The sequence below is a fragment of the Gymnodraco acuticeps genome, unplaced genomic scaffold, assembly GCF_902827175.1.
Source record: "Gymnodraco acuticeps unplaced genomic scaffold, fGymAcu1.1, whole genome shotgun sequence".
NCBI lineage: Eukaryota > Metazoa > Chordata > Actinopteri > Perciformes > Bathydraconidae > Gymnodraco > Gymnodraco acuticeps.
Window position 1 is genome coordinate 4613754 of NW_022989810.1, and position 255177 is coordinate 4868930.

Sequence of the window (255177 nt, forward strand, 5' to 3'; positions counted from 1 at the left end):
CTATTATGGTTTTTGGTGTTTTCCCTTGACCACTTTGTATACTTCTGTAACATAGTGACATCACTATGTAACACTCGCGCTTCTATTGGCTAGCACTCCAACACATTGTATGTCATAGGCTTAGGGGCGGGACATCTTTAAGCGGTTTACCCATTAAAAACAGAGCTGTCCAGCTAACCAATCAGAGCAGACTGGGCTCTGGTTTCAGACAGAGGGTGAAAAGAGGTGCTGCAGCACAGGCAGTATGAGAAAAATGAAGAGCTTTTTGAACATTAAAGCATGGAGACATGTCACAGTAGAGACACAACAATACAATTATAAAACCTGAAAATGACCATAATTGGGCCAATTTCAGTGGAGATGTAATTATCTGAGACATTCTATTATTATAGCACTTTTTGTAGACAAAGGTAAAACAAAGTGCTTCAAAGACCAACAACATAGACCTTAACCACAAATAAAAACAATACTAACTTCCCCTTCCCAGATAATAACCAGAGTAACACATAGCTTTGTGATAAAAAGAGGAAAAAACACTTAATTCCAACACAGGAATGAATAAAACATGAATATAATATAAAATAATAAAATAAGAATCATTTAAGGCTTTTGTCTAATGATACAAGACATTGTAAAATAATGAAGCGTGTGATTTAATGATCTGTCCTATGAACATTTGAGGCCTATGTCTGATGAAAAAAGACAGAGTAAGATAACACTTCTAATGCTACCTTTTGTCCTTTCGATTGAATGCTTTAATTATGTGTCACAATAATGTAATATATATGAGTAACATGTGGGACTTTCATCACAATCTATTGATGCAACTGCTTCCTCTGCAACCCAGGGGTGGATCTACGGGGGGCAAGGGGGGCAGCTGCCCCCCCCCCCCCCCCCCCACTGTAGAGCCTTGCCCCCCCAGCTGCCCCCCTAACTTTTGTTTCCCTAAAACTGTACTAAAACAAACCTACACTATTTCCACAAGCTTCTCAATCAACGAAACAAGCATTACATTAGTTAAAAGTGAATCATTTTAAATATCATTTTAGGCCCGTTAAAAACGCAGCTACGGCCCTGCATTAAACTGCGGAGCGGCGTTCACACAGACCGCGGCTCACAGAGCTGCAGAGAGGGAGCGAGCTGTCCCAGCGCCGATGGGTCAGCTTCCCCTGGGAGCATTTCCCTTTCCACTAGTTTTGTTTTTACTAAGGACGAGAGCTTGAAACTAAATAATAATAAAACGCTGCCGTTTGAATCGATAGTGTTTAACAGATGGGCGCTGTTTGGGGCGTTACGTTACAAAATACTACGCAGACACTAGCGTTAGCTGGGAGATCGATCACTTTGCTAAACTATGCGGTAGCCTACTATTAAATCCACGTAAACTACACATCACAGCAATGAGGCCAGATCAATGAAACCAGGATACATCCTTTACCGTAAAAACTGGATCCAAACACAGCTGCCTGTGTGCGCTTGATGAATACTTTCTGATGATATGCTACTTATTAGCTAGGCTACATGACCCTAACGTGTAAAGTTATACAAGCATTTGTACCAGTGCTTTTCACAAGTAGACTCTTGCAGGCCAGAGTATAGGAGTGATTCAACAATAACAAAAAGACATATCTGAGAAGAGATCAGGACGAACAGAAAGAGGAAAAGGAAAAGAGAGTTCACTGAAGAGACCAGGAGGGTCAGAGCAGGAGGAAGAGGAGGAGATGAAGACATTAGTGAAGAAGAATAAATATATGTGAGGAATAAAGATGAAGTATCAGAAAGAGGGCCAGAGGCAGGGATCAGGAGGCAGATGAAACTCCAGCTGGACCACATGGTATGTTCTTATTCTCCTTACATATTCCATTACAGCAGCACAATCTAGCAGCTCTTAGTATTGACAATTATTGATTGAAATGTGTTGCTGCACAGGTCACCTTTAGCTCTCTGAAGAGATGGGTGATGTCATTTGTGTACTTAATTATAACTAAGTACTTACAGTATGCAGAATTAGAGTATTCTCTGAATCGGGTGCCTTTTGGGTCTTTATATCTTTGAAAAATGAAACCAAAATGTTTGGTCATAACATCTGGTAGTGGACTACTTACATTTTCCCACCTCAGGCCCAAAATATAAATAATTACTAGGAATTTACTTGAAAAAATGTAACAGGGTAGAAGTTTTTGACAAAAAGTAGCCATGATACCTTGTTTAGCTAAGATATGGCACCACATGGAAGTCAAGGACATTACAAAATTGTAATATTTTGCAAAACTATTGTTTATTTTTGTAATAAACAATTATTTACTATTATTAATTCATACAACATAGTTGAAATGTTGAGTTTGTCAATCTTAATCTGAAAATACAAAAACTGAAATATAGGTAAGAGAAGAAACTGACACTTTTGTGATGTAATTCCCTCAATGCAGATCACACATGGACTGATCCATTATTTTAATAGGAGGGTAAATGGTATGGCGTGACAGGGTTGAAACAAACTGAGGGACGTGTGTCAATATTGCAATTTCATAGATAATTCAAGTATTTTTTCAGAATTTATTTTTGATCAGTTGAAGTTGACAAGCATATGATTATATTAGCAGCAACATTTTGGAATAATTGGCCATTTTGATTTGTTTAATATTAAATTAATATGTAATAATGCTTAGTGAGCACATGCAAATATGTCTGTCTAATACTAAGACAACACATTTTTTGTAATGCAAAACAACCTGTTCCATTAATTAATTGCTTTAAAATACATTTTGTAGTTTCCTTTCATTTAAAATGGTTGAGGTAAGCTTGGGGGACTCAAAGGGCACCCGATTGTTTGTCTGAACACCTTGTTTCTCTTGTGCATTAAGAACACTTGTGTTAGGGCATGAATTAACAATGTTTTCTTCAAGTTGTATTTTGTTGGTCGAAGTCGCTTTGGATAAAAGCGTCAGCTAAATGTAATGTAATGTAATGTAATGTAAAAATAGGTTACATACAGTGTAAAATACCACGTACTGTCCGCCCTCCCATGCCACCCTGGCATGACCTCTTGCCCCCCCTTTGCCACCCCATGTAAAATGTTCTAGAACCGCCACTGCTGCAACCTGACCCTGGATAAGCGTGAGAAGATGGATAGATAGTTGTTTGATACAGTGATTGATTTCGATTAAATCAGCATATATAAATATATAATTCTTAATTCTCATAATTCTCCCCACACCCCTTCTTTTGCCATCACATGTATATTTCTAGATCCACCACAATATTGAGCAATCAGTTACTTTACTTACCTGCCTACCTGCAGATCAACAATAAAACAAGCCTCTGTTATTTATTTATAAGAACCTATATAAATACAGAACCAGACAGAATCACATTTGCACGGTTAATTTAAGTCAAATAGATACACAATTACTTTACATAAGAATTGGCCTTGTCCCAACAAGAGGCTTACATTTTACTTTCCTCTATTTTAGCTGCTATAAAATACTTTTATGATCTCAGTTTCCAAATCACAGTACCTCTTTACACTGCTGTGAGTGTTTTGCAGAAACCAATATATCAGTTTGTTTGGTTTTTTTAAGGTTTAGATTTTACCTCTTTGTTTTTTTAACGGCTTAAGAGGTGGCAGTCTGTAAAACCTACGATTAAAACCGACTACACCCTGCCAAAAAGTAATTATCCTTAATATTGTTCCTGTGATTAAATGTCCTTTTCTTCTGCCAGTTTCTTCAACGGTGACTCAACCTTTACCAATTTTGTATTTGCCGTTCTGCCCAGTGCAGCTCTCCTTAGAGAGATGAATTATGTTTCAAGTTGTTTAGGTTGTTTATTTGGAATAAACAGAGGGAGACTTACTGGGTAAGCAGCAATTCTCAACACGGCTGGACAGAAGAATAAAACAGCAACACAACACCACTCAGTTATGGAACTTGTGTATTTGACTGCTTTAAGGCCAACAAATATATATATATATATATATATCTCATTATGTAAATTAACCTGCAATTACATATGCATGTTTCAAGAAACTGACCCAACTCTGAACCAGAGGGACATTAATCTGTAGTGGCCGAAAGCTTAGACTAAATCCTATGTCATCTCACGTTTAAAGTCTAAATTCCATATTGAGATGGGATGGAATCCGACACTATTTAAAGGAGAAATGATATGCTCATTAAAGATTGTATAATTGTATTTTGGGTTTCTACTAGAACATGTTTACATGCTTAAATGTTTAAAAAACACATCATTTTTTCTAATAATGCCTCTGAATATACCTGTATTGTACTCTGAAACGCTCTGTTTTAGTGCCTGTCTCTATAAGACCCCGTCTAGGAAAAGCCCAGTCTGCTCTGATTGGGTTTCCCGAAAAGTATGGAGCACTTTGCGAAGGTGGTTCTAAAGATGTAGGTGGAGATACTCTGGCTTTATTTCCAAGGAGAGGGGATTCACATCTGATTGGCTCGTTGAATCCTATGTTTTTCTTTGAAGTTTCTGTACAATTCTGTCCGTTGTTCTTTCACTTACAGAACATTATATAAAATGCAACATAGTGCAAGACATGCATGAAGCATGTGAATTTAATTTCCACTGCGAACATCGAAAACACATCATGACTTGCCTTTGACATCAGATAGAAGGGCCCTTCAGCAGATAATATGGGTGAGCTTATTTACTTGCGTCCTGTACACTCCGTACTTGTGGCCATCCGTCAACAAGCCGCCCCCATAATACAAGCATATATGAATTGTGCTAAACAAAGATAAACGTAAAGTAGATGCTGTTTTTCTGATGAATCGGCCGCTTAGAATAAACAGGAGCGCTTCATTAGAGGGGTAAATGGAAAAGTGAGTGTTTATGATCCCAATTACCACCTTTGCTTTAGTGCCTACTTTAATCATAGCCATATCCTTTTTTTTCCCTACTCAACACTACAAAGCCTCCCACTACAACACCACACGCACACACACAAATAAAACTGAGCTAGACCTAAGCAGCTCATTTGTTTCCAAGTGCCATGCAACGTGGAAAGAAAAACAACTTTGTCACACGTTTCTGGAATTTGTGTGTCATCTTTTGTCATGTTGTTTTATTAAACGTTACACAAGTTTATTTGCTGACTTGTAAATGATCTATGTAATTGACTACAATATGGTGCTTTAGATCCACATGTTAGATTCATCACAAACATATAGTTTTAGGAGGCTTTTGTTTTAGAGGCCTACTCTACGTATACTGGCTCACACAGTCAAATAACCTGTGGCACAAAACCTTTCACCATGATGATCATCATTATAGTTAATCACCGTTCATTTCCAGTTTCACAAGAGCCCACAAGATCAAACATGGAGTATTTTGAGCATTTTCCTATGGCATGGTCTGGAACAACAGTTTGGAATAATTGAAACAATATGCAGCATATCAACACTCACAGTTACTGAACCATCACCACAGTTAGCAGATATCGTGATTATGATGCGAGCTTGTTTTCTCTTTGTTTGCTGCCACAATAGCTGGCACCGCAGGGCCGGGTTAAAGGATACACTAGCAACACCATCTTGTGGACAGAACAGGTAAAACATTATTTATGTAGCACCTTTCACACAAACATGCAGCCCATAGTTCTTTACATAGAAAGATTAAAACAACAGAGCCAGAGGCATACAAATAAATAGTAAAAGATGCTGAAAATTACAAAAATGAAAAGTCAATACCATAAAAAAAAGGGGAAAAGTATCATTTGAATTTCAATACTATAACACAACTTGAAATAACAAGCCAGATTAGGAAGAACAGTGTTTTATTTCCATTCATAACTCAACTAAAGTTTCACAGTGAAGGAGCATCAAAGCAGAAGGCAGTTTTATGGGACCTTTGAGGAAAGACACATGCACTGAAAAGTTGACTTGATTAAATACATTATGTCATCAACTTTCACATAACTGTATTAGGTTAGTTGAAAGCAAAAATATTAAGTTGAAACCAATATCTGTTATTTAAACTTAATATTATTGCTTGTGTGAAATCTCTTTACATAATACATTTAATTAAAGTAAATGTTTCAGTTTTTCTGTATAAAGGGATTATTAGGTTTCTACTGGAACATGTTAAATGTTCTTAAAACATGTTATATTTCTCATACAGCCTATCTGAATATACCTGAATAAACCCTCTCTCTTTAATGCTCCGTTGTAGCGCCTGTCTCTTCAGCCCCCCTTATGGAGGTCTGCTCTGATTGGTCAGTCTTTTCTGGACCAACTATTATTGTTTCCTTTGGGTTGATACATATATCCAACCTTTCGTAAGTGTTGATACTTTTTGCCTAATATGCGGTCAAAGTCTCCATTACAGTACATGCACGTTTGAGAGCTGTGTTGTTTGACACATACAACTTATCTTCAAGGCATTCATATTTATTGTGTATAAGTTAACATTTAAAAAATAAAATCCCTGTTAATTTGAATGCTTTGATTCAACATCCCATTTCCTCAGCTCAGAGCCTAACCCCAAACATTGATGAACTTGCATGAGATGCCAAGTATCTGGCTTAAACTAGCATCACAGAGCAGCAAACTGAGTTTAAATGGATGTTTCCTTCTGCACTTTCTTTCTTGCGACAACAGGGCATGTTTGGTTTTTTCTTTGAGGGAAATCGTTTTTTTGAAGCTGTTGTTGGCCTATGGAAAAATGTACTCATAAGAAATGACTCTGGAAAAGCTGCAGATAGAGCCATAAGAACTGAATGGAACTGATTATGTAATGTTTCATGTTGTTTTTATAGGCAATAATTTAAGCTTTGTTAGTTCCAGGTTGAATATGTGCAATAAGTTCATTTCAATAAGTTTTGCAATAAACATTGAAACAGTCCGGCCCTCGACTAGTACCGACTTTTAAATGTTGGCCCACTGTGTATTTGAGTTTGACACCCCTGCTATAAATCCTCAAAGATAAATCAACAAGCAACTACAGTCTTCACTTAAACATTGGCTGCATTCTGACTGAGGTTGCATCGAAGCTGACATGAAGACGTTTGTGGCAGGGAACTGAAAAATACTTGCCTGGACACAACAAGTCACCAGTCAATTGAAACGTCTACAATGCAAAGACGTTCCCCCCCTCTATTATGGCCAACGTTTGATTTGTGGTTTTTGTCTCGGAGATGACATTTCCTGGATTTGTTACATCTTCGGATTTTTTAACATGTTTCTTATTTTCTGCGTCTTCCTTTTCATGTTGAGGCTTGGACTGCTGCATGGCGGGATGTGACAGTTCAAACACACTGTGGTTCATTAAAGACATCCTGTTGGCTTCGAGAGGGAAAAAGATCCCGAACCAGCCTACTGTTGCTCCAGTCTGCCCTCGAAACCCACACTGGCCAGACCACATCAGCGCTCAAGCTGGAAATCACAGGACGGCCGTGGTCAACCATGCACACAATACCATTTCCATTTGTCATTTATTTCCTGCACAGTGTTCAATAGCTCATACAGTATAGTTACCATTGCTCTTAATGCCGGGAACGCTGTGCAGATGGCGTTCAATTGATGTTTAATGCCACGTTTGTAGTGGCAGGGACTGTCACAGCAGCCTCGAATACGGATGAATTAAACCCTTAACTTTTACAGTACTTCACACAATGCAGATTTTTTTATTAATGAGACAGATTGCGTTCAAAGTGAGTCTAATAAGAGGGAACAACCACTGGCTGTAACTAATGGCATCAGACAGAGGAAACGTGCATTGCGGGCATTAGAAGGAACGTTTTTGGTTTCACTAAGTCATGTTGTAATGGGCTGAAGAAGCAGCCACCACCTCGCTTGACTCATTGGAAGATAGTTGATAGCTGAGGTTGGATCAGAAATTGCTGGGTTCTGGGAGGAAACACAAAGAAACAAAGAGAATCCTGGAGCATCCACTGCCCTCATTGTGAACAGTTAACTTGACGTCTATTTAGTGGAAAGTGGTCCCAGTTGTAAAGAAAACAACCATCAAACATGTTCTCATCCCTTTTTTGTGTTTAAATACAATGTAACTCTCTACATGTATTGTTTAAAGTGATACTGTTAAAACATTACACCTGCAGTCTTACATAAGTCATCAAATTAAATCAGATCTTTGTTTGGAGAGCTCAATATCACCAATTATACATTTATCTTGGGGTGTTTTACAGACTTTACAGCATACAAGCATGATACATTTACATATATATACGGTGACACACTTTTTGTGGTGTTTGCTCAGTTGCTATGAAGAGATGTCTAATTGTAGATTTCAAAGTGCCAGCTTTAGTTTCATGGTGTTTACATCCCATTCATTAAATGGGGAATTGTGGTCCCATTTCATGCATACCCTTCCAATTTAAGGGGACCACAACTAATTTTGACAGACATGTAAACAATTGAATTAATCTCAATACATTTTTATTACGTTAGTGTTTTGACACTTCAAGCTGACAACCCTATTTCCACTCCAAACTTGTCAAATACGGCAGATGTTAAGTGCCCCTTTGCACCAAACTATAGCACTCCACATACCCCTATATTGTCAGTGTTGTGAGTACAGAACTTTCCATTGTGGCTGTAGGAATTACAGTTGGAAGTCAAGATTTTTACCCGGGAGGCCGCTGTTCCAATTGAAATTAACGCGTTGCAATATTTTATAAAAATATACGTGTACGTAAAGAGGCTCTATTATCCTTTCTGTGGTTTTCTCTTTCCTGTAGTGTGTAGTATAGGTTTTTGTGCATGTAACATTTCTGCAAAGGCTAAGATCCCAAAAAGGTGTGCATGTGCTTCTATTGGCTAACACAGTGGTTCCCAAAGTGGGGGGCGCAGAGGCATGACAGGGGGGGCACGAAAGACCAGGAGGAAAAATGATTATTAAAAAAAAGAAAAAAGATAAAAAATTATTGATTCGAAAATAATATGATACAGTACTATTACGTCTGGGTCTCTGTGTTTCATTAAAGCTTGGCTCTGTGTGTGTGTGGAACGAGCCATTTTGTGTGCGTGCGCGAGCGAAAGAGAGAGAGCGCACCGGTACCGGAGATCGTTGTTGTTAGCTTCTGGTGCTAGCGAGCTACGCTAACGGATATAGGCCTAAGGAGTTTTTTCAACAACAAAGTGGAGGAGAGTCCTCTCCTGTCAGACTGAGAGACTCAGTGAACTAAAGGACTCTCAGTGTTATCTCAGTGGGTCTTAAACGTTTTGGTCACCATTAATGTAAACAATTATTTCCGAGGCACACATTTATATGATCATTATAGTTATAAAAAATATAAGAGAATAAATTAAATACAGGTAAGAAATACTATATGACAGTAAAAAAATAATAAAGTTTAAAAGGGTGATTTGTAAAATATCCATAAAGAAAAAGTAAATCTGTTTATAGTTCTGTTTCAAATGGGTGTTGAGAGATGTATCCATAGATCTCTCATGTTGCTCTCAAAGTGCACCAGATTGATGCTTTTAACTTCAATATTTAAAAATAAATCTTCCCGGGGGAGCATGCCCCCGGACCCCCCTATGTGAGGTCCACACACCACCTATAAAAATAGCACTTTACCCCTGCTTACACCTATATGCCGGGAGCTGATTATCGAGCCTTCATTGTAACAGTCGCTGGTACACTGTGTGTATGCGTGGGGATTGTTGCAGTAGAACATTCCACTGTAGCGCCCGGTACATTAATGGGAAACCCTAAATGTTTGAGCACCCTCTATGAAACGTCAAGCTACCCCACAGCACCCCCAAAATAAATATATGGCGCCGCCACTGAGCCTGACTTGTGTTGGGGGACCCGACTTTTTTTTTTCTCCAAAGGGGGGGCCTGACAGAAAAAGTTTGAGAACCACTGGGCTAACACATCGCCCGTGATGCTAAGGGGCGGAACATCTCTAAGCGGTTGACCAATCACAACAGAGCCAGCCAGCTAACCAATCAGAGCAGACAGGGTTCTGGTTTCAGACTGAGGGTGAAAAGATGTGCTGCAATACAGGCAGAATGAGAAAAATAAATAAATGAATGAACATTGAAGCATGAAAACGTGTCACAGTAGAGGAGGCACAAAATACAATTGTAAAAACCTGAAAATGAGCATATTATTTCCTCAAGTACTTTCCTAATTCGAGTAATGTAACAAACATAGGCTTACTGACGTTAACCCAAACACATTTTTCCTAACCCTAACCAACTAGTAACTGGTGGTGTACAGCAGAATCCTGCACAGGGCCAGGTGCCAGAGGGTAACAGAGGGTAAACCACAGAAAAGTTGTGCAATGGGTAAAACATTATTTAATATAAATTCATGGGTACGGTAAGTAGTAACTCAATCACCTAATAATATGTAATGCTTAAATATTGATGGAGCAACATCAATATTTGGTTTATTATTTGACTGAAGTCTGTGAACCACACATTTTAGCGTGGTGTTCTCCCCGTTGTCCTTCGTCCCCATGTTCCTTCCTTTCTAAATGAAGTGAAACACAGACTGGTTTGGCAAGTAAAGAGCATTTTGACATTTTGGCCTAAAAAGTATTTGCTTTCCTTACCAATTCTACACAATCAGTTTAACCTCACAATTATTCTTTTTTATTTTGAATACAATGTACTTGTCTCATAGAAGACAGAACAGCACACATTTTAAAATCCCATTTGTTTTTTATTTTCATTTCTGGACTTTGCAACTTTTACTCTTGGATGAGTTATTAAATTGATAAATGTTATTTTCTGTTCCATTAATACCCTTTTATTTTAAAGTGTGCTTGGTTATGTAGAAAGATTAAATAATTTGTGTTCTGAATGTTTACAGACTGCCCTGTTTATCCATTTTAAATAATGATTCGCCCACAAAATTACCATTTGGATATTATTTACCGAAAAAGTGGAACATTCCTGATAAATTGCATTTACTTGGATCAGGTAAATGGTAATAATCCATTTACCAATTCAGTATAATCCAAGTCTCATTTATCCAATATATGCTGACTATTTCCACAGACATAAGCATTTTCTAAACGCATGTTTTAATAGGTTTGCTGTTCAACCATTTTCGTTTTGTTTGGATTCTTTCTTTGCCATGGAGGAAAAACATGCACGAATTCAAGGCAACACGGGTGGATAATTGATATACAAATGATTGTTTTGGGGCTAAAGTATTCCTTTGAATTTCCTAAACTAAGAAATAAAATAAGTATTTCCAACGCGTAAGAAAGTTCAATATGTGAACATAAACCAGCAACCAGACTCAAACGTGTGATGTCATCAAGTATATAGTCTTGGGCTGCACCATAAACATGGAATGGGATGAGTGGACGCACAGAATGTTCAGTTTTCAGTTTTTACCCAAATGATCTGATTCTCAGCTGTAAAAAATTGATAAAGTCCAATGTCGTTTTAACATGTTTTCCAAGTAATTGTCTATAAATATATTTGTGATGCAATAAAATAATATACCATAGGCTACAGTAGAATACGGTGGGATACGATACGATGAAATACGGTGCAATACGATGCAAGAGACAATAATACCTTATATATATTTACAGCAGCTCTACCTGCAACATCAACAAGGACATACATTAAGACAAGATACAAGAACACAATTTACATAATATGCATTTCAATTAAATTAAATTCAAAACCTTTATTTATCCAGGTAAAATCCCATTGAGATCAATGATCTCTTTTTCAAGGGAGACCTGCAGCAGTAGGTTCCACAAGAAGACATAAAAACATAAACAACAGAACAACAAAAGGACATCATACAGCAAAATGTACATTTGAGCTCCATACTGTTTCAGAAATAATCCTGAATGTGGTTTTGAACATGATATGGCGTTTAATCACAGCATAGCATTTAGATATATCTGGGTAGAATTCTCCTGATCAGATACCCAGCATAAGCTCCCCCCCCCTCTTTTAACAGGGCTGACATAGAGGGATATGAGGGATGTCTAAAATGCATGATCTGTTTGGTATTTTGAGCAAAACACATCATAGACATGTTTTTTATATATCTGAGACCCATAATATGCCTAAAAATAGCATGATAGGAGATCTTTAAGGATTGTCTGGTGAACAAAAGAGTGCTTCAGTCTAACATAATTCAATTGTGGGACCCTGTGTTAGCTGTTCAGGACATTGGGGTCAGAGACAATGTTGTTAGGAAACCAACAATTATGGTTTGACCTACAATCTTTGAGCAGATTTTGTATTTAGTTATAGCATTCTAGTTCTGTATTTGGGAAGAGTTGTTGCCTGATACCATCGCAAAAACATGGATCCCTTTAGAAAATGGGAGCCATTTCGCCTTTAACCGTAGTAAGTCGATGACCTCACATCTTCAGTTGTTTTACAAAGTGCTAACAATGCATCTCCTGTGTGAGTAAATACTAGAAGCAGTGCAGGCCGGGGCAGAGTTAAACTACATGAATGAGTTCTGTTCATGCATGCATGTCTGTATGAGTGTGGGTAGCAATACAGTAGCTGTGTACCCGAGGCTCCCATCCAAACAGCTGGTACCCATCTGTTTCTTCTTCTGCTCCTGTGGCCTGCGGCTCGGGGGAGCGAGGTGCACTGGCATGCGGTGTCTGGGTCTGCACCAATGCTGGCGAGGTATGCGCTGCAGGAGCGTGCGTGTGTGTATGAATGTGGTTTATGGTGAGCGGGTGTGTATATGTGGTTTTGCACTCGACTCGTGTATGTGTGTGTATGGGCTGCCATGTGTGTAGATTATGCGTGTTTGTGTGCGTGCATATGGCCAAAGCTGCATCGTGTGTGTGTGTGTGTGTGTGTGTGTGTGTGTGTGTGTGTGTGTGTGTGTGTGTGTGTGTGTGTGTGTGTGTGTGTGTGTGTGTGTGTGTGTGTGTGTGTGTGTGTGTGTGTGTGTGTGTGTGTGTGTGTGTGTGTGTGTGTGTGTGTGTGTGTGTGTTCAAGAATGTTGGACGGTTAGTGATAATCACATTATACACGGACATACGTTACAGAGAAATTATCTCGAAGTGCCCTCTGCACAATTTCCCATGATGCAGTGTGCTCCAGCAGTGACTCATTGCGGAGAGAAGCGTTCAGTCTTTCCACTTATTGTTTATATAAATGGTATAGAGTGAACATGGCGATCCAGATTTCCATCATTACTTTATGGCTTTATTGCCGTGACGCTGGCTGAAAATATGCACCTTCCATCACGCAAAGAGATACAAAAATATGATGCCTTAAACTGGAAAAGGCTCACCGTGGCTAAGGTGGTATTTCCGTTGGGAAGGGGAGTAGGTGCCTGGTGAATGCTCAAGGGATAGGATGATCTGTACTGATGTGGGGAATTCTATGTCTTTTGAGGACACAAAAAAGTAGTTTCTTCCAATTGCTTTTATAAGTCTATAAGGGCATGGCATGCCTTGAACTGAATCACACTTTTAAATGTAACTATGGATATTGTTATCCACTGGAGGGCAGTGTTGGTTTAGTAATAATTCCTAGCTCCTGCACGTGAATGTGTAAGTCATTGGAAACAGAGACAATGTCAGGATGCTGTCTATTTTGTTTCCCTTTATTCTATTCAGTGTGAAAACTAAAAGCACAAGCCTTCCAAGTCTCACACGGTGAGCACCAAAAACAAGGTATTCATATACAACATGTTGTGTGAATTGGTTGAGTCTGTAGTTATTTTGGGCTCTTCGTAGTTTCTAGCTATCTTGGGTCAAATTCTAGTGACCAGCAGGAATAAAGAAGAAGGGTGAGGTTTGTATGTCCAGACTTGTGCTATAAATAAACACATCAGGCCATTATTGTAAAAAAAAGAATGTTCAACATCCCCTTGATTATTCACTTTCTTTAGTTGTGAAAGGAATTAGCAAAAACAGTTGAACTGCAAATATATTCCATCAAATAAATAATGCACGTAGTAAGGGGTAAACACATTTTTTAAATGCTATCCTGGACAGCTTTAGTGCACCCAGACACAGAACAGTAAATATTCCACTAATTGATGCAGAGACACAACAGTGCAGAGATGTTCACAAGTCTTTTTGTGCAAGTCCAAGTCAAGTCTCAAGTCTCAAGTCACGAGTCCAAGTCAAGTCTCAAGTCTCTAAAAAATAAAAGTCTCATGTCTCTTCTGGTTGTAATAAGCCTTCTATTGTCTGCTGCTATCCAGTCTGTTAAGAATACTGCACAGCTATATCTAAGAAATTCAAAGCATTTACTGTATTATTATCACTCCTATATCTATTAGCATACAGTATCAGTACTGATTAGTTGTTTGTTATATGATCACTTTAAACAGGCTATTGCAATGCAATATGAGGACAAACATCACACTTTAGCTAAATGCAAACAACTTATAAGCAAAACACTTCAGAATCAGAAATCAGTATCACAAATACTTTATTAATCCCCCGCAGGGAAACTGTGTTAAAAGAACTTAAAAGTAAACATTTGTTCTGTGCCATTTGCAACTAAAAACTATTGCTGCAATATTATCTGAAATATACTGAACTGGTGATATTAAAACATGACCTGTTCCAAAAGAGATATCTACCATTAACACCATTTACCAGCCAGATGCTGGTAAATCATGCAAGTGGCTGGTACTGTATGTTGCACGCACCAGCCAAAAATAACAATAGCAATCTATTGAGTGGCTGGTAAAATGTCAACATTCACTATAGGCTAGCCATTTGGCCAGTGGACAAAAATGTTAAAATTTGACCTCTGCAACCGTATTGTTTAATTACACTGGGTCTCTAATTACATCTTTTAAGTCTACTATAAATAAACATATTCCTCTATCCTCTCACTCAAACCCAGTGTAATGGTAACCTGATAAACCTGTAACATTAACGTTACGTGGTCAACAATAAACCTGTAACCTGCCTATAAACCGAGAGATGTATTTATGTATGTAACTATGTATTTTTCTACGTTTAACGTTAGCCAGTAGATGGTGGCAGCGGAACGTAATGATTAACGTTACCGACCTTTTTTATGTCATGTCAAGAGTTGGATGTCAACGCCACTCAACGCAAACAAGTGTGACAAGCAAACATTCACTCATCTTTTCAAATATTCAGTTACAAAGCTAGTAGCAAGCTAAGTTAACATTACATAGCTGATGCTGAGCTAAACATGTTTGCTAACCGTCCATATGCGTTAATGTGACTGACCTCTTCGGGTGAGTTTTCAAGTGCCTGATGAAATTTGACGTTGTTGCACCAGCATCCTTGATTTTAATATTGCAGACTTTGCAGTGTGCGCTCCTTTTGTTGGTGCCGCCGGCGTTTTGTTCAAAGTTGTTATAGTTTAACCTAATTACAAGCGGTACAGCTGCAGGTGTGCCGCCGGTCGCCATTGTGTTACCATGAGATAGTGCGAGAGGCGCGCACCTGACGTTTCAGAGTTTCCTCAATGTTAATACGCCAAAATAGAAAACACAATGATTGTTCACGAGTCTTAAAACACGAGTCCAAGTCGAGTCCGAAGTCTTTTGAGCAGAAGTCCAAGTCAAGTCTGAAGTCTCTGTGTGTGCGACTTAAGTGCGACTCGAGTCCGAGTCACAAACTCGAGTCCCCATCTCTGCAACAGTGAACTAGTAGAAGGCAAAACCTAATAGTTATGTTGCTGTTTTGGCAAGACGGGAAAGTTACAGACTGAATAAAGACTTCAAATGGGACGAATGAGCGGAGGGATCTAAAGGTAGCTAGGAAACGCTTCACAGGGTAGAGAGAAGGAGATAGAGAAAGACATGTTAATGAATCACAGCAAAACTTAGTGAAAGAACACTGCTAACGCTTATCCTTACGGGTGTTTAAACCTTTTTCAAAAACCTTTCTAGGGTTAAAAGTTAAAGACACACGCAGGTCTCAAACAAACTCTCTCCATCAATGTGAAGTCTTCCATGAAGCTGTTCATGCTAAAGAGATGATTTGTAAAGCTGGTTTTGGCAATAGAGTTTGAACGTTCTGATAGCTCGTCCTATCACATTTTCATTTAGCAAATGTGCTCTCTAAGGCCCCGGCCACACAAGGACGATAACGGTCGTATCTGCTACAGTTCACTTTCAGACAGACGGTTCGGGCACACGAGGCCGACATGGAAACGCAGAAAACGATAACGAAAGGCTCTGGGGGGGGCAAACGGCTCCGTGTTTACGCCTATACGATCATTTCCTGATAACGTTGAAGCAATAGCCCCGCCTCTCCCCACCTCTCCTGCTCAGAGATCAGCTGCTGGGCTCTCAGAAGAGGGGGAGGAAAAGAGAGCCTTTTTATTCTTCTATTATTATATAGAGTCGTTATCAATTTGTTTTAAAGCTCAATAAATAACAAAGAAGAACTCTGACCGGCACTTTGAACTGAAACTCTGCCGCACGGTCCCCTCGTCCCTTGGAAGAGGCGGAGAGGTGGGTGTTTGTCATCTGCTGGTGGACTACCGGAGAGATTTACAGCAGGAGCAAACGCTTGCCTCGGGGAGGGAGAAAAAGAGCCAGAGCGTCCACAGCGGAGAATAAACAGAAAGGCAACCATGGCTACCGTGCGCGGGAAGTCTTCTTCGCTGCTTTGTGGCAGGAGTACATCGCCACTTACAAGCCTGGCATATGTACTACAGCGTCTCCAGCGCTTTCGAGCGGTCTCGTGTGAACGGACACGTTTCTGGTGCATGTTGCGTGTGGACGGAAGACTTTTTTGATAACGATTGCGGTCCGTTTGCTTTATCGTCCTCGTGTGGCTCCAGCCTAAATAGACCTAAAGTAGACTTTAGTGTATTTGTATTCTTTATTATCCATGACCATATCACGGAGACAGGACATCAAACCAATAACAATCTTGGCTGTGGGATACCTGGTTTGCTTATGAGCTGCATTTATTGTAAAAGACAAACACACATCTTTTTTCTTATGGAACAAAAAACAACAATCTGTACTCTGCATTACAACAGTGTCCTTCCAAATAAACATGTGCCACCATTGTTGTACCCTAAATGATAGGCTTTATTTACAACAGATACGGTAACACATAGTTTAAAGGCCTACATGTACCTACCAACTCTTTAACAGGACTGTTCTTTGTTCCTAAGTAAACAGGAACTTTATTTGGCTATCAACCTTCTGTTATCACACAAATCATGCCGATATTCGGATGCATACAGCGAGGACTACAAAATGACAAAGTAGGTGACTGTGTGGATCAGTGACGTGCGGTGAGGTTCATGGCTGGTGAGGCACTGACTCTTTCAGAGTCAGATTTACAAATATTATATTTTGACCTTAATCGAAATGTTCGGTTATTTTCAAAAGCTTTTTTAGTCTGATGCTTCGATTCATTTTAAACAGACTGTTCAACAAAAGGATACCCAAAATCTAAATATTGGATTGTTCTTTCTTAGTAAGATCCCATGTTCATTACAATTGTGCTCTTACCTTGACTTGAAGATGAAGTCCATGCTATCCTTCTGGACAACAATCTCCATTACATTTTTGTAAAAGTCCTCCTTATCTTCCTCTAGTTTCAAAAGTCTAGCTTGTTGTTTGCGTCTAGTCTACCGTCTCTGCATAGAATAACAGTAGCAACAAGAACATGTGGGCTCACGTGCGCCCCCTTCAGTGCGGCAGAGGTTATGGCTGCCTCCCCTGGTGCTTTTTTCATTGCCGTTGTATGATGAGACCAGCGAGCCTAAATATCATATATACGTGAAATAAGTTATTTAGAGACTATGGATGGCGAGGATAAATGTAATAAAGGGATCTACAAACATTACATTGGTGACATACAGTGAGATGGTAACAGGCATGCGCTTAGGGCCCGCTTTCCAGCCAGTTTCTGTGGGGTGACGCATTCTGAGGTGAGGCAGAGCTCATCTGTGCCTCACCTCACCACATAGTAACTGGCTTGAGCGCGCTCACAAAATAAGTGTCCGCGCTACATTAGTGCCCGCGCTCCAGCCAGTTACTGTGGGCTTACGTGAGGCAGAGCTCGTCCCTGCCTCACTCCTCATCGCTCCCATGTAGTTGTAGCGGAGCTCGGCCAATTTGCTGATTTTGACTATAAAAAGCGGTTGGAATCATACATAAATCACACTTACAACACAGATCAGTGGAGACATTTTATTATTATTACTATTTAGTTTTTCTTTAGTTGTTTTTCCGTTACATTGGAGTATGACAGGTGAGGCTCTGCCTCCCCTGCCTCCCCTGACTGCACGTCGCTGGTGTGGATGCCTGTTCAAAACTTTGCAAACTTGAATAAATAAGTTCAAATATATATTTGTCTCCGACTTTCATTTGTACATCGTTCTTAATGTGATGTTTAGTAGCTTTGATAGCTGTCCATACCTTCAGACAGCCTAAAAGTAAAACACAAGTTATTTACTCACAGCCCGAATGCAGCATCGAGATCCGTGGTAAACTGTGATCCTCTCAGATTAAGTTGTGATAGGATTTCTGTAGCTAATCTCCAGCGAGCAAGGTTTTTATTAAATACCTTTATCCCTCTCATCACAACAAGACTCTACACTGTGCAGAAAAAAAACAACATACATGAAAATAACATTGATGCATATGGAATGAAACAAACAAACTAGCTTCCATGGCTAATACTGATATGTCACAGTAACGGGTAAACCACAGAAAAGTAAGTCCACAGGGCTTGTCAAGCAAGGTTAGCCTCTTTAAGAGTCTAATGGCACATTTCCAATGCAGCGGGGTCAGGGGTGGATCTAGACAAATATTCATGGGGTGGCAAGAGGGTGGCAGGAGATTTTGAGGGGTGGCATACCCTGACAGAAGTATATGCTGATTTAAATCGCAATCATATCAATCAATTAGGGGTGTAACGGTACACGTACCCGTACTGAAATTATTCGGTACGGGCCCTTCGGTTCGGTACACGTGTGTACCGAACAAATATAGCGTTAAACGTAAAAAATTGAGAACATGAACAACTTTCTAGAAGTAATCTCAGGTATATATCATAGAGCGACCAAGTCATTTCATTGGACGAGAGGCATACTATGAGAGCTGGTCACAGGGATGCGTTCAAATGTAGTCAGTAATTTGAGGAACTGTCTAAATGGCGAACGCAGATAAAGTTGAGCTGAAAATCCTCCAGCATCATTGAAGTCTCCAGTTTGGGAACATTTTGGTTTTGCAGTTATGTACAAGGATGACGGACAAAGACAGGCGGACCGAACCAAAGCTGTTTGTCGGCATTGTTCAACTAACATTGGTTAGTACAGTATTGGTTGGCTGGCAATACATCACACTCATTTGAAAAGGCATCACCCGAATGTGAATATCACCGGTACCAAAAGAAAAAAGACTGAAGTGCAAACCCAACTCCCACTAGCATTCAAGCCTCCACCACTCGCAGAAAGTTCAGACCAAGCCAAAGCTATTACAAACGCCAAATATCCTTATGTTGCCATGTTAGCAAAGCGCTACCTGGCTGTATTTGCTACCACTGTCCCTAGCGAGAGGGTGTTCTCCACAGCAGGAGACATTGTTAGTGCCAGCAGATCTGCCCTTTCAGCAAGCAATGTGGACAAGTTCATCTTTCTTTAAACAACATGAAAATACAATGACAAGCAAGTCCTAATGTCAAGCTGGCTGCTTAGGTACAAATACAGATTATTTCAGTTCATCGAAATGCTGCACCTTAATGTTTATTTTACTATATTTTGTATTTATTTGAATACATTAGTCACAGTTTAATAATAATAATAAAAAAAAATGTAATGTTTTGTGATAATTTTTTCTGCTGTACCGAAAACGTAACGAACCGAACCGTGACCTAAAAACGAGGTACGTACCGAACCGAAATGTTTGTGAACCGTTACACCCCTACAATCAATGTTAACTTGGAAAGCCACAATATTAATATTTTAACTCAATCACATAGGTGATATTATTGTGGCACATCAGTAAAGCCTTACAAGGTGGCAGACGTAATTTAATGAATTTTAACTGAACAATAACTGAATGAGTTTGTCTCACTCTTAGACCAGCAGGGGTACCAAATCTATGCAGACTGCTGCAATAAGTACATTAATTAACTGTCTCATCGATGTTTGTCTGAATGAATATGATACTATTAACAATCATATTATTCCTATCAGCTGTCAATCACTGTTAATAAATAATAATAATAATAGATTTAATTTGTTAGCGTTTTTACAGGTGCTCAAAGACGCTTTACAGATATAGTGAAGAACTGTTATGATTCACATATAATTATATCATTATTGATATACAGTTACAACCTTGACTTTACATCAGAAAGAACAAACATTAAAGAAGTGACTAACTGCATCAGTTAGGGTTAAAAAACGTGTATTCAGCTAAAACATCGCTGCAGTTATTATCCAGGAAGGTCCTTACCTACTGGCCTAGTTAAATCAAAGTGGTTACTTTCTGTTGGCTGGGCAGTGTAGTTTTACACACCGTCTGCTTTTACTTCCTCAGGACTTAAAACTGTTTTTTGGGGGCAGACCCCCTCAAAGAAAAAAATATATACACGCATACAAGGTCATCATCTTAACAGTTTGTTATTCTCATCGACTCATCCGTGAGCCAAGGGCGCCGGAAGCGGGGGGGCCAGGGAGCCATTGCCCCCCCCCACTTTTCAGCCCTGCCCCACATTTTCGCAGCAGCAGATGCTGCGGAAAACTGTACAAATCCCGTTTCAATAATTCCCCTCTACTCTAAAGTCGCATCTAAAACGCGATCTGATCTAGCTGTGTATATCCTGTTATTTTTGATTGTTATATTCAATCTCACTAGCTACAGGCATGTTTGAAGCTTGTAAAGGGAAGATGACAGCTCTCACTGGCCACTCTGCTGTTCCTCAGCGCCGCTCCCCCTCCCTCCAGCTGAAATTATGAATGTAAGGTGCTAATCATAGATAACACGGCAGGGTCCGTTACAGTTTGTTTTTTATCTGATTTCAAGTAAGCAAAGTCTTGGCTTTCAGAATATTAAACTTGTTTCGGAAAATTCAGATGATAAATAGGCCTACAACTTTGAAGCTTGTAACGGCATAATTACAAGCGGATAACGGAGTAACTTGGGTCACAGCAGGCATAACAACAGCCGGTGTTTCCCGTGAGTGCAGTAATCCAAACAAAAATATTTCCCCTCCGTAGTATTTTGATAATTTGCTCCGCTAATAATCAATCAGATCGATGGATTCCAGAGAAGAGAAAACTTTAAAGGCCTTTTTCTCAAAATGATGACTCTGTAACAGTCATTATATAATGTGACATATTTTGCTTAATATTTGGAGTAGCCTACAAAAACAATCCTGATATCATTATAAAGCTAGGAATCAAAATGTGTCTTCGGGTCAATGCGACTGATTTCGATGGAGCAGGTCACTTTGCATTAGGTAAAATAAAGCAGGCAGACATAACAGGAAGAATATGTAGGCCTACATTTTAACCCAATGAAATAGGACATTGACACACCTTTCAAATGTATCCATGTACCCTAAATTACAACCAATAAAAAAGCTTAGATTTGTTTATTTGTTATGTTGTTTACTTTATTTGTTACGTTGTTCTGTGTGTGTCAGTCGTTAACCTAGAGATAGAAAGAATATATACACTTGCAAACATGTCAGAAGAACCAGCACAGAAGAAAACTAAATACAGTCAATCTAAACTTAAATTTAACAACTGGAAGGTCACATCCCTGACATCCACATCTCCGGAGCCTGGACCTTCTTCAAACAGCGAAGCCAGATGAAGTCAAAACCACCGCCGCCGTTGTTGTACCGAAACAGGCTGGTTCCGACTGCATGGAGGATTGTTGTCGGGACATTGAGGCGGGTAAAGCTGTACAGCTAACTATCGGAAAAAAGGAGACCGCTAGTAGATTATTTGGGCAAAGAGAAGGTAGGCCTACTTCAACGCAGAATGGTATAAAAACAGAGAGTGGTTAATTATTTGCAAAACCACTAAACGATAGTGATAAACTGCGATGTTAACAACCTCATGATAACCTCATATTTTTTTAACTTAGGATCATTCTTTCATACACAGTGACGTCACGAGCTACCCACAATGCAACACGCGCCATATATATATATAAATACGCCATTTTCCTGGAGGTGCTAATATCCTGGAAGTGCAAATATAAACAGATAGCTAACGTAGCCAGGCAGAGCGCACTAGGTTTTTTTTCTGAATTAATGACCGAAGAAATCGCTGCATGTCTTCGGATTACATCTCTGGACTTGAGGGGTGTGCTTTAGGTCGTTACCAGCGTAAACTAGAGCTGTGTGGGTTGTCGGATTGCCCTTAGAGACTGCCTGCAGATGTATGGAAAAACGACAGTGGCCTTCGTCGATTTTGGCTGCATCTATGTCTAATTTCTGGAAACACCAGGTGAATACCCCACTTGTCACAATAATATTATCATGCCATTGCATATATGTGGTATTTTAGAGTTGACTAGATATTGATTAAGGCAATAGACTATGATATTCAGTATGGGAAGCTTAGCAACACCTAGACGGTGTACGGCTGCTTGCACCTCGCGTAAAACGGCAGATACCGGAAGTACGGTGTCGCCCTCGGCCCAATACCCGTATGTGTGTGTGAAAGAATACCTGTGTTTAGTCTAGAAAAAGGTAATTGTCAGTGGCGTTTTCTCCTGGAGGCCAAGGGAAGCCAGACTTCCCCTGTTTTTTGGATTGTAGTTATAATTTTAATAAATAAATAAAAACACTTCGTTTAGTTTCGGAAATTATTTGCCGTGTGTTGCTGCTGGCCCGTCTCTCCCCCATTCTCATTGAGTATTTTACAAAGAGTGAAACAGCGCCCCTCTATATGTTATGGTGAAACAGTAGATTGCACTCTTTGTTGCGAGAGGAGGCCAGCCGAAATTGGCTTCCCTTGGTGAAAAAAAATCGAGGGATTGACCAATCAGACAAGGCTAACGTCATGCCCCTGCCAACCTGTGATTAGTCAGGTCCAGTGCCATAGAAGAGTTACGACAACGGAAGTCCAAAAACGGTTATCGTCACGTGGTTCATGTAGACGAGGATCGTTCCCCGGAAGTTCATGGCGGGCAATGTGAATGCGTTGATAACAGGAGATAGAACTACGATTTTTGGTAATTATTAGTGAATAAAGGTTTTGATTTGCAATATTTATACAACAAATCAATATGTGTATGTATTTACATCAATATGTTTTAAAAAATAAAATAGAATTTGCTAATATTAAGTGATAATATTAGGATTAGTGTGCACAACTAGTTTACATGTTAGGCTAACAGTGCCTTGGTTAAAGAGCCTGTTGCTGTTTATTTATAGCTTTGAATTCTTTAAAACCAATATTATCTTCTTAAACTTGTATGGTAGTCAGGAGCATCACTTTCTAATGTTTATTGATATATTTAGAGGGAGGGGATCTAAAGTAATGCTTTAAAATTCAGATTAGATTAATTTCTACCATTTTCTTAAATTCATGGTAGTTTCAGTAATCCCATGGTAATTGAGGACACAAGTTATCTAAATGACTAATGTCATCTTTATGGCTTTCAGAAAGGACAGGTGACTATCAAAGGACTAGCAGCAGCAGCATGATGATGATGATGTTAAATGTGTTGTTTTAGGAACATCCATTTCAAATACATGGAATTCAATAAACATTGAATAGCATATCATGCAGTTTGTCTGTGCCTTTTCCTCCGTGTTGTCCTGGTTTGCTGTGCTGCCTCCTAGTCGCCACCATGGTTTGCTGTGCTGCCTGGGGATGCTCAAATCGCTCCGAGAAAGGAGTACGAATGTACGGCTTCCCCACTGACACAGAGCGGAGGAAAAAATGGCTGGCTCAAGTCAGCAGGAGCAATTTCACAACCAACAGCAAACAAATATGTGATTTAATTATATACAAACACTGCATTTGCACTTTTTCACAAAACGAAAACCACACCATTGGGAAAGCTTAATGTTTTGTTTAATACAAAAAAACAGGGAAAGGCTTGAAAAACACTGAGAGTTGAGACTCAGGGTGCAGGGTAAGGGTCTCAGTGCAGGTATTCAGGCTCCATTGAATCCCCCTCTGGTTCTTGTGCTGAAAGAGGGAGTAACAGACAGGAGAAAGGGTTATACACAGGGCTGCACATAACTGGTGCGCATGCGCACCTCCGCCAAAAAAAGAGCACCGGGTCATTTGAAAAAAGGTGCATTTGCGTACCAAAATTGAGAGAGGGAGAGAAAGGAGAGAGGAGAGAAAGATATTTGCGAGTTGCATATGAACTCAGGGTCGGCCCGTAGCACTGGCGTTATAGATGTTCGCCTAGGGCGCCAGATCTGGGGAGTCGCTGCGCTGGCAGTTCTGGGAGGGAAAAAAATATTTGACCGTTGGGGCTCATCCTAATTTTCGGCCTTGATGTAACAATATTCATAATTAAGTAAATGTAACACCCTTTTCACCCCGGTTACTAGGGCTGAACGATTAATCAATTTTAAATCGAAATCGCGATTTTAAATGATGCGATTATCAAATCGCAAAGCCTGCGATTTTTGTTTACATATATTTTTTTTTACTTGTGTGTCCACACCAATCAGAAGTGCTGTGCTCCACATGTACCAGCCATTGTTAATCAATCAGAAGTAGCCCATGATAGAAGGTGATAGACAGATTGATCCAATCACCTGCCAAGTGCTTTTGAAAGTGCCTGCCCTTTCCAAATGGCTTCCAATGGAGCTTTCCTAGATGGTTTGGTGAAACAAAGCATCTGGGTCAGGTTAGTAATGCTCCATCACATGTTTCTATTACAGGGTGAATCTTAAACTGAAGCTTGACTTTAAAGCAACCCAACAGAAGTTTAATATAAATTTAGTTTTTTCACTCGTAGCTCGGGCTGTGGGGGTGCTAGAGACGGGAGTACGTTGATACGACCTTCCTAGCCGGAGTTATGGCCGCATTTTACAATAAACTTCCGTTGGGTCGCTTAAAAACAAATATCACAATTCGTATCGCAATCGCAATATTTGTCAGAAAAATCGCAATTAGATTTTTTCCCAAAATCGTGCAGCCCTACCGGTTACACGTTTCATTTGCCCTGTACAATGGGCGATGAAAATGATGAAAATGGGGAATGTTGGCTTATCTGGCGCCCGCAGCTCACAGCCAAAATGTGAATGAGCGAGGGAGAGAGAGAAGGGCGCACCGCCCGGTGTTGTTATTAGAATCTGGTGCTAGCTGCTCTAACGGATATAAGAAGAAGATGTTTCTACAATAATGTGGAGGGAGAGTCCTCTCCAGTCAGACTGAGAGGCTGATACTACAGCTCAGTGAGGTAAGGACTCTGAGTGTTTAGATAGTTAACTTTAGTCTAAGTTCAAACAGTTTGGTCACAATTTATGTAAACACATATTTCCAAGGCACTCCTTTATATTTATTGGGATAAACAGGTTTGAAATCATTCCAATGCATACTATAGGACAGTAACCAAAAAATCCTTTAAAACTGGAGAGATAAAAAAATAAAAATGCATAAATAAATGTTAAGGTAAAATAAGATATGAATGAACAACACAAATAAAATAAGTTACATTAATTTGTTATTGGCTATGGTAGGTTATTGGTTATGTTCACATACTTATTTGATTACATCCACTTGTCTAAGATGACAACAGAGACTTTCGACCCAAAACCAGCTGTTGACTTGTGGATGCAAGCAGCTAATCGCAGACTCAACCAGAGAGGAAGTAGTAGGCCTACATCATCAGCTACCATGTCTGACAGAGAGGAAGACAGTGAGGAAAACAGTCAGGAGGGTAGTGATGACAGCTTGTAGAATTACTGGTCGTGCTAATGTTGTCTTGTGTTCACCTCTGCATGTGTGTTCTGTGTTCACCTCTGCATGTGTGTTCAGTGCCGTGTGTCTGGCAAATAAAGTCAAGACCCCCTCAAAAGTTACAGTTTATTTCATTTTAAGGATGAGCACCAAGCAACATCTCCAGGTGCTCCTTTCAGAACCAGGGCAAAAAAGTGATGTGCACCTCTGGTTATACACACCTATATAGCACACCTATTGGATGGGAAATTACCTTGCGGAGATAAGGTGTTTACTTATATAAAACAGTAGTATTAAACTTACCTTGTGTTTTCACTCTCACTTAAGTCCCTCTCCCTTTGCCATCAATCCAAAATCAGCTGAGCTGCAACATTATACAGACAGGTAATAATCAACATAATCACAAGGACACAATATGGCTCTGCTAAAAACACTCACTCTTACACGCACCAAAGTTATATTTATCTATTATTTAACTCCCTCCACCCCCGCATACAATCCCGTTTAGAAGCCCCTCTTCTCTAATTCAACAACGTTGGACCAAATGACATTAAGAGAACGGAATTTACAATTAAAAGGCTGTTCAACGTGTGTTGCTAACTTCCTTCGGTATCCTAGCTTGATCTGTTATCTGTAAACGTTCCCTAAATCTACTAATTTAGGGATAATCCACTGACGTCCTTTAATACACATGTTCAATTGAATCAGATGTACTGATAATATCCGCAATATAAATCTTTAAACTTCTTCTTACCTTTAAAAGTCCGTCACGAACGGTCTATTATGCTGCAACTCTATAGCTCTGCTAGCCTTGGCGCTAACTTCCGGGGAACGAATGAGAGGCTCCACGATCCGCCATTGCTGTAAAAAAGTGGTCCATTGGAGTGAACGGAGATGACATAACTCTCAGTCTATATGACGCTGGTCAGGGCCATGCCAAGGGAAGCCAGAGGCGGCTGGCTTCCCTTGCCTCCAATCAAATCGCATCAATTTAGTGTGGCAGTGATGCGTCCTAAAACCCGGAAGTAAACTGCGCTCGGTTTCCCTCGACAAAAAAGCAATGAGATTTCTACATAGGATTTTGGAAAATAGCTCGAAATAAGGTCAGTGGAAAATGAACCTGTTAGATAAATGCATGTTTTGTTCAGCCGGATAATATCCACATGTCTACCTTACTTTTATTATTTTCGAATCATAAATCTAATCGATAGAAGATAGATAGCGTCACTGCACCACTCTCACCGCCGTTAGAAAGTAGCAAGCAAGTGCAATTATGGAGGGTGGAGATTTGGAGTATTTAATCAAAAATAATTGTACTAAACTTCCGCTACAGCAGCAACTAAAAATAAAATCTGATGACAGGCCAATGCCCAAACTGGAGCTGTGTACAGCGAGGAAAAAAGGAGCGAATCGGACGTAAAACGTTAAAGGTCTCCTGATTTAGTTTGTGAATGAATGCTTATTAGAGTTTCGGCTGGAGAGTGCGTGCGGACCTGTCGGTTAGATAACAGGCGTGTGTATGTCCTGCATCTGTATGATACAAATGTGTGTAAAATGATACCGGTGCTGTAATCACTCATCTGGTTACGTTATTACATTGACCACCACACCCCCGACCCAAAAGAAAGGACGTATTATTGGCTTCCCCTAATTTTCTCCCCACGCCACGCTACTGGTAATTGTGTGCATTTTATTATAAAGTTGTATATTTACAGACTGTTGCAAAAACTAAGAAGCTTATAAACATCTGGTGTAAAACTAAAAGAGCTTTACAAAAAAGTAACACAATGAAAGATGTTTGAAGTTTTATTTGAGTTATTCATTTACATTTTTGTGAAAGAGATGCTGATTTGAAACCGTTGTTACATTCAGTTACAGCACTTCTTGTTTCTGCCGGAGAGAGGGGAGGCCGTCCCAAAGCTTGCTGCTGTATTTACTTCCTCCATCTGACAGGAGGGAGCCTCATGTGTCACTCCACGGAGTTCACTCCGTCACGGAGGGGGGAGTGTGTAGGGGTAGGGTGTAGGGCGTGGTTTGGGAGTGGGCCATACACACGCACTTTTTTTGGCCCCCCCACTTCTAAAATGAATCCGGCGCGCCTGCTGTGAGCAGAGCATCAAGTTGGCATGTCTATTACAGCTGAATGCGGCGATTACTATTTTGTTCAGCAAAACGCCTCACAAACTTATTAAGATCAACAGCTGTAGTGCGTTTTGATTCAATGCTCAGTACAGCCAAACTTGACATTCTCTTCTCTGTCATTGTAGACCGCAACTACCTCATTCCTTCAGTGCTTGGGTCCGAAAGGCTTTTGCGCCGTCCCCCCATTCAAGTGAATTCTCCACCAATCATATTTCCACTCTCGCGCCAGGACCGGGGGAGGGGTTACATGACGTGCATCTTGTGCTGCATTCTTTTGCACTCGGACATTAGAGACTTTCTCTCATAAATGTCCGATGAGCAACAACTTTTCTTTCAAAACAAAGATGCAAACTGGGGTGGCAACTGGGGTGGCAAGGCTATTGTTTAGGGTGGCAGTTGCCACCCCATGCCACCCCGGTAGATCCGCCCCTGAGCGGGGTAGCCCTGTTTAAGCGTCCCTAAGCGTCCTCGCTCAGGCCTCGGGCTGCCTCGGGCTGCCTCGCTGGCCGTCCAAGGCCGTGGCACATTTCCATTACAGTTTAGGACCTGGGGTAGCAACGCAGTGTAGGCGGGGCGATCGGCTGGATTTTATCATCCCCAATGAGATGTAGGAACGTTGTCACCTCCTCGGTCGACCACGGTGTGCTTTTCTTTGACCTTGCCATTTTTGTAGCTCCTCCGTTTACAAAAATGCTGTGTATAACAATGCTGCAAGCTTGCTTCTAGATATATATGCAACGCTAGGGATGATCTCGCGCGCGATCTTGTGACGATTCTCTCTGACCAATCAGCAGTCGAGAGTGTTGACGTCACTAGTTCAGCCCTGGCCCTGGCCTGATAGAACCACGATTTTATGGGGCCGGAAAAAGAGGGAAACAGTACCCGCTAGCCGGTGCTGCGCTATATGGAAAGGCCACCAAAACATGGCCTGGCCGCTTGAGGACGATTAAGGACGCTTAAACGGGGCTACCCGCTGCAGTGGACATACGCCATTAGTATAACAATGGGAATATCCCTAGTGCCTTTAGCTCTGTAATCTTTGAGATAAGAAGTCAAGCAGAACATTTGAGTATGCCTGCGAGCAAGGGAAGGTCATATATTTGATTGTTCAGTGTTTAACCCTTATATGCATAAGTGGGTCTTTTTTGACCGGTGAGGTGGTTTTCTTGAAGTATCTTGTAATTACATTTTTTTAGCATTTCATATTCCAGCTATTCCTCAAAAAACATGTTTTGGATATCATGCCATTCACATTTTAAATTTAAATTGTATACATTTTAAGAAATTGTAGTTTTTGTATTTCTACCCCAAGCTTCCATAAGTGGGTCAAAAATGACCCACATGCATTTTCTATGGAAAAGAATGCAACACTCAAGAGTGTTTTTCTGTCAGGATTACATTCACTGTAGACCACACAGACTACATCACAAGTGACACCTCTCAGGAAGATTTTTTTACACAGCAAGATCTGATACAGTATAATAATAATAATAATAATAATAATACATTATATTTGTATAGGGCTTTTCAAGGACCCAAAATCGCTTTACAATATAAGGGAAGGTTAGGGGGGGTTATAGGACTATCAAAGTTGATCAACCGGCATGGATTGATGGGGGGCTATGAGTAGACAAGAAGAGAAGAGATACGTTTTGAAAAGGGACTGGAATACTGTGAGGGTCTCAGAATAGTGGAGATCTTTGCATCAATATGTTCAAAACGTTTTTTTTCAAAATGTAAAAACAATGTCTAAAATTATAAATAATAATAATAATATATTTTATTTCTATAGCGCTTTTCTTGAACCCAAAGACGCTTTACATTTGGGAGGGAGGGTAGACAAACAAAACAAAACAAAACCAAAAAGAAACAAAACAAAACAGAAAAGCAGTCAGGAGGAAGTTGATTGAGAGGGTGGGGGGGCTTATGGATACAGAGTTGAAGAGGTGGGTTTTGATGCGGGACTGGAACAGGGTGAGGGACTCAGACTCACGGAGGTCTTGGGGGAGGGAGTTCCAGAGCTTCGGGGCTGCCACAGAGAAGGCTCTATCCCCGAATCTCCGGAGTTTGGCCTTGGAGATGGAAAGCAAACCGGCTGAGGTGGATCTGAGGGACCGGGGTGGTTGGTAGAGGATGAGGAGGTCAGTGAACAATAATGAATAGTGAAATAGTGAACAATTAAATCTAAAATAATTCTAGTGTGAACCAAAATATAATACTACATATTATACAAGTGATTTTTCTTAACCAAAATGACAAAAATGGCATAAAAACACACATTATTCTAATACGGGTCCTTTTTGACCCACTTATAGAAGAGTGTGGTCCAATCTAAGGGTTAAAGTCTGCCCATATACTCTTTATTTTTTGATCATATTCTTTTCCAAAGTCTCCCATAATTTATGTATTTTTGAATGATCTGAAACCAATGTATTTTCCAGGTGACTGAATGTCTGGTGCATGTACTCTATGGTACACTGATGGTCTGACTGTGTGGGAATAGTGAGACATTTGTCACTGACACGATAATTGAGTTCTCCCTCCCTGGCAGGCAGAGGTGAACGGGTACACGGCCAATATGTCTCTGGAGAGCAGCAGGGGAGGAAGAAGTATTCAGATCCTTTCCTCGAGTAACAATCCAATATAACAATGTAAAATACTCAAGTAACAGCGCAGAAGTAGTATCAGCAAATGTACTTGATGTGCTACTTCGAAATAATAAATGCTGCTTAAATGTGTGTTTTTTGTCTGACTGAATCTTTGCTAATTTAGCTAAATATTGGATTTAAACAACAATTTAAATTAAATATACCATGTAATAGACCATTCAAAAAGTATTAAGAGAAACTATATATCTGGTGTAACTACCAACAGTTCATAGACATTTAAAGAGGCCCTATTATTATTTTTGGGTTTTTTCCTGTAGTGTGTTATATAGGTTTTTTCTTTTAATGTAAAATGGTCTGCAAAGGCTTAAATCCCAAAGTTCCCTCCATAGGGAGTTTCTCTCCCACACACTATACCGTGCCTAGAACGCCTCCATTGGACTCCTTTGTTTACTTCCATTACATAATGACATGACTATAACACTGCTTCTATTAGCGCTCCAACACATTGTAGGTGATAGGCTAAGGGGCGGGACATCTCAAAGCGGTTGACCAATCACAACGGAGCCTGCCAGCTAACCAATCAGAGCAGACTGGGCTCTGGTTTCAGACAGAGGGTGAAAAGAGGAAGTATGAGACAAATAAAGAGCTTTTTAAAGATTAAAGCTTGAGACATGTCACAGTAGAGGCACTAAATAGAAATATGAAGCTGAAAATGAGCATAATATGTACTCTTTAAGCAAATGGATACTAGACGAGTACACATACCCCAAAAAATGCACAAAAAGTAATACTTGAGTAAATGAACTTAATTGTTTTTAAGTTTGGGCTAAGCAATGTATCACATCTATCCATGAAAACGGATTTTGTTAATACAGTTTGTTTCTTTTGTTGTTTGAGTAAGACATGGTCAATTTTTGAAAACATTCACACAAATGTTGAATTGGAAACGGCATATAATGCTCTCTCAGGTCAAATAGAATATCTGTAATTGTGGACTGTATATATCTTCATATTTTCCCCTCTTTCAGTTTAAACACTACACAGCTGCAGTAAGGTATGATTTCCATTTTAAGGGTTTGACGTGTGTTTAAATGGGCTTTTTGGCTTATTGCATTTTTTTTCTTTTCACATAGATGTATTTTCGGACTGACAAGCAGTCATTCACTGAAAGCATTTGTTCAACTAGGCTCTGTGTGAAAATGTCAGAAACCAGATTTACTGAGTGGATAAATTGCCCGATCTGTGCACTAAGGTTTGATTATGTCTAGACCTCTCAGTGCTTTTCCCATCAGGCTGCACTAATGACCCTGCAGTGCAGTGTGTTATTATGTGCGGAGGATGTCCAGTGGTTGCAACAATATAAGTGCCTACATTTAGAGTCCTTTGTTCTTACAGAAATGAATTAATTATATCCCTATTTATGCAAACAACCTTAATAGGATGGGTATAATATTTTAGAAGTAAAATCCAATTTAATGTAGCTACCCACAGAATAATAACTACTCAATGCTGGCCTATATAATGTGTCATGAGGAGTTTGGATGGCGGGGCACTAGTATATGAATATTACACAGCAAATAGCAGTAACATGCTGACTCAGTGCTGTCAAAAGCACATGGTGGCCTTGTGGTGGGTGCTTAGGGAGGTCATAACTGTGGCTGCAACTAATACGTTTACATTGAATATGCCAAGTATATTCTAAAATTAATCAATCAGCCATGATAGTTGGTCAAAGACAATGTTCAAGCGGATGTCTTTAAATATGTTGTTTTCTTGAAGTCTCCATATTGGAAAGTCCGAAAAAATGCATTTGCTGCCAATGTTTTATTTTTGATAAACCTATCAACCAGTGGCGAACCGTGTCTATCACAACTGGACCTTCTGTAGACAAACACTTGCGACAACAGGGCATGTTTTCTTTGAGGGAAATTGTTTTTTTGAAGCTGAAAAATGTAATCATAAGAAATGACTCCGGAAAAGCTGCAGATAGAGCCATAAGAAATGAATGCAACTGATTATTTAATGTTTAATGTTGTTTTTATAGGCAATAAGTTAAGCTTTGTTAGTTACAGGTTTAATATGTGCAATAAGTTCATTTCAATAAGTTTTGCAATAAACATTGAACCAGTCCGGCCCTCAACTACCGATTTTTTTATTTTGGCCCACTGTGTATTTGAGTTTGACACCCCTGATCTAGATCCTCTGTCTCGAGCCAGTGAACTACCGGGCCTTCGAGAGTACCCTGGAACCGAGGGAAACTCTGAAAGAACACGCCCATTGGCCACAAATCAATATATGATTGGTTGATCAAGCTGTCAATCCAAACGTACGCTCTCATTCAGAGGCATTCTATCAAGGATGTAGAATACCTTGGTTGAAGGATATTCTACCCAGAGACCCAGAACAAGATCTGATTGGTTGCTTTCTTTTCTAACACAAAACCACTGAAATGCGTAGTGCATGGTCCGAGAAGGACAAACAAATCAACGTAACACTGTAATATTACAGATCAACAACACAGATACAATTCTCATTTATTCATTTTATATACATTTTATTTATATAATTAAATCGAATTTTTGTTTGTTTTATCTGAGTGTTGCAGGGTATTCTCTGAATACCTTGAAGGCCCTGACGGTTTGCCACTGCTATCAACTAATCATTGCAGCTCCAATCATTTATTTCAAATGTTGTATTTTCTAATGTTTTTTTTTTGTCCATATTGGTTGCACTTAATATGCTACCCAATATCCAGTAATGGTGCAGTATATACAATGCCCACATGCATGAGGTCGTAATATGTTTACATTTGATAGACATAGCATATTTATTAAAGCAATTATATTGTTATCTATCTTCATTAATACCATAACACCACTGCATATATTTTTATATGCACATTTTTAATATATATATATTAAATATTATTATTTTTTACATATTGGTAACAAATGCATGAATGCGACATTATGTGCACATTTTTATTTTAAATTGTTATGTTTATATAAATATTGTTGTTACTTTTTTGTCAATTGTTATGCTTACTATTTAAAATAATTTGTTGCTTTATTCTTAATTGCACATTTTTACTTTAGCTTCTCAAATTTAAATAAACATTGTTCATTTTTTAAATATATTTTATTGCACAATTTAATAAACGTCTTATGTTTAAAGAAACATTCTTATTTGATTGTTCTAAACTCGCACGAAACCCAGTATCCCTCGAGTAAAATACTCTGATTATGTCACGTGATATCTATTATCACGTAAAAAAGTAATGCAATTCGTCCATTTCACCCCAGAACCTACATCTTCTTACACCCTATGAGAGCTGTAATGCAGACCCATCAGGTAAACTAGCCGGGACATCCAGGCAAACTAATCGAACAGTGAGTCATGCAGCTTTTCCCGCAGCAGCAGCAGCAGACCCTGTTGGAGGCGAACCGCCGTTAATTGCTGTCGATCGGGAACAGTAGCTTCACAGCGGGACCTCGTTGGATTAATCTTCTCGCCAAGGACGTGTCTCTGCAAATATGAACATTACAAGCAGCGTGTTGTAGTTCGAGAGTTGTCAGTTAACAAATGCATGAATGCGACATTACAATTCCAAGGGTAGGGATGTCAGGTGAGCAGGGGTACACAGAGCTAGGGAAACACCACAGATGACTGCGGATTCTGCACGGCGGGTCGCTGCCCTGCCTCCTGTGAAAGGAGTGGCTACCTCAACATTACTGGCACACACATGCAATGCGGCCACTTTTATTTGTTTTGGCTGGCGATAACTAGCAGGACACATCCTAACGCTCCGTCACTGATGGCTGTTTGACACGCTTTTTACGCACTGATCCAGCACAGCAGTAAGGTAAGACCATTTCCTAACTGCTATTCGGTGTGTGTGTGTGTGTGTGTGTGTGGTTTTTTGGTGAGCAGTTCAAGAAAACTGCTAGGTTAAAGAGACAGGACTATAGTTCTAGTGTTAACTTGCCTCACATTACATTACATTGCATTTAGCTGACGCTTTTTATCCAAAGCGACTTACAAACGCCTTACTGAGTCATCTCATTATTCTTATCTTTGCACTGTGCGCTTGGGAGCAGTTTGTCGCAGGTGCAGACTAGTAGTGCAGGGGTATGGAGTCCTGAAGGTGCCCAGCAAAGTCATGCATGCATAATTTAATTGCACCATAGCAATATACAGTTTTATACTGTCAACGACATGCCATTAAACACATTGGACAGCTCTTATCACCTAGATTGCTAGTTATAGTTGAGAGCCCACAGACCTACTATAATCATGACATCTCAGAATCTGACATTACAACAAGTATGAGCCAATTAGTAGACTTGCTTTCCCTGTTATCCTGCAGCTAACAGTCATTTATTTCTGTGTCATTATCAGAGGTGGGGACTCGAGTCACATGACTTGAGACTTGCTTGACTAACATTGATAAAAGACTTGACTTGACTTTGACTTGGTATTCATGACTTGAGACTTGAGAGAGAGAGATGCCTCGTTTATTTCCCCTGTGTTATTATCAGAAGTCACTGTAAGCTTTTGAATAATGTAGTTCATCTACTTTTAGTAGTTTGTTTAAATGTTTTAATTATGTTGTTTTTGTTTGTAGAAGTGCATCATTCCTTGATTTATTGTAAAATGAATCTGCACTTTTTGATCTGTTATGATTAAGTGAGTTTTAAATCGTCCTACTTAGTTTATAAGGAAATTATGAAGAGGAACAAATTAAATGATTTGAAAATGATATCTATACAGTAGGTGCTGACGCTGTTGGCGGTTCTAGTGTTAACAGAAATTTAAATTAAATATGTGTAATGGCAAATGCCATATGATTTTCTTACCTGGAATTCTGCCTTTTTGAACAGACTTTTTGATTGAGTCCTAGCTATATTGTCTGCAGTTCTAGGGTTAATATTAATCTAATATGATTGTCATCGGTCTAAATTAGATTTCAAATGATTAACTGGTTGAATCCATTTTCATAACCACTGTATTTTAACTGATTTAAATGCGGAAACTGGGCTTATTCATCAGAATTTCGTATGACTTGACTTGACTTGCTTGACTCTCACCACAGTGACTTGGGACTTGCTTGATACTTGTAGGTCAAGACTTGAGACTTGCTCATGACTTGTACATGTAGGACTTACTCCCACCTCTGGTCATTACTGTGGCCCCTTTTGGCTATGAGAAAATTGCCCCCTGGGCAAAGACCTGCAAAAGCCTACATATCTGCAAGACACATAGACTTTATATTTATTAATCCTCTTTTTCTCGTTGTTTTTTGTCTCCATAACAGGGTTTCCAATTACTCCAAGCACTCAAGCCGTTCTCTTATGGTTTTTCTATTAGGAAGGGTTGTGGATACTTTTTTAGGTAACACCTTAGGCCAAGTTTCAAACTATCTAAGCTGATACTAACATTTGGCGAGGGTCCTGTTGACACAAAAGGTTCAAGCAGTGATGCTGCAGCTAACTGTGCCTGCTATGCTAGTTCTGTATCCAGCCATGAACTGCCCATACAGTATGTCCCTGAGAAGAACCTAGTTACTGTACTGTTTTTTGATGACCTCATGTTTCATGACCCAATGCTAGCTGGACTGCCAATGATTTACAAGTACAGTACAATAGCTGTGTCAACATTAAGTTAGTACAGTAGTACTATCACCCACTGTTTTAGGCTTACAGTATATCTCGCAGTTGGTTTCACTGACAAATCATTGGCTTAAGAAATACTCAAATTATTCAATTCCACTCATGCCTTTTCCAAGTCATTGCTGTTGTAGTGTGAGTGGGGGTACACTAAAGGGAATACGATACTCTTAATTTATAGATATCACCATAACATTTTCCCAGTTGATTACTAACATTAAGGTCATTATTTTTTGTATAAAACGTTTTCTGAAAAAATATGTTTAAAAATGCAGTGAAGTTTTATCTAATGCTAAAGTTTGGCACATTTAAGAGAAATCTACAGAAGTAAAAAAATAAAGTTTAGTAAAATAAATGCCTAGACTGAAAGGAGACATTGTATGGAAGCAAAACAGCGCAATTGTCTTACATTTTCCAGTGAATGAACATAATAATATTATTCTCTGTATTGTCTCATCATGCATGCTGAGAGAAAGTGTTAGTAAGTCATAGGCGGTGCCACCTTAAGAGAGCCTTTCAGGAAACACTCCTACACTTTATTTGGCAGATATACAGACAATGTTAATGAGTGCTGGTAATGACTCATGTAACTCTTCTGTTTTGACTAGCTTTATCAGTGTAGGTTGTACTTTCACAAAACAAGGGTGTGTATATTATCCTGAGCTGTGATAGGCCTGGCATCACCATGCTATATGTTTACACCTTTAATGTTTCTTTGCCATATACACTTGCCTTGATATAAGGCTAAGCACTACATGCAATGTGCTTTGCAAGATATTTGTGGAATACGATGAGTACGATGTCATGTGTCATGAATTGTGATATTTAACAGTGACACTATTATAGTCACTATTTATAGCCTTCAGGTGAATGTTTAACCCGGAAAGCAAAGTTCAGGGTTTGAGCACAAGCCAAAACCACACCATATTTAGTGATTGTCAGTGATGTAAAGTTATAAGCCTTTGTTTGGTCCAGAGCTTATTCTATATTCATTATCTTTTGTGTTGTTTTGTGTGTTCATTCATTGTCTTTCATAATAGTAATTGTGTTTTCACAAAACACACCACATTTAATTCCAAATAAGCAAATCTTGAGATGGAAAGCAGCTAGCTTAGCTTAGGCAAGCAGCTGGAAGTGATATTACCAGCAACTAGCATAACACCCGAATCTGTGGATTAATTGTGTTTGGTTGAGTTGCATTGTGGGTAATGTACATGCCATGTTTTTTGGGTGAATATTTGGAATACAAAAGAATAATTCTCCAGTTCTGCAGTAATCCTTTCTGGGAATGTTTTACTTTTCTCATCTCTCTTCTTATGACCAAAGTCCACGTAAATAAGCCATTGATGTGCAATTTATTTATTTTGCATAGGCGGGTGGAGGTGAAGGTCCATTCAGTGTTGTTATCATATCCATTGAGTGTCACCAGCCGACATCTGCACACCACGGATGATAATTCACAGTACATGGTGTGTCTCGCCCTTGCCTTTTGCATTTTATGGCACCGTAACGCGAATCATTTTGAGTTTTATCTTGTCTTACATTTCAATGGCAGTTAAATATTAGAAGAATTAGGTCATACAGCAGAAAGCCTGAGTCAATGACTGCTTTAGAAAAACCTGCATGTCTGTCTTTTACACCTCAGTACATCAATTAGATCAAAGAGTCAGTTAATGATCACCCTGATAGTTGGCAAGATCATTTCAACTTGTATAGTGTTTACCAAGCTTGTGAGGCCTTTGACAGCTTTTGATGAGTAAAACAGCTGTATATTATATGATAACCAAAAGAAGACCTTCTCCATCTTTTTTCAAAATCTTGTCTTTTAATTTCTCCAAACTTAGGTGATGGCAACCCGTAAAGACAGATGCAGGGATCAAACCCCGGGAGAGGAAAGTCATGGAGAAAGGAGCAGCGTCCCCAGCCCTGGGGACACCCTGCCCTGGAACTTGTCTAAGCACCAGAGGGTCAAACGCTCCAAGTCATCCACAGGGGAAGTCCTGGATCCAGCAGAGAGGGCTGTCATTCGCATTGCAGGTAGGATTTACTATAACAACTGCTGTGTTAATCTTACATTTGCGATACACTGTTTACCCGTACTCAGTGAGACTTGGGGCTTGGTGACATTGGGACTATTCGTAGGGATAAACTATATAGGCCTATAACAAGTGGTATTAGTCACTGTGACGGTGTGACGCCATCGATCGGTTTGTGGACTACGGTTTTTAACTGTGTTGGTCTTAAGCGGTTACTATCTTGGACTTTTGACTGTCAAGTTCTTGGTTATTACCGTAACCCTAAACCAGAAATGATGAGGGCAAAGCTAAGTACAGTCAAATGCACATTTCCCCGCTGCAGGATGAATAAAGGATTTCTGATTGTGAATGCCAAGCTCAACACAAGTTGCAAACAGGGTAATGTATGAACAAAGCCCCCCCTTCTCTCCATTCGCCTTCAAAGATTGGCACTCTCACTTGCTATTGGTCAATGGCGTGATCTATAGCACTCTGCTGTGTTCGGTCACCTGTCCAACAGACTTGTGACTTGAACCTAGAAGAGGTTGGTGAAACCATACTTTTGCATGGCCAGACCTACAGTATCTCCACATTTCACTTGAACCCCGAACTCCATCAAACAAATGCTCTGGGTTGTTTGTATTTCCATAACAAATCATAATCTTCTTTAGCGGCCTAGCCCAGGATGCTGGGACGGTGCTCTTGCAAAAAGGAAATACGCAGATTGTGAAAGTTGAGAGGAATTCCATCTGAAATATGGGGCCGATGTCAGTTTTATATGCACAGTCTACATCCTGTGAATCAGACTATGTGACCATGGTTTTAAGCTAGTCGGGAAATATGAGCAATTGTTTTTTGAAGAAAAAAAAGGGAAACATGTCACTTTACAGGATGTACTGTACCTGCATTTTCTGGACTTAAGTATTGCAAAATTGGTCAAAAGGGACAATGACAAGTCATGAACTTCTTTGCAATGTTTGTCTGACGGTGGTAGGGTTAGAGGATGCCCTTTTCCATTGTTGCCCAACTATACATTTTAAACTGCCTTGACCTATCCAGTTCAACTTTAAATGGGATGTCACTAAGGAGTCATACTGTAAGGAAAAAAGGAAACTATAAAGAAATGTAAGGAATGTGTTTCCCCTGCAGAATGCTAATGGATTTGCCAGCTGAACAGGATATACACTTAATAGATTAAAGCAAGGGCAGTGGCAAGAGGTGTTGGTTTTCCAAGTGTGAGGTGTGGTTCCTTTCTCCTCAAACAATAAGCTGGGATCCTGTCCAATTCATCTGTAGGGATGCTCGAAACACATTATGTATTTACTCTGTGGGTAAGCAGTGTCATTTCTGTGATGCACTGCGAGCTTGAGGCCAAGTGTTAGATACACTTACACAGTTCATCGACAGTGAATACTTCATGCAAAACTGACTGCAGCACTCGATCAAAGGCAATATAAATGCCAAGTTATAATCATTCTTCATTATATCTAATTATCTACAACCCTCTATAACATGACGTTTCAGTAATACAATACTTCAGTAGCCATTTGATTTCTGAACTCACCCCTGAGTGATATTACTGTTAGGATGGCGTCAATGATTATAACTGTCTGTGTAATGAACAATACCTCATCACATTGCAATGCATTGCCTCTAACACAGTATAGGTACACTTGTATCCTCAAACAAACTGGATTGTCACAGATATAATACTATAAGTATTGGCAGATATGCAAGAAGAAATTGAAATAGTATTTGTTAGATTTTATATGATTTCCAAATGGTGTAGCCATTACTGACTAAACAGTCAGTGTAGAAAGGGTGACATAATCAAGAGTTCATCAGTTACTGAGACAAACAGTAAAAAATGCCTTAAAACATATGTGTATTTCTATGATGTTTTGGTATTGTAGTGCAGAAATTAGATGTACTGTACAGTACTCCCCCTTTATTTGTAACGTGCAAATGTTCAATGTGCCAATTTAAGGACAATAAGTCTTTGATGGAGTTTGTTTTGGAATGCTCTGGGCTTACAGGAAGTTTGGATACCTTCAGCACCTACAGTACAATAGGCCTGCATCCACATCCTGTACTGCTCTTCCTCTATCCATCAGAAGGCCAAGTCAGGCTGTGTCAGCACCCGTGGGCGAGGCTGAGCTTTTGTTGTGGACTGCTGACTGAGTGTTCCTGACTGTATATAGATGAGCATGTGCTAGACCAGTATCAGAAGGCTGTGTTTCTTTGTTCTAGCTGCCATCTTGCAAAGTCAAGGTGCACATTACATCAATAGTGACCTATTTCACAGATAGTTACCATACCAAGGAGGTTACATTTTTGTTCCCGTTTGTTTGTCAATGGGATTATTGAAATACTGTTTTTCATGGAACTTGGTGGAAGTGTGTAGCATGGACCACTAAATTACCCATTATAGTTTCAAGGGATTCGGGGAAAAACACAAATTATTCTTCACTTCCAACATTGCAACATAGGTCATTTTGTAGGGCATTGATAGAGGTCTTGGCTCTATGGAGTATGAAACAACTCCTAATAATGGCTCCAGATATTAGGGTTAAGGCTTGACACTTTGGGAAAAACTCTCTATTGCCTGAAGTTAGATAAGAACATACCACTCTCATTTCGCCCGTACTATATAAAGCTAAAGCCTGCAGATGGTTAGCTTAGCATAAAGACTAGATACAGGGTTTTACAGAGATTGAGAGTTTGTTGAGACCTGGTCCAACAATTGATGACATACCATTAGATCTTAATCTGTTGCAGGGAAATTAGGAAGTGGTAAATAAGAATTTGGAGACTCTATTTCAGTTGACGTGAAGGCTTGATAAGCCCATCACATTTAACCATAAAAGTCTGTTTCATGAAACACTTAATACTCCACTGATGCACTCCACATATTTTAAAAACTATTGTTTATTAACTGTTTGAATTGGGGTTACCGTACAATTATTGTTACAAATCTTCACTCTGGCTTTTGGTGCCACCAAAACACAATGGAAGTCAATGGATGTTCTCGACATTGATTCAAACTATCAGATGTTGAAAATAAACATATACACTATGAGAACTTGATTATATTTTTGCCCTAGTTAGCATATTGTATGTTTTAAATAGTCTATTCGGATCCCACATATGGATCTTCATATGTTGTGTTGTGCAAAATGTTACTTCTACATCTCCAAGGATATGTAAATAATTGGACAGCCTTCTGGGGAAAACCTGGTCTGATTAAGAGAGACGGCATTCATCCTACTTTGGAAGGTGCAAATCTCATTTCGGCAAACATTTCAGGGCTTTGTGGACTTAATCCATGACAAACTGGAGTTGAGACCAGGAGTCGCAGTCTTACACGCTTCTCTGCGCTCTCTCCTAGGCAGTCATCCATAGGAATCCCGAACCCAATAAAATACCCAATATTAGCGGTGTGTGTGTCTGCCCAAGGACAAGTTAAGGTAAAACCTAATAGAGGTGTCATACATAATAACCTAATAAAAGTAAATGTAACAACTACTACAGTGCAACAAAACAGGAATATTAAATGTGGTCTCTTAAACATAAGATCTCTAGCATCTAAAGCAATATTGGTAAATGATTTAATATCAGATTATAATATTGATATATGCTGTCTCACTGAAACTTGGTTGAGACATGAAGAATATGTCAGCATAAATGAGGCCACTCCACCCAGCCATATCAATACTCATATTGCACGGGCCGAGGAGGTGGAGTTGCAGCCATCTTTGACTCAAGTTTACTTATCAATACTAAACCAAAATTAAATTATACCTCCTTTGAAAGTCTTGTTTTTAGTCTTACGCATCCGACCTGGAAAACTTTGCAGCCAATCTTATTTGTTACAGTGTACCGTGCACCAGGTCCTTATTCAGAATTCTTATCAGAATTCTCTGAGTTTTTATCAACTTTGGTTCTTAAAACAGATAAAGTAATTATCGTAGGTGACTTTAATATTCATGTTGACGATGATAAAAATAGCCTTACTGTTGCATTTAACTCTATATTAGATTCTGTTGGTTTTTGTCAGAGTGTAAATAAACCAACCCACTGCTATAATCACACTCTCGACCTTGTTCTGACTTATGGTATTGAAATTGAGCAACTATTAGTCGAACCGCATAATCCTGCTTTATCCGACCATTTCTTAGTAACTTTTGAAGTACTGTTACGAGACTACAAAGCATTAGTCAAAAGCTCCTGCAGCAGAAACCTATCTGTTAGTGCTATAGCCAAATTTAAGGAAGAGATTCCACCAATACTTAACTCGATAGCATGTCTGCATGTAAGGGAGGAAACTTATACAAAATGTACACCACCCCAAATTGATCATGTTGTTGATAGTGCTACAGATGCGCTGCGAATAAAATTAGACTCTGTTGCTCCTTTGAAAAAGAAGAAAATAAAACAACATAGATTAGCTCCATGGCATAATGCCCAAACCCGCAAAATAAAGCAAAAGTCGAGACAACTTGAAAGGATATGGCGTTCCACTAAACTTGAAGAATCTCGTTTAATTTGGCATATTACTCTCAATGAATATAAGAAAGCACTGCGTAAAGCGAGAGCAGCCTACTACTCTTCATTAATAGATGAGAATAAGAATAATGCAAGATTTCTTTTCAGCACTGTAGCCAGGCTGACAGAGAGCCACAGCTCGATTGAGCCTTCTATTCCCATAGCACTCAGTAGTAATGATTTTATGTGCTTTTTTAATGATAAAATTGTTACTCTTAGAAACAAAATTAATGACCTCTTGCCTTTGACCAGTATAGTGTTATCAACAGCTCCCGGAAACGTAAGTTCTAATATTACACTAGATAGTAAACTAGAATGCTTTTCAGCCATAAACCTTGAACAATTAAATTCAATGATTCTCTCTTCTAAACCATCAACATGTATGTTAGACCCAATTCCAACTAAGCTGTTGAAGGAAGTTTTTCCATTAATTAGCACTTATTTATTAAATATTATGAATATGTCTTTATTATCAGGCTATGTTCCACAATCATTCAAAGTAGCAGTGATAAAACAGCTTCTTAAAAAGCACAACCTCGATCCAGAGGTTTTAGCCAATTATAGACCTATTTCCAATCTTCCGTTCCTCTCAAAAATTCTTGAGAAAGCGGTCGCAAAACAGCTGTGTGATTACTTAAAAAACAATGATTTATTTGAAGATTTTCAGTCTGGCTTTAGAACACATCATAGCACAGAGACAGCTCTGGTTAAAGTCACAAATGACATTCTAATAGCCTCTGACAAGGGACGTGTCTCTATTCTTGTTTTGCTCGATCTCAGTGCTGCATTTGATACTATCGACCATGATATCCTATTGCAAAGACTAGAGCACTTAGTTGGCATACAGGGAACTGCTTTAGACTGGTTTAGGTCCTATCTATCTGAGCGCTCTCAGTTTGTACGTGTCAATGATGAATCTTCCACGCAAACCAAAGTTAGCCATGGAGTGCCACAGGGCTCAGTGCTCGGACCTATTTTGTTCACATTATATATGCTTCCGTTAGGCAATATTATAAGGAATCATTCTGTACATTTTCATTGTTATGCGGATGATACTCAACTATATTTATCAATCAAGCCTGATGAAATTAATCATCTAAATAAAATTCAAGACTGCCTTAAGGACTTAAAAACGTGGATGACCTTAAACTTTTTGATGTTAAACACGACCAAAACTGAAGTTATTGTACTTGGCCCGAAGAATCTACGAAACAAATTATCTAAGGATATATTAACCATGGATGGCATTAATTTGGCCTCCAGTGAGACTGTAAGGAATCTTGGTGTTATATTTGATCAGGATTTATCCTTTAACGCCCACATAAAATCAATTTCAAGGACCGCCTACTTCCATCTACGTAACATTGCAAAAATCAGGCATATCTTGCCTCAAAACGATGCAGAGAAACTAGTCCATGCATTTGTTACTTCAAGGCTGGATTATTGTAACTCTTTATTATCAGGGTGTACCAAGAAGTCAGTCAAGTCGCTTCAGCTGATTCAAAATGCTGCAGCTCGTGGACTAACCAGAGTTAGGAAAAGGGACCACATTACTCCTGTTCTGGCTGCCTTACACTGGCTCCCTATAGAACACAGGATAGAATTTAAAATTCTTCTTCTCGCCTACAAAGCCCTTAATGGGCAGGCGCCATCTTACCTTAAAGAACTCATTATACTCTACTGTCCTACTAGGGCATTGCGTTCCAAGAATGCAGGGTTGTTGGTTGTTCCTAGAGTCTCTAAAAGTACAATGGGAGCCAGAGCCTTTTCTTATCAAGCTCCACATTTGTGGAATCAGCTTCCAGTTTGTGTTCGGGCGGCAGACACCCTATCCGTTTTTAAGAGTGCGCTTAAGACCTTCCTTTTTGATAAAGCTTATAGTTAGGGCTGATTAGATTCAGCCCCTAGTTTTGCTGATATAGGCTTAGTTTGTCGGGGGACATCTTACTTCTTCCTTCTCTCTGTCTATACCTGTGTACTCTCATGTTCCGATTAACCCAGCTTCCCCAAATGTCTTTCTTTTTGGTGTCTGTATACGCCGGGATCCGGAGTCATGGATGATCCTGCGCTCCTCTGTCCTGGATCTTGAGTCGTGGCTGTGGTCCTGGATCATAGGTCCTGGATGGATATCCTCGTGGATTCATCTTCCTATTATACACACATGCATTTCCAAACATTTGGACTACCTATGTTGCAAATTTATTATCTTTTCAATTTACACACGGCATCTATTGCACGTCTGTCCGTCCTGGGAGAGGGATCCCTCCTCTGTTGCTCTCCCTGAGGTTTCTCCCATTTTTCCCTTTAAACTGTGGGTTTTCTTCGGAAGTTTTTCCTTGTACGATGTGAGGGTCTAAGGACAGAGGGTGTCGTATTGTCATACTGATATTTTGTACAAACTGTAAAGTCCACTGAGACAAATGTAACATTTGTGATATTGGGCTATATAAATAAACATTGATTGATTGATATGGGAATTTATGATGACCAGGCAGCATGTCAATCCATTTTGTGTTAACCTTTTATTATTTGTATGGAGAACAATACAACTAGTTTGACTCGTGAAATGCAATATATATATATATTGTTAAAGTAATTTTAGATAGCCCAAAACATAAAAGCTGCCATCATGTAATATGCAGTATAGTGATTGTGAAACTGTTAGCATCTAGTACAGCTACTGCAGGTATAGCATTTTTTTGCAGTTGACAGTATTGTAATCAGTGTAGTCAGCATTAGTTGTAACATTTTCAAAGGCTGTTGTAAAGGATATGTTAAATCTAAAGCTATACCTTTTTGGTTAATAGTGGTTTTAATTTAATAGTTGGTTTACACTTATTTTATTTCATAAACATTGATTTCCCTAGCTGTCATTGTGGGATGGCCTTGAGAATCTAAGCTGTACTTAAACTCCCAGCATCGCTGCAAAAATACTCCTCAATTATTCATCATGAGGAGGCTATGATCAGACACTGAGAACCACCACACAGAGACTCTCTCTCACACACACATTCTGATCTAGGCGGTAGAGATTTACTGTGGAAATGATCAGTGGAGATGCACACAGCCTAAAGTATCTCAGCAGCATGATGTAGCTCGTACATTACAGGCTGTAGGGGAAATTATGTTATTCACCCACTCACTGTTCCTCATGTTTTCAGTACATGCTGTGTCAGGAGCAGAGAGAAGATGACGCTTTGAAGGTATTAATCTTCTTCCAGTGGTTGTGCAGTTACTTCATAGATTATTACTAAGACTCTTGACCTCGTAACAATTTTATATTAGAGCTATCAAACACATTTAACGGAAGCATTTGAGCTGAATAGTTTGGCATTTTATCATATTATTCTTTGAAGTTTTGGTCTGATGATCTTATTCGAGCATTTTTATTGTATTTTGAATCATATTCATCAGGTATATTTGGATATGGGGTAAAAAATGTACAAATAAATATCACCATGAATCTTCCTCAGGGATTTACCTACATTAAGATATTCTTTCTTTTGTACAACACATTAAATGGAATATACGGTGGCCCTGAAGTGCAAGTCAAAACAACATTTCACAAAACACTTCAACATTTCATAAAACACAACGACATTTCAAAAAACACTACAGCATCTCATAAAACGCTACAGCATTTCATAAAACGCTACAGCATCTCACAAAACGATACAGCATTTCACAAAACACCACAGCATTTCACATGTTTAATATTGTATCACTTCTTAAATCGGGAAATTCTGCCCACAGCCCAAAAAAAAGTGTACCTGGATTTTGGAATAGATAAGTGATAGATGAACCAACTCTATTGTAAAAACATTCAGAATCTAGATAGGAATTCATCTGGAAAGTTTGCTACTGAAGTAATGATTTTGGGCAGAATGAGAAAAAACAGTCCAAAGGTTTTGTAGGATCATTATTTTTTACTAATGATGCCACCATTGAACTTCCCCTGTTTATGACTTATATAAAAACCTGTATGTTTTGCTTCAAAATGCAAATTAGGTGCAGTCTTAAGCTTACTTTTGGATATTGTAGTAGTAGAAAATATACATCAGCAAATAAACACCATGTATATTTTGGACGTTTTCTTTCCACTTCTAAAAGAAATTAGGTGCACGAAAAAAACAATGTTTTTGGCCCCCATCTATTCGGAAATCTATGCAGTTGAACCACAATTGATGATTATTTTGTCACCTTACCATAGATGAATCTCTATACTGTTAAGTGGACAGACACTGCTATAAGTCCAGCTTCAGACGGCAATAAACTGCTTTCCCACTAGATGGCACTTTCTCTTAAAGCTGCCGGATCCCTCCAAGTGTTCATCCTGAAGAGTCATCACAGCTTCTGGAAAATCTGTCTAATTTCCCACAGCCGTCTCAAATAGCATAGGGTATTCCTTGTGCTTTGCCCTATTTCAATGGACAAAAAAGTGTTATGCTCATTGAAAGACCAGCAGACAGAATTGCTTTTTCCCTCAATTTTTACAGATTTGACCTTTATGCCTTTCCCCATTACATGCTGCATCAGGGAAGGAATGTTAAACCTCACCATCAGTTTGAAATTCAGTAAATGAGCCGTAACGGAATGAGCCAGACAAAAGAAAGGAAAAGCATACAATCACTTGTCACGACTGTCCATTGGCATCTTGTGTTGATATCCAGAAGGGGGAGCCAGGCCTGTTTCTATGCGTTTCCTTGTGTTATTTGACTGGTATTACAGCAACATTGCAACATTATGCATTATGTTAGAGCAGTATCCTGTCAGCCTCAGCATTGACTAACTGACAGTGAAGTGCTTCAGGCCTCCAGACTGGTTATGATCCTTATGTGTTTGATTACGTCTTTTCATTGCTCCAACCCTTTTTAACAACAATACAAATCACCATAGTGGTTCTGGACTTCATGCAGAAATACCACCCTTTTAATAGACTGCTTGGCAAAAGGCACAATTCCCAAGTATTTAAAATGGTTTCATAATTGACTGTCAAAAAATATCATGCATTCATTTTTATTTAAAATACTTTTTAACAGGGGATTTTCTTTAGAAAACTCAAAGGAAATAATAATAACACAAATGTAAAAAAAAAAGAAGAATAAATTATATATAATGATAATAATTATAATTTATGGTGTTTATTTTTGCGCTTTTCCAAGTGCTCAAAGCGCTTTACATTACATTATATTACATATATTAGACATAATATATTGAATACTGTGGACAATACCCACAGGAGCAATTTTGGGTGAAGCGTCTTCCCCAAGGAGACAACGACATGCTGACTAAATTAGGGGTCAAGATGGGATTGAACCTTTGTTCCCCCTACTCCCCTGATCTTCACCTCCACTGCGCCACAGCTGTCCCAATATATGAAATGTATATATTACAAATAATGAATTAAAATAGCTAAGAGTCAGTTGGGGCATTTCTGGAGGGACTAAAGTGCACGGCTGTATGGGAAATAAAATACAAATATGTAATAATACCTTAATTGAAAAAATAATAAAATAATATTATACAATTTATAGTCAAATAACATGTATAATAAACATTTTATTATGAATTACATTTTATAATACTCTCCTTTATAATGCTCTTAATCATTGATTAACGTCTGCTTTTCACAATGGCTTGGATCCAGTTTATGTTAAAATACATCTAGTTAATAGCAAGGACAGAGTTACTAGAAAATACAAGGTAGTAAATAATTACATAGAGTTACATTACATTTACATTACATACAAATACATTCCCTTGACTTTCGGACCTAACTCCTCTGACAAAACAATTTCCATTCCATCTCAATGCTAGTGTGTGTTGCACAAGGTTGTTGTGTTTCCCCCACAGCTTTTTCTAACAGTGGTGAGCTGTGCTTCAGTAATCCCCATGACACTCGAGTATAAATGTGCTGTGATTTGTGAAGACTTTGTATCTCATTCTTATTCTCAGAACGTTGTGAAAAAAATATTAATACTGTTAATGATGTGTCTTGCTTGTTTTGTGAGTCAGCCCCACTGGAATATCAAACAGAAGAAACACATCTGGAAATAAACAGAGAGACGTACTGTTTACTGTCCAGCTGCGTACTGTAGCTCCTGAACCACTGGTTATTGCAATAAATGGTCTGAATGTTGTGTAATAGTCCTGTTTATTAAAAAGGTGGTATACAGTATTGATCAGATCAATAGTAGATTCCTATTTACATATAAATAGTAATTCATTTGTTATCTCCCTAAAAGGCATGTACAACACTGTAGTTAGAACATATGTTATATGCGTAGGGAATTTTGTGCTGAATTGTAACCCTATTTTGAGGTGGGTCTTGCCTCCTTTCCTCTTAGCTCCTGACCTCTTTTCATCTCTATTTCCACACTTTTCTGTTTTACCTGCACTATCAGTTGGCCTGTTATGAGCAAGATTCTAGCAAGCTTAAAACCAAGCAGATTGGGGCAAACAGAAGCTGTGAGTTTATACTGAGTTTATACCGTATGGTCTCCCAATCAGTTACACTGACTAGCAAACAGTATAAACTCAAAGTGGTTGTTTCAGGTTGACTTAACCGTGTTCCCCACAAATACAACGATAATGACAGAAGGAGTCATTCTTGGAGGAAGTAGGTGGAGATAATATTGTTGTCGCTAATGTTAGCTATTAGCTGAAGTAGTAGTAGTGGTACTTTTGCCAAATTATAATTTAGTTTAGCTAATCAAATTATACCAGAAAACATGGTCTAGTGGTCGTGTCTACCCACACGATCTAGGCCAAACTCTACAGCCAATAATAAACCATGAATTGTATATGATGTTTGCAACTGACGTTTTATCCTGGTTCATCTTTTAAAATATGCCATATTCTCAGTTGATGTAAGTCTTTGCTGACCTTATTATAATAGGTAGGTAGCGAGATCACAATGTCGCCAACATCGCTTTCTTTCGACCAATTACAACCGACTGAACAACCCTAGACATTGCCACCGGTTAGCAGTTGTATGCCTCTCCCGAAACACTTGTGACTTATCAAATCCACAAAGGGTTAACACCGATGTAGTTTACAGTATAACAGGTACAAGAAAAGAAACATACAGCCCCTGTAAAGTAAAATTATCCCAATTATCTGCATGATCCTTATGTCAAGGTTAATACAATGTTAGCCCATTAGCTTTGTCATGTTTCATTTATCCCATGGGACCATTCACACGCAGCATATGACACGAAATACTACTGTAGTACACATGAGACAAAAGGGCACATGCCTACATGTTACAGGGTTCACACAGTCGGACATGCACTCACACATCAGATCTTTTAATGTGGAAAGTTTGCGCGAGCAAGCTAAAGAATTCTAGCAAGTCTCGAGCCCCTGCGTGCACCTGTTGAGTATTGTTGAAAGAGATCTGGTGAACAAACCTGAGGCTTCACACACACGAACACACACACGCTAACACATACTCTACTTCACATCACAAGATCACCAGCCCTTTAAAGTGGAGGCTTAACTAAATAAACAGATGTCCGTAGCCACATTTGGAAACTCTATTTCAGAGTGGACACCAAGCTAGAATTATCTAGGAAGTTCTCGGCAGGAAATATAAGTATATCCTAAGTGTCACCACTATGTGTGTCAAGGAGATTTAGTGTCAGTGTGTGTGTTAATAGAGAGTGAGGTGCTAAACCTTTCGTTTTTATTAGGCAGCAGTTAAGGACTGATGTCATTTGGACACCAGGAAGTGTGAGTATGTCCTCATTTGAATACGTAATGATGACACATCTCAGTATGTACTCAATGTAGACATTACACGTCATCATGTTCTGGTTACAGTATATGACAGAATGGTACTACTGGCTTCTCTTTATAGTTATGTGTAGTTTTATCCATCAGAAGGCAGTGATGTCACTTTCATGTGGTGCCTCTCTCTATTTCAATAGATGAATACACATTTAGCTTGATTTTTTTAATGGTGCCTATTTTCCACCCACTCTTTTTAATATGCTGGGAAGTCCCAGTTGTTCATTGTGGACATGCACTGTGTCTACATCATTTATCATTTATATTATAATATGCTCTTAAATACTTCTTAGTATCCATTTTCAAATATTAGCTTTGTTTGGACACTGACTGCTGTTTCTTTATATAATAATTATACAAAAACAATAACATTTATATGGGCAAGGTAGCTTATTTAGCATTAGCATTACATGTGAGGCATTGTGGCTGCTGGAGTGAAGGGAGTGGCTCGGCCGGAGGCCAGACAGCTGATCGGAATCAGGTGATCAGTGACTGAATAAAAGCATGTGGTAACATGGTTCTGGTCTGTCTTGCAGTAGGCGGGATCCTGGAAGGGCGCCAAAGGACCTGTGAAGGTTCCCACACGGGCAATGTTTTGCAACCCGTGTTGTTTACTTGGTTTCGGTGCTAATAAACGCCTGTGTTCAACCCAAAAACTGCTCTTTCCGTCCCTCTTTGAACCCTGTGTGAGCGGAGAGGCTCACAGGCATACATCTCACAATGAAGTTAGAATTCACACTGAATGTGGCCATAACTCAATTGTATATTTTTTACGTATGGCCCTTTTCATCTTCAGTACTAAATAACTGCCATATTATTGTAATTCCATCGCAATATAGTAACGCGAGGAAAATATTGAACAAATAATATTTCAACCTGAAATTGTGTCTGTTCTTTTCTATTAAGAAAACATGCTGGATTGCGTTCCTAACTGTGTCTCTGCTTGTTACATTTCCTGTTGTAGTGATTGTAGAGATATAGACACACACACTCTCACTTCTGCAGCAGCAGCGCAGAGTTTGGACGAGTGGACTTATCGCGTTTCCTCTCAGGAAAGAGTCCTGGCTGATGTCAGTTTCGGCCTTGGCCAGAGAACTGTCTGATTTTCCTTTTCCTACATCAGATCTCCACTTTTGTTCTACAGCAGACTCCTATGCAAACTAGCATGGAAATTGTGCAGGGTGAAAAAGTCTTTACTTTTCTCATCATTTTTATGAGGCGGCTGTTTTTAGATTCCAACATGGTGTAGCTAAGCCATCTTCCATAACAGTGTATGATTGTTGACACAATCCTGTCTCATACATCACTGTTATTCATTATTTGTATTGTCACAAATTAGATTTTAAATTAATTAAAGCACCCTGCATGTTAGTCATGTAACAGTCAAGCAGCTAAATGTAATTAAAATGACCGATGAAGGCTCGCTGTGTAGCGGATAGGAATTTGGTTTATTTACCCATAATTGATGTTGTCTGGACTGTCATCAGCTTGGGTGGTCAGGGCATGTGTTGAATATTCAGTGGTTACCCCAACAGTTAATGTTCTCACTGGATGTCAAGGGCATATCAGCACTTTGAATTTATTAATCGCGCTGCAGGCATAAACTTTCTCTGTGGATGGCCTTAAACACAGCAGTTAAACCAGCTGGAGTGTGTCCCTGCGGAACAGGGTGGACATCTTGTTATGAGATAAGCAACTGGCTGCTTTGTTTTCAAATGTGCTCAACAGAAGGCATTATAGAACAATAACCCATAAAGCCGTAGTGTGTTGGATTTGCTAAGGAATGACTGTATTTTAACGTAATTTAATTGCACTTATGAAGGTTCTGAAGCAACCATGGTGATTGTGATGGCCACAGCCACACAGTCAATCTCAATCTTTATTTATTTATATAGCACATTTAAAACAACCTTCAGTTGACCAAAGTGCTGTACAGGCAGTAACTACAATATTAAATAACACAATGGGAGAATTAAAAACATAATAAAAAGCACAATAACTAGAAACATATAACAAATAAATAAATAAATAAAAAACACATACAAATATAAAAATGTAATGTTCAACTAGTATTAAAAGCCAGTGTTAAAAGCCAGTGCAAAGAGGTGACCAACTACACTGCATCTTCATCTTCAGTAGTTTTGCTCCAGTGCAGCTACAATAAAACTTGCCAATTAACACCACACATTTGCTCTAAATGTTACCATGTCCATTGGGGGAGGTTACTTCCTGGTTCAGCAAAGGGTGTGGCCGAGCGCTGAGGATTCATAAATACTGCAAGGAGCCAATTGGGACAGATTGGGACAAACCACCTGCTTCCATGTCAAAGGGGGGATTTGGGTTTTGTCAGTGTCCTTTGTGTATGATGTGACTATTAATCATCCCTTGGGTTCAACTTGGTTTGGCCAAGCCACTATATAGGTTCCTTGGTTTTTCATTGTAGCAGGTCAGTTTTGTTGAGTTAACACCCGTTATGTTTCTTTGAGGTATTTTCTGTTGACCTCTTTTATAGGCCTTGTTATTATATGATGTTTTGTGGATTTTTGGGTAAATAAAAACCCTAGTTTATTTAAACCACTCCTGTGTCCTGTTATCTTACTGCTTGGTCTCTGACAGTGATATTGGTTTGACAGAAACAATGTGGTGTTGCCTAAAGGGCATTTACACTCATTACAGCATACCACAACCTCTGTCCTCTGTCCTTAGTACAACCCTAAGGATAGCTAATACTCAGGTTTCTCATAGACACTACACACAGCTAGAGTGCAAAATCAACTAATTGCCACAATGTCATGTTGGCTTTTACGTAAATTGATATTTTCGCTTGTTAGACATAAAGTAAATTGCTGGAAACTCGTTAAATTAAAGTTTAGATCTTTAATTGTCTCTAGATCTACATTTTGACATGATAGCTCATCTTAAATGTCCACCGAATCATAAGCAACATTTCAATATGCATTTGTAGAGCTGTACAGGAACTGAGGAATGAATGGTCATAATCCGTTTATGGGCAGCATAGCACCATCTGAGAAGTAGTGGGCATGCACTTTCAAAAAGTACTTGTTCGGTGATCAGATGAAGCACCTGTCAATCAAACTCTAGCCTAAGCTAGTCGGGAGAAGAGCCAAAAAACATTTTTAAACAAAAAAGCCTGCTGTTCTTTACCCTTCTTTAATGAGTAAATACACTCCAGTTCCTAACTACTATCTCAGCATCGAAGCTAACCTCTCACCAGTATATTTTTAATTCCAGTTGCATCTCCGCAAGATCTCATCAGAGTCTAGCTTCTATGAAAGATTACAAATACAGAAGTTCCCAAACAAGTAATGATGGCTTGACAAACAAGTTTCCTTATGTATAATAAATGCCCGCCAACAGTACACAAGTTAAGAGATCAAAAGCCAACCCATTCTGGGAAAGAGTAACTTTAACATGTACTTTAGGTATCAGATGCACCACATATGGCATATTACACAGTTTTATTAGTGCAAAATCTAATGGAAATGACTACTGTTCTGGCAACATTTTAGTCACAAGATATTGTGGCGATACAGGATTGGAGAAGTTTTATTTATATGCCTCTCAATATTCATACCTTCCCGAAAGTTGGCAAACTGATCAGCAAATAATTGATCTTGAGCGTCTGCAATGCTTGTAATGGCTATTTCCATTAGTGATGCTTAAATGCAGTCATTGAACTTGATTAAATACTTTTATATACAAATGTATATTTAAATAGATGTGCAAGACATTTCCATATTGGTTATTTACCAGAGTTACACACAGGAGAATATAATCTGTAATGTTCGTCTGACAGTAAAAGAAGGGTATCTGTGCTTTAGAAGTCTACTACAATCCGCGTCCCATCCATCACAGTCTAATTCAGTTGTAGTGTTTCCAGAGAGCATTGATGCGGCCTCTTTGCTCTCCGTGCTGCTGTGTTTGTGCTTGGCAAGCAGCGAGGGCTGTGAGTGTGGTGCTGTCTGCTGTTCCTGTCTGTGTGTCTTTAAGAGGAGGGGCCTGACATTTATATTAGTATTTCTGAGCAAGGCTATGGAGGGGAGGAGAGGGGGACGGGGACGTTGGTCTGTTGAATGAAGTTGGTTCACTCACAGCTGAGCGAGAGCAGACAGAGGACAGCGCAGGCTGCCTCACACACATCCAAAAACTGCACCGAATCAAAGAGCTGACCTAGAAGGAAGAGGAAGAAGAAGCTGTGAGGAGGAAGAGGAGGAGGAGAAGAAGAGCCCAAGCATGGCAATGTACTACGAACCTGCCTTCCTGCCTCCGAACGCCGAGGAGCAGGACTTCATCCAGGCGTATGAGAACGTCAGAGAGAAGTATAAAGGTGAGGAACAGCTCTGTGATGACATGGTGATGGAAGAGGTGTCTTTGCAAGTCTTTAAGGGGTAGAGTTTCATTCATGTGTCTTTTTTTTATGCTGTTATTGACTCTGCACAGGTGCAAACACGTGACTGTTTGCATACCTTGATCTTGCCGGCTGCTGTGTGTTAGAGCCGTGCGCACTGCATCTCTTGACTGCCGAGTGTTTTATTGATCGAGCACATGTTCGATGTCACTCTTCCACGCTGCGCCCCTCAATGTGTGTTTCGAGAGTCCGTCGGATTTACAGGAGTGCCTCACTTTGATATGTGACCGTAGCAACAAACTGACCTATGACCTCGGCGAGACTAAGAGTTTAAGTCTTAGCGCTCTGCCTGATTGTTACCCTGTATCCAATCACAACATTACGTTAACAGGTGCTGCAGAGCAACAGGGACATTCATTTCAGTCAGACAACTCACGTGTTCCTTTAACATGTTTATTAGAAGCAGCATATAGTTGAGTTTGGCGACTAGGCTCGGGCATCATCACTCTATAGATATACATAGCACGATGAGTGATGATCAAATAACTAACCCCCGAGCCTACAGGTGGAAGCTGGGGTGGTGGTGGGGCAGCGAGCAGCAGCGACGTAGAGTAGCTGCAGCAATAGCAGCAGCAAGCAATGCATGGAGAGAGATCTGGCAGGTTAAATAGAGCGGCATATTAAGGAGACTCTGTTTGGTTGGTTGTAGAGTGGCAAGGGGGCGTTATGTATGAATGCAGCATAAGTGCTCGAGTTGACTGCCTGAACTAGCTCGCAGGCTTCGCCTCATTAATGAGCTCAGTATTTCTTCCCAAATGTTCATCTCATATTATCCCTTTATCCCATTATTAAGTGCGCAGCACGGAATGCTTTCGCTGGATTACCTTACATACTTTACTTTTTTTGGAAATCTTTAGAAGTGAAAGAGAACGATGGCAATGGTAGATGATCGGGTACTTCCTACAGGTTTAAGGCAAATCACATTTGTCCCAACACATCTCTTACCAGTGGCCTCCTCTAGGCGCTTTCATTTCATCCCTGTTCATATCTCAGGTATTCATATCTTTTCCCTTTTCCTTCTGAATGTTTCATCTGTTCCATTTGAACAGATCATCAAGAAGAGGGAGAGCTCCTCTATAAATATTGCCCCAGTTTTCGTTTCCCCCCCCTCTCTCGTGTGAATCTGGCGACTGGCCTCGTGCTGAATCACTGTTGCTTATTTTCTTGCTTATTGGCTCATGTTGCTCTGTCAGTGCTATGTGGACATCTCATACCTTTCTTTACATTAATGCTGCTACAGAACATCGATAGTACATCGGCTTTCGGTTTAATTACTGTAAACAAACCGCTCCATTGCCAAATGGGAAGCCTCTGTTGGCCTCTGCATTGTGTGTCATTGGGTTGGATTTGATAGGAAACTCCTGGGACAAAGGGTAGAGAGGCTAGTGACAGAAAACAGGAGGAAACTGCTGTTACCAAGAGCAAATAGGGCTTACGGTTTTAGGATTGTTGGCAATCGTGCTGTTGAAAGAATGATAGTCTGAATTCCAACATGTATTCTTGAGTTGGCATTTAGCAACTGTGTTAATGGGAAATATGCTATTGAATTGGACTAGTTTGACCAATTATGCTATCCATATAACATCAGTATGCTTTCCCAGGGGTGTGCATGGTTCTGTTTGTGAGTGTGTGCGTGTCGGATCTCTGTGTTTGCAGTGCTGTTTCTGTACCAGAATGTAACGGGAAGCAGGAGCTGGCTCTGTGGCAGGTGTTTATGTTCCAGACGTTCTTCTGTGTTTCTTCTTTCTACAGCGTCTGTTCTCCACTGAGTTCCCGCTCTCCTTATTAAGGCACACTGATAACACAGCCAATCAAAAGCTTACATTTGCAACATTCTCATTCTTAGAAATATATTACTCATGTATGTTTTTGTTTGGCTTTTAATACTGAATCCCTCTAAATCAGCTACATGTATGTGGAATATCTAACACTAGGAAGATTTGTAAAGCTGTGAACCTTTTTATTTCTCCTGGGACTCTGATGGACTTATTATAAATCATAATACGTCCCATGTATGTGTGTGGATATACCCTACTGATGCTTCATTATGGAAAGTATTTGGTACGTAAACATAATCTCAAGGCACATCTTTATCCTGGTCTAATACAACAACAATGTCCTTAATACCTGTCCTTGCAGATATTATCCACATACTGCCCTAGTTTAGTCTTGAAAGAGGGCAGACCTCGGCCATAGCCATTTCCATACGTGAAAAATAATGGGTGTATTGGCCCTGTGACTCGGATTCAATCCAAAATGTAATGGGTTCTTCCTTGGCCCATGCTACACTTAACTTAACCTCTTTGTTGGAGGAAAGAAAGAGGACGGAGGCCGATCAGTCAATCATTTTACAACCATCAGTTTTGTTGAAGTATTTTGTGTCCTACATTGTAGCTCAGAAATAAAACAAATGTGCAGCTTTAAGCTGGGAGCAATCCATTTTGTAGCAGTGAAGGCATATAGAGAGCACCGACCTCCACCAAGGCCAAATGTGCTCTTTCTCAATGTGGTTAAAAATAATATTTGTATCTGTCCAATGGTTTGAATCTGCTCCACTTTGCCCATGCTACACCCTACAAAGATGTTTAATAAACATTGTGTCTGTAGTTTTTTGTAATTCTGCTGACAAACAAACCAGAACATAGGTTATTGGCACACTCCCTTGTTTCTTACCAAAAACTTCAGATAGCTACAGCAACTTAACATGCTTCAACTACAAACTGATATTATGTAAAACCTTTACTGGACGTTAGAAAGCTGTCTTATAATTAACATGCTGCCATGCAAAGAAATAATTTGCTTATGTAATCACTGATGCCTTCTAGATACAGCATGCGAATTTTCGCCTCAGGGCGCCGATAGCCTGTTGTCACTTGTTAGGCAAGTGACTTTTACTTTATTGGCACACAAAATGTTCATATATGATTTATTTTAAATGACATTGATGAACCATAGCTAAGAGCATGATAGTACTTGTCCAACATTCCTCTTGGCACAGTGTGCTGCTTACATCTCTTTACATTTATTTGTATAAAGTCATGCTGTGCGACCTCAGCTTAAATGAATGTGCTAGCATGGTTTAGCTAGCTTTGTGCACTGAGCAGTTGTTACACCTTGTCTAAAGGTCAAATTGGTTATAATAGTTTAAATAGTGGTAATTTCAAAATGGTAAGACAATTGTTGGTTATTTATTAAAATGATGAGACTTTTTAGTTGCAAAAACTTGTTAGTAAATATCAAATTGGATTTGATAGCGAACATTTTACTTCCAAATGGGAAATGAAATTATATTCAGTCTTTGTTCTAATGTTTGTGCTAATGTTCTACCTTCCAACTGTCCTCTAATGCAACTTGTGCTAGCAGCTGATGGTGATGTTGCCGGGTGGCCTATGCGGGGGGGATTGCCCCGGTCATGTCGGGTGGACTGCTGAGGGTGCATGGCTGGAATCCATATTTTCCCTCAGCCTTTCCTGCAAGGCTCTGTCCTACAGTATGCCCCGAGAAGGGCTTAAAATAGCCCCTAAATATAGATGTGGCCATGTTTAGCCGGCCAATTAAACAGCCATTTTTGGCAAGCTTGATTGTCTGCTAAGGGTTATTTAAATGTCTTCTTGTTTGGAAACAAATAATGACTAAGTCTAGCTTTGATGTGCTTAAAAGAAACTGCAGTGTCTGATCACATATTTATTTTAGCCACATAAGTAATGATAACTGTATTGGTTATTTAAAAGGCTTGTATCATCACCATATGATCTAGCCTAATTCAGCCAAGTTATCTTTATGAATGACTCTTGAAGATTGTATCTACAATCTGTGTCATTGTATAAGAAGTGGCTTGGGAACTGACTCGTCTCACTTATTATAATGAATGAACGGACGCTATAAAAAGCCGAGAGGAAATTGAGTATGTGTGTGTGTGCATTCTTAAGTAATATATATTTGAAAACCCACTTGTGAATAGTCAGATCTTGGCGCTGAAGCCAGTAAACTCTTTTAATTTCCTGTTTCGCTGCTGAGAAAAAACGATATGAATTTAAAAATTGTGTCTTTAATGGTGGCAGAATTGTGGATCATTCCTCTGGCCATCTTTTCCCATGTTTTCTTCCACTATGTTTGCTGCCTTCCCATTGAAATGTGTCAATACAAAAGGTTGGAGAGAGCTGAGCACACTTGAGACAAGCACTTAACCTGCAACAACTATAGATGAAAGCACTCGTGTTGTTGTGTGAGGCCAGGATGTTTTGGCGTATTACTCACAAAAAGAGACATCTCTTTCAGTGTGATGTCAAACACAAATTGCACATCCTCTCTCACACTTAAAAGCCCTTTCATTAGATGGCACCTGAGATTTAAATGCAGGCCATTAATTAAGGGAGGAATGGAACAGAGTCAAATGAATCTATTACGGCCCGTCTACACTACAGGCATCGAAAAATGCTTTCAACGCTTCGCCCATTCACTTGAATGGGGTGACGTAGAAGATTTTGAATCTTCGCCGAACTGCATTGTGGGGAGCGGAGCATGGCTTTGCAAGCATCGTGAGCATCAAAAGTTGAGCAATGTTCAACTTTTGATGCTCCCGATGCTTTCGAAGCTGGCATCAGCCAATCAAATCCCGTTTATGCAAATCCCGCCAGTACAAGCGCTAGCCAATCAAACCGCGTGCAAGCTGGGAGAGCCAGACCGCAGTTAATTTCCTCATATTCCAAACGAGAAATTACGGTAGCAAATCACCCGGTTCTTTACGACCAGAACTATTTACCGGGATACAAACCGGAGGAACCAGGCATGGAGGGAGGTGGCAGAGACAGTGGGTGAAACTGGTAGGTTTTCGCCTGTTTGGGGATTTTATATCCAGTTTACTTCGTTTTAACATGGCTATTGCTTTGTATGTCGGGGGCGGAAGATTCATGTGATTGGTTGTTGGTCGCTTTGCTCGCAAACAATCGCCAAGCTTCAGACACGCCCAGCTTCAAGATTTTTTGATGCCTGTAGTGTAGACGGGCCGTTAGTGTTGGGTCCATGCCTTACACCTGAAGATTAAGGAGAGTTATCTCTGGCTACTACTATGACAGATTTACATCTCCATTAGCTGTCAAGTTATTTGATAGTCTGACCAACATATCAACGTTTTAGCCAATGTAGCTAAAATGATACAGCCTAAGTACAAACTGTTGAAATCTGTGCTTCAGATGGAAAGATCTCAAGAACTATTGGATGGATTGCCTTATTTTGAACGGACTTTAATGTTGAAGATCTCCTGACTTATCATCTAGCTCCATCATAGGGTCAACATTTGGATTTAGTCCAATACTCTATTTTGACCAACAACTTGAAAACCAATGACATATACAGTATATGCTGACCGTCAGACCTGCGCTTCACTTATAACTGCCAGTCAAATCTATTTATCTGGTTCAGTTTATTTTCCTTTTCCGAAGGCAGTAAGCGGTTCATTTTCTGGAGCTGACACTGGCCACTACTACTACAAACACAAAGAGCTGAATTCATATTGAGGTCAGCTAAACACGGACCTCAGCGCCAGGTGAGACACTCGTGGAAAGTAGGCCGTTGGTACAAACTGTGGATTTGGCTTCAGTTTGTCTTTATACAGTTGCATGACAGTTTAGGTCATTTCACCTCATTTCAGTGGAGCCAAATGGTACACTATACCCACCATGCAAACTAAACAGGAACATCTCTGTAATGGAACTTTTGGATACTGTATTTCCGTTAGTTACACCAACTGAAATGAAACGGCACATTAAACTTGTACAGGGTGTGTCTCTGAAGAGTCACAAATTGCTTAGATCTGTCCTTTTAGCCGTGGAGCCAGAAAGACAGTGGGTTGTTCCTGTTTTTTTTTGTTTTTTTTCTGCCCCTTTTTTGTTTTTCACGTGTGTCAGCATCCTGCTGCCTGGGATAGATCAGCGCTGACACACTGCTCAGGTCAAAGGTTTTTGTGGGGCTTGATAAGAACGACTGTGCTAGGATTCCTTCAGAGCCTTTTATGGGAGAGAGTGAAGCTCCGAAGGGATGCTCCTCCAATCTGTCGGCCTTCCTGTCAAACACTCAAGAATTGTACAGAACAGAAGCTGCTGTTCTTTTATGCCTGAATCTCAGGTGCTTTATGACTGTTAGAGTGAGCGGAGGAATGTTTGAGAGAGAGAAAGAGGCAGAGGAAGTGAATAAAAGGAAGGGATAGATGATGTTTAAAAGACACAGAGTGTTGCAGGATGCTGTTGGATACATTTAGTGCTGTATACTTGCTGTGATACATAAAGCAATGTACACAAAGATTACATGTCACTTAACCTGACCCTAACCATAACGATTCAATTCCAGTGAATGACCTAAGCAAGGGAAAGTGTAATCCTCCTTTCGCACAACTTTTGTAATTTTCTCGTAGGGACCCCTGTGGATACAATAAACATTCCACACAAACATTTAAATGCTGTAATCTGGCCACGCAGCAAAGTAGCTAAAAGTAAATTAGATGGTAAAATGAGTGGTAATACGATCATACAGGTTTTAAAAATTAAAAAAACTGAAAAAGAAGACAAACGGTACAATTATTATTACCTTAACTGTCTATTGTAAACACCCAGTCACCCCTAAAAGCAAATAATTGGTGTCTTACCGTACTGTAATAATAGGTTTCCTTCGGCAACGATGGTTTATTACCAGTGTTTTGTTTTTTTCCATTTTTAGTTTGACCTTCAAATAATGATTTTCAGATAAATCGGCATAAATATTGGCTTGATCATCCGACCGTTTTTTTTTTTTTACTGGAAAAGGAAACGGACAGAGGAAGACCTGATTGGGCATGACAACTTTATTTCAAAAAAGTTGCATAAGTTGCATAACTTTCAAATCTTGGCAGCTTGAAATGTCTGTGTGCCGACAACCTTTTTTATGATCCTGTACCAAGCTTGGGTTGAATGAGCACACACACACCATCTTTGCTGTTGTTTTTTGCATTTTAAAATGTTTTTTTAACAATAGAAAATGATAACTAACTAATAGAAACCAACCTAACTGAAATCTTTGCTTTAAGGATCAAAAACAACCTTCGTCCTAACCAGCATTTTCCTAATGTCATAACATGTACAGGATTTTTTTAATCCAACATTTTAGACTGCTTTTCTCAAGGATATAAAACATATCAAATGCATACACACTTACTATGATACACCTTCACATGCACCTACAACCTTCAAAGGCTAAGATAATGCTAATGAATGCAGACCTCACACATACAGTTAAACCCATTTAAACTCTGACTTCACCTTGCAGTCATGCTCCTGTCTGAACATATGAATTGCTGAGTCAGACAGAATGTCTATCTGCTGTCTCACTGAGTAAAGCGACACAGCAGTTCAGTGCATGATGATGTCCGCTACCGACAGGACCAATGATCCCATTTAATCTGACATCTTGTTTGCTTTGGAACTGCAACATAACTGCTTAACGAGCAGATTGAGTGGCAGCTTTGAGTTCATTTTACCCCCATGCATCAACCCTTTGCCAGGGTTGGAATTGCCTTGAGCCTTTTTGCTGCTTTTTTTTAAACACAGACCAGGAGCCCAGTGGAGTTTCCCCTGAATTTACAAGGCCTGAAACACATGGCTTTGTGGCTCGAGAGGGAAACAAGAAGGTGGAAAACACATTTGTGTGGAAAATACTGAGGTTCTTCTCACACCTGGGTTGTGTCTTACACAAAGACTCTCTGTTTCTCCACTGCTTTGTACTCTCTGGTATTTTATTAAGTCCAGTGTTTGTCTGGGATTGTAGCTTCAAGGCTCCAATGAGCTATAACAAAAGTTAATAAGGAAAACAAAAAACACACACACACACACACACACACACACACACACACACACATCCTCACTCACATGCATACCATTCATTGTTTCCCACAGAATTTGATTCCATTTGTGGGGGCACCGCACCCCCACACCCCCCCCCGGCAAGAAAAGCAAAAGGCCCCTTAACCTATTCGGGTGGCCCACGCATACACCCCCCCCACCTCAAATAAGAAAATACATGCAAGTTCATGGCTACTGTAGACAACGTTCTTGTTGTGTTGCGTTGTTAATGAGTGATACACACCGGAGTTGAGGATCTGTGGGGTTTATTCTCCCAAAAATATAATTTACAATTTAGGCATTTAGCAGACGCCTAATTCCAAAGTGACTTACAATGACCAATTACAGGGACATTCTCCCTGAAGTAAGAGGGCTAAGTGCCTTATTCAAAGCACACTAGTAGTGGTGTTTCAAGCGGGATTTGAACTCGCAACCTTCCGATCATCAGCACACCTCACTATCCATTAGACCAGTGGTTCTCAAACTTTTTTCAATAATGTCTGTAAGAAAGAATTCAGCCAAGTACCCCCTGATCAGCGCAAAAACGATTTGTTAGGGGAAAAAAGCCTACATAAAGAGATACAGTACTGATTTATTAAAACAACAACATTGTAACTGAGAAACACTTAAATGCTACATTTCAAATGTTTACAAACCATCACTAAATTCATGGCAAACCAATTTTAACATAATGCAATAACACTAAGACGACATTAGTTGCATTGAACTGATCTTTTTAATAAGTTGTACTTACAATGTAGTGAAACATGGGCTTGTGCTTCACTGAGGACCTTTGTCATTCTGACAGGGAGGCCACTGCAGTTATTACACTTTGCGTTTTGAAATATGTGTAACTCTGTCAATATAAAACCCACACTGCTCAAACTTCGTTACTTCTCCTAAAATTGGTATATTTATTAATTTTGGGGTGTGGGGAATGAAGAGAAAACATATATATGAGCATTTATACCTATAACCGCCAGACGGGATTTTGACCCCTCATATAAACATATGCATAATGCTGCGCTATACTTTGCGGCCACACCCTGTTGCCAAGCAACGCTTATTGTTTAGGTGTCCTTTGATAAGCAGGCAGTCATATCATTAGCTAGAACTAGCTAGATCTGATATATATATATCGGATATAAATATAAACGCGAGTGAAGTCTAATCTGACAGGAGAGAGAGATCAGCTGCTGCTGACGGTGAGCGGAGCAAAACACACACTAAGAGTTAGAACATCACACTTACTGTAGCTATTTGATCTACTCTGGAACTAGCTAAACTAGTTATAAATATGTTTATTCTTTACTGTCGGGTCACTTATTACAGGTTCTTCAGCGAGCTGCCTGAGCCTGATACTGACGGGCACCCCGTTTATCTTTCCCATTTTATTATCCAGAATGACTGTAAACTTGTCAATAAAGTAGTTCTACTATTAGTAGTTTGTTTAAATGTATTACTTATTTTTGTTTTTTTCATTAACGTAAAATAAATCTCACGTACCCCTTGCAGTACTCCAACGTACCCCTAGGGGTCCGCGTACCCCCATTTGAGAACCACTGCATTAGACCAACAAAATACAAATAAATATTATTTTTAAAAAATGTTATGAGATACATTTGTGGCGGACGATATTTAATTGTGGCGGCCCACCACAAATAAATCAATGTATGCAAAACACTGCCATTGGTGCCACACACTGTAGATGCATACGTCTTTCAAAAAGCTAGGGAGTCATAACCTCCAAAGCTTAGAGAACATTCCCTCCCCCTCATGTCCCAACCCTCCCCTCTCAAATGATCTCTCAAACTGGGCTGAAGTGTCTGTCTTCATATCTGACATTGTTTACATTTGGTTTTCGCACCTTCTTGATTATTTTAGGGGTTATTTGTACCCATACTTTGTACAGGAACTGCTGCTACAACAATTTCCCAAGCGATAAATACAGTTCGGTCTTATCTCTACAAAAAACAGCCAAATATTTTTTCTTGTTTTGTATCTATATCTACGCCGGGAACCGGAGTCGAGGCTGATCCTCTTGCTGTAGTCCTGTGTCTTGGATCCTCTATCCTGAGTTCTGGATTAAGTCGTGGACTTCGGGTCGTGGCTGAACCTGTCTCTGCGGTCCTGCCTTGGGTCTCGTCATGCTGCTTCCCTGATGGCTTCCACAGGATTGTAGCTGACATCCTTGTGGATTCATCTTCTTATTACAGACACATGCATTTCCTAACATTCGGTCTATATGCTGTAAAATGTATTATCTCTTCGATTTACACACGGCATCTATTGCACGTCTGTCCGTCCTGGGAGAGGGATCCCTCCTCTGTTGCTCTCCCTGAGGTTTCTCCCATTTTTCCCCCTTAAACTGTGGGTTTTCTCTGGAAGTTTTTCCTTGTACGATGTGAGGGTCTAAGGATAGAGGGTGTCGTTTTTCTCATACTGATATTCTGAACAATCTGTGCTGTTGTATTTGCTGTAAAGTGTCTCTACTGTAGGCTATTTTTATTATATGTACAGCACTTTGGCTCGACCAAAAATCGTTTATAAATGTGCTATATAAATAAAACTTGATTTGATTTGAAAAAGGTGAATCTTAAATGTCTTTTTTTGATGGTCTTATCAAGATCTAAAACAATCCTTAATTCTAAATTGAAATATTGGAATGTATTGAACCTAGTCACTGCAGGTGCGATGTTCACCACACAGTGACAGGTGTTTGGCCTTTTTTCATGCGATTGTCCCTGTAGAATTTTTGAAATGGGGATTGTAAAGGCGTAGTTGAACTGACACAAAAGCTGATTTACCAACATTTTCTTTATTCAAGAGAAAACATGAATCTATTTCTAATCCATGACATTATTTAGGAAAATACCTTAAATTGCCTCCCCGCTGTAAACACCAACACATTTTCATTGACAGTTTGAAAGAAAGCAGCTAATGGGGACATATTTCTGTGAAAGCTGACAGACTTACGGTAATTGAAGTACCATCTGTTCCACTGGGACTGAAATTAATAGAAATCTCTGTGTCCACCGTGAAGGAGCACTTTGTTAAGGGAGGACAAGAACTTTTTGATAGCTGGAGTAATTTTATTCACATTGAATACTGTCCAGATTCTGGAAGCCAGAGCAAGTGGAAATATTTCAGTTGTGTTGCCAATGGGACACAAATAGACTTAAGGGTTATTTCATTCAAAGTGAGTAATAATGGAAACACCCCTTGGCAAATGATCGGATGCATGGTTACCTGTATTACCAGGTAATGATATGAGTGTCAGCCTATTTCTTAGGCAGCGGTGCCGTTTCCTGACACTGACATGGCAATGAGTTTATTGCTGGTCATTGGTATTCAGGGCAACTGGAGCCGGTGTGACAGTCACCACACAGGCCGGGAATGTCACAACCGGTCACCCACACAGCTGACAACTGGGGGAATGTTCCCCACGTGTACACACACACACACACACACACACACACACACACACACACACACACACATATACCTGTATACATCACTTCAGGGGACATTACATTGACTTACATGCTTTTCCTGGAGACTTATCTTAACCTTAACCATAACCAACACATGCCTAACCCTAACCCTTAACCTTACCCTTACTCTAACCCTAATCCTAAACCTAACCAAGTCTTCACCCTAAAATGAATGATTCCCCTCATGGGGACCTCCAATTTGTCCCCATAAGGGAGGCGAGTCCCCACACGTGACTGTGTAAATAGATTTAGGTCCCCACAAGTATGGTAATGCTAGGCCACACACACACACACACACACACACACACACACACACACACACACACACACACACACACACACACACACACACACACACAAAAACATTCTACGTCAAGTTTCTCACCACTCTTTCCACATGCACACACATGCATCCTCTGGGACTACCCGAGGAATAACTTGGTACATTCTACTCTGTTAGCAGATCTCTTAATCTCTTTCTGTCTGAGATACCAAAGACGGAGGAGTAAAGCTTGTTAGCGTCCCCCAAATACCTTCCGACGGATGTATTCTCTTCAGCTTTGTCAGAACACAGGGTTAGTTTAAAAACTACCCTAAATGGTTGGGCTGGCTTCACCAAAAAGGGGTTTTGCTTGGCGTTACATAAAAGGCTTGATTTGTTTCGTAGATAGAAGCAGCTTCTGAGATGATCAAAGTAAACAGAGCCTCTTATGCATTCGTGTGTTCGCTGACCGCTGGGACTCCGAGGGGTGTGCCGGTTCCCGCTCCAACCTCGGGTCAAACGACAACCCTGGAAAACAAAATTGCCTGTTTGTTTTCTTATCTCAAAGTTCAAATAACTGCTAATTCTGGTCTTCCTGTAGTGCTGTAGCTGCACTTTGACACAGTTGAAACTCTGTTGTGAAATAAAGCATGGCTGCCCTCCAGCAACCTTTCATCTGGTCAGTGTTGTGTTTGAAAGGGGCATTTGCAAGGAATGAAACCAGTGTGTAATATTTTACCTCACTAAGTAATTACAGCTGTTATCACAGTTAAGCATTGACGTGCGGTGAGGTTCATGGCTGGTGAGGCACTGACTCTTTCAGAGTCAGATTTACAAATATTATATTTTGACCTTAATCGAAATGTTCGGTTATTTTCAAAAGCTTTTTTAGTCTGATGCTTCGATTCATTTTAAACAGACTGTTCAACAAAAGGATACCCAAAATCTAAATATTGGATTGTTCTTTCTTAGTAAGATCCCATGTTCATTACAACTACTACAATACTTTCCATAGGGAGATAGAGTTTTGCAATATTCTGGAGTTTACATGTGGACAAAAAAGCCTAAAATACAAATAATGTATACTGATAACTTCTACTTTGAAAAGTTGATTAAAAAGCACATTTAATGTGTTTGAACAGTAGTTTAAATATATGAATAAAAAGGGACAGCCCTGCTAAATCTTAAGACAAGAGACAGGTGAAAGTGCTATAATTTTCATAGCTGTGAGTCTAGGTTAAGTTACAGAAAGTTCTGCTGGATTGTACTATAGTGATTTTAAAAGACATCGTAAATGTATTCAGTGCCCAACTGTGTTCAACTGGTCTGCCAACAGTCCCCACCTTACACCTCGTCAGCCCATTTTTTTAGTTGCAATGCTCCCAGACTCTGGAAATCCCTCCCACCACACATAACACAGTCTGACACCATCACTAAATTCAAATTAGCCTTCTCTCTTTAGCGCTCACCATTATCTCTTTCCCTCCAATGTCATTGTCCTTTCCCTGTCATTGTTGTCTACTTTGTTTGCCCTATTTGTGTTATTATCATATTTTGCTCTTTTTAACCTTTTAGAGTATTTATTGAATTGTACGTAGTCCCTGGGTTTAGTGAAAGGGGCCTCCAAATAATAATAGTTACAAATATTATTATCATTATACAAATTATGTTACCTGTCATTACCAACCCCAGTGAATTTAAAGAGATACTATAGAGTTCTTCATTTAATATCTGTTTTTTACTTTATCCCGCTAACCTGAACGTGTGAATGGTTGTATTTTGTTTGAGCGTGGTTCATGTTTTACTTCAGTTCACTTTGTGTTGTTGCTGCTAAGGTAGTGGGCCAATCACATGTTGCCTTAATTTTGAAGAATGCTTGCAGATTGGTTTAGACAAACTCATACACATAGGGGTACAGCAATGATTGAATGCAGGTATCTTTGACTAGAGAGGTTTTGGTACCACTTGGTACTGGGTGATTTTGGTATTGAGTACTGCTCTTTTAGAGAGACGCATCAGTGTCCATTCTGGGAAAGCTTGCCTCTGGAAGAATCAATTTAACTCTGTCAGAGTCCGACCACCCATGGGAGCAGAGCATGCTGAGCAGTAGCCAGGGGGGCGCCTCCAACAGAAACTCCCCGTCATGCATAGCAGAGACATAAAAAGATGATGAAGCACTCGGAGAGTGTGGGAGAGAAGGAAGACAGGAAGTAGGGAGAACAAGCTGAAATGAAACTAAGCAGTAAGAGATTCCAAAGAGAAATTAAGAGGAAGAAAAAGCAGAGCATGAAGGAAGATGGATGATTTAGCGGTGATCAGGTTTGGTGTTGACTTCACACTCGGCAACAGTGTGTTTGGGAATTGTGTAAGGTGAGATGGGAGGCCTGTTCTCACGGCGGGCCCCTTGACTTCTTAAAGATGCCTTATGTTTGGCTTCCAAACCCCTACTGTTAAACATTTGAATCAGCCATTTATCATTCATGTATTTTTCAAGCAGCAATTGAATGGTTCCAACTTCTCAAAAGAAAATATATTTAGGTTTTCTTTTCCTTTATGGTAGTAGGTACGAGTTGTTGTATATGAAACTAGAACTTTTTCAAAAACGATCAACCAATTTCTTGAAAATAACTTTATTATTTGGTCAATACAATTCCAAACAGGAGTGAGACATGCCTTTTTCAATGTTTATAATAAGTTAACTTTCAATCAAAGCAGCAAACCTTCACACATTTGAAGCTGGCATAAGCATGGCATAACAACAATGAATGTTATCTTAGCTTGAACTTCTCTTGAAATAATTAATTGATAATGAATATAGTTGCATAATGATCTTTCAGTTGTTAATATATTTAATTGTTGCAGCCTTCAACTGAATGAGTTTTGAAGTTTTAGTGGGACAAAACTACATTCCAAAACCCAACTTAGGCAATTGTTTCAACATTTTCTGACCTTCTATAGACCAAAGCAATTACTCAAAACAGTTGGCAGATAATAGATAAGACAAGTCAGATACGCACTTTGGTTCAACTAACATATTACTTTACCAATGTAGCTACGAATTTTGCTTTAATTAAAAGTAGGGATGCTCCGATCGCCAATTTTGGGGCCGATCGCCGGAATCAGAATCGGCCGATACCGATCCGATCGAGTGGGCGGGGCCTAAATGGAAGATTTAAACATCACTTTAAATCTTCCATTTAAAGTGATGTTTAAAACTCAGTTAATGGGGCTCAGTCACTGGAGCTTCCACAAACAACAATCAACTTAATTATTACATTCAAATGATGTACATTATTCAAGTTAACATTCACTTTGGATAATAACACGGGAGAAATTAGCGGAAGCGCTCTCTTTTCCTCTCTCCCCATCTCTCCCTCTCCTGACAGCCTGTCAGTATCTCATGCATCTCACTGATCCAGTAATGAGTGACCCGACAGTGAAGAATACATATATTTATAACTAGTTTATCTTGTTCCAGAGGTAGATAAACTAGCTAAGTGTGTTAGGTCTAACTCTTAGGGTGTGTTTCGCTCCGCTCACCGGTCCGTCACAGCGGACGGAGCTGCAGGATTTCTGCTTCACACACGTTGCATACCGCTATTTTACTATCTTTTTCGGACACCTTAAAATAATGCCAGACCGGTGAAGCCATTTTGGCGAGCTTGTTTTGCCGCGCACAGAGAAAAGTGTCATGTGTTTTACGTCATGCGATCGGCTCTCGCGATCGGCATGTTTAGAGAGCACCGATCGATCGGTAGAGAGTGAGTATCGGCCGATCTCGATCGGTGACCGATTGATCGGAGCATCCCTAATTAAAAGTATTTTATTTAATAAAATGTTTGATAAAATTGGGAAAAAAGTTGCCTTTATCCATAATTTGATTGACTTTCAATTTTACAAAATATGTCATTCTTTCCCCTAATTTGGTTTTTCCTTCCCAGCAACAGAATGACAAGTAATGATCTCTGCCTCTAAGTGAATTGTCCCTGCTGAGCCTACAACAGTAACCTAAGCAACAGTGGCCTTCACCACCGGTAACATCTGACTGATATTAATGGTAATAAGAGCCCACAACAGCAGTGTCATGCTTTCCAACCAACTGTTGAGTTTGTTTAACACACACACATGCATGCACGCACGCATACACACACACACACACACACACACACACACACACACACACACTCTGCCAGCTCCATGTACTTTCCCTTAAAGCCCTCAGGAGGCCTTGCTTGGCAAAGACAGTAGCCTCATCCCAATACCCCTCCTCGACTCCTCTCTTCCCCTCCTCCGGGACTTGACCCGGAAATCGATCAAGACATGCCATTTTGAAGGACGTCCCAATAGCTGAAATGCACAAGGAGGAGTCGAGGGCTGCTTCTCAGGTCGATTAAATGAAATCCTTGCTTCCCTGACTTGCGTCGTTTCCCTGCGTTTAGTCCCTCCCACCAGGGAAGCATGGAGGGACGCAAGGAAACCACGAGAAGCAGGGACATGAGTTTTAAGAGCAATGGGACGTCCTTTCCTCCGGAGCGTCACGTGAAGCGACGTCCGTTTGTGATGACGCTGCACAGCTGTTCGTCTGGCAGCAGCCAGCTCTGTACCCGTTATTTCCACAAACACCCCCGCCTCTGTTAGTACACATTTACTGACACAAACATTAGTATCATCTGTTGTAGATCCACATACATGAAATAAAATAAGAAGTCATTCTCAAAAAAGATAAACGCCATTCTTAAAATGTATAAACGAACAATAGTTAGATTAATATTGATTAGAGTGCACAATAGAAATAAAATAATTGAGAGAAGAAAAAGAGATATGTTATCTATCAAAACCCAGTTAGATTAACATTCATTGGATTGCACACGTTGTGTGTTTGTGTGGATATGTAGCACATTAACATTTTAATAGCTCTTAATGACTGACTGAATGGAAATGACAATAAATGAAACTGTAAAACGAAAAAAGCGATCATGAAAATGTTTCCATTAATGATTTTTGACCACTTTTGTTCAGATCACATATTTGTAACTAAATGATACATTAATTGAAACAAAACACGGTATAAACTGAGGAGTGAGTCCCGTGAGGTTCATGTATTTTCTTCACCCCGCTGGGGTATTGCTCTCATGTCAAGAAGCATCAGATCAGTGCATGCACTGCCTCGTCCAATCAGTGAGCGATACACAGTAAGGGGGCGGGGTGAGTATCTGAGGATTTCATCGGAGGATGGTCTGGTGGTTCCTCGGTTATCGCTCCTCCATTATCGCTCCTCGCTCCTCGCTCCTCGGTCCTCCGGCAGAAATAAGAACCATGGGACGGTACTCAAGATGGCGCAGGCAAATCAACTTCCGGTGAGACCGAGGACCGAGGAGCGAGGAAATGAAAATAGTCGACCTGAGAAGCAGCCGAGGAGGGGTGTGGGAGGAGACGAAAGGGAGGATACACGCGAGCAGACTACGCGGAAGTGTTTTCACTACTCGCGTATAAAAGCCCCGCCCCCACCTTCACAGCTGGTCCATTTCAACAGAGGAAAACCGACAACTGGAAGATGAGTGGAAAAGCGTCACATAAATGTATAAGTGCTCACAGCTCCGTGGGAATTATTATGTGCAATTCATTTCTAAAAGGCTTTCACATTACTGTAATTATATTTTTATTTAAATGTAGGCTACATTTTACACCAAAACGGATCATTGAATTCCTTGACTAACAAGAGAAAGATTCATTAATTTAAATACATATTTAACCAGAAATGGGCCTTTTCTAAGGGGTTATATTCAGTTAAGCCCGATGAGAGGGGATACAGCTGTGCACATGTCATCATTAACAGACGTCGTTTAAGAGTGACGTTTGAGTGAACGAGGACATCCCAATTAATACCTGAGGACTCCTCTGTCCTCGCGTCACCTCCTCGTGTCCCTCACTCGCATCTTACGGAGGCGGAGCTAAGATGCAAGGAAGGGACGCGAGTGAGGGAAAGGAGGAGTCGAGGAGGGGTATTGGCATGAGGCTAGTGTTTCCAGCTTCATGTCAGCATCCAGCTCTCAGGTCCCTGGGGGGTTCTGCCTCTCCCTGCAGAAGCACAGCGGGTTTAGAGAGTATATGATTAAAGGAAGTGTGTTCCTTTTATTAAATATGCATATTACTAAGTGTACTATCCATAATTGATGGATTTCCCTTTGTAAGTGTACTACCCCTACTCTTGCCTTTGGCTTTTTTTAAGGTAAGGAAGCATTTTCGTACATGATCTTTTCCAATCTCAGTTCGTTAAGTACAGAAAAGATTCTAATATTTAGTTTGCTACTTCTCCTCATGCCGGTTGAGCTTATTTGGTCTTTAAAGGGTAAGCACAGCCCCTAGTGGTTCATTATCCTCATGACAACAGACCTGACCATCAAAAAAGCAGAGGAATGGACTTTTAAGGAAAACCCTAGACTCAAGGATATAAAGTTTTGAGATGTTTTCCAGGAAAGGGAATGCTTACACGGTAGCTGAATTAGATGATTATCATGTTCTGTTTCTTGCCAGGGGAAATTCGGGGGGTTTGTTGTATCATCTTTTAATCCAAGTGTGGATTCTCTCAGTAGCTAAATAAAGATGAAATGACAGCATCTGCCTTGTGTTCGTCTTGGTCCAGCTCCAGCTCCGACCAACTGATTCTGATTGATAGCCCATGAGTCAGAGTGTGGGTGGGGGACCTTTGGGACCCTAGCTTGCTCCCTATCCCACTGCAAAATACTCTAAATCACAACCTCCTTCTCTCCCTTCTGCAAATGGTACGTGACTTAGAGCAGAACCTTCCAGTGTCCGCCTCTCTGTTGTGATTCATCCATCAGAGGAGGCTCTTCTTTTAGAGAGGGACCTCACACAACTTGAAGACCCCCATGGGACAAGATCTTAGGTCTTAAAAGGTGGGGCATGGGCGGAACCCTGCTACGGTCATTTGCTCCATGCATTGTTTACCCTCCCTCTCAATTCCCAGAATTCCTCATCAGTCTTCAGTGTATCAGCGTGGTAGGAAAATCCTTTCGAGGTTTTAACAGCTGCATGTTTTCCTGTCAATACGGACACCTCTTTGTATACACGTACAACACATGGAACTGCTCAAATTGGACAGAAAATTCATCATTTAATAAACTTTGAGATATTTTATAGTACATTCAATTCCAGCAGAAACAATAACTTTGCTGAACTTTCCCCAAACAGTAAACCACGTCCCTGATTGACAGGCTGTGATCTGATGCATTCAATCCTTTGGCTTAATTATTCTATCACAGGCTCACAGAGACTTTCTCCCTCGGCACGGAGGCTGGTCTCCTGCTGACTGCTGCCCAGGGCTGTAAGCCGGTAACATTGGACCGGGGATTTGAGTGGCTGGATGACCTCAGTCAGAAGGAATGTTTTGTCTGGACGTCCACAGCAGGGCTACCAGTCTGATGTAGGCGGAGCACGGGGTTCGTGAGCCAGCAGGAATATGAAACACTAGTCGGTGAACTTGAGCTTTGAGGAGAACAATAGTACCATACAACTAAATAAATGGTTAACTGGAATCATTGGAAATGTTTCAAACTCATTTAAACCAGTGTGTATCTTTTTGCATTGGTTCCAGGTAGCAAATATAAGCAAACTGCCAATTTGGAATGAAAAGTACAAGATTTGCCAACGAGAAATAATTAAACAAATTCTCTATCTACATTTACAAGACGTACTTATTTTACCCCAAAAATGAACAACATAACCTGTCTACTTTATGTGATAGGGTTTGATGTCATATTTGGTAATGATCAATTAAAACTATTAAATGAGTGGCTTCCAGGTGTTTGCTCTGTGACTAGTCATCACCAATTAGATTTTTATTACACCGCCACAAGGCTGCAATCTAATTACTGATTTGAAAACGGAGCAAGCTGTTGGTGAGAAACCAACATCAATATTCTCATGCTCCATGTTGTGTGTGGTCCTAAAATACGAGTTTTATTCATAGTCTAAGTCTATGGTTTTATCACTGTTACTGTATGAGTGTGTTGTATGTAGTAGAGTTTCACATCAAGGAAGGCACACATAGCAGTCTTAAATAATAATGGCATTTTGTAGCAAATGTTACATAATAGGATCAAGAAAATTGTTTAAAAAGTAATGGCAAATTGCATTAACCATTTCATTTCCAGTAATGTGATAGAGCATATTCATGTACACGTTCAAATAGTCAAATAGTTTTGTCTTTCCCGGATTACAACACTTGCCATTTTACGATACCAAAATCTAAGATAACATAACATTTTGTCAGAATATTGATATGCTATCTATTTATAGGCATTTCACGGTCTCCTTAAAAAGTATGCTCAGACAAATACATACTGTATGCCGTTTCTCAAAATAATTAGAGTCCTATTCTTAATTGCCTTTGTTGCCGTGATGCATTTCGTGGCACCTTACCGCCACCGACTGCTGATCAGTGGAGTAGTGTGAAACCATTAGCAGGACAATGTATCATGTTACGGGTATGCATGTGTGCGTGTGTGTGTAAGAGATACTAACAAAGATGGCCACTCTAATAAACATTGCTCTTTAGTTCTGCTATTGGTCAAAACTCCAGTGGGTACCTTCAGTCACATGATAACAGGCTGTGGTATAACTGCCTCTTTTGCCTCTAAGTATTATATATTTTTGGTAAATATAGAACATAAAGTCAAGATCTCCACACATTTTGGCTCTGTTTTTCTGGCACTTCTGCAAAAGGTAGTAAAGTGAAGGACAGGCAGGATTCTAGTAACCTACTGTAACTGCAGTGCTCCAGCTTTGACTAAGTAAACCGTTAAGAGAAGATTCCCAAAGCAGGCCTTAACAAATAAACCTCAGCAATTTACAGGCTGCCCATAAACTCCTGTATGAATTGGCAGGTTCCCGCTATAAGTCTGCCCTGGACTTACACATGGACAAGAAGCAAATAGCTGCGGCTCAGCCCGGGCTAGCATGACAAAAGCTCCCGCTCCCCATAACTGTCATTCCTCACAAAACCCAGTCTCCAAACGCCGCTAGTGGCTGAAAGATTCATGCCTGTAACCTTGAGCAGGCGGAGGAGTTAGTGTTTGACATTGTACGCTTTGTTTGTTACAGTATGTCACTATGTGAGCATATGCAGGCCAGTCGTTTACATCTCTGTGAAACATTTAGAAAGGATGACATAGGACAGTGTCGGCACAATCAAAATGTCAAGCACAGCGTAAAAGTGAATTACGCATTTAATGACAACATGTTATATAATAAACAATATTTAATAAATAAAAATCAGTTGGCTTTGTGTTATTTGAAACTAGGGATTCCTTTAGACACATAGACAAGTCTCTTTAAGTAGTATGTATTACACATACAAAATGTGGTAATTTGAAGATATGAAGACATTCTGTAACCAGACTTCCTTCTGGCTCCACATCACACACAGCTTACTCAGTTGTTTTTATTGCATCACCCTATTACATTTCCTTTATTGCCTCTAGATGAGGAATTTACACCTGCCGTTAGAGTTATTATCTGTAATTTAATATCCAGCTGCGGGCAATGAATTAATGTTATTGGAAAGTCTGCCACGGCACGGCAGCATCACTCAATTACTAAACAAATAACCACAAGTCATGTCGGCAAACGAAACACACAAACTCATGTTTCCTGATTTGATAAGAGAGTCACTTCCTCCTTTCAGGTAATATTTGTTGAAATTGTAATTCTGACTCAAGTACACTCAGTAGCTAAGCTAAGAATATAAGATCTACATACTTGTTTACTGATTAACAGCATCAAAAATACCTGCTGTGCTTTCATTATATTGTATTCTATGCAGTGTCAATTGGCAGCATTTTTCTTGTAATTCACTTTTGGAGTTTTTGTTTGATTTCCAGTGGCATTGTGAATAAATGTATTATCTAAATCTGTTGCGTCTTCAGTCCGAGAACTGGTCACATTTAGAAAGATAGCATTGAAAAAAAAAAGTGTTCATATTTCCATAAATTAGTTAATATGTTCATTTAGTTTATATCATCAATACGAGTTGTAAGGATTTGGCTACCGTTGTAGTTTTCATTAGTCACTTTTCAATTTTATATTTATATTTTTGAATACATTTTCGCCTTAGTTTACATAAAACATGTGTTGGATACATTTTTGTGTGTAAATAGTCAAAAGAATATGACCTCTGTAGAGCATAAACAAGTATAGGACTATCCACAGATGGAGGTGTGTAGAATTTGAAGCTAAGATAAAAAAAACGTGATCACTTCTAGATACACAGCGTGTCCATCTGTTTGTCTGCACGCTTGTGTGTGTGTGTGTGTGTGTGTGTGCCATTCTGTTGTATAAGAATTGTCTGTTACATAACAACTCCTCAAGAAGCTGCCTCAAGCTTGCACACTCGATGGAATTCTCCTTGACTGTGCAGAACAGCTAGACTTTCATTATCCCTGCTGCCAAAGATGTGTCAGTCATTTCCTCCAGACGTCCTTTATTATGTACAAGGGGCCTTTTATTTTCAAGCTGGATGTAATAGTTCTGCATCAAGGCTACCTGCTGTTTAGTCTGAGACTCACCCGTTATTATAGGATGGATTGATTTTGATCTTGAACATTCTGATTAATATCCTGTAGCTTTGAATGCAGGGCTTCATTGGTGATGATCATTGGTTAAAGGTCCCCAATTATACCGTTTTTCATTACTTTATTATAAGTCTCAAATATATAGAAAACATGTCTCTGATTGGCTGAAATACCAAACAGATCATTGCAGCATCCCATAATTCCCTCTGTTTCAGCCCTGTTTCAAAAATGCTGATTCTGGTACTTTAGATGAAAATAAGGAGCCACTCCCAACGCCCTCTGAGAGATATTTGGTTAAAAAGAATGTTCATACATCACTACATGTTTATGTAGAAAAAGACAGGAAAAAGTGGATTTTGCACAATAGGTGACCTTTTCATGTTAATATTAACAGAGATACTTAGTAGGACGTACTTTGGATACAAAGCAAAGTTTGTTGACAGAGCCAAGTCTTTCTCTCATTGGAACTCCATTCACATCAAAAGCTTTTCAGCAGATTTGAGGACATAATTAATGCTTTCAGTTCATATCAGGAGTCCTTGAACCTCAGTAGATTTTCTTTGATTTCTCCATCAAGCTTCAGATCGAAATGATCCTCATTTAACAAGATTTTTTATTATCTCTTTGAACACAATCAATTGGTGGACTACTCCAAGGAGTTATGGCGTAATATTAACAGCTTCTTTCCTCCGCAAAGGAAGTCACATTTATTTGTGTTCTTCCTTTATGTAACAAGAAGAAAAAACTACTAGCTTAGTTTTCATAAACTTGAGTAGAAGGGGGTTAGCGTGGGACAAGGAAAGCCCCAGTACATTTCGAAAAGCGGATCAGATTTACGTAGAAGCACTACTTCTCCCTTTTGTTTACGTCCCAAAATATTTACTTTGTGCTTAATTCATATGGTCTCGGAATAATCATGTTATTTAGTTTCCTTAATAGGAAAATGTTTCATGATGGAAGAAACAATCACTGAGTCTGCAAAGTTTTGAACATGTTATGCAGAGTTGATGTAAAAAATAAAAGTGAATACGTCTCTAAGCTCATGAATGCACCAACATCAGAAGCATGGAGCATGTGGCCATTCAGAAAATTCCTCTCTACATTTGTAGCATACCTGCAGATATGAAAATGGACAACCATTTATTATGTCCTGTCCTGTAGTCCAGGAATTTATCTCAGTATCGCTTTCATTTATTATTTTATTATTTATTATTGAACAATCATGTCAGAAATTCCGATGAAAGTTAGCATTTATATTGAATCAGCTTCTACTTTTTTCCACAGTTATGTTTTATCATTTCCTATTATTTACAAACAGTGTACAGTAAAAAAACATCAGTATATAGAACTCAGTGATATATTATGTAATGATTAATATTGCTACTTTTAGCATTACAAATGCCTAACTATTTACCTTAACAATATTAAGTTAGCAATATATATGTTTTCGTTAATTTATTTATGATTCTGGTGCAATAGGTGGTATCCAAAACAGTGTTAAGGATATACAATACATTCCACTATATAGCAAGAAAACTATAGCCAAAATTAGATGGAACAAAACTATATAAAATATTATGGTGTATCTTACTGTATGTCAGTAACTGATGTGTAACTTGGTACATTTGCTTAGGACTTAGAGAGTTGTTACATCTTATATGTTTGATGTTCATGGATGGTTTGCACATTCCTTGGACAATTTTGCACATTTATCACATTTCTTTTTTATATTATTCAAATCTTTTTTTCATGTTATTTTAAGGCTTTCAGTTTCAATCAGATATTTAATAGTGTTTTTTCCCTCTTTTTTTATGCAGCTTTCACTTTAAGATATTGTACATATTTTGCAGTATTTTTATTGTTTTCTTTCTATCCTAATTTGTGTGCTTTATTTTCTTTTGAATTTCATTTGACCGTATGTGTTTTCAGTATGTTATGCGGCAGTACACACTTTCTTTGAACAGGAAAACCTACTTAGCAATAAGCCTGATTCTTATTCTAATGCCATCCTGTTATATGGAGTTTAGTGATTCATAGGAAATCCACTTTATTTCATGATTGGCTGGTTTGTGTCCAGTGAGCGGCTGTGTTTGTTTTGCAGTATTGGACTGAAAAGCCAGTTTTAGGTGAAAGAGGAGGTGTAGGAAGAGTAGGAGGGGCAGAGGGAGGAGCTTTGCACTGTGCTGATGTCTGCACACACACAATGTTTGTGTGTGTGTGCACATGGTGTATCACAGAAACCAAAACAGAGCAGAGCCCCGGTCAGCACAGGAGGAAAGTGACCAAAGAGAGACAGAAAAGACTTGGCAGTACACTTGAGACACAGGAATCTACTTAGACAAGGCGTCCATTCTTCAGCTGGAAAGGAAGGAGGCAATACTTTTTGAAGCTTCAACATCAACATTACCTGTCACCATTCTTCACAAGGAGGCCAGAAAGAAGTGGCAATGACCACCCCCAGGTCTATCCAAAATGAGATCAATTCTCTCAAAGGTATTTACATTTTCTGCATCAGACTGAAACATTTAGCTGTGGGATTTACTGATATGAACAGGCTTAACTGCTGAGAATGAAAGGGACATTTTATTGGTTCTCTATAGGGAAGCAGACAGGGAGGAGTGTCCGACACAGGCATTGTTTGAAAAGCGCCGGAAGCCCAGAATATCCCCCCAGCGCAGACAGCTTTTACAATCCCTTTTCTTTTAAGCAGAAAAACAGAATTTAGGTGAAGATATAAAAGAGAATGGGCTTTTGTTGCCTGCGTTAGATGGTGTGTTTAGTTAATGTTGACTACCTAAATGAAGTTCCGAAGACAGGCTGATGTACACTCACATTTGCCATGCAAAGCCAACCATGCAAATGTAAGCATAGTCTCGCCTCACCTAAAATTAGCAGTGAGGTTAATGAATGGGAAGCCATGCTATTACTCATCTGTATGTCTATGCTAGCATGTCTGTAAAAATGCAAGATATAGTATTTTGTTCACCATTCCATGCTTCATCACTCTGCATGTTTCCATGGTTACGTCTTTTTTTAACATGTGACCTGTCAAGTTTTACCTCTAAGAACAAGTTATGCACCGGTCTTGCTCCATTCTCTGTCTAACAGTGGAATGCTAAACATTTTTTATCACTAACCAACACTGTGAAGGGATGGTGCTTTGTTACACTGATGCCAGGGATGATCAGGAAGATGATGACCACACAGATAAAATAGGGTTGATAATAAAGGCAAGGCTTAATAAAGTGTCAGAGGTGGAACTATTATGTATGTTGTATTAGCTGATAGGCCCATTGCAACAAGTAGTGGATACATGAGCAGAGTGCACAAGCAGGCATTGGCAGGCAAAGGGCAAAGCATTATACATTGTATTATACTGTATGGCTATACAGGGTATTCATTTGCATTTTCTTCATGAAAACATAACATAAAAGCCAAAATAAAGTGTAGAACCTAAGTTTAGGCTATGTATTTTTATACATGTATTTCTCTAACGTTTTAGGACCTGCAAGATCCAAGATTGTTTAAGTTTAAATGTCTAATTCTGTTAAGGTAAATGGGTAACAACAGCAGTAAAATATAATGAATACTACTGCTACTAATAATAATAATCATAAAATAATAATGATGAAACAAATATGTAAAAGAATATAAATTAATCAGGAAGAGAGGCAATTTTAACATGGCTGTTTCAATGTTGTGCACTAAGGGCCATGAGTGACAGACAACAAAAGATGCCCAGATGTGTTATGTTCAGAAAATGCAACCAACTGTCAATAGGATTATGAAATAAGCCCAAAATGAGTGTAACAAATCCAATAAAAGACTTCCAAAATAAGTGCAGATTGGATCCAAAGCTATGTAATGTGATCTGATGATATGATGCCACTCCCCAGCCCTTAGAGCTGTAGTGAGAGTGCTGGCTGTCAGGGTGAACTAATGGTGGAGGACAGAAGGAGTCATATTGATTCCCTGATGATAAATGAATGCTGACTTAACACATAGACCCCAGCTGCCTGCCACCCAATCACTTGTTTTATTTGAACCAGGATGTGTTCTCAATATGATTTTGATATTGAATTCCATTATGCATAATTAATTACCCCTAGAAGAAGACGATTTTATTAAGCAAGCTTCTAAGGTCTTATAAGTGTCCCGTAATAAATCTTGATGTTATTACAGCCGTGTCACAGTCTGACACTTCCTTAGACGTTGTGTGTGAGTCCTCGCACATCTAGGCTAATGGGAAACTATTTATTAGATATCACTACTGTGCAAAAGTTGGACAAGGAGCTTATTTGGAAAGCAGCTCTATGTTTAAAGCTCATATATCATGAAGAGTATCATTAGATAATGCACAGAAGGAGGGCATGATTCCAGGAAGCTGTCAGATGTACAGTGTGTAGAATTAATGTGTTGTCTCCGGCAGTCTCTCTCTGCCTCTCTGTGTCTCATCCAAGGATCAATTTCAGTCTCGGTTGCACTCCCTGAAGAGAGATCTGCAGACATATAAAATCCCTGTGGCCTCTCCATGTTTCACATCATGACGGATATCCGCAGACAGCTACTGTACTGCTACTGTCATCCTGTAACAATGCTAGGGGGAATTATGTTCAGCAGCTGGTTTAAGTATAGGAGAGAAAAAACGCAGCCTTTCTGTTTTCATCTTTCTTGGTTCTGACGGGTCTGATCTTGCAAGTATTGTTGATAAAATGCATTCCATAGATGTGATTACATAAGAGGGTAGTTGGACCATAAAACAGGGTTGTGAGGTAGTTATCCTCTTACAGTCTTTTTACTATGTGCTATTGTGCGACTTTTGTTGGTTTGGAATGACCAAAGTCAAACAACTCGGTGTTCTGCACAGTAAAATCACTTTTTTCTCAATGAAATCGATTGGTTTTAAAGAAAGAATAGATAAAGACTTTTATGCCATTGTAAAAGGTCTCTGACAGCAAGGTACAGAGGTGTAAATATAAAGCATTTAAACTGATATCGTTTTTTTAAGGTGGCTAAAATAGATTTTACTGCAAAACATTGAATAACTGCTGTTATCTTCTCTTTAGGTGTGCCATATGGCCAATCACAGTGAATATAATTGTATACACGCCAACAGTATATTTGACTTTTTTTAAATATTCCATCATTGGATAACCATTTGCGAGAAAAGCTACCAGAAATTAAATGGTTTGCAAAATTGTAACTGGTGGACACAGTCATATTGCTGCAGGGTTTATACGCAGGGGTGCACATACAGTGTAACCTTTTTGCCCTGGTTCTCAAAGGAGCACCTGGAGATGTTGCTTGGTGCGCATCCTTAAAATGAAATAAACCAGACCTTTTGAGGGGGTCTTGACTTTAATCGTGGACAGATTAAAACAATTCATTCTAAATAGCTTGCGAATTATACTTTAGCGCCCGTTAATATACCTGGGCGGCCCGCCCAAGTAAAGTCTATGTGTGGGAAACCCTGCTATCTTACCAGTTCTTATGCAACTCGCAAATATCTCTCTCTTTTCTCTCTTTTCTCTTTTCTCTCTTCTCTCTCTCTCTCTCTTCTCTCTCTTCTCTCATCCCTCTTTTCTCTCTCTCTCTCAATGTTGGTGCGCAAATGCGCCTTTTTTCAAATGATCCGGTGCTCTTTTTTGGCGGGGGGTGCGCATGCGCACCTGCGCACCAGTTATGTGCAGTTTATACGGTCATATTGCTCATCTCTAACGTCTCTCAGTTTTTGCTAGCATATGTGATGAAGATAGACTTAGCATGCTAATGCTAATTAACGAGCTTGGATAGAAAAGATGAAGCAGCATCATAGTCTGACAATGAGGAATTCCTTGGAGAGGATATGGAGGCCTGAGAGGTAAATAATTATTCGGAGGGACCTTGGGTATTCCCGGAATTCTTTGCCATCCTAGTCCTAGTCGGTTTTGGCGCAGTGGTTAGAGCGTTGATCATCAGATCAAGGGGCGTTGGTGAACTCCAGTTCTACCCGCATTTGCTCCTGTGTCCACAGTATTGACATTTACATGTCTAATATGTGTAATATGTAATTGTAAAGCGCTTTGAGCACCTGTAAAAGCACTCTAATTAAAAATGTAATCCATCATCATCCTTCAGCATTCTTTGTACTGTACACTCGATAATCAGAGGCAGAGGGAATTCCCTGACCAGGCATTCGGGAAGTTCCTATCTACATTCCCCTGTTTCTGTGCCAGAAATGGTCAGCCACTGACCTCCCTCACAGACTGCATCCCCATTTCCAATTTGTAGGGCATGCTTACGTAGTCTGTTTCCTTCTGTCAGACTTCACTGCACCTCTGTTTCCTGACCATAACAATCTGAGGCAAAGGTGGCGTTCTGAACCGTTTGTCATGTCTGATGTTAGATAAACAGACCGTATGTTTTGTAGGTAGCCCAAGGCTAAGGCCTTAGTATCAGGGCCAGTAAAAGGTCAAAGTTACTCTATTTTTAATAATTCCTATGATATATTACGAACAGTTATTTTGTGTTTTACTACGAATGTCTAGCAACACAAGCGACTTCTACATGAGAGCAAGCCTGAATGAAGTGATGAACGTTTTTATGTGACAAAGCTACATGGTTAAGTTAAGTAAAAGGCCACGGTGTTCTGGTTTGGGTCGGCATGAGTAGGTTTGAACTTCTAACTTCTACATCTAAGCAACAACACTTATTTTTAAGGTTAAGAAAATGATTGTTGTTTGGGTTGTTGTGTTTGTTAGACAACTGGCAAGTACGTAAGTTACACAAAAAATCAATGTTAAAATAGGTCAACCATGATTTTGGTTTACACGGGACAGAAACAGCTTTTTTCTTGGAGAGCGTTTTTAACACCTCTATCCATCCGGGACACTTCCCTACTCAAATTCCATCCACCCCACCTCTTCCATTTGCAAACCGCATCTGCCCTGACATCTTTTCTACACAAACACTGTTCACCACAACATTCTTCCCTATGCAAACTCAATCAATGAGGACTCCATCCAATACAAACTCTTCCCTACGCAAACTTCATGCACCCTTTCCTCTTCCCTACGAGAACTACATCCACCCTTACATCTTCCCTACACAAGCGCAATCTCCCCCGATCTCTTCCCTACGCAAACTCCATCTACTCTGACTTAATCCCTACACGAACTATATCTACCCGGACGTCTTCCCAAAGTGAAATACATCCTCCCAGACTGCTTTCCTACGTGTACCTTTTAGGTGAAATTACTTCCAAAGAGGAAGCACTGCACGTCATGGCTCACAATAACATGGGTTACACTTTTTTTTTGGTGCATTACTTTTCAGTTATCATTAGAAACATTGAATAAGGACAGCCTGCAAAGCTTGATAAACAGAAGTTTTCCAATCCTTCCTCTCGTCGTTTACCTCAAAAGGACACATGGATTGTCACATCATGCTGAAATTACTGCGGATGTTTCTTTGCATTTTATGCCCCTCTTTAAACCCTGCAAGAAAATATGTATATCATTTTGAAGGGAACATGGAACACGAGGTGTCATCATTGGCCTTTTAATGATATGATTTTTCCAATAATCACATGGTGTCGTCGTGTCAGCATTTATAGGTCTGTGGGGACACTCATGTGAACGACAAGCAGTACCAGTAACAAACTGGCCGCTCACATAATCTCCTGTTTGCTGATTACAGAGAACACAGTTTGCAATCAGGACAGTTTCAGGCCTGTGTTTGCTGTCAGACATGAGGAGACGCCACAGCATGGGATAATGATGAATGCGTACTGATTTGACAACAGAGTGAGAGGCAGTACGTTCTCTGTGTGATTTCACCTTGGCATTTCATAGCACTGTGACAGGTGTGTCTGTGTGAGAGACAGACAATGCCTGCGGTCAGTTTTCATATAGTCACGATTGTCTCCTTGTTCAGTTTCTTGCCTCACTTCAGATTGAGATCAAAAGGGCTAGGATTGTTACTGTTGTGAAATCTGCTTTTCAGTTTAATCGCTCTACTACCAATTATTTATCATATGTGTTGCTGTTTTGGATCCGTGTCCACATTGATCTGAAGAATAAGAAAGCACAAAGAAAGGAAGGAAAAGTTGTAAGAGGCTTTTAAAGACGCAGGAAGTCTGCATCATCATGTAAAGTAAAATAACTTATTGTGCAGAATGGCTCATTTCAGAATGAGTAGTACATTAAGGTTGCAGCTGGTAAGACTAGAGGTAATTTGTTAATATACCGGGTATTTAATTTCATCATAATGCATTAACTGATTTATAGTTTGTTTAACCAATTTGAGTTCATAAATTAACTAAATAATGAAAAACTGTGGATCCTTAATACTAACTTAATGAGATGCTCCTACGTAGGTATCTTCTGCTATTGCTTATCTGCGTAAAATGGATATGTTTGCTTATTCAGTATTACAGTAGTCAGGACTTGGCTTCAGTTCTAAAGTAAGACATGATGTAGCTGGCCAAAGACATTTCATCTTTGATCACAGACACAACCAGCTGCCAATAATACCAAAAAAGGCAACAAACTGTCTGACAAATGTTGCGTGTCAGAGGAATGGAATGAGACCAAAGGACATGACAATACAATAATTTGGGAGGACAGTTCATAATTTAACTCTGAACTTGAAGGAATGATCAACCCATGCACTTTGAACTTTAAGTGTGAAGATAAGTCACTGGGTCCTTCTCACTTAGGTTAAATGGATTCCTTGCGTCCCTCACTTGCGTCGTTTCCCTGCGTCTAGTCCCTCCCACCAGGGAAGCATGGAGAGATGCAAGGAAACCACGAGAAGCAGGGAAATTAGTTTTAAGAGCAATGGGACGTCCTTTCCTCCGGAGCGTCACGTGAAGCGACGTCCGTTTGTGATGACGCTGCACAGCTGATCGTCTGACAGCAGCTCTGTCCCCGTTGTTTCCACACACACCCCCGCCTCTGTTAGTACACATTTACTGACACAAACATGTGTATCATCTGTTGTAGACTCCAATAAATAAAATAAAATAAGAACTAATTCTCAAAAAAGATAAACGCCATTCTTAAAATGTATAAACGAACAACAGTTTGATTAATATTGATTAGAGTGCACAATAGAAATAAAATAATTGAGAGAAGAAAAAGAGATATGTTATCTATCAAAACCCAGTTAGATTAACATTCATTGGATTGACCACTTTGTTGTTCAGATATATCACATATTTGTAACTAAATGAAACATGAATTGAAACAAAACACGGTATAAACTGAGGAGTGACTCCCGTGAGGTTCATGTATTTTCTTCACTCTGCTCTCATGTCAAGAAGCATCAGATCAGTGCATGCGCTGCATCGTCCAATCAGTGAGCGATACACAGAAGGGGCGGGGCGAGTGTCTGAGGATTTCATCGGAGGATGGTCTGGTGGTTCCTCGGTTATAGCTCCTCCATTATCGCTCCTCGATCCTCGCTCCTCCGGCAGAAATAAGGCCATTGGGACGCTACTCAAGATGGCGCAGACAAATCAACTTCCGGTGAGACCGAGACCGAGGAGCGAGGAAATGAAAAATAAGAGAAGTGAGAAGGGCCCACTATAAAGGTTGGGCGTGTGCTTTTCCTCAGTGTGCATCCTTGTTTGTGTTTCCCACGGTTGGCTGGTAGCAGAGGCCAATCACTCTTAAACTAAACCAGCTTTGAGTTCAGTCATTCACTGACCAATCTTTGTTTATTTGAATTTCTTTAACACAAACAATGCAAAATTAACAAATGACTTAAAGTTTGATGCTACATTGGTGAATACATTTCTTAAACTGAAATCAACACTGAAGTAAGGAAGTTCAATTTGAAAGTACTTTCCAATGGTCAATGGTAACACATGCTTAAATATATAGATTTCCTGTGTTTCTCTTTCACATCAAACAACAGTATTATTGGGTTTCGAACTGGCAAAACCATTTTTTTTTTAAAGATATAACCTTGGAATTTGAAAAACTGGAATGGACATTTTTTTTCACCTAACCATCGTTTCGTCATGCAAGCGGACACTTTTAAATACTTGTTATACAAATATTATAAGAACCTTTAAAGGAAAACAGTTCCTCTTGCTTTGTGACATTAGATGTACCTCATTGGGCCAAAATCATTAAATAAGGTACACTTGTTTTTGAAAAGTCCTCTTTGACAGAGAAAGTGGTCGTTTGGGGCCTAATACACACATGTGTCCACTCAGATAAAGTTGTATTCATTAACAATGACTGAACATCTTTATGAACCCCACCCAGATATTTGCACACATTTTTTTATGTAGCGTCTGTTGATTTTAAAACTGTAAAGGCCAGTTGGCTTAAGTGTGGTCTATAATAAAAGGTAGGGCACGGCAATGGATTGTGTGAAACTTGTTATTGTTTACTTGTGTAATAGTTCTTCCTCCTATTTTTCCTGGAGGTCCACCACATGGGAATTGCATCAAATTCCTATTGTTTTTTCTGTGTCAGGCTTTATCTGGTATGTTACAGCTGTACTACAACAACACTGGGGTTTAAAACTCGTATACAAGGAGGTACATATTGATATAATTGAATGTACAGAAAATGTCAACATTTTCATTGTTATTTCTTTCACCGGGGGGGCTCTCGATGTATCTGCTTTCACACCGTCTTCAGTCCCTTAAGAAATTCGTACACAATTAAATACATTCCTGTGACATCCTCACATCCCTGCTAGGAAATGCATCATGGGTAGTTTCCCTTCTCTGCTATTTTTGGTGATAGTGAGACCCAGTGGAAAGACCTTATAGTACAGTCATGCTGAACAACAGCTGTGAATTGACTTGGTGTCTCCCTAATCATAATGGAACGATGAAAAAGTGAAAACTGTGAGTGAGCCTGTAGCTATGGGCTATTCCCTTACAGTCCCAACAGCATGTGAGTGGAGTGAAAACACATGTTCCTGTCGCACAGTATCAGTAAAAGCTGAAGAAGAAGAACATTTGAATTGGTATCTGTATTGGTTGTTTCTTAAACCTGTAGAATTGAATATGTTTGGCCAATTAGGGGCAGCAAAACAAGCTTTAAACAAAGCATTGACATCATTAGCATACATTACATATCCATAGGCACACATAAAACAACATGTTTTTTCTGGAGTCTTCTTTCTGGGGACTTGATCATAGTTCCAATTATTTTCCCTCATCTGTTGTTTACCAGCTAGTTGCTAACTTTGTCTATTTGCCGCTTAGTGTTAGGAATGATGGGCGTACAGTAAACAAATGCTCATAGACACAGTAAGAGTGAGCCAAAACAAAATGCTAAAATATGCTTAAATACGTTGTCACTACTGTTAGAGCAGATTTAAATAAACAATATCAGCTTTGAAATTTAAACTATGCTTAGTACATCATTTGCTGTGAATTAATTGATAATTGCACGTAAATCAGTAAGTATTGTTAGCCAAATAGCTATGCTAAGTAACTATGGGAATTTCAGTGCATTTATAAAAAAAAGTTGAATATGAAACACAAACTTGTTTTCACCTGAGGAAATGAAGGAGCTCACATAAGTTCAACTTTTACTTAATGAACAATTCAAAATGTAAAGGTAAAATGAAAACACTTATAGTAATAATATGCAATTCTAACAAGAGGGAATATGAAAAATTTTCATGAAAGCAGAACACATTGTCAATGTCATGTTTAGAATCAAGTTTTTTCTTTAAACATTTCAATTTCAAATATACAAACTTTATACTTTAATTCATTAACAGAGACTTCATTTATTAACAGAGGCAACAGAAGCAGCTTGTCTCTATGATTCGCTGGCCCAGGAAGGTGATTCGAACCTTTGCGTCGGCCGCCTGCATCCTGTGCTTCATTGTCTTCGTACCCGTTGTAACCGCTCTCAAGGTGTCAAAAACCACAAGCGCCTTCTCAGAATTGTGGCTGGAACTTTTACGCTTTTATTGCCCCATCCAGCATAGGTCAAAAGTTCAGAATGTTCTATCTACTTTCACATGTCTGAAAATACATGATGGAAACATACATCCTTTCTATTTACAGCCAATTTAGCATATTTTTATCAATGGTAAGCTTAATAGAGGTAGGTGAGGTAAAGGTCAGGTCTGACACGGCCACTTCAACAGCAGAACTGTCAACAGTTGAACCAAGAGTGACTTTTGCTAATGGGTAAAATAACTAGAACATGTTCTCGGGGCCTTCTGAGCTTAGTGCCATATGTATTTTGTTTCTCATGCAACAGACGGTGCAACAAAACAAAAACATGTAACACTATAGTATACAGTATACACGACTAGATGTTGAAAGAAATGCATTTGTTGGTGTCCTGCAAGGAACACGGCTCAGCGCTCTATAAATGACCTTTTTACTTTCAGTGGAGGACTGCTCTTTTCTGTATTTTCATCTGGGTCTGATCAGAGAAAGGCTTCATTCTTTTAGAAGTAAACCTTCATGTCCAATTACCAGACATCTAGGATTAAAGTGGCTACCATTTAAACAGTGAAAAAAACATCCATCCAGCTATTTGTATGACCAAAAAGACTCAGTAATCACTATACACTGAAGCCTTGTCCTTAGACGTCATTCACAGTTCTCTCCGCTGATATCTCCAGGTTGGGTTAATGTGTGTCGTGCTATGCTGCAATTTAAGAATCTGCATTAATCATTAACCCTGTGCAGAAAACACATTCAGTTTAACACCAGCTTGACTACACTGCTTTTACACCACACAGCCATTTACTACTATGGCTGCTATTTACACTACATGAAGTAAATACCTATGTGTGCATTGTTAAACGTTCAGTGACGGTTATAAATCCACCTGCACAAGCTTTAAAGGAATACTTCACACACAAACATATTATTATTAAGCATTTCTTTGAAGACCATACAATTGAGAGGTCACATATTATGCAAAATCCACTTTTTCATGTCTTTTATACATAAACATGTGTAAAGAAAATCTGAACATTTCAGGAAAAAAGATTAGCTCACTTTTTTTGACCAAATACCTCTCAGAGGTATATGTATACTGTAAGTAACAGACAGAGAATCAGCACTTTTGAAACAGGGCTGAAACAGAGGGATTTATGGGATGCTACAATGATCTGATTAAACTATGATTTCATATTTGTAAATATTTATTTTTAATTATTTTTATTGCACATTCTTACTTTAAAAAAATATCATTTTTATTTATGGCATTCTGAAATGGAGCAACTGTCACAAAACCTAACTTCCTCCGGGATACATAAGGTATTTTGATTATAATGCATATTTTTTTTCTGTAAATAGCAGCCACTACTACTTACAGTACATTCATTAACACTCTTCTCTGTTTTTTGATTTTCCTTAATTGTGAAGGTATGCAAGTAATGTTTTTGCCTCAAGGTTGAGTAAATATGTTGTACCATTAGCATAACACTGCACACCTGAATTTAGGTAGACCTAGTAAGATGGCCTGTTGCATACACATACTATATATAACTTTGACCCTCATGGACACACACGCTCTCTATTACACAATGCATATGCAGTACAGTGTTGGCTCAATGCCATGTCACTGAGTCTTCAGTATGTGGCACTAGTCCAGAGCATTTACATTCTGCAGCCCCCTGATTCTGCTGTCATCTGTAACGCTGTTGTCCCTCTAATGAGAAAAGACTCGTGTCCCTTTTATCCCTGCATGACTGCAGAGCAAGAACATTTGAGGCGTAACATTGGATGGTGAAAATGCCTCTTGTCCCAAAACAAAGATGCATAGCAACCTCACGTTTATCCTCCTGAAAGCTAGTAATGGGACTGTGATTATTGAATTATACATCTGTTAGTCCATCAGGAACACAGTGCTTGTGCCAGATTTCATTTCATTCTTTCACTCGTGTTCTTTGTCCCCTTTCAACTTTACACCCTTGTTTGCCTTTGTTGCAGCACTGAAATTCTAGCTCTTTTTCAAACACTTCAGCGCTACACACACACGAACAGAGGTATTATTATGGAGGGCGGCTCTGAACTGTGAAGGAGGAGGTGGGGTGGAGGGGACTCCCATTCTGTTGATATACACAGTGGGAAGTGCTTGAAAGAGAGAGCGGAGGAAGAGCAAATATAGTGAGAAAAAGTCAAAGATCCGGAGTGACACGCTGAGATAAAAAAGAGCTGAGGGAGTTAGCTGTGAAAGAAAGCTGTCGGGGGGGGCTGCAGTAGCCCTTGAAGTTCCAAAGTTCTTGACTGTAACTGATCAGGATGGATTCCTTCTGCTCGAGCAAAGGTAAGCCACGCTGTTGTGTGCACTGTAAGGGGAAATAACCATAACGAAAGAAAGGAGACAGGTAGCAACACCAGGAGGTAAAGTGATACAGGTGGAGAGCAGACGGAGAAAGCATTCCGAGGCTGTGACTGGGACTGCACATGGGTCGACTATAAAGCGGCAGCAAACGCATAACCGGTGTCTGTCTGATTCTTTCAAACCTTAACCCTAACCCTAGGTTGGACGATATTACGTCCTTCTTCTAACTTTGAGACAATGGAAATGTGTCATTTGTCCGATTATTTTGCCATACCATTGAAACCCTCACGTGTCGATTTAGTCGAACCATGTAATGTTGCAAATGAATGAGCTGGACTGCTTTATGGCAACATCAGATATAGAGATTTATTTTGGGCAGTGCCTTGATCTTGTATCGTGCATTTTGGTTTCTGGACATACCTAAAACAGACATGGCCATTTGTTGTTTTATCTATCATTGATGCTTTATTAAAGAGAAAGAGAAATAACTAGAAGGTCAATCTGAGAGTGAATACCTCCGCTAAGGCTATTCCCTATCTTGCAATGCTAAAGAAAGTGATCAAATACATGCGCTACTAATTGGGATCCAATCCAATCTAATTGGGTTCTGCCTTTGCCACTGCTTCACGACCGAGTTTCATACAAATCGGGCCAGTAGTTTTGCTGTAATATTGCTGAAAGAAAAACTAAACTGAAAAACATGACAGCCTAAAGGGGAGAAATACAATTGTGTTTGTATATGTATATGTACAGTGCATGTGATGGAGGATATTTCAGAAGACCATTTAATGATTGGTAGTCACAGTCAATCATCCAACAGCTCTGACATTATAGAACAATGCATACATTATAATACAGCTGAGTAATGAGGAGCCCTGGGGGGTGTGGGGGGGGGTGCTTAGTGTTCTGCTGTTCAGTCTAATGGAATAGTGGAGCATTACACATGAGAGTTGTTAAAAGCTGGTCCAATTATACTTATTTGATTATCATCCACACTATTCATTTTGAAGTCAAGTAATTACTGTATGAAGGGATAATTCCAAAATATATGCTGGATCAATAACTTTGTTCAATTTTTGGTCTCTTGTAACTAGCATTTTTTCTTTTTTCTTGACAGTTCTTGACAAAGAAAGATCTAAAGTAATTTATGAATAATCTTCATTTGAATAAATAATTAAATTGATAGTTCAAGCCCTAAAGCAACTGAATTCACAATTAATCATTAGCAGTACATGCAGTGTACATTTAGCTAAATAGTAACGAGTAACATTGTTAGGCCAATCAAAAACATTGGCTAAAAAGGGGAAAAAGCAACATTTATAAGTGGCTTATGCAGTGAAACATAGAAAGGTTTAAGTACTGTAGAGTAGAATGGATCTAAGTACCAAGGCAATGCAGTAAAATGACCTGTGAGTCTGAAGTCAATTGTCTTTTTGAGCCAACACACATTTGCCTGAAGAACATTGTCTTCTGTGTTTGTCACTGGATCAGTGTGTCATCCATATTTTGCTTTTCTTGTCTGTACTTGCAGGGATCACAGGGAAACATGCTTTAAGGCGGCTAATGATTGTTTTTGCTGTAGAATAGCGCATTGTAGTTGTATTACCCTTGTACCGAACCTCATTATGTTATTTCCCTGGAATTGTCAGGGGTTTGTGGTTACATGTCGAGAAGAGGTTACATTGTATAGGAACCTAATCTTATAGATATAGGTAACCCACAGACACTATTTCTCTCCATGGTCCCAGTTATGATGGTGTTTGGAGAGTGGATCACCTGAGATATGAATGCACATCAGTGCAAACATACTATGACGAAAGCCTAAGTTAAGACAGCAGAAACATTCAAAGAACTCAAGGAAATCCATACGCTATGTTTGCTAAACTATAGTCAAAGCCTTTTGGGGGCTGATTTGTCTTATGTATCAATTTTTTCGAAGTCCAGTTGCACTCACTCGTTAGCTTTACTTGATGCCATTACATATACATTTTTTTCTTGGAATATAAAAGGCTTATTAGCAAGTGAAGTACTATCTCAAATCTACCTTTTTTTTAGAACAAAACTTAATCTAATATTTACCTTGTCTTCTTACAAACACTTTACTATTCTGCCAAAACTTGAAAGCAGAAACTGTAAGTCAAGCTACTGTACTGCCATTTATAAAAAGCCTGTCTGGTGCAAAACAGCACTTGTCAACAAAGGCCCCATTCTGAGGTGTTAAAACACATTTTTTCACACAGGTGCATTATTATGTTCCAAGGGATTCTGAAATCCTATCCAGCATGTAGACCGCTTTATATATATTCATATATATACATAATTGTTTTGTACCATATGCAACATTAACAATACGATTGATACATTCTAGGCTTTTTGCAGAAGCTATATATACGCCTGAGAACAGAAAAGTAGAACGCGTCAAGAAAATGATGCCATAGTACGTTACATACTGTTTGACTAATAAGTGGTCTTTTGTAAGTGCAGCACTAAAGAGCACAGATCTTGTGATGCCCTATATAAGCCGTTTCAATATGCAGTACTGGTCTGCATTAGCCTATGATCTCATCATTCTACATACAGTAAAGGATGGATCAAACCTTTGGAGGTGCAACTCAGTGGTGGATGATGCTGACTGTGGCGTACAGAGATTTACTGTCTAGTCTTCACTAGTGGCTCCCTAATACGCCAGTGTATGCCCTGCTTCAGCACCCTGAGCAGTACAGTATATTACCCTCTGTGCGCTCTGCTGAATGTGAAGTTGCCATGATGCTGACTCTCAGTCCAGAGCCCACAGAAAAGGGATTTCTACACTCTCTGGGATTACCCAGCAAGAATTTCCCACTGAGCTTCCATCAGGCCGCAGCACGATTCAAAGACCTCCCACAGGGTGAGAATAATTACTGTACAAGGAGTTACTGTCCAAGTGTCTGGCTGAGGGGCGTTTGTCTGTCTGGCAGGGACAAGGGTTGCCGACTGCAGCAAAACTGAGAGGAAAAGCCAAAGGCAGATTTCTGAGTCTGTATTCACTGGTGGAATGTGTGTTAGATGATGTTGTTCGACAGTGGTATATTGCAGTCTCCACCCCCTAGTGGACAACCAGAGTGTAGTAGGTGCCAACACAGGAGCTTTTGACCTCCTCACTGCATCATTTCCTTTGAAAAGACTCACAAATATTTGCTCTGATTTGCTCTAATTGCTTATTTCCCTAACAATGTATCCACTCAAAAAACATCCTTCTCTATCATCACATACGACCCAATAGAAGTGCATGTCGGTGACCTAGTTTAAGTTATAAGCCCATTCACTTGGTGTTATCAGTGGTTCAGTGTGGTTCATTTCTATGTGTCTTAGTTGTGTTATGGTGGTGTTATCAGCCTCTTATAGTTGGGACAGAAGGGGCCTGCTATACTGTATCAACTTGCAGGGTTTGTTGATTTATTGACATGGTTTCTATAAAAGTGTTGCAACCAGGAGCCAGACCATACATATACTAAAGGAAGCTACAAAAACACACATTCACACAGAGTTTTTGTCAGAGGATATCCAATGTGTTAGAAGATTGCATTATGGCCAACGCTGCCCCTCATGTTGCTCTCCAAAGACTGTTCACTCAACATGACTGATCAGTACTGCATGGACTCTAAACAAATACCAGAACGCTTCTAATATCAACATATTGCCTTGTTGCCCACACATTCTGCATGTATATGGTTATCTGTTTATAGATATTAGATGTAGTCTGATTGATGGAGAAGTAAGGCTTATCATTTCTGCTTCACAATAGTGTCCGTTTTTTAAATGGAAAAAGGCCCACGAATAGATTATATTAAATGGTGTGAATGATACATCAGTTTTTCCTTTGACACTGGCCGGATGCAACCGCATGACAAATCTAAGGCTATTAGACACTCCCTTTCTTAATTAAATATTGCTTCCTTAGCAAATGATGATGTCCTTGACATACACATGTTTCACTGCTGTCACTATCCGGAAGCAGACAGTCTATCTACTATTAATGACCATGTGATGAACCAGAGGAGAGGCTGAGTGCTCTTTTATTTTATGAGTTCACACATTGAAAATATGAAGTGTGATTCTGGCAGCAGTTTTCATCACTTGTCAGTTATCATCAAATTACAAGAATTGAATATGCCCTAGAAATGATTTATATTGTTTACTTTTTTTTTATACTGTTGGTCATATAGCATTTCTGGAAATACGATTATTGTTTATTAAATAAAACCCTGAGAAATAACCATTTATTTGACAATGTAGGAAAAGATCATATAAAACTTCAAAGCACCCCACTAAAAAGTTATTATCCTGGCCATAAGCTTTTAATTCATGTACCATATATATTTACCATAAGCGTTTACCATAAACACTTTGACAGTCAGCTGTTGAAAACCATACCAAAAGTTACACGGATCCTATTTTAGAGCAGGATATTTCACAAATGTCACAAGCTGATGATTTAACACCGTGTTGGTTACCAATAAGAAACACTATCAGACCTGATGGCTGGTGGCATTTGTGACTCACATGCACAGGAAACCGTACTAGTGTTGACAGTATGTGGAGTATGTCCTACACAGTAGCGGGGCAGTGTGGGTGGTAATGGCCGGGGGCAGAGGGGAATGACCCCAGTGTAAATGACAGCTGTAAAAAAAAAATGGCAACTTCTAATAGAATATATTTAGACACATGTTGGGAGTATTTGTGATGAATGTTTCCTGACACAACACACAAGAGCATTGTTTTTCATCTACTTGTAATATTGAGAGTTTGGCGCTACTTTGCTTCCGTAACATATCGTTCAGACTGGCGGAAAAAAACCTCTGAAATACAAATCCTAGTTGTTTTATACAGTATTTTTTTCTACTAAATTCTCCTCAAGTTAGCATTAGATGTTGCCTCATGATCCACATGTAATAACTTTCAGAATAAATTGAATTTAACAAAACATATCTTTAAAGTAAATCTCCACTTTAGTGGCACTTGCATACACCACATTTTCCATTCTCATTCCTATATACAGTTGAAGGTTTTTACAGAGGGTTATGTTTGATATAGTTCATGACCTGAGATGAATAATTATAGAATATTTAGTTTGTCATATTAATTGAGTTATACAAAGAGATTTCCAAAATTCCCTGTGGAAAAACATTTGACTCTAATATGTTTAGAAAATGAAACAAGAGCCTGACTTTCTCCAGTTTTCATTAATGTACTGGAAGTGTATGCACGTTAGTACATATTTATTAAGATCATTCTTAATTTGCCCATTTACATGTACAGTTTCAGAAAACATGTAATGCAAAAAATAATTACCCTACTATTTTGATGGTAATCAACTGGGGAAATATAATTTTGATCATTATTGCTTAATTTCTCTCCCACTTTCTCCTGATCCCTAATAAATATGATTAGGAAAACATGGGGTCTTTTTTTTTTTTTTAATGGTTTCTGGTTTATAGAATGATTCAAAGACATATCTAAAAAGCCGTCTTTAAAAACTTTACAAGCTATGTCAACAAAATTAAACCTAAACAAAGGAACATTGCTTCATCCAATGTTTATATTTCTGTTCTGGTAATGCAGAATTTCATAAAACTTGTAATACAAAAATGGTCTTAATGTAAGTAAACAACCTGGAGGAGTCTCATGGGGTTACTTCATTGTTTACCTATTCAACTGTAGTATCCACCCTAATGTGTGGGTAGACATTTGAAATAGCTTATAGTGGATGCTAACCCTCCTAGTATTAATAAGTTTCTATCATGCTTTGAAACCCCCAACTTGCCTTTGTTCTTTTCTCCAGTAGATGGTGATATTTGCTAGGTAACTTGAGTTTGCCTCCTGGACATGTTATTCATAACGAGGGATTAATCTTCCTTAACCTTCAGTGCAATAGTATTTACAAGATCTAAATGTCCACCCTTTTTTGTGCAAAAATAATTTTAGCTGACATTAACTTCCCCGAAGGTTCAGACGAAATGATTCATTTGTAACCCTTTGCGTATTTGAATGAAATGTGTCATACAGTCACTTTTACTTCAGAACATACTGGTTCACATTTCTTCACCTGAGGTAGAGTAATTACTCATCCGTGGCCATTTCACACCTCATGGGAAAGCTTTAGAAAGTGAGGTATAACATGTTGAAAGTCATCCAACTGGTTTGCTTTTACTTCAATGGATTGGCTGCTATTAAATTCATTTGATACTCATTCATATTTTATGCATAGGCCTACTGCTCGTAGAATTTTCTGTTGTACTGTATGTGTGTGCCAGAAACACAGCTAGCCCCACAGCTTTTTTCAGTGCATTCATTCATGGACATGTTACTGTAAAGTCTTCAAAAACTCAAGAAAGTACCATAGGAGGGAGGTTGGTGAAACATAATAGCATTTTGCAGAGCTGAAAGGGTTGCAACCTGATCTGCTGTTTCGTCCCAACGGGGCCAACACAGCCTGAAGGACACACTGTTATTAAAGCCTCTCCATGACTGTTACTTCTTTAATGCTCTTTTTGTGCCAGTGGTGGTAAATGGCTCCACTGTATTGTTGAAAGTTGCAACGGCTCCCCGTCCCTGGTTTTTATTACAATTTGGAAAGGGAAGCGGCCTATTGTTTAGACTGAGTCGAGTCATAGGTATCACAGTGGAAAAACAGGATGTGAAGCCTGTCCAGCTTTGCTGATAAGAACAAGCGAAAAGGAAAGCCAAATGCCATCTGCTGCAGCAGCAAGGACAGTAAAAAAAAGTAGGGTGGGGCACATGAATAGCCTGTACTATAAGTTAGACTGATAATATAAATGTATAACACGCTAAGTCCAAGGAAAATGTGTAAATGTTTTATTACTGCTTCCAATGTAGTGTACTTTGAAGCTGCACAATAACAATGAACACTGATATTTTATTTTACAACTGTAGGTGTGGTGTATTATTTCCCAGTGTTGGTTTATTGGACTTTCTCCAGTCTCACAGACAATGCTGTGTGATAAACAACAATGCATGGCCTTATTAATAAAGTTTTCCATTCCACTCACTGGGTGAAGCTCGGTACCTGCTGTATACATTGATGTTATTGTGGTTGATTCCAAAGCACAGACTCAAATTCATGCCAGATAAGTTGTCTGTAGATGCCAGGCTGTGTGTATTTTCGTCACACCGTTGCATGAAAGGACACGTTGGGTACATTTTATAGTATTTGTATTACCCTGTAATTATACTCTACTGCACAGGTGTTTCAGACAACCAGAGCATTCCTAAAGCCCATGAGCAAAGATAAGATCACACACAGGAAATGTCTTGACTTATCAAGTGTCATTTCTGCAGAACTACTCACATTCATTTCTGTATGCACAGGGGCGGATCTAGACAAATATTCATGGGGTGGCAAGAGGGTGGCAGGAGATTTTGAGGGGTGGCATCCCCTGACAGAAGTATATGCTGATTTAAATCGCAATCATATCAATCAATTAGGGGTGTAACGGTACACGTACCCGTACTGAAATTATTCGGTACGGGCCCTTCGGTTCGGTACACTTGTGTACCGAACGAATATAGCGTTAAACGTAAAAAATTGAGAACATTACATTACATTACATTGCATTTAGCTGACGCTTTTATCCAAAGCGACTTACAATAAGTACATTCGACCAGGAAGACACGACCTTGAAGAAAACAGAATCATATAAGTACATCAGGTTTCATAGAGCCAAACAGTTCAAGTGCTACTCAACTGGCTTTAGATAAGCCAGTCCTTTATTAATATATAAGTGCTTTGTTAATAATTCTATCGCTCGAAGTAGTGTTAATTTCGTTGACTAAAACTATGACGAAATATGTTCGTCAACGACCTTTTTTTCCATGACGAAAACGAGATGATGACGAGACGGCACCGATGGCAGTAAACAATAACTGTAACGAAATCAACATGCAATATCGTTGACGAAAAGTGACGAGACGAAAATGTAGTTTACTAAATAAAAACTATGCCAAAATCTCTCTTTACTTTCGTTGACGAAAAATGAGGAGACGAAATATTATCAAAGATAACGTTACATCTCTGATAGTCAGTTTTTCTCCCAGCAGTTCCATTTCCACACACTGTGAACTGTCAGGAAGACTCAGGTCTAACTCATGGTCTAACTAACCTTATTTAACAGAAAATAAAATGGCATCAACAGGGCTTGGGAGCAGTGGTCGCACTCGCGTTAAAGGCCCTGTCACACTGTCCCGAAATTGACACCCGATGGACACACGATAAAGGAAATGTTCAAATTCGGCTGTGATCGTAGCAACATCGGGCCATTCGTGAGGGCATCTAAGCCATCGTATGACCGCCGGTGGAGTTTCTCAGGCTCCGGCAGCAACTTTGTGAGCGGCAACTTCGTAAGGCACTCGTGAGGGCATCTTGTCAAGTCGTGTCATCTTCGTGTTATCATCGGTGCATTCACCCTCACTCTGATCGGGGCGAATGCCCGATGGCACCGATGATAACAAGATGCCCTCACGATGGCGTTACGAAGGGCACAATTGATACACGAATTCAACACGAAAATGAACCTTCGCAAGGTCCTTCGGCAATTTTTTGGCATGCCAAAGATTTTGCCACCGCTCACGAAGTTGCTGCCGGAGCCTGAGAAACTCCACCAGCGATCATACGAAGGCTTAAGATGCCCTCACGAATGGCCCGATGTTGCTACGATCAGAGCCGAATTTGAACATTTCCTTTATCGTGTGTCCATCGGGTTGTTTTATTGCACAACAAAATCATGTAAATATATTATGTAAATAACCCAATTTATGTTCTGTGAAACTAAAAAGGATATAATATATTATTTTGAAGGACAGTTGACAGGAAGTTGTTGTTGTTATGGAAACAACATTACGGAGAAAACGTAATATTTTCTACATATAACGACCGATAAAGTAAAGAACAAAGTCTGAAGATATCAGTACAGTATCATGGTACTGTAACATAATTGTTTTTGGTACTTTCATTGCAGTTGTATGTCTTAAATGTAATGTAAATGTTGCCTTCGTGTGTGGTTCGGGGCCATCTTCGTGCGAAATTCACAATTCCATATTCGTGTGTCCATCGGGTGTCAATTTCGGGACAGTGTGACAGGGCCTTTACCGAATACCCCCCCGTCAGCGCGAGTGATTGATAAATTGTGCACTCGACGGATAATAATGGATTATGACGGAAATGTTACGATCCTGTCCGTCAAAATGACTGACAACGCAAAAGTCTAAAGCCACCACTGCTTGTGAGAAAGAAACTATGTGATATTTGGGCCCATTTTCGCTACAATGAGGCGGAGAAAAAAAGCGAATGCATTGTTTTATCAGAAGGGAAGCAATGTGGCCATAACACAGGTAAAAACACCACAAACCTGACCAGATACTCTCTGCAAAGCTTCTTAATCATTCAACCTGTGTTTTTCATCAAATAAGGACAAGATATAATCTTATTTATTTATATATACTAAAATGACAAATTATTGGTTTTGGCTAGACTAGTTTGACTGAAATGTTCTATATAATCTGATGACTAAAAAAGACTCAACAGTTTTCATTGACAAAAAGTAGACTAAAATAATTCGTTTTCTTTGACTAAAATAAGACTAAAATGATCAGACTTTTAGTCGACTAAATCGTGACTAAAATGTTTACTGTTTTAGTCGACTAAAATAAGACTAAAATGCTCAGACTTTTAGTCGACTAAAACTTGACTAAATAAAAACAGGATGAAGGTGACTAAATATGACTAAAACTAAAAAGAAAATTTAACACACAGGACTAAGACTAAAACTAAATAAAAAAATAGCTGACGAAATTAACACTAGCTCGAAGTGGAGTCGAAAGAGATGAGTTTTCAGTCTGCGCCGGAAGATGTGCAAGCTATCTGCTGTCCTGATGTCAATGGGGAGCTCATTCCACCATTTTGGAGCCAGGATAGCAAACCCACGTGTTTTTGCTGATGGGAACTTGGGTCCCCCCCCTCGCAGCGAGAACATGAACAACTTTCTGGAAGTAATCTATATCATAGAGCGACCAAGTCATTTCATTGGACGAGAGGCATACTATGAGAGCTGGTCACAGGGATGCGTTCAAATGTAGTCAGTAATTTGAGGAACTGTCTAAATGGCGAACGCAGATAAAGTTGAGCTCGAAAATCCTCCAGCATCATTGAAGTCTCCGGTTTGGGAACATTTTGGTTTCGCAGTTACGTACAAGGATGACGGACAAAGACAGGTGGACCGAACCAAAGCTGTTTGTCGGCATTGTTCAACTAACATTGGTTACGCGGCTGGCAATACATCACACTCATTTGAAAAGGCATCACCCGAATGTGAATATCACCAGTACCAAAAGAAAAAAGACTGAAGTGCAAACCCAACTCCCACTAGCATTCAAGCCTCCACCACTCGCAAAGAGTTCAGACCGAGCCAAAGCTATTACAAACGCCAAATATCCTTATATTGCCATGTTAGCAAAGCGCTACCTGGCTGTATCTGCTGCCACTGTCCCTAGAGAGGGTGTTCTCCACAGCAGGAGACATTGTTAGTGCCAGCAGATCTGCCCTTTCGGCAAGCAATGTGGACAAGTTCATCTTTCTTTAGAACAACATGAAAATACAATGACAAGCAAGTCCTAATGTCAAGCTGGCTGCTTAGGTACTAGTGCAGCACAGTTCAAATACAGATTATTTCAGTTCATCGAAATGTTACCTTAATGTTTATTTTACTATATTTTGTATTTATTTGAATACATTAGTCACAGTTTAATAATAATTTAAAAAAAATATTTAATGTTTTGTGATAATTTTTTCTGCTGTACCGAAAACGTACCGAACCGAACCGTGACCTAAAAACTGAGGTACGTACTGAACCGAAATGTTTGTGAACCGTTACAACCCTACAATCAATGTTAACTTGGAAAGCCACAATATTAATATTTTAACTCAATCACATAGGTGATATTATTGTGGCACATCAGTAAAGCCTTACATATAAGGTGGCAGACGTAATTTAATGAATTTTAACTGAACAATAACTGAATGAGTTTGTCTCACTCTTAGACCAGCAGGGGTTCCAAATCTATGCAGACTGCTGCAATAAGTACATGAATTAACTGTCTCATCGATGTTTGTCTGAATGAATATGATAATATTAACAATCATATTATTCCTATCAGCTGTCAATCACTGTTAATAAATAATAATAATAATAGATTTAATTTGTTTGCGTTTTTACAGGTGCTCAAAGACGCTTTACAGATATAGTGAAGAACTGTTATGATTCACATATTCATTTATTATTGAATAAACTATATTTTTTGGAGGAGTTAATGATGAATGTTCATCAAGATGCTTGCTCACCCTCCTTCAAATTTGAAAAACAAGTAATTATATCATTATTGATATACAGTTACAACCTTGACTTTACATCAGAAAGAACAAACATTAAAGAAGTGACTAACTGCATCAGTTAGGGTTAAAAAACGTGTATTCAGCTAAAACATCGCTGCAGTTATTATCCAGTGGAAGGTCCTTACCTACTGGCCTAGTTAAATCAAAGTGGTTACTTTCTGTTGGCTGGGCAGTGTAGTTTTACACACCGTCTTATTTTACTTTCTCAGGACTTAAAACTGTTTTTTGGGGGCAGACCCCCTCAAAGAAAAAAATATATATACACGCATACAGACCCGGCGCCAGAACAAATCTGAAGGGAGGGCATATGGTTTTCATGGGAGGGCACACAAAACCGTCACGATGAACTGTTTAACCCGCCTTGGGCATGGTTTATTTCTATGCACTGCAGGTGCATCCTTTCGCTCAGCCGAGCTAACTTAGAACATTATTTTGGCCAACTCTGCATCTTTGTACTGCAGCGTATACTCAAACAGCGATAGGAAGAGCCCACTGCCTGACTCGGACATGCTGTGGAGTGAACCGTGGTCACCTCTGAGAGGGAGTTGGTTGACAGCTAAAAAAGCTATAATATCAACGACAGCTGACACGTAATAACGGTTCAGTGCCAGCTTATCTGCACCAAAGTATAATGCCCCGGCCACACGAGGACGAAAACGGTCGTTCGCGTTACTGTTTAGTGTCATATAGACCGTTCGGCCACACGAGGACGACCGAATACGGCACTAAACGACTGCGTAAACGATAACGGGTCCCAAGGTGGATAGAACGGCATACGCAACGCTCTGGGGGGTCCAACGGCTCCGTGTGTACGCCCTATACGATCATTTTCTGATAATGATGAGGCAATAGCCCCGCCTCTCCCCACCTCTGCTGCTCACCCCCGGCCCCGCGTCAAAGTAAACTGCACACTGAATTCAGATTATTTATCTTTCTCTCGATATGGACCTAAACGCGAGTGAAGTCTAATCTGACAGGACGGAGACACGCATCTCTGCTCACCTGCAGCTCCTCCCGCTGTGATGCGGCGGTGAACGGAGTAAAACACACACTTCAAGTCCGATCATCACCCTTAGCTATTTTAATTACCTCTCAAACTACCTAAACTAGATATAAATATGTTTATTTTTACTGTTGGCCGGGTCACTCATTACTGGATCAGCTGCTGCATGAGACAGACACTGGCGCTGTCCGAAGAGAGGGAGGAAAAAGAGAGGCTCCGTGTATTTTATTATTATAATATATAGATTCGTTATTCATTTGTTTTAAAGCTCAATAAATAACAAAGAAGACCTTTGACCGGCACTTTTATAATTTTTTCGGAAGATTTAAACTTTAATACACGTTGACTGGCGAAAAACTCTGCCCGGTTCCCTCGGCCCCCACCGCCGAGAATAAACAGAAGGGGAACCATGACAACCATGCTTCCTCGCTGCTTTTGTGGAGGAAGTTACAGCGTCACGTACAGGCTCCTGCATGTACTGCAGCTTCTCCAGCGGTTGGAGCTAAACGGAGCGGTCTCGTGTGGACAGACACTATCCGGATGACTATTGTGTGTGGACGGAAGCTTTTTTGCGATTGCGTTAGCGTTAATCCTATGCGTTTAGCCTTTTTCGTCCTCATGTGGCTGGGGCATTCATTTCCTTATTTGTTTCCTCGCGTATCTGTCTCTCTCTCCACAAACTCTCACATGAAATGTGTTCTTTTGATGCAGCATGCATTAGCAGTCCTTTATCAGTCTGTAATGCGTGTTTCCAGTCGCAAAAACCTTTGACAGTAAAAGCCGCATCAGATGAAGATGTATTTACTTTAAACTGTCTACAGTGGAAACAAAAGGCTGCGTCTGCTTTTAACGAATATTCAAGCCATGGTCTGTTGCAAATGGTCACGCAAAAGTGCGCTTCTTTCCTGAAAACAATCTCCCTGGATAACGATCCAGTTTCACCTGGTTGGGTTTATTAACCCCAAGATCATCTGGGGCTGTTGGTCTTTGAGCGGTTGCTTTTCAGCCAATTTCTGATGTCCATTTTGTAATTCAAACAGAAATGGGAGTCTACACAGAATGCACAATAAACAAACAAATCCAGAAGGCAGCAGAGTGTGACGCTGTGATTGGTCTAAATGTGCGAATCACAAATCACAACAGACACATGCATTTATTTGACATAGCCTGCGATTTTTTGTTTTAGTTACTATCTGACATCAGATACATCGTAGCATAAAAGTTCACAGTTTATTTATAATTAAAAAAAAAGAAAAAAAAAAAAAAAAAAATGTTATAAATAATCCAAAACGTGTATATTGGGGGAGGGCAGGAATGTCAAATGGGAGGGCCTGGCCCTCCCACGGCGCCGGGCATGCACGCATACAAGGTCATCATCTTAACAGTTTTTTATTCTCATCGACTCATCCGTGAGCAGAGCATCAAGTTGGCATGTCTATTACAGCTGAATGCGGCGATTACTATTTTGTTCAGCAAAACGCCTCACAAACTTATTAAGATCAACAGCTGTAGTGCGTTTTGGTTCAATGCTGAGTACAGCCAAACTTGACATTCTCTTCTCTATCATTGTAGACCGCAACTACCTCATTCCTTCAGTGCTTGGGTCCGAAAGGCTTCTCGTTTTGCGCCGTCCCCCCGTTCAAGTGAATTCGCCACCAATCATATTTCCACTCTCGCGCCAGGACCGGGGGAGGGGTTACATGACGTGCATCTTGTGCTGCATTCACTTGCACTCGGACTTTAGAGACTTTCTCTCATAAATGTCCGATGAGCCACAACTTTTCTTTCAAAACAAAGATGCCAACTGGGGTGGCAGCTGGGGTGGCAAGGCTATTGTTTAGGGTGGCAGTTGCCACCCCATGCCACCCCGGTAGATCCGCCCCTGTGTATGCAGGCGTTTTTTGACTTCATACCTGTCTGCTATGCTGCTTGGGCAGTGCTCTGTCCTCGCCCAAGGGCATGGCATGGCATGATAGGATTTCAGGAGGTGAAGTCATTCCAATTAAATACTTTACGTTTTAGAAGAACAGTCAGGGTTAATTGAAAATGCCACGGCTGTTGTGTTTCTCTCTGAATTTGTGTAGTTGCAAGAGTCCTCTTGTGGGTGGTGTATCTCAGTGAAAGCTGAATGTTACAGAGATTATAATGACTCAGTGAGTCATCGCTGTCTGAAACTGGACTCTAAAGCTGTGGGAGAGTAGGCCCCCTCTTTCCTCAGCCACAAACACACCAAATAAGTTTACTACAACTCTTTATTTTGTGAAAGAAGCAGCTCCTGCAGGCATTTATTTTTTCTCTACTCAAAAAATAAGGAATGCAACAGACTCATTCTCTGCAGGCGGAGTTTTACGGGAGTACAAATAATACATCACCTGTCAGGGTGTGTGTATGTGAGAGGAGTCACCTGAAATGTGTGTGGGTATATGCTTTTAGAGGCTGATCAGGATGCCTATCTAAAAATAAAGCCCAGGCTCTTCAGGTTACGATGCAAATCCGCGCATACTCGCAGCCAGTCAGGAAAGCACGCAGTCCGGATCCTGTGTCAAGTTTTGTTGTTTGATAGCTGGTTGCCGTGGCAGCAGCAGCAGTAAGGCCACGAGACCTCAACCGTGGACAACCACATGGTATTTGCCTAACCTGTGGGCTGCGTTGCTACAGCAACAAAAGTCCAGCATGGCCACACCCATATGTGGTGTGCAGACGCTGACTCATCGAGCAAATATTGAAATTCTGTTTTTCCTTTTTTCTTTGATTTTAAATGTGACTTTGTTGCATTGTCTGGGACAAGTTTTCGTATTCACACAGATACTTCCTCTGTTGTGTTTGAATGAATGAGCCTGGCACCAGTCTGTGGCATACGTCTCTGTGTCTCTGTGTGGCACAAACAGGCTGGTCCCTGTTGGCACTGCTAGACCTGTTGCTCCAGCCATTTTATACCCTCCTCACTAACCACATGGCAGCTCCATTTTGTGAGACTCAACTTTCATTTAAGTATGCTGTCCAATCACAGGTACTTAAGAAATATAGATCACAAGTCTGCCTCTATGAAAATAAGGTTAATTTGATCTCTTAATAAAAGTCTCCAGGCTTAAAAAAACATTTCCGAACATGATTCATTCGATGCATTCCAGTCGTGTATTGTGTGTGAAATGTATGCTGTGCTGTGTTTGATGACTGCTGTCATATATGCCGGAACCAAAGACATTTTATGCAAATTAAATGGCAATAAAGTAAGGCAAGGCAAGGCAATTTTATTTATATATCACCTTTCAACACAAGGCAATTCAAAGTGCTTTACAAAAATGAAAGACATTAAGAAAATGGCATTTAAAAACACTCATTTAAAAGCAAAGATAATAAAACATGAATAACACAGGTATACGAATAAAAGTCACAGTGCAGTGTGAGATATGAATATATCAATTAAAAGCGGCGTCAAAAAGAAAAGTCTTCAGTCTGGATTTAAAAGTAGTAAGAGTTGCAGCAGACCTGCATGTTTGTGGTAGTTTGTTCCAGATAATCAAGTAATCTGAATCTAGAGCTGATATGAGTCTGAATCAAACAAATACAGTTAGTATCCAAAGTCGTTGGTGCGAAATGTATCCGTCTCCTGGACAGTCAATGGGATTGGATAATGAAATGAGTAACTGTTTATGAAAGTATTGACATTGTAGTGTTGAACAAAGAAAGTACAATATACTGTAAACATTTAATGGAAAACAGACAGGGATTGTACATTTATTTGTGTAAGAATTACATTAAACTAATCTCTTTATAGCTAAAATGAACACAAGGATGAATAATAACAGCATCTCATTCAATGCACATGTCATGCAAGTGTTGTATTAAGACTTGTTTAATGTTTCCTTTACATTGGTATGTGTGACGTAATGCTTCTTTGTTGACAATTGTCTCTTGATTATCTTGTCATGTTTGTCAAGACTCCTTTAGTCAAGGATAAGGAAGGGCCAACGGTGTTACTTTTGACATGACGTTCAACAAGTATTGAGAGGAGGATTATGTTTTTACATTTTAAGCTCCCATCGAATAAGTCTGAAGAAAGTGCTGCAGTTTATGGCTGTAACATTCCGTATTAACTTTATCTCTTTGTCGTACCCTTCAGGGTTATCAGCACTCATTGGAAAGAAGCCAGAACTGATACAAACTTGATGGTACTACCTGCGATCTCACGGCTCTTGAAATATGGTTGCACCGAGTGCATATTGAATGGAAATGTGCATTGCAGTTCTTTTGTGGGACTGTTTTCTTTGACTCTCTACAACTTTTTTCCAGTTCTACGATTGACTTACTTTTCTTTAACGACTAACAAAGAGTTTAATTGCTCGCTATAAACCAAGGAATAAGTATGCAAGATACAAAGCCAGAGTTGTTGTTGACTTTCTTTCCAATGCCTTGGTAGTGCCTTTTGCAGACCAGTTCTTTGTCTTCTGTCTTTCTCCATCTAGTTTTTTTTTCTTCCTTCATCTTAATCTATGTGCTGCAATTTGCGAGGTTTCAGGAACAATGTTTCCAGTGTGTATCTTGCAGTTAGCTGTTGTTGGAATAAAGTGTAGGATGTATGGGTCATGGTTCAGGGTATCCGGGGAACCAGAGAGGATGTGTCCAAGCTGGCAAGGCCCTCAGATTTATGGTGTAGATGTTCCTCTGCATTTATGGGCGACAGATGAAAAGATTCCCTTGTTCTTTTTCTCACAAACACCCTCCCTTACCCTGAATGTACCCCTCCACTCCCATTCCTTCTCTCTTTTAGACCCATCTTGCATGAAATGTTGTGGCACTAGATGGGCAGTGGGTCTCCACGAAGGTGTAGCAGTGTGGTCTTGGTGGTAAAAGCAGTAAGAAGGTGTTGCGTTTAGTTGGAGGCCTTTGCGTGATATGTCGGATCAAAGCAGCATGGACAGAGGGGATCCTCTTGGTGATCGGTTCTGGCTCAGCCCCAAGAAAGGTAAGTGGCAAACATAGATCGGCTATAATATGATTGAGGAAAAAGGAGGCAGGATGATTGTTGGCATTGGTTGGATGAACGTTTATGTCATGAAAAGGTGTGGCCACTTAGTAATTTTCATAATTTTAAATTCGGGGTTGCATGGATCCCTCTTTGCGAAATGTTAGTTACGTCTTTTCTTGTTCCTGAATGGTGTAATACATCTCATGCATGCTGATTCTGATCCCTGGCCACCATTTAGCTGAGCTGGCACTCACAGAAGAAAGAACAAGAGAGAGTCGAGGGCTGGTTTAGATTATCTGTCCAGATCTCACTGCTGGAACTTGTTTACAAGACAAAAGCATTTTTGTAGTCACAATCCCCACCAAAAGTTGAGTTATATTGCTCTAGTCAGAACTGCAAGAAACACACTCTGCTTTGTTCACTGTAGTTGGAATATACTTATTTTCAAATGTGCTGGAAAAAAGATGCCACATGTCAAAGTGAGAAATACTTTGGTGCCCTTTGCGTAGAACATTTGGACATTATCCAATGTAAGTGCTGTTGCTAGAGTTGGACATGGCAAATCTGTCACATCACTGCTCCGGCTTTCAGTCCGTCCTGGTTTACCCCCCATGAGTGGGAAGTCTGAGCGGCTGCAGGGGGCGTTGTAAGGCTGGACACAGAGACCCCACCACTAACCCATGACAGACAGCTTGTTGGAGAGAGTTAGACTGAAAGGGACTTGGCAGGCTTTTTGGGTGCTCCTGCTTATTTTTGGTCTGCGAAGTCGGTAAAGGAAGGCATAATCTGTGACTTCACTTCTTTCCACTCTGGAAAAGGAGAAGTCGGTTTGATTTGTGACTCGTGGAATTGAGAACACAAGCAGGGTCTTTACCTCAAGCACACATCAGTTTATAGATTTTCCGTGTGGATTTACATGTATACTGGCGACACAAAAACCCCAAATCCTCTCCTCACAGTAGGATATGCTACTTGTGACGTACTTATGGTTTTCATGTTGCTTGATTGTCCAAAAAAGTAGCGCTGACATTTTCTTTCACTTTTACAGAGGCTTTTTATATTATTTTATAAAACAAAGACTTCTTACTCCACCGTTACTTTTAACTAGCCTAGCTATTTATAGGTTTGTTTTGGCTAATCAGCAGGAACAGTTCCTATAGAGTCTTGATTGATTTCAGACCCTTACTTTGTCTATTGTTCTTGCTCCTTAGCTCTGAGCATGGCAAAGAATTTTCCTCCCGCTTCTGTAATTTGCCTCTTGGTTTTTACCGCAGTCTTTCAAGAACAGTTGATTATTTATTTTTGCAGCAGTGTGAGGAATGCCAAAGACACCGCTCAGTCTCCTACCCTGCTCACCAGCCCCTGACACAGTGCTTCTTTGTCTAAATCCATTCTGTGGTATAACACACTTCTGTGGTTTTGTGTTTAGTGGGATAGTATATAGAGTTTGTTATACTGGCATTCCCTTAAAGTATCTTTTAGTCCTTTTGGCTGTACATGTCATCAATGTGTAACCCCACTAGATCACCCCAATTACCATGAGAAGGGCCATGGAGCAGTTAGTGCCAGGGGTTAATCCTTGCAGCTTCGTCGGTCTTGAATTCCAAAGGCTGCTTTCTCTCCCTGTGTAAGCACTTATTGACACCGTTGTTCATGCTGTGTCATACAAATATCAGTCAAGGTTGTCTGAGGGTGGGATTAAGGCCTCACATGCTTTCAATCAGCATGGTACAATATTCAAGTCAACAAGTCAAGTTTATAAATAGCCCAAAATTGCAAACCTGACCCAGAGGGCTTTAGAATCTGTACAAAACGCCTTACCCTAAATATTTAGGACAACTGTAAATACAAAATCATTATGTGAAAATGATATTAGAAGATTAGACAAGTGCGGTAGATGGCCTGTTACAACCCGGCTCGTGGGCTGTAACATACGTAAAGCAGGGAGGCGAGGCGAGACGAGAGGTAAGAATAATATAGTTTATTAGTTTAAACTAGGGATGCACGATATTGGTTTTTTGAAACCGATACAGATAACTTCCTGCTTCTCAAGACCGATACCGATAACCGATAATAATATAATATATATATATATTAAATGTACCTGTAGTTTTTGCACACCTGGTGGTAAAAAAAAGACTAGTAGTGAGCAAATGACATGAGCATTACTACTATGAACAAAACAAAGCCAAGAACAGTTTTGACTGTGTGACCATATTTATTTTCCCAAATAAAGTTCTTGCCTTTTTCAAAAGCCTCGTCGATAGAAAAGCCCCGGTGCCTTTGCAGCTGGCTTTGGATTCGCCACTAGTTTAGCAGCGCAGGCGTCTTCGTACGCTTTTAACACACCATCGTAGCGATGGCGATGTTTCAGGTGACTAATCAGGTTGGAAGTATTATAGCTCGTTGCCTTTTTCCCTCCTCGTGGAACTTCTGCATTGCATTTGTTAATACAAATAGCAAGCGAACTATCTAACTCTGAAACTTTGAAATAGTCCCATACTACCGGCGACATGTTTGTTTACTGTCCTGGCTTCACGGCCGCACACCATTTACGTCACAGCCAGGCATGAGTTAGGGAGCGCTGGATTTGTGAAAAACTCCCCTCTTCCTAAACCACTAATACAAGGGTGCCCAACCTTTTTTGAACCGAGAGCTACTTTTAAAGTTGCCAGTCTGCCGAGATCTACCAGTCCAAATAGAGAGGCGTAGCCATTACTGACAGCCTACTACCAGGTAAATACACACTTCTACTTGTATAAAACTGACCTTTGTACGATGAATACTTCATAAAATACTGCAGATCCTTTATCTTACCTCTTTCTAATCTACACACATACAAGTATTTAACTGAAGTTACACAACAGTGTTGTTGATACAGAGTTGGAGTTTATTCACACGTCACATACTACAGTGGGTAAAGTTTTCAAGAAACATTGAACAGTGCTGCCACATATGACTCAGGAAAAAAGGAAAGACTCTGAACCCTTTCTTTGCCATTATATAAAAATAGTGTTGCTACAAAAGTATAAATTAGGCTTACTAATAAGACAACTCAGATCTGAAGCTACACAGGAATCTGCTGCCAAAGTGCAATAAAAAAGACAACATTAATAGAATCAACCCTTTTTTTTTTGCATTTTAGTAGAGTATACAAATAAATGCCTTTTTAAAATAGGATGCAAGCAACACTAGCTTCTTAACCGGAATTGATAGACTATAATCAATTTAAGTTTGCATTCTTATACCATTTTGTACAATAATTATAATGAATAAGTTCAAACAAACTAAAACTTACAGCTGATTAATAACAGTATCTAACTTGAGTTTTTATTATATCAAAAACCTGTTGAAATGCTACTGTTATTTTTACTGTCCCCAAAAGCGCGTCGGCAGCCTCCAGGAATGCTTCTTTCACAACTTCGCCGTCTTTGAAAGACTTCATGTGTTTTGCAAGAACGTGACTGACACGATAAGATGCTATGGTAGCAGCCTTGCTCTTGTTGTTGGGCCTGGTGAAAATGCACTACTGTGCATTTAGCTGTCCTTTCAGGCCCCTCCCCTTTTGGGAGCATAGGGCAGAATTAGGAGGGAATTCCGTCTCGTAGCGTTTATGCACTGTTTTGAAATGCCGCTCCTAAATTACCCTTCTTCAATAAAGCCACGCTCACATTGCGGATGAGACAGATGGACTTTGAATTGGAATAGATACAAAAATAATCATCCTCCCACTCGGAGTGAAAATCATATATGTTGCTGGGCTTTTTTGCTTCTGCCATAATTGCGGTCTTGTGTGTGTGCGGACTGTCACTCCTGTTGACATGGACAACGTCAGCTAAATAGTGCCCACTGTCCACCAGCCACGCCCCGACACATGGGGTCACGCCGTCCAATCACAAAGCCTTGATGCGTTCAAGTGCATTATTCGGGCACAGGAAGATTATGTTACAGGACATTAACGATAAAACTGAATATTGTTGTTCTATTTTTAGACACATCTCGCGATCGACTGGGAATCTCCCCGCGATCGACTCGATCGCGGGGAGAGAGAGAAACGTAACCGGCTGGGCTCCTCCTATATCCTGTTTCAACAGGTGTAGCTCATCCGGCAGGTGCGTCTCATCAAACAGCTGCAGCTGGAACCTGCAATCACACACAAAACACACACACAACCAGACGGCACCCCATGCGGTGTGGAGGGGTCGTCACAATAGCAATGCTAGCAGCTCTGCTCGTGTGAATGATTTAGTGTGTCAGCAGGAGGGAAATGTTTTACGAGCCGCAAACCAACGCTATGTTGGCAATAGATGAAATGTCCTGGTATCACCAATGTCAAAATCAGCCAAAATATTTTTCATATAAGGACCATGAATTTCTGTTCAAAATCAAGCACATTTTTGTTGACATATTTCAGTTTGGACCAAAATTGCCAATTTCGGGGCCGATCGCCGGAATCAGTATCGGCCGATACCGATCGCCGATCCGATTGAGTGGGCGGGGCCTAAATGGAAGATTTAAACATCACTTTAAATTTTCCATTTAAAGTGATGTTTAAAACTCAGTTAATGGGGCTCACTCATGTTTCAACTTTTGTTTTAATAACTTGAGACTGAAACATGCACACAGTGCATGTTTATTTATGTAAATGCAGGTTTTCCATAGTGGTCCTTCAGCAGGGTGTCTGCGGGGTCTTAAAAAGTATTACAAGTTGATCAATCAATTTAGCAAAAATTAAGGCTATTAAAAGTATTAAACGGCATTTTCCAAGGTATTACATTTTGTAGCTTGTTTTCAATAAGTATATAAATTGTCCAAAGAGGTCGTATTCTACAGTTAGCCTGAATGTAATCATTGCGTAGGTGTAGTGTGATTCTGTGTAGTTTATTTATGGCATCCCGTTGGGTTGGACATCATCTGAACAGGACATCGCACGCTCACTGCTTGATAGCGCGCAAAGCTCCGTTTACGCCGGTTGTTAAACATCATCGTTATGGGGAAATGCAAGTCTGCGTCCAAATGGTTGGAAGATAAGGAGGAAGGACAATCAATACTGTGTATAGTAAATGTGAGGTCAAATGTGTCGCCAATGTAACCGGTTAAAACTCAAAGTGTCGATGAGGTCTTAAAATGTATGGAAAGGGTCTTAAAAAAGGTCTTAAAAGGTCTTACATTTGACTTCAGGATTCCTGCATATATCCTGTTCAGTCAATGAAGCCTTTTCTCTCCTATTTTAATCTATGAGTTTGTATTGCACCAGTTAACTAATTAATCATTCATCTATTAAAATGGACTACTTGGAAAACTATAATTACTGTGGTTGCAGCCCCACCTCCATATGAAGCTTTTTACAACTCTCGAACTTTAGCATGTTCCCAGGTTGGAAGTGTTTGTGATCTAACATGCATAGCTCTGTCAGTGGGCACAGCTGTCCTTGCGGAGCGGTCACTCACCAATTGAACCATCTCCTCAAATGAAAATGAGCATCTTGTTGTTGATAAAGTCGGGGCTCTCATGCTTTGCAGAATGATTTGTCTTAGGTACAAAAGTGCAAGTCATGATTGTGGCTAGACTAAGGGCCAGCCTTTCTCTTTGCCTTCAGATTAAGATCTCAAAATCACATCACAAAGAAAATATTGTATTTATACTACGTTTCAACTGTTGGAACTGCGGCAAAAACTTAAAATATGACACTGACATGTCTGTAGTTTCAACATAGATTTGTCTTCACACTTACTTCTTGTAATGTTCAGATAAATAAGTGGGTAAGGAAGGCTCCTCTGACCTTTGCTTTCTCTGGAAGTGTGTATAGTGGCTTGGATCTGATATCAGAATGGGGGCACGTGTGCCAGGCCAAGAGATCCCGGAGCAGCCTTTTACAGTGGGCCAGTCGCCAGCCACCATCAGCTGGTGGTGACAAGTCTATTCTGGGACCTGCGGAGGTCTGAAACACTGAAGCAGAAGTGGACTCATAACCAGGAAACTATTCAGATACACTCCCCTTAAGTCATATTACTCCTTTATCTGCTTCAATCAATCAAATCATGTTTCCATTTCCAGCTTTCTGAACATTAGACTTCATTACTTCTATAGTAAGTGCTCCCTTCTGAGAGTTTATTTCTGAGTATTAGGTATGTTTCTAATGCCTCCTCAAACCTTGAACAGCTTTTGTAACCACTGAGTCACTGTGAAAAGCAGGGTTATAGTATAGTATTCGTTTATTAGTCCCCAAGGGGAAAATGGGTTGTAGCACTTCACAGCCCGATGGCAATAGAGTATATCTCTTGAAGCGGGCATATTTCATATTTGGATGGTTGAAAAGGGACTGGGCCTGAAGCAAGAATAAGGGTCACTGTGGGAAGTTTGTGGTTCACTGAACACTTTGTGCATAAACAGTGCATGAAATCACACTGATATGGGGCCAAGAGACCAAAGCACCAAACATGGCGATGCCAATTACCTCGAATGAGATAGCTCCTAAGTAGTAATTTTAACACATTATTGACTGGTGTATACAGTAATTGGTGCTGTAATGAAATGTATTGATATTTTTTCAGTTTTCAAAAGTTTATGATAGTTGGTTTAACATGTCCTCTTAGCTGACAACTACACATTCAATAATGTAACAGTTCCTCAAAAACAGTTTGTACGAAATGCTCACATGCTTGGGCAACAAAACAGCCTAGTAAGGTTTAGGAATAGAGTCTGGTTTGGGTTACACAAACAATGTTTTTCATGTAACAAAGTCAATATAAAAAAGGAAAACTCAACAACGTTTGGTTTTACACAGGAATTTAACCCAAGAGACTGTTTTTAGTGTCTGTGATTTGTTTTATCCATGCATCTCCCCCAACCTCATTTCTACTCAGACTTTATAAGATAAGGTAAGACACACCTACTATTGATCAACGTAGGGACATCTGGTGTCAAAGCATCAATAGGAAAAACATGTGCCATTATTCATATGTCACCACACTTCCTTAGAGGCAGCGCTCATACTGTAGGTACAGTATCATATTTGACAGTGAATGTGAACAATGTGCTTACATGCACTTCCCTAGGCCCATGCTTGCAGATTCACACATCCAAACCAGTTCAAACCAGTTGCCAATACCACTCCCATCACTGTCAGGCAAACTGCAGCATATCAAAGATAAAACATAAAACATTTGTTTTCGAAATACATAGGAATGGCTTTCTTGTACAATGAATCATCCTGAATCAGGATTTATTTCCTCTTTCACTTAGAACCGCTCCCAGCCTTCATTCTGAATCATTAACCAGTAAGGGATGGTTTCTAGCATTTCTACTATAGGTAGAGTACAGACATGCCCTAGGCCTAGGCCCTAGGGCATCACCTCGTAGTCTGACTTGAGATGTCAAAGACCTGATTTGTGGCAGTAATTGTTTTCATGACAGCATTGGTAAATACAAATGCCAACAACTATTTTTAACATCTTCCTTTTAAAGGTGGGGTAGGTCATTTTGGAGAAACCAGCTCGAGTGCGCTAGAATTTTAAAATACACAGCCGGAAAAAATCTGCCACTTTCTTACAGAGCCCCTCCTCCAACACACACGAACGCGCACATGACCAATGAGGGCACGAGATAAGTTTGTGTACAGATGGAAGGCTGACAGGCAGGTAGGCCATCCAGTTATTTTAGCCGTACCGGCTCAGATGATTGGTCGTGCTTTTTACAGTACTACGGCTTCCACAGATGACATTTTTTAATGGATTTTTTGTCAAAGCACTTAAGATATTCATTGCTATCGGGATGTTAAGAGCATTATAACAAAAAGTGTAACTTGAGCCGGTTTCTCAAACTTACCTACCCCACCTTTAAATGTTTGTCTGTGGTTTTAATCACACATTTATGTTAGTATGCTGTTAGGTTCTTTTGGAATTTTCTTGATTGTTTATTTAACTTTGATAATGTGCAAATTTATTTTTAATATAGCAGTGTCTTTGCAAATACTCTTCTGAAAAAGGGCAGTGTAGTCCAGCTGTCCAGGATAACAGATTTATAGCCTTCTGCTCTGCTTCAGCAGTGAAAGCAGATATGTTCCCTAGTCATAACTGGCTCCCTCCAGTTGACTGTTACCATGGCAAATAAAATAAAAACAGTTTTCCCACAGTGTTTGGATGTGTAATAGTTTGTGTGGTTTCAAACAGCAGGAGGAAAGCATCATTTCATTGCCACTATAATTTCGCAACTAGTCCACTGTGTTCCAGCACGGTACCGTGTGCTTCTACTACTTTTCAATAAATCCTTTTTTTTTATTGTATGGGATACTCTGCTGTATCCAACAATGGTCAGCTTTCTTTCCAGTATGACTTGGTCATGAGAGGACACTCACTGACACAGAGAGACAAACTGGAGACAGATGTACAGAAGTGATCTAGGGATAGACATCTGATCTCATGTTACTGAGAGCGAGGAAAAGGTTAGCTATAATGCTCAGTTCTTTATATAGTTGTGCAAGACAGACTCTTGGTTGCAAGCTAAATCAAGCCCGAATGGTAGCGGTCTGAAGCAGCAACACAACGTTAGGGTGCTTTACAGCCTGTTGCATCACTTTAATGAGCTACAATGGGAAACACTAATGAGTCAATGTAATTTCCTTCATTGGGTGACTTGGTTACCCTCCAACAAACACAGACATTAATCAAAGATAACTGTATGTGTCTCTGCCTCGGTTCGACTTATTTGGCATATCAAACCACCAATGTGTGAGAGTTCTTGTCCTTTAAAACAATGAATTCTATACTTTCCCTTCAAATATAACCCTTTCCCATCCAAAAGACTGACATTTTATCTGAATGCACACCTAGAGTAACCCCCCCCCCCCCAGTGATACTTGATCAGGAAATGTGTAAAACTAGATACCTTGTACTAGATAAAATAACAAAGATCCCTAAGGCAGGATAGATGTACTGTATGCCAACTGGTTGACTCTCCTTATGCTAAACTAATCCCTGTTTAGAACAGCCCATTAGCTGAGCCGGTGTGTGTGTGGTGGTGTGTGGTGTGTGTGTGTGTGTGTGTGTGTGTGTGTGTGTGTGTGTGTGTGTGTGTGTGTGTGTGTGTGTGTGTGTGTGTGTGTGTGTGTGTGTGTGTGTGTGTGTGTGTGTGTGTGTGTGTGTGTGTGTGTGTGTGTGTGTGTGTGTGTGTGTGTGTGTGTGTGTGTGTGTGTGTGTGTGTGTGTGTGTGTTGTGTGTGTGTGTGTGTGTGTGTGTGTGTGTGTGTGTGTGTGTGTGTGTCACGCCAAAGGGTGTGTGTCAGCCAGTCGCAGTTTGCGTAGGTGTGTGTGTACATTATAGGAGGCATGTGCTTTCGTGTGTGGGTGGGCGTCTCTGTGAAAGACTCAGAGCTACAGAAGATGTGCTCAAACACACTCTATAGGTGTGTGGCTCGATTCATTTCTTTATTTTAATCGATTAATCTTATACGTTTTTTTTTTCTTTGCTGTCCTACTTCCTGCTCTACTATTTACTTAAGTGAGACTTTTTTTCCATGCCATTTTTTCCCTAAGAAATACAGAGAGAAGGTAGGAGGAGCCGACTGAGAAGTGTGCTTCACTCTCTTTCTCTCTCACGCAACTCTCACACACGCTGCCTCTCTTCCATTCTGTCATTGCCATCTCGGCAGTACGGAGACTGTTCATTCCCAGCCTCGCTGAATGCAGGGGGGGACAGCACACTTTTGACTTTGTTTAAGTCAGATTTCGCATTGGAATACTCTTTTTCTTCACGATACCCAAGGGATCAGCAAGAACAAGAGGTAAAGAAAGTAAGAAAAAAAAGGATTTCTACTTCTATTTTTTTTATAATTGAATTGAGAAGCACGTGACAGCCGGTTTTGCCACTGGATTCTTTCACACAAGACGTGAGATTGTCTTTTTTAACTTCCTTTTCATATTGTACTTTTCACTTTTACTTTGAGAGAGCATACTGACACTAAAGCACAATGGTTGCTGGAATGTTGATGCCCTTAAGGGACCTGAGGGCCATCTATGAGTTGCTGTTTAAAGATGGTGTCATGGTGGCCAAGAAGGACAAGAGGCCTCAGATCAAACACCCCGAGATTGAAAGTGTTAGTAACCTACAAGTCATGCGTGCCATGGTGTCTCTTAAGTCTCGGGGCTATGTGAAGGAGACATTTGCCTGGAGACATTTCTACTGGTACCTGACCAATGAGGGCATTGTTTACCTGCGTGACTACCTCCGCCTGCCCTCTGAGATTGTTCCTGCATCCCTGCAGAGGACCAGGAAGCCGGCTGCCACCATGACCTTTGCTCAACAGGCTGCACGGGTCCAAACTGTAGAAGGTCCTACATCTTATGTCCCTAAGCCTGGACGCAGGGGTGAAGAAGAGAGCCAAGAGTCTCATGCTGAGCGTCAAGGCTACCGCCATAGGATGATGGGTCCTGGAGAAAAAGAAACCTACTCTGATAGGACCCCCAGGTTTAGGGGTCGTCCACTGGCTGCAGAACCAGTCAGTCCTAAAGCATCATGGGAAGTGGAGGACCAGCCTCAGCCTCTGTATAGAAGGGGGGGCGGCTTCAGAAATGAGGAAGCAGTGATGGAGGAGAGCAGGGTAAAAAGAGTCTCTCGTCAACAAGCTGATGTGAGCATTGAGAAAGTTGCAACAACACCACAGGAGAAAAAAGTGCCTGAAAAGATAATGGCACCAATGTCCGTCCAGAATCAAAGAGCAGTTTTGAAACATGTTGAGACCACTGTGCAATCAGCAGCCTTCAAACCAGCCCTACCATTATCTGTGGCTGCTGTCGCTGTGGCTACAGGTGCTGCAACATCAAAGCTTCCAGCTGAATCCTCTACTCCCAAAACAAATAAAGAGATGATTGCAGATGAAAAAGCTTCCACGAAGACAAGTCAAATGGTGACAAGCAGTTGGGCTATCACAACACTTGAGGAAACAGAGGTCAAAGAGGAGAAGACAAAAAGGGTGGTTGTGGAACCAATTCAATCTGCACAGGTAAAGCCCAAAGTTGAAATGGCAATGGATGAAGTAGAGCCCCAAGCAGTTCTTACAATGGTTGACGCTAAGAAAACCACCAGTTTTCTCACTGAAACTGCTCCTCCTTTCATCACAAAACCTGACAATAAAGATGTCAAAGAAAAGAAGACCAAAAATGTGTTTGTGGAACCAGCTAAACCTGCAGATGTCAAGGCAACACCTGAAAAAGCAAGTGATGACAAAAAGGCCCAGGTAGTTATCACAACGTCTGCTGCTCAGGAAACCTCTAAGCTCACCCCTGTCAATATAGATGTCAAGAAAGAAAAGCCTAAGGGAGAAAAGGTTGATAAGGAACCAATCAAGCCTACAGAAGTGACCCCAGTTGAATGCAAAATAGATCAAGAGAAGGCCAAGATAACTGCCAAAGTGACAGTCACTCAGGAGACCACCAAACCCCCACCGGACAGTACGGCCAATGAGCCAGTGTTGTCCACTGATGCAGTGAAGGAGATCTCTAAAGTTAAAGTGGTACAGGAGCCCATTGATACTAAAGTGACCAAGACTGATGAGTCACACCAGCAAACTACTATTGTGACAAAGTCAATACATGAGGTTAAAACTACCATTACTACAACACATCTCTTTGAAACTACTGCCAGCTCTCAAGCTACAAAACCTCTCAAGGGGAATGCTACAGTAACTGAGATTATCACAAAAGAGAAACACACAGATGTGAAAGAGACTCCTCAGGTCAAGAAAGATGTAAAATTAGTGGCAGAAGAAGTACTTAAAGTCTCCGCACCGGGGGTCACATTAGGAGAAAAAGTCTCCTGTTCACCTCAGCTCAGTCAAAATGTTGCCCCCATGCAAGTGGCAATAGAAACACAGCAGGCTGTTGAAGGGAGCTCTAAATCAAAAAGAAAGAAAAAGAAATCTCCAGGTGAGAAATCCAAGAGTTTCGATGCTGAGGAGCTTCCTGACTCAAAGGGGGGAAAGGAGAAAACCCCTGAGGGGGTCGCTAAAAATACCCTTAAACCCGAAACAGTGATGACCTCAGAGACACTGACCGTGTGTACCAGCATCAAGACTGAGGGACCTATAGGGGGAAATAATACTCAGGCTAAAATAGATGTTAATGGGGGGGAAATAAAGGAAGTCCCTAAACAACTTAATGAGAAGCCACTAATGGAAGTCCCTAAACAAACTGAAGCAGCATTACTGCCAGTAGATAGGGTCCCAGCAGTGCCCCCAGTGGAGCTTTCAGTCGATGCACAACAGAAAGAGAAGGTGGAGAAAAGCAGTGTCAGCAAAATAACACATGAATCATTATACTCCAAGGACAAGGCAAATACCAACTTGCCTCATATGGAGCCAGTGAAAACGGAGGAAATAACTGTCACTAAAGTAGAAACGGTGTCTGTGCAGAAAAACCCCCAAATAGAGCTTATACAAGCAAGTCATAACTCTGCACCAGAATCTCAAAAACTCACAGTTGAGACTAAATCCCTAATTGCCAAAGAAAAAGCTGCAGAGGAGTCTTCAAAGGGAAAGAAGAAAGGGAGAGGGAAAAAGCAGGCTCAGGCGACATTATCAGACACCTCAAACACAAAACAGGCCTCTTTGCCTGAAGCAGAACCTTTGCTGTCCACTGACAATACATCATTGCCCAAGGCCACAGTTAAAGTCAGCCGTGTCACGACCTCCGAACTGACAGAACTGAATGTTTCTCCAAAGATGGCTCCTGAAAGAATGTGCAGTGAGGAAACCAGGCGGACAGCAGCTGTGCTGTGTGAGGCCCCGGCAGACAAAGAGGAGGTGGAGCCAGCCCCGCTCTTTGCAGAAAAAGTCAAGCGGGAGGTTCCGAAACCAAAAACATCCTCCACTGCGAGGGAAGCACCCGCAGCCGGAGAATTAGCGTCAGCAGCACCAGCAGTAACAGCACAGGCAGCTGTAGCTCCGACACAGACCAGCCCCCTCCACAAGCAAGAGGAGCCTCCCATAGTTTCACAACATTCAGCCAGTAAGGCAGCAGAGCGCTGCACAGAGAAAAGGCTCTCTGCTTCTCAGGCCTTAAAGCAGGAGGAAGAGAAGAAGAGTGACTCGAAGAAGGACACACCCTCTGCCATTGCCACATCCGCCTCTGCCCAAACTGACCAGCTTCACCTGGGGGACACCTGCGAGTCTGAAAATCCCGAAACAGAAGAGGCCGACATGAAGAGGAAAATTGTAGTAGTTGAGGAGATAGTCGAGGTGAAACATGTTGTTAGTCCTGAGGCAAGCGGGCATCAATCACCACCTCCAACTGAACAACCTGTGGAGGGAGGGGAGGAACTGGACCTGGATGTTCTGGAAGCAATCGCCATCAAGCGGTCACTTTTGGCAGGGTCACCGGGAGCCTCATCTGATGAAGAATGGGACCACGCGTTGGACGAGCCAGAGGAGAAGACATGGCCTCAATTCATTGAAGGTTTGTTTGAATCTCTGCCAATTAACCTTCTTCCTATCTACTATCGTTGTGCATGTGATGTAATTGCAGCTGGATTTAGGTACCCACCTTTCTTTCTTTTTGAAGCATGGGAGGTACTGGGTAGGGTTTTTCTTTTGATGAACCTCCACATTGTCATGCACTTAAAGTAATCCTTACTAAGAAGAACACTCCCATACTGCAATTGTCTGTCTCTGGCTTCTCTTTCAAAGTATTATTTAGGGTGATTTGATTACAGTTTGTGGCTTAAAGTGACATATTATATAGCCCAGCCTCTCCTTGTGATCTGGACGAGAGACAGTCTCTCTTTAGGAATAGTTTCAGTGAGCTGGTGAGAGTCAGTTGAGATGAGGCTGATTTAATTATCCCTGCGTTAAAATAGATTAGTGTCAGTAACACAGTACACAGTACACCCTGTATTGTATTCAAGACAAAATACAATAAAGTAGTACTTGAATGATAACACTATGCTACATTTACACTTTACACCTTTGATTAACCACACTGTTTACATGCATGTGGCAATGATGATTTTATCAAACAAACCCAACAATCACGCTTTCTTTGGATGGGGAATTCCATTGTTTGGTGATACATTGAAATATGCACATGTGTCAGTGAGAACATGTAATCTCTGGGGCTATCTGATTGTTTGCCAGATGAGATTATGCAGACATTCAGTCATTCCAACAAGGTGGGGCTCTTTGCTGAGATCCAGCCTTGCCTGTTCCCCACAGGGGAGGTGTGGTGCTTTTGGGAGCATTTCTCCTCTTTGCTCCAGTAAGACTGTTATTGGATCTGTTTTCTCAGTTCTCTTTTCAGCATGTCTTGAAATAAGCATGCCCCCTTGCATACCTTTATGTAATGGTATGTGGTAAAGATGTGGGAGTGTGCAACGTGATAACACTACCATATGTTGGCCTCTTTTGCTGGATTTGGAAAAAGCGGAAAAATACCAGTTTGACTTTGAAGCTGTGGTGTATTACTGCTGAAGTGAAACTGATGAAGCACATTCATGTGACTCTGGATTGGGCATGATTTCTGATTTCACAATATTTCACGTGTTATTTTTGACAAACATTTGAAGCCATCATAGGGTGTGTGTAAGGACTTCACATGGGCGTTGTCTTTTGTGGGTGTGAGCCACGGACAAAGAGTCAGGAAGTTGGAATAGTGTGCTCACTGCTCACAGGGTGTTTGTTTGGTTCCACACGTGATACCAGATCTGGATTCAATTATCCGCCTGGATCTTTTATTCAATCTGTGGTACTCATCTGGATAATAAGTCCCCTTTGAGCTATGATAAAACGTTATTTATGACTCACATATATAGTATATAACACAACGCAACTCAACATTAACAGATGTTTGATAAAATTAATTGCATTAACTCTTAAACAAAATGAACCCTAGCACTGATAATTGGATTAGTCATGACAATGATCAATGATTTTTGCTTGAGTTCTGTGACATCATCAGATATGGACTAAGCAGTGCCAGTTTATCAGATGACCACAGTGTTTAGTGACCCACTGCTGACATCTGCTGTCCATTACCAACCATTGTCATGTGTCATATAGACCAAATGCTACACATATAGCCATAGCAGAATATTGTATCTTGTGTATTGGACAACCTTTTTGTTTTCTCTTTTTTCTTTGTCAAGCAGGTTTAGTGCAATGTTGCCAAAGCATTTTCTTTCAGATTTGACCCCAAATATGTTGATTTATAGAGATATAACTTATAGTGCTGTTTTCCTAGAGTATGGCATTCTTGGTATGTTAGCTAATATTTAGCTGTCAGCAGACCCGGTTACACCCTAGTATATAGTGTCAGTAAGGTATGTCTGCTTTTGTCTTTCCACACTTTCTCCCCTTTATTGAATCAGCAAAACCAGGAAAGAGCCAAATATTTCCAAAAAGTGACTTATGCCACAATAATGTTGCTTTAAAAACAAGGGATTCTTAAGCTGGTTTAGATTTCAAGGGAATGTATTATGTGAGGCATTTCTTTGAATGAAGGGCGCTGTATGGGATTTGTATGAAATGGACACAGGCCATTTTTAAACTCTGCCCACACATGGCACCAGGGGCAATTAGAGTAAATCACATCCCAGACATGGCACTGAGGGCCTTCATGTTTTTTTCTCTCTCTCTGAAATCATGCATTCTTTAAATGAAGATCAACAGAACGCTGCAGTTTTGTGCTTCTCATTCTGGTGGCACATCATTTTGATGTTATGACTCACCCGGACCATTCTCACATCTGAGAGCTCGAGTTATTATCCTGACCTTTTTCAGTTAGAAAAAAAAGAAAGAATAGGGGACATAATGATTGTTCAATCCCACGCTATCTATCAAAGCCTATGTTGTGAGTTGGCAGCTTAAGTAGAATCTGCTGCTGCTGTTGACCACCAGAGATGTTTTGCTCAAAACAAAGTAATTGACCTTAGCTGTCGTGCCCCATCTTTCACTGCTCCACCCGTGAAATCACTTTGAATATTTTACTGCACTCATAAGTGTCAGAACATATCAGCCGACCTTATATAAATTGATACTGAAAGCAGCCCAAACTAACATTTTGACAATGAAGAGATACTGTTGATACAACAGTCTTTGCCAGGGTTGAAAATACAGAGTCGGAATGAAACCAGAGTGTCCGACTGTAATCCTCCAAAGCTGCTGAATTATTTATATATATTCATGTTTTAAATATAAAACAAGAATCAGACATTAATACCGCTGTAATATTAGTTTAAAACTTTTTTAGAAGAAGCAAATCATGTAAAGCGGACAGAAATGACGTAACATTGTCATGAGAAACCATAGCATTATACTGTCTCATGAGAATTTCAAAGTACCGCGTAGGCGAACACCAAATGTCAAACTTAACAGCAGCCCATCGCAACATCATTGGTAGAGTTTGGGCCGTGACGCACAATCAGAAATCTGTTATAGCAATAAAACATTTAGCCAACTGTGAACTAAACCCCCCAAAACTAGGGGTCAGGGTCGCCCCTCCCTACAGGCCAATCACGCAGGCTGCATGGGGCCCCGCCATGCGCAGGGGGCCCCGCCCAGAGCGCCTCAGCTGCTGTGCGCAGTTCTCCGCGCACCCCCCGCTGACACGCGAGAGTGAGAGGTGACAAGGGGAGCATGTCTGTAACCCGACACCGTTGCAATGAATCGACATCTGACCAATCACGGCTCTGATACGGCCACAAGTGCAGGTGAAGAGATGTCGGTGAAAAGACAGTTTCAGTCCGGCGCAAGCAAGAGGGGAAAAACACAAAACATGAAGAAACTAGAGCATCACTCGAAGGTGGGCTATTGTATGAGTCAAATGTACAACTTGTGAATGTTGTATAAGCAAATTGCCATATTAAAACATCAGCTGCAACTCACGACATGAAGAAGGCAGTCTCTGCAGAGCATACAGGCTAATGGAGATGCTGTTATTTCCAGCATTCTTTATTTACCATTCATTCAAGTATGTTATGCCTTTTATCTGTTAATGTACAGGAGGAAGAGTGATACACTGTCTGTCTAGTTGGCTTACATAACAGTTAAAGTTTACAGCCTAAAAAACATGGAGCATTTTTTCCCCTTTTCATTTTTATGTCAATTTGCACATTTCATGGTGATGCTCAGCCTCTCCCCTTAACTCCTGACAGTCATCATCATGTCAACCACAACACAGAGAAACACTGATAGAAATGTGTGTGTGGTTGTTGATACATTGCTGACAGAGGGAACTACATTTGAACACAGATGTAAGAAATATCAGTTTTTGAGCATGTCATAAGCATGTTTTGTCTTGACTATATTACAACTATATTATAATAAAATAATATAGTATTTATATTATTGAATTGATTATGATTACTATTATTAGTAGAAGTAGTTTATTTACATTAATTATATTTTAATCTTTTTTGGCAGGAAATGCAGACGTATTCACCTGTAAACGCATACTGAACGACATACATGCATATTTACCATTTACCTCACTGTATAAAAAAGTAACTGTGTTGATAATAATAATAAACAGGAATTATATTTGCAAAGTAGCCTACTTTGTTTCCAAAAGAATGTTGTTCACTCCTGTCGGTTGGGGGGGGGGGCCTTATCTCACAATGTCGCTTGGGGCCTCAAGTTGGCCAGGGGCGGCCCTGCTAGGGGTTGATAACATGTGGAATATATTCAGGTTTTGGCCAAGATGGTTGTGACGTTAGTCATTTCCCAGGGTGAATGTTGGACTGTACTACAAGGGCTCAGTTTTGTGAGTCATTTGAAATAGTTGGATTTTGTGCGTCTTCTACATGTTTCAGTATTATGTCGTGTTTGTTTCACAAGTATATAAAATATGACCTTTCTGTTTTGACCCTTGCTTTATGAAATATTTTCTCAGGTGAAAACTCACCACATGGCTTGTCAAGATAGATTTTAAAGTAAGGGACAGCAGTATTTACAAAGTGAAGCTCCAACAGTTTAGGTGTAGATTGAGATACAAGGTATACCTTCTGGACAAGAGCTTTGAATACCTTTCGGCTATGAGTCTAAACATGAATATTATGAGCTTCAGGCTCAGTTTGTGAAGGCACAAGTCAAGTCAATGGAGGCATTCCCTGTGATCCTCTGTTCAGGCTACTGAGAAACCCACATGGTTTCTCAGTATAGCTGCACACAGGGCATCCAGGGCATCCATCTATAGTGTCCATGTTTCATGACACAGCTCTGCTCTCCAGACACCGGCTGGAATTGCTTTTACGGAGAAATGGAACCAGTTGTCAACACTGTGATTGCCCAAGCCATTCACACATATTAAAAGCAACTATATTTAGAGAATGCATTGCTGCAATCCCAAAAGCAATGGAGAATGAAGCCTGGAGCTCAACTCTCTTACAATCTCTCCATCACTAAACTCTGTGTGTGGCTACATCATTCAACATGATCTCTTGGGAAGGTGCCTACAACACAGCACCTTTAAAGCCAATGTCGACAAAGGTCAAGGTTTTTGCATTCTGTTTTCATTATCAACTCATCATATAAGAATACACATGGTGAGGTTTGAGTTAAAATACGGAATTCATATTAAGTTACAAACTTAAATGAAGCAGACAAAATAAACAATGACATAAAGACACAGCAAAGCAGTTTTTAACATGTGGTTAACATTGTGAATTAAAATACAAATACTTGACTATGTTTAGGAAATGACAGTGGTTAGGATTAGGGTTAAATCAGATTGTTTGCTATGTTTAAACTTAAGTTAAGTAAGGTTTGTTTAAGGGAAAGGAATCTATTCTAACCACCCAAACCATGTGGTTTGGGTGGTTAGAATAGATTGGTTTGTTACGTAAATTACAAGTCAACAGTTAACTTGTGTTTGTTTCACCCACCCAATCATCCTGTCTTCCTCCCTACATTCCTGTTGAATACACCATCTGAAACACTTATTTAAACATCGAATATTGCTGAGATCTGAAATGACATGCAAAAAGCAATAAATGCAAATGATAACAAAGAAAAGCATGCCATTTGGTGATACCAGACTGGACATAATTATTATTCCATCAGTCCTAGCTCTCAGTTTTCAAATTTCATATTTACTGGCTATATCCATCCACTTAGTGTTGTTGCCAGTGCCTTTTCCCATAATGACACTGACCATACCCAATGCAACCCATCTCATTTACAGTGATAACCAATCAATAGAAATGTGAAAATCACCACCAAAGTTACTGTTGGAAAAATTAAAAATTGATATATTAGAGTTTATTACTGTATCACATTGCATCACATATCATATTTAGTTTTATCATCATCAAGCTAACTATGTATGCTTCTTGTCGTATAAAGTGATGACTCTACTTTTGTATGTGTCGACAATTTTATATCGTAATGATGCTTCTAGCATATGTTGAAATTTGTTCTCAAGAGAGCTGTGACTCTGTATTACACAATAAACCTGCCATGATCATCATCAAAGAGAGCACTAGGACAGGAGGGCGGGAGGGAGGCTTGTGTTTGTGGAGGTTGTCGCTAGGGGTGAGCTTAGCCAAGTGTCCTGCTTGAGCTCTTCCATCAGTTTCTAACTGTGACACTGTGTGATCATTTAGCTCTGGAAGATATTTATAACCCTCAGTCAGCCCCGATCCTCTCCCCCTTGCCACCCACCCCTCTCACCCCCCTCGCTCCTGCCCCCTTCCCCTGCCATGGCGCGTCGTCCCTCCTCCCCTGGCCACGGGAGAGCAGGCTGACGGATCCCAGCAGAAGGCACAGCCTGTCAAAATTGAACACACGGGAGAAACAAGGCAGTTCAGAGCAAACATACAGGAGCCTCTCCCGTTCTCTTCATTCCCCCTCTGTAAAGCTCTCGTCCTCCTCTTTCTGCCCCGTACCGCCTCTTAGATGAAGATCATACCTGGTAGGTCCACAGAGTGGGGTTGCTGTGGCGTGTCTGTCTGTTTCTAACTGCATGTCTGTGTGGCTACTGAGTTTCTGGCAAATGCACCGTGTGAAGTCTTATTGTGTTCCCGATGGGTGCTCGGCAGACACACTTGTTTAACGAAGAGTAACCTTCTGCTACGGATTGTATTCCTTATTTAAACCTGTCTACAGTGTGACTAACTTGATTCATGAGTGAGGTTGGCTGCCTTCAATATTTTCCTTTATTTGATTGGTATGCCGATATAATTGTGTGAGGGCAGGGGTTGAGGAGAGAAATGCCACCCCCCACCACTTCTATCCTGTCCATCATGACATCTGATGGACGTAAACAAGCAGGGAAGACTTGCATATCCGAAACTTTTTGCCAGCGTGTGAGATACAATCGCGTGTCCGTCTGGGCTATTCCGGATTGCTATAAAAACCACAACCACCTGTTATTGTACTGGATGATCCCTATACATCTACAGAAGTGCGTTACAAAAAGAGGGTCCTTTTTTATATTTGTAGCTCCTGCCTTTTTAAGACTAATCACGTTGTGTTTTGTTATGTAACCTAAACAAAATACACTTTATTGAGCAAGTGTGATTCACTCAAGGATATTATTGCTTGGCATTGCTTAACTGGGTTGAACCGTTTTCTACCGAAATGTCTTATTTACCCTGATAACATGAAGTTATTGTATCACTAAGATCAAATGAGCCACAGAGGTGCATCTGATAAGCACCAGTGACAAAGTATAGGTTAGTTAATTTTCTTCCTGCTTCATTGAAACAGGTAGACGTCCAACCAAACCAAACCATATATTGAGATATCTATAATATGGATTAACAGCAACACTTTAATTGGAAAACATATTAACAATGTAGTTTGCTCTTTTGATAAGATAAGATGAGATCGCATTTGACCCAACAATGTGAAAATACAAAAAAAGAAGACAAGACCAAAAGATAACATACATGTAACAGCTGTAGACATACTATACAGTATATACACATATTGTGACAAGTAGCTGATTGTTAGAATTCATCAGTCAGCCCAGCAGCTGAACTAATCAGGAGCAGACCAGAAGAAGACTTCCAGTAACAGCTTCAGGGTGGTGCAGGAATTCCTGCTTTGGGTGTCCTTTTTTCTTTTTAAAATGTCTCTGCCACACCCACGCCGCCCCAGCACACTCTCTCCTCCCTGCCCCCTCCCAGTGAAGGCCCACCTGTCATCACAGCCTGGGCCTGTCCCCTGATCCCATCTACCTTATCCTTATCTATCTTTCCCAAAAAATGCCTTCCAGCCCCTCAGGACCCACTTTCCACATCCTGGTGGTTTTGGGGCACTTAGTTACCCTAATTGTATTCTGGCGCTTGAGAAAACCAAAGAGGCAAGGTAAGAGCAGTTGCAGGATATTAAAACAAGGTTGTATTTTGAAGGTTTAAAATGTGATGAGTGACATACATTTCTCAAAGTAGCTGGATGCTAGAGGAGTGTTTGATTTATTTCTATTTAAGTTTACCTTCAAATACTATGTTAGCAATTTTAGGTTTAGGGTATATTTTTGCACATTTATCATTTTGATTATGTCCTAGTTGGTTGGTTGGTTGGTTGGTTCTGGTATGTTGGTCGGATTTTCTGTTGGTTGGTTTGCCTGTTTTGTCAAAAGGATAAACTACTGGCCTGACTTCAAGAAACTTGGTTGAAAGGTGGAAAGAACCCATTACATTTGTAAGCATAATCAATCCCACAGCTAATTATCTTTAGCCCAATGTTTTTTTATAATAATTGATCCTTTGACCTATAAAGGTCATATCTCTAACTCCACAAGGTCTCACACATCTTCATATATTGCATGTTTACCCTGCACTTTAGTCACGTTCATGTGCAACCTAAATACCTGTCAGCCATTGCCCATTCTGACCTGTTGAAGGTGCCACCAGTCCTTTACGTGCCATTTTTTGTCTGTCCTTACTTGCAAAGAGACTGGCCCTCATTACGCTCTGCCAGCATTGGAGGATTGACAGTCTGACATGTCACAGTACATTGATAAAAAACAGTCGTGGTTAAAATGAGCAGAACTCAGGTCACTTACTCTGTAACAATGCCGGACTAGGTCCCTCCCAAACCTATCTTGTCAAGTTTGGCTATAGATCAAAACAGATTGGTGTGTGTGTTCTGGCTTAAGGCCATGGAACTGACATTCTATCAAAAGACATACTAATGTGTCTGTTCAACGGCACTTTGATGACTTTATCTTGGTTTAACCATGGAGAAATAAAAGGTAGATAAACAATCAATTGTTTAGGGACATTTGACAGTCTGTCCGTGAAATGTTCAGGCAATCATATGATCCGGGCTGATTTAGGATTAGAAGCTTTGCATTTTGAAATGGCGTTCTGATAAATTTGTCCTTAAATGTCAATATTAAAACCCCTTGATATAACCAATGATATATCACCATTAGCTCATTTGATTATTTACTGTTGTTTACATGACCCTGACATTATGTTCTATCTGCAAATGTTGTATCGTCCTGAGTACTGAAGGTTTAAATGCAGCTGCCGTCTCTGGTGATCCATGTTTTTTAGGTAAGGCTTGTCATCGGGCTTTATGTTCTTAGCTGTCCCCTTTTTCATTGGCATCCATTATGCAAGATAACAAAACTCTGTCCTCTAGTTAGCTCCTCAGCTTAGCTAGCTGTTACCACCCTAGTGTTGCTTCAGTTTCTCGTCAGATGCCCCCCACACTGTGCTTTGCGTGCAAAAGGTGGGAACGCGGATCTCTGACCATGTTGGAATGAGGTCAGCTGGCAGGTCACGAGGAAGGGGGCATGGCTGACGTTGACTGTAAATACTGTGTCAACCACAAGGTACAACACTTAGCATTCACTTGCTGAACTTTGACCCTGCCTATATGTTTGTTTTCCTATCCTCAGACTGCGCCAGTGGGACATACCAAAGCAGATCTCACACTTGCTACAATTGTAGTGTTGCAGCGACATCCTATCCACCTTAACTTCTTAAGGAAAGGATGCCCTAGGACTCTTCCCAAGCTACTGTATTAATGGGACGGTACATCGTTTTGCATAATTTATCTCTGGGAATTAATCATAACCGGTATTCTCAGCATAACAAGTTTGAACAGTAGGCTATTTGATCATACCCGCCAAGGACGTTTTGTTGGTTGAATTGTCGGTTGGTTAGTTTAGTTTTCATTAGAATCACTAAAAACGATTTTCCCGGATTCCATGGAACTTGGTGAACATGTATGGACCAAGTAACAGTCCATCAATATTTTGAGAAGAACCGAATCAGGGGGTGGATACTAGCATACTACTTTAAAATTGTAATCACATTATTTTACATTCCGATTCTTCCACCTAATGCTTTTATCCAAAGCAATTTAGAATAAGTACATTCAACTATGAGGATACAAAGCCCTTTTTATCTTTCAGGGAGACAACTTTTCTACTGTAAGTTGAAAGAAGTTATTTTTTTTCGTCGAGGGGCATCCTGGGTTGCACTCGTGAGGGAGTAGCAAGCTGGTGCACATGCTTGAGTGTATGGTTCAACCATGTCCTGGGTGTAGGAAAGGCTTGATACATTACCAGCATGGCAGGCCACTACCAGTATCTTCCAAATGTTCCTGTAGTTTAAAGTAGGCTCACATTTATTTTCTCTATACGGGAGCTAAGGTTTGAAAAGGTGTCAACTCCTTTTTTATAATGATTTCACGAGTGCCAATCACTCACATTGCCAAACAAACTCTTTTATAGATGAATGTAAGTGGCACACTGAGCTGTGTGGGCTGTGGTGGTTGAGCTCTGCCTCTGCTGTTGGCCTGGATTGTGGAAAAGCAGGCATTTTTCCTGGAAACAGTCATAACTCCGACTCTGGAGCAATTGAGCAACACCATCAAATGTGTGCGTGTGTGTGTGCATTTTTTTCCAGGACTCGCCTACACCACTGTGACTGCCGCTGGAGAACGAGTGAGCATGAGTCATAAGATAAACAGGGACCTTATGTCTCAGGGGTTTGAAGAAACCCAAAGGGGCTGTGGATACACTTCGTATGTCCTAAGGGAGTAGTTAACAGACCCTGATGAGACAAAAAGAAAAATGGAGCACATACGGGATGTTCATTTAGAGCTTTATTTATGAGCTGCATTGGGACCGTAGAAACATAACTGTTCCTTTGCTGGTCCTTTATTTATACCCCTTGTGACCTCAATCAGGGATTTCCCAGCTCTCCTTGACTCATTTAGTATACAATGACATCAGCAGTTTACCTAGAGCTGATGCTGATGTATCTTGGTGTTACTTTATGAAGGGGGTCCCTCTTTGCAGTTATAGTAATTCATGTACTACAGAAAACATCAGTTCTAAGTCAAATAAACAAAGTTTGATTGCAGTTATGTCTAAAGTGTCCCGAGTCATTTTTCATGACTCAGTATTTCTTCAGGCCCTGCCTCAGTACAGTTTTCCTTTAAGAACAATTTGTTACTTCTGTTCAGTTATTGCTGGCACGGATTTCTGACTTACTTCAGTACAGTTTTGGTACAAACATTTCCAAACATTTATCTAAAATTAAAGCAATAGTTTGACATTTTGGGAAATGTACTGATTCACTTTCTTGCTAAGAGGGAGATAGCAAAAGATTAATACCACTCTCATATCTGTCAGTTCAACATGAAGCTACAGCCGGTTAGCTTAGGTTAGCATACAGACTGGAACAAAGGTGAAACAGCTAGCCTCGCACTGTCCAAAGAAAACAAAAACTTGGCCAGCATTTGTTGTGCCTGGCTAAATAATGTTCCTCTGGAAAATGTAGAATGGTTTATACAAATACGATAAATGTAAAAATGTTTGGCTTTAGAAATTCTGTTTTGGTTAACTTGGGAGTTAAGGGCTAGCTGTTATGCCCTGTCTTTATCTTAAGATAAGCTAACAGGTTGCTGGCAGTAGATTCCTATTGACCGGACAGAGAGGAGAGTCACTCTTCTTATCTGGCTCTCCCAAAGAAATTAAAGACTTGATTTCCTTAAATGTCAATGTAGTCATTTACTACTCCCTTTAATTGTACATCTTACATGAGGTGAAGTGCTTCCTTATGTGTCTAGTAGTGTGACCAAGATAACACTTAAAACAACTGAATAAGGTTGACTCAATAATATTAAAACAGACAGACATTTGAGACAGCACTTCAGTTTTACCTGATTCTTTTCAGGCAGGTTTTCTTTTTTGTTTGCTATCAACATAGTGCATTTCTCAAATGTAATGTTTTAATTGCAGCTATATCCATTTTAAGCTAACACGGATAGGATAGCAATTACATTTAATTTCAGGCTCAATTGGTGCAGTCTTAAAATAATCTTCGAAGCAATTCATCCAAAAATGCTGTTCAGTGAGTGATGGTGGTCATTGCAACATGTAAAAAGATCAGAGAGCATCCGGTAAGGAGAGAACACAGCATATTTAGGTCACTTTCTCTTTCAAAAGTGACCTAGGAAGATCTCAGCTGTGCCCTGTCATAAATTGTCACATGCTCAAGTTGACTTGAAAAGACTGCTCCTTTGACCACACATACAATCATTACTTGATCTTAGAAGTCAGGGTTTATAGATTTTTGGTTTTATTGGACTCAAACATATTCAGAATATTTTTTTGAATTGTCGATTATCTTTGGTTTTGCCCATCAAAGAGTAGCGCTGCATGGCCATCAGTACAGCTCTCATTTTTCAGAAAGTGCTTCCTGTTTCCTTTGTAACCCCCCTCACACCAGCTGGAGCGGTATGTTTGGATCACAGGGGGCTACTGGGTGGTCTTGCTCACAATTGCAGGATTATGGGGTCATGAGCGAGGGAATTATCTGTAAGAGATGGGCTCATATGGAGAAAGAAACAGATATTTAGATTATAGGTTGATCTTGATATCTGTACAGCAAGATGTGTTGTGCAGGTGAGTGCAGGGACCTGATGTAGTGTATGGACTGGGTGGGGGCCAATGGGGGTCAGTTTGTTGAGGAGACCACATGGTTGTTACTACCAGAACCCTGCACAGAGAAACTTGGCAGTTTTTTGTGAATATACTTTGTCTTATTCTAGTATTTCAGTAAACAAATTATTAAAGAAAATGGGTTTAGAAAAGCAGTGACACAGAAGACTGAAGACAATACAGATGTTGTGGTTGGGTCCTAAGTCATCAAGCTTTTGTCCTTTGAAAGTTGTGTAATAGAGAACAAATGCAAAAAGAATGTGCCTCAAGCTGCTGCTGTAAAAACAAAATTCCATATTAACATCAGAGGAAGGTGAAAATAAATCTCACGCAATGCATCCATCACAACCATGAATTAGCACTTCGGTACCCTTGAGTTATGATGGGGGAGGCGACGTAACTATCAGAACTGTCAAGCTCTGAGGAGTGGTAACATGTCTAGAGATAATACAAAGTGTGATTATTTTCTGAGGAATTCATTCCGTTAGATAAGCTACAAGTTGCAGTAAAGGTGTCATACACAATGCTTAGAACATGTTATAGTTCCAGGCTCAAACCTCATGTTTTTGTCTTGTTGTAAATGAACAACAAAAATATATATCGGGGTCTTTATGGGCAGCATTATCTTTATGAACTAGTTTAGAAGCAGGATGTAAACACTGATAGTGACCAGTTTTATCTCAGAAATGTTAGGATGGGGATAATATAGGATAGGATACATATTAAACAATCTATATATCAGAATTATATAATGTTTACTTAAAGCCTGATATCAGTGTGTTAAAAATAACTTTCTTAAGTTATGATAGTATCAATGGAATAGCAGTGGGGTAATGTAACCAATAACTTTACTTTGTACATCATTTTAGTATATTAGTAGTCCAGTTTCTGAAATGTGTTTTTTTTTATTCTATACCTTTAGGTACATGTTACTGAATATCCTGACTACCTTATATTTAGTTTCAATGTATGAGTTTTATTTTTGAAGTCTTTTTTACAGTGTTGTATGTGTTGATTGTGCTGTTGGTTAATTTTAGGAGGAAAGCTTTCTATTGACCAGGGTGTTATGTGTGTCATTGCAAAATTCCCATTAGCTCCCATTACAAATGGACTTTTATTTAGATTACTATAGTATATATTGGGAGAAAACTATGTATTTGTCAGTGAAAATAGTATTTGTTCATAGTTTATTGCTCTATAGTTACAGCAGCAATGTAACAAGTTTGGGAGTGGTTACGATCTGACTCCATCTAGTGGTGAAAACCTTGTATTCCTTTCTGATATTGGTACAGTGATCTGTTGGCTGGACGACGGAGGTTTCCTTTCCACTTGAAATCACTCAGTTATGGGGAGACTCATCTGTCTGTGGGTCTAAAAATACAGCCATGAGTAAGAGTCAGTCACAGCTACCACCGTACATGCTTTTGTATGTTTCTTGAGCTGTTGTCAGGGAAACATCCCTCAATTTCCTCTTTTTCCACATTTAGATGGTTACTTGGAATTACCACATGACAAACTATTGAATTAATAGAAGATAAAAGAAAAGAGGAACCTACAATATCAGTTAATCATAAGGTTTTATATTCGTAATAGTTTATTCTAACAGTTTGAGACAATTCCGTCTTTTTGAAGCAGCACAATGTTCACTGTTGTTAGTGACACAGATTATTTCTCTTCTTAAATTCAGTGACAACATTTATTGACATCTTCTAAAGAGAACATATAAATGTTGCTTTAACTTATCATGGATTTATTGATTCATTTTGTTTAGTGTGGAGCTAAAACACTTAAGTTATTGATAAATAAATTACAGAAACTGTATTGACAACTCAATTGTTAATAGTTTGATCATGATCATCAACATGGATATTACATGTTTTGAGTCTGTAGTATTTTTCACTATGGAGTGAAGCAGGCAAAACAACATGGTGGTCAAAATAATTTGACAAACCACCATCATAGGGCTGCTCGATTATGGCAACAATCATGATCTCGATTATTTGGGTCAATAATTGTAATTGCGATTATTAAATTATTCATTGACTTTGAAAACATCAATTCATTGGAGAAAAAACATTTGAACAGTATGTTTTTAACAGTAGATTACCCTGAACTTTAAGTATAATTCAACTGAAAAACAACAACAAAAAATTATTTAAAAAAAAGAAGTAATAATAGTAATACAAACATAATCGTTTTATTTGGATTACGTTGTTTTCGTAATCGTTGCAAGCCATAATCACGATTTAAAATACGATTAATTGAGCAGCCCTACACCATCATGGGAATTTGATTTATTTGATCATCTCTGAAAACACACAGTATGGTCTTAAAACCTCCATTTGCCTACTTACCCTTTATTCAGGCAGTCCACTTTGTAAACTGCTAAGATTTTGTTACATCCTCTGCCCTTATTAAAAGAAAACAGTTTACTGTCTTTTAAATGACTCACTCTTAAACTTACCTTTGGGCATATTCAAGTTAAATTGACTGTAATCTCTGTTCTAAGCCAAGTGACCTGCAGAGGGAGCAACATTCCATTTACATATTATCCTCTGTGCCATTAACACTACATCAGCTATTTCTCCATTGCCCTGTTGCATTCGAATCGACCACTTTAAACATTAGTGACCAACTTTATACCAGATGTGCTTTCCGCAGACCTTTCTGAAGCTCAGAGCGCAGCTATTTTTAAATCTCAGCTGCCGCGGATCTAATCCTGAGGCCTGTTGAGTCTGGGTTAAACTGGGTCTGCAGCTTCATCATTGGATCTAATTCTGACAACATTATCTGATGTCTGCCGACAGGCTGGAGATCATTTTGGATTCAAATTGGACGATGCATCACGGCACAGATATGACTCACTCATGGCTGTGAATAGATTGAATGTTTAGGGACTTTTGTGTCAGCACGATAAGCATACATCCACATTATTTATCCAAATGTCAACATCTTAGAATTATGAATATGTCAAATATGAATGAACAAACGTTTTTTTCTTTTCCCTCTAAAGAAGATTAATTTATCTGGTTTATTTAACACGGCTAATTTAACACATTTATATTTAATAACATTGCCTCAGTGCATAGCTTTGCTCGACTGAAAAACAGGCTGCCTTTCATGGTTTCATTTCAGGAAGTCAATTAGCTTCCTAATCATCAATCCTTGATGTCAAATTATTTAAAAAAACTAGGATACAAGTATACTTTATTTTGTCCAAAAACATAACGTCTGATAATGGTAAATGTACATTATAATGCACATTTCTGAAAACAAAGCTATGGCCGATAAATGATTGACAGTTTGCCGACAATTGCATAACAGACATTAAGTTTGAGGAAGACAAGCATTGCAATTTGCATTTAAAAAAACGTTTGTTTTAATGTACTATACTAGAAAATAATGAACATCTGAATTGTAAGAGCTGTTTTATGAGCAGGGTTTTAACAAAAGTGAGATTTGAATTGGTCAAATGTATGGAATAATGAATCATCCATCTTTTCTCTCTCCAACTTAACCTTTCTTATCCTCTAAACTAAAGGTACTAAACTTGTTTTTATTATTTCCAGCCATGAGCAGCAGATACCTATCAGTTATTTCTAGGCTCTAACCTCATTGTTGGTCTTTTTATAAAGGAGTAGCTAAAACATATATGACATGGTCATAATGGGCAGCATTATTTGTATTCACAACTTTAAACGCAGGATGTAAACACTGATAGGGTGACGTTTTATCTAAGAAATGTTAGGATGAATAGGATAATATTCAAAACATCTACATTGCAGACCAATTCTACTTTAGAGAGTGATGGGACGTCAGTAGTAACTACTTTCTGAAGTTATGATGGTATCAATGGTACAGCAGTGGTGGGATTCAACAAAGTACCTAATGAAGTGTATGTTGAGGTACTTTCTGCTTACACTGTTCTACTTTTCAGAGAAAAATATTGTTATTTTTAATATGAAGAGGTTATAAAATACAATGTTGCGTTATAAATAAAACCATTCAACATCATATAATCATGCATGTCCAATCAAATTCATACAATGTGTTTCCTATCTGTTATACCAATTTGGCGAGAAAAATATTAAGATGCACCTCCTATTTTTTTTAAGATTGGTGACTGACATGCCACAGTGTTTGAGTCATATACTGAGCACATAATACTACTGTTGATCTTCTTCAGAAGGACCAGTCAAGGATCTCTCCCTACATGTTGTAAGGCTGTGTTTTCATTTGCTTGGCTGGCTTTGTATGCTAAGCAGAAATGTGATCCGCCATAAGCCGTGATTTAGGTGGCAGCTAACTGGCCTCCTCCTCCTCCTCCTCCTCCTCCTCCTCCTCCTCCTCCTCCTCCTCCTCCTCCTCCTCCTCCTCCTCCTCCTCCTCCTCCTTCTCCTCCTGAACAACTGAAGTGATAATTCAGGGTGTGTTGAAACTGCTCCTGGTTTTATCAACATTCCTTTCCCCTGTGGGGTGTGGCAGCTCCATACTGCAGTGGAATGCTCCCACTTTCACCTGAAGTAAATATGAAAGACTAAGGGGTTTAAGAAAGGGTCGAACAATGAAGAAGATGGGTAGAGCAAATACTCTTTCCATGCTCCCTCTGTGCAAACTCTTGAAATTGCTCTTCATTTCAGCACTTTCAAAAACCATAATTCTCAGAGTTCTTTTATCCTGTAATCTGTTTGCTTTGTGTGTGAATAGACTCCCACTAGATGCATGTGGTTCAAGCCGTAAATGGCTGCAAGCTCGACCATGTGTTTGTAGGTATTAGAGGCTACTGTTGCACAAGTCGGTGTGCTTTGTTCAGCTGTGGTTTGATTTAAACACATTGATGCCTAAAGTTAAAGAGTTAAAGATTTTAGATTTGTTTTAGCCGGATCCCTATTATTTGTGAAAGTTCTATTATTTGTTTTAAGATGTTCTCTTACTGTAACTTTACTACAATAATGGTAATAAACAAGTTGGTGGAAATCATGTCATTAAAACAAATGTATGATTAAAAACACACATTTCATATATCAGATTACTTTTAGACACTAGTATGAATACTCTGTTTGAAAGAAAAGCAAAAGTTATATTGGGAATGTGGTTTTTTTGAGCCACAGGTGCTGGTGTTGGAAGGAACCAACCCATTATGGTCAGATTTGTTTATGGAAATTATACCGAACCATTCTCACAATGATGCAGTGTTTGTTTGGTAACAAGATTAACATGTCTACACCTACGATTCTGACTGTTAGGTTGGGTTTATGGACAGCAGGGCTTGAGTTGAATGCTAACATCCGCAACATGTCATGCTCACAAACACATTGCTAACACATGGTTTGCTCTGTCTACCATGCATCTTAGTGTTTTAATAAAGTGTGTAAGCATCTACTAGTAAACACACAAAATACAGCTGACACTAATGGAAGTGTCTTTAGTTTTGCAGGTATTAGAAACGCAACTCCATTGTTTGCAAAAATAACTCAAAATGACCCTACTTCTCATTTGATTTATTTCCTAAGTCAACATTTTCCTGATTACTTTATGGTCTCAATCCCTAGTTTAATAATTAATAATTCCTTACATTTATTATAGCGCTTTTTCAATGACTCAAAGCGCTTTACATATACACACATTACACATATATCAATGGTCAGATACTGTGGACAATACCCACAGGAGCAAGTTCAGGTGAAGTGTCTTGCCCAAGGATCTGATGCCCAAGGATCTGATGATCATTGCACAGCGCACTGCGCCACACCGTCCATCTTCACGCCTCGAGGTCATCGAGGCGCTTTTACAAGTACACATTGGTATTATACATGTACTGTGGACAATACACACAGGAGCAAATCCGGGTGAAGTGTCTTGCCCAAGGACACAACGGCCTGACGCAGTGGCGGCAGGAGCGGGTTTCGAACTGGAGTTCCCCAGCACTCCCCCTTGATCTGATGATCGGATGCACAGACCACTGCGCCACCCACATGAGGTTCATTTAGTAAATAATGTTCTCATATAGACTAAAATATGGTGTGGTTACCTTCTGATTTACAAGATGCTACCACAGTGCTGTCTAGTTTTGACCATTGTTTTTGTCACAATATATGTATTTTGAGTTCATACAAGTTATTGCAACATCTTGGTATAGCCTGCCCTCTCTGTTTAGGGTTTTGTTTGTGTGGCAAAACTCAAGGCTTCAAAACCATAGTCCGCAAACAAATGGGTGAATTCTGTATTAAACCAACGTATCAGACTGATAGAAAAGCGTTACCTGATCATGGTAGTACTGTAGAAGAAAAAGTCTGAAGACTTGGTAGACTCTTGGATTGATCTAGCAACCAACTAACATTGCTATAAGTATGAACAGACAAACCAATGTCTATAGAGTGGGGGATATGGACAATAAGGCTCCATAAAACAATGCTACCCAAACCCAACCTTCATCTGAACAATCCTATTGAGCAGTAATGCATGTTGAATCAGCAAATGCAGTCCATTGTATCAGTCAAAATGTCCTCAAAGTATTGCAAGATCAACAAACCCAATTTCCCTGTCACTTCCATCATGAAATATCCTCAATGCTTCAACTTGTAATTAAGAAGAAAAATTAAAAAACCGTTCTACTCTTACTTTCACTAAGCGCTCTCTCCGCTCACATAAAAAGCACCATCTGGTTTTGATGAAGCCAGATGAGGAGTCAGTGTAATAAGCATGTTGAGACCTTAATGATATGTCTCCTTTTGGGTGGAAAGATCTCTTGACTAAGATGTTCCACATTTCTGCATCCGTCCAACTTGGATCCCCTTCTAGTGTTTCCCATGATGTTTAGAAATCCAGCTCTGGTAGGTGTCAGAACATGTTCACCCAAACGTCACTGAGTTCTCAGTTACTGTGTACTGTTGCTTCCACATCTCAGGTAACCTGGAAACCCATTGGTATTCTGTTTGATTCAATTACATGATACCCTAATTTACACTGTCCTCAATGAAAAACGTGTTAGAGAATCCCTTTAGACTGTTGCCGTTCTCATTCTGCAAATCCTGATATGCTACAATTATTTGGATCAAATTGCCCCACGTATAAATTCAGGATGTAGGGATAAATGAATGCTTTTCTTTTTGTGACGATATGTTTTGTATTTGCTTTGATTCCTTTCCTTTTTCCTGAATTAATTGCCTACCCACATACCACTCCTTAATTCCTTAGCTTGCCTAGACATTGAATGGAGCTATAAAGGTGTGTCTTCAAAATGTGCTAACGTGGCTTGATATGAGTCAACACTCTCATACACCCACAGGGACACATTAAGTGCCTTCATGTTCATACAGGTCATGTTCAACACCCAGCCACTGCAAGCAAAAATGGTTTTGGATGCCTGATGAAATGATATCACTAGTGGTGGGGGGCAGTATTTGATAGGGGTAGAACACACCTTGCCCTAAAGCCTAGCTGTCAACATGTACTGTATAAGTCATATAGGGGAACATTATGGAAAGACTTAGCGTAAAGGTCCCAAACTCTTGCAAACTTTGTAGACGAATAACTTTTAAAATAACACAATGTTCTTTTACAAAAGACAAGTGCCTCATTAGCAATGAAAATGAACCATGCTGCTACAGCCAAGCTTTTGGTGGCTCATTTTAGCTAATTTAAGCTCACTTTATCCATACATTGCTGTTTTAATCTAAAAATCAATGAGTCATTTTACATACTGTTTTACCTGTGCTTGTCTTGCGCTACATTTTTTAACTTGTTGCTGCAGGTTCGCAGTCTAACAAAAGATACTTGGGGTTGCTTTAACAGAAATTTGGCTGATCAAACTGCCAAAATACCTTCTCGTCATTTGAATTTAAAGGTCCCATGTCATGCCCCTTGTGTGTTATGCAGCTTTTTCTGCATGTAAACGGTCTGCAAAGTCACAAACCCTCAAAGTACACCCTGTAGCGAGTAAAACTCTAACACAGAAAAGACTGCCCCAGAACGCCTCGTTGGAGATTTTCTTTGCCCCTTTTTTTTCTTCCGGGAACCAAGTGACGTAACGACGATCCAAATGGACCAATCCGCGGAGCTCTTCACACACACACACTCAGCCAGCCTTATTTTTCTCAGCTGCAGCTCTGCGGATTTCTCAGCCTGGACTCAGCCTGAGACAGCGGGACACGGCGAGGCCCGGCCCCGGTCCCGGTCCGAGCACACACACAGACCCACAGCCAGGCGGCGGGTGTGTGTGTGTGCTCCGGCCGAGCACGGGCCGGGCCTCGCCGTGTCCCGCTGTCTCAGGCTGAGTCCAGGCTGAGAAATCCGTTCTCAGCCTGGTTCACTGATGTTCCGCTGAACATCATGGGACCTTTAACAACTTATTAAGTAGTCAAAACTGCTATTTCTTCTTAATGCAAATATATCACTTGTGGGAAATGATGTGGTTTCAAGGATGTGATCTTAGAAATATGCTTTTTCATTGAGAAAAACATCTGTGTATATAAGTAATGCCTGTTGTACTGTATTTGCCGTTCTACACACCATCTGCTTGCACTTCCTTGGCAAAATCGAATGGATAACAGGAAGTGAAGCACTTGATGTTTTCCAATTTGTTAGGATTAGAGACCCGGAAGTGAAGTTCCGCTGAGAATTGGCTGGACAAAAACATTGTATCCAAAACGGTCATTAAAGTTGGTCAACAAAGGTCATCTAAGGCCAACAGATGTTATAAACTAGAAATAATTATTAAATGAAAAAGTGACAAAGGCAATGAATCACAGTCATGGTGCTTCAATGGGTGTGTTGATTTTGTAGAAAGATCATGCTCAAACAGAGTTATAAACTGCTGTATATCTCAGACTCCTTGGTGTTCAGGGTGTGGTCATGCATCACTAGCAGCCCTTCCCAGTGTATCTCCTCCACATCTTCTCTCTTCCTGTTTTCGTCACAGTGAGTAACTAATGTTAAATGTCAGAGGAATGCAGTGAATAAGTAATGACCCTGAGGACGTAGCTTTTGACTATAAATGAGTGAAACTTTTAACCTTGTTGTTTTTTGGGCTCTTGTTGGATAACTACCTTTAGGCATACATTGTAAGTTGCTCATTGAAGTTCAATTCAGTGTAAAAAGTAGAGAAAATATCTGCACACACCTTTCAAAGATTTTTTTACAATCCCTACTGACTCAGCTTGTGTGAGTTTTTTTCTTTATGTGATAGCACATGCAGGTTACCACACCTCGCCTCTGAAGCTGCATGAGGAAGGGGTGTGTTTGGCGCCCCGCCCACCCTGTCCTCAGAACACTAGCACCACTAAATACACACTCGCTCAACACACACATGGACAGGCCCAGACTTCATAGCCCACAGGCACCATATCCTAGGAAAGGAATAGAGTGAGCGGGAGAAGAGAGGAGAGGGAGAGAGGGAAAAAAAAACATAAGGAGGAAAGAGGGAGTGAGGAGTTTGAAGGCGAGGGAAATCATAGGTTTGTGGGAGTGGATTGTGGCCACAGGATTGCTCTGACGGGCCAACGTGCCAGAGGGACAGATAGACACCAGAGAAGCAGAAGTTAATATCAAGGGGGGGAAACTTCACCAAGGATATTTTTTATTTTTAAAGATTTTTATTCTGACAAACGGTGACAATGAACTCTCAGCAGCAGAGGTACAGGAATGTCTCCTCTGATGGCATGGACAGAGAGAGGACGTCCTCAGAGGAGGGGTATTACCAGGGGATGCTGAAGGCAACGGACGGCAGGAAAGGTAAAAGTGTACGGAAAATAGCTTGACTCCAAGTCTTGATCTTGATCCATTTGATCTTGCATGTGCGGGATGCCGCTGGGCACGAATTAAGGGTTTTTCCACGAAGAGGAATGAAGAGAGTTTAATGTCATTAAAGCGTTGGACAAGCTTAAAGAGCTTGAAGACTTCAATATAATGAGTGCTGACTGGTTAGTGATTTGTATAATGCAGTGTTATATACATCAGTAAGTCTCTCTGTCTGATTTGAAATGCAATGGTTGGTTTGGTGATGTCACAAGTGTGTTTGGATGGTTTTAGATATTCTAGTAATCTAAAAATGAACATGACAGACATAAGTTTATTTTCTGATTGGACTGTAGTCTAGTGCAGGGGTGTCAAACTAAATTTCATCGCGGGCCACATTCGCATAAAGGTTGCACTCAAAGGGCCGGTTGTAACTATATAATATATATATCAAATAATGTATTATATTACATTATTGCCTCTGAATTGGATTATTATTGGATAGGGTAATAACTTAGTAATTAACTACGTCTGAAAACAGAAGTCCAGGGCAAATAATTGCAAGTCTCTTCAGTGTGCATGTCACAAAACGAGATGCATTGTGGGACATGTAGTTTATGGGCAACCTGCTTCTGTAAAGTGGCATGTAACCGTATAATAAACGTATTATATTCTTTGCAAGCTCTTGCGGGGCCACATCAAATGAAGTCGCGGGCCGGATTTGGCCCCCGGGCCTTGAGTTTGAGACCCCTGGTCTAGTGGTTCTCAACTCTGTGACTTAAAAGATACTCCCCTTTTCTAATGCATCAGCAGCTTCCTCTTTTCGTATTGGTCAGCAAAGCCCATTCACACTTATTGTTGTGTAGCATACAGTACATGTGTTTTGGGTTGATTGAGTCAGCAAAGCTACAGTCTATTTGCCTGTAGTTGTGATGTATCCAGGATAACTGGTGTGTAAGAATGAATGATATCTTCCTTTTTTTTCTTGCATTAATCCGTTCCTCTTTTTCCCCCCTATTAATGTCTTGTTTTACCATGCATTGGTACTGTATACAGTCTTTAACACACTTTAAATCAGACATGGTTTTTGTGTGTTTCCTCTTACCAGCCTAATAACTTTTGTCAAATGTTAAATAGTGTCCGGAATCGGGTTTTTTTTAAAAAGTAACAATATCAGAATAGTTTTATGTTAATGCTAATATTTGATCATATTGTATTATAGGTTAATCATATATTTTGATTGTAAAATCTTAATCCGCAAAGTAACTCATAACTGAAATCAAGTCAGTCAAAAGTACTAATAATTCTATCAAAATATAGAGCAGCATAAAATGGAAATACCCAAGTACCTTAAACTGCTAAACTTGAGTGCAGTATCTAAATAAGTGTACCTAGTTACAGTACTTTCCACTACTGGTGATGACCTTTTTGCTGTTTTGGAATATAAGCTCCACACATCAGTGAAACCTGTTTGTGTGGTGACACTTGATACATGAAGTTCAGCCTCTATAACCTCACATAGCCTTCACCTACAAAAAGCAACGAGTCCACGAACAGAACAGGACTGGGCAACGTGGTGTGAACAGACTGCAGGGACGCAACAGGTCAAGGTGAAACTCCTCTGGGAAACCACTTTGTCTTCGGCCTGCTCTGAGTGTGTGTCGCCAATTATAACGCTTCCACTCTTCCTTTGGCAGGAAGTAGGACCACATAGTAAAGCACCCCCCCCCCTGTTTGAATGATAAATGAGGAGGTTAAAGGTCTGCTGTGTCTATGTATGGTTTCCATGGAAACGTTGTCCCATAACAGATTTGCAGAAGTGACACCCTCCTGAGAAAGCAAACGTAGCCTCTGGGCGCCAATTTGGTTGAATCACAGCACTTTGCTTTTCATAGCTGGGTGTGTCACTATGAGTTATCTGGCTCCTTTCAAACTGATAAGACAGAGGACTTTGTGTTGGCATTCATACTTTATTACGGCCGGATGTGAATGAAATAATTTGCTATGTGAGTCAGTTAAGGTGGATATGTCAGTAAAAACACATTAGGGAAGCAACAGATAATCTGTTTCAGAATAATGTATTTATCGTTTGATTTGCAGGATGTCAGAAAGTAGTTAAAACGTTTGTCAAAGGTTTTTATAGAGTCCAAGTTGATTATTGTTTGTCTATTAAATAATTGCAGATTTTGTTCGCATGGCTGAAAACAGACTAAGCCATACAGTCTGTTCATAATAAGTGTTGCCACACCTTGTGGTTTTTGACTAATCTCCAATGGGAACATGGGTGTGTGCAGGTTTGTTTTCTTAGTAGGTGTGCTCCTTGCCAAGGTCTTGTTATTTCTTGTTGGAAAATTGCACTCTCTAATAGTTAAGACAAGTCTTGGGATCATTTTGCAGAGATCTTCGGACCTCAATAAAATGTTGGCCCATAAGATGGAATCCTTTAATTAAGTGTTCTGCCCAAGAGCACAGTCGGCAGCAGTGTCATAAAGCGAGACAATGCTATTACAAAGTTTTCTTGACAATAGCGTCTCATCTTCCCACGATGAATGTTCTCTGATCTGGTCTGAATCAGTATCAGGCATGCACAGTCAGGACACATAGTGACGAATCCTTTTGTCCTACAGAAATCAAACAAGTCTGGCATTTTAGGGATTTCCTTTGCTGATGCTATGTCACATGCATGAGCTGTACATCCATCATTTTCTGGTCTTTTTGAGTTGCAACAAAACCTTAGCACCTGTTTTTAAATGTTTTCTTAAATGTCTGATGATTAACGATGATTTGTCTATTTTGCAGATGAACGAGATCGAGTACAGAAAAAGACCTTCACCAAATGGGTCAACAAGCACTTGATAAAGGTAAGGCCTGTTCCTGATTGTTGCTGTTTCTTATGGTACTTTAAAGGCCTACAATGTCATGCTACATTTGTATTTCAACGCAGACAAGGCACACTATGCACAAAACGGGAAGGGACATTGGAGACCTAGACCTCTGCCACAAAGGGCCTATCTCTCAATATTACCGAAAGGGAAAACAATTATTTGTTTATACTCTCTGTGATTCAGATACTCCCATAAATGTACCTCATTGGGCTCTTCATCGGCCCTTGTCACACCTTGCTTCGGTAAAAGGAACTGAGAACCTCTAACAGAACAACATAGATGTATTATTCATATTTTGTATCACTTCAGTTTTAGATCTGGTTGGAAGTAATGATGATAAGCTACATGTTTGAAGTCTGCAGAAAATGTTTTCTCTCTTGTGTTTAACATTGGGGGAAACAGGTGAAAAAAGGTTTTGCTAGAAGAATCTTTAAAAATAATTGTATTTTTTAAGCCAAGATAACAGGTGAAACATTACAGTCAGATGGTTGTTTTTGGCAATGTTGTTGTAACCCTTTTTCGGCCACAAGAGGCAGTGTACCATTATCCCCTGTTCTACTAAACTACTAAAACAAAATCTAGCCAAAAGAAGACATAACAATAATGTTACTTTACTTGTAAAGCACATTATATACATATTTTGTATAAAGTCAAAATAAAAAACATCATTGGAATCTTATTTCGAACATTGTGTAGTGGTGCACTTCAGCCTCCTTTGGACAACATGAGTATTACAACAACAAACAGTTACACATTTTTATTTTTTATTAACTTGCCAAAGCTTATTTTCTTTAATCCACATTTTTTTAATTATGAGAAAATACCATGGAACATTAAGCATACAAACACTTTATCTCACCTTGCACAACTTTTTTCCCCGCCTGCTTCACAAATATAACCGGAAAAAAAGAATGTAAAATGAACCTCATGGAAAAATGTGTTTCAGAAGAACACCTGTTCTTAAGTCATAAACACAGGAGAGAAAACTATTTTCATCAGACGTAGAAACAATTGTAGACTTAGATCACCAGAAAATAAAAAGAAGAAAAACACTAGCCTCCCAGGGCTACCGTAGTTGTCTCACTAAATTACCAGAATACAATGTTATGTCATGGTGTAAATGAAGTGACAGGCCATAGTGATCTAAAATGCAATCCATCTCCCACTTTGCAAATTGTAAACAAAAGTGAAAGTTATTTCCAACACCTCTGCCCCCTCTCACATAAACACACATTAGCTGGTCATTTATCGTCTCACACTCGGCCTCTATAGTGCGCTGTGATGGGGAGGCTTACCAGAAGTCCAGTCTGTCACCAGCTGACCGCCTGTGTAAACCGTCCATCAGCGGCCGTCCACTCTCACCTACCTCACTCCCAAGTCTATAACTAGACCTGAAAGCCCTCCAATGCATCAACCTATCATAGAAGTAAACAGGTCAGGATGGGGTAAAGTCAAACAGGCCGTATTCTTCACTCTGAAGTTTCTCATTAGGAGTGAAAAATGACCCCCCGGAACACAATACCCCTCCCACAGAGAAGTATAAATATCCTCACTTGTGCCACTTTTCTTCCAGGAAACTCCTGTTGGCAGTAATGCATTAACAGCCCTGCTTCCACATTATTTCTGTATTACAGACACAGGGCCATTCATTGTTTTTTTTTTAAAAGGGAAAAATAAGCACAAAGAGTGTTTTCCTTTCCATGAGTGTGCAGTGCTATTTTCTTTAGCTACCACAGTTTGAGAACACACTGTAGACTCCCCTCTTTTTTCTCTGTGAATTTTGGAGGGTGATTCACAGACATCTGGACTCACTTAGCTTCTTCTGTAAAGGCAAATTCTGGTATGCGCCCGGAGCCAGCGGTGGGTAAGGCCAACGGTAGCACATGTGCTGCACAGACTTCTGGGTCTGTTTGGCTACCTGCGTAATATCCGGTCTTAAATGACAGGCACGCATTGAAGCGTGGGAAATATAGGCTGAAACTATTAAGTAGTTTGACGATTAATAAAATAGCAAAAATGTAGGCCAAAACACTTCAAGGTGATGTCTTCAAATGTCTTGATTTATAAGTCCAAAACCAAAATGTATTCAGTTTAAGATGATGCAGAAAAACAAAACAAGGAATTGTCATATTTGAGAGTCTGGAAACAGATTTGACCTTTTTTGCTTAAAAGAAACGTTATCGCTTATTGATTATCAAAAAGGTTTGTCATTATTATTCCACCAAGCTCTGTTGATCTCTGTTGGGAAGTTGCCCAAGTATTGACATCAACATTGTTGTTTTCATATATATATACAAAAATCCATACTACTGTACATGAGCAGACCATTGCTTGTTTTTCAAAAAGTTTAGCACATCAATATTCTTGTCAAAAATGTAACTTTTAACTAAGAAGTGCAACAGATTAAAAAAAAAGAGTTAGTTAGGAAAGTGTTAACTCCTTGGTTGAACATGAACCGACGCTCCTCTAAACGGATTTAATGGCTTTCGGTTGGTTTGACAGGGGCATGACTATAGGTGGGGTGCATCCATAAAGGGCCACTGAGTGGTTTGCCTTACCCTGTAAATCTTGTTATGCTGTGGGACGTCACACCAGCAGCAGAACAAACCTCTGTTTTCAAGCAGATTTCTAACATTTACTTAGAGGGGTTGCACAAGATGACGCAACCGAGGCATGTTAAGTGTTCTGTCTGCAGACAGAGGATCACAGTCGTTTTTTTAGGGGGGGGGGGGCGGGGGCTGTAAGCTATGTGTGCTAATGATTATCACCTTGAATAGTTTACAGGACAGCTCATTTGAACTCAGACAGGGTAATTTGTAGCACAACACCTTCCTTTCAGCTGTAACAGTGGGACGGGTCACATGGAGCAGGGACTCAAGTAATTGAGGGGTGACGATAGACGACACTTGAGTATACACACGACGGGGAGAAACACTAGAGTTAAAGACGTAAATAGTTTATATACATCGCTTTGAAACCTCCCCAGTTCATTACTAACATAATTAAATAATCGAATAAATAATGTAATCATAAAAAAACATTAAATCCTAATAATCATAAAAGGCAAATATTTCTGTTCTCAGATGTTCTTAATCCAATCCATGTTCTAATCCATTTTGCTCATTGCATACATTTCCAGAACAGTTATATGTTCACTGGATAAAGCCAGGTTAAAGATGTTGACAGATGAGAGGTTTTTTTACAGAGGACATTTTACATATCTCTGTGTATCACTCAATAAAACAGCCATACAAATATATCAGATTTCACCAAGGTTTCTGGAATAAAATGTTATATGAATGAAATATTCACAAACCACTATTGCAAACCCTTCAGAATATAGATAGGAATGAAACTGGAGATAATTTTATTTTAATTCTAAGAATAAGGCATTTAAATCTATGTATTTTGCACGACACTACAGTTGAATAGTGTCAACATCTTCAACTGAAAGAAATGTCCCGTTTTTACTTACCCTTATTAGGACAAGTATTGTTTGCTTTAACAAGTTTTCTGAAATTCCAGGTCAAAATATTAAAATAATACGTTATCTGATGCTAGCTTTTTCAGAGTTGAGGAGGAGGAATAGACAAAGTTAGTGAAATACACACTGTTACAATAGTTTTAAAGAAGTTTTGGAAGCAATATGGCTTACACTCCCAAAATGTCCTACTTTATATAATTGTGAAACTAATGTTAAACTCAAGAATATAAATATTTCTATTACAGTTCAGTATTCAATGTGATCAAACCACATATGATCACATCTTGAGAATGTTTTCAATGTGTAGACAGTGAACCCTAGTGGTGGCACTGTTGGTTACCTTCACAAAAAGGAGGATCCCATGTAATGTTTGGATAACTGTGTTGAAACTGTTGCCAAGAGAAATGAGACGCTGTTGAAACTTGATGAGAAATGTGCTTTCATTCCATTTGAGGGCCGACGCCTTCTTCACGCACATGACCAAACACACTTGCATTACAGATGCCAAACTCAATCTGGTCATAGAACTAATCAAAAGTGTTAAATCTTCTTGTCTAATACCATCATCTTAATCAGCTAAATTCACATTTCGTCCAAACAAATGCTCGTCATTTCTTTGTCATTTATTTCTTCTCCTCTTCTCTCCTCCATTGTTTCAAATCTTTCCCTTTCTCCATTGCTCATCCATCTGCTGTCCTCTTCACGAAGCATCAGAGGGCAGAGGTAGGTACTGGCATCGAGCCTGACCGTTATAAATGTCTGGTCATGGGGACTTTGCATGGAAACCAACCTCACATGTTTTCCCAACTCTCTCTTTTATTCAAATCTGTTTTCTGGTTGCAAGTACACCACACCTTAGTTCTATGAAAAGTGAATGCATGGATCCATTAAGTGTCCTTGTCTTGTTTGTGTTTATGATGATTTTTGGGTCTCCAGTGCACTTTTTTACCCCACTTATCTGGGTTTTACACATGGCCATCTATCACTTTTCAGGGATGACAGCTGACATTTAGGATTGGCAGTAGTAGTCAGGCTTGGCTGCTCAGGGCTATGTATTCCTGACCTGTGTAGAACTGTACTAGTGGAGAGAACACTCTGAGCACTGCTTACAACTTATATACTGTAACACAGCTGGGTAGCTCTTAAATAATCAATATAAAGCACTTCTATTATATCTGAAAATGTTAACAAAAAATACTTCATCCACAAAATTATCATTTGATATCAATTACTCATCCTGTAAACATTTTTTTCTCGCATGGTTCCAGTAGAAAGAAAAAATCCCCAAACTTGATCATTTGAATTGAATGGGGGCGGTGTTTAAAACTAGCAACACCTCTTAGATTATCAACAGACAACTTTCTTTATAATCCAAGTCTCATTGATCAACTTGAATGTTCCCTGATTCCCAAACAAATGAATTTCTACTAAAACCTTACTATTTAAAGCCTGTACAGACTTGCATGAGTAGCTTGCCAAAGTCTTCATGTGGAAGTATGGTTTTAGTGAGACTTTTCAGAAATTAGTTAGCATAAAATAAGATGAATGAGAATTGGATTGAAGGGGTGAGGTGTAGATACAATAGTTGTCTTTATCGGGATGAAGCAATCCTTCAAATGGATTTCTTTCATCATATTTGACATAGCTTTCACAAAATCTGCACCAACAGTTGTTGCCATTAACTAAAGTAAATTCGGCCATCAACAACCAACTTTGTAAAAGAACCAGAATGTTGATTGGATAGAAGACAATCTAAATAAAGTGCTAATATTGTGTTCGTCTTCATTGAGTATTCAAACAAATGTACCAGCTGGTATTCCTGAAAAGCTTTCCTTTTTAAACTATATAGGTCATTTGGGTATTTCTTTTTGTTTGCATCTTGAATCCTTGTGACACTGTTTTTGTTTCCCCTGCAGTCGCAGCGTCATGTGACAGACCTGTATGAAGACCTTCGAGATGGACATAACCTGATCTCCCTGCTGGAGGTCCTCTCCGGGGACACGCTGGTGAGTATCCGCCATGATGTCCGCATTCTGACCTTGGCTGCTTCTTCAACCTCAACCATCCTCCAACCAACACCTAATCCAGTCTAATTACATAAAGAGTACTTATGTGCAGCCAACCTGGAATATCATGTGGCAACAAATTGTAACCAATCGCAGCCAAGGTGTCACTCAAAGGCTTAACCCCAACCGAACCTACCAGAACAAAGACTTTCCTTACTTACAGCAAGCAGCTCCTGAGTCTACAATACACTGCCACATTGTTGCCTGCTGCTATCTTTTATAATCCGGTTCCAAGTAAATAGAGACATTTAGGTTGCTTTCTATTCAGGTGTCTAGACAGGATGTCCTGTGTCACACTAATGACTGTTCTTTCTGACCAATCAGGGGGCAGCAGTGTTACTAATCCATATTTTAGTATCGGCACAGCTTAATTGGGACCTTTATTGTGGTAATACTAAAAAAAGTACCAGGAACTATTTTACTATTGGGTGGCTGTGGCTCAGGAGGTAGAACTGCTGTTGACCAATCGGAATGTCCCTTTGTTTAATTCTTAGCTGCCAAAGTCAACACGTCGATGTGTACTTGGGCAAGATAGTTAACCCAAAATTGCTCCATTGGCCAACCGTGTGTGATTTTGTATGAATGTTAGTTTCCCTAAGAGAAGGTCACACATACTGGATAGGCGTTATATAAATGCAACCTATTTAACATCAGAACTTTTTTAAAGTTAGGTTGAGAAGTACCATGCGGTGGAACGGCAGTTTACAACTCAAATCTTAAGACTGACACTCAAGGCTAATTTCAAAGTCAGCCACTGGATACTTTATTGATTTGATTACCCTAGGGCTCAGATGTGTACAGAGGCTTCTTTACTGAAGTCATCATTGCTGCGTCCACCGCCTCTGCTCATCTTCTGAACGCTTCCATAGCCTTGACACATTAACCCCACCTTGGCCTGTGTGTGTGTGAGCTATACTTCTTTCTGATGTTCCTTCTCTACTCCTTCTCTTCCTCCTTTCCTTTTTTCCTTCTTATAACCTTCCTCTGTGTGTCCATCTTTGCCGCCTGGCCTCCTCTCTTTGCACTGCTCTTGCTGGGGCTAGCCGAGGGAGAAAGACGTGGGCAGGAGCGCTCGGTTGGTGAGTGGGTTGATAACTTATAGTAGACATCCTTTTTGTTTATTCTTCTTATTATAACTCATCTGCGCTTTCTCAGTGATCTGGCTGTGCATGGTATCTGGACCTCCTTCATGGCGATTCAACTGTTTTGTTGCCTTTTTTCTTTCTGTCATTCACAGGCTTGCTTTTAGCATGTAGCAGCTGGATAAAAACAATACATTGTTTTGCATAGCAGTGTTTGTTTGTTTAGGGCGTTTGCTCTGATAACTACCATTACTTTTCTGATTTATATTTGAAGTTCAAAGGAAAACAAGCTAAGATAAGCTTGCAGTCAGCTGACTTGAATAATACAAAACTGTGAATCAGTGGAAGTTATAATTATGCTGCTGTAATAAATATTCAAAAAGGTTTATAAATCCAACATTATACTTGTGTCCCTATACGTGTTAAACACAGTATCAGTTCAAATTAAATAGAATGTACAAATGTTTGATTCAATCACAACACTGACCCACCTGAATTATTCGTTTAGAAGAATTTTCCAAGATTCACTGGTTCTTGCTACATTTGTCCTTCCTGTTAAATGTCTTATTTTCAGTTTTCCTTCCCATGTATTTCTCTGTCCGTAAAACGTTTCGTTCTCCTCCACCATCAGTATACCAAGTGGTTCAACTCAACGTCTTTCATGTGACTGACTATCTTTTCTTCTCTTCTCTCAGCCCAGGGAAAAGGGTCGCATGCGATTCCACAAACTGCAGAATGTACAGATAGCACTGGACTTCCTCAGACACAGACAGGTATGACACATAAATCAATACCCTAAACACGACCAAACGCTTCCAATAGCATGACACCAGACAGCTCATTGTGTTTTCACCTTGTTTTCTTTTTCTCAGGTCAAGCTGGTTAACATCAGAAACGACGACATCGCAGATGGGAACCCCAAGCTGACCCTGGGCCTAATATGGACCATCATTCTCCACTTCCAGGTCTCCTCCTCTGTCAGTTTTGTGTTATATTTTATTATCCCTCTCTATCTCTGGGATCAACGCCTGTCAGCTGCTGTTTCTCCTTCTACTGGGAACCAATCAGAATGGAGTCTGCTCTTCGAAATGTATCTTAAAAGTGGAATTCTCCAATTGAAAAACAGTATAATTACCATATCTTTCCAATTGTGGAAGTATTCATGAAATTGGCAACAGTCTAAAGTAATAAAACACCATCAGGGTGTGTTAGTATGAGTCACTTTCCCGCTAAATCCCAAGAGGAGGGTGTGTCAGGAGTGTACTTGATTTCATGCTATACTCCCAAACATATCCCTTATAACCTTTTCCTGTGTATGCCAAGCAGAATTCCCCTGGCATCAGCCTTATTATGCTGGACCACACCTTTTTATATCAGATGATTCTGATTGCCTTTATCATGGGAAATAAAGGAGGCATTGGTGGTGAGAGGGGTGTGAGGGTGTGAGGGGTGCTCTGGTGAAGGTGCCATTGTATTACATTATGAGCAATGTTCCCTGAGTGTTTATCCGTTGATAGAATCAAGAGGAGAATAGCCGGGTGTTGGCTACGGTGAGTCATAGAGATCAAAAGGGAGTGGAAAATTCCCCTTTCCTCGTGTAACGTAGTTTGAAATCCCACAATGTGATTATCCTCAGAGAATTACATTTAGACAGATAATAGGATTTAGTACGACCTGAGGTAAACAAAAGTGGAGAGAAGATTTGATATTAAAGAGTAACTCTAATCCTTTATCAGATCGTAGACATGTATTGTATATAGCTGACATGCTTTTTGAAGCAAACAAAAACTCCGAAATATGACACAACACCATTTCCTCCCCTTAGCACGTTCTAAATGGCTTCTCTATTATTCCTTATAAACGTTCTATTAATGTATTATAATCAGCATATAGTGACGTATATATATTTAGCTAAGTAGTCCTACATATTCATGATGCTTTATAACAATTAACACTATCCATTATAAAGCATGTTAGGATAAATGTAATAATACTTTATAACTGCTGATCACATACTGACATAAATGATAGAGTATAATAATTGCACTTTTGTAGAACTTTACTAAAAGCAAACAATGACTACATAATAATAATAATAATAATAATAATAATAATAATAATAATAATAATAATAATAATAATGCATAATACATTAATAATAATAATAATAATCACATAAGTATGTATATTATGCGTTACAGACATGGTTGCATAGAAAGCGGTAACTAAGATTTAAAAAATAAAGATTATTTCTAATTGAAATAAATATTTGCAGGTCAGATATGTTAGAGGAGGATACTTTGAAAGGCAATACATACAAAAAAAAAGAATAATAAAAACCCCTTCCCCTTAATACCTACCACAAATATAAAGTGATCTTGTTATACAGATGTGAATTAGGACTAATGAAGACATTAACATCGTTGATAATTAACAATGGGTGTCTGGTGAATCTGTTCAGCATCTTATGGTTTCCACTAACTCATTTCCTCCACATTACTCCAATATGGATTATTGACAAGTTATCCACCCTCCTGACAATGTATTATCTATATATTTTAGATCTCAGATATTCAGATCATTGGCCTGTCAGAGGACATGACGGCCAAGGAGAAGCTGCTGTGCTGGTCCCAGAGGATGACGGACGACTACCAGAACATCCGCTGTGACAACTTCACCACCAGCTGGAGGGACGGCAAGCTCTTCAACGCTGTCATCCACAAACACCAGTGAGTGGGGGCTTTATTTGTTGAGTTGTTGTGTGATCAGCAGGAATGCAATTTGTAGTCGCATGCAGATTACAATAGTTAGCTAAATATATAGAGTCAAATGTCAAATTGAAACATGAAAAGACAGCAGTTTTCAGTCTTGTCTGGTGGACATGCTACCACCTATGGGTTTTGTTTAATAGTGAGTGCAGTGACACAGGAGTGGGATCTCGGCGCTCTTCCAAAAGTCAAATGACACGCTCTGTAATTAAATCCCACTCTTGTTATTGACAAGAGCTCACGTCTAAATTGTGTACCTGATAACCAAGGCATTGTTTTGATTCTTTACAGTATTGTATCTAATTAATTTTAATGGAAAGATAGTGCTGTATAGATTAAATAGTGCATAACCTCCATGTTGTTGCACTAGGGCTTCAATAAATAACATGCACGCCTGTCTGTTTAATCAGGTAGAAAAACAGGGAAGCAACACAAACAAAACAAGCATAATTCAGAAATAGCGATGCAATTGTTCTCAACGCAACAGGGGACACTAACAAGTGACGCACATGGCTGTGATACGCTTGTTCTGCTGCAGTTTGTGTCTTATTAAGTTATTAACACTTTTTGTGTGATCCCATGATTCAGATATAATATTAGCAAAAATGCTAATGCAGATTTGACTTTATTAATTTCCTAAATGAAGGATGACAACCTAAAGCACTGAGAACAAAGCGTTCTAGCCAAGTGCATTACATGTAAGTGTCCCCTCCCCTGGCAACACCAATGCATTGTGGGCTTCTTGTAGCACTTCGACATTCTGGACATGTTCATTTGCTAGTGTTGTATGTATTTGCATTTATTTATTTTTTTCGCAGTGCGTTTGGCTCGAGGCCCAAATTAATATTCTACCTTTCTGTATATGACAGCACTACTGCTTTAATACAAGCTAAATCGTAATGCCTCTCCATAAACATGACAGGCCTTTAGGCTAGACATACCAAAGTTAGGCGTTGGAGATGAGTCATCCTGTACCACCTTGATATTATAAATCCTCTATTAAACATGATTAGTTTATTAGATTGTTTGGAAACCTATTGATAAAAAGTCAAATATGGACTCTGAAACCAAATATCATAATCCCACTTAAATTGTTGTGTGTCTTTATAGCTAAATTAGCGGTTAGGATTGCTTTGTGTGGGAGCATCCTGGGAAACGAAATTGCATTTCTTTCTCAGGAAGATATGTCAACACAACATAATTATTTGGGCTTCATGCAAAGGAGTGCCGAAATCAAAGTGGCATTAAGGGAAAGTTAAATGCTGAGCACGATTCTTTGGAGCCATTATGCATTGAGAGAAAGAGATGCCTGCAAGGGCAGGTTTCCTTGAAATGAAGCTTGAACCTGGACTTTTTTTCCCTTTTTGGAGACACCTGGGGCTAGATTAGTGCTGCATTTCAAAGCGGTCAGGGGTAAGGTGTGGGCGTAACTGTAGCACTCAGTGGCTGCTGCATGAAAACTGTGGCATTACTTTGTGTTGAGGCAAAGTTAAGGGCGTCCCGGAAAATGCGTTCAACATGAGAATTCGAGAGTGTCGAGGGTTTTATGGAAGAAGGTTTAGTGACTTCCAAAGCTACGGTTAAGTTTAGGTGGCATATAGCTGTTTCAGAGGGATTAAGGGGATCTTCACATGACTATGGACATGTTTGACTATGGATTGGATGGATTGAACCATCAAGCCTTTAAAGGATGAGTTAGCTGAAGCCAGCCCCTGCCGTATTTACTTGGACCATCTGGTAGATTTTTACGATGCTCAGTTTAAGAAAGAAGTCTAAGAAGAAGAAGGGAAGCCTGGGCTTCATCGGTGGCAGGTCAGGATCCGCCAGCAATGTCGAAAACCGGGTGGTCATGTTGTGCGAGGATATCCCGTCAGAGGGATCCTCCTGGGACTCAGGGTTGGGCTCCCAAAGCTCAGGGGCCCGCTCAGGGGCCCGCTCCAGCAGCGACGAACTGGGCCATGGATGGAGGTCCCTCAGTTTTCATGGAAGAGAGGGACAGAAGACGTCCTCTAGGCCAACAAAGCAATACTCTGTACGAGAAACTCGCCATGTGGAGGATTCTCCGGTTTCTGGACGTAATGCAGGACGTTCCACTTTATGCATCAGGCAGGCGTATGAAGCTTTTTTTGTCAACATATTGTATTTGCTTGGTAAATGTCAAAATCAGTACTGTAATAGATATGCATTACACAGTTTAATTTGTTGGATTTAAAAATGCTTTTAAAGCTGTTTATGAAAGTTCAAATATGCAAATATGAATGCCTTGAAGATGAGTTTCTGCAATGCTGTTCATGCAGTCAAATTGTGGGTGGGTGCCTACTTCCCGCATGTCAGCTTTGATTACGTTAGCTTCTCTATCATTTACATTTGACCTACAGATGACATCTGCCAGAGATATTCAAACACCCAGAGGACAAAAAGGCAGGTGCTCGTGCCGGTCCATCAGAAAGATAACAAGTGGGCTTTTTAATAGCAGGTTGCCATTGGCAGATGGTCTTGAAAAAGCACAGCAACTGCTGCTATTCGTGTTATACGATAAAAGAAAGTGGATCAGTATAGATGAGTTGAAGTCAAAGAAACTACCACAGTATGTTATGTATTCACATTTTTTCTATTGCACTGTGTAACATATTTCCCCATGTTCAGTCCAGATCTTCAGTCCCAAATGTTCAGAATTGTATCCCTATAGATGCCAGTTGTCTAAGGCAAATGTTATTACGAGCCAAAAACTAAATAAAATAATATAATCACAAGGAGTGTCATTGTCAAAGAGGCAACCAAATTGAAATTGATGCATTTCAAAAACGTAATACAGAAGTAAAGCCCCTAATGAAAACCATGGAACAGCATGTATTTGCTAATTGGGAAAGCGTGACAAAATAACTCAATCTGTTGGAAAAGTCCAACAAAAATTGGACCCACATCTATGAAAGTGAAACGCTAGAAATATAATGGATGATTGTATGCTGTTGTGGCCATGGGTTGGAACATTTTTGTTTTAATGGGTTTCAAATGGGACATTCTTGTTCTCAAGGGTCTTATAGTTTTGGCTATACAGTTTTTTTTTGTTGAGTTGAATTTTCATGTGAGCTAAGATCCATCTTTTTGGACAAAAAAAAGTCTGCAAACCCTTGCCAATAGTTACACCATATGCATTTGCCAAAAAATAGAACGCAAAAGACCAAAACTAAAATGGCCCTATTAAATCACATGTGTTAATGTTATGAGCCCTCTATCCCATCCCATTTCCCTAGTGTAAAATTGTATATATGCACAAACTTGAACACTTATACATTGCCATCCAAAGTATAATGGCAGTGTTGCAATGGGAACTCTAAGTGTGTGTCCTATCACTGCAGATTAGAATATTATTATAACGTACACGCCTTCCTGTACCCAGTTAGTAATTAATCGTCCATTTTTGTGTTCCCCCAGTCCCAGACTCATTGACATGGGCAGAGTGTACCAACAGTCCAACCAAGAGAACCTGGAACAAGCCTTCAATGTGGCGGAGAGAGACCTGGGAGTGACACGCCTCCTGGACCCCGAGGGTAAGATTTGGCCTAAGTCGATTTATATGAAATATAATATATATAATAATAGTTTTATTCAGCATAATGTTACGTGCTTTGCTGTGATATTACTATGAGTTACTGACATCTGTTATACATTTTCAATTTGAAATAAAAATGATATAATCCAATTTCTACTTTTACTTTCAGATGTGGATGTTCCACACCCTGACGAGAAGTCCATCATCACTTACGTATCATCCCTGTATGATGTCATGCCAAGGATGGATGTACATGATGGCGCCAGATCTAGCGTAAGCAGAACTTGTTCCATCCAGCTAGTCATTGAAGGTTTCTAATTTCTCTAATTCCCCTCCTCGACTCCCCTCCTCGACTCCTATCCTCGTGTCTTAGTCCCGCCCACAGGAGATGCGAGTGGAGGAGTCGAGGAGGGAGGAGGGAGGAGGGGAAGCAGCAGGCGTGTTTATTTTTACTTGTTGGTGGGTGTAGTTTGGTAGGCTCGCAATCAAAACATTTTTGGGTTGAACTGCCCCTTTAAGCAAAAGTTAATGCAAGCTCAAAATACACAAATGGTTGCTATAATTTGATCTTTTTGATTGCTTGATCAGATTGAATCAAACCTGAAGAGGCTTGTGACTCTGCTTCTAAAAAAGCTTTTGTTAAAAGGAGTCTTGTGAAACCAAATAAATAGTAAATAAGCTTCCTGTGGTGTTTACAATACGTAAGCTAAAGGGGTTAAGATCCTATATCACTTATTATTTGTTAACACAAAACATACTGCTATTGCTGTGGTAGTGTATTCACACACACTAATGACATGCTGGGGCATTTCATTTCTTGTTGTATTTCAAGTCCTAATTGTAACCCTTGTGCCTCACTTTAAAAATGTTGCTCTGATGTCTTTACAGTACAAAAATAACTGTGATGTATTACTATGTTCCCAAAAATGTAATACACCAATAATGAAGATGCCTTTAAAATATGATGTAATATTATTATTTTCAACTTTCCCCAAGTAAAATATTTATAACAATATATATCATCATATAATATATCATAACTAGCCTTTTTCAAATGTTAAACCCTTGAAATATGTCCTTTAACATACTTCTTCTTTATTTTGAAGTAAAAAAAAATCTTAACATTGTAATTTAAAAACTAGAATTTTGAATTCAGGATTTATTATATGAGCTGAGGTGAAATGTTCTAATTGTAAGTACAAAATTACCATAATCTATACCATATGCAATGAAATAGCACAACATGATTAAAAACAATAAATATATTTAAAAGCCAAAAATGTTCTTAGTTACACAAATGTTTTTAACTTGACTTTTCTTTCTTATAACTGCATACACTTTTGGAACATGGGAGAACTGAAGAACTATCCTGCTGTCTGTCTGTCTCACAGCATTGTCTCCTCCACTTTTTCCCCCATTTTATCCACCCCTTCTCCTCCATCTACCTCCTTTTCCACTCACACAAGACCTGGATTGTTCCGTACCTAATTGAGTTTAGCTAGAGGGAACATGGCGACGCAGGAGAATAAGCGTTCTCCTGTCTGTTGTGGTTAAACGACTGTGTTTGTTCTGCTGTGTCGGCTGCAGGAGCTGGAGCTGCGCTGGCAGGAATACTACGAGCTGGTGACTCTTCTGCTCCAGTGGATCCGCCACCATGTCACGATCTTCGGGGAGAGGAAGTTCCCCGGCAGCTATGAGGAGATCGAGGTGAGATGATATGCTGATTTTAAGCCTCTCGGCTTGAGATTTGTCTTAAATACGTTTATAGTCGAGCAACAATAAATAGCAAAATATTATTTTAAGTTCTTCCTCAATGCTCTTTGTGAAAATCATTCAGAATCAGAATGTATGGTTTATTCTGGGGGAAATTCGATTTTGTGACAGTTCCTCAATGTAAATACATTTACAGGTTATTTAAAGAAACGAGTAAAACATTTGAATACAAATAAATATATTGATGAAAACTAATAAGTTACTGAAAAAGTTCAAATGTGCAGTAAAATATAGAAATGCATATATTTATATATAAATGACACGTTGAAGTAAAATGTCCAATTAAAGATACAATTAAATAGAATGAAAATGTTTAATATTTATAAACATAAGAAGTAAAAATGTGGATATTGTACTAGAATACATACCATGTATATTTCAATACAAACAGTGGTGCATTACGATTAGTATAATATTAATGCTGAATTGCACAGTTTTAAAGGGTTGGGCTGCTAAAAGTGAAGTATGTCATGTAAATGTATATCTAAGTAAGTGAATGTGTTTATTATTGTAAAAAATAATAGGTTTCCAATGTTAGATCAAAGAACACACTTATATCATGTCTAGCTTTTGGCAGATAAAGGCAACTGTATTTGCAGTTGCTGTTGTCCCATAGAGAGGGTGGGGCAGTGCTGAGAAAAAGAAGCCAGAAGGCAGACAAAAGCATAATCCCGAGGAGAATGATAACGGTGCCACTCCCTGTGTCTGCTGCACCAAAAAAGCATAGTGCAAACCTTTGGTTTAATTATCTTTTGAAGTCAAAGCATCTGCAAAAGTAGCTTTTCTTGTGCTGCTTTAACACAGTTATGTCTGGTTAGAGAGTAACATTTTACTTACATAATACAGGTAGGGAAGTTATTTGACTCATAAGTTCCAACTCAGTTAACACCAGTCATGGGAAGGAACAAATGGAGGACGGCAAGTCACTATGTACTCACTATAGCGTGATGTGTTCATTTAATCATTCTGTTTACGAAATTAGGATTCCAAGATCATTTCACAAGTACAACGTTGTGTCATTTAAGTAAAGTCAAGGTTTTAGGATTTGTTCTGTAAAGGAATAGAAGAGTATTCTTGTCTAAAGCACATTTTCGAGGGGCAAAAAAGGGACATGTAAATTGTTTAAATTAATAAAACATTACTACCATAATAACAAACATGATTATAATTATAATTTTCAATGTGTGTGTTTTTTTCTTAAGATTATTTGGCGCCAGTTTTCAAAGTTCAAGGAGACCGAGCTGCCAGTGAAAGAGACTGACAAGAACCGGACTAAACACATCTACCAGACCTTTGAGGCAAGATAATGTTCTATTATTGTGTGTTTTATTGTACTCTGTTCTATTGAGTTATGGCTTATGCATTCTTCTTTCCACCTGCCCACAGAGTGCCGTGCAGGCTGGTCAGGTGAAGGTCCCTCCGGGCTACCATCCCATTGATGTGGAGAAAGAATGGGGTCGACTTCACGTGGCCATCCTGGAAAGAGAACGGCTGCTCAGGATAGAGTTTGAGAGGTTAGCATATATTTATATATTTATGATTCCAATTGTGATTATACTCGTCTAAACAAGGACTAAAATGTTTACAGGACACCATTTTATATAAATAAGACATTTAATATTAAGCTACTAAGTAAAAGATTCCTAGTAGCCTAGCTTTAGCATTTGATAATGAAGCTAGCTAGCTGTCCTGCAACACTTCCAACATCACCAAAGCTATGCTCGAAAAGGTATAGCAAAAATATATCATTGCCAATTATTTATTTAGTAGACCCCAGTGCCAGCAAAATGTGTCCAATGTTGTCCGTCCACTTTTTTTTTTTCCGTGAGCGTGATATCTAAGAAATGCGTAAAGGGTATTTCTTTAAAATTGGATCATTCACTGGGACTCAATAATGAAATTATTACATTTTGTGTTTAAAAGTATCTGTGACTTCATAAACGCATGTTTGCTATAACTCAAGAAAGCATATGCTAAATATGACAATATTACTCAAATGTCTAATAAGACAAAAATGATGTACCAATGACAATTTTAACAGAAATGGATGTAAACTGCAACTCAGTCAGGTTGACATTTTGGTTGACTTTTGACGAAAGTTGCTTATTGAACAAACAACTTGGAATGCTATTTGGCCATCCTATATTTTGAGTCACAGAAATATGGCATAATTTTCCTGCTTTGGAAGGAGGAGTGGCACCAAATATTCCTGTCATAAACAATTTGGCTTCTATCAACACAAGAGAGATGTGTTCAGCATAATGGGACACAAAAAAATATATAATTAGGATGAAATTAAATAGTCTATTTAATTTCATCCTAATTATATATTTTTATTCTATTATAGAATGAGACATTATAAATGTTCCATGTATTTAGAGGAGCGTTGCATCATGCCTGGAAAATGTGCTGGTTTGGTGTCACAAGATGGCCCGGTCATCTCGAACGCTGATAGCCTTTCAGAGATGTGGAATGAGCAGACTAAATGTCTTTGTCAGAAAGCAATTTTGTCTCAGACAGAGAGAGAGACACAAGCAGAGTGTTTTCCAATAGAGACAATAGGAGAGTGAGAAGGACTGAGGTCCTTGGAGCTGGAACTGTAGTCTTTATGAAAGCGTAGAGGAATGGCATTTCTGGGTGACCCTCATAAACTGGAGTATTTGCTGCAACGCTCATGGCTGTAAGTGATCGCTAGCTTCTGGTAGTCTGAATGCAACGCGGTTGTCTAACATGGGATTTTGTCCTAGAAATGCCAAAGATGGCATTTATACTGTGGAGTTGGGACAGGGAAAAATTATGTTATTAATAGTATTGATCTTAATTATTTATTTTTTTATCATATCCAGACTTGAGAGGCTCCAGAGGATTGTCACTAAAGTCCAGATGGAGTCAGGGACTTGCGATACGCAACTCAGCCACTTGGAGGCCCTGCTGCAGACGGTGAGTCCTACTAAGGTCTAATATTAGAAATACATACTTCTGTGTTTGTTCAAGAAGAAATAATCCACAGTAAAATAATTTGAACCATACAGCTTTTTTTCTATGTCATTGTGACCTAAGAAAAAGGGGATTTTACATTCCTCTGCAAACTTTAGAATACTAGATCATTCACAAACTTACTATAAACTTCTGTTCGATCGTATATTTCTTAATTACATTTTGATGACATTTGAAAAAGGAGATTGAATTTGATTATTGTATTGGCTTCTATCCCTTCAGGACATCCGTCTGCTGAATGCAGGGAAACCAGCTCAGCACGCAGCAGAAGTGGATAGGGAGCTGGACAACGCTGAAAAGCAGGTCCGCCTTCTCTTCAACGATGTGCAGGTTCTTAAGGACGAGCGCCACCCTCAGGCCGAGCAGATGTACCGCAGGTGGGTGCAAAGTGGATCACCAGTTCGATCCCAACCCAGTCAACATGTCAAAGTGTCCTTGTGCAAGATACATTAGCCAAAAGTAAAAGACATAAAATAGTGCAATAGAGTAACACGATGGTGAAGTATTTTTTTGGATTGCTCCCATAATTACCATTACAAGGGCTCTCTTGACCAAAAGCATTGAAACTGTTCCATTGGATTTAGAAATATTGCAGAAAACACGACTTTTGGCAAAGATATATTTATGATATTTAAGCGTTTTGTTCAGCAGGATAACCTCCACATATACACACCCTATATGATTTTCTAATCATAAATGCATTCGCCAGAAGTAAACAAACTGCATCACGGTTCATAGCTGCGAGTTACCATGGCTGCGAGTTACCATGGCAAAGCTAAAGGCAGCTAAAGTTCAGCGTGATGACATTTAGTAGTCTCAATTAGTTTATTATTTTTATTTAACCTTTATTTAACCAGATAAAAAGCATTGAGATACAATCTCATTTACAATGCTGACCTGGCCAAGAAGGCAGCAACGTTACACATAACGCATAACATGTAAAATACAGAGAACACAACTAAGTAAACAAAAGATGAAAAGCAGTCACTACATTGTGCACATTAGGACAGTAAGAAAGGTACTACTTATTACTGCAAGAGCAGCTGGTGGTAAGGACCTCAGACAACTTCAATTTAAAACAAGGCGTGATTGAAGGTCATTCCAAGACCAAGGACCATAATGAAAAAGACTCCTTTTCCCAGCCTCAGTCTGCAAAGCAGGAACCTGGAACCGTATCCAGGCACTGGATCTGAGGTTGTAAGAGTCACAAACTGGAGCAAATCTGGCACATATGTACAGTGGAAGCTTACCTAAAATGGCTTTGTACATTAATAAAAACCAATGCTGCATCCTACGCATATCCTTTATGCTAGAAACGAACGTTTCTATGACACATAGAAGCTTCGGATATTCCTGAGCGGGGTATTTACTGATGTGATATCTCTTAGAACAAAACATGAACATTTCTAATTCTCTTGTGTTAACCACAGACGTTATTTCAGGTGTCAAACAATTTTTAAAAAACGTTGACTTTGAGACGAGAGACACCATTCCAGGGTTTTAGGACTTATTTCTGCACCTCTCATTACTCATACCATTCAAGTAGTTGCAGGAATAGGACAAATATGTAAGACAGTTCCAATTCTCTCATCTCCACAGGGTTTACCGCATCCATGAGCGCCTGGTGAACCTGCGCACCGACTACAACCTCCGCCTGAAGTCCTCCGTCACCACTTCCCATGTCACCAGGACCAGTTCCAATACCATCCAGCAGAGCTCCTCGAAGGTGCGGCCTGATAAGGACGATGTGACCCTTCACTATCTCAAAGACCTCCTAATCTGGGTGGAAGAGAACCAAATCCGCATCAACGAGTCCGAGTGGGGCTCTGATCTGCCCTCGGTGGAGTCCCAGCTGGGCAGCCACAGAGGTCTGCACCAGACTATAGAGGACTTCCGCGCCAAGATTGAACGGGCGAGGGCTGACGAGGTAACTCATCAGAAGAGATTTTACACTGTTATGTTATGCTGTTGATGCCGTGCAGTTGATTTGAAAAGTAAACCATTCCTTTACCTTCTACAGAGCCAGATTTCTCCAGTCAGCAAGGGCGCGTACAGAGATTACATGGGTAAACTGGACCTTCACTATGGAAAACTTCTGGTAAATATTTTCATGTATCAATCCGCACTGAATACAAATGCTATAAATGGTAGTTCTTAGTAACACATGCTATAAGTTGTAGTTCTTAGTATCTGAAGGGTGTTTTTTGTTCTTTCAGAACTCTTCCAAGTCCCGTCTGAGGAACTTAGATTCGCTCCACGCCTTCATCAGCGCTTCCACTAAGGAACTGATGTGGTTAAACGACAAGGAAGAGGAGGAAGTCAACTTTGACTGGAGCGACAAGAACCCCAACATGACGGCTAAGAAAGACAACTACTCGGTGTGTTATCAAAGAGTTTGTATTTGAATCAGAAACCTTATTATTCGTCCCAAATGTACGCTTTTTCAGGAAAAGGGACAGTGGAAGATATTTAGATGAATTAATTTAATGTGAATTCATAAAATAAAAGATTTTTCTCCAAAGATTGCAGTTATTTACATTTGTATTTTCATTGTTCAGGGTCTAATGCGAGAGCTGGAGCTGAGGGAGAAGAAAGTCAACGATCTGCAGGCCATGGGAGAGAGGCTGGTCAGGGATGGACATCCTGGCAAGAAGACTGTTGAGGTAACTGCTGTCATTACAAGGCTTAGTTGATTACTGGGCTCTAATTGGTCAATTTGGACATTAAAGAGGCCCTGTTATGCTTTTTTGGGTTTTCCTTTCCCAGTGTTATATATGTTATTGTGCATGTATATGGTTTCTCTTCAACACGCCCCCCCCCCCCCCCTGCCTGACAAATTGTACAAGATAGGCAAGGGGTGGGACATCTCTAAGCTGTTAACCAATCACAACAGAGCCGGCCAGCTAACCAATCAGAGCAGACTGGGCTCTGGTTTCAAACAGAGGGTTTAAAGAGGTGCTGCGGCACAGTCATTATGAGACAAATACATACTTTTTTCAACATGAAAGCATGTAAACATGTCAAAGTAAAGGCACAAAATACAGTTATGATAAAGTAAAATAGGGCCCCTTTAATACTCCACATGCTGTATAAAAGCTACAGTACTACCATTAACAAGGCCGCCTTGACTTATGCACTGTCTTCACGTCTCTTGCAGGACTTCACCGCTGCCCTGCAGACTCAGTGGAGCTGGATCCTTCAGCTGTGCTGCTGTATTGAGGCTCATCTCAAAGAAAACACAGCATACTACCAGGTATGGAACAGTGATTTTATTATAAATGAGTCTCTCGAATTCCACTCATAGAGCAAAGAGCCAAGTGTTGAGTCCCCTCTCTCCACACAGTTCTTTGCCGATGTTAAAGAAGCTCAGGACAAGATGAAGAAGATGCAAGAGAACATGAAGAAGAAGTACAGTTGTGATCGCACCACCACAGCCACACGCCTGGAAGACCTGCTGCAGGATGCTGTGGTGAGCCATTATTAAGCTGTACATGCACGTGATGATGCCAGATCTCAAACATATGTAAAAGGAATTAGAAAGTATATCAAGGTATTGTGATTATTTCCTTATTAAGAGGTGTTTGTTCTTTACCTGGTTATTTTTGACTGCCTATACTTCTTATTATCTGCTTTTCAGAGATGTGGTTTTACTACACCACATTTGGTAGAATAGTTATCACTTGTAAGGAGGTAAAATAAGCACAACATTAAACAACATACACATCAATGCAGCAGCAATATATATATATATATATATATATATATATATCCAAACACACAATATATAATAGTAAAACAGACAGGGAACCTACACAATAAATATGTAGCTTGTACTTTAAGTACATTTAACTGATTATACTAACATACCTTGACTTAGGTAACGTTTTGATTGCCAATTGTTTCATCATGCTATTAAGGATCTGAAAAGTGCTTCCAAGTGCGCACCATTACAAACCTAGGAATTACATTTCTCTAAGTCCTATTTGTTTTGTGTTCATCAGGAGGAGAAGGAACTGCTGAATGAATACAAGACTCTTGCGACCAGTCTGAACAAGAGAGCCAAGTCCATTATTCAGCTGAAGCCACGCAACCCCACCACCTCCATCCAAGGCAAACTGCCCATCCAGGCTGTGTGTGACTTCAAGCAACAGGAGGTCAGTACAGTGTTATTTCCCAGCAAAGGGACCCCAAACTAATCACAGAACCTTAGCATGTCCTATTTCATGTATGTACTGTAATGTATCGTTGTTTGGTTGTGCTTCAGATCACTGTGCACAAAGGAGACGAGTGCGCGCTCCTCAACAACTCGCAGCCCTTCAAGTGGAAGGTCCTGAACCACTCCGGAAACGAGGCGGTGGTGCCCTCCGTCTGCTTCATGGTGCCTCCGGTCAACAAGGAGGCAGTGGACGGCGTGTCCAGGTGAGAACGCGGTGAAAAAGAAAGAGTCTTGAACTCGCCTGTAGCTTTAATACGATGATGAGATGGTATTCATGGTGGTAGAGGTAACATGTTTCGTAAAGTCCTGAAACAGCAGGGTTTGTGGAAAGGGTGGTTCTTTTTTGGGAACATGTGACGCTAGAGATAACCTTTAACTGATTATTCATTTCAATGAATACCTCACACACAAAATGACATGTTTGTAGATCAGTTACTCGTGATGTGTTACCTTGAATTTATGAAGATACGTTGCTGCTTTTCCTGAAGTAAATCAGAGCAGATATTTACAACAGCAAACGTTATTTAAAAAGAGTACCTTTAAAAACTTGGTACAATCCAAGTTTCATTCATCCATGCACTCTACATTTTCATTATTTCTTATCGTGGATATTTCATATTTTGGGTCAAACATTCCTTTAAAGGCGGTCATTTCTGCATTTCTGCAACTGTAAAGCTCAAGGTATAATGTCTGAAGTACCAACTGTTCCTAATTTGCTGCACTCTTTGTTCCTCTCCAGTCTGGATACAGGTTATCAGCAGATAGTTACCATGTGGCAGACGCTCCACATAGACATGAAGAGCTTGCTGTCATGGCAGTATCTGATGAGAGACTTCAAACTGATCCGCTCCTGGAACATTATCATGGTGAATACTTTGCCACCTTTATGCAAGAAAAAATGTAAAAGATTCCATTTAATAGGCATATGTTACAGAATAAGTGTAAATGTTGGTCGTTGGTGTTGGAAAACGAAAGAACAATACTGAAAACATAGTATTTGAACTTAAACAATATAAAAGCTTCAGCTAAATGTACTTAGGGAGGTGAAACTGTGGCTTTTATTTAAAAAACAGTTCTGTTTGAAGTCTGATTAAATTATGGCATGTCCGAAAATAGTGACAGTGATATATTTATACTTTAATGATTCTGTGTATTTTACTCCACAAAATAAAGACTTCAAACTAAACTTCTTAGACTTCAAGAGTACATAACTCAATCAAACACAATATGCAGTAGAATTCTCCTGAAGTTTGCCTCATCAATAAGACCTCCCCCCTTTTCGTCTGCGCCTGTGCAGTTAAAGTCCATGAAGCCTGAGGAGTACCGGCTGATGATGAGGAACCTGGAGCTCCACTACCAGGACTACATGCGCGACAGCCAGGACTCGCAGCTCTTCGGCCCCGACGACCGCATGCAGGTGGAGGGAGACTTCACCAACTCCACCCAGCATTTCGACAGCCTGCTGCGCTCCATGGAGAAAGGTAACACCAAATGTTCTCTTAAGAAAATATAGCCTTTCATTATTCATGGTTACGTATGGAAGCCCAAAAGGGACTTTATTAAACATGGTGTAAACTTAAAAATAGAAATGTAGGGCCATGATAGCATTATCGTTTTCCACATATTCCACACGTATGTATTATTATGTTAAAATCCAAACGTAAAAGCAATAGTAACATTAGCTTTTTAATTTGCACATGCTCTTATGGGTGCTCTATGACCATAATAAAATAGAAGAGCTATTTGTCCTTTCATTTGTTCAAAGTCATGCCCCGATCGACATTGGCCAATATGCAAATGTTAAATCTTTTTTTTTTAAACAAAAATGCTGAATGAACAATTTAACTTGAATTTAAATGTATGCAAGCAATATATTTGTCATAATAAAACATTTGAATAGTTTTTAAAAAGTCCTTAAAATAAAAAGTCCTTAAAAAAAAAAAAAAATGTTATTAATTAATTAATATTTCTCACATAAGTTAGAAAATAACATGTTACGTTATTAATATTGTATATTGATTTCAAATTGTAATTAACATTTGAATATATAGTCCACTCTATATGGTAAAACTTTGAAAAATAAATCATTTGAATTTGAATATGATGTTGGGATGCCCATACGGGTGTGTGGAAATATATTTTAATTGTATAATTATAATAAAGTCCCCTATTGGCTTCCATAGTTTAACAAAGGTAATACCTTCAATGAATATCAGCTTTACAGTGTATCACTTTCATTCACCTTTTAGGAGTAATGGTTGTGAATCTCAAAGGTGAGTGATCAGCCTCGGTCAACACTCACCAAGCTAGTGTGTGTACATGCTTTGAATGAGAGGTTGAAATATTACCATAAGTGTTATAGTAGAGTTCTGATGCACGGCATGTTGTTTGGGTTCCCACGTTGAAATGTGTTCAGCAGCTCTGCACAACTTAATGTGTAGGCTGCCGATGCTTTTTGAAATGCAGCTATATCAACGTATGTGTGATTATTTAGGCATAAAATAATCGCACATGCGTTACGCTATGACTGTAATGTATATGGAGTGTTTTTATTTCACAACACAACAAATGCTGCATGTGTGATTGTGCTTCTGTGCACAGCAAATATTTGGTAGATGTAGAATAACACAAACAATACCAAATCATAAACCTGCCACGTCTTACATTGAGGCAAAACGCTGGTCTAAGCAGTGCTGGAATATGTACTTAAGAAAAGCAGCAATACTACATTTCAGCATACTTCTAATCATTTGAAATATACTTTGTTACAAGGTAAAGTCCTGCATTCATAATTTGACTTAGTTCAAAGTCAAACATTATTGGCATCACAATATTTACGAGTACCAAAAGTAAAATGACCAGTTAAGCGTAGTGGCCTATTTCAGATGATATCATTAGGTTAACCACAGCTGGTAATGGTAGAGTTCATTTGAATTACGTTGTATACTGCTGATGGGTATTTATCCTATGATTATATGTACATTTATATTTATTAGTGTATTTTTATGTTTTATTAGCTAATAATTTGAACCTGTAAAGTTACTTAATCTGCCATATACATTTGATGGAGTAAAAAGTCAAATGTTAGCTTTTAAAATGTAGTGAAGTAGAAGTTTAAAGTGAAAATACTCACCAAACTAAGTTGCTGTACTACTGCCAAGTACTTCATTAGAGTCCAACACTGGAACTAAGCTGCTTGCTTAGTATGTTTATGTCGTCTGTTTTTCCTCCACTTCAGCTTTAGGCAACATTCAAATATGATTCTGCTGATCTAAACTAAAATGCTGCTTCACAGGTCAGCAGGATGAGACTCTGTGCAAGAACTACATCTCTGAGATCAAGGACCTGCGGGTGCGCATCGAGGACTGCGAGACTTCCACCTTGGCTCGCATACGCAAACCTGTGGAGAAGGAACCTCTGAAGGAATGTAACCAGAAGACAACAGACCAGAAGGTACTTTAAAAAGCATTGTGGCAATATTCATTACGCTGCATTGACATATTAATTAATAAGACTAGCAGACCGTTAGGAGACTGCAAACTGGGTAATACATCTAGTGAGAATTAGGGAACATTTCTTCGTAGACATCTGTACAATCGGACTGCGCTTAAAAAGAATTGCTTTGCATATGCTTCAGTTGGTAGGTTGTATAAAGCATCCTATTATTCTCAATGCAAGAGCAATACAATCCGATTGTCTTTTTGCTACTGGTAGAGTCGCCCCCTGCTGGTCATTTGAAAGACTGCAAGTTTAAGGCAGCTCGGCATTGGTTTGACTTTTTTCTACTGCATACTATTGTCCTCTATGCAAAATGCCACATGTCCTAATTTAGAGAAAAGGTTTGACATGTCTAAATGTTGGGCATTTGTCAGGAGCACATTCCCCTATATGTCTGACCCTTATGACAATTGGTGAGCATCATGCAGTCGTTAACTTTCATAAAAGACTGATGGCCCAATATCTTCAGAGGTGAAGTCATGTAATATTCCTAGCCGTCAACTGGCCCGAGTAAAATAGATCAATTTAGAAGAGGAAACTAAAAAGGTACTTTGATAAGTATACAAAAATAATTAGGCAAAATAATAGGCCGCATTGGTTGAAAGAAGAACATATTTTCATAATCTCTTTCACAGTGTATAATTAAAGTAAGAGTGTGTAGCAAAGATCTTGAAATACAGAAGAGAATACTTGTTGCTTAAGGTATTGATTGTGTATGTAGTTCAGAGAGATTGTACAGTTGCTCAGGTACATGCTGATCTGAGAAAGTTAAAATGTTGCACCCCATCTTGCCAACACAAATAAATCCAGCACTATAATATAATATATATTATTATATACAATCTATTCCTCATAACAGGCTTTTTGTTGTCAGTTGGTGTTTAACATGTGTGAACTCTTTAGGTGTTGCTAACTCTTGTTGTCTTCTGTTGTGCAGAAATGCCAGGTGAAGCTCGAGAGCCTCAAAAAGGACCTTGTTAAGGTCTCTGTGAAGACAGAAGAGGTGCTGGCCTCCCCTCAGAAGTCTGTCTCCGCTCCCGTCCTGCGCTCAGAGCTCGACCTCACCGTGCAGAAGATGGATCACGCCCACATGCTCTCCTCCGTTTATCTGGAGAAGTGAGTCCTCGCCAGCCAGTTTCTCTTCAGAACATGTACTAGCCACTTTATTTACTCATTGTTTCTTGTCCCCAGGCTGAAGACCGTGGAAATGGTGATCCGTAACACGCAGGGTGCTGAGGGAGTGCTCAAGCAGTACGAGGACTGTCTGCGCGAGGTCCACACCGTGCCCAGCGACGCCAAGGAAGTAGAGAGTTACAGAGCAAAGCTCAAGGTAAACAGCATATTATTATGTTCCCATTGTTCTTGGTTCAGAAATACAACATCTGTCAGAGGGACATTTTTTTAAAGGGATTTTACATTTTCTAGGGCTGTACTAAATCAATTTTATTTTTTCACATTTGATATTAAGGTTTTCAAATGAAGTCATTGTAAAAAAAAAAAAGGAAACATCAATTTTGGTTTTATTGATTTTATAATAAAACATTTTTTTGAAAGGCAAAAAAACCAACTTAATTTGACTTACAGTAAGAGGACTCATTTGTAACATACAATTGTCGTGAGAATTTTGGAAATCTTTACATCATTATTTGTAATACTTTTGAGGAAGCAACACTATGCAGCCACCACCGGAATGTAATTCTACAAATAGTAAATATTAATACAATTTGTGTAGTGGGTGTAGTGTCTGCATATGTGCCGTAATACTGGGTTTAGCCATTTAAATAATGATCTATATATGTATATATGATAAGTTTATGAATGAAGTTTCCAATTATTTGGAACAGCCATTATATTTGCATACAGAAATAATCGGAAATAATTCCCATTTATCTGCTCAGTCCCAATTCACTTTTCATTTTGACTTTGTTTGCTCACTGCTAACTCGCCTTTCTTTTTATATGAAATCTGCAGAAAATGCGAGCTGAAGCTGAGGGCGAACAGCCAGTGTTTGACTCTCTGGAAGAAGAGCTGCAGAAGGCCACCACAGTGAGCGAAAAGATGTCTCGTGTGCACAGCGAGCGCGACATCGAGCTGGACCACTTCCGCCAGAACGTGTCTGGTCTTCAGGACCGCTGGAAGGCCGTGTTCACCCAGATGGAAATTCGCCACAGGGAGCTGGAGCAGCTCGGCCGCCAGCTCGGCTACTATCACGAGAGCTACGATTGGCTGATCCACTGGATCACTGACGCTAAGGAAAGGCAGGAGAACATCCAAGCTGTGTCCATCACCGACAGCAAAACTCTAAAAGAACAACTGTCACAGGAGAAGGTACATCGCTTGATATGAGTTCCTTTTTCTAAGCACTATTTATTATTTATTTTTACATGAACTAAGGACTTCAACTACTAATCAAACTTTTACTCCAAACAGAAACTGCTGGAGGAGATTGAGAACAACAAAGAAAACGTTGACGAGTGTCAGAAATATGCCAAAGCATACATCAATTCTATTAAGGTAAGCTTGGAACACACTGTTGCATTAAATGTTGTAAATACTTTAATGTGGAGCATTTGAAAAAGTCTTTGTGGAGTAACTGATCTATGGAAAATGTTTCAATAGGACTATGAACTCCAGCTGGTCGCCTACAATGCTAAAGCGGATCCCCATGCGTCTCCCTTGAAGAAAACCAAAATGGATTCTGCTTCTGACAACATCATTCAGGAGGTCGGTGTCTTTACAACCAATGTTGGATACAGCTTGGTATTTCACTCAGGTGGTAGGACGTAGCAGTGATCGCTGCTGTGAGCATGTCCTTCGACCGAGGAGATGTTGAATACATGAGCTACTTTAGGCCTATATAATGACCTGTGTGCACATTTATAAGATGGCAGAAAGAACCTCACAAACTAGTTGGATGAAATCAGAAGTTTGATTGAATGGTAAACGATAGGCTTATTTCTAAAGATCGGAAAATCAGGCAAACTAGGTGAATATTACACATAAACATTATCAATCTATTTGAGTTGGTATAAAGTATAAAAGCATACATCATTTCTGAAGTTGGTCTAACCTAAAACCGATAGTCTGCCTTGTCAGCCTGTTTGGGCTGGAAGAAACAACACTGATATAAGAATACCTCGGTCACAACATTACAGGGGCAAAGATTTAAATATGTCTTCTAAAATCACACAAAGAATCCCCTCTGTTTGAAGTTACAATCAGGCTAAAGGTCCATTTGAAGTTTAATCTTGAGTATAAGAAATGTTTAGGTTTTGCTAGCTTTTCCAAAAAGTGACGAGGGCACGCAACAATAAGCCCCCGGGTGAAACAGCCAAAGTATTTAGGTGGTAAATAATAGAGATGAAAGATGCGACATTGAATTCACTGTGACAGACATTTGCATTGATCTGAAAATGAAACATGATGTTTGTTTTCTCCCTCTATCAGTATGTAACCCTGAGGACCCGGTACAGTGAGCTGATGACGCTGACTAGTCAGTACATCAAGTTCATCACCGAAACGCAGCGCCGCCTGGAGGATGAGGAGGTGCGTGACAACTGGCTGAGGATCCCAAACAAACTAAATTCTAACATTAACCAAACAAATAATCAACCAACCGACAAACGCGATTACCCGCCGATCACCCGAACCGCCTGCATGCACGCACCGTGTGTCACGCACACACATTACACACACACACACACAAGATATTGATGTACGGGTGACAAATGGTTCCTTTGCACTGGTTACGCTTGAAACATTGGCATGCTGTAGCTGATCTATTGGCAAGAGGAGAACATCTTTTTTGGAGCATTTTATTTGCTCTCAGAAGTGATCATATCAAGACAAAGGATTAAGAGATTAGTAAAAAACTAAATAACTGCAAAAAGGTTTGAGCATGAGGTTTGAGTGTGTTTACATTAAAGTGAAAACAATATTAAAACATATTCCTTTGGGAGCTACGATGAGACCAGAATTCTCATTGACATTCTAAACCTAGACAAATAAATACAGCACACTGTGTTTGTGGTCCATACTGCATCTCCATTCATTGAGTTTGGTTACATTGTAGATTTAAAATGAGGGGTTCTTTCTTTCACTTCAAACTTTCTCTCTGGACACTTCATTTCCTGAAGTTAGAATAAAAGTGACTATATTTCAGCCTGGTTATCATGACCTTCAGCTCTCCTTTTTCCTCCAAATTAACACAAGTTTAAAGTTTTTCCTTACTTTCTAACCCTAATGTTATTGTTTGTTTTGTTGCTTCTCTTAACTGCTTGCCAGTGCTTTGCCATGATGAATGCTTAAGTTGTTTGAGCATTAAAAAGGTAAATTTTTCACAGTGTTTCTACTGTACCGTATCATCTCCATTTCTCTGTCATCTCTGTGTCTCTTTCAAACTTCATTTTGGCTTTCCTGGCGTATTGGTTATTTTTGCTTCTACTGCAAAGTTTTATAGAATAGTTTTCTTCACCTGCACTTCCTTACCTAAACTATGGAGTAAATATTCTTTTTAACACACGTTACAGTGCTTCTTTCAACTCTGGTTTCCTCTTTAAAGTGACACCTGAGCCTGTTGTCCTAACCTTTCTTTTCCATTCATTTTCATGGTAAAAGTGATTTAAAGAACCCCCAGTGCATGAGATGAGACAGAAACTAGCCTGATCTGAAATATATTATAAAATTAAGCATTTATTCGTTATTAAAAAAAGGTTTTTGACAACAACTATTTCCATAAATCTACTTTAATTAAATTAAATGAACATTTAAATTAAATATATAATTATTTGGTAGTGATCATATAATACATGTGTGTACACACGTAAAAATAACTCTATTTGAGACTCTTAATTGCTAAATATTTAAATAAATAAAACAATATTTAATTCTTTACATTAGAGGTAAATTGTAGACATAATATTTTATTTGAATAACAATGAGGCAGTTTTCTTAAGTTAGTGCTACAGCTACAGTTGCATGCCATATGATTTTCTTGCTGTGTTGTGAAGTGATATTTTGTTTCCATACATTCATTGATTCATTCTCATCATCCATCTTTTTCCCGAATTGTTTTGTTATGAATTATTTTGATCGCATCGTGAATTTAACATTACTTTGATGAATGTGCATCTAATTTGACTCTTGATTGATCTTTGACTTGATGTTTGAGCTAACATTAACATTAACATTGCCAGGGTAAACAGTACATTAAGTTGCTCATATTCCAGTGTGATTAGGCTGTGATTACTGTAGTAATCACAATTTGAATCCACACTGTTTTGAGCTAGTTAATGTAAAGTGCTACCTTATAACATGTCATGCTTGATTGTAATCCTTTCTTTACCATTTGCTTCCACTAATGCAGAAAGCTGCAAAGATACTCAAAGCGGAAGAGCAGAAAAAAATGGCCGATCTGCAGGCCGAGTTAGACAAACAGAAGAAGTTAGCCGAAGCTCACGCAAAGGCCATTGCCAAAGCTGAGAAAGAAGCTGATGAGCTGAAGTACCAGATGAAGCAAGAGGTTAGCAAGAGAGAGGTTGCTGCCTTAGATGCAGAAAACCAAAAGAAAAACATTGAGCTGGAACTTCATGAGCTCAAAAATCTCTCAGAGCAGCAGATCAACGACAAAAGTCAACTTGTGGATGATGCTCTTCAAAGCAGGACCAAGATCGAGGAGGAAATCTACATTATCAGGATCCAACTGGAGACAACATTAAATCAAAAGTCTACTGCGGAAACTGAGCTCAAGCAGCTTCGTGAAAAAGCAGCCGAAGCTGAGAGACTCAGAAAGCTTGCTCAGGAAGAAGCTGAAAAGCTCCACAAACAAGTCATTGAAGAGACCCAGAAAAAGCGCACAGCAGAGGAAGAACTCAAACGCAAATCTGAAGCAGAGAAAGAAGCTGCTAAGCAAAAGCAAAAAGCTCTGGAAGACCTTGAAAACCTCAAGATGCAGGCGGAAGAGGCTGAAAGGAAAGTGAAGCAAGCCCAGATTGAAAAGGAGAAACAAATCCAGATTGCTCACGTGGCAGCCGAGAAGAGCGCCACAGCAGAACTCCAGAGCACGCAAAGATCCTTTGTCGAAAAGACCTCGAAGCTGGAAGAATCGCTCAAACAAGAGCATGGCACTGTCCTGCAGCTGCAACAAGAAGCGGCACATCTCAAGAAACAACAGGAAGATGCGTTAAAAGCCAGAGAAGAGGCAGAAAAAGAGCTTGATAAATGGAGACAAAAAGCTAACGAGGCCCTCCGTCTAAGGCTGCAGGCTGAGGAAGAGGCTCACAAAAAGAGCCTCGCTCAGGAAGAGGCTGAGAAACAAAAGGAGGAGGCTGAACGTGAGGCAAAAAAGAGAGCCAAAGCTGAAGAGTCTGCGCTTAAGCAAAAAGAGATGGCAGAGAAAGAACTTGAGAGGCAGAGGAAGGTTGCTGACAGCACAGCTCAGCAGAAACTCACTGCCGAACAGGAACTGATTCGCCTTAGGGCCGAATTTGACAACGCGGAACAGCAGAGATCGCTCCTTGAAGATGAACTTTACCGCCTGAAGAATGAAGTCATTGCAGCGCAACAGCAAAGAAAACAGCTGGAGGATGAACTTGCCAAAATGAGGAGCGAAATGGAAATTCTCATTCAGCTAAAGTCCAAGGCCGAAAAAGAGACCATGTCCAACACGGAGAAGAGCAAGATGCTCCTTGATGCTGAAGCCTCCAAGATGAGGGACGTGGCTGAGGAAGCAGGCAAGCTAAGAGCCATCGCAGAGGAAGCCAAGTATCAGAGGCAAATTGCTGAGGAAGAGGCAGCCCGTCAGAGAGCAGAGGCTGAGAGGATTCTCAAAGAGAAACTGGCTGCGATCAGCGAGGCCACTCGTTTAAAGACAGAAGCTGAAATTGCCTTGAAAGAAAAAGAGGCAGAAAATGAGAGACTCCGGCGGGCAGCTGAAGATGAGGCTTACCAGAGGAAAGCTCTTGAAGACGAGGCCAACCAGCACAAGAAAGAGATCGAGGAAAAGATCGTCCAACTCAAAAAATCATCTCAGGCTGAAATGGAAAGGCAAAAGGCAATGGTGGATGACACACTGAAACAGAGACGCGTTGTCGAAGAAGAAATCCGAATTCTCAAGCTCAACTTTGAGAAGGCTTCGTCTGGAAAACTTGATCTGGAACTAGAACTCAATAAACTGAAGAACATTGCAGAGGAAACTCAACAAAGCAAACTAAGAGCAGAGGAGGAGGCAGAGAAACAAAGGAAGCTTGCCATGGAGGAGGAGAGGAGGCGGAGGGAAGCGGAGGAAACGGTTAAGAAGATCACTGCCGCAGAGAAAGAGGCTGGCCGACAACGCAAAATCGCCCAAGATGAGCTTGATCGTCTGAAGAAGAAGGCCGAAGAAGCCAGAAAGCAGAAAGACGAGGCCGACTCTGAAGCTGAAAAACAGATTGTTGCTGCCTCACAAGCAGCACTGAAATGCAGTACAGCTGAACAACAAGTCCAAAGTGTCCTTGCCCAACAGAAGGAGGATAGCATGATGCATAAGAAGCTCCAGCAAGAGTACGAAAAAGCCAAGAAACTTGCCAAAGAGGCAAAGGCTGCTAAGGAGAAGGCAGAAAAGGAGGCAGTCCTCCTCCGCAAACAAGCAGAGGAAGCAGAATCTCAGAAGGCAGCTGCTGAGAAAGAAGCTGCAATCCAAGCCAAAGCTCAAGAGGATGCAGAGAGGTTAAGAAAAGAGGCTGAATTTGAAGCTGCAAAACGCGCACAAGCTGAAAATGCAGCACTCGAGCAGAAGAAGAAAGCCGATGCCGAAATGGCAAAGCACAAAAAACTTGCAGAGCAAACACTGAAACAGAAGTTCCAAGTGGAGCAAGAGCTCACAAAGGTTAAACTCAAGCTGGACGATACTGACAAACAGAAAGATCTCCTGGATGACGAGCTGCAGCGTTTGAAGGATGAGGTCGATGATGCAGTCAAACAAAGGGGCCAGGTCGAGGAGGAGCTGTTCAAAGTCAAGGTTCAGATGGAGGAGCTACTCAAAGTGAAACTCAAGATAGAGAAGGAAAATCAACTCCTCATCAAGAAAGACAAAGATAAGGCACAGCAATTACTTGCAGAGGAGGCTGAAAATATGAAAAGGCTCGCAAAGGATGCTGCTATACTAAGCTTAGAATCCCAAGAGGCTTCTCGCTTGAGACAGATTGCAGAGGAGGACCTTGTTCAGCAACGAGCTCTTGCAGAGAAAATGCTCAAAGAGAAAATGCAGGCCATACAGGAGGCCTCTAGACTTAAAGCTGAGGCCGAGCTGCTCCAAAGACAAAAGGACTTGGCTCAGGAGCAGGCACAAAGGCTGCTGGAGGATAAGGAACTCATGCAAAAGCGCCTGGATGAGGAAACAGAGGAATACCAGAAGTCCCTTGAGGCAGAGAGGAAGCGGCAACTGGAGATCGTAGCGGAGGCCGAAAAACTCAAACTTCAGGTTTCTCAGCTCAGCGTAGCTCAGGCCAAAGCTGAGGAGGAGGCTAAGAAATTCAAGAAACAAGCTGATAACATTGCTGCCCGTCTTCTTGAGACTGAGATTGCCACCAAAGACAAAATTACCGTAGTGCAACAACTGGAAGTCGAGAGACGTAATACCAGCAAAGAGGCTGACGATTTACGTAACGCAATCGCAAACCTAGAGACGGAGAAGGCTAGACTGAAAAAGGACGCAGAAGAACTTCAAAATAAGTCTAAAGAGGTATTGTGTCAAAAATGGCATAACAGAGCAGCTTATGTCATTGTTAACTCTTAAAACTAACAAACTTCTTTCTTCAAATTTCCTCTATACCTTTCTCCGATCATACTAATCATGAAACCTTTGATTATAAATATGATTTTCACTTTTTTACAGTGCACTGTGCTCATGCAAATCACATCCTGAATGTCCCCTCATATCCCGGCATGTTTCCTCATTTTGAGACATGTTCCATATTATTACTTTCAGTTTTGAAAACCAGTTGCAAACCCAATTCCAAAATAAATGAGAACATTTGAAGTCAGACTGAAAAGACTAAAATGATGATATTCCGTTAACAATTTAGTAAAGAAATTCAACCGAAGCTTGATTGATTTTAAAGCTAGCATTGCATTGAAAGACACACCCACATATGTACTAGAACTAATTGAATTAAAACCCAAACACACCCATTAGAAGTGTTCACCTACAGTAAATGTATTAAATTATAAAACGCATACAATCAATCAAATAAAATACATTCCAAAGGTTGAGATCCAGCCAAACAGAAAATCAAGATATACAGCGATGTATTGTTACCAAAATTAAACAACATATCTTTATATCGTTATTTGTCAGTTCACAGAAGTTTTCCTTTTTTTATATTTTAATACTACAACTATAGAATTATTGGAATCTAGTCCATCATATTTCAGTTTGAAAGTGGCCATGTGGACAAAACACAAGCAAATTAGACAAACATATTCACTCTTTTGCCAACACATACACAGCATTTGGAAAAAAAACAGTCCACATATAGAAAAAATCAATGATAGAAATACCCTGCAAGCGGTCAACAACACAACAGTAGCTCTTTCAAGATGACACAAAAAATTGCACGGGACACACTTGTTGTTGCGATAGGTTATTTTATGTTATTCCAATTTGTGATTGCTTGAGTTAGATATCACTGCTAACATAGTTCTAGACCTTCATTTATTATTAGCCTTCCTATTCAAATAAATGGACGAAAAAATGTATCCTTTGCAAAACAGGTTGGTACGTAGTGATAATCACCAAGTAAAATTCAAAGACAAGAATACATCACAAATTGTTTAAATAATAGTTTCAACCAAATCAAAAATAAGTTGCATTTTATTTTTGATATGCACTGCATTTAGGTGTTTCAGTCAGTGTGACCTACTTGATAAGCAAAGCCACCAACACACAAATAGTGGAATCATATTTTGAACTCCTATTTTCTTCAAGTAGTAGCAAATTAACTGGATCATGGTTTTATCATTTTCAAATGGTGTCCATGCAGACTTTTTAATATATATTATTATAAGCTGGCCATTCAATCCAAAGGCTCTTAAAAAATAGATTGTGACCCTTTATTTTTGGTTTGTTAGTTAGAAAAAGTCATTCTCATAGATGTATTTACATTAAAAAACAATTGCACATTTAACATCCCTTAGGAATTATTTGGATGTCAATATGCATAAGCAGAGTGCATTGTACAATGGTATCCATTACAAATTACCTACACAAAATAAAAAAATGCAAGTAAAGAATATTTCAGAATATTTGTCTCACCTATATACCTGTTGTAACTTGTGTTTTCTACTTTTTATTTGATCAGATGGCTGATGCACAGATGAAACAAATCGAACACGAGAAGACAATGCTCCAGCAGACGTTCCTGACAGAAAAGGAGATGCTTTTGAAGAAAGAGAGGCTTATTGAAGATGAGAAAAAGAGGCTGGAGAGCCAGTATGAAGAAGAAGCCAAAAAGGCCAAAGCTCTTAAAGATGAACAGGAACGCCAGAGGAAACTGATGGAGGAGGAGAAGAAGAAGCTCCATGCTACCATGGATGAGGCCCTCAGTAAACAAAAAGAGGCTGAAAGAGAAATGCTCAACAAGCAAAAAGAAATGCAGGAACTGGAGAAGAAGAGACTAGAGCAGGAAAAAGTTCTTGCAGAAGAGAACAAGAAATTGCGCGACCAGCTGCAGCAGCTTGAGGAAGCACAGAAAGACAAAAACACTCAAGTCATCAGTGCAACAACAGTTGAGACAACGAATAATGTTTACAATGGTCAAAATGTAGGTGATTTAGTAGACAGTGTGGAGAAGAAACCAGATCCTCTGTCTTTTGACGGCATCCGTGATAAGGTACCTGCAAGCCGACTTCATGATGTCGGCCTTTTATCCAAGAAGGAGTTTGACAAGCTCAAAAAAGGCAAAGCCACTGTGCAACAGCTTGGTGAGACTCAAAAACTCAAACTAATTCTTAAAGGAAAGGACTGCATTGCTGGAGTTCTGACACCATCTAAACAAAAAATGTCCATCTATCAAGCATCACAAGAGAAGAAGATTACTCCAGGCACAGCGATGATCCTTCTTGAAGCCCAAGCAGCCACAGGCTACATGTTAGACCCTATTAAGAACAAGAAACTTTCTGTCAATGAGGCTGTCAAGGAAGGGTTGATTGGCCCTGAACTGCACAACAAAATGCTTTCTGCTGAAAGGGCAGTTGTTGGCTACAAAGATCCATACACCGGTGGTAAGATCTCTGTCTTTGAAGCTATGAAGAAGGGTTTGCTGGAACATGATCATGCCATCAGGGTCCTTGAGGCTCAGCTTGCAACCGGTGGCATCGTCGACCCTATAAATAGTCACCGTGTACCCAATCAAACAGCCTACACACAGGGACAATATGATGATGAAATGAACAAGATTATGGTAAATCCTTCAGATGACACAAAGGGATACTTTGACCCCAGCACTCAGGAACCCTTGACATATTCTGAGCTGATGACGAGATGCACGACTGACCCTGACACCGGTGTGCTACTCCTGCCAATCACAGACAAAGCTGCTCAATGCTCGAGTATATACACAGAGGAGGAGACCAAGGATATGTTCAGCAAAACAACTGTGTCCATGCCATTTGGTCGATTCAAGGGGAAGACTATCACCATTTGGGAAATTATCAATTCTGAATACTTCACTGAGGATCAGAGGAAGGACCTTCTCCGTCAGTACAAGACAGGCAAAATCACAATCGAAAAAATTATAAAGATTGTGATTACTGTGGCAGAGGAAAAAGAGAAGAAGAATGAGATTAACTTTGATGGTCTGAGAGCACCTGTTCCTGCAACTGATCTCCTGGAATCCAAAATCATTGATAAAGACCTCTACAACAAGTTGCACAAGGGCAATAAAACAGTCAAAGAGGTGTCGGAAATGGAGCCCGTCCATAAAGCACTGAAGGGTACAAACTGCATTGCAGGTGTAGTTATTGACTCATCAAAGGAGACAATGTCCTTCTATCAAGCTATGAAGAAAGACATGATGAGGGCAGGGCCTGCCTTGATAATGCTTGAAGCCCAAGCGGGAACAGGCTATGTAGTTGACCCTGTGAATAATCAGAAGTACACTGTGGATGAAGCTGTCAAAGCTGGTGTTGTTGGTCCGGAGCTGCACGAAAAACTTCTGTCTGCTGAGCGTGCTGTTACAGGTTACAAAGATCCTTATACTGGCAAGACTATATCTTTGTTCCAGGCAATGAAAAAAGATCTAATTCCTAAAGAACAAGGAATCCGACTGCTCGATGCCCAGATGACCACCGGTGGCATAATTGATCCAGTAAAGAGCCATCACATTCCTCATGATGTAGCCTGCAAGAGAAATTATTTTGATGATGAAATGAAACAGATTCTTAACAGCCCTACTGATGAAACAAAGTGCTTCTTTGACCCCAACCAAAAAGAAAATGTCACATACTCACAGCTCTTCAAGAGATGTGTCACTGACAAGAAAACTGGTTTCCAGCTTCTGCCTCTTTCTGACGAAGCAATCAATGCAAAGGATGAGTCGACATGCACTGATGCCCAGACAAAGGAGGCTATGACTCAGGCAACTGTGGAGCTTGACTCTGGACCATTTAAGGGCAGGAGGATGACCATTTGGGAAATCATCCACTCTGAATATCTCACAGAGGAACAAAGGTTTGACCTGCTCAGACAATTTAGGTCAGGAAAGCTTACAATCGAGAAGATATTCAAGATTGTCATTACAATCGTAGACGAGAGAGAGTCCAAGAAACAAGAACAGTCCAGCTTCAAGGGACTCAGAGCTCCAGTCCAAGCTAGCTCTCTGTATGATTCTAAAATCATTGACAAAGCAACCTTTGACCTCCTTCAACAAGGCAAAACCACACCTAAACAAGTCAGTGAAAATCCCAATGTCAATAAATACCTCCAGGGCTCTGATAGCATCGCTGGAATCTACCTTGAGCCAACCAAGGAGAAAATAAGCATTTATCAGGCTATGAAGAAAAAGCTACTCAGACAAAACACAGGTATTTCTCTTCTTGAGGCCCAGGCTGCCACTGGATTCCTTGTAGATCCCGTAAGGAATCAGTTCCTGACTGTAGATGAGGCAGTAAAGTCTGGTCTCGTTGGTCCAGAGTTGCATGAAAAACTTCTCTCTGCAGAAAAGGCTGTTACTGGCTATAAAGATCCATACACAGGCAACAAAATCTCACTCTTTGAAGCGTTGCAAAAAGGTCTCATCCCGAAAGAGCATTCCATGCCACTGATAGAGGCACAGATGGTTAGTGGAGGAATCATTGACCCTGTAAACAGCCACCGTGTCCCAACTGATGTTGCATATCAGAAGAACATTTTCAGCAAAGAAATTGAAAAGACTTTATCTGAACCTTCTGAAGAAAACAAGGCTTTCACAGACCCAGAAACCAATGAGAATGCCACCTACAGACAGCTTAAAGAGAAGTGCCACAAAGATCCAGAGACAGGCCTTAACATCCTACCACTCTCCAAGCCTCAGTCTCCTACTGTTGTTGAGAAGACATACCTCTACACAGAGGAACAAACACAGAGTGACCTGACCACCGCACAGATTGACATTCCAATTGAGGGCCTTGCTGATAAACCAATGAACCTCTGGGAAATCTTGAACTCAAATCTGCTTCCAGAGGAGGAAAAGCAGAAGCTCATGGATAAATATCGCTCTGGTGAAATCACTAAAGAGCGGATGATCATCATTATCATTGAAATCATGGAGCAGAGAGAGATCATCATACATGATAGTCCACTGTCTTGTAAGACAATAAGGCGAAGAATAACAATGGAAGAGCTCTACAATGCCCGCATCATTGACTTGGAGACATACAACCTACTGAAACAGGGCAAGAGGGACATCCATGACATAATGGAGTTGACACATGTCAAACAGTATCTGTATGGCACCGGCTGTGTTGCTGGTGTCACAACAGAATCAAGCTCCAAGATAAGTGTGTACCAAGCAATGAAGAGAGAATTCCTTGAACCAGAACTAGCCGTCAGCCTCCTAGAAGCACAAGCTGCAACAGGATTCATTGTCGATCCAGTTAATAATGAAACACTTACAGTGGATGAAGCTGTTCGCAAGGGTGTTGTTGGCCCTGAATTACATGATAAACTTTTGTCGGCTGAGAGAGCAGTCACAGGATACAAAGATCCGTACAGTGGGAAAATCATTTCTCTTTTCCAGGCCATGAAAAAGGATCTTGTTCCAGAGGATTATGCTATGAAAATGCTCGAGGCACAAACTGCCACTGGTGGTATTATTGATCCTGAATTCCAGTTCCACCTGCCAGCAGACATTGCCATGCAAAGGGGTTATATCAACAAAGAAACCAACGAGAGACTGACTGACAGTGTTAAAGGATTTGTTGACCCTGTCACTGAGGAGAAATTGTCATATGCTCAGCTGCTCAAGAGATGCAAGTTGGATGGTGGGTTGCGCCTACTTTCTCTGGGAGACAAGAGGCTGATGATGAGTGGTATAAGAGAACAGATTACAATTGAGGAGCTGATCCGCTCTGAAATAATTGACCAGGAGACAGTCACTGCACTGAATGAAGGTCGTATTACAATAGAAGAAGTTAGCTCAAGACTATCGAGGTACCTTGTGGGCACAAGCTGTATTGCGGGTGTATTGTTGGAGTCCTCAAAGGAACGTCTATCAGTTTACCAGGCCATGAAGAAGAACCTGATTAGGCCAGGCACAGCATTTGAACTCCTTGAGGCACAGGCAGCCACAGGATATGTCATTGACCCAATCAAAAACCTCAAACTGACTGTCCTTGAAGCAGTGCGGATGGGGATTGTAGGACCTGAATTCAAAGACAAACTCCTCTCTGCTGAACGTGCAGTGACAGGATATAGAGATCCTTATTCGGGTAAGACAATCTCCCTGTTCCAGGCCATGCAAAAGGGGCTCATTTTGCAAGATCACGGTATCCGTCTACTGGAAGCCCAGATTGCCACTGGTGGAATAATTGACCCAGAGAAAAGTCACCGTCTGCCAGTTGAGGTGGCTTACAAACGTGGTTTCTTCGATGAGGAAATGAATGAGATCTTGACAGATCCATCTGATGACACTAAAGGTTTCTTTGATCCTAACACTGAGGAAAATCTAACCTACCTCCAGCTCATGGAGAGGTGCGTCACTGATCCCCACACTGGCCTGTTGCTTCTGCAATTAAAAGAAAAGAAGCGGGAAAGTAAGGCCTCTTCCAAATCTTCAGTTCGTAAGCGCAGAGTTGTCATTGTAGACCCTGAAACAGGCAAAGAAATGACTGTGTATGAGGCCTACAGGAAGGGACTCATTGACCACCAAACCTACCTGGAGCTTGCTGAGCAGGAGTGTGAATGGGAAGAGCTCACATTGACCGCCTCTGATGGTACTGTCAAATCCATTATCATTGACAGGAGGTCGGGGAGACAGTATGATGTTGAGGAGGCTCTTTCACGTGGCCTCATTGACAAGAATGCCCTTGAAACATACCGTTCTGGAAACCTGTCCATTACAGAATTTGCTGAAATGCTTTCTGGAAACATTGGAGGCACTCGTTCACGCTCATCTTCCTTTGGTTCCACCGCTGGATCCACCTACTCCTCTCCCATGAGCCCCATACCCTCAATTAAAACACCTGCAATCATATGGAATGACCCAGCAGAGGAGACTGGTCCCGTAGCTGGCATATTGGACATAGACACACTGGAGAAGGTGTCTATCACTGAGGCCATACACAGAAGCCTGGTAGACAACATTTCTGGCCAAAGATTGTTGGAGGCCCAAGCATGCACAGGAGGAATAATTGATCCAACAACTGGAGAGAGATTATCAGTCACCGATGCTGAAGAAAAAGGCCTTGTGGATAAAATCATGGTTGATCGCCTCAATCTGGCTCAAAAAGCATTCAATGGATTTGAAGACCCCAGAACTAAAGTAAAGATGTCTGCCTCCCAGGCTCTGAAGAAAGGCTGGTTGTATTATGAGGCTGGCCAGCGCTTCCTCGAAGTCCAATATCTTACTGGTGGACTTATTGAGCCTGATGTCGAGGGCAGAGTATCACTAGATGAATCACTCAAGAAGGGCTCAATCGATGCCCGCACTGCCCAGAAACTGAGAGATGTGGGTACCTATTCTAAATATCTAACATGTCCAAAAACCAAACTGAAAATATCCTTCAAAGATGCAATGGACAAGAGTATGGTTGAGGAAGGAACTAGCCTAAGACTTCTGGAGGCCTCCTCACAATCCAGCAAAGGCCTCTACAGTCCCTACAATGCCAGTGGCCCTGGATCTGCTTATGGCTCCCGAACTGGCTCAAGGACCGGATCACGAACAGGCTCCAGGAGGGGAAGCATCGATGCTGGCACTGGCCTCAGCCTGAACTTCTCATCTTCTTCCTTCTCATCCTCCTCAACTGGCTACAGCCGCAGATTCTGATTATCTAGTTCTGTTCCTAACAATATCCCAAGATCCACCCGTACTTATGCACTTTACAGTTGCATTTAAAGAGGAAAACATAGTCACAGTAACAAAGAAAAAATATAGTTTATTTATTCTGCCCAACATGTGGTCACAACAAGAATTTCCAAGGCTATTAATTTTTTCGTATACCACAGATACCTAAACATGTGCCTCATATATTGAGAAATTATTAGATATAAATATTATTTTTCTCTAGTACCAATTACCAAGTCAGTTTATATTTTTTAGGTTTCAGGTTTTTAAGTGACCTTATAGTTTTCATTTTTACACACTTTTACAAAAAGTTGTGTACTAGTGCTTTCTGAAACTATTATATACTTTATGTATGTCAAAGAGATATTCTTCCAGTTTTACTTTGACAATCAAGGATATGTCCATTTTGTATCTTTTTCGGCAGTCCTACTTAATGACATACTGCTTGTCAACTTAGTTCTAATGTTTTAAACAGATTCTAAGAAATCATAGATGCCTGCACATTTCTGAATGTTTGTATGGTTATGGTTTTATGTTTAATGTCACCTGGGTAGTGTAAGAATATACCCAGTAAGAATACACCTGTTATGTTAGACAATACAAAATAAGACACAACACTAAATAAACCCTAATTCCAGAATTAGACAAATTGCAGACCATTCAGAAAAAGTTTCACAATTATTTTGTAATTATGCTCTTATATTTTGTAGAATTGTGTAACCTTGGGGTTCATTACACCATTGTTTTAAACACTCCAAGTTTTAGATTCTTTATATGTACCATCAGTCAAGTGTTCCTGGTTAATCCCGAGATGATGTCAGAGTTGATCCTGCTCTGCCACACAGACCTGCATCCTGTTATTTTTTGTCCTTGTAAGTTGATTTTGTTTTTCCTTTTTGTTGGTGTTGTTTGTTCGATTACATTTCAGAGCCTAGATTATCCCATTCATTGGTGCTATTTTACCCACCCTTCATGCTATATTTTCATATAATTAGTGAACTATTTTGTGTGAAAAATGTGATTACTTCTGACTGATGTTTTGTTTTCATTTTGTTTTCGACAGCTGCCTCAGTCCCTCAGAATCTATCGTACGAGCACAGATACTCATTTGGCCGAAGCATCCAATCCCATCAACTTGGATGGATTTGTGAGTCCACGTCCTCACGCAGTCACACAGGTACAACATTTTGTTTTAATATCATCTCATTTGCAAAAGATGTTGCTGCATTCAATCAAAATGTGTTTTGCAAATGTATTTAAGTTATATTGTTTTCTCGCTGCATGATACGGTTTATTTTATATCATAGTTTTTTTTTCTTTTAAATTCTAGATCTGCCATTGAGTATGTCCATTCTTCTCTATTGCACATCACATTTGAAGAAAGCTGAGGCAACCTGACACCATCTTGGGATAACTTTCTTGGAACACCTTCATTTTTCATATATTTATTACTTGATTACTAATAGTTATATATGTGTTGTCATATCCTGATGTTTTAGAGAACACTCCCAAATCATAAACACATCTGCATGTTTATTATTTTACTTTCATTTGAATTTTATTTCTTCTTGGTATATTTTTGTATTATCTCTCTGTAAATTCAACCCTACCAAAGTGCTACAAGGATATATTTGGAGAATTGACATGGTTGATACAGCATCACATTGCATGAATGAATGTATTCAATTAAATGTTCTTATTTCAGTTGACATTCTGCCTTAGATGTCCTTTGCAAACTAAACAAAGGGCTTAAAGCTTAATTTTGCCAAGTTACTTTTCTGCATTTCTGTTATGTATCTCTGAAATGTTTTACCTTTGTAAATCTTTACATTTTGTTTTCAAAACGTTTTTTGATATATCTTGAATTTGCCTTGCATGTTTTAATAACCTCACAAAGGATTTTTGGCAAAGAAATGTTGATGTAAAATAACGAGAACTGCAGATGTAACTGACTGAGCAGTATATCGCTTTAACAATTGAACTGGTTTGTTTATGCTTATGGGGTATATTTTGCTTTGAATGATGTGGTGAGTGGATTCTGTTGTAAGTTCTGAACATTAACACTATGTTGTAAATAAATATGCTCTAAAGAGACCATCTTGTCATTCATGCACCAATACCCATGCATCTGAAGCCATTTGTATTAAGAGCAGAATATAATTTGTGGTGCTGCTGGCTGAAGTAACATATTGACAATAATTGTTATCAGAAAATGAAATATTGATCTCATGTTAGTACCGTCTCTCTTCACCTTCCTAAACTTTTGAGCGCAAATATATTTTAAAAAGATGCAAAAATGTGTTAATGATCAATTTCACTAAACTTACTACAAAAAAAACATCACGATAGAATCTTTATTGAGAACTATTTTGACAGCCCTTAATGCTAAAGTAGAAAACTACAATGAGAAAATGCACATAATATCTGGTTTATCCCTCCATGTTAAAACACAACATATGACAGCTTTTTTACCAAAAGGATGTATGTATTACAAGGGTGAAAATGCAATAATATTGTTCAGTATTTATCTTCCATACCACTGAACAGAAAGTCAATGTAATTTGATCAAAATCCTACAAAGGTGCTGTTGTATTGATCTCTCTGTTGTTAAAATAATTCCAAGTCAACCTAGTGGCTTAGTATGCATTTTGTATCTGGAGAAAGCAGTAGTTAGCCACAAGAGGCCGGTGTTAGCCTACAATCATCCCCAAGAAAGAGAGCGAATCAGGTTAAGCATTGACTTATTAGTCCAAGACCTGATCTACAACAGATAATGTAATGATCCCCCGAGTTCCATGTCTGCTATAATGATTTGACATATCAATGATGGCCTGACCTACATAATACCGGTTTTAGCTGCCCATAAAATAAAAATATTCCCTGGAAAAAGATTCTGTTTAGGATTTAAAATATCCTGAATCACCATTTAACCATTTTGAATTCACCTCTCCATTGGACATTACTGGTATGCATGTGGATATACATCCCCATTCCTTCACACCAGATGTGTACATATGTTGCTCTATGTGCCTCATTAGCTGCTGGATTTGATGGAGGACCCTGCCAACAGAAGAAACGGTGTATTGACCTCCCAGAATTCTTCACTCAGCTCCCTTGACTACTCCGATCTGACCCTTTCCCTCCCGGCTCTCCCCACATCAGACGCTGGAGACAGGGAGGTACAAATGCAGAAAATAATGTTCAAACACCTGTGTCATCAGTCCAATGCTGTAAAAGTGATCACAACTTAAGATCGGAACGATTATTGTGTTGTTTTGTTTTTCCAATGATCTTTTGCAGGATAAAGGAAGTGCTTTATTTGAATCATCATCGCCTACCTCACAGGATCAGAGATATGGGTATACAAATGTCCTTTATTCTTCGAAAACCAACCTGTGCCTTTGATTATCTGACACATTCAAGGATCCGTAGAAGTAAATCAGTACAAGTAAATACCCAACTCGTTGAGAAATGTTTAATGAGTTTCAGATTGTGTCCAATATAAGAACTTATGCTAGTTCCTTTGAAATTGAACTTTATTTGGATCAAATGCTGTGATCCAAATAAGAACCAGCTTGATTTGAAGTGGCTACCAACAGTCAGGTTCAAAAGAAAACAAATGGCCTGTGTCGACAGTTGTTCAATTGTATCAGCTATGTAGACCGGTGTGTCTGCCAACGGCACAAAGGCAGAGCTTTTAATTGTGAAGTGAGGAAACATAATGAAACGGGAAAAATTAGGTTCTAGTCCAACAGACAGAAAGAGCGCATATGCCTCCCTAATGAGATATGTTTTTCTAAACCTGGGTTGTATTATCTTTTGTTAAGAATAATAAATGTGTAAGGCCTTGTAGCTCTTTCTGCTTCAGTCCAGGTCACAATTGAGCTTTTTGTGGTATACGTTCCCAATGTGCGGCCTTCTGCCAATCATTAAAACATTCAAAATGTAGGCAGGCATTGCACTCGGAGTCTTAAAGTCATTACACAAATGAACTTTGTAGAAATGTATTCAGCTCTTTATATGATGACAAAAAACAACCAAAACCTTGTGACGGCACAACAACATTAAAGAGATACCATAAAAGGAGAACATATTACCAATGTGTCTCTATGTCAAATTGATAGTAAGGTGACCTGAATCATCCTTTTAGTGCATGTTTAACAGATGTTTGAGATATGTAATTGAATATGATCTTACTTGGTGTATTTATCTTTTCTGCTTTAGAAGAGAAGTGGAGGACTTGAGTCAATGGCAGTGCGAGTTCAGGGGTCAAATCACAGCTCTGAGACAGTGGCTGAAGAGCATGGAGATGAGGCTGCTTCCACTGGACCCCAGGGTTAGTTGGGTTTACTGCCTCTCTGCCTTCTTTTGTCTCTCAACCTTTTAATATATTTGTGTTTCTCGATAGCCCACGTAGAAGTCAGAAAAAACGTTTAGCATATGTATTCCATGCTGTCAGCATTGCTGTTTTTATCATTCCAAATTATTTGACAGCTTCTCATACAGAGGGCATCCTGCCAAACTATAGTGAAAAGAAATCCATCTGTCATGTCTCCATTCTTCTCTCTCTCTGTCCCTCATTGTCTATGTCTGTGACTTCTCAGTGCTAAAAATACACTTGTGGGGTCCTATGTGATAATCAGGCTGGGAACATTGCAACTACATTGCATTACCATCAACGCTCAGCAGCAAAACAAGTGGATCCTTTCTCCGTTCTTCAAGCGAAATGCAATACTTTCGCAACACAATGCTAGCATGCTAATGCTAAGCCGGTGTTATTTAAGACTAGGTCTACTATGTTCAACATCTAGGTTTAGCGTGTTAGAATACAATATTTGCTGGTCAGCTTGAAATATAAAGTACAGCTGAAGCTGATGGGAATGTTTTCAAAGAATACGTTTCGAAAGGTGTCAGATCATAAACCGTCTAAGAATTTTACTTAAAGATGATTCTGGAATAAAGGTGTATCCTTTACAGAACGTGACTACAGTCTTTCATGACAATATGGTTGTTTGAGACATTGCTCTTTACTATACATGTTGACTACATGATGCACTCTCCGTTTAAATATTAACATTTGGACAAAAGTGGAGGACTAACGACCAACATCACAAATGGTTAGCTAGCTAAAAATATGAGAAGGATTCCAATGGTCCCTTATGTTGTGAGAGCGAACAAAAGTTGTAATGGCTTGTGTTAACTCTTCTAGAAGTTACAAGGACTCAGTTCAAACGTGCTTTAAATCTTGCAAAGGGAAAATAACGTGCATAACCAAATAATGGTTTAACAGTAATTGTGTGGGTGGTGAGAAATCTGACTTCAAACAAAGTCAGTGAGTTGTGTCCATCCTTTCATTTATCCAACGTCCCCATGGTGCAGGGCAAGCATGCGTAACAGAGATGTTTGGGCAATCCATTATCATGGAGGAAAATGCTGCCTATAGGAATTTCAATTGTTGCTTTATAAGGCTTATCTCATATTTCCTGCAATAACACCTTCCTATTATTATCTACTCTCCCTGTGGATATGAATGCAGATTGAGATCTTATCTAATTCTAACGGTAGGAAAAATGGCCCATGCCACGAAAAAAGAGGAAAATGGACCAATGAGTCATGCTAGTTGTTATAATAACACTTAAGTTAATTGAGTATTACAAGAAAAAGGAAATTACGTTTCAGACTTACTCATTGGACACTAAGGTGGTCCTGCTGGGGGACTTCTTTAGGCCATCGGGGGACAGGGGAGCTGGGGAATCAGGCTCCATTGTGCCTGGCCTGGACAGGCTACAGAAGTGGAGGCCCTCTGCACACATGAGCACACACACTGAAAAGACATTAGAGTCAGACGGGAGGATGGGGCAAGGGGGCAAGGGGGCAGAAAAAAAGAAAAGCAGGATCTTTATGGTAGAAGCACTCAGATCTGACTATGCAGGCATTTATTGAATACCAACTGTAGATTTTGTCACCAAGATGTACCAATATTTGTACAAAGATTAGGAAGTCAACTCAGCAGAAATTTTTATTTAAAATGCTCAGGGCACTTTAGGCAGGGCAAAGCAATCAAACTGCAGAGCTCCTCTGACGCTAGGATCCATCTATGTTTATTGCACTTGACTATCAATAACTATCAGGTCCATTGTATCAGGTGCATGATCCACAACCTTAACCACTAACATCAAGGTATATACAATTGGTATTTTGAAAAAACAGCCAATGTCGTTAGCAAACTAACAGTAATATGAGCACAACAATATAGTATTATGATTACAACGTGATCTTATCATGTTAAGATTAGCTAACTACGGTCACTCTATTGGGCTTTCAAATTACAATTTTGAATGGCAAAGAAAGAACTTAAATAGTAATTCATGATAGTATTTTTGTATTAAGGGCACGTCAGCAAACACATTAATCTTAGCACTAGCATTGCTAACGCTAGCTACCTTTTTTAATTGGTCATTAAACCTGGTGTGTCCAACTCCAATCCGATTAGGTTCAAATCTAAAGCAGCTCGGTTAGATATGGTTTATCCAGTCATTGATAAGAAACATTATCATTAAGCTAAATATACAACACAGTCTCACGGCATTTCGTGTTATAGTCACGAAATGAACCTATAGATTCGTGTTCACCAACACGATTTCCCCATAAAAGCAATGTAAATAATAACAAATTAGAAGGAAAAAGAGATTTAAAAAAATACAGATTTCAGTATTCTGACACAGAACGATTTTAGAAGCAATGTATTTATATTGGTAGTATGTTTCGTGTCTGCACCAAATAATAACAAATTAGAAGGAAAAAAAGATGACGAAAAATACAGATTTCAGTATTCTGAGGCTCTTCGCCCCATTTATTTTCCTCACGGAGGGCAAAATAACTCAGACATTATACTATTTATAATAAAAGGGTTAGGCTTAGGGTAAGATATTGAGTAAGAACATGTTTTTATGAACCAAACAGCTTCCGGTATTCCAAGACCCGACCGGACAAAAAGACGTGGTGCAGGCACGAAACATACTACCAATAGAAATACATTGCTTTTAAAATCGTTCTGTGTGACACGAAAAAAATGCGAAAATCATGTTGGTGAACACGAATCAATAGATTAAATTAATTTTGTGACTATAACACGAAATGCCGTGAGACTGGGTTGAAATATATTGTATAGCATCAACTGAAAGTGATTCTAACATAAAACATGAACATGCTACAGCTCTGTAGTGAGGAAACATGGTGAGGTTATCATTTATTTAAAAAATCCTTAGTGAATGTCTGCACCTTCTTCAATGAGCTGTGAAACACTTACACAAAAGGGTTGAGGCAGTTTGAAGTTTTTATTGATGTTGTAAACACTGGTTTTTGTTGATTTAGTTATATGGTGCATTCAAGTGTGGTCCATTGTCCTGACTGAATGTTTCAAACCATTAATTGATTGTATGCTTAGAACGGGCCAAGAGAGCAAATAGAATCTGTGTTTAAATCTGTTTGACCTTTGAAGAAACTTACCGATGACCATTTAGGAAAACATTCTCCAACAGAGGGCATTGTTCTTGGTATTAAATAATTTCTCAATTTTACATGTTTTGTCTCGTATGAATAAAGCCGCTGTCTCCCTGGGGACATTTGTGTAAGATGCACAGGCATGTCTTATCCTGTTGTGAAAGCTCAAATGCTTTGGAGAGCTTTAGTCTCACCCCCAATGAGTGTGTGAAATGGGGGTGCCTTTTTATCCATACCATGCCTTTATCATACTGCATCCGAACATAGACCTTTGTGATGGTAATGCTGTTAGTCTGCCGCACTGCTGGTTGCATTCTGGGCCTGAGGGACTCGTTAGTTAGCCGCATGAATAAGGACATCCTTCTGCAGCCCCCCCCCCCCCAATATACAGACCCTTCCCCTCCACAATACACAGAAGAGAGACCCACCTGCTCCTTAACAAGGCATGCACCGGCACATCCTGACCTGTTTTCCCCATGAACATAATGAGGATTACAATGAGACACAAATTGCAGGTTGTCAAGCAGGCACAGTTATTAAAAAGTTAATTTTCTACATTTCTGTTTATTTCTAGTCTTTTTAATTTGTATTGTACAATGCCATGTCTTTTATGCTGCTGCAACACAAACATTTCCCAAATTGGGATCAATAAAGTACTATCTTATCTTATCTTATCTTAAAACAAGGCAATGTGTGAATTCGTACCACAAGGACCAAGAACAAATGTATTAATGGATCAAGAACGTAAACAACAAATCATCGGTATTCTTAATATTCATGTTTGCAACATTTGCCACACACCAATGAGGTTGGCAAAACTTAAAAATACACTACATCAGATCATGCTTGGATGATATTTAATCTGATATCACTGATAGGATTCACCAATGTCCATTGAGTAGCAGCTCTGGAGCAGATGGAGTTGCCCTTTAAGGATTTATTTAAAGAAGTGCTTAGTAAAGGAAGATCGTGTGATACAATCAAAAGCTTGAAAAAAGCTTCTGAATGGACTTTGTAGTGATAATCTTTTGTTAACTGCTGTTTCCCACGACAGCCTTTTAATCTCTACTTTATAGATGCAATATCATTAGATTGAGACCCGGTGGTGGACAAAATTGTGTTTGGTCAATGTGCAAATTAAATGATTAAAGGGTGTTCAAAAACTGTCTTACCAGATGTATTGTCATGGTGAAGGCTCTGAGAAAAATGCTAATTTAATGCTAATGAATTTACTGGAATGTAAAATTATGTAATCTTTAAATTAATTAAGATTATCTCATAAATAGTATATTATCATATACATGTATTATTAAAAAGGTACAGCATTAAATACTCGGGCAGTAATTATTTAATTTAAATGTATTTGCATCCCAGGGGAGTCGTGGTAAGTGTCAAAAGTTAGATTTAGCATATATAGTCCAGGCAGGGATTCAAAATAAAGTAAAGCAAAGAGGATATACAATGCACATTTTCAGGTTTATATTTGTATTTTGTGCTTCTACTGTGACTTTAATGTTCAAAAAGCTCTTTATTGTTCTCATACTGCCTGTGCTACAGCACCTCTTTTCACCCTCTGTCTGAAACCAGAGCCCAGTCTGCTCTGATTGGTTAGCTGGCCGGCTCTGTTATGATGTCCGGCCCCTTGGCTATCTTGTACAATGTGTTGGAGCACTAGCTAGCGTTACATAGTGATGTCACCTTGTTAGGGAAGTAAACAAAGGTTACATTCTGTATGGCAGCTTTTAAGCATGAAATGTAACTGAGAGGTTGTGGGTTTTTCCAGGTTAAGCAACATTTGTTTGCTAATATCATTAAAAAGGTTTGTAAACTTAGCTCCTTGCTTATCAGAACATCACACTGACAAGTCAAACATGACATCTCTTCCCTTTGACTGTCATGTCGAGGTCAAAAGTTCCCGCTACTTTTCTCTTTCGTATAGCCCGTTCGTTCACACGAGGCCGTAACGGAAACGCACCCCGCAAACGATAACGGGATCCCAAGGTGGATAGATCTGCAACCGGAACGCTCTGAGGGGCAAACGGCTCCGTGTGTACGCCCTATACGATCATATCCTAATAACGATGAAGCCATAGCCCCGCCTCTCCCCACCTCTGCTGCTCACTGCTGTAGATGTAACACTAACATCTGTAACATGGTCAGTAGCAGTAGCTACTGACCATGTTACAGATGTTAGTGTAACATCTACAGCTCCTCTACCACAACCATCAGCAACAAGTGGACATGGAGAACTACATGAACTACATGTTGCTAAATCCACCGCGGGGCATAAACAGAAGGGCAACCATGCTCTGGGGTCTTCTTCGCTGCTTTTGGTGTATTTTGTGGCGGAAGTACAGCGCCACTTACAGGCCCGGCATATGTACTGGTACTGCACTGACCTCACCACCTTCAAAAAACTCACCTCTTCAATCTGGCTTTTAATGTGTGATTGTTTTTGTATTATTTGACTTTAACTATATATTTATTTGTTGTTCCTTTCTTTTCTTTTCACTATATCTGTAAAGCGTCTTTGAGCACCTGTAAAAGCGCTAACAAAATTAATCTATTATTAATCTATTATTATGTACTACAGCGTCTCCAGCGCTTTCGAGCGGTCTCGTGTGAGCGGAATACTTTTTTGATATCGTATTCGGTTCATTTGCGTTTCGTGTGCGTTTGCGTGTAAATGGGGTCTAAAAGGTCTCTGGTCTCCCTGGGATTGTGGCAAACGCTGCATCCCAAATACGCTGTGTACACACAAGTTACAAACAGGCCCAGGAAGAGGGGTGAGGGATCACATACTATTATGCTCTCCTCTCTGTTTCTGACAGCCAGGAAACATCCAGGGCTCTCTGATGCGGTCATAACCTTTAGGGAAAAAGAGGGCATCGTTTCATCGAGTCCCCTCATGAGACAAATGAATACTGATGATGGCGGTGAAGTAAACATGTTTAATCTACAGACTGAAGTAAATGTTGCATCCATTGTTTTTCTATACTGTAGCTTAGTGTGTCAAATACATGTTCATCCTATAGTACCTTAGTAACATCTCCCATTAGAGATGTTTTGATTCACACACTTTATCAGGGTTAATGGCCTCTAACTTTATTGTCGTTGCCTTCCTGTGCTCAATTGAAAATGTGAACTGTAAATCCTCAGTTGGATCAAACATGATGATGAGGATGAGTTGAGCTTTTCTATACCCAAGTGGCTAAACCCTCGTCACACACATGACTGTGATTTTCAGCATCCAGGCAGCCCAGTAGGTAACCCATGAGCCTTTCATCTACTTTTCTTAAAAGCAGCCTCTTTTGGTGATAAATGACAGTGTGCGGGATGAATGGTGCTTCTGGTTTGACCCTTTAAAAAGGGACCCCCTCTTTTTTTCATTTCTCATGAAGAGGGGTAATTACCATGTTCTGTAGAGGAGCCATTGAGGTCTTATTTAATTTAAAAGCAGCAGAGAGGTTGAAATAGCCGTGGAAGGGGGAAACAGGCCTCTATTTTTTTCTTTGGTACATGGGATCTGTTATTAAATGTAGGCCCCCATTGGATTTGGAAATCACATTCATTTTGGAAATTCACTTTATTCCGTCTCCCAACCTAATTGTCCACTCCATTAACGCACGCATTTTGGAAGGATAATAAGCACTGCTGACAAAAAGAAGAGTTTTATTTGTTTGTTCTTGCCTGTAGCAGCTTATTGCATCAATGCATAGCTTGGCGAGCCAGCTGCTCTTTAACTACATCAGCTCTTCACTTTTTAAGAAAATGTGTGCAGGCTCTATGTGCACCTACCGTGAAATGGAGAAGAGAGGTTTTTGGCAAAATCATTTAATTAGTTCAGAGGGGACTGGAGGCTGCTGAAAGCTGGGATCAGGTGTCGGGGTTTGACAACAATGTCTTCCTGGAAAAGTGGTGCCTCATCACTGCCAGCTCCTTTCAGATTAAGAAAGAGGGGACGGGAGATGTGGGCCTTACTTGCTCATTAAACAGCTTAAGACATTAGCTCTCCAAGTGACCCAAGCAGCAAAGTGTGGTGTTCATTCTGATTTCCGTTTTTCTAAACTACTGTACATGCGAGATACAGGCTTTGGTGTGATTCATGAGAGAGTGGGAACTCTTACATCAGCACTGAAGTACTCAGGGGTTAAATAACTTGACCCTACAGGGGGCGTTCTTTTCAATGTTCTCTCTTTACAGGTCGGCCACAGTGACAGGCATTTTCAGTTTTCCTTTTTTCTCATCGCTTGTTATTTTTGTTGTCACTTTTTGCATAAATGAAAGCTGGAGGAGGGTAGGGGATCATAAATGGGACAGTAATGTAAGGGACTAAGAATGGCTCTGAGAACCTGAAGCAGCTTCAAAGCAGAACTAAATAGCCTGTTTTTTTTGCATCTTTAGTGCCCATTCATTGAAGTATTGAAAGCTAATAATAAAAGCTAGACCATGATAGACTGTTTTACCAGATGAGAACTATTCGAACAATTTCCTAATGTCATGTTTTTTTAGCAAAGTTGCAGCAGTATTGGAAATGTTAGTCCATCACTTTGATCCAGTCTGATTTCACACGGCTTCCATAATAATGACTAGGTTAACTAGAGATGCCCCCTACAAATAAATGTAAAAATTGGACATAATAAGCTTCTTGCACATGCTCATAATCCGGCAGTTTGTGAGGATGGTCTTGTTTAGCCTTGCAGAGGACAAATACCACTTGTCGATAATACTTTAAGGTCCCTCAAGAAAACATTCTAATGCCTTTCTTAGCCAAAATCTAATTTCACCAATGCCTTGGTTTAAGAAAAATAACATGCAGTACCTACACAAGTAAGCAAGGCAGCCCCTCCCTACACGCAGATCACGCAGGGGCCTCATCTAGCGGAGGGAGCCTCAACTGAGCCTCAACTGAGCCGCAAAAGCGGCGCACCTACAGTATGCGCTTATGCGGCGCAATAAGTGTAGATGCGGCAGTTTCGCCGCTGCGAGGCTCCACTAGCACCCCTGACGCTCGCGACGCAGAGGGCCTCATGATATAACTTTGCGTGGGGCCACAAGTTGGCCAGAGGCGGCCCTGCAAGTAAGCATGCTTACTAAGGGTTGACTGAGTGAACATAGTTTAGTAGATGTTGAATAACTGCATTTTACCATAGCTCAAATCACCACTGTGATCGGATGAACCTCACAGGTCCACTGGCATGACCGTAGACTTGTCGTCTAGTTTTATGAAGTAACATGATGATCCTGTGGCCCAGACTGAATAAATCAGGACTGCACACATCTCACACTGAATAAACCAAGTTTGCATTGACAGGTTCTAAAGAGTTCCCCTTACAGTACATGTATCACAGAAGGCACTTTACACCGAAGCGAGTGCTATTGATTTTGTGATATTTTATGATGTCATATATGTACTTGCACAGGGGAATGCAAGCAGTAGGGCACATTTCCTCCTTCCCATATTAGATATGATCATCTCTGACTGCTCTGGCTGAGAGATTACACAGACAAAGACAAATATATGTTATGTAAAAAGATTTTGCATAAAAATGTAAACTAGTTGTAATAATTATTTGAAGAGCCAATCGTAAGTTTGGCTTCCTTCAGAGGCATTCTTGTTGAACTAATCCAAAACACTCAACGGGTGACCTTGGATTAGGGAGTAGTCGAAGGGGCAGGTTCTGCACACATACAGTGTGTCAATTTGGCAAGACTGTGTGAGAGAGTCTGTGTGGGTGGGTGTGTTGTACATGCATGCACGCATTTGCTGGATCAGTCGATTGGTTGATTATGTGGTTGGCTGGAGATAAGAGAGAGGGAAAGGATTTGGGGCGTAAACACTCTTTGTTAGACTGTTACCTGTATGCATGCCTTTGTTGGGTCTCAGTGCACCTGCACATTATGTAATTTACAAAGACATGAAGAAAGTGTCTGATGTATGAAAACTGGTGTTGTTCATATCTGAATAAACACCATTTAACAGAAAATGTTGCTGTAATTGTGTTTGCCTACAGTATGCTTGGTGTTCTCCATTTATAAGGCAAATGTTGTGACTTATTGAATGAGGCATGATAGAATTTCACCATAGGGGTCCTTCCTTTAGTTTCCCATGCCAAAAACACTCTGTATTATCGTCCCGTTGCTCTCTATTTTTTCTTCTGTGTGTTTCCTTCCAGCCTCTTTGTTTATGGGCTGGGCTAGCAATGGCTGGAACTGAGTTGAAAAGTAATCTGAGATGTTTTACAGTAATTAGTCGTCTTTGTTGCTGCTGTGGAGACTGCAGCACTGACTCTGAATGGGGAAGGGGGGGGGGCTGGAAGGGGGTTGGGGTTGAATGTGTGAGTGGGTGGGTGGCAGGGTGGGTGTGGGTCTCTTCTTTTGTAGCCTGCACTTCTCTCGCTCGCCATCGTGAGAGGCAATGGACTGAGGCAGCTGTCACTTAACATGTGAATGTTCCAAGGGCGGCACAGGGGTCTTTAGAAAACTCTCCTTCTTTTGCCCCCCACCCATCCCATTTTTCAAGCAGAAGCAGCATGGAGTTTCTGAGCCGAAGTCGGACCCAGAGGAGGGGCTTTGTTGGATGAGAAGGGGTAGAGAGAGTGAGAAAAAGCCTGGGGAAGGTAAAAGGGGCACTTTGCCGCCTCGCTGCTTGGTACAGGAGCAACCTGAGCAGCAGAAGTGCTGGTGAGAATACTACCGGCGCCTTCTCGTTACATGGAACCGGTTCAATCTGACCTCCATGCAAAAACTGGTCTTGGCTGGGAACTGTGGGAGTTCAACTGAGCCGTTGGAATACATTGTCTCCATCTGGGTGCACTATCCCATCGGCGGCGATAACAAGGAAGGAATTCCTCCATCACAGCTCGCACAACAAAGAAGAAAGGGAGAGGAGCAGAGCTGGTGGGAGGAGAAGTGAAGTGAGGGGAGGGGTGCACTGAGAGGGGAGAGGAGGACATTGTTTGCCTGTGACTGTGGGCAACGGAAAAGCATGAGTTATCAGGGCATGTGTGAGTGTGTTTAGAAAGTGTGTTTGTATGTGGGCATGTGTGAATGAGTGAACTTGATTGAGTGTGAGTTTGGGAGAGTATGCATGTGTGTGTGTGAGGAGCATTCATGTTTGGGATGTTGGAGCCGGGAGGCCGTTCAAAGGATGCTCAAACAAAGCTGGATTTTTTTTTCACCCCTTTATCCCCCTTTTTGAATGGTGACTGAGGACTGGCTGGATTCCTTTACTCATGCTGTTTGGCTCAATCGTGCTTCAGGGTAAGTGTGGTTCACGCAAGCTTCAAACCGCCAAAACTGCCAGTAACACAGGATTGGATATAGAGAGTCTGGTTTTGGACATTGGAGCCATGTGAGTTGTGTCTTCAAATTTGATTTTCTTTACTTTTTCGAACGGAATGAAAGATACAATTGTGAAAGGCAATGAAATATTCCAGTAAAGGCGACAATAGTGTGAATGGCTCATTTGGATGTAACTATTTTATTCCGTTCAACAGTTTGTTTTCAACATTCTTCTAGCTGCTTGGATTTTTTTAAAGATTCAGATCAAAATACCCCAGTAGGCCCTTGCCACTTTTCCCAAAACCATGCTGACATTTCACTCTACACTGTAGCTTTATTTCGCCTGAGTAAAGCCTGTCTTAGAGAGAAACGTGTGACCTTGTACAATATCCACCTTAAAATGTTATTGGTCTCATGGGTGGATGCACAGCTGCCATCCTTGATTAGGGACCACTACCATGATTACTACTTCAGGACCTCCCTTAACAGAGGCAGATGCACAGCAGTGACACAACATTATGGGGCTATACTGTTGTGATTGATGATTATTGTTCTTCTACTAATTAAAAACCCACACTATGCTTTATATATCAAGTGTGTCAATCAATGCAATACGTAAGACATTAGAGCTTTTCATTAGTCTCATGAAATATAAGGTTATCAAAATATTTAAAATGCATGCTTGTGTGTCCCGTATTGGAATTAAGATAAGCTTATAGATCAAATATGGAATTCATGTGTCGACCAATTATTACAAGGAGGATTTTCTTCCATATTTCTTAGGCACGGAGAAGACCCTATACCACTCTATTCATCACGAAATGGACTGCGGTTATCTATCGTAAATCAGTGTTGAGAGCAGAGAAAGGTCTGGTCTGAATTAAGGGCCATTTCAAAAATAGGTTAAGTAATGGGATGGGCAGGTCACCCGCAATACGAGTTGAAGTGGTTCCCTGGTTAGCTGTCTAGTATCATTATGCTAGAAAGTGGGGGTGCATATCAGATATCAGGCTTAAAACATATTGTGAAGGTTTAATTTGATTGGAGGATAACTATTTGGTAGTGGCATCTAATTTATGTCAGCTAGAGTATGGTTGCAATGTGTTTGATATTAACTACCCGTTCTGTAAATATGTTGTATACAAGCATCTGAATGGCCCAGTCTTATGGAAATGTTTTTTTTATATTGGCATATTATCTTTCAATAACATATCCTTGGTAGTTCGCCATGTGCTCTCTAATAATAAACATACATTGCTGTGAGATCACTGTGTAATTTAGCAAACGACCACACATGCGCTGCAGTAACCAGACACGGCACACCCTCTCTCTTGAATAGTTAACCCATACGAACACGGCCACAGACACTCTCTCTGCCCTCCTCAGGAGACCGCTGGGCAGTGATCTGAGCTAACTGAGTAATCATTGATCCTGGGCCTGGGGCTTTGTCTGGGCACCACTTTCTGATCTGACTGTGTTCTCCCCTGTGGATCCATTGACTGCATCATCTGCTCTACAGAGACGTGCATGATGTAGGTAATTACTAGCCTAATGCACATGGAGCCATCGTATCAAACTAGGTCATTCTCAATTACTTAAAAGCTGCGTATCTAAATTATAACATTTGATTCAAACATGTTGTTGATATTGACAGTAGCACAATGCTAAGTTCTCCTTGGCTGCTGACTGTCTTTGGGTCTAACCTCTGGCAAAGATGAGAGATCTGCATATTCAGCATTATTTGTGGCTGCTTACAGCAATACTAACATGTATTGGTAGCCATACAGCAGTATTAATATGCCTCTTCAAACCACAAAAAAACCCTACTCAGGTAGCTTAAGGAGCCAACCTCCCAATTCCCCCATTGTTGACCCATATTGCCCCCCCCCACAGGTCTTTAGTCACCAAGCATGACCTGAGGTGACCTGTATGATTCTGAGTGGACCAGTCCAACCCCGCCTCAGAGGGAGGACTCGGCCTCGACAGAAACCCTCCCTGTGATCTCCTGATGGGCTCACCTCAGCTCCTCTAGACCAAGATAATTGCATTCACCTTCAACCCTTCTGTCAAAACAATGAAAGTACTGAGCAGACGGGCAGACACAGTTTGAAATTGTCACTGTCAATGAGAGTATTTTCTGAGACATACAAATATTTGTCAAACAATATGTTGATGACATCATTATTTGATTACAAAATGTAATTTAACAATTTAGAAGAGAGAGAAAATCCCTGTATTCTATAATCTACAATTGGCGATCATAATGGAAAAGCATTTTGTTAAGCCTTTTTGTCCACAAAAAGACAATGTAATACTGCACACTATGCTGTCTATTGCTGCGGTTATCCTAACTACTCCTGCCCCCATGCCACTGTTTGATCCTACTCCCCTTCGTATTAACACCCCTGAGAAATGAGGCTGTGTCTGCGTTTTTATGGCTGTCATATTTGATCAGATTCTTAGCGGGTTTCCCAGGACTGGTCCAGGCTGAGTGAGAGAAAGAGCTGGCTGTCTGCCACCGCTTCTGCATGCCAGGCCCAACAGTGGGATCCTCGACAAGCCTGTCACACTGATTTCCAAGCCCAGAATATTTCAGTTGGTGATGTGAGTTAGATGGGGGGCATGTGTGTATGTGGTCTGAAGGCAGACAAAGGAACAAGGAATATCCAGGCCAAGTATCTCTGCTGTAGTTTCCTCTGGTCTTTCGGTGCCAAGAAAAGGGCAACAATGGCACAGAAATTTAGCAAATGAAATATGTGAGGGACTGGTTTCATTTAGTCTTATATTGGATGTTAGGAGGCAGTGGGGGTTACATCCAAAATAATGTTACATGGCTATCAGACCATTGGGTTCAAATCCAATATCAGTGTTTGATTTAAAATCATGTTTTTAAACAAATGAACTGAAGTGTTATTAAGTGAAATAGTATCCGACACCACATTGGCACATTGTCACCAATAACAAAACCAGCTAGTCAGTATCGGACTGATATCAAATATCATTATTGGTGCATTTTTTCTTTAAAGCAAGGAATTTGTGCTTTAAAAAAGGAAGGTCTGTTGGATATATGTTTTTGTTTATGTACACAATGAACATGTGTTCACATGATGACTCAGAGCCCCCTTGTCTTATTTTAGGTAGCTGAAGGATCTTCCGCATGCATGGCCGAGGGGCCTTACCTCACCTTTTACCTCACTAGCCTCTGGGCTGAAGGATTATGGGTAACCTCATCAGCAGGCCCAGCTGCCTGGGCCAGAAATCCAAGCATGTGAGGTCAGACGAGGCTTTCCTGAAGGAGTGTTACCAACGACGAAGAGAGTGGCAGCCCCAGGAGCAACATGGCGAGGTCAAACCAGAAGTGTCAATACAAGTCAAAGACAAAGCAAGGGAGGATGCAATCAAGGAAGCAGAGGTGGAGAGTGAACAGGAGTTACAAAACATTGATCATAAGAGGGAAGAGGGGACTCGTACTCCCATTTCGGACAAACCCCTCCGCAGCTCCCCAGCTTCCACAATCAGAAGCACCAGTACTCTTGACTGGCGCAACAGCCCTTCTCCAATAAAAACATCCCGAAATGGGACACTTACAAGAATAACAGTGCCTCCGGAGTTCACCAGATCCCCCTTGGCTAACCCAGACTCAAATGCTGCAGAGAGAAGGGCCAGCTTCCAGAGGAGAGACTCTAGAGAAGGAAGCCCCTGGTCCTGGAAGGCTCGGGCATCACGTGAGGTCACAGAGGTGACAGAGGTGACGGAGACGACCGTTACGGAAATTGTGGAAGTGGTAGAGTTTCCGTCTGGAGATAAGGGAGGGGACCCCATTGTCACCAGAACTGTCAGAGTCCTGAACGGTGTCGCTGATGAACTTGGAGAGGTTGATAACAACTCCGATTTTCAAACACAACAAATCTCATCTATCTTCCATATCATCCTTTCTTGTTCTCATGTGAACTTTCTAACCTTTTCCCATCTAGGCTCTATCTTTAGACGAAAATGTTTTGAATGTATAACATCATGGTGGGTCCTGTGACTTTATGAATCGCAACAACATGCTGACTGTGTTTATTTTTGTAGCTCCAAAGTGATGGACACTCAAGCTCAGACCAAGATTCCTGCATGGATAGATGGAGGGTATGTTTTACCCCTTAACGTTGTCTCTCTTTGTAACGTTATAGTTCATCAAGTTGTACCTGGAATCTTTTGCAAACAGTACTTTCTTTCATTCGTACTTCAGCTAATACTTTGTAATGGTCTCTCTCAAGGGAACAAGATCGTCTTTGGCACTGAGGGATATGTCAACAGATCCTGAGACATTTCTCCAAAACCTAGAAGCTTTGCTCTCATGGGTCTGCGAGATAGAGGAGCTCACAGCCAACCAGAAACCCCCATCCTCAGAGGTCAAAGTGGTGAAAGCACAGCTCCAAGAACAAAAGGTCTGCTATCACCAAAATCACATCACCTAATTTCTTGTCCTAAAAATGCTTTAGAATATTATAGCGCTGTGTCGACACCTAGAAGGTATACCTATAGAAAGGCTAGCTCACAAACTGAACTGCTTCCTTTAGAATTTAAATACAGTTCTATTCAGCGGTGAATAGGTGGTGTTCATAGCCACAATGAGCTTCTTCAGTAAGGCTTTGTGTACATTTCCTGGGGGTATGAAAAAAGCGGGGACGTCTCTCACCTTTCAGCTGTAATCACACCCATTGTGAGCTGTTTGGATGAGGTGAAACCTGCCTGGCTCTTGACAATGTAAGCTTGACACACGAGACAGGGCTTCCTTAACTCTGACCCAAAGGCAAAGAAAATAACAATGGGGCTTTGATAACTGAAATTCTTACTGGAAGCAATGTCATTTCCTCCGATACCTCAAATATAAGGTAAATCAGTTTTCTGTAGAACTGAAAAGGTCTAATCTGATTTAACACAGAAGCGTCTTCGCAAAGGCCTTTGAAACATTTCTCCCTTGTCCTTAATCTTGATTTGTTTGTCTTTCTTGTAATAGGTGTACATATTATATACTCCTGCTTTTATAAATACAACTTTTCAATTTCATGAGTTATGGATTGATCTGAGCTTGGTTTTGTTCTTTTACAGCTCCTGCAACGCCTCCTAACAGACCGAAGGCGTAGTATGGACTCCATGATGTTGGAGGGCCCTCGGCTTGTAGAGGCCCATCCAGGAGAGGAGGGGGAACAGGAGAAGGTCATGCTCTCCACTCTCAAACTGAAATGGGAGGCCTTACAACGGGGGGCAGAGCAAAGGTCAGCTTCCTTTAGCCAATTGGCAATGCCACATTTACATTTGGCAAGGCTAACTGTATATCACAATTCTTCATGACCGAAAGGGGTAATCAATGAAAATGTTTTTGTTGCAGGAGAGCGAGTCTGGAGCTTATTCTACCCAGAGCTCAACGCTTCCAGGAAGGTGTAGACAGCTTGCAGCAATGGCTCATATCTGTGGAACAGACCCTAGCTGAACTACGGAATGCAGAGAGAGTGATGCTACATGTCTCAGAGGCCACAGACAGGGCCAAGGTTAGAAATGTTCCATGTATGGTTCAACTTTATTGAACAGAATATTAAATGTGCATTATGCTGATTTAGAATAACTTTGATGTGTTTTATCTTTTCCTTTAGGCTGTTGTTGAAGAGATTCAAGTCAAAACTTCTGAGCTAGGGAAAATACAAAAGTCCGGACAAAATCTGATGGAAGCAATTGCAGGTAAGGTTTTCCACATAGGGTAAAAATGACAAGGGCTTAGAATGGTTAACGGTCGCATATAAATACATAATGTTCTATAACTGCAGCATCAGAACTGAATTTCACAGCAAAATGTTAAAATCTATTGATTATAAAAGCCTATACGCGTTAGATTTAGTATGGATTCTGATTAAAATGTCAAAAAAAGAAATGTTTGTCTTACCTACAATGTCAGCTGACATGCCCAATGGTTGTGGTTTTTCCATTCTTTCAGAGGAGGAAGCCGAGCAGGTGCAGGAGAAGATGGATGCTCTGCGAATCCGTTGCTCTGTGCTAAGTCTAAGCAGTCTGGACATCCTGCAGAGGCTGGAGCAGGCCCTGGAGGCCTCCAGTCGCTGTACCTCTAGCCAGGAGGACCTTCACCTGTGGCTGGGCCGCATCGAGAGGGAGCTCCTGGGGGCAGCTGGAGTGCATACACATGCTGGAGATGCAGTACTATGTGCAGCTGAAAAACAGAGGGTAACATTCTCACTCCATACTAAAACAAACACTTCAGAAGCTTTGGAAATGTTGCTTACTATTTCAATGAAAAGTACCTGAACTTACCTCACTCCAACTAGCTTGATCATTAGCATTCACGTTGTTTTTTTTAAAGATGCTATCTCATGAGACCCAAGTTTGTGGAGGCTAACATCAGGTTTCAGTATGAGTTTTAGAAAGTAGCATGCTAGCTAGCTACTAACTGTGCCTGAACAAAAAGTTACTCAGAATATGTTATTAAGCAAAGCCATTGCATTGGTAAACAATACACATGCTAATATCTATGTACCTAGCTTGCTATCCAATGTTTTATCATGCAGCAAAAGTTGCTGACTAGCAAGTAACTTTTTTTTAAAGAAAAAGCTAGAGGGTGTAACACATGGTGTAACATGGTAGTCCACACGGCAGCGTGCCGTGCGTTGAAGGTGGGCATGTCTGGCATGCGACCAATAACCAATCACATGAATCTCCCGCCCTGGACACACAAGCACGCGGTTTGATTAGCTAGAGCTTGTACTGGTATATGATTTGATTGGCTGGAGCTTCCGTCGACGCTTGAAAAGTTGAACTTTTCTCAACTTTCGAAGCGAGCAACGGAGGCAAAGCGATGGGACCACAATGTAGTTCGGCAAAGCGTGACGTCACCCCATTTAAAGTGAATGGGAAGCGTCTTCGTTGAAGCACGCGACGCGCTGCCGTGTGGACGGGACGTAACGTTTAACCTAGTTATCAGATAGGCAAGGACTTAGGCTCCAAATCAGCAGATGCATCTCATTTCTATATTTCTGCATATTTACATGGTCGCTCATATCTAGCTAAGTGGACTTAGATGGTTCCTGCTTTGGTTATAATTCTGCTGTAAAGTAATGTTATTATGGCAGATATTGTGAAGGAAAAACACAGGTGTGATTAATAATGTTAATACAGGGGTGGATCCATAATTAGTGTGAGTTACACCTGTGTTTCTCTTGCACTGGGTAGGCTAACTATTGGCCAATTGTTTTAGACCTGCTATAGCATACACAAACATTAACATCTGTTTTGTTCTCCTCTTTAAGCTATAATATTTATTGGGACATTTATATTATAACATACTATATTTTCAAGCAATGTTTTTTACTAATAATTTATTAGCCGAAATATCTCTCTTTTGTCAAATGTATTTAAATGTCATTCCTTAATTCTCTTAATATTAAAAAAACACATACATATTTTTCCTGATATTGTTGTGTATGTTCGATTGCTGTTTTTATACAGACAGTGGTTTATATATTAAATGTCATTAATGCTTTGCTAACATACGGTATATACTTCATAGCTGGAACAGGCAGTGGTGAAGGAGATGGCTTGGTTAAGAGACACAGCGCTGGGTCTTGAAAAGCTGAAAAGTATTCATCTGGAGCCACAGCTCATAGCAGAACAACTCTATGAGCAAAAGGTCGGTATTTTTCCACGAATAGAAAACATAACGTTCATGTAAGGTGTAAAGAAGTTTTAGAAATGAGTTTACACAATGTTTCGTAATGGAATTTAATTTCATGATTATCTCCTGAATAGATTTTAGCAGTGGAGATTCTGCAACACAGGTTCAACATTGAGAAGATGGTGAAGATTGCTGAAATCTTGCTGACATACAGTGATGAAGGAGAAACATGCGATTTGCAGGTATTTAATTACACTTCCAATGCATGCGACCAACATTAATAATATGAACAAATGTACGTTTAAAGTCCAAAAATGTTGAAAATATTCATTTTTTCTTTCACCTCACTCTGCAGACCCCACTAGATGCCTTACAGGAACAATGCAACACCACCTCAGCCACCAATTCCCATGTGGTGCTGCAACTTGAGCACGCTCAGTCGCTTCTTCTCCAGTTCTCAGAGGGCCTCGCTGAGGTTTCGCCCTGGCTTGAGGAAACTAAAACCCTGATTGGCCAGCTCTCCCTAAGCACAATTAGCTACGAGGCATTTCGGGAACAACAGGACCTTTTACAGGTAGAAGAAACCTGCCTCTCCACAATAGAATGCCAGCTTTTCCCTATCAACTTTTGAACCAGTTCAACAAAGAAGTCCTTTTTATACTTCACAGTCGGCCACCATTTCCCTCTAGCTGAATGAGCTGTTCTGTTCTAGTACAGGTCCTTTGTCTAATCTACTTCCTGGCATGGTTACTTTTCCATGTGTACTACACTATAATGACATTTCAGTTTTGTCAAGTATGCCATGTAAATTGAGACCACAGGATTTGTTTTTTCAAACTTCCTCCACTAATTTTAGGGATTAAACTCAAATCAGGTACTTTCTGAAGGATGTCTGCTTTCTACATTGTTATACATTCTTTATTTTGTTCTCTTTTCTACAAAGGGGCTGAGGGAGTCTGTAGCTGAACACAGACCCTTGATAGCACGATTATGCTCTCTGGCGAAACGCTTGTCGGAGCTAAACCCCGTTCAGGGGGAAGAGTTCTGTCGAAGGGCTACGGAGGCAGAAGAGCAGCATAGAGCCATCAGAGACCGGGTCAAAGAGACTGCTAATGTTCTCGAGGAGTCCTTACCTCGATTCACACAGGTAAGAATATCAGCAGTGGACATTTCTATAAATGCAAAGTATGACAACATTTGTCTACAACTTTTATTTCCATGACCAACTGTGACAAAATCACAAGCATTATCACTGCAAAAAGAGACTGAATGTAGCTTGAAATTAAATACATTTTTTTCCCGATGCAGCTGTTCTGTCACCTGTGTTGCTTGTGTGAAATCTAAACTGCAGCACACAATAAGAGCAGTCATAGTTATTTAATTGCTTAATATAAATGTAACTTTTTATATTGTATCAGCTGTACCGCACAACTTAGAATGAAAACAGGGGATATTAGGACAATATTAATCAGATGGCCTGACATTTTTAATACAATTTCATGACAAAAGGACTAATATGACAGGATTTCATTGACTTACTACTGAAATAGTTACTGTTTTATTTGACTAACATTATACCAAATTGTCCAGACTTTTAGTAAATTAAAACAGAATGTTAAAGAAAAACAACTAACAAGACATTTGACACAGGAATAAGAATATCTATAATATTTCGTCACAAAACTAACACTTAATGCTTGGATGATGAAGCAAATGCTAATGTTAACACTAGTAATACACTACGAATACACAACAAAAACTAAACATCATGTATTTGTGTGTATCTATAGCTGAATGAGAGGATGAACCTCATCAGAGAGAGTCTTGAGCGCCTGCACAGTCGCATAGAGACAGTCACCTCTCTTCAGGGCCTCACCCCCAGGATCCAGGAGCAGCTGCAGGACAACAAGCACAGCCTGGCCGAGCTGTCCAAGCTGCAGCTGGGCCTGGGCAGCGTCAGGACACAGGCTGACGAACTGCTGGCTAACACTCAGGCAGCTGGGGATGGATCTGTGGGCACAGGTAATGATCTCCTAAGAATCGATATTGTTTGTATACAGATTGTATGGAAGCCAAAGACAGCAATTGTGAAAATAATGATATTGGTGATCTTTTTTCAAAGTCTGATTGAAATTGTTTCTCTTCTGTGTTTATTATTTAAACTCAGGTTGAGTAAAAGCTTTTGCCAGGCCATTTTCTTTTTTTTACCAAACGGGAAAATAAAGTTTTACCAGAATAATTTTTCCTTTACTATTAAAATCTGTAATATGAAATGTATTTATTGTTGTAATATTGATTTTAGCCACACAAGGCTGAAGAGCACCACTACCCCATTATACAATGTATTACTACTCGTGTTTTCTTCTAGGTAAGTTTAGAATTTCTCAATGCATTTTTAACAAATATTTGGTGTGAGCATGTAACATTAATGCCACGTCTTTTATTTGAATTTTAAATAAATATACCTTGTGTTTGGAGTGCATGGAGAATTTCAAAATTAAATGATAGAAAACATGAATGTTTTTGGTCCTATATAGTACGTGGGGTATTGGTGCATTTGAGCTTCTTGTGGTACAAAATGAGTATTACAACATCAAACAAGATACATTTTCTTGACAGAAAAAACAACAACTCACCTGGCAAGAAAAACATGTTTTTAATGCAAAAAATAATAATCAAGGAACTTGAAATGATCGTCTTCTTTTAAGTCATCAGCACGGGAGAAAGAACAATTTAGATCAGATTTTACACAAAAAATGTATCAAAACAATGTATCACCATAATTTATTTTATCGTACTCAAGGGTTTCCTCATATGATACTGTCCTGGTACACAATGGACTAAAAGTAGCATTGGTTATGCAAGATTCTAAAGAGAATTCCTGTTATATCCTTGTGATCTTAGCAATCCAGGAGCGCGTGTCCAGCCTCTCCCAGCTTTGGGATGACACACATACTCAGGCCCAGGAGAGAGAAAGCTGGCTGCTCAAACTCTTGGATCTCGCCATGAAGTTCTGGAGCGACATCAGCGATGTCACGGCAGCGCTTAATGACGCTCAGCAGGCAGTTTTAGATCTTAATGCCAGTCGGAGCGAATCAGAAACAATCCGACAGAGCCTTGAAACCATGCAGGTTTGTCCGTTAACTCTAACTTTAACAGATATAAGAAACAAAAATATTATTTTTATATATTTATATTCATATTTTCAATCTTTTCAACTTATAGACTCTCAGAGAGGACATTGACAGTTTACAGGGAGATCTGGACACCCTTGGTGTTTTGGGAATGGACCTGATGTCAGCATGTGGAGATACTGACAAGCCAGATGTCACAAAGAGCCTAGATGAAGTAAGATATAGGCTACATTTAAATACAAATAATTTCAAACTCATGATGCTTTGTTGACTGACTTAAAACCTTGTTTATTTGGTGTCTTCTAGCTTTATTGCATTTGGAACAACTTGAGCAAACTATGGAACGAATGTCACAAAAAGCTGGAGGAGTCTTTGCAGATGGCACTGCATTATCAAGACACCATGCAGGTGAGTGAATATACAACATATCTATATTGTATAACTTATAAGCCTACCCATATACTAAAACAATGTCATGGTCTGATCATGTTGGCCACCCAGGCCCAACAGAAGCAGTGTTTTGGCATCCTGCCAAAGACCAAGCTAATCTTTTTTTCTGACAATAGACTCTTACCCCCTGTAGCTTTACTTTGAGTAACTGACAAATTATGTGGTCCTCCGTCAAGGAAAATGATATTAATGGTGGGAATGGTGTAAGACAATGCAAACAAGATCCATTTAAAATGCATCCAACTTTATATAGTAACATGGCAACTAATGTAGCTGTTGTTCGATTATGAAATCATACAATTCAACAAAAATGCAGTTACATGTATAAGGGAACAAATGTAGCTTTTAGCTACTACTCTCCAAGACTTTGGTTCACCCTGCCCAGCTACATTTAATATACAAACCCTACTCATTCAGACAAGATGTAAGTTATGTTGATACATATGTATCTTCTTTTTTGTTTCTTTGAGGACTGAGTGGTTTACGGTATAACATTTGTCGTAATTAAAAGCCTGCTGTGTTTGTCCTGCTTAAAGGGTCTTTTTGAGTGGTTGAAGTCGGCTGAGCTGAGGTCTACAGAAGAGTTCATGGTTGGAAATGACCTGGAATCAGTCAAAGAGCAGCTACGTGACCTCAAGGTGAGTCAAGTGCTGTAGTACACCCCTAAACCTTTCAAGGTTGTTCTTACTAGGTTTCATATATACAGAAATATTGCTTCTGGCTATGTAGGTTATTATTTCTGATAACAGAAAACACATTAGTTATGGCAATGTCTAATTTCTAAAAAATGTTTCTCTGTCTTCTTTTTCATCAGGAATTCAAGCGAGAACTTTACCAGAAGAAAATCGAGATAGAAAGCCTGAACCATCGCTTTGTGTGCCGCCTGTCTCCAGGCTCGGAGCGTCCGGGCTCTGTCTCGCCGCTGTGTGACTTCAGACAGCGCTGGGACAGCCTGGAGTCAGAGACCGTCAGCAGACAGGTGAGAACATGGAAGCATATATCATGTAATATTGATAATAATGTCACTGGAAGTCACTTATAGCACAGTGTCACCTGCATTTACCCTGAAAAGTAAATCCAAGTAAAGAAAGTTATTAACTTTTTTTATTTTTCTTGCTTTCATCTGTGTAAAAAAATAGCATCAGCTGGAGTGTGCGCTGCTGGGTCTTGGTCAGTTCCAAAACACGCTGGATGAGCTGCACACATGGCTGTCCCGCACTGCTGAGCAACTGCAGGGCAACCGACCAATCAGCATCGACCTTCAGGCCTGTGAAATAGAGCTGGCTAAACACAAGGTTGGTGGCTTAAATACTATATTTAATACTAAGTGTAATGGAGCTCTTTCTGACTCTTAAGGTCTCAGAGAGCAGTGAATCCTACAACTCTTAACTCTTGATGCAGTTTAATCTTGTGGGGTGGCTAATAAAAATAAACTAAAACATTCCCATGCCATGGAAATACAATATATTGTCACTTTAATTTAGTTCTATATCTCAATAGACATCAGTCCTGATGATAACTTCCAAATATGTATTCATTTTAAGAATTGCAACACTGTAAATGCCAGTAGTTTTTTTTACAAAATGTCAATGATTAGCTACAACATTGTTATTGATAAATTGCATCAAACACATTTTGTAATACAGCACAAATGACCGTACTGGAACAAGGAAATGGGCATGTATATGATCCATAGAGCAAACATGAAAAACGACGTGACAAAACTTCCAACATTTGAAAACTAAGAAACCCACCCTACTGAAATGTATGTTATATTCCTATAGTCTCCTGAAAGTGGTTGACATGGTGTCTACCAGTGTCTGTACCTTATGCATTATTATTATTACCAACAATACACACTGCTAGTACCCTCTCACAAACATGCCTTTTCTAAACAGCCAATCACTTCCAAGCAATCATTTTCAATCTTATTCTTTGTATTCTTTCTCCTACAGGTCTTGCATAATGATGTCATGTCCCATGTTCGCACAGTGGAGTCCCTGAACCAGGCTGGCAGGGGGCTACTGGAGGTCGGGTCAGGGGACAGCCCACATGGTCTTCAGTCTCAGCTGGAGCAACTCAACGAGAGCTGGGAGTTTGTCCGCTGTGAGACTGAGCGCAGGCAGCTGGAGTTAGAGAACAGACTGAGTCAGGTGACGAGAAACACACATCTGTTATTTGTTACACATTCTAACAATAGTCACACAAAAGTATAGACAAATAGGAACAGTACGTATACAGTAAACTCTTACGTTATCTTATAATATGTCTCAGCTGTGCTGCATTTACTGTTTCATTCAATTCACTCAGTTTATCATGGCGCCCCCTTGTGGTGATAGTAGGGTAACATCTATTAGAGTCCACATTTAAACTGGTGGTCATAAAGAAAGGTAGTTACAAAAAAATGGTGTTATATTTGTTTTCCTTTTTTCTCTTCTTCTGTAAACATTGCTATTACTTTTTATTGTTTTGATATTTGTTTAATCACTTTGGGCTGATACAAATACAGCAATCATATTATTAGTATTCTTATATCAGGCTTTACCTGATATGTGCATTCATCTTTTTATGTTTGCAGGTACAAGATGTTACAATGGAGATTCAAGATCTCCTGCAGTGGCTGGAGAACACAGACCTGAGACTGTCCTCCTATAAAACCATGTGGGGTATGCCGGACTCTGCCAGTGAAAGGCTCAGTGCACACATGGTAAAAAGGACCAGACTATAAACTCTAAAAGAGATACGAGAAAAATCTGTTTCCCTGGAAAATAAATAATAAAACCAATTGTCCTTCTTCTCGCCCTCAACAGGAGCTGTGCAATGAGATGGATTCAAAGCTCCACGCCTACACTGACGTGAAGAACGCCATCCACAGGATGCTGGAGAGCAGCAGCGTGATGCGGGGATCGAGCACCGAACACAGCTTATCTATTCTGGAACAGAAGTGGGCATCTGTTTACAGCAAGGTCCACGAGCGAAAGGTAAGTCAACTCTTCCTCTTGTGGATGTATCACTCATTTTGTGCGTTATTACATCTGATGGCGTCATTATGTTCCCACAGGCAAGGCTTACAGAAGGATTGGGTCTGGCCAAGGACTTCCACAGTAACATCCAGGAACTTCTCACCAAGATGAGCAAGTGTGAAGAGTCCATCGGGCTTCTTCCTGCTCCCAGCTTTGTTCTGGATAAAGTGTGTACTCAACTTCAGGAGCACAAAGTAAGTCCTACTTCAATTATTCTATTTCTGATACAGATCCAGAGTTACAGATAGTTTCTGTATTAATGTTTTGGTTTTTATTTGCACAGACCCTGCTGAACGAGGTGAACGGTTACGGTGAGAAGAAGACCACAGTGGAGAACACGGCCCGCAGGCTACTAGAACTGAGCAGGAAGGAGGACTGTGACGTCATTCATAATCTAATCATGACCGTCCAGGATCGATACAAAAAGCTACAGCAACGCGCTTCAGAACGAGGCAAAACACTGGAGGAGGTCAAAAAGAATGCCAAACAGGTATAACATCATATAAACTTCACTTAAGACGGATGACCTCAAACTAGGAATGAGGAACTTTTGTTTAGTATCTGTCTTTATTTTTCATATTATAGTTTAATGAATCATGGCGCCTGCTAGTGGACTGGATGACGGAGGTGGAGCAGATTTTGGACACACATAGAGAGATCGCTGTGTCCCACGAAGAGATTAAACAACAACTGACAGAACAGAAGGTGCAGTAAACCAAACGATGAATTGAACTTGGTTTTACGTATTTATGATCACTTGACAGATCTCTTATTCTTTATAATCAGGAGTTCCAGAAACTGCTGAGGTCCAAGAGGCCCATGTACGAGGCGACGATGAGGAATGGACGCAGCCTTCATGAGAGAGCTCGGACTGGCTATGATAGACAGCATGTGGAGAATCTACTGGCTGAACTAAAAGACACCTGGGACACCATCAGTGGCAAGACTATGGAGAGGTATGGAACATTGGCTGGATACCAACTGATAGGAACCCATTCAAAGTTAATACGGTTTTATTATTAAGCATATTTCTTTGGCCATAGGTGAAATAAATGTATATTCTCTAAGATTGAGATAAGGTCAATCCAACCTGTCAAATTAGCACAAGGGGTTTCTTGACAAAGTAACACGTTTTTTCAGTGGTTTCATTTTGTAAATATATACATTTATGACTGGTTTCTCGTAAATGCATAATTTATTTTGGAAATCTTAGATTTTTTCTTGGAGTTATTATTATATATTTGTTTACATAATACATATTTTCTTTGTTTATTCATTAAAAAAAAGTATGTGTATTTATGATAATTTTTCTAGTACATGTATCATTTTATTCTTGTTAATTTATATAATTTCTTCACTTAAACATATGATTTCATTTCTCTTTTACTTACCACTTTATCTCAGTGAATATCCACATTTGTTTTAGTCGTTACTTAACGAGTTAATCAGGAAATATTGAGTTTTTTCATGGAATATAACCCCTAGTTAATTTGCTTTTGCAGACAACACAAGCTGGAGGAAGCTCTGCTGTTCTCAGGGAGATTCACTGACGCTCTCCAGGCTCTGAATGACTGGCTGTACAGAGCGGAGCCTCAACTGGCTGAGGATGTTCCTGTTGGGGGAGACAAAGACATGGTCCACAACCTGATCGACAAACACAAGGTAAAACACCCACAGTAGCATGTAATTGAATTTTGGGCCTTAATAGTTAAACACATTGGCAAACATACAGTGTACATATACTGCATAATATGTCATTATTATCTTTGTTCAATTAGATTCCAGTGATGGCTGCTTAGGACATTGGTATACAGTAACTGCTATACAAAGAAAATATGCTCATAATCACAATGAAGGCTTTGGTGATTGTCATATTTGTTTACAGTGATTTTCCTAATTTATTTTGATATTAGGATGCTATATGTCTGTCTTTGCATGGCACATTTTGCGCCAGCTTCTTCACAATTGCAGTTTCTTAGCAAAGTGTCCTTTCTCGTAGGCCTTCCAAAAAGAATTAGGCAAGCGAGCCGGGTGCATCCGGACCCTGAAGCGCTCTGTGAGGGATCTCACCCGGAGCAGCACGGCCGACGCTCACTGGCTGCAGCAGCAGATGGACGAGCTGGAGGGCCGCTGGGAGGCCGTGTGCAAACTGTCCGTCAGCAAGCAGGACCGACTGGAGGCGGCACTTCAGCAGGTAGGTCTTACGATAAACTAAGGTCACAATAAAATATTGTTTCATTTCCATTTGGGTTTCAATCAGAATTGTACTACACTGAAATCGTCTTAAACATGGCAAATGACAAGTCTCCACATGAAAATACCAACATGCTTACAATTCTGGCTGCAGGGAAAAATGTACTATGCAAAAAAATTCACCTTAAAGCAAAAAAAAGGTTTGATGTGATTCGAGCAAATACAGATTTGGAAGACGTGAAATAATCTGCCAGTGCACTTACTTTTGGGTTCTTGAAATAAAGAAGTTATCTGGATGCTAGAAAAGTTGATAAATCTCTTGAAATAAGATGAACAAGGGAATTTGGTTTTCTTTGGGAATTGTTGTGTTAATTTCACAATTTCACTTTTTAAATAAATACAAATCTTACTTTAATGGATGTAAATTCTTACAGCTAAAAATAACTTTTTGTAAAGCGGTTGCAGCTGAAATCAGTGTCTTTGACAGTTATTTAGCTGAGTTTGTTAAAATACATATTTTAAGATTTGCTAACCATGCAAGAATGGAAAGTGTCTTAAAACAAGCTTCATCAAGTTTTTCTGCAGTGCATAATAGGAAAGGATAACTAATATTTGACCATAAACAGGATTTACCCTACTCTTATCCTAATCGTCATCTTTTGTTGTCTTCGTTAGGCTGAAAAGTTTGACAGCCTCGTCCACTCTTTCATGGGGAGCCTCACGGAGGTCGAGAGGGTCCTGAAGTTTGGAGTTATACCAGAGGAGGAAGAGGGCATGCTCGCTTTCGACAAACAACACGAGGTCAGTATAACATGATACTTTATAACTCCTACAGGGGAATACATTTTTGCTGCAGGGGAGGTCATAGGTCAGGGTCTTAAAATCTACAAAACAACAAGTTGGTGCTAATAAGGATTCAGTATTATCAAGGGGTTGTTTAGCGGGGGGATATTTGCTAACTTATGTGTGAACCCATTGAACCAGTTAACCTGTTAAGCCCTGAGCCTGTTTTTCAGGTCTCAGTCTCGAAAATGACATTCCCAGAACACATGACCATATCTTCACTTCTAAAAGGGGTAAATTAATCATCTCAAAGCAAGGTTACATCTGTGAGTTGGATGTAGATGTGTCAGAATCAATATAGATGTTTTTGTTTTAAAGTAAATTCAGATGAAAAAAATAAATGATAGTGTCTGTCCAAAAAAGAAAGATTACTTATAGTGAAAACCACCCTTGAATGATGGGATGGTAGACTAAAAGCTTTAGGAATCCAAACTATAACATATAATAAGTACCCTGTATCAAGATTGATGCAAAACAAGTGAAATTTGACTTTTTTAGACAGATTTAGAAAGAAAAAAACACTTCTGGGGTCATTCGGGATTCGCTGGATTGGATGTGCAGTAATAAGGGTATTTATACTATATACTTGCGTGCGCATTTTTTCGTTCAGGGCTCATTTAGACGCTTCTTGTGAGACTTGTGCTTTTTTTCGGTAAAAATTGTTCATATCTTCAGTTAGCTGAGTTTCTAACCGTTAAGTAAGTATGACACATTAATAGGTTTTTAAGAAGCCCTGAAACACAGTTTCGTGAAAAAACTACCCACAAGTTCCGGATTAGGGTCCTCTCGGACTTAACAAGTTAAAGAACGAACCCAATGACCATCAGTTAGTATCCTGCTGCCATAAACTGTTCAACACTTCTAAAAGATAGAGGTATATGAACATGTTTAAAATGCACGATGTAAATGTGAATCAAATCCTGACTTAATGCTTTTTCTCCCCCTCTGAAGGAATCAATGGGGGTCTTGCAGGCTCAGGCGGTGGACCTACAGAACATCCAGAGTCTGAGTGAGGAGATCCTGGCCTCCTGTCACCCAGACTCCATCATCACCCTAAAGTCCTGGATCAGTGTCACCAAGAACCGCTATGAGGAGGTGAGCACTTTCATGACAGGCAATAGCAAGCTTTTCTTAGTGATTAACCCTGGTGCCTCACTATGGACATTTTTGGCTTTAATTAGGGCCCACGCGCAGACAGAGTCGGAGCGGAGGACCTATTGATATTGCTAGGGTTTTTATTATATCGTACACAAGATGAATTACATTTGTGAGGGCCTTAACATGCTTAGAAGCTGGAGACCTTTCGCACACTTGTCAGGACTAATTAAAAACAGCTCTATAGCGCCCCCTACAAATGTGCAAAAAAGCAGCCTCTCGTTGTTATTTCACATACAAGTCTGACATTTGGTAGGCATATGTAGCATGAACCAGAGACAAAAAAGTATCTTGGTGATTTAGTGGATTTTTTTTCTCTGTAAACCTAAAAGGAAGTCAACCATTTTATTTATTTTTGCAATGTTTGGCATATAATCCTCCTAACACATTATTCAGATGTTTCTGACATTTGGTCAGAATAGCCAACCCAGTCTCACGGCATTTCGTGTTATAGTCACAACATGTAATCTATTGATTCGTGTTCACCAACACGATTTTCCCCTTTTTTTCGTGTCCCACAGAACGATTTTAAAAGCAATGTATTTCTTTGGTAGTGTGTTTCGTGCCTGCAACACGTCTTTTTGTACGGTTGGGTCGTGGAAGACCGGAAGCTGTGGGGTTCATAAAAACATGTTCTTACTCAATATCAAGCCAAGACTATTGTTTTTATTTTAAATCGTATAATGTCGGACTTTTTTTGCCGTCTGTGAGGAAAATAAATGGGGCTCAGAGCCTCAAAATACTGAAATCTGTATTTTTTTAAATATTTTTTTCCTTCTAATTTGTTATTATTTTCTAAATAACACACTGAAAGAAAAGGATATGTCAAGCTACATGTATGTGCTGTATCAGAAACAATGCGCGGCGTGTTTTGGGAGTAATATGCTGTGTGTTTACATTAGCAAGCATGCTAACACTCAGAGCTTCCATTTAAAGCAGAATCAGCCTGTTTGGAACAGGGCTGCAAAAGAGGGGTATGAGCAGTATGAGGCATGGCTACAATGGGTGATCTGTTTAGTATTTTAAGCAAAAAACAGTTTTGTATAGGTATGGCGCTACACTATACTGTTCAAATATAGCATAATAGGTCCACTTTAATATCTTAATTTTAAAACAGTGCCTTTGAGAGTCTGAACAGATCTAGTCCAACTCCTCCATGTCTTCTGAATCAGGTTCAGACCTGGGCTCAGCAGCAGGGCCAGAAGATCCAGGCCACTCTGTCAGCACTGCAGGCAGAAAGAGAGGAGCTGCAGAGGCTGCTGGACTGGATCTCCTCCGCAGAGGAAGCCCTCACCCTCAGAGACCAAGAGCCTCCGCCTGAGACCTGCCAGCAGAACCAAGAACTGATCGAGCAGCACGTGGTACGATATGAATATACAACTGATGTGATTTCTATAACATTGTACATTTCATTATACCACACCCTATTGAGAGAACTTCCGAATCAGAATACCTGTATTAGTCCCACAGAGGGGAAATGTACGTTGTTAAAGCAGAAAAAGAGCCACAGACAGCTTAATGTTAAATATGTTACATGCATTAAAAAGTATTAAAGCTAAAAAAAAAAACGATATAATAAAAAATATAATACAAATAAAAAGTTACACAATTTACAAAATACACATCCTGTAACAGTTCTTAGGATTTAGCAGCCAGGTATATCTTGCACAGTTATTAACGGCATATATATTGCACATATAGCAGTTGGTTGGTATTTAACAGCAAGGGGTGTTATAGAGTCCGTGTTGTTGTGTGTTAGGGGTTTTATACTGGGAGAAAACAGAGCTGTGCTGGTTGCATAGTCTGACCGCTGCAGGAAGGAAGGACCTGCGGTATCTCTCCGTGAGACAGCGGGGGTCCAGAAGCATCTTTGATGTACCACGTTATCACTGATCCTTCATCTCTGCAGGTTTTCATGGAGGAGTTGAATAAGAAGTTCCCAGAGGTTGAACATGCCACAAAGGCCTGTAAACACAAGAGCATTACCAAACTGCAGATTTCCCCCAGCAAACGACCAATCACTAGTAAGCCTAATAAAGAAAACGTTATATTTACATTCTGCAATATAAAGCCATTCTTTTCTTTATCTCCCTGCCATTGAAATGAGCAATGAAACTCAGACTCCCATGTTGCTTTTTCTCCATCCAGAGAGGAGGAGTACTCTGAAGCTGCAGCCTGTCGTACCGATCCCCCTGGAGCACCTGGACCCCCAGACCCCAGAGCTCAGTCAGCTGGTCGGTCAGTGGCAGAAACTGTGGCTACTGGCTGTGGCCCGACAAACCCGCCTGGAGCAACAACAACAAACTCTCAAAGAGGTTATTGTAGTTATAATCTACACATTATAGTAAAGGAAAACTACTTTGAATTTCATTTCTCTAACATTTTTTCCAATTCTTGACAGATGGAAGAATTTGCGAACTTTGACTTCAATATTTGGCGAAAGCGCTACATGCTGTGGATCAGTCATCTGAAGTCACGGATCTTAGACGTGTTCCGCAGCATCGACCGGGACGAGGACGGACGCATCAGCCAGAAGGAGTTTGCTGATTACGTCCTTAACTCTAGTAAGACTCATTGTAATACATCAGTACAGTACACTGCAGTGTTTTGACCCATGAAGTTAACATAACATTTAAAAATACATTAGTTTAAAAAGTGATAGCGTGCTGATACATGAACCCTAGGGAATGCCATTCAAGTCAATATTAAATTAGCACATGAATCCAAGAATAAGTCTATTAAATAAATAAATATGGCAGAAATATATAAATACATGCAAATACAAATATTTAAAGGAGTCCATTGAAAACTTTTTTTTTTTGTATAAATATAAAACAAAAATGTTTAGGATGTTTCCAAAAGTCTACTTTGATTTATTGGGGGGTATTTTTCTCCCATGATTCCACATTTAATTATTATTATATTTTATTACTGATTTATTACATTTTTGTTGTATTTATTTCCCTATTTGTATATTCTAGGATTTTGTTCATTGTCCTAGTTATTCATTGTATAGACATATATCTATATTTTGATATAATACTGATTTAAACGGCATTTAATAGTACTCCAGCCTATTAACATTATTTAATAAGAACATTCTGAGTTTTTAAATAATTCTGCTACAAAGGATTTCTTGTATACTATCAGTGTTATAGTCAAATGTTTCTTTAACATAATGTAATAAAATAATCTCCTCCTCCACATGTAGAATTTCCCACCAACTCTCTGGAGATGCACGCAGTGGCACACATCTTCGACGTGAACAGTGACGGCTTCATTGACTACTATGAGTTTGTGAGTGCGCTTCACCCGAGCAGAGATCCCTACAGGAGAACACTAGATGCAGATCAAATCAATGAAGAGGTATGAACAATTTAAACACAAGAAAACACAAACAGTCACATGATTTATTACAGTGTTTTATTTATTGTGGCACTGTGCTTTTGCCCTCTTTAGGTGAGTCGACAGGTATCACAGTGTAACTGTCCAAAGAGATTCCAAGTGGAGCAAATAAGTGCCAATAGATACAGGGTGAGTATTTTTTAAAGGACAATGATTCAAATACATGAGATGCTAGGGCCACAACTGCTTCCAAAACTGTAACTAACAATATGTTTTCATTTGCAGTTTGGAGAATCCCAACAGTTGCGGATGGTTCGTATCCTGCGTAGCACACTGATGGTCAGGGTGGGAGGGGGCTGGACGGCTCTAGATGAGTTCCTGGTCAAGAATGACCCCTGCAGAGGTCAGTACACCACTCAATTCAATTCAATAGCTTCATTAGCATGACCATAATTACATACAGTTTTGCCAAAGCTCTGTACAGTTGCAACATCCATACACAAATACATTTGAAACAAGCTGCTAAATTCTGAATATAAGCAAGAACATGTTTTATTTTTGAAAACTATATTTCATATTACACTTTGACAAGTCGTCAGCACCTGGCTTGACTAAAAGTGATACTAACTGCTCCAATGGACATAGCCTCTGGGACGGAAAAGTAAAGCAGGGGGCTGGCCATTGAAAAGATTGCAAAGTTAAGACCTTTCCGCAGATTTATTTTTGTAACCAGTGATGTCGCAGGGGGCGACATCACTGGTTACAAAAACAAATCTGATTGTATAGCAGTCGTTGAAAACATGATTTATTACCACATTAAATATGTTCCTTATAAATGTACTGTCTCGATAGCTGGTTTCAAGTACTCTTCAATACAGCATGATGTTAATTTGGTAAATGATGGTCCTGTTTAGACTAAAACAGATGTTGAAGCAGGCTATGCTTTAGGACAGGGCCTCCTTGTGATTGACAAGTTGCTAATACCGCAAACTTTGAGTCAAAACAGAGGCATAGCAGTGCATTTCCCTACCTATAGCTTTACCCTCTTATCCAAATACAGTCACTTCTTGCTACCAAAAACCAAGATGGTGATGGCAAAAGTGCCAAACCTGAAGCCTCAAACAGCATTTAGGAAAACAAATGGGGGGCGGGACGGTAGCTACATCTACTTCTGTTACACAATCTATTCTCCACTCATACAACAGATCATAACCTCCAGATCATAGGTCCCCTTTAAGGTATTCAAACAGTGTCCCTTGAGCTAAAGACCTTTATGGTATCAGATTATTTTTTTACAAATATATCAAGACATCCAGCTTTTGTCTTAGGTTGTTATTTTACGTTGGTGCCATGCTATTTTACAGTATAGTTGTAGCATTTTTAGATGATTAGGGTGCATAATAAAAACTGCTCAAACATGTCAGCGTGTTCCATGACGTCTATAGTTAGTTTTAATAGAGAGGTTTTGCTTTTGGAATGAGAGTGGCTGCATCCTGTTAAATCTCCCTGCTGTGTCGCCAACAGTGAAAGGCAGGACCAACCTGAAGATCAAGGAGAAGTACTTGTCTCCTGGAGGAAGCACTTCTAAGGGTTTGACTGTCAGCAGGTCCAACTCCAGCCTCAGCCTCTACAGCAGCGCCTCGGCCCCCACCAGCCCCCTGACACGCAAGGCAAGCCAACCGCTACGTCCTGTCATTTATCCAGCTCCTACATGTGGTATTTTGATATCAAAACATCACCTTCCTTCTGAGACATTGTTTTGACCATAAGCATACTTTTAATATTTATCATTGTAAGATGTGGGGACTTAACTAGCAAATGTACGGAAGCCCTGAGGCTGATAAATAAGTACAAATATCGTACCGACTTATTTTCTAAGTCTTGTCTACATCGTTTTTTACCCCGCGTTTATGACTTAAAAACAGGTGAAACATTTTTTTGCTATGATAATCTTTATTAGTTACTTAAATGTTTTTTTTCATCTGGATCAGCCGGAAAAGTTTTGTCGGTTGAAAAGAAAATACTTCGACAGGAAAATGTTTTAAGTATGTTATTTTGTCATATATATATATAAAAAAGAGGTTGAACAATTGTTTTGCCACAACTATTTATCTAACTTACCTAATTTAAACCTTTTTTTACCTGAGTGACCATATTTTCTTTCTTTCTTGCCTTTCAGGGCTTCCGTACAATGTGCTATTTGTTTATTTTCTTTGTCACTGTCCCCCTTTTTTGTTAAGTTATTGCATCTTGAAATATAAATACTTCTTTAGGTTTACATGTACAACCCAACTTCCTTTATTGCAGTTCTTTTTTATTGCAAAGTTTCAAGATGCAGAATCGAATTGGATATCAAATAAAAACCAGATCAGTGGTGCCAACCTTTTTTGGGCATAGGCCATTATGACGTATAACCCTAACTAGTCTCACACGTCTTGCTTCAGGCGTTACTCCGCAGAAGTTTCTCAGGTGACCGCTGCGTCCGTCCCAGGAGCTCCATCGCTGCTCTGAGCCCCGATCTACAGTTTACTGCGCCAGGGGAGGACAATACACCCTCGCCAACAGGTCAGACAATCAATCACTTTGAAGGAAATGTGCTGCATCATCCATCTTGCAAATCTCAAATACAATGCTCTTCCTGTTTTCATTCTTGTGCTCCGTGTAGACGAAGCTGAGAGGTTACCCACATGATTACCTCCGCCTCCTGTGTATGCTGCACTGCTGAACACAAACACAGCCTTGGGGTCACAAACCGGAGTGATAAAGACATCCAAGGGCCAAAAACAGATGCATCAGCCCCAACTGAAACAGAGAAGGTTTGAGAAATCTGTTTGACGATCATGTGTGCTCTTTGTGGACAAAAATGAGGTCAGTCCGGATGCAAGACAAAGATTTGTTTTGTGCTTTGTTGCATTGCATACAGTAGTATCTGATTATTTAGAGAGTAGACATGGCGAAGTTCTGCATGGATGATTATTGCATGATAGCCAGGGCCATGCTTTAAACAGATTCCTTTTATTTCTCCCAGTGTTTTTTGGTAATAAAAGTTCTCCGTGGGCAGTAATGAGATGTTAAAGTGGCATACAGGGACACATTTGTATGTAAAGGTTTTGTACTGCCGCTACTAGCGTCCAAAAACACATATACCAAAACCATAAATACATGAAGGGTAAATGATTCTGTCCTTCAACTTTGTGATATTGTTTTCATTTCATTCCATTGAGATTACATTGTTGGCAGGGCCACATTGGTTTTTTTGTCTTTTTTTTCTACACCACATTTTAAAAATAATTATGTATTTTGTATAGTTTTTTATTGTACGGATGTTTTCAACACTGGTGATGATGAAGAATGCACTGGAGTACGACTGGTCATCATTGTTTTGTAGAGATTATTTTTTCAGGATTGTTTTTGCCTTTGGATGTATTTGTATGGAACATTACTGTGAACATGTAGAGGTGTTTTCTTTTATAACAGTCCTGGGAATCATTTTGTTTAGCACATTATTTTCATAAAAACGCACTTTCTTTCTGTGTCCTTCTACTGTATATGGGTTGTTTTGCTAAGTGGGAAATCTGGCATTTGTCATGGTTTAGATAAATCACTTTTCCTTAGAATGCAATGAAGGTGATAAGTATGACTCCTTTTGTTTTCTCCATTCCATTCATTTCCTTTTTCATTTTTTTTTTTACCAAAAATCTGTATATTTTCTTTTTCTTTATTTCTGTCTTGTTTTTGTCAGATTTTCTCTGATTTGATTCCAGTCAGAAATCGTCAGATATTTCTTGATAGACGCTACATCTGTTTCCTTCAAGGTTCTACTCTTGAAGTTACCAATATTATGCATTTTCTTATCAAAAAATACTGTAAAAATATTTTCCCTGAGTGAGAAAAAACTACCTGGCTTTGACTCCGGTTCTATTATAGAGCAGTTAATATTTCAGCAGTGTAACGTCACTGTATTTCTATGTGTACGTTTGTGATAAATCTACCTGAGGTCGAAGACATTCTTATGTACCTAATTGCATTTGGTCTATGCAGTTTGTCAAAAAGATTTTTTTAAGTAAAACAAAAAAGTGTTTACATTATGAAGTACCTTTTCCTCTTGGCCTCGATGTGTCTGTTGGAGAAGTTGGACATTTGACTGTATGTAAAAACAACAATAGCCAGATTTCACATGTGTCGCTATGCACCCTGATCTTTCTGTACTGTAAATGTTTCTATACCCAGCACTACTTCTAATGTCCAATTTAGGGAAACTGTAGATGAATGTCACTAATACTTTTATGTCAACTTGTATAAAAAATCTTTTTTGTAATAAGACAAATATTTGCCATGATTGGTCTTCTTTTTATTAGACAGATGTAATCCAACTCTAGCAATTCAAAAAAACACAATTTATGTTCGATGGTTCAGTTTGGCTAACTAATATGCGTTGCTGGTGTTTCTGTATTTTCTTATTAATGCAATAAGTGCATTTTTAAAGATCACATTTTATGCAAAATCCACTATTCATGTATTTCTACATAAATGTGTCCCCTCTGTTTAAAGAGATTATCTTCTTTTTGTCCTGATCCATTTATATAAAAACCTGTCTGAAAATGAGCTGTCCAGATTTTGGCCACTTTGTGATGTCACACTGTATTTTTGGTTTGTGCATCCATAAGCTAATAACCAACCAAGGTAACTACTAGGGCTGTGCAATTAATCGTATTTTAATCGCGATTACGATTATGGCTTGCGACGATTAGGAAAACAGCATAATTGACAAAATACGATTATTTTGCTGGGTGCGCTTTCGCCCCTCCCTAAAAGCCCATTCGGCCACGTGGGAGTGACATGTGTTGTGAGTGTTCAGCGCAAGCGAAGATGTCAGAACAAGAGCAGCAACTAGTTAAAAAGAAGGGTCGCGGGGAGATTCCCAGTCGATCGCGAGATGTGTCTAAAAATAGAACAACAATATTCTGTTTTATCGTTAATGTCCTGTAACATAATGTTCCCGTGCCAGAATAATGCACTTGAACGCATCAAAGCTTTGTGATTGGCCGGCCTCACCCCATGTGTCCGGGCGTGGCTGGTGAGCAGTGCACTAGTTCTCTGACATTGTCCGTGTCAACAGCATGGATGGTCAACAGGAGTGACAGTCCGCACACACACAAGACCGCAATTATGGCAGAAGCAAAAAAGCCCAAAATATATAATTTTCACTCCAAGTGGGAGGATCATTATTTTTGTATCTATTCCAATTCAAAGTCCATCTGTCTCATCTGCAATGCGAGCGTGGCTTTATCGAAGAAGGGTAATTTAGGAGCGGCATTTCAAAACAGTGCACAAACGCTACGAGACGGAATTCCCTCCTATTCTGCCCTACGCGCCCAAAAGGGGAGGGGCCTGAGAGCACAGCTAAATGCACAGCAGTCCATTTTCACCAGGCCCAACAACAAGAGCAAGGCTGCGACCATAGCATCTTATCGGGTCAGTCACGTTCTTGCGAAACACATGAAGTCTTTCGAAGACGGCGAAGTTGTGAAAGAAGCTTTCCTGGAGGCTGCTGACGCGCTTTTGTGGGACAGTAAAAATAACAGCAGCATTTCAACAGGTTTTTGATATAATAAAAACTCAATTTAGATACCGTTATTAATCTGCTGTAAGTTTTAGTTTGTTTGAATTTATTCATGATAATTATTGTACAAAATGGTATAAGAATGCAAACATTAAGATCTGTTCTGTTTAAATTGATTATAGTCTATCAGTTCAGAAACTAGTGTTGCTTGCATCCTATTTTAAAGGCATTTATTTTTATACTCTAATAAAATGCAACAACAAATGGGTTTGATTCTATTAATGTTGTCTTTTTTTATTGCACTGTTGCTGCAGCAGATTACTGTGTAGCTTCAGATCTGAGTTGTCTTATTAGTAAGCCTAATTTATACTTTTGTAGCAACACTATTTTTATATAATGGCAAAGAAAGGGTTCTTCAGAGTCTTTTCTTTTTTTCCTGTGTCATATGTGGCAGCACTGCCACAAGTTCCTCTTCAGAGAGGGTCTTCAGTACAGGTGGCAATATTGTCACCTGCCTGCGCTCATCTCTGAAACCAGACCATGTCAACAGGCTGGTATTTCTTGCAAAAAATCTTTAAGAGATGACATGAGCAGCCCTACCAGCATTTGCCATGGTGGCCTAAACATTTTTATTTGGTCTTAAATTGTAGTTCAACATTTATTTCCTGTTACTTCTGGACCATGACGGTTGGCCAGCCTTCAACGTTTAACTGAGTGGAATATGTTGAATATGTTTTACCAAAATGTTGGCTATATGTTAAGGAGTTTTCAGTAGGTTGTGACAGTGCACTGCAACATGTTTGATTTCATTTATTTTGGTCTAATTTATTTTTATTTATCATATTAATATATGTTTAGTATTGTTTTGGAAGTGCGCTCCAACACATTTATTGATCTTGTTTATTGGTAACATATTATTTGTTTTAAAGTTCAATAAATGGTCAATGAATAATCGTAAAAATAATCGTGATATCAATTATTGACCAAATAATCGTGATTATGATTTTTGCCATAATCGCACAGCCCTAGTAACTACCACCCACCTTATCACCTGATCTCCTGAGCACCATTGTGTTTTTTAAACAAATCATCTCGTCATCATAGTTGGTTTAAGCATATACATGTTCCTCAGATTACTAATTTGTTCAAATGAAACATCAAGGTAAACTGTTGAAATAATTTCATGTTTTAAACTATATTAATCTGCATGTTTAATTATATTCAATATATATTCCTTCATTCCACATGTATTTAGTTAAGGTAACTGTAAACTTTAAAAGATAGGCCTTACCAATCACTTATAATGTAAGTTTATATCAAAAGACACACATGCACTGGGAACAAAGCTTTTCTTTTGTTGTTGCGGAAAGCTGATAGCTAAAGATTATGTAATGATAGCAATAACCAAAACCACAAAGTTGCAGCTTCAAAACCAAAACAAGGAGCTAAAAGAAGCTAAAACTCTTTACAGATAAGGGGAGCTGCTGAGGGAGGTAGTGTTTTGCACTGGGTTCGTCACAGATTCATACAATAGACATTTACATTTTATCAATTGTTATTCCAAAGATATTGATGATAAGGAGAACACTTTTAAATACGTTTTTTTATAGGAAGATGATTCCGTTGCAAGAATGCTTCACCATAATAAGAATGAGGATAAAGGTCAGGTGTACATAGTCTTATGTTTGGTGTCTTATTTAAAGGTAAATTCTCTATGGTACAAATTCACCCCGTGGATCCTTGGCTCATGTTGCTCTCCTGTTGATGTCTAACAAGTGAATCTTTCAAACTCACACTCAGCATACAGGCAGTTCCAAAAACACAGACAGATTTGTTCAAACACAGAGCTCAGCAGTTTGGGGAAAGAAAGCAGAGTATTGTACTTCTACACAAATATTCAGCATGACTAACAGTTGTATCAAAACAACACTGTCCTGTGACTGGATGCCAAGCTTGTTTACAAAATACACTTAAGATGAAGCAATATCTCAGGGATAGATGAGATCATGCAATCCGTGGTTATAAAATGTACTTAACAGCAGACATGTTTCTGTGTGATTCGGACATTATGTGTATAATATAAAAATGCATAACAAATTAAAGGGGCCCCATTAAGATTTGTGGGGTTTACCTTTCCTGCAGTGTTCTGTATAAGCTTTTGTGCATGTCTGCAAAGGCTACAATGTCAGAGTTTCTCTCCCACACACTGCCCCCCCCCCCTGCCTGAAACACCTCCATTGGAATCCTTCTACTCCTACTCAGGCTTCTATTGGCTAGCCCTCCGACACATTGTACATGATAGGCTAAGGGGCGGGACATCTCTAAGCGGTTGACCAATCACAACAGAGCTTTTCAGCTAACCAGCAGACTGGGCTCTGGTTTCAGACGGAGGGTGAAAAGAGGTGCTGCAGCACTGGCAGTATGAGAGAAATTAAGACCTTTTTGAACATTAAAGCATGCAGACATGTCACATTAGAGGCACAGAATACAAATGTGAACCTGAAAATGAGCATTATAGTGCCCCTTTAAATGGATAATGCAAACATCATGCTTTTAGAGCAGAGACTTTTTATGTAAACCAATCGCATGACTGATCTCTGAGAGACACATTTGAATTCATTCAAACGGATAACTTTGCTTTAATGTGGTGTTTGAATCAAAACATTTCTGGGGCCAATTCTCAAACAACAAATCAGAATGTACTCATTAGTTCAATTAAAATAAATGTAATTGTTTTGGTATTCACGTTGTTGGTTAGTCCCAATCAAGAAAAGCTCAAATCATATTTATTTACTGAATCAAAAGTAATTAACTTTACTGTCACAAGCCTGGAAAGAAATGTTATTATTCAGGAATGGAACATGTGGCACCAGTGGTGGGTGCAAGGGCACTTAAATGAAAAACCATGAAGTTGGTGCCAAACAGGGGTCATTAATCTGGGCTGGAATTCAAGCTGAACAAAAGCCAGACTGACCCTGACCAAACACCCACTCAGATATCACAGAAAGCTGTCCAAAGTCATCTTCTGGTTGGCTAAGCGGCCCCCACTTTCCTTCTAGAAAAATGGAGAGAACCTTCATTCTCATGTTGGTAGACTCATCAGTTTCCTTTTCTTTCTTGCAAACTTTTTCTACACTTCTTTCCTCCTCCATCTATCCCTTCTGACATCCTCACTCCCTTCCTCCACCCACCCCTGCTGCGGAGGACATTGGTTCCCAAACTGGACCCCTGGCTCAGCCCTCTGCAGTCACATGACACAGCTTCAGAGATCCAAAGTTGTAAAGTACAAAGCCCCAGACTCAAAGTGCATGCATAGTCTACACACAGTTACATCAGAAGGCCACTGTGCTGTTGTCCCTCTGAATAGAAAAAGCCTCACGAGAGCTGCCTCTGCACGTCCTTTCACACAAACAGGTAGGTGGTATCTTGTCTAATTTAATATAATGAAAACAGGGGATTTTAAATGATGAGAGGATTTGAGACAGTGTGAGCTTATAATGAGAATTTAGTCATGACTTGGATATTAAAGTAAAAATGTATCAATTTGCACATTTAAAAAAAAAAAAACGTTTTTACAACCAGATCTCGCAGGTTTCCACTGCATTTTTGACCTCGTCCTTAGCAACCATGGTCATCTTATACAACTCTATAAGATCAGCATTGTATCAACCTTCCTTTCTTTCCAAGTACTATGCAATATGTATTTTAGATGCAACTTAAAATTAACATTCACTGATAGAAAAAGTCAAAATGTGAACTTCGTGCAGTTTCATTAGGGTTGTTTAGGGGTGTAACGGTTCACAGAAGCCACGGTTCGGTTCGTACCTCGGTTTGGAGGTCACGGTTCGGTTCGGTACGGTCGGTACAACAAGAAAAAGCAAAAAAAAGTCCCAAATGCATAATTCCAGGTTTGTTGTTATTTATGTTTGAACAGTAGTGCAAGTTTCAGCTTAAAAATAAAAAACTCTGACATTTTGAATAATTAACTGTATTAAACAGTTAAAAACAAACCATACACAGTACACTCAGATGGCCATATTATCTATAATGGCTGATGTCAAACAAAAAGGTTTCATCAAGCTGTAAAACTAAAAAGAATGTCTTGAAAATATTACATCATAAATAATAAGAAAGTGTTTCAAGAGCGCAAAGTCGTTGAAAAACATATGCCAAAAGCTTCTCTCTCGGCTTTCACGTCTCTTGGCTTCTTAAAAACAGCGGGGATCAGCTGTTGAACTGCTGTTGTCTTTTGCCGGGCTCCGGTGATTGGCAAATCTGGGTGATGCCTTCTGATATGATTTAGCATGTTTGGCGTGTGTTACCATTAGCATACCGCACCACTGTAGAACAACGCCGACACACCGTCCTCGTCCGATCCACCACTCGTCAGATCCACCACTCGCACACTTAATCGTTGTTGTAGTCCACAGGGAACCCGAAATGTTCCCACACAGCTGATTTAAAAGAAGCAGGTGGGTTCTAGCTCCTGTGTGTTATCTGAAATCGCCATACTAACTTTTCTTCTTCTTGTATTTTGTTCGTTTTGTTGTTGTGTTTCTTCTTGTTCTTCATTTGTTGTTTATGGGCGGCTGGTAAACAGCTTTTAGGCGCAATACCGCCCCCTGGATTATATATAGTGTAGTGGATACTGCCCTGAATGACAGACTTTTTTCCCACTGGTAAAAAAAAAAAGGCGTATTCGTTGTGTGACTGCGTGTGCCGAACCGTGACGTCTGAACCGTGACGGTACGGGACGAATACGGATACCGTTACACCCCTAGGGTTGTTTGATTATTATTGATTTAGGCGTAACTTAATTACATGCTAAATACAATAGTCACCTTTTTCTTACCAAATAAAAGAGACCCTCTAGAGTAAAATACACTGTAAGCCAATTAATGTGTATTTTGCATTCTGCTACAAAACACGGATCCTCTCACATTCTCAGCCTTGACGAGGCAGTTCTCTATACTCCTGTTTACAGCTGACAACCTTGGCTAAAGGTATTGCTTTGACTGTCTGTAGATAATAATAATATAACAGATTAAGGAAAGCTTGTGGAAAGGCATTCTGGAGAACGTTTCAGATGTCTGATGCCACAGTAATTTGGTTTAAAGGTCCCATGTCATGGCCATTTCTACTGATTATAATTCCATTGTTGAGGTCTGCTAGAATAGATTTATATTGTGCAATTTTTCAAACTCACATTGGTTTCTCTTACAGCATCTCTGTAAAGTGTGTGTATTCACTGGTATTCACTCTCTGTCCTAAACGGCTTGTTGGAGCTCCGCCCCCCCCCCCCCCTCCCTGTGAGCCTAGTGTTCTCTGATTGGTCGGGACGTTGCGAGGCTTGCTGTTCAATGATCTGGCTTACTGGTGTGGTTTCCGGGTCGGCGATACAGCGGGACAGCGCGAAACTCATGAGCACACACAAACACTCACAGCCGAAGTAAAAACAATAAGTGTAGCTTGATATTGAGTAAGAAAAAGGTTTATAAACGCTGTGAGAATGGGTCTGCGGAGAGCATTTCTCCGCAATCCCAACTCGTCTATTACCAGGGAGCTCTATGCAAGTCAATGGGACTCCCTGTTAGTTGAAAATGTACGCTAAAGGTCCTGGTGTGTGAGGAGCTCCGAGGATTGGTCCATTTTGGTTCCGGGAACCGCATGACGTCATGCGGTTTCCGGAAGAACAAATGGAAAAAGAGAAATCTCCATCGAGGCGTTCTGGGGCAGCATAGACAGGTCTTTTCTGTGTTAGAGTTTTACTCGCTACAGGGTGTACTTTGAGGGTTTGTGACTCTGCAGACCGTTTACATGCAGAAAAACCTTCATAACACACAAGGGGACGGGTAATAACCAGAAAAGCATGACATGGGACCTTTAAGTGCCTTCAACATAGTAAAGTTTGACCATTTTGTTTGCATATTTCGAGACACTCTACTTTGTAATTATTTGCATATTTTCGACATTACCAAGTCGTTTTTTTTCATATTTTCGACATACTGTAGTTTCTGATATTTTTGACATAATATAGCCTACTATTGAGTGTTTTCTGATATTTTCGACACACTTGACTATACTATGTAATTGTTACTATGTTGCTTTCCACATGCCTCTTTACACATAATATAGTATGTTGGTTTTTTTCGGATTTTTTTCGACATACTATTCAATGTATTTTGTCATACTTTTGAGGTACGTAACTGCTTAATTACTTCCACACTATACTATGTCGTTTTTGTTTACATATTTTCCACAGAATAAAGTATGTCAGCTTTCTTTTTCACAAGTTATACAATATACATTTATTTTCTATTTTTGACATGTATGTTGATTTATTTTAGATTTTTTGAGAAATTAAAAACAACATATTTTAAAACGACATTAAAGTATGTCGAAACGGGAACAAATCACACAGTAAAGTATGACGAAAATATCTGTAAGAACGACACAGTTGTATAGTTTGTCTAAAATATGAAATAAAAAACATAGTATGTTGAAAGAAACGGGAAAAACTACATAGTATAGTGTGGAAAATATAAAAAAATAAATAACATAGGATATTACATAAAAAAACACATTAAAATTACACAGTATAGTATGTGGAAAATACAAAAAAACAACTTATAATAGTAAATCGATAATATCAGATAAAAACACATACTATAACGAAATAGTTTATTTATGTTGAAAAAAACAAACAACAAAATGGTATAGTATTTCCATAAATATGATTTATTATATTTTAACATTAAATTATAAAATAATAGTAGCCTATAGTACGATGCAATAACACATGTCAAATATAAAGTGTGACACAATATCATGAAAATTCAAAGTAGGTTATGTGAAGAAAAATATATATGGATACCAGAATACCACTATACTTGACCTGATAGTAATTTTGTAACAACTGTGTGTGTTTGAGACTATCAAATCAAATCAAGTTTTATTTATATAGCACATTTATAAACGATTTTTGGTCGAGCCAAAGTGCTGTAGCCTACATATAATAAAAATAGCCTACAGTAGAGACAGCAAATACAACAGCACAGATTGTTCCGAATATCAGTATGAGAAAAACGACACCCTCTATCCTTAGACCTATATGCTCGACATGTAGCCTATACTTTACATGCTGGTCTTTTCAGATATGTAATAGTTTCATAACAAAGATGATGCAACCTACTCGTTTATGCAATTGTACTGCTGGCACAGTAAGAGGACACTATAGGTTGAGCAGGCCATTCACTTAGGCAAGGACAGCGAACACGAAGGAAAGTCAGTGTGGGATTTCAAATATCTTGTCTTTATTGAGTGTGAAACCAAAGCCGGTGCACTCATTCAACTCACTCTGTAGCCTGTGTGTTAGTGATGTGTCGGTCGCGAACGAGCCGATTATTTTTGAACGGCTCTTTGGTACGAACGATGGGAACCGAGTCGTACTTGGTGAGAGCCGTTCTTTTTATCGTTCAATCGTTGATCCGCACTCACTGCCTGCCAAAATCCACTCGCCTTTTAAAAAGCTTGATTTTGCTCCCCAAACGTATTCTGTGAAGACCCGCCCCTACTCTGGTAGGTTTCAGCCATAGGTTTCGGTACGAGGAGTGAGATGGGCAGATTATTTGTTGACCCTGCTTTAAAGGATATGTTGCCTTTACAAATGGTGCACTTTATCACTGCCTGGATTTTGGTTGAAGTGCATCCAAATGCTGCTGCGTTTGGCTCATTTTCTATCCGAAAAACACGTCGTCTACCCAGGGCCGCCCCTCCCTACAGGCCAATCACGCAGGCTGCCTGGGGCCCCGCCTTGCGCAGGGGGCCCCGCCCAGAGGGCCTCAGCTGCTGTGCGCAGTTCTCCGCGCAGTTCTCCGCGCACCCCCCGCTGACACGCGAGAGTGAGATGTGACAAGGGGAGCACGCAGGGTCGGCGTCATGGGGGGTCATTCGCGGGCCATGCCCCCCCAAATGAGTCACTGTGCCCCCCCAACGCAGGGTGGGCAAGCCTTGTCACTTTGCCGATTTTTTCTTTTTTTTATCATATAGGCTAAGTGAAAACGTTTCCACTAAAGGTTTTTTGTGTGAAATACATCAGAAATAAATAATACAAATATAAAACACAGCCTGAGGTGTGCTCACTGCTGCTCTCTGATTGGTGTGTTGCTTGACCAATGACCCCCGACCTTTTTTTTGTTATCATTACGTGACTGAGTGTTTAGATGAAAGCCCAGTGGCGATCTGTTCATCTGTTATACTGATTATACAGTAAAGCCATCGAAAATAATATGATATACAGTACAGTACAAGTACATGGGTCTCTGTGTTTCATTCAAGCTCTGTGTGTGTGTGGCACGAGCGCATTTTGTGAGTGCGCGAGCGGTAACGTGGAATGTTGTGGTTAGCATCTGGTTAGCTAGCTATGCTAACGGATATAAAGGGCTGTTTCTACACCAAGGTGGAGGAGAGTCCTCTCCTGTCAGACTGAGAGGATCTTATAACGTCAGCTCAGTGAGGTAAGGACTCTCTCAGTGTTTAGATAGTTCACTTTAGTGTAAGTTATCTCAGTGGGTCTCAAACGGTTTGGTCACCATTTATGTAAGTATTTTCGAGGAATACCTTTATATGATCATTATAGTTATTAAAGAGAGAATAAATGAAAAACGGGTACGAAATACTATAGGACAGTAACAAGAATACAGTTTAAAAGGGGAATGATTAGTGAAATATCCATAAAGAAAAAGTAAATCTGTGTACAGTTCTGTTTCATATAGATGCTGAGAGATGTAGGCTATCCATAGATCTCTTCACTTTGCTCTCAAAGTGCACCAGATTGATGCATTTAACTTCAATATTTTAAAAATAATCTTCCCGGGGGAGCATGCCCCCAGACCCTCCTAGAGGAGGTTAGGTCCACCCCCACCTAAAACATGTTCACATGGATAGGATACTAAATACATTTGCACACTTTTTATATGATGGCCTATGTCCATATCAAATCAAATCAAGTTTTATTTATATAGCACATTTTTCAACGATTTTTGGTCGAGCCAAAGTGCTGTATATACAGTATAATACAAAAATAACCTACAGTAAAGACACTTTACAGCAAATACAACAGCACAGTTTGTGCAGAATATCAGTATGAGAAAACGACACCCTCTGTCCTTATATGTTTCTGTTTTGGTGGTCGTGCCACAACCGTGCATGTATGCACAAGTCATAGGTGCGCTATACAATAGCACTACACCCTGCAATGTGTGTGAAAGACAATAGACTTTACAGCATGTTTTTTTAAATTGAAGTTGCGTTGGTGTTTGTGTGTTGGTTGTTGACGGCAGTGTGTGCCCCCCCTTGGTAAATGATTGCCCCCCCATTCAAGTTGTTCTAGAGCCGACCCTGGGAGCACGTCTGTAACCCAACACCGTTGCAATGAATCGACATCTGACCAATCACGGCTTTGATACGGCCACTAGTGCAGGTGAAGAGATGTCGGCGAAAAGACTGTTTCAGTCCAGCGCAAGCAAGAGGGAAACAAAAAAAAACATGAAGAAACTAGAGCACCACTCGAAGGTGGGTTATTGTATGAGTCAAATGTACAACTTGCGAATGTTGTATAAGTCAAATTGCCAATTGCCATATTAAAACATCAGCTGCAATTCACGACATGAAGAAGGCAGTCTCTGCATAGCATATAGGCTAATGGAGATGCAGTTATTTCCAGCATTCTTTATTTAACATTCATTCAAGTATGTCATGCCTTTTATCTGCTAATGTACAGGAGGAAGAGTGATAAACTGTCTGTCTAGTTGGCTTACATAACAGTCAAAGTTTACAGCCTAAAAAACATGGAGCATTTTTTCCCCTTTTATTCATTTTTATGTCAATTTTCACATTTCATGGTGATGCAGCCTCTCCCCTTAACTCCTAACAGTCATCATCATGGTGACGCTCAGCCTCTCCCCTTAACTCCTAATAGTCATCATCATGTCAACCACAACACAGATAAATACTGATAGAAATGTGTGTGTAGTTGTTGACACATTGCTGACAGAGGGAACTACATTTGAATACAGATTTAAGAAATATCAGTTTTTGAGCATGTCATAAGCATGTTTTTTCTTGACTATATTACAACTATATTATAATAAAATAATATAGTATTTATATTATTGAATTGATTATGATTATGTTTATTAGTAGAAGTAGTTATTTGCATGAATTATATTTTATAATCTTTTTGAGGCTAGTATTTGACAGACGTATTCACCTGTAAACGCAAACTGAACGACATACATGCACATTTACTATTGACCTCACTGTATAAACAAGTAACTCTGTTGATAATAATAATGAACAGGAATTATATTTGCAAAGTAGCCTACTTTGTTTCCAAAAAAAATGTTTGCACTCCTGTCGGTTGGGGGGGGGGGGGGGGGCCTCATCTCACAATGTCGTTTGGGGCCCCAAGTTGGCCAGGGGCGGCCCTGCGTCTACCCCTACTTGTTATGACTTCTCTCTCGCGCGTATTCCGTTCCATCGCCACTTAAATACATAGTAGGCCTATCTAATATTAAGAGTTGCGTGAATTTCATTCAAGGCAAGGCAACTTTATTGACTTTTCACATACAGAGGGTAAATTCAAAGTAGTACATTAATAGCCGCTTTCACACCAAGTATTACTGACATGAATGACATGGATATGGCGCCACCTTGTGTCATGTTTACAATGCAGATTATTGACATTAGGTCTGGCAATACAGTCAATCATTGATTGATTGATTGATTGAAAAGTTTATTAACAGCTTGTATATTGGGTACAGTACAGTACAGCTCAAAACATACAATTGTTAAGGGGATGCAGACCAGAGAAAGACTTTCGTCTTGTTTACATCAGGGTCCCCCATTTCTAATTCATCATGTCATTTAAGACATATAAGACATATTTGACATACAGATGGCTTATTTACAATTTACATACAGGTGGTTTTTTACATACAGATTGCTTATTTACAATTTTCATTTTAGATTTCATTCTAATACATCCTAACCGGACATTTAAGACATACCAAGTCTACAGATATACAGTTAGTAACAGAGTCTAAAATGCGAGTATATACATAGATGGGGGGGGGGGGGGGGGGGGGGGGAAGCTGTCCATTGAACGACAGGTTGAGATTTGTCATTATCCTGGTGATTATTTCGCAGATAAATCTAGTAACCCCGCCCCCTTTAAAAAAACGGCTCTTTTGAACGGCTCTTTGAAAGGAACGGAGCCATAAGATCCGGCTCCCTTCAAAGAGCCATAATTCCCATCACTACTGTGTGTTTAAAAGAGGGCTCAGGGCAGGCCACAAGGTCGTAAACCGGTTGGGGGAGGGAAAGGGAAAAGGAGGAGTTAGTCTCACTGATCTCTTTCTCCTCTTTCTACACCCACAGGCACAGAGCACATGGTTGCCTGGTTTTGAAACCGACCTCCAATAGAAGGCCGATAGTATAGGGAGATCAGAAGTGTCATGGTGGTGCAAGGCATGTGCGCCTGTGCAGTCCCTCCCCCTGTCAAACGCAGCAGAAACAGGGAAGCAGAATGTAAGCCTGTGAATGCTGTGTGTTTGGAGGAGAATAGGGGGACTTGCGGTGTTAAAGAAATGATCACAATGGAGTGACGGTTTTTGAGAGGAAAGAGGGAATAGAAGAGCTTTCTGGTTATATTCTGAACAAGGTAAGATGAGATAGTCTGAGACCTTGTAGACATTATGAAGATGACCTGTATGTATGAAGGTAATATGGGTTGTTGGATTTTCTGGTTATCCTAGAACTAGATAGCTTATAGGGGAATACACGTTTCGCAATTATGCCACATCAAGGTGGAACGCTCTTCCCACAACTGTAAAGGAAAGTAAAACTATACTTACCTTCAAAACCTCTCTTAAAGAGCACCTTCGGGGGAGAGCATTGCAAAACTGGCCCCGGTAATGGTACACATCTCAACCTGTCGTTCAATGGACAGCTTCCCCCCCCCGCCATCTATGTATATACTCGCATTTTAGACTCTGTTACTAACTGTATATCTGTAGACTTGGTATGTCTTAAATGTCCGGTTAGGATGTATTAGAACGAAATCTAAAATGACAATTGTAAATAAGCCATCTGTATGTCAAATATGTCTTATATGTCTTAAATGATATGATGAATTGGAAATGGGGGACCCTGATGTAAACAAGACGAAAGTCTTTCTCTGGTCTGCATCCCCTTAACAATTGTATGTTTTGAGCTGTACTCTACTGTACCCAATATACAAGCTGTTAATAAACTTTTCAATCAATCAATCAAACAATCAATCAATCAATCTTCTCCTCCATTATGCTAACCTGAAAAGGATGAAAAAGGACAAGGGTTTTACACATATACAAATATTTAAAAGCAGGACACACTTTGATCATGTTTACCTCACGTAGTCAGCACTTCTTCATTGGTTCAACCATATTTAGGATAAGCCTACAGATCAAATAAAGGAAGTCTTGTTCTTACATGTTTCTATTAAACCTAGTAGCAGTGTGTCAGTGTGTGAAAGGTCAGGCATCGCTTCGAGAGGCAGAAAACAGAGACACTGGGAAGGTCGTACTCAGTAACACTATGTAACACTATTAGCCCTGCTATGGTGTATTTACTGAAACTTAATTGAAATATGTTTGATATAATGTAGTTAGAACACTAATCCTGAAACACTTTTAATGTTTGCTAGATTTTTGTCCCTAGGGATGGCACAGTCAGCAATAGGTCCAGACTAAAAACACTCAAACTATTATTGGATGGATGGCTGTGAAAGTTGTTTTTAGCATGCTAACATGTTAAAATACAAGATGGCTTAACAATAAAGTGGTAAACATGCTAAACATTACAGATAAACACTTTCATTCAAATGTTATTATCATTAGCATGTTAGCAGGTTGAACTTGCTAACATGCTAATGATAATAACATTTGAATGAAGGTGTTGCACTGCTTTAGTTTGTGTGTTTGATAGGGCTGCACAATATGAGGAAAATATGCAATAACTACAATTCCAAGACACATTTTACAATGTTAAACACTACAATTATTCGGGGAAAAGTTGAAATGTCTTGTTACTCCAAGTTTAGCAAAGACAACTAATGTATTACATTTTTTTAACACATTCATAGAGTTTTTGAAAATAAAAGGCTGCTATTCCAATTTTAATAAAATATTATCTCAATAAAAACATGGGTATTTCTCTATTTCCATTTTAGTGAAGATTTGCAGTGTACTAATAAACTGTCCTATTTTGTGTCGGTTTTTAGATTGCGAGATCTGCATTTCCTGATTGACCTCATTCCAGCCTCCATTATGTCGCTGCTGACTCACGTGCTGGCGTGCCTGTTCGGCATGGGCTCCTGGGTGGCCATCAACGGGATGTGGGTGGAGCTGCCTCTGGTCGTAACAGAGATCCCAGAGGGATGGTATCTGCCATCGTACCTGACAGTCCTCATCCAGATGGCCAACATAGGTCCCCTCTTCATCACTCTGATGCACCGCTTCCGCCCAGGGGTGCTAGATGAGCGTCCAGTCATCTACTGCATTGTAGGGTTGGGGATCGTTGCTACATTCCTGCTGGCTTTCTTTTGGAGGCAGACAATGACAATAGGGGGCTCTTTGCACAGTGTGCCCCTGCTGGTGTTAACCTTCTTGCTCTCTGTGGTGGACTGCACCTCCTCTGTTACATTTCTGCCTTTCATGATGCGACTGCGTCCACAGTACCTCACCACGTACTTCGTAGGTGAAGGCCTCAGTGGGCTGGTGCCTGCTTTGGTGGCTCTCACTCAAGGTGTTGGGTTAGTCCACTGTCAGAATGCCACTTTGGCTGTGGTAGCCAATCAAACGGCTGATAATGCTACTATGGTTGGCAGTGGAGAGCTGCAGGCCATCTACCAGCCAGCTCGATTCTCAGCCCAGGTGTTCTTCGTGTTCCTCAGTGTCATGATGGTTGTCTCCCTGGTAGCCTTCATCCTACTCAACCATCACCCATCTGTGGCTCGAGAGAGAAAGAATGACTTGTACTTCAGTGGGGATCTGGCTCCTGGCAAGAGAGAGCAAGGGTTGTCTCTGCACGCCCAGACACCAGAGCAGAAGCCTATGATCAGCCACCTGGAATCCAAAAGGGAAGCCAAGAGCTCTTTTGGGAAGGGGACGTATAGCAATCTGGAGGTGGTGTTCATCTTTGTTGTACTAGCGTGGGTCAATGCTCTGACCAATGCAATCCTTCCCTCAGTCCAGTCCTACTCCTGTCTGCCTTACGGGAACAAAGCCTACCATCTAGCTGCCACAATGGCAGCTGTTGCCAATCCAGTGGCCTGCTTCATTGCCATGTTTTTGCCGATTAGGTAAGAATAATTACTAGAACCATCTTTTTACCTAACATTTGTATTTTATATAGAGGCTGAGATTTGTATGTCTCTTCCAGTAACATTGCATTTAAATAAATACAACTCAGTCATAATTGAAAATGCCTAGTTATCAATGCACTGGGAACCCTTTTAGCATCATTTTTCAACGTGCCGGGTAGCCTATTAGACATTACTTTGTAAATTAAAACAAAACTACTATATTAGTTTAGGCTAATACAAACAAATCTAATTGATACATTTTTGTAAAATATCATGGTTGTGGTTTGAATAAGTTTGGTTGCTATGTCACTTAAATGAAAGTCTAAATTGAAGTTTAGCTTGATACAGGACAAGGGAAACAGCGACCTGCGAGAACCTCCTTTGTTTGTCCCTTCCTCTGCAGACTTTGTTGAACTTAATACTACATCACCTGATGTCCTCCATTAATCATAGTTTGAACACGTTGCTCCTACAGGTCACTAGAGTTTGTTAAGCTTATAGCTTATTAAGCAAAGTGGATCAGTGTAAAAATAAAAGCTCAGTTTTACCATATGTATTCATTTTTTGTTTCCAGATCTCTCTTCTTCATGGGTTTCTTGACCATGTTTGGGACAGGATTCGGAGCCTACAATATGGCCATGGCTGCTCTTAGCCCTTGCCCCTTGCTGGTCCACAGTGCCTCTGGAACTGCAGTTATAGTAGGATTCTTTTTTCTAACGAAATTCACATAAAAACTATGTCACCTAATAGCTGTTAAATGTGGATATCTTGCTCTGTCTTGTAAGTGCTACACCTCATATAAGAATGAAAGTACATTATGCCTGTCATAATCACATGCATGGTCAGTTCTCAAACAACTTGAGGTGCTATGTTATTTGCAGAATTACTCAACCTTGTTTGAGCTGATTAAGACAAAACTATCAAAACTTGTTTGCCAATTGAACAGTAATTTGTTGCAGACTGTATTTGCTTTTGATGACTATGTTACTGCTATCAGGTTGATAGCCTTACACACTATAGGTGAAAAAGTAACAGCAAGTGAACAGGGTACAAGTTAACATGTCTTAGCATGGCTTTTTAAGAACCACTTTCAGTAATCAGTGTCCAAAAACTATAGTTTAGTATAGTAGCTTTTAAAAAGACTTATGGTTGGGCTTGTGGCCTATCAAATCAGAATTTCCTATGCTAGATATTTTTTAAACTAAGTTTTATTAGTTTTTCCTAACAAATATAAAGTTATTCACAGAAAAACACAGAAGACTGAAGGCTAACATAGCTACAAAAACATGTTTTGGGTTTGAGATTTTTGTAATGTATTATATTGATACATTGATAACTGTGTTGCAGGTGTTGGCCTGGATCCTCTTTGTCCTGTCGCTCTCCTACGTGAAGGTCACCATCGGGGTGATTCTCAGGGACGAGGGCCACAGCGCCCTCGTGTGGTGTGGAGCAGTGGTGCAGCTGGGCTCCATGCTTGGTGCTGTATCCATGTTCCCATTGGTCAGTGTCTATGGCCTCTTTAGGTCAGGTGATGCTTGCAACACCAAGTGTCCAATGTAGTGAACAAATATGTTTAAGTTAAACACTAAAGAATAATTTGCACTTATTGTAGATGCACTGAGCAGTAGCACTCCCTGATGCCATTTAACTAATTTGCTCTTATTAGAGTCGCTATATGGTAGATTTATTTTTCAAAGAAAATATTTATTGATTTATGGAGTAAGCTGGCCTTAAAATGTGCCTTAACTTGACACTCTAAAATATGTGTACTTGTTTTTGGTGTACATGCTTTGTACTGTATTTGTTACTTGTATGGAGAACCTGTTCAACAATACCAAATAAAACACTGCTGCATTATTTTGCATATCATTATAAATATTCACTTTATCTTCAGTTGGCTGGAGAAGAAGACTTTATGCTCATGAGTTGAGGGGTTGACGTATGTATGATGTTAATTGTATTTGGTTAAAGTGACATTACTAAGAAAGATGTTGAAAAGGGGCAAATGTGTATACAAGATAAGAGGGGATTGTAAGACGAAACAATAGCAAATAATAAAGACAGATAGAATGAACAAAGTGTTACCCATTCCTCTTTCCCCCTTTTCTACACAGAACCATTCAAGTATTTTCCCATACTTAGATTGAGTCTCAATATATACTAATTAAAATGTTGCATTACACAACAGATCAGGAAACTCAGAAAAACATTGCAATATGTTCCAATAGATTTATGATTGCAAAGGGTTTGACTTCATCTCCGAGTTGATAAATAATATCTATGAATCATTTTTGGACTGGTATATGCAGGGATTAAAACTAAAATTAAATATCTATCTATATATATATATATATATATATTTAGGGTAATATGTTCGGAAATAATTGTCTATATTCTCAAATGAATGTACACACCAACACTTCACAGTTTTATACACCTATATAAACATGCATTTTTATAGGAAATGTTAAGTCAAATCATCCTAGAACTCAACATTTAATTGATAACAGTGGATGTCTCTTATTCATGAGAAGACACTTATATTATATTCAAGTTTAAATATACAAGTATGTTCTCTTTGGTTTGCTATTGAGAGAAAAGATGACTATACTTATAATACATAACAATTAAGAAATATTGGTGTGTGGTTATACCTATTTACCACCTATAAATACTGTTTCGCATAACATAGTAAAATAAGGAGGTTTATATTTGAAGCTATAAATGGAGTCTTTATATGATTTGTAGTAAGGTGGGGATCCTGCACAACTTTGACACTACCACTAGATGTCGCTGTATGATCAGAAAATCTTCATGGGTAACTGAGGCTGAGTGCACATCTCAGCTGCAGTCGAGCTTCAAGATTCTAGTGGTAGTCGAAGTAGACGTTTGATCTTTAGGACGTTTCGGAAGAATCCAAATGTGTTGGATCAAGTCGCATTTGTTAAACAACTCATAAGAAAATATATGGGTTCAATAAAAATGTGATTTGGATGTTGTTTAAAATATACAAAGCTTTATATCCTAAATATAAAGTAATACTGAACATAAACATAAACTTCTGGACCATTTTCATCTTGATATTGGATAATTGCTCAACCTCATTTTAGATGGAGGAGATATGCATGTCTCTGTGGAGTTTGCCCAGGTCAACAGAGTCATGTCTGCATCATATCCTCCTCACACTAAATCACAGAGACAGTGTCTTATCCATGTAGGTGCATCAATGTGTGTGTGTGTGTGTGTGTGTGTGTGTGTGTGTGTGTGTGTGTGTGTGTGTGTGTGTGTGTGTGTGTGTGTGTGTGTGTGTGTTTATGCTTCCTCCTCTCCATAGGGAGACATAGGAATGAGGAACTCATGACCAGTCAGAGTCTGATTCAGATCCCAGTGGTTCTTCAGAGAACATCTGGGGTCATCATCATGTCCTGATGTCTCACACTTCACCTATTTTCCTTATCTCTTCCCGTGGCTTCTATGACTTATGGTGTGCTAAACTTAAACGCAGCAGACTTGCTTGGAATTATAATTTAGCTCAAATATGAGGAGTCTTTCAAGATTTGTTTTTTTTTCTTCTCATAAATGTCATATAAAGTCCCTTTAAGTATTGTGAAATTATACAAATGTACTGAGATAAAGACACTTGGACATTCTGCCTAATACAAATGTGGGTGGCAGGATGACACAACAGGAAACGTGTGAGAAAATGGGATTCCTTCTTATCTTTCTGCTTGCCTCTCTATTTCTCTCCTTCAGTCCAACTATTTTGATATCTCCCTTTCCCCAAGCTTCTTGTCTTCCTCGATTCACGCATACAGTATGGCAGACTTTGTGACCGTAATTTCAATTTAAAACACATGAGGGGAAATCCTAGCCCGCGCTGCTTTTTAATGGGCCGTCATGGGATTGGAGTATGCGGAGAATGATTGAATATTGTGTGAGAAGGCCAGGAACGATCACGTCTCGCCTTCCGTTATGCAATCGACCATTCCCCCCTCACAACGCGACGTCTGGTAAAACCCTGAAGGGGGGGGGGGGGGGGGGGGGTTGAGTGCTGGAAACCTTAACGTCTAGACCGTATGACAAAAACATTTTTTCTTCTAAATGACTCAAGATCGTATAAAATATATCATATATAAAAAGAGCCAAATGAGATGTGATCCACCACAACAAAGGCAGATTTGGTGAATTGAAGCTGCTTTTAATGGTTGTAAATGAGTCTTTTTACACTGTAATGCATGACATCCTATACATATGGCTCCCATACAAAGCCGGCCATACTGTTTTATTTATATGATTGTGTCATGTCTGTTTTCTCCCTTGACTCGCTCCATCTGCTCAGCGCACTTTGACAATGTCAGGATAAAAAACTTCAAGGCACTGAAATGACCACTTTGTGAGAGCTTTTTCACACCCACTGTGTTGGATTACACCGCTGTGATATTTCGTTTCGATGAAGCAACTGAGACTACCTTTCCCGTTAAGTCCATTATATTCAAATGGGCCGGGACTTTTTTCTCGTCTTCACAACAAGACATAAAGTAATCAAAAGTTAAAAGCAAACACTCAAGGAGGCACTTAGCAAAAAAGAAAAGCTTTTATGATAAAACATTCATATACAGTGCAGGAGACAGGTAATCTTTGAGGATGATAGGGTTGTCTTGTGGTCAGTTTCAGTATAGTATGGCTTGGGGAGCCTTGTAGATGAATTCTCCTAATAACATCCCCGCCCACCCATCATCCAGCAGAGCACCCAGGCAGAAGAACTAATACCTGAGTGTATTCCTCCGGTGGTGTGAAGTAGGCCTTAAAGAGCTGTTGGAGGCTGCAGTAAAGTAGTGTTCATTACCTTGACAGACTGATGACAGCCAACACTGGCTGAGATGCAGACATATACATACTAAAATAAAAAGTATAATGTACAATTGTAATCTGTGCTACTTGTGCTATGCATACACAGTAGAATCTTCAATCGAAAACACCTATACTGTAGTTCCAGACTAGTTACAGTTATAGGAGGAAATACATCAATGTTTTCTGGTGTTCTAAGATGAAAGATCACTTTCTTGAATTGCTTCAGGCCCCGTTCACACGGAGACGATATCAGTTGTATCGGAGCCGCGGATACGGAGCCCGAATCTGATACACTTTGATAACGGCTCCCAAAGTGGGTAGGTCTGGGGACGAAACGCTTGCGGCTCCGTGTGTACGCCCTCTATACGATCATTTCCAGAAACGGTGACGCCATAACCACAACAACAATGGCGGATCACAGGGTTGCATTCGTGCTCCAAACGCTACTGACAATTATACAGATTTGAGTGCAAAATCTACAGCTCCTCCACCACAACCATCAGCAACAATTATAATATAATAATAATAATAATAATCGTCATCAGTCTTCTTCGCTGCTTTTGGTGTATTTTGGGGCGGAAGAACAGCGCCACTTGCAGGCCCGGCATATGTACTACAGCGTCTCCAGCGTTTTCAAGCGTTTTCGTGTGGACGGACACGTTTCTTGAGCCGATTCCGTGTGGGTGGAAGACTCATTTGAAAACGACTTTGGTTCGTGTGGATAGGGCCTCAATGCCTTAGGCTGAAGGAATCCAAATCAATGTGTTACAAATACTGCTGCTGGTGTGGATATTATAATATCTGCATTTGAAAAAAAGTTTAGTGGGAAAAGAATACCACTCTGGGTGTTAATATTCATTGATACGAACAAGTTGGTGATGTTCTTGACTATTTATTTAACCGTATCACCCTGGGACTTGGGCACATAGAGCATCCACACGTTCGTTTTTGCTAAGCACTGCCTCAAATCAACACTGACGCGGTTGGTCTCCCGGATAAGGAGAGAGAACATAACTCTGGATTTGTCTCATTGTGCATTGTACAACTTTTAGGATCTAATGAATTAGAAAAGGGCAATTCAACTGTTCTTCCTGGGTAGTTTAATTAGTAAAAAAACTAAAAACAGACACAAGAATTGTATTAACACCATTTGGCCACTATGAAATATTGTTTCAACATCCGGCACACTTTCTGGGGGCTTGGTATGGTCCATATGAATGGATAAAAATACTATGCAGAAACAAAGCAATTTATCCAAACTAAAAATGTGTTACCCAAACTATGAAATACATAATAATAATAATCCTCACTATGTATTGTTGTTTAAATTCCCATTGTTATCCACCCGAAGTGTTAGATAGCGCTCTCTGGGCTGGTGCAGTACTCTTTACCAATCATACATCTGGTTTTCTGAGACATAGGCCTGGGCGCATTGACTTCCTGCAACTTTTCTAAAAGATATAATGAATTATAGTGTGTTTGTGTGTAGGCTATATAGGCATATTTTATACTGTATCTTTCAAAGAATGTTTTTTTCAACATGCCCCTCGTAAAAGAGGTTCCTTTATCAATGCCTTAGCAACAAAAACGCAACAGTAGTTTCTTAGGTACTTGTCAGTAGAGACTTAAGGAAAATACTTGCCCATTGAAGAAATAGTTTGGCACGCAAACCCCCCACATAAAACCAGTACTTCTCATTTTTAGCCTCAAGTTTTTGGTCACATTAAACAAACAAGATATCATATGTTTAATTAGTGGGCTTTTGTGGTGCTGGCAGATTATGTTACCTTTGGACAGAGCCAGGCTAGCTGTCCCCACTTTTTCCAGTGTTTTTGCTAAACTAAGCTAACTGGCTAGCTGTAGCCTCATATCTACCTTACATAAATAAGAGTGGTATCGATCTTCTGAACTAAGTCTTGGCAAGAAAGCAAATGAGCTCATTTCCCAAAAATGTCAAAATACTGCTTGAGTTATTTGAGTTGAAAAGCCTTCCCAACAAAAAAGGCAATAGCTTCAGTGACATACTATGCTAAATCAATATTTATAAAACACATGAAATCTGTGGTTTTATCATGATTGCAACTTCTCCTTCTGTTAGGTAAAATTATAACCAATCCACTAAAAAGAGTGAAATAACTAAAGCAATACTTTCAATCCTTGATGTCGGGAAGTCAGTTCGCATAGGTTGCATGCGGGGTCAGCTTTAGGTCATACTGGGCATCCATTAGTGGCCTTATTTAGAGTCTTATTCTTTTAAGGGGAGTGATTGGCTAGCAAAGACAGAGAATCATTACCTTTGCCCGCCCCCTCCCTGCCAGAAGTCAATAATGAAGGATCATTAAAATGAATAGATGGACATTCCCCTTTTCTCCGGATCCTTATTGCAAAATCAGTGTCAGGGGAAATGAAGATTGAGCTTGGAGAAGGCGTCTAAAAGCCTCACAGTGATTGTCGTGAACTCATCTCCAGTGCCAGGCCCCTTTATCTACTGTAAGAGTCTGCACCTGCCTGAACTCTTGACTAGCAAGGGCTTTTACTGTAGCCCATTAGAGCATCCCTAATGTGCGCCACAATGTACTTCAACATAAACATTCTGTGTATGTACAGAAACATTTACAGCAAACAATAGAAGAATGATGGCTTGGGATGCCTTGGAGTGTTTTTCTGATGAAGAAATAGAGCTCTCTCAGAGTGAACTAGAAAGGGATATTGAATGCATCAGGTTTGATTTGGAGAATAGAGAAGTCACGTGTCGCGATCCCATAAACAGACTCTTAAAGATAATTCTCACTTTTGCACATTTAAGCTTAAGCTCAAACATCTGTCCCGCCGCTAAATTTGTATAAATCCTTGCATAACATTTCACGCATCACAAAAGAGAGGGAGAATGAAGCTTGAATGATTGCAGATGGAGAATAAAAGACGGCACAAGATTTTCCAGGCCCCATCTGGTTGCTTTTCGGAGCGTCCCCTTAAAGTGTCTTTTAAAAAGGTGATTTGTCTGTGCGTGTGCAACGATGTGACCATGGGTCATCTGCTGGTGCTGTCACATGTGAAATGCTCCCATGAAATGAGTACACCTGTGGAGCCCCACAAACCCCGCCCTAAACAGATAAAAAAAAACACATGTAAACACGTGCTCGAATCCTCACATATGTTTCTCGTCTTCCTTCTTTATCATGCTGAAGGTAATTGATAACGGTCTGTTTATAGTCATCTGACACATGTCTCTGGAGAGCAAAAAAACTCAAGGGACCAAAAAAGATCAAATGTACTGGCTCATGGGACAAAACTATCAAAGACTCCTTAGTATGGCCAAGCAATTATCTCTTAAAGCATCTCTTGAAGCCACCCCCATGGTTCTCTCAACATGCCCTTCATAACAGAGGCATATTGAGGATTTACAGCTTGCAGATGGCCGACGAGAGACGAGGGCAGGAGCTGCAGCACTGTGCCTATGCACTCACTTTATAAAAGCTGAAATCAAGGGCTCGCTGGGAATACAATGGAGGAGGAAGCAGGGCCATAAAGACTCTATAAATCCGTACAATGAAACTTCTAAGTCGTGCCCTCTGCCAGGTGCTGTGAGCATGCAGACCCTGGGGAGCAAATGGCACGCGCTGGAATCATTATGATCAGGGAATTCTTTTTGCATTCTCTGTGCTGTTGTCCCCACTGCAGGGGTTGCTTTAGCCATTGATTGGCAATGGCTGCATCTATCAGTTATTTATTCAGTGTGTCTGGCAGCAAGTCAGCTTGTGAGTCCGATCATTTGATCTTGCAATCATTGGCATCTCCACCTGAGTTCAGTCACAGCTCCTTTTTGACGATATTACTATTATTAACTGTCACTTTTATCCAAAGCAACTCATGATACATGTATTCAACCATAAAGAAACAACCACAAAAAGCTAACTTCGTACATATTTGATTTCCGCAAGTCTTTTCACACCACAGCAATATATTATGCTTGGAGCAAGTGCTTGGAGCAAGTGCCCCAGAAGTCTGGTGACAAAGATTTCACAGCAAGAAAGTTTGCATGGGCACCTAAAGTCAGCTGCTGATTCCTTTACTGTATGTTGAAACCTTAAGTTCAAACTTACTTTGAGTAATAAACATAGTTATTTTAATCCAAAACAGGATTTTCCCCGGAATCGTACTAAGTAGTTTAGTTTGAAATGTGATACAACTTAGCAGCTATTGAGCTATCTGCGGTTAGCAGTGCTTTTCCGTAGTTAAGTTTCTGCTCAGGGTAATTAACAAAGCAGATATACAGTATAGTAAGTAGAAACAAAACCAAATGGAATTCATACAACTGGTCCAGGTGCTGGAAGGCAGATTTAGTTACCTTAAGAAAAAAACCAAGCTACATGTTTCTTCTGGTGCTAGTTATTT

The 255177-nt window shown here is 39.8% G+C and overlaps 3 protein-coding genes across 27 annotated transcripts; all 3 read left to right on the forward strand.

Moving 5' to 3' along the window:
- Positions 1-34023: 34023 nt before the first annotated feature.
- Positions 34024-191462, forward strand: LOC117554912 (plectin-like). Of its 21 annotated transcripts, none has more exons than XM_034229554.1 (35): positions 34024-34415; positions 38064-38256; positions 147329-147390; positions 152815-152904; positions 154742-154819; positions 154919-155011; positions 156609-156775; positions 160250-160365; positions 160537-160640; positions 161955-162074; positions 163343-163438; positions 163527-163654; positions 164987-165080; positions 165360-165514; positions 166737-167064; positions 167158-167235; positions 167354-167515; positions 167696-167800; positions 168295-168390; positions 168481-168606; positions 169139-169291; positions 169402-169556; positions 170093-170219; positions 170651-170834; positions 172649-172806; positions 173789-173967; positions 174043-174181; positions 174823-175179; positions 175282-175365; positions 175471-175575; positions 176299-176397; positions 178217-181570; positions 183189-190240; positions 190432-190545; positions 190699-191462. In XM_034229554.1, the coding sequence occupies exons 2-33, from the start codon at positions 38067-38069 to the stop codon at positions 189348-189350; spliced, it is 13644 nt and encodes a 4547-aa protein (XP_034085445.1). In that variant the 5' UTR covers positions 34024-34415; positions 38064-38066; the 3' UTR covers positions 189351-190240; positions 190432-190545; positions 190699-191462. The 21 variants fall into 21 exon arrangements, with proteins under 21 accessions (XP_034085445.1, XP_034085506.1, XP_034085481.1 ...); XM_034229590.1 differs by lacking the exons at positions 34024-34415; positions 38064-38256 and adding exons at positions 54715-54918; positions 151607-151621 and having other exon boundaries at positions 154919-155023; XM_034229608.1 differs by lacking the exons at positions 34024-34415; positions 38064-38256 and adding exons at positions 54715-54918; positions 151613-151621 and having other exon boundaries at positions 154919-155023.
- A 941-nt stretch (positions 191463-192403) lies between these two features.
- On the forward strand, positions 192404-230293 carry macf1b (microtubule actin crosslinking factor 1b). Of its 4 annotated transcripts, XM_034229695.1 has the most exons (41): positions 192404-192547; positions 192669-192727; positions 193593-193704; positions 208230-208286; positions 208418-208588; positions 209253-209419; positions 209533-209692; positions 209795-209879; positions 210133-210377; positions 211717-211836; positions 211956-212063; positions 212177-212395; positions 212765-212968; positions 213612-213843; positions 214726-214952; positions 215047-215169; positions 215262-215363; positions 215942-216043; positions 216220-216384; positions 216545-216700; positions 217361-217558; positions 217984-218112; positions 218216-218386; positions 218467-218622; positions 218712-218918; positions 219014-219133; positions 219215-219384; positions 219931-220090; positions 220428-220622; positions 221297-221422; positions 222416-222559; positions 223792-223980; positions 224529-224643; positions 224768-224934; positions 225021-225183; positions 225831-225985; positions 226079-226153; positions 226250-226367; positions 227489-227634; positions 228409-228529; positions 228630-230293. In XM_034229695.1, exons 1-41 carry the CDS (start codon positions 192419-192421, stop codon positions 228653-228655), a joined length of 5994 nt encoding a protein of 1997 aa, XP_034085586.1. In that variant the 5' UTR covers positions 192404-192418; the 3' UTR covers positions 228656-230293. The 4 variants fall into 4 exon arrangements, with proteins under 4 accessions (XP_034085586.1, XP_034085579.1, XP_034085565.1 ...); XM_034229688.1 differs by lacking the exons at positions 192404-192547; positions 192669-192727 and adding an exon at positions 207293-208029 and having other exon boundaries at positions 193626-193704; XM_034229674.1 differs by lacking the exons at positions 192404-192547; positions 192669-192727; positions 193593-193704 and adding exons at positions 203286-204134; positions 207293-208029.
- Positions 230294-234810: 4517 nt separating this feature from the next.
- On the forward strand, positions 234811-248005 carry zgc:91890 (solute carrier family 52, riboflavin transporter, member 3-B). Of its 2 annotated transcripts, none has more exons than XM_034228016.1 (4): positions 234811-234941; positions 244849-245928; positions 246506-246629; positions 247279-247530. In XM_034228016.1, the coding sequence occupies exons 2-4, from the start codon at positions 244895-244897 to the stop codon at positions 247489-247491; spliced, it is 1371 nt and encodes a 456-aa protein (XP_034083907.1). In that variant the 5' UTR covers positions 234811-234941; positions 244849-244894; the 3' UTR covers positions 247492-247530. The 2 variants fall into 2 exon arrangements, with proteins under 2 accessions (XP_034083907.1, XP_034083913.1); XM_034228022.1 differs by lacking the exon at positions 234811-234941 and adding an exon at positions 243076-243249 and having other exon boundaries at positions 247279-248005.
- Positions 248006-255177: the final 7172 nt, after the last annotated feature.

Coding starts and splice junctions, on each gene's coding strand:
- zgc:91890 (XM_034228016.1), top strand. CDS start 244,895: ATGTCGCTGCTGACTCACGTGCTGGCGTGCCTGTTCGGCATGGGCTCC. Junction 245,929..246,505: donor GCCATGTTTTTGCCGATTAG/GTAAGAATAATT, acceptor TTTTGTTTCCAG/ATCTCTCTTCTTCATGGGTT. Junction 246,630..247,278: donor CCTCTGGAACTGCAGTTATA/GTAGGATTCTTT, acceptor ACTGTGTTGCAG/GTGTTGGCCTGGATCCTCTT.
- macf1b (XM_034229688.1), top strand. CDS start 207,373: ATGGGTAACCTCATCAGCAGGCCCAGCTGCCTGGGCCAGAAATCCAAG. Junction 210,378..211,716: donor GTGCAGCTGAAAAACAGAGG/GTAACATTCTCA, acceptor TATACTTCATAG/CTGGAACAGGCAGTGGTGAA. Junction 213,844..214,725: donor GGATGGATCTGTGGGCACAG/GTAATGATCTCC, acceptor TTGTGATCTTAG/CAATCCAGGAGCGCGTGTCC.
- LOC117554912 (XM_034229510.1), top strand. CDS start 118,867: ATGGTTGCTGGAATGTTGATGCCCTTAAGGGACCTGAGGGCCATCTAT. Junction 174,182..174,822: donor GTTACAGAGCAAAGCTCAAG/GTAAACAGCATA, acceptor TGAAATCTGCAG/AAAATGCGAGCTGAAGCTGA. Junction 175,576..176,298: donor CTGACAACATCATTCAGGAG/GTCGGTGTCTTT, acceptor TCCCTCTATCAG/TATGTAACCCTGAGGACCCG.